Below are 288,358 nucleotides of genomic sequence, written 5' to 3'. Positions count from 1 at the left end.
TCATCCGGGCTGCAATGTTTGGTGCCGGGGTGGTGGTGAGTCAGTGTGCCATTTATTTTCCATTTTAATTTCAATGATTGTTAGAAATAATGGACAGATGATCGGAACTTCGGAAGTTTTAATTTTGTAAGCAGGTCTCTTCATTGTATCATTTTAGGCCAGCAGGCAGCAGCACCACATCCCTATGACATCATGACGGAGAGTGCTGCGCCTGGTGCGCCACCTATCCTACGCTGCAAAGTACCGCGCCGGGCGCGCCCGCTTAAGGTCACACACACAGCCCCCACCCACACAGTAGTGTTTCCAGGCCAGGGCCGTGACACCGTCAATATTAGGAGCAGGTCAGCCCGCCAAGCAGGATTTCGGGAAAACGGCTGCTGACTGTTCCGTGTAGCATTTTTCAACGAGCGAACATCTGCAAGTAAGACTCAGATAATTTCCTGGAAGTAAAGACTTTGTGACACAGTAAGTTTTTGATTCTGAGATTTATAGTACCACTAGAGACTTTGATTTGTTTGTGCAAGATATTTCGGGGTGGCGAGCAGCAGTGCTTCTGAATGCTTATAAAATCCCAGAGGTGCCAATTCGGAGAGGTTTGAACCGGGTAAGGTCGTCATTTGATTAAACTTTTTAGCACCGGATAAAAGGCGGGCTACAGAGGGAAACGCTGATCTGAGGGAGCCAGTCAAACATCAAGGGGGTTTATATAGTGAACATGTGAAATAAGAAGAAATTGGACAGATATTTTTTTTCTGGTTTGGGTATAAAAGATCGAATGTGTTTTTACTGTCTCAGCTGGTATGGTACACTTTTGGATAGATAGTTTATGCGTGAGTCTTGAACTAAAAAAAGACATTTTGATGAAGTAGAGCAGAACCTTTAACAGAATTCAGAAAAGGTCTGGGCTACCACACATGCGCAATCGGGCCTGAATACCTAAATGGTCTGTAGTGTTACACAAATGCATAATTTGCAGCTGTAGACTTACACTGTATGTAGTTTAGCATGTCCAGGTCCTTGCGGCCGCGGGCTATAAATAGCTGATTTTGCAGCGAGGTGAGGTGACGTTTGAACCCCTTGGACTGCTCCGTAATTACGTTAACGTTTTGCCCCCCCCTGGAAAAAATTCTGCGGACGCCCATGCCACACACACCGCACTCGGACTTCCAAGGGATGTAATTACCAACTGGCCACCCGGTACTTTTATAATATTGCCAATTGGCCTATAACTCCACCCAACTCGCACTTCTCCCCGGCTGGGGGTGGGGAGGGGGGGCTCTGCTGGAGACTGACCCCTAGCCCCCTCTCGCTGGCGGTCACACTTCTGTGTGAAGTGAGCGCTCTCTCGGAAAGGGGAAGGAAAAGTGCTGGTTCACACCGACGGTGCGTCTCACACCCTGCAATGCCCTGCTGCAGTTGGGGGCTGTTTGATTCCTAGGCCGTCTGCGTTCACAATGAATGTGTCCTTGTGTAAGAAGGATGAAAGGCTGAGAATCAGCCCTGCCAGGACTCCACAATGTGACTCGCAAAGTACACAGTCGAGTCTCCTTACTGGTTCCTCTGGCGAGGTTCTGTACCTGGCTGGGAAACAAATCCCCCCGGAACCGGTCTTGACTTGTCTCAGCAAGAAAAGCTGCGACACGTGCTCGCTTAAAAAGTATCATTTTATCGACACCTACTTCCGCGCTGAAGCACGGAAGAGGAAGAGTGCTGAGGGAAAGGCTGCCTCCTGCTGAGTTAAGGGCGGGCTTCGAGGCCGGCTCTTCCGGTGGGGTGATAGCACCTTTCTGGGTCCCTTTAGCCAGATGAGCTCCCAGCAGGGCCCGCAGATGTACGGGCGAGGAAGCAGAGGTCTAAGCGTGTGAGGGAGCAGTCTATCGGGGACTACATTGGATGTTTAATGCGCTTCATACAGCGCTAGGGACCGTGCACAGGCGAGCCTCGTGTTTTGGTGCTGCCAGTGCATAGAGGAGCACTGCAGCAAGACGGATCCTGGAGTTTGCTGCCCCATGTCGGATACGATCCTCCCTAAGGGTCTCCTGAAGATGTCCCTCAGGCTGCCCTGGAACTGGGATTTCCACCTCAAGACTGACGCCGCGAAGATGTGTAAGTTGTAACGTTTCGTGATCTGTTGAGCTCATTTGTAAATGGCATTCATGGACTGGCAAATGGCCACAGACTACATCCTACGCAGGTTTAGACTGAGGTCAGTTCGCAAGTGGGTGGTTTTGTAGCTCTGTGGACCGGTACGCCTGCTGCAAGGTTCTTTGTGAAAGCTCAGAGTTGAAATCCCACCAGTGCTGGCTCAGCCTTTCATCATAGTAACAGACTACTATTTCCAATGGCACATTGTCGTTGTTTGCAAGGGATTAGTAAGGGTTCCAAAGCAAGCCAAAGGAATAGGGCACCCATCCCCTGGCTTGGTATAATAAAATATGTAATTGGGGTGTAGTGTGCTCCCCAGTCCCCTGATCCCCGGTGTCACTACACCTGATGCCCTATCAGTAGCTACGGACTGACAGTTTGGATTGCAATAGCCTAGTGATGTATTGTCCCAAAGAAGAAAGTGCGCCCATCTGGATCTAGACCATGCAACCCTTAGCCTCCATCCCTTGTGTGTGTCTTTCTGTCCCTAGTCAGGGGTGTAGATTCCATTGATGCAGCAGGTGCAGTGACACCGGAGTCCAGAGGCCTGAGGAGCCAACTGAACCCCAACTATCGCTGTATTTCACAGTTCAGTCAGCGGCCAGAGGGCCAATCGTCTTCCTTGCCTTAGGGCCCAGGCCACACTGGCTTCCACTGTCACTCGTCTGTGCTGCCCTGTCTTGACAACATAGGTTTCCAAAGGTTTGTGTATGTAGTACGATATGATAAAGGATGCGCTGTAATCAGACATAGTTTAGCTCAGAGAAAAACAATGCAATGGAGAGTCAACATGACTTTATTTCCAATTCTAGGGAAGACCTTGAAGTCTGTATCAAAGGGTTTCCTACAGGCCAGTGTCGAAAATGAGATAATAATATAGGTGCAACAGGAAAACTGGTGTACAAAGGCTACGTACCAATTTGCTTTGTCAGTCTCGAGGTACTGTATTAGGAGCTTTCTCAACATTTTAACGTGGCAGTTAGTTTCGCCCAGAGTGTGCCATGTTGTCAAACCAGACTGTGTCATCATATTGTCTAGTGTGTTGCTGCCGTGTTGTTCAGTACAGTGTCTTTCAGTCTAGTCTCGCCCCTGCATGTGTAGTGTGTTGCTGTTTTTCCTGAGTAGTGCCACATAACATTGGGTGCAGTCTAGTGTTATGGTTTAGTGAGGGTTCTTGAGGCCTACTGTGGGTCCGTATTACTTAGTTTTGTACCGCACTGTTTAGTCTGGTGCCATATTTACCAGTGTTGCGCCATCGGGGTATCCAGAGTGGTGCCATTTTGTCTAGTGTGGCATCATGTTGCTAAGCTGGTGTCATATCATCCATTGCTGGGCCATTGCGTTTTTTTTGGTGACGTTTTGTCTATTGTGGTGTCCTTCTCCCTAGTGTGATGCTGTGCTGTTCATTGTGATGCCATGTTAACCAAAGTTGTGCCATGTTGTTTAATATGGTGCCATCACGTTTTCCACTGTGGCGTCATACTTTCTAGTGTAATGTCCATGTTGTGGTGTGCGTTGTCCCTCCATGTTTTAATTTGTCCAAAGCAATGCTATAATGTGGATCTCTGGTGTTGACCTTGGTGGTATGCTGCCATGTTGTCTAGTGTTGTGTTGTGCTGTTGTCCCGTTATTTACCAACTGTGTCCACTGGCAGACTCGTAGCGGAGGAGGTCCATGCGTTAAGTCATGAGGGGGTGACACCATGAGTTACCCGCACCGGGTGACACCAACCCTAGTGACGCCACTGGGTAATTCTTAGCTCACAGGTGTTCTGACGTTTTTGTACACTCAAATTGGCAGTCTGCCGAACAACTGGGGCGCATATAAATCATTTCAGCAGAGAGAGTGGTGTCCAAACATCACTAAAGGTGTAGTGCCAAAAACTCACAGCCTATGACCTGTCATCAACTAGCAATCTGGACTTTAATATCAAAGGAAAAACACTCTCTGGGCTTGCGTCCGGTCCTGTCTGATTTGGAAACTAGCTCACTTTCCCCTTAGAAACAGACTTCATCATAGCCACTAGATGAGAAAAAAGAAATAGAACTGTACATGCTGCCTTTTTCACAACAAACTGATTGTCTACGCGGTTTTAGACAGACCATGATGGATGTCCTTTCCACGTATGCACAACGAGAGGGTACACAGCCAGAAGGGTGAGCGCAAATACACAGTGTACATGCTGCCCTTTTCACAACAAACTGATTGTCTACGCGGTTTTAAACAGACCATGATGGATGTCCTTTCCACGTATGCACAACGAGAGGGTACACAGCCAGAAGGGTGAGCACAAATACACAAGTAAAACCTGCTTGTATCGGCACATTTGTAACATAGAGGGTGCATAAAACAACAGGGGTGAGAATATACTTACAACACACTCACTTAAGGTGCCTTTTATATGTAGGAGTCATCAAGTGAGCTTAACTCTGGCAAGCAGCTGACATTGCCCTTACCGAAAAAACTGCTCATCCTGTAAACATGTCCATCTGTATTTCAAAATACAAGTCTGTCAGCTGCGTGGTAAACTTTGTAAACAGAGCCTACTTTCAAAGCAATGTGCTGAGTACTGTGGGTGGGCGTTATTAGAAAACTTCGGTTTGTAACAAGATTTCACGCCAATGCATGTCTCACTTCACTGCTGGCAGACCACGAACGCTCAAGCTACACCACCCTGCGCAACCTATTCCACCCTGCTTGCAAACACCCCTCCTTGCTCGGGCCTAGCCCCAGAGCTGCCCACCTCCAGAGCGCCCCTCTCCTGCGCATCTCCGAGCCATTATGCCGTCGTTCCATGCACCCCATCTGTATGCGCACCTCCTCGTGTATGTGCATGCACATTATCCTACGGAAATGCACATTTTACTTTTACCTTCATGCAGGTAATTCTTAGCTCACAGGTGTTCTGACGTTTTTGTACACTCAAATTGGCAGTCTGCCGAACAACTGGGGCGCATATAAATCATTTCAGCAGAGAGAGTGGTGTCCAAACGTCACTAAAGGTGTAGCGCCAAAAACTCACAGCCTATGACCTGTCATCAACTAGCAATCTGGACTGTAATATCAAAGGAAAAACACTCTCTGGGCTTGCGAGCGGTCCTGTCTGATTTGGAAACCAGCTCACTTTCCCCTTAGAAACAGACTTCATCATAGCCACTAGATGTAAAAAAAGAAATAGAACTGTACACACTGCCCTTTTCAAAACAAACTGATTGTTTACGCGGTTTTAGACAGACCATGATGGATGTCCTTTCCACATATGCACAACGAGAGGGTACACAGCCAGAAGGGTGAGCGCAAATACACAGGCAAAACCTGCATGTATCGGCACACTTGTAACATAGAGGGTGCATAAAACAACAGAGGTGACAATATACTTACAACACACTCATGGGTAAACAACAAATGTTTCTTTATTAATAATATGTAAAATGTGCACAGGTACAGACTGATTTGCATGTGGCCATGTCTGAACACAGATCTGTCAACTGAAGGTGAGTGTTTGATTCGTTCAGATGCTCCATCCATCACCACCCCCTTTTGTACCACCAGGTCTAAGGGGATTAACATGCCAAAAGAATTAGAAAACAAAGAGGTAGGGTGTTTTGTTTTGGGCGCCCATAACCTATAAAATATTATCTATTTACATTAGTCAGACGTGGATTTCAGTCATTATATTGACTGGAATTCAAACAAGAGGACAGGTTAAATCACATCGCTCTATTTCCAGGGAACCAGGGGCCCGATGTAGGTAAATCGGTTTTTCCGATTTCAAAATACCGAGGCGCACCGAATCGGTATTCTGAAATCGGAAAACGAGATGTAGGAAAAAAAAACGAAAATATACCGATTTGTTCGTCATCGGTATTGTGATTCGATACGTACCGAATCGGCACGGACCGATTCGGAATGTACCGATTCGGCTACCACCGATTCGGAAATTGCCGAATCGGCAAATACCGAATCGGCAATTACCAAATCGGTGGTCGGCATACACCCCCATGGCCAAAATGCCCATAGGAATGCATTGAACAATCCGAATCGGCTAAATCCGATTCGTTAGAATCCGATTCGGTAAAATCCGATTCGGTAAAATCCGAACCAGCCAATGAGGTGGATCCACCCTCCCCCACCCAAGCAGGGAGTGGCTACCCAGGCAGGTGCAGCTCATTAAGAACTTTCTGGAGAGGCAGCCTGAGCTGAACATTCACAGTGAGCAGCAGTGGGAGCAGGAGCCAGAGCACTGTGATAGCAAGATGGCAAGCAGCAGTGAGAGCCAGAAGGCTGGCCACAAGAGAAAGCCCAAGTTTAGTACCATTGAGCTGCAGGTGTTGGTGGAGGAGGTGGTGAGGGTGCACAGGCAGCTCTTTGGAAAGCTGTCCCTCACTGTGCCAGACAGCACGAAGAGGAGGCTCTGGAGCGAGATTGCTGAGAAGGTCAACTCAGTTGGTGTCACCCCCAGGACCCTTGATGACCTAAAAAAACGATTTTATGACATCCGCAGCCTGACGAAACGTAAAATGGCTGAGCTGCAGAGGCAAGCTGCACTGACTGGTGGAGGCAGGAACCCGGCGCCACCCCTCACTGAGCTGGAGGAACTGGTGTCCAGCACCATCGAGAGGGAGAGTGTGACAGGAATCGGGACCCTGGATAGCTCAGCCAGAGCTACAGGTAAGAAGCATGCGCATCATGACACACCCTACCAGACACCTCCCCCTTAGACACAATGCACAGCCAAACCCCAGCCCAGTACTGTAACCAACATACAAGAGAAAAGCATCATGGTAAATGTAGTCAGCAGAATTTGGCAAAATATGGCAGTGCAGAACCACAATATAGAAAACAGTGGAACACATTCAAAGGATATGCAAGGACATGTGCAATGCTTTAATTGTAGTGACTGTAATACATCGGCACTCAATTCACAAATGCTTCTTTATACCTAGGGGCACCATCAGGCGGAGGACCACAAGCTACTGAGGCACCAGCACCAGCACCAACTTCCAGTGCGGTGGCAGGGCCTAGCACAAGTCAGGCTGCCCTGGAGGAGGAGGAGGAGGACAACACCATTGGCCAGGGAAATGAGGGAGACCTGGTAATTGACTACGCATTCCTTCACTCCCCACAAATGTCTGGCACACCCCCATTGCTGTTCTCCCCTGAGAACTCTCCGACAACGGCCCACCCTGCACCTACCACATCTCCTGCCAGGAGTATGGTTGTGGCTCCACTCAACCCTATCCAGGGAGCAGCGGGTCAGGCCCCGGCCACCACCACAACAACACCAGTGGCACCCCAGCCCACACAGCAGGGCGGCAGCAGCAGTTCCCGGAGGCGTGCCATTTCCAGCACTGCACCGCCGGCACGGGAGGCCAGCGTCTTCCAGGGGCTTGAAGGCAGCATGGTCAAAATCCAGCGCATGCAGGCAAAGTCCATCATGGCCTGCCAGCGCCAGCTCCGCCAGCACAACCTGCAGATGGGCGAGATGGTGCAAGGGTTTAAGGCTTTTGTTGACACAAACAAGGAAGTTGCTGCAGGTCTTGGCAGGCTGACCTCAGCCATCACACAGCTATGCGGAAGACTTGACGAGCACGAGCACTCGCGCAGGCGGGATGCCCGCATGCATAACAGATCTATTAGCCGCCTTGCTGCTGCTACCGCGCAACAGTGCCAACGTGGGGCTAATATGGAGGCAAGCTTGGCACAGAACACCGCTGAGGTCACCAGGGGAATGGCCCGCATAACAACAGCCATGGAGGCAATGATCATTTGCAACACTGCGGCCAATCCAGCCCTGGACCTGGGGGAGGCTGGGGACAGCAGCAGCCGCAGCAGCCCGGCCAGCGCTGCGTCGGAGCCGCGCCGGAGCACCAGGCGCTCTGCAGAAGCCGCAGGACATGCGGAAGGGGGTGAGGCACACCCCAGTGGGGCTGCTAAGCGCAGCAAAAAGTAGGCTTGCCAGGGCGGGTGAGGCAACCCGGACCTTTGACATTTATTTTCTTTACATTGACATTTTCTTTTGTTGCACATCAGTGCAGTAACGGTGTTGCAACATTATTACATTTGCTTTTCCTCACAACCATTTACCTGTCTGTGCATCTGTACTCACTCAGAAATAGTTTTCTGTAATCTCCTCACGTCTGTATCTGCCATCACTTGGCGTAGACACCCCAGCAGGTTGTGTTAGTGGCACAGCAACGTCGTCGTCATGGTCCTCGTAGTCAGACAACTCCACCTCAGTGCCCTTCTTCACCGCAAGGTTGTGCAACATTGCACAGACAGCTATGATCTTGCAGCAGGTGATGGGGGTATACTGCCTTGCACCTCCACTCTTGTGCAGGCATCTGAATCTACTTTTCCAGATGCCAAAGGTCCGTTCAACTACATTCCTTGTGCTTTTGTGGGCCCGGTTATACCTCCTTTGGCTGGGTGTGGAAGGGTTGAGGTAGGGGGTGAGTATGAATGAGCGGAGGGCATATGCACTGTCGCCTAGAAGGAAAAGGGGTAACATTACTCACATGCATACATGTATTACACTTAGCTACTTTGTGTTGTGGGGGTCTGATGATGTGTCTCACCTAGGAGGTATCCTTCACCAAATTCGCCAGCCATCAGCCGTGCATAGATGCTGCTCTGTTGAAAAATGTAGGAGTTGTGGGTACTCCCTGGGAATTTTGCAACCAGGTCTGTGATGGTGCACTTCGCATTGCAGATCACCTGAACGTTGATGGTGTGCGTAGACTTCCAATTGCGGTATATGTATTCTGTGTCAGCTGGGGGGCAAATCGGAATGTGCGTGGCATCTATGCAGCCAATGATTTGGGGGAATTGTGGCATCTGGTAGAAGTCAGCTTTAGTTTGTACCAGTTCTGCGTGGATTGCAGGGAAAGAGATGTATTGGTCCATCCTGTGTATCATGGCATCAAGGAATGTGTGGAAGAACCTTGACAGGCTGCTCTGGGTCACCCCTCCTACCGCTGCAACTCCACTTTGATAGCTGCCAGACGCAAGCAGGTGTAAGCTGCATAGCACCTGGACGTGCGCTGGGATGGCGTGTGCCCTTGGGGTGGGGTGGTCCAACAGTGGTTTGAGGTCCCTGATGAGCTCCAGAATGGTGTCAGAGTCCAGCCTGTACCTCTGTAGGATCTCAGCCTCTGTGAGCATGAACAGGGTGATCCTCTGTCTGTAGACCTGTTCCTCTCTTTGCCATTCCCTCTGTCCTTCCTGCTGTAGCCGTAGCCGCCTTGCAATGACATAAAAAGCTGCCATCCTGCAAGTTGCAATGCATTTTGGGTCTGTTTTTATGGGTTGGAGTTGGTTACCACCTGTTTGTAATCCATGGTAAATACCGAGTGAGAAATACCGATTTGGAGCCAAAATCGGTATTTCTGTGCTTCCCTACATCTCCCTATCTGTCCGAATCGGGGATTTTCCCAATCGGTGATTCTACCGATTCGGTAGGTTATCCGAATCGGCTTATTTCCGATTCGCTGTCTCTACCGAATCGATACATGGACCGATTCGGAAAAATTCCGATTCGGTGTCACTACCGATTCGGTACATGGTCCGATTCGGATATTTTCCGAATCGGTGACACTACCGAATCGGTACATGGACCGAATCGGATATTTTCCGATTCGGTGTCACTACCGATTCGGTACATGGACCGATTCGGTCTTTTTATCCGAATCAGTGTTTTACCGATTCGTTACATTTCCGAATCGGGGTATGTACGTATCGGATTATTTTCGATTCGGTAGTCATTCCGATTCGGTATTTGGACCGATTTGGATGTTTTTCTTTGCCCTACATCTCGATGGCAGTATACCGATCGGTAAGGGCCCAAAATTGGTATTTTCGTCCGTTACCGATCGGTAACGGCCTACCTACATCGGGCCCTAAGTGCCTTCAAGTTATAACAACCATTGTGTTTCTCAGTTCATTAAACTACTGCATTCTGGGAGGTGTAGTCCTAAGGCAAATACCCTACGCCGCGTGATACTACTTAAGGTACCTTTCATAAGTAGGAGTCATCAAGTGAGCTTAACTCTGGCAAGCAGCTGACATTGCCCTTACCGAAACCACTGCTCATCCTGTAAACATGTCCATCTGTCTTTCAAATTACAACTCTGTAACCCCATATCCCTGTGCACTACTTTACAATATGTATTATTTAATAACAGTAAAGCCAGTTCACTAATTTACAATATGTATTATTTAATAACAGTAAAGCCAATTGAGAACACGCAATTTAGAAAATCGTTTATACACCTCTTTTAATTTTACAAAGTATTGAAATGCTGCAGTGTGTTCAATAACATATGTAAGCATCTCTTTTTCACAACGTACATTATGTTTTCTTTGATTTGCTTTCAATAACAGTACACATGCTTTTTACTTCTAATCTTTAACATGCGCTCTGTAGATGCACTCTCTACGCATCCATACACATACAGTCAGTCTCATGAACTCTCTACACATGCACTATCTACACATGCACTCACTACACATGCACTTTTCACACCTTCACTCTTTACACACACACACTCTCTACACACGCACTCTCTAACACACACAGAGACACTTTAATATACTCTCTATAAGACACGCTCTCTAAGACACACTCTCTGTATTACACTCTCTTTATTACACTCTTTTTATTACACTCTCTCTACCACACTCGTACCACTCCCTCTTTACCACACTCTCTGTACCCCACACTCTGTGCATACACTCTCTATACATACTCTCTATATATACACTCTCTCTACATACACTCTCTCTACATACACTCTTTATACACTACAAGCATAGTGAAGAGAGCGTGGTGCAGAGAGCGTGGTGCAGAGAGTGTGGTGCAGACAGCATGGTGCAGAGAGCATGATGCAGAGAGCATGATGCAGAGAGCATAGTACAGAGAGCTTGGTACAGAGAGCAAGAGAGAATAAACATAAGATTATCAAAATAGAAAAGATAGCTTACCTCAAACGGCAAAAGAACAGCATATCAGATCAACTTCGTGCACAGCGGTGCACATCACTACAGGGAGACGCCACGGGCCATGTTGGACCTAGAAAAGAGAGAATAAACATAAGATTATCAAAAAAAAACAAAATGGCTTACCTCTAAACGAAAACAACAGCAACATACATACCTGTCTGAACAACTTCGTGCACAGTAGTGCATACGGCTACAGGGAGACGCCACGAGCCACGTTGGACCTAGAAAAGAGAGAAAAAACATTAGATTAGTAAAATCAAAAAGATAGCTTACCTCAAACTGCAAAAGAGCCGCATATAGCAACAACTTCATGCACAGTGGTGCCCATCGCTGCAGGGAGACGCCACAGGCCATATTGGACCTAGAAAAAAAAAATAAAGATTAGCAAAAAATGTTACATCAAAAAAAAAACAAGCATACATACCATTGAAAGGAGTACTCAGCAACTTCTTGCAGAGCCGATCAGCGCAAAATGGCATTTACAAAACTACGGGCATTTTTAAAGTTGGGGCCGTGCTTTTGTGGTTCTAAGCGACACATAACGACACTGTCTAAAGAACAGCAAAACTTACACCCCCCAAATCTGCTCTCTGTATTATGCTCTATGTATTATGCTCTCTGTATTATGCTCTCTGTATTACGCTCTCTGTATTACGCTCTCTGTAACACGCTCTCTGTATCACGCTCTCTGTACCACGCTCTCTGTACCACGCTCTCTGTACCACGCTCTCTGTACCACGCTCTCTGTACATACACTCTCTGTACATACACTTTCTGTACATACACTTTCTGTACATAAACTCTCTGTTCATACAATCTCTGTATATACACTCTCTGTCCATACACTCTTTATACACGCTCTCTAAGACACACTCTGTTACACATTATATATATTACGCTCTGTTACCTATGCTCTCTGTGTTGAGCTCTCTATATTATGCTCTTTGTGTTATGCTCTTTGTGTTATGCTCTTTGTGTTATGCTCTCTGTGTTATGCTCTCTGTGTTATGCTCTCTGGGTTATGCTCTCTGTACCATGCTCTCTGTACCATGCTCTCTGTACCACGCTCTCTGTACCACGCTCTCTGTACCACGCTCTTTGTACAAAGCTCTCTGTACCACACTCTCTGTATTTCACTCTCTGTACCAAACTCTCTATACCACGCACTCTATACCACACACTCTATACCACGCACTCTGTACCACGCACTCTGTACCACGCACTCTGTACCACGCACTCTGTACCACGCACTCTGTACCACGCTCTCTGTACCACGCTCTCTGTAACACATTCTCTGTCTTACACACACTCTGTACCACGCATCTGTACCACGCACTCTGTACCATGCACTCTGTACCACGCCCTCTGTACCACGCCCTCTGTACCACGATCTCTGTAACACACTCTCTGTCTTACACTCTCTGTCTTACGCTCTCTGTCTTACGCTCTCTGTATTACGCTCTGTGTATTGCGCTCTCTGTATTACGCTCTCTGTATTACGCTCTGTGTATTACGTTCTCTGTCTTACGCTCTCTGTCTTACACTCTCTGTCTTACGCTCTCTGTATTACGCTCTCTGTATTATGCTCTCTGTATTACTCTCTCTATATTACGCTCTCTGTATTACACTCTCTGTACCACACTCTCTGTACCGCACTCTCTGTACCACATTCTCTGTACCACACTGTAAGTGTGGTGCAGAGAGTGTGTTGCAGAGAGCGTGGTGCAGAGAGCGTGGTGCAGAGAGTGTGGTGCAGAGAGCGTGGTGCAGAGAGTGTGATGCACTATAAGTTGGCAATAGCTAATGATGATAAAGAGAGTGCAGGTGAGAACCAATCTGCAAACTCCAATTGGGTTGCTTATGTGAAGCATTGTCAACTTTTTCACATCTTTTCACTTTCTAAATCTATATTATCACACTAATAATACACTACTACCACTCTACTAATACTCTAACACACACTTTCACTAAATATTCTTTACATACACTCTGTACACAAACTATTTACATCTACTTTTTTCACACATGCACTCTATAAATGCACTCTCTACACATGCATAAACACACACTCTCTAACACACACAGACACTTTAATACACTCGCTCTAAGACATAGTCTCTAAAAAACACACTCTGTATTACGCGCTCTGTCTTACGCTCTCTGTCTTACGCTATCTGACTTACGCTCTGTGTCTTACGCTCTGTGTCTTACGCTCTGTGTCTTATGCTCTCTGTCTTACGCTCTGTATTACGCTCTCTGTATTACGCTCTCTGTATTACGCTCTCTGTATTACGCTCTCTGTACCACACTCTCTGTACCACATTCTCTGTACCACACTGTAAGTGTGGTGCAGAGAGCGTGTTGCAGAGAGCGTGTTGCAGAGAGCGTGGTGCAGAGAGCGTGGTGCAGAGAGCGTGGTGCAGAGAGCGTGGTGCAGAGAGCGTGGTGCGGAGAGCGTGATGCAGAGAGTGTGGTGCACTATAAGTTGGCAATAGCTAATGATGATAAAGTGTGTGCAGGTGAGAACCAATCTGCAAACTCCAATTGGGTTGCTTACGTGAAGCATTGTCAACATTTTCACATCTTTTCACTTTCTAAATCTATATTATCACACTAATAATACACTACTACCACTCTACTAATACTCTAACACACACTTTCACTAAATATTCTTTACATACACTCTTTACACAAACTATTTACATCTACTTTTTTCACACATGCACTCTATAAATGCACTCTTTACACATGCATACACACACACTCTCTACACACACACTCTCTAAAACACACAGACACTTTAATACACTCTCTCTAAGACTTAGGGGCTCATTAGGATGGCGGACGGAAGTGCCTCCGCAGACCCAGAGTATGCGGAACAAGCCTATTTTCCGTGCGCCCGTCGCGGACACTCCGTCCGCCAAATCAGGATACGAAATACGTGCCAAAATCCTTCCGCGGCGGTAGAACACGGTCCGCCGCACCACCACACCCAACCACGCGGCGGACGTAACCTTTCCAGAGACTCCGCCGTACGGACTGACGACTAGGACCGTCCTCCAAATCAAGATGGCGGAAAACACACATAAAAGCGCGGCGGAAAAACAACCTGCCTGAACACGGCGGACGCTCCACAGCGACCATACCCACCACGAGCCGCACGCCGACATGGACACTGCACTACAGGCATACCCGATACTCTACGCGATCCAGTACGTCCTCGTCTTGGCCCACCATCGACGACGACGCAGATAGGCAACAAAGCATTCGCTGTCTGGAGAGGAGTACCGGCAAGGGCGGTGACGTAGGGAGGGGGGAGTGACATGTCCCGAAATGCACATATGCCTGTGTACGGCAACGCCTCCAAGGGCCCTGACCCAGGTAGGGGAGAGTGACACGTAGCAGAACCCACCGCCCCCAAGAAAATACCAATCCACACCAGCATCACACACGCAAGAATGACTCTGACAAAGCACGACACATTAATCCCAATTTTATTTACGCCGATTCGGAGCAAAGTCACAGTCTAGGATGGAGCATGGCCATAGTGGACACCAGAGCAGGAACATCAGATGCAGTACATCAGTATGAGGATAGCAACAGGGCAGTGTGGACACCAGAGCAGGTACATCAGAGGCAGTACATCAGTATGAGGATAGCAACAGGGCAGTGTGGACACCAGAGCAGGTACATCAGAGGCAGTACATCAGTATCAGAACAGCAACAGGGCAGCAACAGGGCAGTGTGGACACCAGAGCAGGTACATCAGAGGCAGTACATCAGTATCAGAACAGCAACAGGGCATCAACAGGGCAGTGTGGACACCAGAGCAGGTACATCAGAGTCAGTACATCAGTATGAGAATAGCAACAGGGCAGCAACAGGGCAGTGTGGACACCAGAGCAGGTACATCAGAGGCAGTACATCAGTATCAGAACAGCAACAGGGCATCAACAGGGCAGTGTGGACACCAGAGCAGGTACATCAGAGTCAGTACATCAGTATGAGAATAGCAACAGGGCAGCAACAGGGCAGTGTGGACACCAGAGCAGGTACATCAGAGGCAGTACATCAGTATCAGAACAGCAACAGGGCATCAACAGGGCAGTGTGGACACCAGAGCAGGTACATCAGAGTCAGTACATCAGTATGAGAATAGCAACAGGGCATCAACAGGGCAGTGTGGACACCAGAGCAGGTACATCAGAGGCAGTACATCAGTATGAGAACAGCAACAGGGCATCAACAGGGCAGTGTGGACACCAGAGCAGGTACATCAGAGTCAGTACATCAGTATGAGAATAGCAACAGGGCAGCAACAGGGCAGTGTGGACACCAGAGCAGGTACATCAGAGGCAGTACATCAGTATCAGAACAGCAACAGGGCATCAACAGGGCAGTGTGGACACCAGAGCAGGTACATCAGAGTCAGTACATCAGTATGAGAATAGCAACAGGGCAGTGTGGACACCAGAGCAGGTACATCAGAGTCAGTACATCAGTATGAGGATAGCAACAGGGCAGTGTGGACACCAGAGCAGGTACATCAGAGTCAGTACATCAGTATGAGAATAGCAACAGGGCAGTGTGGACACCAGAGCAGGTACATCAGAGTCAGTACATCAGTATGAGGATAGCAACAGGGCAGTGTGGACACCAGAGCAGGTACATCAGAGGCAGTACATCAGTATCAGAACAGCAACAGGGCAGCAACAGGGCAGTGTGGACACCAGAGCAGGTACATCAGAGGCAGTACATCAGTATGAGAATAGCAACAGGGCAGCAACAGGGCAGTGTGGACACCAGAGCAGGTACATCAGAGGCAGTACATCAGTATCAGAACAGCAACAGGGCATCAACAGGGCAGTGTGGACACCAGAGCAGGTACATCAGAGTCAGTACATCAGTATGAGAATAGCAACAGGGCAGTGTGGACACCAGAGCAGGTACATCAGAGTCAGTACATCAGTATGAGGATAGCAACAGGGCAGTGTGGACACCAGAGCAGGTACATCAGAGTCAGTACATCAGTATCAGAACAGCAACAGGGCATCAACAGGGCAGTGTGGACACCAGAGCAGGTACATCAGAGTCAGTACATCAGTATGAGAATAGCAACAGGGCAGCAACAGGGCAGTGTGGACACCAGAGCAGGTACATCAGAGGCAGTACATCAGTATCAGAACAGCAACAGGGCATCAACAGGGCAGTGTGGACACCAGAGCAGGTACATCAGATGCAGTACATCAGTATGAGGATAGCAACAGGGCAGTGTGGACACCAGAGCAGGTACATCAGATGCAGTACATCAGTATGAGAATAGCAACAGGGCAGTGTGGACACCAGAGCAGGTACATCAGAGTCAGTACATCAGTATGAGGATAGCAACAGGGCAGTGTGGACACCAGAGCAGGTACATCAGAGGCAGGACATCAGAGGGCACAGTACAGCAACTTACAGCACACTATCAGGTGGATTGCGTGAACTACCCGCATCGGACACACTGACAGCACCAGAAACCGGAGTGTGACACACAGCCACAGATGTAGTGACTGACACGTGAGCCACAGACCCAGATACACTGCCAACACCTGATACATGAGTGTGAGACACAGCCACAGACCGAGTGACTGACACATGGCCCATAGACCCAGATACACTGCCAGCACCTGATACAGGAGTGTGAGACACAGCCACAGCCCGAGTGACTGACACATGGCCCATAGACCCAGAAACACTGCCAGCACCTGATACAGGAGTGTGAGACACAGCCACAGCCCGAGTGACTGACACATGGCCCATAGACCCAGATACACTGCCAGCACCTGATACAGGATAGGTCTCGACTGATACCCTGCCACTAACAGACACATGCGAGTCAACTGCACCAGCGCCACTGTGACCACTGAAATGATGAGCCACAGGGCTGTATGGTCCAGGAGGCAGGGTGGCTCTGGGAGCGGGGGATAGTTGCAATTGGCCGACATCGGATTGGGCATGTGTCAATGCTGTGTGTCTACGCTTCTTTTGGACATGTGCCTGCACCCTGGACAGGGCAGGACTCACAAGTCGACCGGACTGAGAAGCAATTTCACCCACCATGGGAGGTGCTTGTGCTGGGGGGGGAATGGTCTCTGGGGACGTGCTGGAGCCTGCTTGTCGTTTGCTGTGTGGCTGCCTTGTGGCCTCTGCAACATGTGTCATGGGGGATGCCACGACAGGGTCCACCTGCATCCGTCCCTGACGGGCCATGATGGGAGTGGAGGTAAGGGGTGACTCCACTGCGGAGTCTTCTGTATTCCGTTTCCCAGAAAACAGCTGTCTCAGAGCAACAATGGGTGATGTATGCCTGTCCCTGACAGCGCCACTGTCCATGGGAGATGCCTTGGGCCTTGGATGTTCCATTTCCGTTGGAGTACTGTAGTCTGTGGACTTGCCCTGTTCCCTGGATGGTGCCCTCTTCCAGGCAGCAGACTTGTCGTCTGTGGTGTACATATCACCAGGACACCCCTTCTGCCCGTGTGTGTCCTCGCCCCTGGGACTGTCCGTGCTCCTCTTAGGTGCGTTTGTCTTGTGACTATTCTTGTCCCTGCCCTTGGGAGTGGCTCCTACCTGCCTAGTCTCCCTGCCCTTGGGAGTGCCTACATCCTTCCTGCTTTCCCTGCCCTTGGGAGTGGCACCTTCCTTCGTAGCCTCCCTGCCCTTGGGAGTGCCTACATCCTTCCTGCTTTCCCTGCCCTTGGGAGTGGCACCTTCCTTCGTAGCCTCCCTGCCCTTGGGAGTGCCTACATCCTTCCTGCTTTCCCTGCCCTTGGGAGTGGCACCTTCCTTCGTAGCCTCCCTGCCCTTGGGAGTGCCTACATCCTTCCTGCTTTCCCTGCCCTTGGGAGTGGCACCTTCCTTCGTAGCCTCCCTGCCCTTGGGAGTGCCTACATCCTTCCTGCTTTCCCTGCCCTTGGGAGTGGCACCTTCCTTCGTAGTCTCCCTGCCCTTGGGAGTGCCTACATCCTTCCTGCTGTCCCTGCCCTTGGGAGTGGCTCCTACCTGCCTAGTCTCCCTGCCCTTGGGAGTGCCTACTTCCTTCCTGCATTCCCTGGCCTTGGGAGTGGCTCCTTCCTTCCTAGTGTCCCTGGCACTGGGAGTATGCGAGCCCTCAGGAGATGTATTCGTCTTCTCACTGTCCTCGTACAGGGTAGTGTCAATGGAAGCGGGAGTGAGTCTTGGCCTGGTAGTACCTTGTGTGTGGGATGGCTGTGCAGCATGTGTAGCCATTACACCTAACCCCTCTTTTGCCTCACGTGTGTGTACTCCACTATATCTGACGTTGTCCTTGTGAACAGATTTACCTGACCTAGGGGATGGGGTCTGAGGCCTCCGTGCCTTGACGTGCTGGCTGACGCTGCTTCTAGTGCAATAACCTGGATTAGAGTCCAGGTCAGAAAATTCACTCCCCCCTGACACATCCAGAGTTGTAGATGGTGGAACAGAAGTACCACCCAGTCCATGCGACTGTGCAATGGCAGACAACACACTGTTAGACAATGACTGCAGTGTCCTGTGTACACCAGCCAGATCAGCATGCATACCTTCCATGAATGCCACCACCTGCCCCAACTTCCTATCGTGGGCTTGAAAAGCATTAATCATATTGGTCTGGCCCACACACAGCTGTCGCAGCAGATCAACAGCCTCTGCACAAAGTGCATTTTGGGTCACCGAGGCTGGGGCAGCGGTGCCGACACCGAACGCCACTTTGCTCCCCCTACTCCTGCGTGCACGAACAGTACATGGTGCAGTTGGCGACAGGGTGGGCCCTGTGTGCTGTGTCCCGACCGAAGGTGTTGGTTGCCCACTCCCAGTCTGTAACAACAGTGCTGACTCACCAACACTGTCGGAAGATGATGACGATGTTGTCTCCACATGCGAGTCCTCCGGGACGGTCCTGTCCCCCTCTCCGGCGCTGGCCCCTTCGGTGTCAGTCTGCGTGTGCGCGTCGTCTGATCCGGATGCATTGCCTTCTGTAATCTCCGCCGTCTGTGGCTGAGTGCCCTCTGCCAAAGCTGAAATGCACAGGAAATGGGTGTAAGTAATGGGCACACACACGTACAGTACTGCTGCGGAATCCCTAAAGCCACTGATGACAATGTCCATCGATTCCCCAACCTGCACACGGCCCACCCCAAGCAGTCATCCTCACAGGAATTCAGTGGCGTTGGCCGTAATACATGTACAGCATGCACACTGGGCATGAGGAACTACATCAGCACACAAGTGTTGCCAAGGGGTGACGGAGCACTACAGCATGTGCATGACAACTGAACAGCTTAGCAGGTGGCGTCTCAACATGCCGCATCTGCAAGTGAAAAGTTAACTGTGGCAATGTCACCAACATGCCATTGGAAAGAGACTCACGAACGACGGAAGACCCTAATGTGTGTGGGCAACCATACATGCATTGCACTCACAAGCAACATACACTGACAGTATGCTTACCGCCACGTTGCTGTTCATCCACACGCAACCGCTCGGACAGGTCAGGATGCGTCACAGCTATGATACGGTGCATGAGAGGGGTCATTGAGCGTCGGGCCAGACGTGCCGTCCTTGGAATCATCCCTAGTGTCACTTCCGCTACATTCTTGCTCAGTCTGGAAATGTCGTCCCAGCGTTTGTGGCAGTGTGTATGTCGTCTATTGGACACCCCCGCTGCTCGTACTTCACGTGCAATGCTCCTCCACACGTCCTTGCGAAGGTGCAGCTTCACCTACCATGATGGGAGACAAAAGGGTGGAAGTCAGGGGACAGTTGGCCAGTCACACAGATAGGAGCAACACATTAGTCTCAGCAGCCATGCACATATCGATTCTTTTGTTGTTCACACATCACACCGCCAAGTTTCCAGAGCCCAGGTGCCATATGACACCTCATGCGCCACAACTCATCCCCCACAGCACTTACCACCTGTCCGGGTGCGCCGTACAGGCGTCCGTAGTTGCGTAGCACAGCGTCCACGAGGACATCCAGCTCCGCGGCGGTGAAGGGACGAGACCGGACCTCTTTGACTCCCGACATGGCAAGGTCACGGAGTATGGCACTAGAGCGGCAGTCGGTGGTCGGCTCCGCAGCAGCAGGTGGAGGTGATGGTCACAGGCAGCAGTCGGTGGTCAGCTCCGCAGCAGCAGGTGGAGGTGATGGTCATAGGCAGCAGTCGGTGGTCAGCTCCGCAACAGCAGGTGGAGGTGATGGTCACAGGCAGCAGTCGGTGGTCAGCTCCGCAGCAGCAGGTGGAGGTGATGGTCACAGGCAGCAGTCGGTGGTCATCGTAGAAAGTATGCTTTTGCACATCACACATATATAGGGCCCTGTGGCCATGTCAGTGGCATACGGCGCCAGCCATTGGTCCGCCGTGAGAGCGTGTTTGGAATTGGGCCAATGATTGGCCCTGGTGTTGAGGTGAACAGCATACGGTACTTGCAATTGGCCAACCGTGGCCCATGTCCACACCTCCCATTGGCTGCACGTGCACAGACCGTCACGCTCACACACCGGCAAGTGCACGTGCTAGACACCGGGACGGATGCATCATTTGCAACAAAGTTGTAACAGTGGCGCCACCATGGCGGGGCACGTATTCGGCGGGGGAGGTGGAGGTCAAAACATCCATAAGCTGATGTCCATGCACATGGCAGTTCATGACCCCCCTTACAGTGACATTGCATCAGCCAGCCTACACCGGCCGGCCCAGCTCTACCCACTACCGCCGTGCCAGGCCCAGGCCATGACCGCCGTTGGCACGGCCGCAACGGCGGTCATGGGCTGGGCCTGGCACGGCGGTAGTGGAGGGGGCCTGAAGCGGCGGTATTTGGCACGGCCGCAACGGCGGTCATGGCCTGGGCCTGGCACGGCGGTAGTGGAGGGGGCCTGAAGCGGCGGTAGTTGGCACGGCCGCAACGGCGGTCATGGCCTGGGCCTGGCACGGCGGTAGTGGGTACAGCTGGGCCGGCCGGTGTAGGCTGGCTGATTTCCTGGCTCTGCACATGACGCCCACATCATGCGGAGCAGCATTGTCCCCCAACTGATGGCAAATCTGCGTCCGGCACAAGCCTGGCTTGTTAGTGAGTATGCTGTGGTGACTGGAGTGATATCTGGGTGGCTTGGTGTGGCCACATGTTCAGGTAGTGATGTTTCTCTCTCTCTCTAATTCCCACATACACAGGCGACTCGGCTTACCCAAACAGGCCTTGGCTTCTAAGTCCAATTCGCAATCCCACCACAGCAGGAGAAATGCGATACAACGATGCCCATGGTAGGACACGTCGAGTGGTTGAACGAACATTTGGCCTGCTTAAGTCTAGGTTTCGGTGCCTGGATAAGACTGGAGGGGCCCTGCCTTACGCACCAGGCAAAGTATGCAAGATTGTGATAGCCTGCTGCATGCTCCACAACCTGGCTGTGCGAAATAACATTGTACTGATCTTGGACCCAGATGAACAGCAAGTTCCTCGCCCTCCCGACCCACCCATGTCGACTGATGAGGATAGTGGTGAGGAGGAAGGTGTGGACCAGAGGCGCCAGCTCATTGAACGCTACTTCCCTTGATTGTGAGTGTGCCCCTCTTGTGCTGCTTGTGTATGCCCTGTGTAGGTTTGCTGCCCTTGTGTCATTGTGTTGTGCATCATCTATGTGTTTTGTTATGTGATGTATGCATGTGTGTGTGTCTTCATTTATGAGTACATGCACTTCTCCATGATGTGTGCAGTGTCATCCATTCGTGTAGTGATGTGTGTGGTTTGTTGTAAGTTGCACTGCAGTGAGTTGGGATGAGTGTGATGCTGTTTCCTAACGTCTGTTTGCGATTTCTATGTTTCCCTAGGTCACTCCCTTGCGGCATGATTCTGTACCTGTTGGATCCCTGAACCTGGTTACGTCTGTTTCTGATGCAATCATGTGAATAAACATGGAGGCAACACATCATTGAGTGAGTAAGTGGTATTTATTTACAGATTGTGCATAGGTGTAGGTGCATATTTACAAAGGAGTGAAGGGGTGGGGGAGTGACAGTCCAAGGTAATGGAAGATGAGATGTCCGTGCAGACACCGCATAGGGTGGTGTGTGCCTAGTGCAGCAGGCCTGTGGCAGGTGGGACCGGATAGTTTCCAGGATGGATCGGAGGTTCAGGTACTCCACTGAGTCACTGTCGGCTCCTCTTGGAGCGTGTGGCATGAGCTCCAACACTGCTCTCGGCCACTTCCTGCCTCGGACGGCCCCTCCGTCTTTGTGTCGGGACGGAGTCAGCTGGGGGCGCAGGCTGATCCGGTACCACATCCGCCGCCAGGGGCGCAGGTGGCGGTGGCGGTGTTGTGGCCGGTGCCGTTGTTTGAGGGGGGGGGGGGGGGGGGGTGGTGTTGGCGGATGCCCTGGTGCTGAAAATGTCCACGAGTTGGCCAAGCCGCCTCTCGATGGCCCCCAACATGGCGGTGTTGTCCACAAAGTCCTGGTGGGCCCGGTCTGCATGTGCCTGGCTACGTGCATAGCCCGCCTCCACCCGGACTAGTGCTTCATGACACTGTTGCACAGCATTCAGTGTTGTGTCATCAGGCCTTCTTTCCGCCGTGCTCCTGCCTGCAGGATCTGCCCTTGCATTGGTGGTTCGCCTCACTGTCTCCCTGCGTGGCTGGGATGGCGCTGCCCCAGCGTTGGCCGGTGGGTTGGGCAGGGTGGCAGGGGCAGAAGTGGTGGTAGTAGTGGTGGTGGAGGTGGTGCTGGAGGCAGCTGTGCAGGTCGGAGTAGCCGGTGTTGTCGTGATGCCAGAGCCCGTTGTCGTTGTAGGTGCAGGTGTGACCTGCGTGCCAGAGGTCCCTGGCTGGCTGCTTGATCCGGCACCATCCTATGCCCCGGAGGTGGCTGGACATTCGTCCCCTGAATGCTCAGAGTTTGGGGATGCTGGAGGCCTGGTGTCAATAGCAGCAGTCAGATTAGGATCCCCTGCAAAACAATAATGTGAGGATGAGTCATGTTGCCTATACGTGTACATTTATTTATGTTTGACATTCAGTCGGCATTGGCACACACCCCACCCAGCCACCACCACCCTCTCTATGGACATGGGGGCCTGTTGGGAGTTGTAGTTCCGACCCCTCACACACCCCACCCACCACCACCACCCTCTCTATGGACATGGGGGCCTGTTGGAAGTAGGACTAGTGACCCCTCACACACCCCACCCAGCCACCACCACCCTCTCTATGGACATGGGGGCCTGTTGGAAGTAGGACTAGTGACCCCTCACACACCCCACCCACCACCACCACCCTCTCTATGGACATGGGGGCCTGTTGGGAGTTGTAGTCCCGACCCCTCACACACCCCACCCACACACCACCACCCTCTCTATGGACATGGGGGCCTGTTGGAAGTAGGACTAGTGACCCCTCACACACCCCACCCACCACCACCACCCTCTCTATGGACTTTTATATATATATACACATATAAAAAGAAATAGCCAAAAGATTCATCTATAAGAAGTGAGATCATTTAACTCAACAAACAAATTATTTTTGAATAAACAACACATGTTGGAAATTCCTTAGCAAATCAACAACAAAAAACAAAGTTAGAAAATATCCCTACTGGAACAATAGACAACATTTCATATGTATATATACAAATATTGGTATATATCTAATTATAAATATATATAGTGGTTAGATATAATGTACTTCAATTCTCATTAATATCTTTTAGTGTACCATAAATATATATTTTGCGAAGCTCAAAACATTGGAAATTCCTTAGCAAGGTATCATCTTAAAAAACCGTAGGTAATATTTTCATTACCGACACAAATAAAATTTAAAAAAGTGTATACAACATCCATATATTAGCATATAAAAATATTACTATAATTATATAAAAAAATCACTTAGAAGATATTTTTATATATATATATATATATAAATATTATATATAAATATATACATAACTATTTTTTAGTGCTATAAAAAACTGTAATTATATACAAATATAACATACACAGTATACTTTTTAGACAACAGTTTAATAAGGAAATACTTTCTGTAAAGCAATAAATATGATCAAAATTCTGCAAGCAGATTATCATCAGGGGCATATAAAATTTTCAAGTAATTCAAGAGGGAGGCAATGTTTGCCAAATAGCACATTTGCTATTATCCACAACTATAACAACGTTGCAAATACATGGACTAGAGAAGATTTACATCACATTATGGATTTAGGTGATGCTTTATATACAGATATGCATTCAATTAATAAAGAAATACTTATGCATCCAGACGAATTACCTAATTTTACACAACACAACAAAACTATCTACGCACTTAAGCTTAAAGACCTTCATATGGGGACATATTAAACATTTTGACCCATCATCACCAACATTCCTAACAGTATTAAAAGCTGCACTAGATGTTAACTCAGGTGTTTTACTTTGCATAGAAACGTATGTTATATCCATTATAAACAATAACAATTCATACTTTGTATTTGATTCACATAGCCGCGATAACACTGGAATGCCTCACCCAAATGGAACATGTATTACTATACAAATGCCATTTGAAAAACTTCTAGACTACATCACTATGCTTGCACATAGCATTAAAGGGCCAAATGATAATTGTGTAGCATATGAATTAACTCCTATAAATATAACTACAAATAAAAAGATACGCTTCAAAAAGCAATAGTCAATAATGAACAAAATAGAAATTCAATACCAAGAAAATATATATATGTGCATTCTACTGAAGCATGTAGCAATATTTTCACACACACCTTTCAGACACGTATAGAAACAGCAAAAAATATCATACGCAAATCTAAAATCAGAACTTTTACTAATATACAACAGCCATCAATATCATTAGCTAATACTCTTAGTACTAAATCAGATCCAAATCAATTTTTAACTCCTACAACAACTACAAAACTATCTACAACCAACAGCAGTAACCTAGATCCACCACAACATACTAGTACACCACAGAATAGTACTACTACTAACACATATGCTAGTATAGTTAGCAAAACACTTAAGCAAAATAGCATAAACATAAATTACAACAACAAACATCAATAAGTAATTTACATACCAACACATATACAGATAATAACCCCCATATATATAAAAACCTATTACTGGGAGTAATACAATATTAGTTCCAGAAAATATGGCCAATAGCATATTGACTAAAAGTCTAACAAACACAAATAGAAACATAGATACTGATAATTTTGCACAGACTCCACAAAATATAGATAGAGTAAATAGCACACAAGCACAGCAAAAATACACAATTGAAAAAATATCACAAAATTCACAATCTCTAACAATTAGTATATTTGCTATACTACATAATTAATGTCAGCATTAACTTCAACAATTAATTTAGAAAATGGTGTATTAATCTGTATAGAGGAAAATACAATTTCTGTGTTTAAAACTAGCCATGCATACTTTATATTTGATTCACATAGCCAGGATGAAAAAGCAATACCACATCCTAATGGAACATGTATTGCTATAGAAATAAAATCTATTAATGAACTGTAATGACTGGATTTTCTGAGTAGATGGGATCAGCCCCTAGGGGCCCCTCTAACCCAGCCAGAACGTAATCACATCCCTCCTCAGGACCAACTATCCAGGCACCTGAGTACCTACCTGAGGATGGGGAACTCGCAAAATACAAGCTCATATTATTAAAAACACCACTAAATCTATAGGGATACTAAGAATACTCACTAATTACTAGGGATATCCATACCCTACACCACACTTATATTCACATCAGTTGGTCTCGCGGCCACCCTGACCCAGACCGTTCTACCCTAGGGCAGATATGACACACAATCCGGTGCGTCTACAGATGGGCCTGCAGAACCCAATGCTCCCTTTTCCAAACTGTTTGCAATCCTGCAAAACTACACACTAGTTCGACCTCCTAGTGCTCTCACTTATTCAAGCCACAATCCTGTGGGTATCGGCACTGGTAATCCTCCCTGGTGTTCTCACTAACGCCGCATATCAACGACGACCACATTCCTATGAACACCTATACATATATATATATTGGGAAGTCTCTTCACTAAGGATCTACTACTACAATAATATTATGGGATAGCCGAATTACTTAGTGTCAACAATTCCCTAGCTCAAGGGCTCCCTGTTCTCCCTATTCATTCAGACTTACCGGATCAGGGGCAGCATCTGTTCTGGCTATAACATCTGACTAGGAGGAAAAAGGTTACCTATACTTTGAAACAGAAGACGCCGTTTACAGGATTATGGGAGGGTGTACTAACTTAGTCCCTTAGTTGCAGGTCTCCTCTCTCCCTCACTATTACTTACCTGATCAGGGGTAGCATCTGTTCAAACAGTAATACCTACCAGGACAGAAGATTACCCTCACTGTATGGGGACAAAGATATACACACTATGTGATTGAGTTATTTCTTGATTTAAGCGCTCCTACTCCCTTCTGCCAGAAGCCAGGCTAGCTTTATCATAAAAGAACTCATGCACTGTAGTTATGGGGATGTTTATTATTACAATAATAAAATATACATATACAGATATGTAACTGACAAAGACTATAGGTAGAACACACCGCTGAAAGAGAAAAGATTAAACATAACAGGAACACTCCGCTGAAAGGGAAAAGATTAGCAATGCAAAAGCCTAGGGAATAAAGATAGGATTAAGATGCAAGTGTAAAGTAAACTAATGTGATGAGAACAATATCACCTGATTAGTGTGAAGTCTTGTTCTAGCTGTCATCTGGGTTCCTCTCTCGTCTGTGCCTTGGCTCATCTCAGACTCCCTCTCTCTCTCCTGCACTCTTGGGTACACCTCTGCGCTGATCACTTTGCACTGGACTCCTCTCCCCCTCACAAACTGTCTCCACCTTCCAACTTCAATCTTAATGGTTCCTGCCGCTCTGATCACCGTTCATTCCACTAGCTTATTCACTCTGTCTCTGCGCCAATGTCCAATTAACTCCATCTGCTCCCATAGGTTAGTCCACGATCTCTCCTCCGTCTCTTCTAAAAGGCATTACTTCAGACTCCAGCTATTCACACCTCCTCCTGATAAGCAACTGCTTCTGACTGCTTCCTTCAGTTCCAGCTCACTATTCAACTCAGTTCTTCTCCAGCTTGAACCCTCTCTCTCTCTGCCAACTCCACTCCACTGCTTTCCACTCCTCCACCTTAACACGACTCTCTGGCACCGCCACCTTCACTCGACTGCAACTCTACTCGACTCGACTGACTAGCTCCGCCTCTGCACTTCACTGATATAGAATGCTGTTTCCTCATGGAAAGTTCCAGCCATCAGCCTGCCGCCCACCAGGTCTCTGCATCACCTCGCATCAAGGACACACACCCAGCCGGCCGGCCTTTTGTTGTGTCTTCTACACAGAGAATAATACAGCCTACCGATAAGGGCTGGCCCAGACCGGTTCTCTCCAAGTGAAAAACAGCCTTAACTATAAACTTTGCCTTTGCCCTGAAAAGCCTCTCAGCTTCATCAAGATGGAGTCCCTCTAGCTCTAGGCCTGTAGGCCTGAAAGGGATAAATGCCCCTTAGCTCTGTCAGAATACCTACATAAACCATACCAATGTGTCTAATATGTCAAAGCCAATAGGCAATAGACAGGTTAAAGTCAAGAATAAAGGCATATTAAGCAGCTATCCTCTTCTAGGTCTAGAAAAAGGGCTTAAAAGGGCCAACACAGGCTAAGAATACCTATACTAGATGTGAGCAAGATTAAGGTCTATATCACTGCTAAATAAAGCCAAAAACTCTGCCATTACATTCCACCCTTAGATCCTTATCTTGCGAGCATCAGTAAACAACAACATCCATATAAACAAACATCAACACAATCTATCCAACACAGGCTAGGAATACCTATCCTAGATGTGAGCAAGACTAAGATCTATATCACTGCTAAATAGAGCCCAAAAACTCTGCCATCCACCCTTAGATCCTTATCTTGCGAACATCTTATAAACAATAACATCCAGATAAACAAACATTAACACAATCTATCAACAAATCAAAACCTAAAAAACTCTCTAAAAAGAATGACAACTGAAGGAAATTCCACCTGAAACTCAATTGTAGGGAATACAAATCTAACAACCAACTGAAAACAAATCAAAGCACCCTTGACTTGAATGCTGAAACATATCTAAGATTGGATCTGATAACAACAGAAACTAACCAAAGCATCCTCAAACTAAATGTGCCTCAACTTCTAGTGATAACTGGTGAAATCTAGTGATGTAGGGACTTATGTGTTGAATGAAAACAGCAAGGGGCCTAAATGGGGCCTACTTCGGACAACTTAAGCCTAAATGAGGCCTACCTACTATTGTCAACTTAAGAACTAAATGTGTTTCAACTCCTAATGAGAAAACAACAAAGGGCCTAAATGAGCCCTACCTACTATAGGCAACTGAAGCTAATGATGACTCATGAAATCTATTGGTGTAGGGGCTTGTTTGTGGGATGAAAATAACAATGGGCCTAAATGAGGCCTACCTACTGACATTTGTCAATTTAAAGTGAAATCTGAGAAGTAGACATGACAAACTGTGTCAAGGTTTGGGCAAACATCAATACATAATCATACTAAAAGACACACCACCCAGAACAATCCAAAGTTTAAGGTAACCACCCTTTGATCTGAGGTAATATAAATTTTATGGTCAAGTTATGTTCCCTAGCGCGTACCCCACCGTCTCCATGTACGAGTTAAAGTGCATGTAACTTCCCTCCTGTACCAGCTATGAAGACGCAAATACATTTGCGTCCACCGTTAACATGTCCTCTTTCAGACCCACCTTGAATGGGTTGAATGGTCCGTTCCTAAGTATGCTATGCCAACGTCTTTTTTTAGTATACTTCTACGTTTTTCAGCTCTAGCTGAGTAGGCCCCTGAATTTCTGCCACCGAGCCTCTTTTCTGGCTTCTGACTCCAAGGGCCTCTGCCCAGGCTGCCTCTGTACTCGTGAACTCTGACTTACTTTCAGCGCGGCCTCTCGCGCTCAGCTCAGCCTGCTGCCTGCCAAGATTGACTATAACCTTCGAGTTATCTGTTTCCCTTCCCGAAGACGCATTCCTGCCTACTAGTTTCAGTAAACATTACCCTCAGCTGCAGAGCCAAAGGGCCGACCTGTCTCTGTGCAAGTAATTCAAGTAATTCATAGCCCTTGTTGCCATGCTTCCATGGAAGGCCCATGCCCCCACGCTTCTCATGCAGACACTCAGGCGCTTATACACGCACTTACAGCAAGTATAGAATAGCTTCTGCCCTAGAGACCTTTCCGCCCAGATAGTCCAGTTCCTAAAACATGAGATATCAGATATGATAGAAGCACAAGTTGATCTGACATGCCAGACTTCTGTCTCTTTCCGTCAGTGTAAATGTCAAGTCCCCATGCACCCTCTAGTCTCATGTGCATCACACGTCATGCAGTTGCGCGCGCATCCAAGCCTCAGATTTCTGCTGACATTGCAACATTTCTAGTTTAGTGCCACCCACATGTGTCACTTACTTGTGACGTTCCTAGAACACACCTCCAGTTACGCCTAGTCCACGCCTTCTGATTACGCACGAGTAACACGTGGATACTGTTATCTTGTCTTCTCTCAGCTGTTACGCCTTCTATACTGTTTCCAATGGTGTAAAATAAGTATATAAGCTGTGTACTGTTAATAAAATGTAGCGCTCTATCCCTTCTGACACCCCTGTGGTGGTCAGAACATGATATCCTGGTCTTGACCATTCCTTTTTAAGGAATAAAACCCCTAAGAACTCTAACACCACGGACTCTGTCTTTTTTCTTCCGATCTGAGTTATTATTGATTAAGTACTTACCTTGCATAGAAATTAAGAGAGTAAATTAATTATTTACGTCATTTTGGCGCCCGAATAGGGACTCCTCCCCCACCTTACGCGCCGGTTGGTGCGTTGCACGCTCCGTCCCCTGCCATCAGTTAGACGGAACCTACGCGTACCGGCAGGATTTCCTGTATCTCCCTCTGGCCCACGGAGGTGACGAAGATTGCGATCAGTACCCAGACGAGGCGGTAAGGAGTGCGGAGGATCCCGACCAGAGCCTAGCCGAAAGAAGCAAGGTCCGAGGTGTCAAGAGGCCCACCAGGTTTCCGAAGTTTTCCGAAGTTTTCCGAAGTATCGAGTCGAGTCCAGTCGAGTTTTCCGAGGCCTTCTGTTTTCCGTGCTTCCCGGTGAGTACCATTGCTGGGACGTATCTAGACGGGTTTGGGTACACAAGTCCGGTCTGCACTGTTTTTAGGCAGTGTATCTGTACTGTTTAGCAGTATATCTAGTATTCTGAATTCCTGCACTGTTACACCAGTGTATCTGTACTGTTTAGCAGTACATCCGATATAGGGGGTAGTTATATATGTAGCAAATGTCTCTTTATGTGATTAATGTCGTGGTATGAGTGACTGTTTTATGTGCATTATTGTGTTCTTATGTAACTAGTTGTGTCTAGATTTAAGCAGTAAGAAATCGAACATTCAGTATTAAGTAAACGAAATGCCGTTTTTTAACAAGTTAAAGCAGATAGGAACTAGGAAAGGGATGTTAGAGGAAGAAATTCCTATCCCCCCTAGGGACACTCCAGGTAACTTTATGTATAACAAGCATGGCATAGATGCCATATTGTATCTAGAATTATGGACCGATTATACGAAACACCTAGACGAGAGACACAGATGGCCAGTTAATGGAACATGGGATGCCGAGTGCATCATGAAGGTAGAAGAGGCATTATGGAAAAAGAAAGCCAGACAATCTCAGAAAGACGCCATAGAATTCTGGCGTAAGGAATCACATAAACGTGCTGAAAGAGCACTCCGTAGAGAAGACAGACTTAAAGAATCAGATAAAGCTCAAGAAAACGAATTAGTTACTGAAGGAATCCGAGTAAAAACAGAACAAATAGATCGCATCCGAAATAGCCAAGTAAACGGCATGTATCTTATGGCCGAGGGTACACCTGACGCCATTTCAGAAATACCGAAAAATCTGCCGCCACCACTGGTTCCAACTAAAGTAACTCATAGGGCCACTAAAGATATATTCCTGAATTCCTACCTAGAAGATGTAGCTCCAGCTTACACCAATCTGCCTGTTCGTGCCCTGCCTACTGACAGGGACGGGGATGGCACTCCGCCCCCAGGTCATGTTCCGCCGATACCGCGACAGATTTCCCCTGTTCCGCCAGCCCCGCCACTTCCTGCACTCAAAACAGACCTACCGAAACCACGTTTGCCTGATCTAACAAAACGACAAATTCAAGTACAAAAACAGACTCCACAGGGAGATAATACCCAAGCCTCCGCTTCAGGGGGTGCGACCGCGGGTCCTCGGACCCCGCCATTGACACACAGATTAAATATCAGGGATATACAGAGTCCTCTCACGTTCAGGTCACCCCGCTTGGACGCATTCAAGGAAAACATTTCAGTTTGTAGATACGATCCAGTACCCGGTAAAGACGATCTAATGATATTGGCATCACTACGGTTAAGATCTGCTACTGATATCTTGCTATGCTATGTAGGAATGAAGGACCGTCTAGACAGAATATACGAGTTTGTTCAGACAGGGAAAGACCCTGACAGTATCAAGAATGCCATGGAAAACCAGAAAGTTGACATCCAAGCACAGATACTACGATTTTTCATAAATTGTCTAATAAGAGAACGAGATAGGCCTGGAACAGATCAGAGTGAATTAGATGCACTGAACAAGTGGGGTCAAAATATAGCAGATGGAAAACATGACAAGCAGAATTGCATAGCCAGTATGTACAGGAAAATAAGAAAAACAGTAATAGAGATACACGAAAAAGAGAAAGACCAAGCTCCCTCCGAGGAGGAAGAAGAATCTGAAGAACCAGAAAAGACTGCAGATACCATAGCATATGTAGGTAAGGGAAATTACCTTAGGAAGGGCATTCGTCCAGAAAGCAAGAGAGTTTTCTTCTCTGCCTTAACAAATCCGAATTCTGCTGAGCATCAGTTCCAGGAAACTGATAAAAGGCTTCGAGATCGAGTTGGGTACCATGTACTCAATTCTATGGATGAACAAGAACTAGCCCGATCAGCTGTATCATGGGCCGAGAATGCAGACATATATAATGATGACACCGTAGTACAGACATTTCTGAACCTCTCCCCAGACGAGCAGAAATTAGCAGGTGTATACATGATTCAGCACCTCCTCATCAAATACAGGAAACATTATTCTGATCCAGGCCCCTTACACGAAACATTAGAAGCACTACTCATGGATAGATGGAGAGGCTTAAGTACCAAGTTAATACAAATAATTCTAGAACAACGCCGTAGATATGACACTTTCATCAGCTCTGAATATGTTCCCGCCCCGCCCCCAGAAAGGAAAATGTATCACATGCAACGCCTGAGTGGCGTTGAAAGTCAGAACCCCTTACGAGAAGTACACCCAGTTATGGGTACAGATAATACCTTGAAACGTGTATATGTACACACGCCATTGACCAAGCTAGAACTGTTAGAAATGAAGAAACTAGTCCCGTGTCATGATAAAGACCCTGCAGGTTTTCACAGAGAGCTTAAAGACATGTTACTAATGGGGGATTACACGTATGATGATATCATGAAAATGTTGAAAGTATTATTGCCCACGGGTATCTTCGAGAAATTAAAAGAAAAGGAATGGGAGGTGGGGGACACAAAGATTGCATGGGCAGAAATAGAGGACGAAGAAAGAAAACGGGTCCCAGGGGTAGGCCTTGGGGACAAAACTAAAGCATTACCAGGTCTGATAGTACAGGTTCTGCCCAGATTATTGACAACTAGAAAGGAAGATTGGGACGCCATCTCGTCCTGTAAACAGAAACATGATGAAGATACTAGTGACTTCTATTCAAGATTTGAGAAATGTTTTATTATTAATAGTGGCCTCAAACCAAGTAGCGAATCGTACCCACATCTTTTTGTATCAAAGTTAGTCGAGAATTCCCTACCGTTAGTTAAAAACCGTGTATACAAGGTCGAGAGTACATGGCAAGCAAATACGCCATCTCAGATGTTACAAATGTTACAATATCATCAGAACAGAATTAGAGAAGAACAAGATCAGGAACAGAAATGTATGAAAGACACAAAGATGAAAATGTTAGTAGCACAGACGGTCCCAGCCGACGGTCACAGAAAGGGCACGACCCAGACAGGTCACACCGCAGCTCCCGTTAAAGGGACATGCAATTATTGCAAGCAGCCAGGTCACTACGTACATGAATGCCCAGTTCTGAAACATAACATAGCGACAGGTAAAACTAAAGAAAGACCGCATCCGCCTAGACAAGACCATAACCAGCATCAGTCTTCACAGAATACACAGAATACACAGCCTATGCATGCTTCTTCAGTTCCAGCACAGACAGTAGCGGTATCACAGCCACAGCCCATTGCCGCGTCTCAGCAAGTTTCACAGCAGATGTACCAGTATGCCCAGTCCGCATATCCAGATTATCCCCGGTATACATGAAATAGCCTAGAGAGGGAAGGTGACTTGCCTCTTATTGAGATTCCTGTAGATCAAGAAGGTCCTTATGAACATAGTCAAGTATTAGGAAAAGACAGAAAATTCTTAATTGACACAGGGGCAAGTCGCACCACAATCAGCCATGATGAAGTTCCAGGGGCACCCCTCTCAGGCTCACAGAATGTTTCCCTTGGTTTTTCAGGACAGCCTATTGTAAATGAGGTATCGCAACCAGTTCCCCTGGCTGTGGGTCCGTTATCACGTGTTACAGACTTGTTACTTACAAAATCATGTCCAGAAAATCTGTTAGGAATTAAAACATTGAAGGCTCTAGGAGCTATAATATGCTGTTCCCCGGAGGGAGTCAGACTCTTTCTACGGGATTTCAAGGGTCATTATGTTTTGCGAGAATTCGATGTTAGATTGAAAAATGTACCAGATTACTTGTGGGCAAAAGGCCCAACTGATGTAGGCTGTATGCACATTACACCATACCGTGTCACGCTCAAAGCAGGAGTTGTATTACCCAGAATCAGACAATACAAGTTACCACCCGATGCTGTAGTGGCTTTACTGAAAATCATTGGAGAGCTCATTGCCCAAGGAGTGGTCGTAGAGACCGACTCCAATGTCTGTAATTCACCCATCATTCCAATTCTTAAACGTACTGATCCCAATGCACCGCCAGTATATCGGCTGGTGATTGATTTAAGAGAACTGAATAAATGCATTATTCCACAGTACCCTGTGGTCCCCGATATCTCCTCCCTATTGACTGCTATTGATTCAGAAGCAACGTTCTTTACTGTAATTGACCTCAAGAACGCCTTCTTCAGCGTGCCTATTGATCCAGAGAGCCAATATCTCTTCGGATTCAGTTTAAATGGACGAAGCTTCAAATTTTCACGCGCACCTCAAGGATTCACAGAAAGCCCCAGCATCTACAGTCAAGCACTGAAAAGACAACTAGATTGTATTCAAATGCCAGTTAATACCGCTTTACTGCAATACGTCGATGATCTACTGATCACCGCACGAAGTGAGCCCGAATGTGAACAAGCATCACTGACAGTTTTGCACTTTCTGGCCGACAAGGGACACAAGGTGTCTCCTTCGAAGCTACAATTCTGTGTTCAGCAAGTTGTGTACTTGGGTCACTTGCTGTCCAAAGTGGGGAGACAGCTCACTCCCGATCGCATTCAGTTAATTGTAAATATGCCACAACCCCAGACACAAAAGGAAGTACGGGCCTTCATAGGCCTCACCTCGTACTGCAGACAATGGATTCCCCAGTATGCATTTCTAGCTAAACCACTCATTCAGTTAACAACGCAGGAGGCAGCAACTTCGACTGCCCTCCCTTGGACTCAAGAACATACACAGGCTTTTGAAGAATTAAAGAAAGCTTTATGCCAAGCACCAGTTTTAGCGACACCATGTTACAGCAAACCGTTTACACTTTTTGTTACAGAACGTGATGGTACAGCGTTGTCTGTCCTCACTCAAGATCAAGCAGGTTCACATAAGCCTTGCGCTTATTTTTCTAGTACATTGGATTCAGTAGCTCAGGCACTCCCTGCGTGCTTGAAGTCAGTAGCAGCAACAGCGCTAGCAATCAGACAAAGCGACTCAATTGTTTTAGGTCATCAGTTAACAGTTCAAGTACCACACTCTGTAGAGGTTTTGTTAAACAGAACCCAGACTCAGCACTTAACTATAGCACGACTGACAGGTTATGAATTAACACTATTCCAGCCACACATAGAAATCAGACGCTGCAGTATCCTGAACCCAGCAACACTGTTACCTACAATTATGACAGATCCAGCCCCGCATGATTGCATAGAGGTCATTAATGCAGTAACAAAGCCACGACGAGACTTAACAGATGTCCCACTGACAAATCCAGACCTGACACTTTATGTGGACGGTTCATGCATGAGAACAAGTACAGGAGAATTAGTGGCCGCGTATGCCGTGACCACTGACACTGAAGTTAAAGAAACACATCGTATTGACACACTGTCTGCTCAAGCGGCGGAGCTCATCGCTCTGACCCGAGCTTGTATTCTAGCCAAAAACAGAAATGTTAACATATACACAGATTCACGTTATGCATTCGGAGTTGTACACGACTTCGGAGTCCTCTGGCAAGAACGAGGTTTCCTGACCTCTCATGGGACCAAGATACAACATGGTCCCCTCATTCAAGCACTGTTAGAAGCAATACATTTGCCCTCGGGCATATCAGTCATGAAGTGTAAAGCACATACTAAAGTTACAGATTCTGTTTCCCAGGGTAACGACCTGGCAGACCAGACAGCAAAACATACAGCACTGACTCACACCCAGATTACTGATGTGACAAAGACAATAGTACCGACAAAGTGTATGGCAGTTAGAGATCCCACCCTAGACGTAATCGATATCCAGACACACGCTACTCCAGATGAAATAAAGAAATGGACTGAACTAGGAGGGATCCAGACAGATCAAGGTTGGATGACGAAGGGAAAATCTACATGGTTTCTCCCCGACTCAATGGTTCAAAGCATGATAAATACAGCACATAGTCCGGCACATCTAGGAGAGAAAGCCATGATAGATTGTTTGCAGAATCTCTGGTACAACAAACACTTACGAGCAGCAGCAAAACAGAAAGTGCGTACTTGCATGATCTGTTGTCAGTTCAATCCAGGTAAAAGCGTCCCTGTAGAGCAAGGTGGATTTCATCCTCCCGATCACCCTTTTGAAGTCCTCCAGATGGATTATATCCAGATGGACCGTTGTCGAGGTTTCAAATATGTCCTCGTAGTTGTTTGTGCACTTTCCCGTTGGACAGAAGCTTACCCAGTATCAGATTACACCGCCCCAACCACTGCCAAGCAGCTGGTTCGTGAATTCTTCCCACGGTACGGTTTGCCCCGTGTCGTGTATTCAGATAACGGACAGCCATTCTCATCCGAGCTGATGAAACAGGTTTCCCTTTTGCTAGGATATCAGTGGAGGTTCCACTGTGTCCGACACCCCGAAGCCGCAGGCCTTGTAGAAAGGCATAACCAGACATTAAAGACCCGACTTGCTAAGATATGTCAGGAGAAAGGGGTCGACTGGATAGTCGCCCTGCCAGTTGCACTGTTCTACATGAGAATGGTTGCACACTCGAGATCAGGGCTATCTCCGTACGAAGTGGTCTTTGGCAGACCACCGAATATGTGGGGGACGCCCATTCCGAAGAAAATCACTGATGTTGATTGTAATATGTTGACAGATTACCTTGCCTCCTTGATGTCTGCACTCCAATCATGTCGTTCACAGGTTGCCGCAGCCTTTCCTGACAACACTGATGTAAAGCCACATGAGGTCCGTCCGGGGGACATAGTTCTCGTCCGGAACTTCGACCGGAAAAGCCCGTTGGAGCCCCGCTGGAAAGCCCCGAAGATCGTCCTCCTTACTACCAGGACCGCCGTCAAGTTGGAAGGAAGAAAGGGGTGGGTCCACACGAGTCATATTAAGCTTTGCAATGAACTGAAAAATGAACTAAAACAGGACTCTGACTCGTCCACCCCCACCAAAGACTGTATCAAAACTAGTGACTTTGAAGTATCCGAACGAGAGAAAACTCCCCAAGAGGAATACCGTATGAAACTCCGATCTAGCAAGTCAGACAGTTTAATTGTTTAAGTCCTCCCCTAGGTGAATCGGTTAAATAGTTTCTGACATGTATCCCCTAGATCGAGATAGAGAGAGAGAGAGACAAGTCAAAAGAAATACATACTGCAAATCACTGCGTAGTCACTGTATAGTGACATTGTTAATAATGTTTTTTCTAAGTGTTCTAATTATTATTGCCAGTATACTGCTTCCTATATACTGTCCTATCTTCAAGCATGAACAATCTGTCTACAATGTCTCTGCTGAACATTCTTTTAGTGAGTTACCACAACATGAACTCTCCTACAGACTGGCGCTGCGCAATAACACATTCATTAGTATGCTGCACCACTCCCATCAGACTAATAACGCTACAAACTGCTGGATATGTGGCCGACTCCCTCCCTACCAGAATTACAAGGGAGCTCTGCCCCTCTTTCCGTACCCGTTCACTCACAACGGCTCCTGTGGTGCATGGTTTAAAATAATTAATTCCTTAGATCCTGATATTGCTGTTTTCGATGGGAGCTGGGTTTGGGGAAACCTGAACTTAGTTCTGCTCAACGTCTGTTACCCTGATAAAGAGGGACTCCCCACTCGAATAGGAACTGATCTAGAAAATGAAGTATATGGATTAGGTAATTACACAATTAGCCTTATGATTCTTACTGTAGAATCCGAAGCCGCACCAGCTCTGCCCCATATGTCCGTATTACCAGTCACAGGTGAACTATGTGTTAGCAAGAAAGGTTCAGTACACTTAGGTCATAGTAAATGCACTACTGTGGTCGAATTCAGTGATCATGGTAAATCGTCCTTTAAAGCTACTCGTCATTCCTATTTTGTTTGTGGTCATACCGCATACATACGTTTACCTCCAGATTGGGATGGTACCTGTTATATTGCATTCCTTCTGCCACCTGTTTTTCTAGCTCCCCCTGATTACCATAGAAATACAAATCTAGTAAAGAATAGACCCAGAAGAGATATCCCACTTGTCGACTACACAGAAACGGCATGGGAACAGTACACTGATTTTAATAAAGGATTCTTTTTCTTTTTAGGACCTGTCCAAAACAGTAAATTAATACGTAGATTAACTAGAACACTTGAAGCTGTAGTACATGAAACTGCCTCCGCCTTAGGTAACTTAACAGAGGAGCAATCTGCTATGCGGGTTGTTGTCCTTCAAAATCGTCTTGTTATTGACGTCATCTTGGCAGATAGAGGTGCAGCCTGTAAGGTCATCGGGTCAAGTTGCTGCGTTTTCATCCCGCAAAACGCGCCATCTGTCTATCAAGCTATTACCCGTCTGCATAAAATTGCAAGTCAGATACATCAGAATCCAGGCACCTGGACTTGGTCTGGTTGGTTCTGGACAACGTTAACTGCTTGGGGATGGAAGATCCTATCCTTCCTAGGTTTCGGCCTTGTCATAGTATTCAGCTGCTGCCTGTGCCTACAGTGTGGGCCGGCGATATGTGGACTGTGTGCCACATCATGCATTGAACATTCCAGTTTCCTCTCAAACAGTCAAAGAAAGAAAGATGAACAAATAATGTTACAAGAACAGACTGATCGATTCATGAGGATTGATATATCATGAAGGGTCCGTAGGGAACAAGGAGGGAATGAGGTAATATAAATTTTATGGTCAAGTTATGTTCCCTAGCGCGTACCCCACCGTCTCCATGTACGAGTTAAAGTGCATGTAACTTCCCTCCTGTACCAGCTATGAAGACGCAAATACATTTGCGTCCACCGTTAACATGTCCTCTTTCAGACCCACCTTGAATGGGTTGAATGGTCCGTTCCTAAGTATGCTATGCCAACGTCTTTTTTTAGTATACTTCTACGTTTTTCAGCTCTAGCTGAGTAGGCCCCTGAATTTCTGCCACCGAGCCTCTTTTCTGGCTTCTGACTCCAAGGGCCTCTGCCCAGGCTGCCTCTGTACTCGTGAACTCTGACTTACTTTCAGCGCGGCCTCTCGCGCTCAGCTCAGCCTGCTGCCTGCCAAGATTGACTATAACCTTCGAGTTATCTGTTTCCCTTCCCGAAGACGCATTCCTGCCTACTAGTTTCAGTAAACATTACCCTCAGCTGCAGAGCCAAAGGGCCGACCTGTCTCTGTGCAAGTAATTCAAGTAATTCATAGCCCTTGTTGCCATGCTTCCATGGAAGGCCCATGCCCCCACGCTTCTCATGCAGACACTCAGGCGCTTATACACGCACTTACAGCAAGTATAGAATAGCTTCTGCCCTAGAGACCTTTCCGCCCAGATAGTCCAGTTCCTAAAACATGAGATATCAGATATGATAGAAGCACAAGTTGATCTGACATGCCAGACTTCTGTCTCTTTCCGTCAGTGTAAATGTCAAGTCCCCATGCACCCTCTAGTCTCACGTGCATCACACGTCATGCAGTTGCGCGCGCATCCAAGCCTCAGATTTCTGCTGACATTGCAACATTTCTAGTTTAGTGCCACCCACATGTGTCACTTACTTGTGACGTTCCTAGAACACACCTCCAGTTACGCCTAGTCCACGCCTTCTGATTACGCACGAGTAACACGTGGATACTGTTATCTTGTCTTCTCTCAGCTGTTACGCCTTCTATACTGTTTCCAATGGTGTAAAATAAGTATATAAGCTGTGTACTGTTAATAAAATGTAGCGCTCTATCCCTTCTGACACCCCTGTGGTGGTCAGAACATGATATCCTGGTCTTGACCATTCCTTTTTAAAGAATAAAACCCCTAAGAACTCTAACACCACGGACTCTGTCTTTTTTCTTCCGATCTGAGTTATTATTGATTAAGTACTTACCTTGCATAGAAATTAAGAGAGTAAATTAATTATTTACGTCAGATCAATCAAGGTGAAAATGTAAGAACAATAAAAAAAAAACAACCCCATTTCTACAAGATAGCTGGTGTAACACCAAGCCTAAAACCGCCATTTTACATCATACTGTGGAACACATGTGTGCACCACCATTCAACAAAAAAAGTCCTTCATTGGCAAAAACTGTTTTGAAGAAAACAGAAAAACTATAATAGGTGACATGTTTTTTGCTTTAAAAGTGGGGCCTGCTTGTCCAAGGGATTATGTAACCAAATCCCTGTATGATTCTGTCACAAATAAAACATGTTTGTGGTTTTTTTTTTTTTTAAAGTGGGGCCTGCTCGTAGTGATGTCAACAACAAAAAAAAAAATTTGCAGGCCAAGGAATTATGTAACCGAGTCCAAAAAAAAGTCAATATAGATTCTTCAGTGTAGGCCACCACCCTGCATCTTCGGTATCCGGACACTTCCTCCGATGCAGCCATCCATCACCCTTCCGGTCTGGTCTGGTCTGGTCTGGTCTGGTCTGATTCCATCATCCAAAAATAATAAACTAAAATAAAAACATGAAAGTAAAAAACTAAAACAAGAAAGGAAGTGGAAGGGGGAGGGGCCACGCACAACCACAACCCAGCAATCCTAGGGACAAGAAAACAAGTATCATTAATCTTGCATGACAAAATTTTCCATTTAAAAAGCATCCCGGGTGCCTTTCATTGTTGGGAAAAAAAAACGTAATTAATTAAAAACAGTTTTCTAAAGTCAAGACATAATTAAAATCATATATTTATTATTATTAGTTTGGGCAAAATCTAATTGTTTACATACACAGCCAGAAGGGCCTATTTCATACACTAATCCTTCATGGGACAGCCCCTCCCTTCAGAGCAGGAGCCAGGCTACAGTGTGAAGCTATTTGAATCACTGCCAAATGATGATCTCACAGCATGAGCAGGGCACTGCAAGCCTCCCATTTCCCAGATCAGAGAAGCCTGCCCAGGCCCACTGCAACTAACTAACTCCAAGGACAAGAGTCTGCAAGAGTCCCTTATCAGCAGGCAATGAAGCCGCCTGCGTCAACAGCCAGGAAGAGCCAGGTCACCCCGCCCTTACAATAAACAAGCCGTTCGCGGAAGAAAATTGGATTGTAGCCAATCATAACAAACAGGGACGTGATCGGAACCTGCAGAGGGAAGGGAAAAAAAAACTCGTCTGCACAAACCAGCTGGTCTGCCAAGGTCGACAAACAAATTCCTTGCTTGTTCCCAGGCCTGATTGTACTAACGAAAGCCAGCATTTAAAAAAAAAACAATTCAGTTACAGTGTACTGCTAATTAAAAGCTCCAGTTTCTAAAAAAACTTTTGTGTAACTAATTCAGCTAAAGGCAAGACATTTAAAATATGGGCACTTATTTAGAAAGGGGCAACTAAGTTTTGCACACAAGATTATACATTCTGCATTTGAACAAAAAACGAATTAACATGGACCATTGTCAGCTGCGAAGGAGAAATAATTTGTAAAACGACATAATTGTACATTACAATGTAATTTAACATGCGAGCCATTTAAGCCAACCTAATAAAAGGGCCACATTCATACACTATTAAACAGCCTATTATTTTCTAACTGAGTTGGTTAACTTACCTAGAAAGGTTTTGCTGACACATTTTATAAAAGAATACATTTTAATTTACATTTGGGAAAATAATAATGTTACATTTAATATTTTTTCAAAGGCACACGGTTGCCTTTCACTAATTAAAAGCACATGTTACCATGCACTGTCGGGCAAGATTGATTATTCTCAACCTGTGATCATTGCAACCAGCACATTCCTGTCTAGATGGAAACCCCTCAAAGAAATAATTAATGAAAACAGCCCCGTAGCGTGCACTCTAACAGGGGGATTTTTTTATTTATTTATTTATTTATTTTTTGTAACATTTCACTCATTTTCTCTCTCCGTGCAAACCCTTTATCTCAATCCGACTGGTTGATTTATAACCACATCAGTTCCAAGGCAAACCCACACAAATTCGTAGACGCATTTCAAAAAGAATGTGAAATGAACAGAACCCTTTGCAAAGCACAAGATGGTACCTTTCCGTCCAAAAAGCTGACAAAGCACATAGGCAGACCAAGGAACCAAAAAAAAAAGTCAAAATCAAACCATCAAATAATCCACTGACATTTATAGTCAGGTCAGATAACCATGCATGTTGACAGCATGTAAAAAATAAAGACTGCCATCTCAACTCAAGATATTAACCCTTTGGCAGCTCAAGCACAATCATTCCCCAATGTCCATGGATACATGGGAAAGTTATGAGCACATCTCTTCACTTTTACAGATGACACGTACACATATTTTCAAAACGTTATCCCCAAGCACCCGAGAGAGAGATCCAGCTCTCTCCTGCCTAACGTAATGATAACATGCTCCATCCAAGCCATGACCACATGGCGCTATTCACAAGCCATATTTACAAGACAAGCTTTTCACAAACAATAAATCCAAGGCGCAATGCACAAGGAACACAGCAAATCAACATAAGAACATGCACCTCACAAGCCACATTAAAATGGCGCTATTCACAAGCCATATTTACAAGACAGTAAACAAACTCAAAAAATGACACGCTTTTCACAAGGAATATATCCAAAGCACCATTCACAAGCAACACAGCAGATCAACATGAGAACATGCACCTCATAAGCCACAATAATATGGCGCTATTCACAAGTCATATATACAAGGAGCTATATTCAAAGAACTCCACAGATCATATTACAATGAACACATTTCACATTGCACAGCATAAGCAGATGCAGCAAGCAATTTAATGGGCAATTTAAAAGCACTTTTTACACACATTTATACAATTGGACCATCACAAAGATGTAACTGGCTTCCTCATGTAATGCCATCCTTCAACCCTGACAGTTTAAACACCAAGATGAAAACCATTCCTTCCACCCTGAATAAGCCAAATGCCATGATGTAATGCAATCTCCTCACGCTGCAACTGTTCAAGCCCATAGGCCACACATGCTACATAAACTGCAACATTACGCCAGATGGAACCGGCGTTCAGGGCACTCCCTCAGAACACATGGGAAACTCTCTAAGCACATGGCCAGGACACACAGGATTCGTAAGATGCCGACTACGTCAAATGTTATGTTTGGCGCTCAGGGCACTCCCACACAACACATGGGAAACAATCTAAGCACATGGCCAGGACACACAGGATTCGTAAGATGCCGACTACGCCAAATGTAATGACTGGATTTTCTGAGTAGATGGGATCAGCCCCTAGGGGCCCCTCCAACCCAGCCAGAACGTAATCACATCCCTCCTCAGGACCAACTATCCAGGCACCTGAGTACCTACCTGAGGATGGGGAACTCGCAATATACAAGCTCATATTATTAAAAACACCACTAAATCTATAGGGATACTAAGAATACTCACTAATTACTAGGGATATCCATACCCTACACCACACTTATATTCACATCAGTTGGTCTCGCGGCCACCCTGACCCAGACCGTTCTACCCTAGGGCAGATATGACACACAATCCGGTGCGTCTACAGATGGGCCTGCAGAACCCAATGCTCCCTTTTCCAAACTGTTTGCAATCCTGCAAAACTACACACTAGTTCGACCTCCTAGTGCTCTCACTTATTCAAGCCACAATCCTGTGGGTATCGGCACTGGTAATCCTCCCCAGTGTTCTCACTAACGCCGCATATCAATGACGACCACATTCCTATGAACACCTATACATATATATATATTGGGAAGTCTCTTCACTAAGGATCTACTACTACAATAATATTATGGGATAGCCGAATTACTTAGTGTCAACAATTCCCTAGCTCAAGGGCTCCCTGTTCTCCCTATTCATTCAGACTTACCGGATCAGGGGCAGCATCTGTTCTGGCTATAACATCTGACTAGGAGGAAAAAGGTTACCTATACTTTGAAACAGAAGACGCCGTTTACAGGATTATGGGAGGGTGTACTAACTTAGTCCCTTAGTTGCAGGTCTCCTCTCTCCCTCACTATTACTTACCTGATCAGGGGTAGCATCTGTTCAAACAGTAATACCTACCAGGACAGAAGATTACCCTCACTGTATGGGGACAAAGATATACACACTATGTGATTGAGTTATTTCTTGATTTAAGCGCTCCTACTCCCTTCTGCCAGAAGCCAGGCTAGCTTTATCATAAAAGAACTCATGCACTGTAGTTATGGGGATGTTTATTATTACAATAATAAAATATACATATACAGATATGTAACTGACAAAGACTATAGGTAGAACACACCGCTGAAAGAGAAAAGATTAAACATAACAGGAACACTCCGCTGAAAGGGAAAAGATTAGCAATGCAAAAGCCTAGGGAATAAAGATAGGATTAAGATGCAAGTGTAAAGTAAACTAATGTGATGAGAACAATATCACCTGATTAGTGTGAAGTCTTGTTCTAGCTGTCATCTGGGTTCCTCTCTCGTCTGTGCCTTGGCTCATCTCAGACTCCCTCTCTCTCTCCTGCACTCTTGGGTACACCTCTGCGCTGATCACTTTGCACTGGACTCCTCTCCCCCTCACGAACTGTCTCCACCTTCCAACTTCAATCTTAATGGTTCCTGCCGCTCTGATCACCGTTCATTCCACTAGCTTATTCACTCTGTCTCTGCGCCAATGTCCAATTAACTCCATCTGCTCCCATAGGTTAGTCCACGATCTCTCCTCCGTCTCTTCTAAAAGGCATTACTTCAGACTCCAGCTATTCACACCTCCTCCTGATAAGCAACTGCTTCTGACTGCTTCCTTCAGTTCCAGCTCACTATTCAACTCAGTTCTTCTCCAGCTTGAACCCTCTCTCTCTCTGCCAACTCCACTCCACTGCTTTCCACTCCTCCACCTTAACACGACTCTCTGGCACCGCCACCTTCACTCGACTGCAACTCTACTCGACTCGACTGACTAGCTCCGCCTCTGCACTTCACTGATATAGAATGCTGTTTCCTCATGGAAAGTTCCAGCCATCAGCCTGCCGCCCACCAGGTCTCTGCATCACCTCGCATCAAGGACACACACCCAGCCGGCCGGCCTTTTGTTGTGTCTTCTACACAGAGAATAATACAGCCTACCGATAAGGGCTGGCCCAGACCGGTTCTCTCCAAGTGAAAAACAGCCTTAACTATAAACTTTGCCTTTGCCCTGAAAAGCCTCTCAGCTTCATCAAGATGGAGTCCCTCTAGCTCTAGGCCTGTAGGCCTGAAAGGGATAAATGCCCCTTAGCTCTGTCAGAATACCTACATAAACCATACCAATGTGTCTAATATGTCAAAGCCAATAGGCAATAGACAGGTTAAAGTCAAGAATAAAGGCATATTAAGCAGCTATCCTCTTCTAGGTCTGGAAAAAGGGCTTAAAAGGGCCAACACAGGCTAAGAATACCTATACTAGATGTGAGCAAGATTAAGGTCTATATCACTGCTAAATAAAGCCAAAAACTCTGCCATTACATTCCACCCTTAGATCCTTATCTTGCGAGCATCAGTAAACAACAACATCCATATAAACAAACATCAACACAATCTATCCAACACAGGCTAGGAATACCTATCCTAGATGTGAGCAAGACTAAGATCTATATCACTGCTAAATAGAGCCCAAAAACTCTGCCATCCACCCTTAGATCCTTATCTTGCGAACATCTTATAAACAATAACATCCAGATAAACAAACATTAACACAATCTATCAACAAATCAAAACCTAAAAAACTCTCTAAAAAGAATGACAACTGAAGGAAATTCCACCTGAAACTCAATTGTAGGGAATACAAATCTAACAACCAACTGAAAACAAATCAAAGCACCCTTGACTTGAATGCTGAAACATATCTAAGATTGGATCTGATAACAACAGAAACTAACCAAAGCATCCTCAAACTAAATGTGCCTCAACTTCTAGTGATAACTGGTGAAATCTAGTGATGTAGGGACTTATGTGTTGAATGAAAACAGCAAGGGGCCTAAATGGGGCCTACTTCGGACAACTTAAGCCTAAATGAGGCCTACCTACTATTGTCAACTTAAGAACTAAATGTGTTTCAACTCCTAATGAGAAAACAACAAAGGGCCTAAATGAGCCCTACCTACTATAGGCAACTGAAGCTAATGATGACTCATGAAATCTATTGGTGTAGGGGCTTGTTTGTGGGATGAAAATAACAATGGGCCTAAATGAGGCCTACCTACTGACATTTGTCAATTTAAAGTGAAATCTGAGAAGTAGACATGACAAACTGTGTCAAGGTTTGGGCAAACATCAATACATAATCATACTAAAAGACACACCACCCAGAACAATCCAAAGTTTAAGGTAACCACCCTTTGATCTGAGGTAATATAAATTTTATGGTCAAGTTATGTTCCCTAGCGCGTACCCCACCGTCTCCATGTACGAGTTAAAGTGCATGTAACTTCCCTCCTGTACCAGCTATGAAGACGCAAATACATTTGCGTCCACCGTTAACATGTCCTCTTTCAGACCCACCTTGAATGGGTTGAATGGTCCGTTCCTAAGTATGCTATGCCAACGTCTTTTTTTAGTATACTTCTACGTTTTTCAGCTCTAGCTGAGTAGGCCCCTGAATTTCTGCCACCGAGCCTCTTTTCTGGCTTCTGACTCCAAGGGCCTCTGCCTAGGCTGCCTCTGTACTCGTGAACTCTGACTTACTTTCAGCGCGGCCTCTCGCGCTCAGCTCAGCCTGCTGCCTGCCAAGATTGACTATAACCTTCGAGTTATCTGTTTCCCTTCCCGAAGACGCATTCCTGCCTACTAGTTTCAGTAAACATTACCCTCAGCTGCAGAGCCAAAGGGCCGACCTGTCTCTGTGCAAGTAATTCAAGTAATTCATAGCCCTTGTTGCCATGCTTCCATGGAAGGCCCATGCCCCCACGCTTCTCATGCAGACACTCAGGCGCTTATACACGCACTTACAGCAAGTATAGAATAGCTTCTGCCCTAGAGACCTTTCCGCCCAGATAGTCCAGTTCCTAAAACATGAGATATCAGATATGATAGAAGCACAAGTTGATCTGACATGCCAGACTTCTGTCTCTTTCCGTCAGTGTAAATGTCAAGTCCCCATGCACCCTCTAGTCTCACGTGCATCACACGTCATGCAGTTGCGCGCGCATCCAAGCCTCAGATTTCTGCTGACATTGCAACATTTCTAGTTTAGTGCCACCCACATGTGTCACTTACTTGTGACGTTCCTAGAACACACCTCCAGTTACGCCTAGTCCACGCCTTCTGATTACGCACGAGTAACACGTGGATACTGTTATCTTGTCTTCTCTCAGCTGTTACGCCTTCTATACTGTTTCCAATGGTGTAAAATAAGTATATAAGCTGTGTACTGTTAATAAAATGTAGCGCTCTATCCCTTCTGACACCCCTGTGGTGGTCAGAACATGATATCCTGGTCTTGACCATTCCTTTTTAAGGAATAAAACCCCTAAGAACTCTAACACCACGGACTCTGTCTTTTTTCTTCCGATCTGAGTTATTATTGATTAAGTACTTACCTTGCATAGAAATTAAGAGAGTAAATTAATTATTTACGTCATTTTGGCGCCCGAATAGGGACTCCTCCCCCACCTTACGCGCCGGTTGGTGCGTTGCACGCTCCGTCCCCTGCCATCAGTTAGACGGAACCTACGCGTACCGGCAGGATTTCCTGTATCTCCCTCTGGCCCACGGAGGTGACGAAGATTGCGATCAGTACCCAGACGAGGCGGTAAGGAGTGCGGAGGATCCCGACCAGAGCCTAGCCGAAAGAAGCAAGGTCCGAGGTGTCAAGAGGCCCACCAGGTTTCCGAAGTTTTCCGAAGTTTTCCGAAGTATCGAGTCGAGTCCAGTCGAGTTTTCCGAGGCCTTCTGTTTTCCGTGCTTCCCGGTGAGTACCATTGCTGGGACGTATCTAGACGGGTTTGGGTACACAAGTCCGGTCTGTACTGTTTTTAGGCAGTGTATCTGTACTGTTTAGCAGTATATCTAGTATTCTGAATTCCTGCACTGTTACACCAGTGTATCTGTACTGTTTAGCAGTACATCCGATATAGGGGGTAGTTATATATGTAGCAAATGTCTCTTTATGTGATTAATGTCGTGGTATGAGTGACTGTTTTATGTGCATTATTGTGTTCTTATGTAACTAGTTGTGTCTAGATTTAAGCAGTAAGAAATCGAACATTCAGTATTAAGTAAACGAAATGCCGTTTTTTAACAAGTTAAAGCAGATAGGAACTAGGAAAGGGATGTTAGAGGAAGAAATTCCTATCCCCCCTAGGGACACTCCAGGTAACTTTATGTATAACAAGCATGGCATAGATGCCATATTGTATCTAGAATTATGGACCGATTATACGAAACACCTAGACGAGAGACACAGATGGCCAGTTAATGGAACATGGGATGCCGAGTGCATCATGAAGGTAGAAGAGGCATTATGGAAAAAGAAAGCCAGACAATCTCAGAAAGACGCCATAGAATTCTGGCGTAAGGAATCACATAAACGTGCTGAAAGAGCACTCCGTAGAGAAGACAGACTTAAAGAATCAGATAAAGCTCAAGAAAACTAATTAGTTACTGAAGGAATCCGAGTAAAAACAGAATAAATAGATCGCATCCGAAATAGCCAAGTAAACGGCATGTATCTTATGGCCGAGGGTACACCTGACGCCATTTCAGAAATACCGAAAAATCTGCCGCCACCACTGGTTCCAACTAAAGTAACTCATAGGGCCACTAAAGATATATTCCTGAATTCCTACCTAGAAGATGTAGCTCCAGCTTACACCAATCTGCCTGTTCGTGCCCTGCCTACTGACAGGGACGGGGATGGCACTCCGCCCCCAGGTCATGTTCCGCCGATACCGCGACAGATTTCCCCTGTTCCGCCAGCCCCGCCACTTCCTGCACTCAAAACAGACCTACCGAAACCACGTTTGCCTGATCTAACAAAACGACAAATTCAAGTACAAAAACAGACTCCACAGGGAGATAATACCCAAGCCTCCGCTTCAGGGGGTGCGACCGCGGGTCCTCGGACCCCGCCATTGACACACAGATTAAATATCAGGGATATACAGAGTCCTCTCACGTTCAGGTCACCCCGCTTGGACGCATTCAAGGAAAACATTTCAGTTTGTAGATACGATCCAGTACCCGGTAAAGACGATCTAATGATATTGGCATCACTACGGTTAAGATCTGCTACTGATATCTTGCTATGCTATGTAGGAATGAAGGACCGTCTAGACAGAATATACGAGTTTGTTCAGACAGGGAAAGACCCTGACAGTATCAAGAATGCCATGGAAAACCAGAAAGTTGACATCCAAGCACAGATACTACGATTTTTCATAAATTGTCTAATAAGAGAACGAGATAGGCCTGGAACAGATCAGAGTGAATTAGATGCACTGAACAAGTGGGGTCAAAATATAGCCGATGGAAAACATGACAAGCAGAATTGCATAGCCAGTATGTACAGGAAAATAAGAAAAACAGTAATAGAGATACACGAAAAAGAGAAAGACCAAGCTCCCTCCGAGGAGGAAGAAGAATCTGAAGAACCAGAAAAGACTGCAGATACCATAGCATATGTAGGTAAGGGAAATTACCTTAGGAAGGGCATTCGTCCAGAAAGCAAGAGAGTTTTCTTCTCTGCCTTAACAAATCCGAATTCTGCTGAGCATCAGTTCCAGGAAACTGATAAAAGGCTTCGAGATCGAGTTGGGTACCATGTACTCAATTCTATGGATGAACAAGAACTAGCCCGATCAGCTGTATCATGGGCCGAGAATGCAGACATATATAATGATGACACCGTAGTACAGACATTTCTGAACCTCTCCCCAGACGAGCAGAAATTAGCAGGTGTATACATGATTCAGCACCTCCTCATCAAATACAGGAAACATTATTCTGATCCAGGCCCCTTACACGAAACATTAGAAGCACTACTCATGGATAGATGGAGAGGCTTAAGTACCAAGTTAATACAAATAATTCTAGAACAACGCCGTAGATATGACACTTTCATCAGCTCTGAATATGTTCCCGCCCCGCCCCCAGAAAGGAAAATGTATCACATGCAACGCCTGAGTGGCGTTGAAAGTCAGAACCCCTTACGAGAAGTACACCCAGTTATGGGTACAGATAATACCTTGAAACGTGTATATGTACACACGCCATTGACCAAGCTAGAACTGTTAGAAATGAAGAAACTAGTCCCGTGTCATGATAAAGACCCTGCAGGTTTTCACAGAGAGCTTAAAGACATGTTACTAATGGGGGATTACACGTATGATGATATCATGAAAATGTTGAAAGTATTATTGCCCACGGGTATCTTCGAGAAATTAAAAGAAAAGGAATGGGAGGTGGGGGACACAAAGATTGCATGGGCAGAAATAGAGGACGAAGAAAGAAAACGGGTCCCAGGGGTAGGCCTTGGGGACAAAACTAAAGCATTACCAGGTCTGATAGTACAGGTTCTGCCCAGATTATTGACAACTAGAAAGGAAGATTGGGACGCCATCTCGTCCTGTAAACAGAAACATGATGAAGATACTAGTGACTTCTATTCAAGATTTGAGAAATGTTTTATTATTAATAGTGGCCTCAAACCAAGTAGCGAATCGTACCCACATCTTTTTGTATCAAAGTTAGTCGAGAATTCCCTACCGTTAGTTAAAAACCGTGTATACAAGGTCGAGAGTACATGGCAAGCAAATACGCCATCTCAGATGTTACAAATGTTACAATATCATCAGAACAGAATTAGAGAAGAACAAGATCAGGAACAGAAACGTATGAAAGACACAAAGATGAAAATGTTAGTAGCACAGACGGTCCCAGCCGACGGTCACAGAAAGGGCACGACCCAGACAGGTCACACCGCAGCTCCCGTTAAAGGGACATGCAATTATTGCAAGCAGCCAGGTCACTACGTACATGAATGCCCAGTTCTGAAACATAACATAGCGACAGGTAAAACTAAAGAAAGACCGCATCCGCCTAGACAAGACCATAACCAGCATCAGTCTTCACAGAATACACAGCCTATGCATGCTTCTTCAGTTCCAGCACAGACAGTAGCGGTATCACAGCCACAGCCCATTGCCGCGTCTCAGCAAGTTTCACAGCAGATGTACCAGTATGCCCAGTCCGCATATCCAGATTATCCCCGGTATACATGAAATAGCCTAGAGAGGGAAGGTGACTTGCCTCTTATTGAGATTCCTGTAGATCAAGAAGGTCCTTATGAACATAGTCAAGTATTAGGAAAAGACAGAAAATTCTTAATTGACACAGGGGCAAGTCGCACCACAATCAGCCATGATGAAGTTCCAGGGGCACCCCTCTCAGGCTCACAGAATGTTTCCCTTGGTTTTTCAGGACAGCCTATTGTAAATGAGGTATCGCAACCAGTTCCCCTGGCTGTGGGTCCGTTATCACGTGTTACAGACTTGTTACTTACAAAATCATGTCCAGAAAATCTGTTAGGAATTAAAACATTGAAGGCTCTAGGAGCTATAATATGCTGTTCCCCGGAGGGAGTCAGACTCTTTCTACGGGATTTCAAGGGTCATTATGTTTTGCGAGAATTCGATGTTAGATTGAAAAATGTACCAGATTACTTGTGGGCAAAAGCCCCAACTGATGTAGGCTGTATGCACATTACACCATACCGTGTCACGCTCAAAGCAGGAGTTGTATTACCCAGAATCAGACAATACAAGTTACCACCCGATGCTGTAGTGGCTTTACTGAAAATCATTGAAGAGCTCATTGCCCAAGGAGTGGTCGTAGAGACCGACTCCAATGTCTGTAATTCACCCATCATTCCAATTCTTAAACGTACTGATCCCAATGCACCGCCAGTATATCGGCTGGTGATTGATTTAAGAGAACTGAATAAATGCATTATTCCACAGTACCCTGTGGTCCCCGATATCTCCTCCCTATTGACTGCTATTGATTCAGAAGCAACGTTCTTTACTGTAATTGACCTCAAGAACGCCTTCTTCAGCGTGCCTATTGATCCAGAGAGCCAATATCTCTTCGGATTCAGTTTAAATGGACGAAGCTTCAAATTTTCACGCGCACCTCAAGGATTCACAGAAAGCCCCAGCATCTACAGTCAAGCACTGAAAAGACAACTAGATTGTATTCAAATGCCAGTTAATACCGCTTTACTGCAATACGTCGATGATCTACTGATCACCGCACGAAGTGAGCCCGAATGTGAACAAGCATCACTGACAGTTTTGCACTTTCTGGCCGACAAGGGACACAAGGTGTCTCCTTCGAAGCTACAATTCTGTGTTCAGCAAGTTGTGTACTTGGGTCACTTGCTGTCCAAAGTGGGGAGACAGCTCACTCCCGATCGCATTCAGTTAATTGTAAATATGCCACAACCCCAGACACAAAAGGAAGTACGGGCCTTCATAGGCCTCACCTCGTACTGCAGACAATGGATTCCCCAGTATGCATTTCTAGCTAAACCACTCATTCAGTTAACAACGCAGGAGGCAGCAACTTCGACTGCCCTCCCTTGGACTCAAGAACATACACAGGCTTTTGAAGAATTAAAGAAAGCTTTATGCCAAGCACCAGTTTTAGCGACACCATGTTACAGCAAACCGTTTACACTTTTTGTTACAGAACGTGATGGTACAGCGTTGTCTGTCCTCACTCAAGATCAAGCAGGTTCACATAAGCCTTGCGCTTATTTTTCTAGTACATTGGATTCAGTAGCTCAGGCACTCCCTGCGTGCTTGAAGTCAGTAGCAGCAACAGCGCTAGCAATCAGACAAAGCGACTCAATTGTTTTAGGTCATCAGTTAACAGTTCAAGTACCACACTCTGTAGAGGTTTTGTTAAACAGAACCCAGACTCAGCACTTAACTATAGCACGACTGACAGGTTATGAATTAACACTATTCCAGCCACACATAGAAATCAGACGCTGCAGCATCCTGAACCCAGCAACACTGTTACCTACAATTATGACAGATCCAGCCCCGCATGATTGCATAGAGGTCATTAATGCAGTAACAAAGCCACGACGAGACTTAACAGATGTCCCACTGACAAATCCAGACCTGACACTTTATGTGGACGGTTCATGCATGAGAACAAGTACAGGAGAATTAGTGGCCGCGTATGCCGTGACCACTGACACTGAAGTTAAAGAAACACATCGTATTGACACACTGTCTGCTCAAGCGGCGGAGCTCATCGCTCTGACCCGAGCTTGTATTCTAGCCAAAAACAGAAATGTTAACATATACACAGATTCACGTTATGCATTCGGAGTTGTACACGACTTCGGAGTCCTCTGGCAAGAACGAGGTTTCCTGACCTCTCATGGGACCAAGATACAACATGGTCTCCTCATTCAAGCACTGTTAGAAGCAATACATTTGCCCTCGGGCATATCAGTCATGAAGTGTAAAGCACATACTAAAGTTACAGATTCTGTTTCCCAGGGTAACGACCTGGCAGACCAGACAGCAAAACATACAGCACTGACTCACACCCAGATTACTGATGTGACAAAGACAATAGTACCGACAAAGTGTATGGCAGTTAGAGATCCCACCCTAGACGTAATCGATATCCAGACACACGCTACTCCAGATGAAATAAAGAAATGGACTGAACTAGGAGGGATCCAGACAGATCAAGGTTGGATGACGAAGGGAAAATCTACATGGTTTCTCCCCGACTCAATGGTTCAAAGCATGATAAATACAGCACATAGTCCGGCACATCTAGGAGAGAAAGCCATGATAGATTGTTTGCAGAATCTCTGGTACAACAAACACTTACGAGCAGCAGCAAAACAGAAAGTGCGTACTTGCATGATCTGTTGCCAGTTCAATCCAGGTAAAAGCGTCCCTGTAGAGCAAGGTGGATTTCATCCTCCCGATCACCCTTTTGAAGTCCTCCAGATGGATTATATCCAGATGGACCGTTGTCGAGGTTTCAAATATGTCCTCGTAGTTGTTTGTGCACTTTCCCGTTGGACAGAAGCTTACCCAGTATCAGATTACACCGCCCCAACCACTGCCAAGCAGCTGGTTCGTGAATTCTTCCCACGGTACGGTTTGCCCCGTGTCGTGTATTCAGATAACGGACAGCCATTCTCATCCGAGCTGATGAAACAGGTTTCCCTTTTGCTAGGATATCAGTGGAGGTTCCACTGTGTCCGACACCCCGAAGCCGCAGGCCTTGTAGAAAGGCATAACCAGACATTAAAGACCCGACTTGCTAAGATATGTCAGGAGAAAGGGGTCGACTGGATAGTCGCCCTGCCAGTTGCACTGTTCTACATGAGAATGGTTGCACACTCGAGATCAGGGCTATCTCCGTACGAAGTGGTCTTTGGCAGACCACCGAATATGTGGGGGACGCCCATTCCGAAGAAAATCACTGATGTTGATTGTAATATGTTGACAGATTACCTTGCCTCCTTGATGTCTGCACTCCAATCATGTCGTTCACAGGTTGCCGCAGCCTTTCCTGACAACACTGATGTAAAGCCACATGAGGTCCGTCCGGGGGACATAGTTCTCGTCCGGAACTTCGACCGGAAAAGCCCGTTGGAGCCCCGCTGGAAAGCCCCGAAGATCGTCCTCCTTACTACCAGGACCGCCGTCAAGTTGGAAGGAAGAAAGGGGTGGGTCCACACGAGTCATATTAAGCTTTGCAATGAACTGAAAAATGAACTAAAACAGGACTCTGACTCGTCCACCCCCACCAAAGACTGTATCAAAACTAGTGACTTTGAAGTATCCGAACGAGAGAAAACTCCCCAAGAGGAATACCGTATGAAACTCCGATCTAGCAAGTCAGACAGTTTAATTGTTTAAGTCCTCCCCTAGGTGAATCGGTTAAATAGTTTCTGACATGTATCCCCTAGATCGAGATAGAGAGAGAGAGAGACAAGTCAAAAGAAATACATACTGCAAATCACTGCGTAGTCACTGTATAGTGACATTGTTAATAATGTTTTTTCTAAGTGTTCTAATTATTATTGCCAGTATACTGCTTCCTATATACTGTCCTATCTTCAAGCATGAACAATCTGTCTACAATGTCTCTGCTGAACATTCTTTTAGTGAGTTACCACAACATGAACTCTCCTACAGACTGGCGCTGCGCAATAACACATTCATTAGTGTGCTGCACCACTCCCATCAGACTAATAACGCTACAAACTGCTGGATATGTGGCCGACTCCCTCCCTACCAGAATTACAAGGGAGCTCTGCCCCTCTTTCCGTACCCGTTCACTCACAACGGCTCCTGTGGTGCATGGTTTAAAATAATTAATTCCTTAGATCCTGATATTGCTGTTTTCGATGGGAGCTGGGTTTGGGGAAACCTGAACTTAGTTCTGCTCAACGTCTGTTACCCTGATAAAGAGGGACTCCCCACTCGAATAGGAACTGATCTAGAAAATGAAGTATATGGATTAGGTAATTACACAATTAGCCTTATGATTCTTACTGTAGAATCCGAAGCCGCACCAGCTCTGCCCCATATGTCCGTATTACCAGTCACAGGTGAACTATGTGTTAGCAAGAAAGGTTCAGTACACTTAGGTCATAGTAAATGCACTACTGTGGTCGAATTCAGTGATCATGGTAAATCGTCCTTTAAAGCTACTCGTCATTCCTATTTTGTTTGTGGTCATACCGCATACATACGTTTACCTCCAGATTGGGATGGTACCTGTTATATTGCATTCCTTCTGCCACCTGTTTTTCTAGCTCCCCCTGATTACCATAGAAATACAAATCTAGTAAAGAATAGACCCAGAAGAGATATCCCACTTGTCGACTACACAGAAACGGCATGGGAACAGTACACTGATTTTAATAAAGGATTCTTTTTCTTTTTAGGACCTGTCCAAAACAGTAAATTAATACGTAGATTAACTAGAACACTTGAAGCTGTAGTACATGAAACTGCCTCCGCCTTAGGTAACTTAACAGAGGAGCAATCTGCTATGCGGGTTGTTGTCCTTCAAAATCGTCTTGTTATTGACGTCATCTTGGCAGATAGAGGTGCAGCCTGTAAGGTCATCGGGTCAAGTTGCTGCGTTTTCATCCCGCAAAACGCGCCATCTGTCTATCAAGCTATTACCCGTCTGCATAAAATTGCAAGTCAGATACATCAGAATCCAGGCACCTGGACTTGGTCTGGTTGGTTCTGGACAACGTTAACTGCTTGGGGATGGAAGATCCTATCCTTCCTAGGTTTCGGCCTTGTCATAGTATTCAGCTGCTGCCTGTGCCTACAGTGTGGGCCGGCGATATGTGGACTGTGTGCCACATCATGCATTGAACATTCCAGTTTCCTCTCAAACAGTCAAAGAAAGAAAGATGAACAAATAATGTTACAAGAACAGACTGATCGATTCATGAGGATTGATATATCATGAAGGGTCCGTAGGGAACAAGGAGGGAATGAGGTAATATAAATTTTATGGTCAAGTTATGTTCCCTAGCGCGTACCCCACCGTCTCCATGTACGAGTTAAAGTGCATGTAACTTCCCTCCTGTACCAGCTATGAAGACGCAAATACATTTGCGTCCACCGTTAACATGTCCTCTTTCAGACCCACCTTGAATGGGTTGAATGGTCCGTTCCTAAGTATGCTATGCCAACGTCTTTTTTTAGTATACTTCTACGTTTTTCAGCTCTAGCTGAGTAGGCCCCTGAATTTCTGCCACCGAGCCTCTTTTCTGGCTTCTGACTCCAAGGGCCTCTGCCCAGGCTGCCTCTGTACTCGTGAACTCTGACTTACTTTCAGCGCGGCCTCTCGCGCTCAGCTCAGCCTGCTGCCTGCCAAGATTGACTATAACCTTCGAGTTATCTGTTTCCCTTCCCGAAGACGCATTCCTGCCTACTAGTTTCAGTAAACATTACCCTCAGCTGCACAGCCAAAGGGCCGACCTGTCTCTGTGCAAGTAATTCAAGTAATTCATAGCCCTTGTTGCCATGCTTCCATGGAAGGCCCATGCCCCCACGCTTCTCATGCAGACACTCAGGCGCTTATACACGCACTTACAGCAAGTATAGAATAGCTTCTGCCCTAGAGACCTTTCCGCCCAGATAGTCCAGTTCCTAAAACATGAGATATCAGATATGATAGAAGCACAAGTTGATCTGACATGCCAGACTTCTGTCTCTTTCCGTCAGTGTAAATGTCAAGTCCCCATGCACCCTCTAGTCTCACGTGCATCACACGTCATGCAGTTGCGCGCGCATCCAAGCCTCAGATTTCTGCTGACATTGCAACATTTCTAGTTTAGTGCCACCCACATGTGTCACTTACTTGTGACGTTCCTAGAACACACCTCCAGTTACGCCTAGTCCACGCCTTCTGATTACGCACGAGTAACACGTGGATACTGTTATCTTGTCTTCTCTCAGCTGTTACGCCTTCTATACTGTTTCCAATGGTGTAAAATAAGTATATAAGCTGTGTACTGTTAATAAAATGTAGCGCTCTATCCCTTCTGACACCCCTGTGGTGGTCAGAACATGATATCCTGGTCTTGACCATTCCTTTTTAAGGAATAAAACCCCTAAGAACTCTAACACCACGGACTCTGTCTTTTTTCTTCCGATCTGAGTTATTATTGATTAAGTACTTACCTTGCATAGAAATTAAGAGAGTAAATTAATTATTTACGTCAGATCAATCAAGGTGAAAATGTAAGAACAATAAAAAAAAAACAACCCCATTTCTACAAGATAGCTGGTGTAACACCAAGCCTAAAACCGCCATTTTACATCATACTGTGGAACACATGTGTGCACCACCATTCAACAAAAAAAGTCCTTCATTGGCAAAAACTGTTTTGAAGAAAACAGAAAAACTATAATAGGTGACATGTTTTTTGCTTTAAAAGTGGGGCCTGCTTGTCCAAGGGATTATGTAACCAAATCCCTGTATGATTCTGTCACAAATAAAACATGTTTGTGGTTTTTTTTTTTTTAAAAGTGGGGCCTGCTCGTAGTGATGTCAACAACAAAAAAAAAATTTGCAGGCCAAGGAATTATGTAACCGAGTCCAAAAAAAAAGTCAATATAGATTCTTCAGTGTAGGCCACCACCCTGCATCTTCGGTATCCGGACACTTCCTCCGATGCAGCCATCCATCACCCTTCCGGTCTGGTCTGGTCTGGTCTGGTCAGATTCCATCATCCAAAAATAATAAACTAAAATAAAAACATGAAAGTAAAAAACTAAAACAAGAAAGGAAGTGGAAGGGGGAGGGGCCACGCACAACCACAACCCAGCAATCCTAGGGACAAGAAAACAAGTATCATTAATCTTGCATGACAAAATTTTCCATTTAAAAAGCATCCCGGGTGCCTTTCATTGTTGGGAAAAAAAAACGTAATTAATTAAAAACAGTTTTCTAAAGTCAAGACATAATTAAAATCATATATTTATTATTATTAGTTTGGGCAAAATCTAATTGTTTACATACACAGCCAGAAGGGCCTATTTCATACACTAATCCTTCATGGGACAGCCCCTCCCTTCAGAGCAGGAGCCAGGCTACAGTGTGAAGCTATTTGAATCACTGCCAAATGATGATCTCACAGCATGAGCAGGGCACTGCAAGCCTCCCATTTCCCAGATCAGAGAAGCCCGCCCAGGCCCACTGCAACTAACTAACTCCAAGGACAAGAGTCTGCAAGAGTCCCTTATCAGCAGGCAATGAAGCCGCCTGCGTCAACAGCCAGGAAGAGCCAGGTCACCCCGCCCTTACAATAAACAAGCCGTTCGCGGAAGAAAATTGGATTGTAGCCAATCATAACAAACAGGGACGTGATCGGAACCTGCAGAGGGAAGGGAAAAAAAAACTCGTCTGCACAAACCAGCTGGTCTGCCAAGGTCGACAAACAAATTCCTTGCTTGTTCCCAGGCCTGATTGTACTAACGAAAGCCAGCATTTAAAAAAAAACAATTCAGTTACAGTGTACTGCTAATTAAAAGCTCCAGTTTCTAAAAAAACTTTTGTGTAACTAATTCAGCTAAAGGCAAGACATTTAAAATATGGGCACTTATTTAGAAAGGGGCAACTAAGTTTTGCACACAAGATTATACATTCTGCATTTGAAAAAAAAACGAATTAACATGGACCATTGTCAGCTGCGAAGGAGAAATAATTTGTAAAACGACATAATTGTACATTACAATGTAATTTAACATGCGAGCCATTTAAGCCAACCTAATAAAAGGGCCACATTCATACACTATTAAACAGCCTATTATTTTCTAACTGAGTTGGTTAACTTACCTAGAAAGGTTTTGCTGACACATTTTATAAAAGAATACATTTTAATTTACATTTGGGAAAATAATAATGTTACATTTAATATTTTTTCAAAGGCACACGGTTGCCTTTCACTAATTAAAAGCACATGTTACCATGCACTGTCGGGCAAGATTGATTATTCTCAACCTGTGATCATTGCAACCAGCACATTCCTGTCTAGATGGAAACCCCTCAAAGAAATAATTAATGAAAACAGCCCCGTAGCGTGCACTCTAACAGGGGGATTTTTTTTTTTTTTTTTTTTTGTAACATTTCACTCATTTTCTCTCTCCGTGCAAACCCTTTATCTCAATCCGACTGGTTGATTTATAACCACATCAGTTCCAAGGCAAACCCACACAAATTCGTAGACGCATTTCAAAAAGAATGTGAAATGAACAGAACCCTTTGCAAAGCACAAGATGGTACCTTTCCGTCCAAAAAGCTGACAAAGCACATAGGCAGACCAAGGAACCAAAAAAAAAGTCAAAATCAAACCATCAAATAATCCACTGACATTTATAGTCAGGTCAGATAACCATGCATGTTGACAGCATGTAAAAAATAAAGACTGCCATCTCAACTCAAGATATTAACCCTTTGGCAGCTCAAGCACAATCATTCCCCAATGTCCATGGATACATGGGAAAGTTATGAGCACATCTCTTCACTTTTACAGATGACACGTACACATATTTTCAAAACGTTATCCCCAAGCACCCGAGAGAGAGATCCAGCTCTCTCCTGCCTAACGTAATGATAACATGCTCCATCCAAGCCATGACCACATGGCGCTATTCACAAGCCATATTTACAAGACAAGCTTTTCACAAACAATAAATCCAAGGCGCAATGCACAAGGAACACAGCAAATCAACATAAGAACATGCACCTCACAAGCCACATTAAAATGGCGCTATTCACAAGCCATATTTACAAGACAGTAAACAAACTCAAAAAATGACACGCTTTTCACAAGGAATATATCCAAAGCACCATTCACAAGCAACACAGCAGATCAACATGAGAACATGCACCTCATAAGCCACAATAATATGGCGCTATTCACAAGTCATATATACAAGGAGCTATATTCAAAGAACTCCACAGATCATATTACAATGAACACATTTCACATTGCACAGCATAAGCAGATGCAGCAAGCAATTTAATGGGCAATTTAAAAGCACTTTTTACACACATTTATACAATTGGACCATCACAAAGATGTAACTTGCTTCCTCATGTAATGCCATCCTTCAACCCTGACAGTTTAAACACCAAGATGAAAACCATTACTTCCACCCTGAATAAGCCAAATGCCATGATGTAATGCAATCTCCTCACGCTGCAACTGTTCAAGCCCATAGGCCACACATGCTACATAAACTGCAACATTACGCCAGATGGAACCGGCGTTCAGGGCACTCCCTCAGAACACATGGGAAACTCTCTAAGCACATGGCCAGGACACACAGGATTCGTAAGATGCCGACTACGCCAAATGTTATGTTTGGCGCTCAGGGCACTCCCACACAACACATGGGAAACAATCTAAGCACATGGCCAGGACACACAGGATTCGTAAGATGCCGACTACGCCAAATGTAATGACTGGATTTTCTGAGTAGATGGGATCAGCCCCTAGGGGCCCCTCCAACCCAGCCAGAACGTAATCACATCCCTCCTCAGGACCAACTATCCAGGCACCTGAGTACCTACCTGAGGATGGGGAACTCGCAATATACAAGCTCATATTATTAAAAACACCACTAAATCTATAGGGATACTAAGAATACTCACTAATTACTAGGGATATCCATACCCTACACCACACTTATATTCACATCAGTTGGTCTCGCGGCCACCCTGACCCAGACCGTTCTACCCTAGGGCAGATATGACACACAATCCGGTGCGTCTACAGATGGGCCTGCAGAACCCAATGCTCCCTTTTCCAAACTGTTTGCAATCCTGCAAAACTACACACTAGTTCGACCTCCTAGTGCTCTCACTTATTCAAGCCACAATCCTGTGGGTATCGGCACTGGTAATCCTCCCCAGTGTTCTCACTAACGCCGCATATCAATGACGACCACATTCCTATGAACACCTATACATATATATATATTGGGAAGTCTCTTCACTAAGGATCTACTACTACAATAATATTATGGGATAGCCGAATTACTTAGTGTCAACAATTCCCTAGCTCAAGGGCTCCCTGTTCTCCCTATTCATTCAGACTTACCGGATCAGGGGCAGCATCTGTTCTGGCTATAACATCTGACTAGGAGGAAAAAGGTTACCTATGCTTTGGAACAGAAGACGCCGTTTACAGGATTATGGGAGGGTGTACTAACTTAGTCCCTTAGTTGCAGGTCTCCTCTCTCCCTCACTATTACTTACCTGATCAGGGGTAGCATCTGTTCAAACAGTAATACCTACCAGGACAGAAGATTACCCTCACTGTATGGGGACAAAGATATACACACTATGTGATTGAGTTATTTCTTGATTTAAGCGCTCCTACTCCCTTCTGCCAGAAGCCAGGCTAGCTTTATCATAAAAGAACTCATGCACTGTAGTTATGGGGATGTTTATTATTACAATAATAAAATATACATATACAGATATGTAACTGACAAAGACTATAGGTAGAACACACCGCTGAAAGAGAAAAGATTAAACATAACAGGAACACTCCGCTGAAAGGGAAAAGATTAGCAATGCAAAAGCCTAGGGAATAAAGATAGGATTAAGATGCAAGTGTAAAGTAAACTAATGTGATGAGAACAATATCACCTGATTAGTGTGAAGTCTTGTTCTAGCTGTCATCTGGGTTCCTCTCTCGTCTGTGCCTTGGCTCATCTCAGACTCCCTCTCTCTCTCCTGCACTCTTGGGTACACCTCTGCGCTGATCACTTTGCACTGGACTCCTCTCCCCCTCACGAACTGTCTCCACCTTCCAACTTCAATCTTAATGGTTCCTGCCGCTCTGATCACCGTTCATTCCACTAGCTTATTCACTCTGTCTCTGCGCCAATGTCCAATTAACTCCATCTGCTCCCATAGGTTAGTCCACGATCTCTCCTCCGTCTCTTCTAAAAGGCATTACTTCAGACTCCAGCTATTCACACCTCCTCCTGATAAGCAACTGCTTCTGACTGCTTCCTTCAGTTCCAGCTCACTATTCAACTCAGTTCTTCTCCAGCTTGAACCCTCTCTCTCTCTGCCAACTCCACTCCACTGCTTTCCACTCCTCCACCTTAACACGACTCTCTGGCACCGCCACCTTCACTCGACTGCAACTCTACTCGACTCGACTGACTAGCTCCGCCTCTGCACTTCACTGATAAAGAATGCTGTTTCCTCATGGAAAGTTCCAGCCATCAGCCTGCCGCCCACCAGGTCTCTGCATCACCTCGCATCAAGGACACACACCCAGCCGGCCGGCCTTTTGTTGTGTCTTCTACACAGAGAATAATACAGCCTACCGATAAGGGCTGGCCCAGACCGGTTCTCTCCAAGTGAAAAACAGCCTTAACTATAAACTTTGCCTTTGCCCTGAAAAGCCTCTCAGCTTCATCAAGATGGAGTCCCTCTAGCTCTAGGCCTGTAGGCCTGAAAGGGATAAATGCCCCTTAGCTCTGTCAGAATACCTACATAAACCATACCAATGTGTCTAATATGTCAAAGCCAATAGGCAATAGACAGGTTAAAGTCAAGAATAAAGGCATATTAAGCAGCTATCCTCTTCTAGGTCTGGAAAAAGGGCTTAAAAGGGCCAACACAGGCTAAGAATACCTATACTAGATGTGAGCAAGATTAAGGTCTATATCACTGCTAAATAAAGCCAAAAACTCTGCCATTACATGAACTTATACAATACATAAGAAAGTTACATAATAAAGAAAGAGTAACACATTCACAGAGCATTAATTTACAATTAACTCCTGTGAAAATAATAACAATTAGCAAAAAATCACTTAACACAACACTAAAAAACAATAGCGAGAATAAAATAAAGTCTAAAAAAAACCATATATGTCCATACTACAAAGGTATCTGTAAATTAATTAACACATATTCCAACAATAAACATACAAGTAGAAAATGCAATTACAAACACAGTAAACAGCAATAGTCAAGCAAATGAAGAGCTTATGACAACACACAGTAATTTCACTTCCAACATAACTAATAGCAATAACAATGTACTATCAGTATCATTTACACATAGTGATCAATTACAAACACAAACAAGTAGGATACAAGTTCAAAAAACTAACAGGAAAAGAAAGCATACACAAGAAGCAGAAAATCCACATAACACTGATACTAATATAAGGTTACTAACCACAACTGACATAATAAGTAGCTTTTACGACCAAATAACATATGGTCCTGAGTATGCTTGCACTATTTGCAATCAATTATGGCATAAACAAAATTTACTAAAAACACACAGTATTACAAAGAAAGCAAAATTCATAATGTGTAACATTAGCAAATTCAAAACAGATGATATATGTAAAACATGTTACACCTATATTAATAAGAACAAAATACCACCTTATTCTTTTTATAATGGTATGACTTTTCCTGATATCCCAGCAGCCTTACAGTTGCATAATTTAGAAGAAAGATTAGTATTGCCAAGAATACCTTTTTTACAAATTAGAGCACTACCACGTGGGTTCCAAAAATCTCTATCAGGTGCAGTAGTTAATGTACCTGCAGATGTTATGACAACTGTTACTGTTTTACCTAGGCAAATTAATGATAACATGACAATTCCTATTAAATTAAAAAGAAAATTAAGTTACAAATCTTATACACATTTTGAGAATGTGAGACCAAATAAAGTTAAACAGGCTGCAATATATTTAGCAACTACTAGCAGTATGTTCAATGAATATGGAGTCACCATTAATCCAGATTGGCAATATACACCTGCAAATATAACACCTTGTAATGACACTTCTGATACTAACGATACATCAGATTCTGAAGACAACATAGCAGCAGGGAATTTAGATACTATGTTAACTAATGAAACAATAACTACAGAAAACATTAATATTTTAAATTTAGCACCTGCAGAACATAACACACCAAGAGGTCTCTATGAAGACATAGATTCAGAATATTTAGCTTTCCCTACAATATTTTGTGGCAAGCGAAAGCCAACAAATAAAGAAAGGCATGTACCAGTACATTACAGCACAATTTGTCAATGGGAATTAAGGAGTAATGATCCAAGAGTAGCAAAGTCTATAACAAATGTTTTCTTTAAATTGACAAAGTTGCGCAAAAAACAAATACACAGCAAAACATAAATCTCTCTTAGGAAATACTTTACTAATGGGCATGTTATAACTGCAAAAGAAATAAAACAAAAATTAGACAAGATTCTACAATTTAATGAGGGATACAAAATACTTAAAACTGTAAGTAGTTCACCACCATATTGGGAGCAATGCAAAAAAGATTTATTTGCTATGATTAGACAATTAAGGATACCAACTTTCTTTTTAACTTTATCAGCTGCTGAAACAAAATGGTATCATTTAATTAACATATTATTGCGTAGTGAAAACAAAAAGGAATGTACAAAAGAAGAATTTCAAAATATGTCATGGGAAACAAAATGCACATTAATACAACAACATCCTATAACTTGTGCAAGACATTTTGACTTCCAAGTTAGAAAACGATTTAATTGTATACTATTACATGAAAGTAATCCAATCAGCAAAATAATAGATTACTTTTATAGAGTAGAATTCCAACAACGAGGATCCCCACATATACATGCCATAATATGGATTGAGAATGCTCCACAATATGAAACTTCAGAACCCAATGAAGTTATTACTTTTATAAATAAGTATGTAACATGTGCAAAAACACAAGATCCAAATATAGAGTCTTTATTACCACTCCAAAGGCACAGGCATACAAAACATTGTCGTATTAAACATAAAAGAACGTGCAAATATCAGTACCCAAAATATCCAATGCCAGAAACTTATATATTAGAACAATTAGAGCTAGACAAAACAGATCAAGAACTCCTTCAGCAAATTGAACTAATACATCTAACTATGAACACACAAGAATTCCAAAATTACACTTTTAGTAAGTTTTTAGATTCAATGCAACTAGATATAAAACAGTATCTTAAATGTATACAGTCTATTATTTAAAAGAAAACTATTTTTCTACAAAGAACACCAGCTGAATGCTTTATTAATAACTACAATCCTACAATTTTACAAGCATGGCAAGCAAACATAGATATACAATACATCTTAGATGCATATGCCTGTGCTGTATATATAGTTTCATATATTAGTAAATCTCAACGCGGAATGAGCAGAATAATTGCACAAGCTGCAAAAGAAGTATTTCACAATCCAAGTATAAAAGAACAACTTAAGCATATAGGTAACAAATTCTTAAACTGTACCGAAATAAGTGCACAAGAAGCTGCCTATCTTATACTTCACATTCCTTTACGGAAAAGTTCTAGATCTTTTGTATTCATTAATACAAGCCCACAAGAAAAGTGTACCTAAGCGTACTTACTTATTAAAAGACATTGAGACTATACATTTATTGCCAGATACTTCTAATAACATACAATATGAAAATATTATAGTAAAGTACAACAAACGCCCAGAAATATTAGAAACATGTACATTAGCTGACTATGCATCTAGTCTAATAATCTAATAAGAAGAACTTTATTGCGTGATTAAAAGAAAAATCGTTGCAAATACAGAATCTTAAAATTTGTAAAAGATACATTTAAAATGCATATAAAAAGTGGCGACTGATTGGGATCCAATGTGGATAGGGAAAGACGATGGAGCGTGCCAGAACTTTAAGCCAACGACGGATCACTGGCTTTTGGCCCCTCGCAGAGTTTTTTTTCTGCGAGGTCCATAAACCTTACCAAGGCACAGTTTAATTTGATGTTCCTGGGGTCAAAGCAGGCCAGAACTGCTGCTCTTCACGATCTGATCTTGTTTGTGTTCCATTGGTGCTTCAGAAGGAACCGTCTTTCATTCAGCAGTTTTGGACAAAGACATAAGATGTGCGTGATGTCTTCTTTGTGATTCCCACAAAGTCGACAAAGTTCTCGTCCATGATCTCTTTTCCATTTTGGGAAATGGGCCAACAGATTAATAACTCCCAGTCTCAATTTTAGGAATTTTGATTTTGTTCATGCAGTAAAAGATACGGTTAAATACTGCTGTGGAATCAGCAGAGCATAGGAATGCAGAGTCAACCACCCATGACTTCTTTTTGCCAGCCGAGCCTTATCTTCCACAACTGACAACTTTTTTGTGCTTAGTTTCGCTAGCCGTTTAAATTCCATTTAGCTTACATGCATGCTCCAAAGTTCATTTAAGCATAAGGTTGTTAGGCCTTTTTTCCAATAGTCGTTCCCTGCTCGCCATGAATTCGTATCGAGACTAACCCAAAGGTGGTGTGCTAGACTGCCTTCCTTAGATGATCTCAGTTTATGACAGCACACAAGAAAGGTCATGGCTCTGGCGTATGGTTGATGGCAGATTCCCAGTTCCAACCTGATTTGTGCCGGAGATGTATGAGTTGGTAGTTTGAACACTGTTCTATTAATCTTTGTAATTATTTTGTCCAATTGGCCACTGTCCAGTCCTTTTAGGACTTCGCTACCGTAGGTTAGTGTGGGAATGATTTTTGCCTGAGCGGCCTGTAAAGTAGGTGCAAAAGTTGGGCCTTGTAGTTTCTTGTGAACGGATCCAATTGCGAAGGCAAGTGCTGCACCCTTCCTTTTTTGTGTTTCTAACTGAGATTTATATCTGTTGTTGTTAATGATGACTCCAAGGTACTTATGGCACTTAGATTCGACAATGCTTTCCTTATTAAGGGTCCAAGACAGTTTCTTAGCTTTCCCTGAACGGACCGCCAATATTTTGTCTTCTTATTATTAATCTGTAGGTTATTCTTATTAGAATAATCGGAGGTGGCGTCCGGGAGCCTTTGCATGCCGATCTTAGTTTTACTAAGAAGAACAACATCGTCGGCGTATAGTATGTTTGACAGCAAGAGACCAGTTACATTGGGAGCATGTGAATTGACCTTGTTAAGAGCATCTATGTATGATGTAAAAAAAAATAGGAAAGGAAAAAAGAAACAGACCATGAAAATTTTCTCGCAGAAAATAATTTTTATAGCTCAGATGAGGAAGAACTTGAGATTAATGTGCAAAATGAAGCAATAGAAGTAGACTATACAAAACGCAAAAAACAAAAAATAATTCGCTATTGTAGATTTAACAAAAACAATGACTCAGAAAATTATTATAGAGAATTGATCATGCTTTATTACCCATGGAGAGTTGAGCATCAAATAATTGGTCATAAAGAAACATATTATGAACGCTATCTAGAAATTCAAAGCACAGTTGACTTTTATCATAATAAATATAATAAAACACTAACAACCAATGACAATGAAAACAGTACATTAGACCCATTACTTATACCTCCAACAGAAATAGAAAATGATGACAACATATGTCCAGAAGTACAAGCTAATGAACAAATAATATATGACTTATCATTCGATTTAGGCATTAGAAGTACAAGTATTGAAGAAGCACTAACAAATAATTTAATACCAGATGACCAATATAACAGTATAATGCAAAATCTTACCAATGAACAACTTAACTTTGTATACCATCACTTACATTGGATAAAAACAAAAGAAACCCCCTGCTACACATTTTGTACAGGTGGTGCAGGAGTAGGTAAAAGCTTCCTCATTACTGCACTTTACCAAACATTACTACGATACTACAATACTAAAGCAGGAGAAAATCCTGACAACATATATGTATTACTTACAGCTCCAACGGGCACATAACATTCATGGTAAAACCCTACATAGTACTTTTAAAATACCTGTTTCGCAAACACTAAATCACAAACCACTAACTAATGAGAACAGGAGCACACTACAAAACCAATTAATGCATCTTAAATTAATAATTGATGAGATCTCAATGGTAGGGGCAAATATATTCAATTTCACACATAAAAGACTACAAGAAATAAAAATGTCTCAACTCCCTTTTGGTGGTGTATCAATTTTAGCAATTGGAGATTTTTATCAATTAAAGCCAGTATTTGACCCATACATATTTGAAACCTTAAGATATTCATACAGACCATTAAGTACTAATCTATGGCAAGAACATTTTAAGTTATTTGAGTTAACTAAAATTATGAGACAGCTCAATGACTTACTATTTGCTGAACTACTAAACAGATTACGAGAAGGAAAGCAAACTAATGAAGATATAAGACAGATACAAACACGAGAATTAGAACCACCAGAAAACATTATCAAAACTATCCCTTATATTATGGGAACTAACAATGAAGTTAATAGCATTAATAGTGCAGTTTTATTGCAACATATAATACAATACCCTGTTTACACAGCAACAGCAGTAGATACCGTTGCATCTGACTTAACTGAAATAGTTTAACCACATCGCTGCGGCGCAAATTCCCCGCCCATGCTGACTCCGCCTTGCGTGGGCGGAGTCATGACAGAACGGTTCCGTCATCCGCACAGCTCAACCGACGTGCATGACGGAACTGTTCCGTCAACAGCATCGAAGGGGTTAAAAAAAAATCCTAACTCAATTACCTACAGACTCAACAAAAACAATGGGCCTGCCATTCATTGTCCATATTGCATTAAAATTAAGTTATGATCTAACTAACAATATTAATGTTAATGATGGCTTAACAAATGGTGCTACAGGCATAGTTGAATTTGTATAAACTATAAATAACACCCCTAATGTTATATGGATTCAATTTGATAATGAAAATGTTGGTAAATATACAAGGCAAGAAAATAAACACATATATAGCACTAATATTTTGCCTAATTGGACACCAATACATGCTATATCACGCCATTTCCAATTTACCAAAAAATGTATAACAATTATACGCAAACAATTTCCCCTACGACAATCAGCTGCACGTACTATACATAGAACACAAGGACAAACTATTGAACCACTTTACATCCACTTTAACAATAGCAAAGTACATCATTTGCATTATGTGGCATTAAGCAGAGCAAAATCATTAGATAACATATATATTAAAAACTTTAACCCAGACAAAATAGCGGTACATGCTAAAGTACATGACGAAATGACAAGATTAAGGACAGAAATGCAATTGAAAATATCTGTACCACAATTATGTAACTACAGCCATATGTGTAATGTTATAGTACAAAATATACGTTCACTGCAAAAGAATTTTCACAGCTATAAAAGCAGACACAAATATAATGAATGCAGATATTCTATGCTTCGCTGAAATAAACACTACTTTAACAGCAGATAGCAATACTTTCTAAATAGAACAGTACCATCTATTAATATTTGATAAATTCCACCATCAAGTAACAAACCATGGAATAGCAATTTACTACAGAAAAAATATTTTCTTAATTCCTATATATGAAACACAACACGAAATTGACATTCTACATTTTACTCTGCAGCTTAATAATTGCAGCTACTTCTTTGTTATACGATACAAACCACCACATGTACAGATACAAACACTATTACAAGTTTTAAGTACAATATTGAACTTTTACCCTAATTGTAATTACTGCATATTGGGTGACTTCAACCTAGATTTAACACAATCATCACAAAATGCTGACCTACTGCTACAATATATGCTAAACGAACTCAAATGTGAACAAAAAATAACTGAATATACAACAGACTACAAATCCACTTTAGATCATATCTATAGAAATGTAAACTTAAGGCACTATGGTATATTAGAGTCATATTATAGTGATCACAAAGCCTTATGGGTAGCAATTTAATAAGCATGTTGTATATATATGTGTATGGCTGGCTCGCTATCTTTATGTGGCTGGCTCAATATATGTTAGGTGACTATATGTGTGTAAGTCAGTGGCTCTCTATGTGTATGTCTATAGCTCTGTATATTTGTGTTGATAGCTCTCTGTGTGTATGGCTGTCTCAGTATGTGTGGCTCTGTATGTATGTCTGAGTGATACACTTTGTGTGTGTGGCTCTGTGTGTATGGGTTTGTATGTGTGTGTGGTTGTCTCTCTCTCTATCACTAACTCACTCGCTCTCTCCCTAACTCTCTCTCTCACTACCTCAATCTCTCGCTCACTAACTCACTCTCACTACCTCACTAGCTCTCACACTACTTCACTCTCTCTCTCACTAACTCAATCACTCTCTCTACCTCACTCTCTACCTCACTACTCAACTCTCTCTAAATAACAGCATCACAATATCACTACATCACTAACTATCTCTCTCAATACCTCATTAAATCACTTTATCTACATACTTCACTCTCTCACTACATCACTCTCTAACACACTACCTCACAACTTCACTCTCTAACTCACTACATCACTCTTTCTCTATCACTACATCACTCTATCTATTTCTACCTCACTATCTCACTCTCACTACCTCACTATATCACGACTCACTCTCTCAAAAGTTCACTACATCACTCACTCAATAACATACTCTCAATCTCACTACCTCACAACTTCACTCTCTCTCTAATTCACTACATCACTCTCTCTCTATCTCACTTCCTCACTCTCTCAATCTCTCTATCACACTAAATAACTTACACTCTCTATTTCACTAACTCACTCTCTCCCTATCTAACTAACTCACAACATCACTCTCTATTTCTATCTCACTACCTCACAACATTCCTCAGCCTCACTACCTCACTCTTACAATGCCTCACTCTCTCTGTCTCTCACTACCTCACTCTCTGTCTACCTCACTACATAACTCTCTCTATTTAATAAGCCTGTTGTATAATTTAATATGTTAGTTTAGGATACAGTAAAATGTTTTCACCAGTTATATCCAAAATGTATACTCACAATTTATTCTCATTTCAGATGATTTCTATACAAGAAATTAAGATGGGAAAACAAAAGGAGAGCAAACCTTTTCAGAAGGCAATAGGAGCACATATTGTAACATGTTCTCCAAAAACAAACTACCAAAATGCTAAGAAAGAAAACAAAATCTTATACCACCTTGCCCTAGCAGATGAAAGTGGTTCTATTAAAGCCACATGCTATAATGACGATTTTTCGTCAAACCAAACCAAACAAGGGCAGGGAATTATTATAAGTAATTTCCTGCAAAGAACAATGTTGTACTATTAACCAAACATACAAAAATATCAAGGATGATACCTTTAACACTTACAAGTTAAATTCTACAAGAAGCAAAAAACATACTAGAACCACCAGCTCCACCAGTATCCCCTATTAAAACAAAAGAGAAGCCAAATTATGGACATTAATGAGCATATCGGGGACAATATCCGAGGTATGTTAATAAGTACAACACACACTCTCTTCCCCAAACACTCTCTTCCCACATACTCTCTTCCCACACACTCTCTCACACTCTCTTCCACACACTTTCTCTTCACCATACTCTATCCCCAACACACTCTATCTCCAACACACTTTTTCAAAAACACTATTCAACACAATTTCGCATCACAACACTCTCTTCAACACACTCTCACTTCCACACACTATCTCTTGAAAACACTCTCTCTTCAAACACTCTCTCCACACCACACTCTTTCTTCTCCACTCTCCATTCCCAACACTCTCTATACACCACACTGTCTTCAACACATTCTCTCTTCACCACACTCTCTTCACCAAACTCTCTCTTCACCACACTCTCTCTACACCGCACTCTCTCTTCACCGCACTCTCTTTTCACCGCACTCTCTCTTCACCGCACTCTCTCTTCACCGCACTCTCTCTTCACCGCACGCTGTCTGCACCGCACGCTGTCTGCACCGCACCCTGTCTGCACCGCACTCTGTCTGCACCGCACTCTGTCTGCATCGCACTCTGTCTGCTATACTAACACTATATATACAAAATAAATTAATACTAATATTTACTTTATCTTTTACAGGAAGAAGAAACTAAAAACATTTTTGTGTCAGGACAAGAAACAAAATTAAAATCTATTACAGTTATTGACACAACAGACTCTGTTAAAATAACATTGTGGAGAAATGCAACGGAATTCCCAATCACACTTGGAACTTATGTGAAAATGACACACTTAACCGTCCACGAATTTAATAATGAAAAAATGTTAAATACTACTCGGAATACACATATAGAAGTAAGTACAAAAAAAATGTACTTGTATACCTGTGTGGATCAATGTGTATGTGTGGCTTTAAGTGTGTGTAGCTCAATGTATGCATGTCTCAAGGGGTACGTGGGTGCCTCTGTGTGTGTTTTTGGGTGGCTATATATGTGTATGCGTAACTCTCTATGTGAATGCCTCAGTATGTATGTTGAGTGGCTCTGTATGTGTATGTGGGTGGCTATGTATATGTGTATGTGTGTGGCTCTGTATCTGTATGGGTCTGTGTATATGTGTGTGAGTAGCTCTGTATGTATATCTAGGTGGCTCTTTATGTGTGGGTGACTAACATAGTGTATGTCTACCTCTATGTGACTAAGTCTATATGTATATGTGGTTAATTCTCTCTCTAAAACTAACTCACTATCTCTCTACCTCTCTCTCTCTCAATACCTCACTCTCTCATTATCTCAATCAATCACTCTCACTAACTCACTTTCTCTCTCTACCTAACTCTATCTACATCACTACACCACTCTCTCTATCTCACAACATCACTATCTCACTAATTCACTAACTCTCTCAATACCTCATTACATCACTATCTATCACTACCTCACTCTTTAACGACCTCACTCTCTAATGACCTCACTCTCTATCTCACTACCTCACTCCCTATCTTACTACGTCACAAATTCAGTCTCTATCTATCTCACTACCTCACTCTCTCTCTATCTCACTACCTCACTCTATTTCTTTCTATCTCACTCCCTCACTCTCTCACTTTCACTACCTCACTCGAAATATACCTCACTCACTCTCTCTAACTCACTCTCTCACTACATCAATATCTCTAACTCAATACTCAACTCTATTTATCTCACTACCTCACTATCTTACAACATCTCTCTCTCAAAATATCACTACATCACTATCACTACCTCACTCTCTATCTCAATACCTCACAACTTCACTATCTGCCTCTAAATAAGTACCTCACTCTCTCTCGCTACCTCACTCTCTCTCTTTAAATCTATCACTTTCTATCTCAACATCTGTACTACTCCAATGACTAAATATAATAACAATGCACACTATATGCCTCTATTAACAATTATGTTTTACTTTGCAGATAATAGAACCACCTGTGGAAAAAATTACAATTACAATATATGGAATTGAAAATACTACGCAGGAAAAAAGTACCATAACGGTACAAATTCAAGACACTGAATTTTTAAAATCCATGGACATCGAAAATACTATTCTAATGGACTACCTCAATATACCAACAGACGTAGAAGACTTTGCAGAAGCTCTCATGCAGAACTTGCCAAAAATGTTAAATTTAGAAATGGATGCATTCTAGAAATAATCGATTAAGCTTACATAAACGTCATTAAAACATAACACAAATGCAAAGTTAAAATAATGTTAACCAATGTATATAATAATTCTAAATAATAAAAAATGTTAAACACTTTTCATTACTCATTATTTACTAGCAATAAATATGTATTTGCTCTTCAAAACTATAAATGCATATATACATATATATATGCATAAACTCAAACAGTATAAATTCATATTACCAAATATGTATACATTACGTGCTAAAATTACACCTTAATATCAAAGTAACAAACATTACACACTCTACTACTAACTATCTACTTCTTACTGCTTAGCTATCGGTGTATGAGTAGCTCTGTATGTGTGTCTATAGCTCTGTGTGTATTTAAAAGTGTACCTTTATATTTGACACTCTATATTGCACTGTGTCAATGTGTGTAAATCTATCTGTCTACATGTATCTGTGTAGATTGCTTAATGGCTAAGTGTCTCTATTTAAAAGTAGCACAGTCTGTATGTACCTACGTTTAGGCTGGATATATGTGTGTAACTCTGTGTGTGTGTCACTCTGTGTGTGTGTGTATGTGTTTGTGGCTCTGTGCATGTGTTGCTCTGTATGTGTAGGTCTGTGTATGTCTGTGTGGTTCTAGGTGTGTAGCTGTGCGTGTGTGTAGCTCAGTGTATGTGTAGCTCAATAAGTGCATAGTTGCCTCTATGTGTGTGTATAAATGGCTCAGTATCTTTATGTGGCTGGCTCACTATCTGTGTTAGGTGACTCTATGTCTGTGACTAGCTCTGTATGTGTAAGTCAGTGGCTATGTATGTGGATGACTGTAGCTCTGTGTATTTGTGTGCATAGCTCTCTATGTGTGTCTAGCTGACTCTATATGTGTGGCTCTGTATGTATGTCTGCATGATGCACGTTGAATGCGTGTGGCTCTGTGTGGGTGGCACTGTATGTGTGTGGGATTGGCTCGCTCTCTCACTACGTCACTCTCTCTCTCACTACCTCACTCTCTCTCTCACTACCTCACTCTCTCTCTCACTAACCGGTTGGACAACAACGCACACAACAGCAAGGAACTCTTCAACATCGTGAAAGAGCTTTCCAACCCCAACGCAGGAAACAACGACATCACCCCATCGCAAGACCTCTGCAACTCCCTCGCCTCCTACTTCCACAACAAGATCACAGACATACACAGCAGCTTCAACAACCAACCAACGCACACCACGACCGACCAGCCACCCCCCCCCACCACCACCCTCCACGCCTGGACCCCGATCAGCACCGAAGACACCATCCGCACGATGAACTCAATCCACTCCGGATCACCAACCGACCCCTGCCCTCACCACATCTTCAACAAGGCCGACGCTGTCATCGCACCCCACCTGCGAGACATCATCAACACTTCCTTCGACACCGCCATCTTCCCCGAGAGCTGGAAACACGCCGAACTCAGCGCTCTACTCAAGAAACCAACAGCGGACCCCACCGACCTCAAGAATTACCGCCCCATCTCGCTTCTCCCGTTTCCAGCCAAAGTCATCGAGAAGACCGTCAACAAGCAGATGGCCGCCTTCCTCGAGACGAACGGATCCCTCGACCCCTCACAGTCCGGCTTCCGAGCCAAACACAGCACCGAGACCGCCCTCATCGCCGCCACCGATGACATCCGAGCCCTGATGGACAATGGAGAAACAGCGGCCCTCATCCTCCTAGACCTCTCCGCGGCATTCGACACGGTCTGCCACCGCACCCTAGTACGGCGCCTCAGCAACATCGGCATCCAGGACAAGGCGCTGGAATGGATCATCTCCTTCCTCGACGGAAGAACACAGCGAGTCCGCCTACCACCGTACAAGTCAGAGGCCTCCGAAGTCATCTGCGGCGTCCCCCAAGGATCATCCCTGAGCCCCACCCTCTTCAACGTCTACATGAGCCCCCTCGCGGCCATCGCACGCAAACACCACCTCAGCATCATCTCCTACGCCGACGACACCCAGCTGATCCTTTCCCTGACCAACAACCCCGCCGCCGCCAGAGCCAACCTACACGAAGGGATGAAAGAGGTAGCCGAGTGGATGACGACCAGCCGCCTGAAACTGAACTCGGACAAGACGGAGGTCCTCATCCTGGGCTCCTCTCCCTCCGCCTGGGACGACTCCTGGTGGCCTCCCGCCCTGGGCACGGCACCCAAACCGACAGACCATGCACGAAACCTGGGCTTCATCCTGGACTCCTCCCTCTCCATGACCAGGCAAGTCAGCAGCGTCTCCTCGGCGTGCTTCAACATCCTACGCATGCTACGGAAGATCTTCTGGTGGATCCCCACAGAGACCAGGAAGACCGTCACCCAGGCCCTCGTCACCAGCCGACTGGACTACGGCAACGCCCTCTACGCCGGGACCACCGCCAAGCTCCAGAAGAGACTCCAGCGGATCCAAAACGCCTCAGCCAGACTCATCCTCGACATCCCACGATCCAGCCACATCTCCGGACATCTGAGAGACCTTCACTGGCTCCCCATCAACAAGAGAATCACCTTCCGCCTCCTCACCCACGCACACAAAGCCCTACACGACCAAGGCCCGAGCTACCTCAACAGCCGAGTCAACTTCTACGCTCCCAAACGCCACCTCCGATCAGCCAACCACGCCCTCGCCGCCGTCCCCCGCATCCGAAGAGCGACTACAGGAGGAAGGTCCTTCTCCTACCTGGCCGCCAAGACCTGGAACTGCCTCCCGTCCGACCTGCGCCTGACCCAAGACCACCTCTCCTTCAGGAAGAAGCTGAAGACCTGGCTGTTCGAGCAGTAGCGGCACCCCCCCCCCCCCCCCCCCAGCGCCTTGAGACCCTATGGGTATGTAGCGCGCTTTATAAGTGCCACTGATTGATTGATTGATTGACTAACTCACTATCTCTCTCACTACCTCACTATCTCTCACACTACTACACTATATCTTACTAACACACACTCTCTCTCTACCTCACTCTCTACCTCACTACTCAACTCTCTCTTTCTCACAGCATCACAATATCACTACCACAGTAAATATCTCTCTCTAACACACTACTTCACAACTTCACTATCTCACTCTCACTACCTCACTCTATCACGACACACTCTCTCAAAACTTCGGCACATCACTCTATCACTACCTCACAACTTCACTCTCTCTCTCTAACTCACTAATTCACTCTCTCTATCTCACTACTGAGGTTCCGTGACGATTGTAAGTGGTGTTTTCGACTCGCCCGAATATGGTCGAATCTGGTATCTATGAACCGCAAATGACGAGTTTAGTGGGTGTACGTGTTTTCGCTGTGCTAGCCTAAACCGTTCGTTTGTTTCGTGGGTTTCTTCATTTGAACCCACGGGTTCCATTTTAGATACGGCATCCATTTTGTTTCTTGCCCTCAAGTAGCCAGCGAACGGACGCTGTCCACTTCGTGACCCTGGGATTCCCAAACTCTTGCGGAAGACACGTGTTCCTTTGAGGGTGTCTTTATGATGAGGGGGATGACACTATAAGGCAGATGGCCCCTCTCGAGGCTCATCTTGCCGTGCCGGTCTATTGTCTCAGTTGTGCATTCATTAGGCACGTCTCCTTTGATCCCTGCAATCGTGTTTCTTGATACCACCCCTTTTACGCTCTCTTCGATCTGTTCGCTATCCTCGTCTTCCTCTGCACCTGTTTCTGTCTCTTCCTTGATTCGTTTACAGTCGAACGGAATGTACTAATGGTGGGAAGATGTACTTTTACAGTTGGGAACTGCCAACGGCTACTGTAATTATGTTCCGGGCCCTGAATACATGAAAGCGACCCCCTATGACTAAAAACTGCATAAAAAGAGCGATCCACAGATACAATTCGAAGCAGTCTCCTCGAACCTACACGTGTTGTACTTCTTGTGACTTCTGTGTTCCCTGCAGTAATAAACCTCGAATCTTTGACGCCGAAGGAAGTGTCCCGTGTCTCTGTCATTTGTACGCCGGAACAGGTTACCCACAAAGGTTTTAGGTGTTATCCCTGGCACCGCTGGGTCTTAGAAAAACCCAGTCCTTGAGTTGGCGCCCAACGTGGGGCTGCATCAGCGGTATCGGTCCAAAGCCCGACGATCGTGAGGAACTTTGTGTGAAATCTCCGAGGGAAGGTGCACCCCGCTTCATCGATCCTGTTGTCGAAACAAGTGGCCCGACGACTTTTCCCGCAAAGATCCCCGCCTCCTGACGGCTGCGACGGACTACTGCCCTGACTGTAGACCTGTTTTGGCGCCTGGCGTAGACCTTGGTACAGCGAGACAATTGACGGGCCTTCCTGGTGACGCCATTGATCCTTGAGTTAAGTATTTGTGGGTCGCTCCCAGAGTCCTTTGTTGTTGTGGGTACTTAGTTGTTGCATGGTTCCATTGCATTTGTAGTTCTTGGTATTTTGTTTTTTTTTGTTGTGCTATTTGACGTCTGCAGTCACCAAAAACCGAGGGTTTTTGCACTTTTGCAGGGACATTGTAATCCTATAACCCTTGACGTTTGTGAAACTCGGTTAGTGTGCACGATGCCTGGCCGTAGTACTTTGTTCAGTTGCTTTAGAGGTTGTGGTGCGGATTCCCGGCTGGAGGACTCGTGTCTGATACCTCCGGTTGGAACTCCAACTTACGAATTATATAGTCGACATGGTTTGGGTCCGATCACATTCAATGAGTGTTGGGTTCGCTACACTAAAAAAGACGGTGTCCTTAGTTGGCCACCTCATGGTAGTTTTGAGGCCCCGATTTTAGATAATCTTGAAGCTAAATTGTTCCAAAGAAAAGCAAGGCCGGCCATGTTTGATTCCTTTCGGTTGTGGCGTAAAGAAGCCAAGCAGAAAGAAATCAAGCAGCTTAAACGTAATAAGAGAGAAGGTATCGTTACAACGATGAGAAATGCAGAGCAATTCCAGCGAGATAAGGAGGAGAAGGAAAAGGAAGTTTTTGATAGATTGCAGCGTATGACAGTGGATAAGTGTTACCCCGCTTTACCGACGGGTACGGATAAGAAGGGAGAGGAAGTAGTAGAGGACCCTTTGTTGTCCTATCTATTGAAGTCGCCACCTCCGTATGCACAGGATACCACTGTTCCTGTGGTTCCTCCTTTTCCTCAGCCTGCTCCTGTTCCTCACCCTGTTCCTGTTCCTCAACCTGCTCCTGTTCCTCTACCTGCTCCTGTTCCTACTGCTCCTCCGTCTATACCTTCTCATACTCCTGTTCCCACTACTTCTACTCTTGTGGCTACTCCTGCTGTTCCTTCTGTTCCTGACTCTTCTATTGTTACCCCCTTACTTCTCTCTTCTTCCTCGTCTGTTGGGCGGTGCATTCCTCATATTGCTGCCAACTTTTTCTCTTCTCTTGGACCAGTACTTGGGTCCGCGGGTTCTGATGCTCCCCAAAGACGAAGTCAGCTCCCTGGTGGTAGGGAACGTGACACGCTATATAATATGGCGACAAATTGGATTCGATATCCCCTTAGGAATCCTCCACGTGTGGTTGCTGATACGTTTTCTCAATTCAATGAGCCGACACAAAGATTCGTGTTTGAAGAAATGTGTAAGTTCTTATGCGATGTGATATCGGTTGATGCACCTGACGATGTATTGACTGCTCTGACTGACCTTCAGCTTCAGTTTGCGAGCGGAATACTTGTGGGTAGCAATGTTCGACGTGCAGTCGAGCAGCTACTGTCTTTTCATCCCACTATGACGCCTCGTGCATTGTTTTCAGATGAAACTGAGGGACTGACAGCAGCGCCTGGTCAGTATCCCATGCGCGAGGTTCCACCAGTGTGGATGCCAGGTAATCCTGGTGGAAATCCTGCGGTCCTGCCACACTTCCAGAGGGTGTGGATACATCTTCCGTGGAAATGATCGGAAGTCTTGCAGGTGAAGCAATCTTTGCCTGACCCTCGCAAAAATCCTGCAGGGTATTATAAAGAATTGTCGCAGCTAGTGGATGCTACGATAATGAATCTTGCCGACATCGATATGCTGTTCGGCAATGTCGTACCGCAACCGGTATGGGCAAAGATTCGTCAGCAGGATCATGCAGCAGAATTAGGTGGTGACTGGGCTGCACTTAGAGCCGCAGATGACTTGCAAGTCGGTGGGGCTAAGCCTGACCAGCTCATTGCCGATCTGCCACAGAGAATAATTACCCATATGAAAACGCTTATGCCAGCTATGAAGGTTAATTGGGACAAATTGTCCGCTTGCAAGCAAAAGAAGGATGAGAGTGTCTCTGATTTCTTTATGAGATTTGAGGAGGCATTCATTGATCATAGTGGTCAAGATATGGGCACTGAGGGAGGTCAGAGGTTGTTCGTGGACAAATTTGTGTCGAATTTGTTGCCGGACCTAAGCAACAAATTAAGGAATTCAGAGAGTGCGTGGGCTGTTTCCACCTCTGCTCAGATATTGGCTACGGCCCAATATTATGAGAATAGAGAGAAAGAGGAAAATGATCGTGCGGACAAAAAGACGAAAGAGCTCAAAACAAAAGTGTTGTTGCAACAAGCATATCCTCCGCGTTCGAATCAGAATGATTCGCAGCAGCGGAATCGATCGCAGTCTCAGTCAAATAGGTCACAATCACGAAATGACTCTTCTTCGTAGAGATCTATGCTTGGGTACAATCAGTGTGCCTATTGTAGAAACGAGGGTCATTTGAAATTTGATTGTCCAGTTTTGCGTGACCGAAATAATGGTAATTCATCTAGAGGAGGTCGTAGTGGTCCTCAAAAGGCTTCACGAGGTAGAGGTCGTGGTGTCACGCAAAATCAAAATGATCGTTCTAATCATTCTTCTGATTCTAATAATTGTTTTGATCAGCGTGGATCATCGCAAGGCAGATCCGCACAGTACAATGTGGACGATTATTACGTCGATCAGGAAACTGACAACGGTAATTACTAGGACAGCCATAGACAAGGAGAGGGAGTAGTATCAGTTCCAGTTGATCAGAGAGGGCCTTACGTCGCAGTTGCCACCTCGGGCGTAGTTGAGCCTTTTCTGTTGGACACTGGTGCAGCGAAAAGTTCCATCATGCATTCGAAACTCCCTGGCGCACCTTTGTCTGGCTTAACAAATGTTTCCGTTGGATTCTCTGGCGCCCCTGTTAGCAATCCGGTTTCACGCCCTTTGCCCCTTACAATTGGGCCTCGTGAACTGCAAGCTCCTTTGATTCTGACTACTGGTTGTGGTGAAAATCTTTTGGGTCTGGATTTGCTGAAACGTCTGTATGCGACTCTGTATTGTTCTCCTGCGGGAGTAAAGCTTACATTGGGTGAGAGAGTTATCTCTCCTATGTACTTGTCCATCGATAAGCTCCCACCGGAATTGAGTTCTCTTCCTGCATCTTTGTGGGTGTGACGCGGGGGACCCGGACGAGGGCCCCCCTGGTATGCCTATTAATGTGTTTGCTCTTTCTGTCCAGCATACAGAGGCTTGGAACACCCCTGACGTCATACGGAGGAGACCTGCAGCGGAACACCTTCGTGACTATACCTTTAAGGGGGCGGAGTCGGATTGGCGTCACACCCTCACGGAAGACGTAAAACCCATCCCAGAGTCCAGCCAGGTGTGCGAGACACCCGGAGGCGGAGTTGGAGGTTGGTGGAGCGAGTGGAGAGACAGCGGAGCGGAGTGGACGGAGGAGGAAGACGACGAGCGGAGGACGGAGGAAGATCGGAGGACGGAGTACGAGGAGGGCGGAGAGAGTAAGACGGAGGTGGAGGAGGAGGAACAAGATCATCCCAGGCACGGCGGGGAAGGTGGAGAAGAACCCCGAAGGTGGAACCGGACGGACCCTGAGGCGAGGCCGAGTTACAGGACGGCTCCAAAAGGGAAGGCGGCGGCGGGACCAGACCTCGAACCTGAGAGGGACTACCGCGGGAAGCCAGGGGGCTCTGCGGGACGCGCATCGCCCAGCCACACTAACACGGAAGTGTGGCTCTCCCAGGTACGGGCCAATAACACAGCGTGGGGAGGTAGTAGATAAGGGAAGCACTCCTAACAACGAGAACCCCCCTTCACACCCTTGAGGTTTGCACAAGGGTTCACGTCCCGAAGACAGGGTAGAAGGTTGCACGTGTGATTCCCCTCACTCCCTTCCCTGAGACGTTTTTTTATCCAGGACGTATACTGAGACGGATCTTTCTTTTTCCTTTTTCCTTGGGGTACCGGCGCAACGAGACCAGCGAGACGGCGGGGAAAAGGCCTACGACTCCCAGGAGACCTTGGGACCGACGAGCGACCGGAGGAAGATCCAGGACGGAGGAGGCAGATCCACCCCTGCCCTTCTATAGAGTGCCTGTTCAAAAACGTCGTTTGTACAAACCAATAAAAGCGGCATTACCCAGACAGCCAGTGTGTGCGAATCTTTTCGAGAACCCCGCAGTACCGACCCCGACCCCAGCCGAACGGCCACAGTGGGCAACAGGTCCCAACGACGTGGGCCTGCTTGACATCTCCCCTTATGTTGTTCACTTGAAATCCAATGTGTGTTTACCACGTATTCCCCAGTATCGTATCTCCCTTGATGGTGAGCGTGCGCTGTTAGCGATCATCTACGATTTGATCGAGAAAGATGTTATCGAGGAGACTCGGGGAAACGTGTGTAATAGCCCTGTGCTGCCCATTCTGAAACGCACTGATCCATCTAAGCCTCCTGTTTATCGTTTTGTCACCGATTTACGGGAGGTGAATAAAATTGTGATTCCTCAGTTCCCTGTGGTGCCCGACATTACGGCTTTACTGACTCTGATTCCAGCATCTGCGTCCTGGTTCTCGGTGATCGATCTGAAGAATGCTTTCTTTAGCATTCCGATTGCTGAGGAGAGTAGGGACCTTTTCGGTTTCTCTCTAGGTAGCCGCAGCTTTAGGTTTAAGCGCGCTCCCCAGGGCTACTGTGAGAGCCCATCGATATACAGCCAAGCCTTGAAGAGCCAACTTGACGCGTTTGTGTTGCCGGCTGGTGCGGCCTTGATCCAATATGTCGATGACTTATTGGTGGCTGCGGACACACAGGACATTTGCAAAATTGCTACGGTGTCGTTGTTGCAGCATCTCTGTGACTTACACCACAAGGTGTCACCTTCTAAACTGCAATATTGTTGTCAAGAAGTAACCTATCTAGGTCACTTATGGTGCCTAAGCCAGATGGCAGTAGCCGTTTTTGTATGGACTTTCGGGCATTAAACGAAGTATCAGCCTTCGATTCCTACCCAATACCCCGGATCGATGAACTCATCGAGAGACTCGGGGAGGCCAAATATATTAGTACCCTGGACCTGACCAAAGGGTATTGGCAGGTGCCCCTGCGCGAGGAAGACAGGAGGAAAACGGCATTCGCTACTTCTGAGGGGCTGTTCGAATTTACTGTTCTGCCCTTTGGGCTACACGGGGCTCCCGCAACGTTTCAGAGACTTATGAATACGGTCCTACGGGGACATCATCAATATTGCTCCGCCTATCTTGATGACATCATCATTTTCAGTCCCTCCTGGGAGACTCACTTACACCATCTGGATGCTGTGTTCAATTTACTCGCATCCGCGGGTCTCCATGTCAACTCCAAGAAGTCCAGAATCGGGTACCATAAAGTCAAGTATTTGGGGTACCTGCTGGGTCATGGTATCATTGAACCTCAGGTGGAAAAAGTGCGTGCTATCGCGGAAACCCCGTTTCCGAAAACTCTCAAGGACATGCGTGCCTTCTTAGGCCTGGTCGGGTACTACCGACGTTTCATACCCTCCTTTTCAGAGGTCGCGACCCCCCTGACCGATACCCTCAAGAAAACGAAGATCCGCCCTGACTTCCACAACCCTACGCCGGCCATGTGGACGGCCTTTCAGTCTCTTAAAAAGGCCATCACCACCCGGCCGGTTCTTACGGCCCCCGATTTCAACAAGCCCTTTGTGTTACATACGGATGCATCTGACTTTGGAATCGGGGCCGTGCTGTCCCAAGACACCGGGGAGGGGGGCCTCCGCCCCGTGCTTTACATCAGTAGGAAACTGTTTCCTAGGGAGGTCAGATACCCGACCATTGAGAAGGAATGCCTTGCCATCAGGTGGGCGGTGGACAAGCTTCGCTACTACCTGGAAGGGCGGTCTTTCCTGCTCTACACTGACCATGCCCCTCTCATCTGGATGGCGAGGAACATTTCGAACAACCCTCGTGTCATGAGGTGGTTCCTGGCCTTACAGCCCTTTCGGTTCCAGGTCCGGCACCAGAAGGGTTCCGAGAACGTCCACGCGGACTTTCTTTCTCGGTATCCTCTCCCCGATCGGGAGAATCCTAGGGGGGGGATGTGTGACGCGGGGGACCCGGACGAGGGCCCCCCTGGTATGCCTATTAATGTGTTTGCTCTTTCTGTCCAGCATACAGAGGCTTGGAACACCCCTGACGTCATACGGAGGAGACCTGCAGCGGAACACCTTCGTGACTATACCTTTAAGGGGGCGGAGTCGGATTGGCGTCACACCCTCACGGAAGACGTAAAACCCATCCCAGAGTCCAGCCAGGTGTGCGAGACACCCGGAGGCGGAGTTGGAGGTTGGTGGAGCGAGTGGAGAGACAGCGGAGCGGAGTGGACGGAGGAGGAAGACGACGAGCGGAGGACGGAGGAAGATCGGAGGACGGAGTACGAGGAGGGCGGAGAGAGTAAGACGGAGGTGGAGGAGGAGGAACAAGATCATCCCAGGCACGGCGGGGAAGGTGGAGAAGAACCCCGAAGGTGGAGCCGGACGGACCCTGAGGCGAGGCCGAGTTACAGGACGGCTCCAAAAGGGAAGGCGGCGGCGGGACCAGACCTCGAACCTGAGAGGGACTACCGCGGGAAGCCAGGGGGCTCTGCGGGACGCGCATCGCCCAGCCACACTAACACGGAAGTGTGGCTCTCCCAGGTACGGGCCAATAACACAGCGTGGGGAGGTAGTAGATAAGGGAAGCACTCCTAACAACGAGAACCCCCCTTCACACCCTTGAGGTTTGCACAAGGGTTCACGTCCCGAAGACAGGGTAGAAGGTTGCACGTGTGATTCCCCTCACTCCCTTCCCTGAGACGTTTTTTTATCCAGGACGTATACTGAGACGGATCTTTCTTTTTCCTTTTTCCTTGGGGTACCGGCGCAACGAGACCAGCGAGACGGCGGGGAAAAGGCCTACGACTCCCAGGAGACCTTGGGACCGACGAGCGACCGGAGGAAGATCCAGGACAGAGGAGGCAGATCCACCCCTGCCCTTCTATAGAGTGCCTGTTCAAAAACGTCGTTTGTACAAACCAATAAAAGCGGCATTACCCAGACAGCCAGTGTGTGCGAATCTTTTCGAGAACCCCGCAGTACCGACCCCGACCCCAGCCGAACGGCCACAGTGGGCAACAGGTCCCAACGACGTGGGCCTGCTTGACATCTCCCCTTATGTTGTTCACTTGAAATCCAATGTGCGTTTACCACGTATTCCCCAGTATCGTATCTCCCTTGATGGTGAGCGTGCGCTGTTAGCGATCATCTACGATTTGATCGAGAAAGATGTTATCGAGGAGACTCGGGGAAACGTGTGTAATAGCCCTGTGCTGCCCATTCTGAAACGCACTGATCCATCTAAGCCTCCTGTTTATCGTTTTGTCACCGATTTACGGGAGGTGAATAAAATTGTGATTCCTCAGTTCCCTGTGGTGCCCGACATTACGGCTTTACTGACTCTGATTCCAGCATCTGCGTCCTGGTTCTCGGTGATCGATCTGAAGAATGCTTTCTTTAGCATTCCGATTGCTGAGGAGAGTAGGGACCTTTTCGGTTTCTCTCTAGGTGGCCGCAGCTTTAGGTTTAAGCGCGCTCTCCAGGGCTACTGTGAGAGCCCATCGATATACAGCCAAGCCTTGAAGAGCCAACTTGACGCGTTTGTGTTGCCGGCTGGTGCGGCCTTGATCCAATATGTCGATGACTTATTGGTGGCTGCGGACACACAGGACATTTGCAAAATTGCTACGGTGTCGTTGTTGCAGCATCTCTGTGACTTACACCACAAGGTGTCACCTTCTAAACTGCAATATTGTTGTCAAGAAGTAACCTATCTAGGTCACTTATTGTCAAAGGAGGGAAGAAGGTTGACCCCAGAGAGAATTGCAGCAATTGCTGGAATGACTGTGCCAACAACTCAGAGAGATGTGCGTGCCTTTTTAGGTATCACGTCATACTGCAGGCAATGGATTCCAAATTTTTCATTGCTAGCGAAACCATTGGTGGCTCTTACGTGCAAGGATGTTCCAACTCCTTTGCCATGGACGGAAGAATGTCAGAAAAGTTTTTCTGAACTGCGTGATGCGTTGTGTTCGGCCCCTGTGTTAGGTACTCCTGACTACAGTAAGCCGTTTACACTATACGTTCACGAGAGGGAAGGTTGTGTGTTGCGTGTCTTGACGCAACAATTCGGTGGTAAGCAGCGTCCATGTGCATATTTTTCCTCGACCTTGGACCCGGTAGCTAGAGCATTACCGAGTTGTTTGAGAGCAACAGCGGCAGCTACGGTGTCCATCCGACAATCTGCAGGATTGGTCATGGATAATATGCTTACGGTGATGGTTCCGCACGCAGTTGACACTCTCTTGAATCGTACGAAAACTCAACATCTGACGAGTGCAAGGTTGTCTGGTTATGAGTTGACGCTTCTGGCAAGTCACATTCAAATAAAACGCTGCAATGTCCTAAACCCGGCGACTTTGTTGCCAATCAATATGGAATCAGATGAGGTAGCACCCCATGACTGTTACCTACGAACTGAGGAGGAAACAAAAGATCGTGTTGACCTGAAAAACACTCCATTGGAAGACCCCGATGGTACTTTGTATGTGGATGGTTCATGTTTTAAGTTGCCGAATGGTGATGTGACGACTGCGTATGCTGTGGTGACGTTGAGTACGGTTGTGGAGACTGCGAGATTAAATCAGAATTCTGCACAGGCGGCAGAGCTGATTGCCTTGACCAGAGCGTGTGTTTTGTCGAAAGGGAAACGGGTGAATGTGTTTACAGACAGCCAGTATGCATTTGGTGTTGCGCACAGCTTTGGACGATTGTGGAGTGAGAGAGGTTTTATGACATTGCATGGTACAAAGATTCAGCATGGACAGCTTGTGAATGATCTTTTGGATGCACTTACATTGCCCAAGCAGGTGGCGATTATTAAATGTAGTGCACACCGTAAGGTGACGGATGATGTTGGTCGTGGCAATGCGTTCGCTGATGAGATTGCTAAGGAGACTGCAAGGAACCTTACAACTAGAATGTATGTGACGAGTTCGGTAAGGTGGCCTGTAGAAACTGGTATGTGTGAGGACACTATTGAGAGTGTGAAAGCGATTCAGAATGAGGCCACCGAGACTGAAAACACCAAGCGGAAAGAGAGTACGGGAAAGCTGGATGCGAATGGCTGTTGGATCGATTTGTCGGAGAATAAGAGGTGGATGTTGCCGGATGCGTATGTGCTAGCTGTTGTGACGATGGCACACGGCTTGTCACATATTAGTGCGAAAGGTATTTGTAAGTTATTGTCCCCTGTATGGAAGAATGATGGTATTGCTAAGTGTGCTGAGAGGTTGGTCAAGAATTGTATGATATGTATGATGTACAATCCTGGTAAGGGAACTCCTACACCCCCTGGCCATTTTGCTCCTCCTTAATGTCCCTTTGAGGTGATCCAGTTAGACTTCATCCATATGGAGCGATGCAATAACCTAAAATACGTTTTTTAATTGTGGTTTGCGCATTCTCCCGATGGATCGAAGCCTATCCTCTTAAAGACAATACTGCCCTGTCCACTGCAAAAGTCCTACTGAAGGAATACTTTCCTCGGTATGGAATGCCACGGATTGTATGGTCTGATAACGGAAGTGAGTTTGTGGGGAGTGTGATGAAGAGTGTGTGTAAGGGCCTTGGAATTACACAGAAATGCCACAGCGCCAATCATCCCCAGTCAGCAGGTTTGGTTGAGGGGTACAATGGCACCCTCAAATTGAAACTCGCGAAGATTCAGGCTACGACTGGTCTCTCGTGGCCTGCCGCTTTGCCCTTAGCACTTCTGTCAACTAGGGCGACTGTACACTCTCGAGTAGGGCTCAGCCCATATGAGATTGTGTTCGGCCGTCCTGCCAATGTTTGGGGGGTCCCTAGACCCCCCAAACATTTTCTGAACTGCGTGATGCGTTGTGTTCGGCCCCTGTGTTAGGTACTCCTGACTACAGTAAGCCGTTTACACTATACGTTCACGAGAGGGAAGGTTGTGCGTTGCGTGTCTTGACGCAACAATTCGGTGGTAAGCAGCGTCCATGTGCATATTTTTCCTCGACCTTGGACCCGGTAGCTAGAGCATTACCGAGTTGTTTGAGAGCAACAGCGGCAGCTACGGTGTCCATCCGACAATCTGCAGGATTGGTCATGGATAATATGCTTACGGTGATGGTTCCGCACGCAGTTGACACTCTCTTGAATCGTACGAAAACTCAACATCTGACGAGTGCAAGGTTGTCTGGTTATGAGTTGACGCTTCTGGCAAGTCACATTCAAATAAAACGCTGCAATGTCCTAAACCCGGCGACTTTGTTGCCAATCAATATGGAATCAGATGAGGTAGCACCCCATGACTGTTACCTACGAACTGAGGAGGAAACAAAAGATCGTGTTGACCTGAAAAACACTCCATTGGAAGACCCCGATGGTACTTTGTATGTGGATTGTTCATGTTTTAAGTTGCCGAATGGTGATGTGACGACTGCGTATGCTGTGGTGACGTTGAGTACGGTTGTGGAGACTGCAAGATTAAATCAGAATTCTGCACAGGCGGCAGAGCTGATTGCCTTGACCAGAGCGTGTGTTTTGTCGAAAGGGAAACGGGTGAATGTGTTTACAGACAGCCAGTATGCATTTGGTGTTGCGCACAGCTTTGGACGATTGTGGAGTGAGAGAGGTTTTATGACATTGCATGGTACAAAGATTCAGCATGGACAGCTTGTGAATGATCTTTTGGATGCACTTACATTGCCCAAGCAGGTGGCGATTATTAAATGTAGTGCACACCGTAAGGTGACGGATGATGTTGGTCGTGGCAATGCGTTCGCTGATGAGATTGCTAAGGAGACTGCAAGGAACCTTACAACTAGAATGTATGTGACGAGTTCGGTAAGGTGGCCTGTAGAAACTGGTATGTGTGAGGACACTATTGAGAGTGTGAAAGCGATTCAGAATGAGGCCACCGAGACTGAAAACACCAAGCGGAAAGAGAGTACGGGAAAGCTGGATGCGAATGGCTGTTGGATCGATTTGTCGGAGAATAAGAGGTGGATGTTGCCGGATGCGTATGTGCTAGCTGTTGTGACGATGGCACACGGCTTGTCACATATTAGTGCGAAAGGTATTTGTAAGTTATTGTCCCCTGTATGGAAGAATGATGGTATTGCTAAGTGTGCTGAGAGGTTGGTCAAGAATTGTATGATATGAATGATGTACAATCCTGGTAAGGGAACTCCTACACCCCCTGGCCATTTTGCTCCTCCTTAATGTCCCTTTGAGGTGATCCAGTTAGACTTCATCCATATGGAGCGATGCAATAACCTAAAATACGTTTTAGTTGTGGTTTGCGCATTCTCCCGATGGATCGAAGCCTATCCTCTTAAAGACAATACTGCCCTGTCCACTGCAAAAGTCCTACTGAAGGAATACTTTCCTCGGTATGGAATGCCACGGATTGTATGGTCTGATAACGGAAGTGAGTTTGTGGGGAGTGTGATGAAGAGTGTGTGTAAGGGCCTTGGAATTACACAGAAATTCCACAGCGCCAATCATCCCCAGTCAGCAGGTTTGGTTGAGGGGTACAATGGCACCCTCAAATTGAAACTCGCGAAGATTCAGGCTACGACTGGTCTCTCGTGGCCTGCCGCTTTGCCCTTAGCACTTCTGTCAACTAGGGCGACTGTACACTCTCGAGTAGGGCTCAGCCCATATGAGATTGTGTTCGGCCGTCCTGCCAATGTTTGGGGGGTCCCTAGACCCAGTGTGTTTTCCGATCTTGAGTACCCAATGTTGATCGATTATCTTCATGATCTGACTGCTAAACTGAGGTTAATTCACCAACAGGTCTTTGAAGCACTACCGACGCAGACGGAGGGTCCGGGCCACCAGCTCCGGCCCGGAGACTGGGTGGTGACGAGGAATTTTGGCCGAAAAAGAAATCTTGAGCCAAGATTCATTGGACCCTGTCAGGTGCTCCTTGCCACGAGGACTGCTGTTTGTTTGGAGGGGCGCAAGCACTGGGTGCATGCCACCCACACCAAGAAGGTACCTATACCTTTGCCAGCGGACTCGTGGGTGAGGAAGGGCATCGCCTCGTCTGAAGCTGAGGTTGTACCGAACTTTGTCCCATTCAGTGACGCTCAGCCTGTCGGAGATACCTCAGTGCAGCCGGACGATATTGTTGAACATTTGTCATCGGAGGACTCAAGATCTGAACAATTGTCTGGTCGACAGGATTCTGTCTCATCATCGGACCGACTGTTTGAGGATCAGACTCGTCCAGGGAGAAGCAGATATTTTCTCCGTTCCAACACCAGAGACAAATAAAAAATATTCTTGCTTTCTCCCCTGACATTCACGTTACCCCATTAACACTCTTCACTTTGAACATTTTTGAATAACTACAATTTTCGTAAATTTTGAGTCCTTTTCTGCACATGTGTATTTTTTTCCACAGCTAGCAGATTTTGTATATACTGTTTAATTAAAGTACCTTACATCCGGGTGGACCGTAGAGCCGTGCGGGTACTTCCTTCTGGTTAGTAGGTCCTGACACTAGGTCGGAGACCGTCGATTCCTAGGAACTCCTGGGGATTGACTATTGCTACACAGAACGAAGTGCGTCAAGAACGTTGCGGACGGTTTTAGAGGATGGCTTTCTCGAAGCTGTCGGAATTGGAAAAGGCTCAAGCTCAAAGATTCGAACTGCATAGAATTGCACGTACTAAATGCTTCATGTTTCAGGTGTTCCTTCTATTCCTAACTGTTTCTTCGTTATTGGTGGGTGGGGTGTATTACATGATACAGTCATTGATGCCTTCTGCCTCACCTACCCCTTCTTCTGACCCTAAACCTACCTCCACTGTCTCTCCTCATTCCTTCCACATCCTACCCCAACACGAGCAGGTTAGACGTGCGGAATTCATGAACAATTCCTTCGTTCAGCTCCTTCATCAGCATCAGTTGGTGATGAACACTACCAATTGTTGGGTGTGTGGGTTAATGCCACATACCACCGATAAGGGAATTCCGTACTTGGTCCTTCCTTACAGTTCCCAGGGTTCAGCTCGAGCATTCCAAACGATGTTTCGAAGCGCACTAGATTCCTACCCCAATCGAGAGCCACGTTCTCCACACTTTGGTCCCGGTCCGTACCATAAGTCTTTGGCAATAGCGATTTCTGATTTAGATAGGGATATCTATGATCCATCACTCATCCCAGAGGAAGAGGTGCGAGCCTATAGGGATCTGAGTGAGGCCGAGTATAGTGTGCTCATGGGTGATAGACAGCTCAAAAGTTCATCTCCAATATGGATCGTACCCCACCTTGGTAATTTCTGTTTGAAAGGTCGTGGCCGAAGCCCGAGAGCTCACCTTGGGGAGAGTGCTTGCACTGAAACGTATGTTTTACCAATGCTCTCTTCCCCTGTTCTCCTGACTGCCAAGGGTACGTACTTTGTCTGTTACGACCGTGCATATACATGGTTGCCCCTTGACTTTTCGGGCACCTGTTATATTGCAAATTTGTTGCCACCGACTTTCATGGTTGCCTCAGATTATCACAAGACTAGAGTTGTGAGAGGCGTGATTAGCAAAGAGGACACTGCCGGTCAAGAAGCAGGAGACTTCTTCAAGGGTTTCTTGCCGTTTTGGGGACCTATGATCAATAGTAGGAACCTGAGACAGTTGACTCGAGTGGTGGAATCGACCGCTAATATCACTGCAAGTGCCCTTGGCAACATCACAGCAGAGCTTCAGGCGGACAGGCTTACGACGTTACAAAATCGTATGGTTTTAGACGTCGTCTTAGCAGATCGAGGTGGAGTATGTAAGGTGATCCATTGGAGCTGTTGTATTTTCATTCCTGACAACGCTCCGACTGTCTATAAAGCCATCTCGAAGTTGCATAAAATCTCCGAGTCCATACACGTGGACGTAGGGGATTGGACGCTACTAGGGTGGTTTTGGGGCCTAATGTCGACTTGGGGTTGGAAGATTCTGATGATCATTGGGGTTGTTGTAGCATTCCTGTTCACGTGTTGTCTTTGTGTGCAGTGTGGTCCTGCCTTATGTGGCCTCTGTGCTACGATGTGTATAAGGCGGCCGCCTGTTACCAAAGGAACGCTGATGGATAGAATCATGTTGCAGCAGCATCTGGATGGTCTGATGAATATCGAAATCGATTCTGATTCCGACGAGTGCTTGCCTACATGAGGGCAAAAGGAGCGTCTGAGGTTCCGTGACGATTGTAAGTCGTGTTTTCGACTCGCCCGAATATGGTCGAGTCTGGTATCTATGAACCGCAAATGACGAGTTTAGTGGGTGTACGCGTTTTCGCTGTGCTAGCCTAAACCGTTCGTTTGTTTCGTGGGTTTCTTCATTTGAACCCACGGGTTCCATTTTAGATACGGCATCCATTTTGTTTCTTGCCCTCAAGTAGCCAGCGAACGGACGCTGTCCGCTTCGTGACCCTGGGATTCCCAAACTCTTGCGGAAGACACGTGTTCCTTTGAGGGTGTCTTTATGATGAGGGGGATGACACTATAAGGCAGATGGCCCCGCTCGAGGCTCATTTTGCCGTGCCGGTCTATTGTCTCAGTTGTGCATTCATTAGGCACGTCTCCTTTGATCCCTGCAATCGTGTTTTTTGATACCACCCCTTTTACGCTCTCTTCGATCTGTTCGCTATCCTCGTCTTCCTCTGCACCTGTTTCTGTCTCTTCCTTGATTCGTTTACAGTCGAACGGAATGTACTAATGGTGGGAAGATGTACTTTTACAGTTGGGAACTGCCAAATGCTACTGTAATTATGTTCCGGGCCCTGAATACATGAAAGCGACCCCCTATGACTAAAAACTGCATAAAAAGAGCGATCCACAGATACAATTCGAAGCAGTCTCCTCGAACCTACACGTGTTGTACTTCTTGTGACTTCTGTGTTCCCTGCAGTAATAAACCTCGAATCTTTGACGCCGAAGGAAGTGTCCCGTGTCTCTGTAATTTGTACGCCGGAACAGGTTACCCACGAAGGTTTTAGGTGTTATCCCTGGCACCTCTGGGTCTTAGAAAAACCCAGTCCTTCACTACCTCACACTCTCTCTATATCACTACCTCACTATCTATTTCTATATCACTATCTCTCACTACCTCACTATATGACAACACACTCTCTCTAGAGTCACTACATCACTCTCTCACTACCTCACAACTTCACTCTCTCTCTAACTCACTACTTCACTCACTCTCTCTCTATCTCACTACCTCACTCTCTCTCTCTCAAATACAATAACTCACTTTCACTCTCTCATTCACTACCTCACTCTCTCTCTAGCTCACTACTTCACAACATCACTCTCTGTTTCTATCTAAATACATCACAACAAATCTCACCCTCACTACCTCATTCTTTCACTACCTCACTCTCTCTATCTCTCTCTACCTCACTCTCTATCTACTTCACTCTCTCACAAAAAACTCTACATCACTACTCAAAATATATCTATAACACTATCTCACTATCTCTCTCCCTAACATCACTCTATTTCAATATCACTCTCACTACCTCACTATAACACAACTCAATACCTCAAAACATCACTACATCACTCTCTCCCTAACTCACTCTCTCCCTAACTCACTCTCTATCTCACTACCTCACAACTTCACACTCTCTCTCCAACTCACTACTTAACTGTCTATCACACTAACTCACTCACTCTCTTTCTATCTCACTAAGTCACTTTAACTTTCTCTTTCACCACCTCACGCTTTCTCTATCTCACTACGTCACAACATCACTCACTGTTTCTATCTCACTACCTCACAAAATCCCTCTCCCTCACTAACTCACTCTTTCACTACCTCACTCTCTCTGTCTCTCACTACCTCACTCTCTATCTGCCTCACTCTCTCACTACATAACTCTCTATACATCACTACTCCCCTCTATCTATATCACTACCTCACTATCTCACAACTTCTCTCTCTAAAAACATCACTACCTCAATCTCTCACTACCTCACTCTCTATCTCACAACATCACAACTTCACTCTCTCTCTAACTCACTACATCACTCACTCTCTATCTCTCTACCTCACTCTTTCTACCTCACTAACTCACTTTCACTGTCTCTTTCACTACCTCTCTCTAACTACATCACAACATCACTCTCTGCTTACATCTAACTACCTCACAACATCCCTCTCCCTCACTACATCACTGTTTAAATACCTCACTCACTCTATCTCACTACCTCACTCTCTCTCACTACCTCACTCTCTCTCACTACCTCACTCTCTCTCTATATCTCACTACCTCACTCTCTCTCTGCTAATGCAATAAGTAACACATATACAAAATATTACTTTAATGCTAACAAAAATGACAATGCCATTTTTTAGGGATAAAAAAAAACCAATACTAATAGCTCTACCTATAATATTGCCGAGACCATTGCAATGTAAATGCTTGTTCTGTTCTACTCTAAAGGGTTTTTGCCCGGAATTGCAGTATAGCTCAACCCAGACTCTCCTGAGGTCTTTCAAAATTTTAAAGCTGCTGCTGAGGCCTTAGCTTGAGATACGCGGTAGGAGAAAGTATCTCTTTGCAAGGAGGGACATGTATTATTTATACACTTTTTCGGAAAAAGGTGGGGGTGAGGGGTGGGGAGCAGGTGATATGTAACAGTACAACTTACAGTATATAAAAAACATGCTCCGACCTCAGTAAGATCATTCAGAGGGTTGAGAGTCTGCTGCAGTCATATGCGAGCAATAGACCTGCAAGTCACAAGTGCAAATGCCAGTAGTAGCCTTTTGGGTTAACGGGGCAAATCACAAACATTTACAATTTAGGGAGCGTAAAAACACAGAAGTTTGTCCACAATTGCATGATTTTTGACCTGATAGAAACCAGGGTTAACTTTATGTGTCTAAATTCCAAGGCTGCTTTAGGATTTATTTATTTTTAGGTGAAACAATCTGCTTATTCACTTTAGAAAATGTTTCAGGTATACGCCTTTACAGTCGACATATTATTGTAAGTAAACAATTTGTTATCACTCCTTCGCTTTAGCTCCCTATTGTGCCTTTCTATTCTCTTTCCTGAATCTAGAACCCAGGAGCCTAGCAAACAGAATCACCTGTGACCATCAATTCAAATGAGATAATATTGAAATTGCAGGAAAACCACGTGCATTGCCAGTGCCTAGTCTAATGTTTTTTGTTTGCCTTTTCTGTTTTCCAAAAATTGCTGCAGACTTACTCCAAACCTTGATTGAGCTTGAATGTGTCTAGATCATGTTCGTTTTAATTCTTATTTTCCATTGTCCTCGTTTTACACATCTATACTACTATTATAAAGAGAGAACTGTGTCTTTTGAGCCAGGTAAACTCGAAAAGTACACCACCAATCCAAACACCCAAGACATCTTTTAAAACCTCAGGGCAAGCAGAAGGACATAGACTATTAAAAATAAAAAATCTACGTTGTTTAAAAAATTTAGAAATAAAAATAAAGTAGTCCCTTGCAAGTAGCGCCGGCCGCGACGTCTGCGTGATGACATCATTTGCGCTCCCTGGCAACACTTCCTGAAATGGCGGCGAATCGTGCTGCCCGGGTTGCCTGAGGCTGTGCAGCTCTGCGGATCGTGCCCACGTGCGTGCTGACATCATTTGTGCTCCCTAGCAACACTTCCTGAAATGGCGGCGAATCGTGCTGCCCGGGGTGTCCGAGGCTGTGCAGCTCTGCGGATCGTGCCCATTGACGGAAGATCGCGACCTGCTGGGAGGACTGCCTGCTTGCTGCTGGGCGAAGTGGCGGCCTGTGCGGGCGGGGCGCCCGGTAGCGGGACCCGACAATCCCTTAGAGCGCGGACGGGGTGAGTCCTGGAGTGACTGGCGCTGCTTCATGCGCGGGGAGCGGGAGGTAGCAAACGGTGAATTACAGGAGGAAAAGTGCAGGGAGCGGGACCGGCGGCTGAGGTAAGGCTTAGGCTCTCCGGGACACGGGCGGGAGGGGGCCGGGGCGGGAGGGGGAGGGGGCTGGAAGTTGGCCCTGAACAACGGCGGCTGAGGTAAGGCTCAGGCTCCGGGACACGGACAATGTCGTGGCGGGCGAGGTCCGGGCAGGGAGTGCACGCAAGCCTGAAATGCTGCCCCCAGCCCCGTTCTGCCCCGGGCAACGCTGGGGCGGGCTGCTAGTTATATTTAAAAGGAAACTGGAATAAACAACCAGAGAACAGTGGTCACTATTAATAGTATCATTCAATATATGTTTGTTCGCAAAAGTGAATATTTAGTTCCACAAGCTATGGCATATTTTGCTTCTCACAACGTGTTGGTAATTCCTTTGTGAATCCCTCACCTGCTGTCTTTTTCAGAATTTGTAAATGGCTAAGAAACATGGCATGCTCTGATTTTAGGTGAATAAACCTTGTCGGGGTTTCGTCTGATGAAGCTCACAGTGTGTTAAACAGTCTGCAGTGCACACCCCAATGTGTTTCGGGCATGCACACTGATGTGCATTTCCAGTTCACTTCTCTGAGAACACTGGGGCATATTACCAACAACTAGCGATAATTATCGCTATGTTGGCTTAGCGGCAATATTTTTTTCGCCGAGCTGCGGCGATTTTTATCGCTCAGGAACCATGCTATTATCAAGATTTATCTCCTAAGCGATAAAAATCGGCCGAAATGCATGAATATCGCTGAAAAGTCAGCGATATTCATGCATTACCGAGCTAATGCTCTGAGCCATGTTATCCACCTACCATTGGATAACATGGCTAAGAACTGCTCAGGGGCAGGTGCTAGCTTTGGCACAACAAGTGCTGCAGTAAAGGAAAAATAGGGACCCCCTCTGAAGCAGTTAATTTGTGGGGCAGGGAGAAGAGGGGAAGGCAATAAACAGTACTATAAGAACTTCAATTGTTGAATTAATTGAAAAAAACTTTGTTTGTTTGTATCATAAAAATCTTTTTAAAAAAAGAAAAGTGAATGTAAAAAGAAAAAGAAAAAATTACTAAAATAATTACAAAAAAGACAATGAAATAAAGTGAAAAAAGGAAGTAAATAAAACAAATGTTTTTTTGTATTTGTCAGTGCCCAGGTTGGAATTCCTGATATGAATCCTTGAAATAAATGGGTTGTGAGGGAGAGTTCTTATAGTACAACAAGTGCTGCAGCCCTTAGAGGCCTTCCCTGACCACAGTGGCCTTGGTACCTTTTACAAGGGACTAATGAGGCAAAAGAGGTGCCAATTGGGGGTACAAAATATAGTTTTGGGAAAGAACCCAGGCCTTGGGAACCTGATTGGCAGGGACCCAGGGCACATAAAGTCAATGTGCATCAGTAGTCTGGCAAAAAGTGTGTGGGGGGTTACTGCAAAAGAAACTCAGCTTCCTACACAAGCTTCCCCAGCCCAAAGGCCAGGTGATTCAGCCAAACCTGGGAGAGTCTTTCTACTCTTTCAGTGGAGGAAGTGGTTTGAAAGTTGCAGGGCCTACTCTGCCTTACATCCTTCTGTCCAGGTCAGTCCCTTTGGGGAGCTGGCCTACCTCAACGGTTTCAGGACCTAATTCCCAATGCTCCTTTCCTAGCTCTTTAGTGTCTTTACCCCATCTTTTTAGTTTGGGTTCAGAGGTGCCCACCTCTGTAAATTCTAACTTAGCTAGGGCAAATTCCAGCTTACCAACAGAGGTTACCCCCAGCTTGAGTAAACCCACCATAACCAATTGGGTCAGGGGGCCTAACTTGTTATTTGGCAGGGGGCTAGGCCACCATGCCAAGGACAGTGCTGCCATGAAGGCTAACACCCAGCAGAGGCTACTGACCACTGTCAGTGCCCAGAAACACACCTTTAGCTCTTCACCTTCACTGGTAGGTGAAGTGACTACCTTACAAGCTTCTTTGGGTTCTGGTGGTCTGTCTGCTGTTTTAGGGTAGGGGGCCACTACATGTTGTAGTAAACACCCTTCTTCCACCCTCTGTTCTGTCAGCTTAGGAGCCACAAACTCAGGCTGGACAGTTGCCTGACTAGTCAGGTCTTTTTTGTTGGAAAGGGAGGACTTCCCCAGTGGCAACTTTGGAGTTCTGCCTTACTAGAATAGAATCTCCCTGGTCCACTGGAACTGTGGCTAACAGTTTCCCACCTTTCCTACATGGTCTCTTCTTTTTCTTTTGGGGCTTATCTGCATTAACTGCAGGTTCAGCCACCTCATGTTCCGTGGATGAGATCTGGCACTGGACTAGTACCTCTATTTGGCTCAGACCAACCTCTGGGTGGTCATTCCCAAGGAGACAAGTTAAGGGGAGGTCTTTATTGACTACCACCTTTCTCCAACTAGGGGACCCAGCTATTTCTAGGGGCACTACAGCCACAGTCCTAACAATGACCTCCCCTGTGATAGCCCTTCGTATTTTTGTTTCCCCTGGGACATACTGGTTTGAGAGTACCAACCTGTCATGTGCCACATTGTGACTGGTACAGGTATCTCTCTGGGCAGTGGCTGGGATTCCATTCACCAGTAGGTGGTGGAAGTGTCTACTCCCCTCTGGAATCTCCAACTCACTTTTTGGGCCCATTTTCCGTTTGAAGGCTAGGAGAACTTTCTCATCTAAGGACCAACCCTCCAAAGATACACTGGCAACCCCTGGAGCTACACTAGGGGCTTAGTTTTTAGGACAGCTAGGGTCCTTGGTGTGGTGTCCTGTCTTTTGACAGTTGTGACACCATACCCTGTCGGGATCCCAACTCTTACCTTGGTACCCAGTTTTAGTTTGTGAGGTGCTTTTGGGCCCACCCTCCTGGACAGGTTGATGGGGTGCTACCTGGGACTCCTTACTTTTATCTTTAAGAGGTTCACTGTCTTTCCTCTGGGGAGGTTTTGTAACCTCTTTCTTTTGGTCACCCCCAGTGGACGTCCTAGTTACCCGTGTCTTGACCCAATGGTCCACCTTCTTTCCCAATTCTCGGGGAGAAATTGGACTTAGGTCTACCAGATACTGATGCAACTTTTCATCAATGTAATTACTTAATATGTGTTCTTTCATAAACAAATTATAAAGACCATCATAATCTTGCACTTTACTTCCAGTCAACCAGCCACCTAGTGTTTTCATAGAGTAGTCAACAAATTCCACTCAGAGCTGGCTCTGGATTTTCTGAGCATCCCTGATTCTAATACTATACGCTGCAGTAGTGAGTCCAAATCCCTCAATCAGGGTGCACTTCATGAGTTCATAGGACTCTGCTACTGCCCCACTAAGGGTCAGAAGTCTGTCTCTGCACTTACCAGAGAACAGTTCCCAAAGGAGTGCTCACCAGTGAGTTTCCTTCACCCTTCTGACTTCACAAGCCCTCTCAAAGGCTGTGAACCTCTTGGTGATATCATCCCTATCCTCAAATCTAGGGACAATCCCTTTGTGGGATTTAGGTTAATAGGATCCTTCTTTTTCTACATTTATTTTATTGCTGCCATCATTGATGGGTCCTAGTTCCATCTCTGTGCTTCCTTTTTCTAGAGCCAGGAATAAGGTCTCTAGGTCTAATCTTTTGGTCAACCTAGATAGCAGGATGTCCTTTTCATTGAAGCTGTCCTCAGTAGCACCTGATCCCCCTGTGTGGGTTCTGGGTGGTGAGAGGTTTATTCTTGGAGTCAGGGCCACTGAGACATTGTTAAAAAAATTCTAACCCCTCTTAGCCCCTAACTAAAGTGAGCTTTTATTTTTCTAAAATTCAAAAGGGACTTAACCAAGGCCCTAACAAGACTTTTAATAATTTGAAATAAAACTTGTCAATTCAAAAATCAGAATTCTTCAGACAATTTAAGAGTTCTGATGTGTGATCGTGTGGTAGCCAAGTTAGTCCAACAAATGCAAAGTTGTATATCCCACCGCTGATCCACCAATGTAGGAAGCTGTCTCTGTATATACTATACCAAAATGAGGTATAGTGTGCACAGAGTCCAGTGGAACCTCAAATGTAAAAGTAGATAGCACCTAAGTCTCTACTTGTGGTAGTGTGGGCGAGCAGTAAGGCTTTATCAGAGCGTAGTGTTAAGTATTTGTTGTACACACTCAGTCAGCAAATTATGTCACACACTCAAAGACTGAACTCACACCAATTTTGTTTGCATAAAAATATTAAGTTATTTTATTTCTAAAACCAAGCTAAGCCTGGCACAGGTAAGTGAAATAAATGCTTTGCAAAATCGTATGCAATGTTTTACAATTTAATGCAGGTTCAAATGCAATTGATTGAAATACAGGTAAGTCAAAATGTCGAAATTACTTTTCAGATTACTTTTTAAGTTACTTTTTCTACTCAGTGTGATATGCCTAGATATCACACTATGACATTTCCTAGAGAGATTGTAAGTAAAATCAGTTTTGCACAGTTGTAGTTGTTCAGGATTTCATTCAAATTAACTCCACACTTAGAACATTTTTCAAGGAAAAACAGTCAATGTATTCCTATGGAGAGAAATTAAGTTGTCGATTAACAGGTAAGTACTCGGTCTTTGGGGTTGAGTTTCTGGGGTTAGAACAAGGGTTCCCCCAGAGTCGAGGATGCACTCTCAAGGCACCCTCAGCAGCCCTTGGGCAGCCGAATGCAGAGTGCTGAGGCCCCTTGTTGTCCAGTGGGGGATAGGGGGCCTCCGGTTGGTGACCGCTCATGAGCAGGCCTCAAGTTTGTGGGAGCAAAGCTCCTGGTGTTAAGCTCAGGGCAAAAGGGGATCCGATTTAGCACACAAGGTGCACCCACAGCAGCACTGGGGTGGCCGGGTGCTATTTTGGCGTCAGGTGTATTTTTGTTTTCAATGAGAGTTGCCGGTTTTGGATTTTGGCTGCTGGCACGGTCCAGGAGGTCTTCAGGGAGGAACCAACAGCTGGGCAGGTAAGATGGAGGGCTTGGGACGTAAGTGCACCGTGGGTTCTTTGCTCCAGGGCACAGGGTAGCTGAATGCAGGGATGTCTTTTGAGGTCGAATTTCACCTTACCGGACCACTCGTGGTTGATGCAGAAGCTGTAAGCGACATCGGGGAGTACCAGAGGGTTCAACTTACGGTGGACTCTGACTCTGGAGCGCTCGGGGACCTCGCTGGGACCAGTGAGCCACTCTGATTCGGGCTGTAGGCATCGGGTGCAGGGATAGTTCCAGGTGTCGCTTTTCTTTGTCCTCAGCAGGCTCAGAGTCTATCTTGGGAGTTTCTTTTGAACAGAGCTGCTGTTCACAGGAGATCCGGTCTTTGTTGAAAGCAGTCAGTTCTTCTAGGGAAGAGCTTTCCAAACTCTGTGTCGTGACATGGTACCGTGTTGACTGCCATGTGTGGGTGTGTCACGGAGATGCGGTGTCTTAACTGCTCTGCCCCCAATTTACATGCACTTCTCTGACCCTCAGTCTCTGCGTGGCTCGCCAGCCTCTCCCGGGCTTTCTTGCCATTTCAGTACTGCCTTTCACCCATGCCCTGCCCCCTCCCAGACACTACTCCCTCTCCCTTTACAACTGCCCTTATCATCCCTGCTGCCCTTCACTGTTCTAAGCATCTCTCAGTGCCCGAAGTGTAATTTCTTGCCTGAAGAAAAAACTGAACAGGGAAAAGTCAGTCTGTGGTAACCGCCGCCCAAGCACCTTCTTTTCATAAGCAGACATATTGCACTGTGCCTTGAGACCACAGGTACAGTGCCCCTCTAATTTTGCACTTTTATATAGCGCAAACTCGATCTGAATGTATTGGATTGCTTTAACATGTTATTTAACACAAGGTCACATTCGTGTTTTTAGGCACGAGAAGATTACGTGATTTGGTCAGAATCCCAGGATGTTGTGTGGGCCCATAGACTCCAATTTTGTTCTCTGGTGCCAGGGTCGGCAGGTCTGTCTCTAGGGCCACATCCTCTCCAGAAGCGAATGTGCAGTCAGTAGAGCCGCCTCTGCCCCCCCTTTCCAGACGCTCGGTAGGGCTCAGTTTTGAGAGATGATATGGGAGCAGAGCCCGGATGCCACTGAGGGTAGCCGGGCTACGCTGTCTTTTTGAGCCCCTGGGCGCAGAGACGCCCGGGCGCTTCCGCCACCATGAGGCAGGTCATAAAAAAGGTGATGGGAGCTGTGATTCAGACAGAAACAGATGAGAAAGAGATAAGATTGGTGAGAGAAAAATTATAATAAAGCAGAGACAACTGCTGAAAGAAGGTAGACAATTTTGAGTGGTGATAAACTGGGTGCTTAATGGAGACAAAGTGGTTGTACAGCCTTACTCAGGTTCCTTGTATACAATTTTGGGGTTGTGTTGGGAGGGAACGTTTGGCTTGCAGTTTATTTTAAATCTTCATCTTACTGTTTAGAAGACCCTCTAGTCCTCACAGTGTGGTGATTACTCTCTGTTTTGAGTAGAGAAGGCAAGTCACTCCTCATTGACTGCTGCACACTACACCAATCGTTAGCAGTCTAGCGCCCATCTCTGCTACGCTATTTAGCCCTGAAACCAGTTTTAAAAATGGCCATATTTTAAGGGTTTGGGGTTGTGCAGGGAGGGACCTTTTGGCTTCAGTTTATTCTAAATCTCTGCCTTACTGCTTAGAAGAACCCCGGACTGCCGCAGGATTGTGATTACGCACTGTTTGAGTGGAGAGGTCGCTCCTCATTGTCTGCTGCACACTTCCCCACTGGTTAGCGATCTAGCACTCAACTGAGCCACAAGTTGACATTCCAGGCGTATGTATGCAGGAAGTAGATAATCATTGTACTGAGGAGGAGGCTCACGAAACAGTCACCATGCACAAGGAATCCGTCAGCAAGCCTCTACCTGGCCATAACTGTAGAGGTGAACGAGCCGGAGAATTCATGGGAGGGCGCTGCCTTGGCTCTAAGAGGCAAAGAATGTGCAGAACCCGGGAAAAAAACTAGCCCTGGCAAACCAATAGGTCCTGTCTATCTATTTTAGCCATTCTATCAGTGGATAAACACAAACAGGTACTGAACACGAACGTGGGAGCGGGCAACAGACACCTGCCCAAAGACACATAATAATACTTGATTTATATGACAAAGAGTCACAACCCCTGAAGGACACAAGCAGGGCCTGTTCACCCTTGTGGGGGCGTGAAACAGCCATCTGCTCTGTAGGTTTCAGCACCGTATACTACTTCATCACATTTCTGGTTCCTTAGGAAAGTGTGTCGAACAGCAGAGAACTGAGGTTGTCAGGAGCGTGAGTGAATACTACAGGGATTATCTTTTCCGTGCTGCCTGTACTGCTGGAGTTTTACCTTTGACGCTGGAGGTCCCTGGAAGCGTCTCCTGAACCCTGAAAGTTACCGTGCACTGTAAGTCGCCACCTCTCGCCGGACCCGCTTCGCGGGTCCCGCAGCGCGGTGCAGGGCTTTCTAAAGATATTGGACACAACGGATTGAGGGCACCTTGAACACAGGGCTGCGAGCGGGTTTGCAGCAGGACTCCAGTTCCCAAGAGTCCCTGCTGCTCCCTTCACCGCAACCACCTGGTGACGCTCTCCCTGTTGGACACGCCCCCCTCAACCCCTCAACTATATTATACCGATGCACTGTAAGTCGCCACCTCTCGCTGGACCCGCTTCGCGGGTCCCGCAGCGCGGTGCAGGGCTTTCTAAAGATATTGGACACAACGGATTGAGGGCACCTTGAACACAGGGCTGCGAGCGGGTTTGCAGCAGGACTCCAGTTCCCAAGAGTCCCTGCTGCTCCCTTCACCGCAACCACCTGGTGATGCTCTCCCTGTTGGACACGCCCCCCTGCATTCATTGAAAAGAACTCGGACACCGACTCCTGTGGATTATCTTTTCCGTGCCGCCTGTACTGCTGGAGTTTTACCTTTGACGCTGGAGGTCCCTGGAAGCGTCTCCTGAACCCTGAAAGTTACCGTGCACTGTAAGTCGCCACCTCTCGCCGGACCCGCTTCGCGGGTCCCGCAGCGCGGGTCCCGCAGCGCGGTGCAGGGCTTTCTAAAGACATTGGACACAACGGATTGAGGGCACCTTGAACACAGGGCTGCGAGCGGGTTTGCAGCAGGACTCCAGTTCCCAAGAGTCCCTGCTGCTCCCTTCACCGCAACCACCTGGTGACGCTCTCCCTGTTGGACACGCCCCCCTGCATTCATTGAAAAGAACTCGGACACCGACTCCTGTGGATTATCTTTTCCGTGCTGCCTGTACTGCTGGAGTTTTACCTTTGACGCTGGAGGTCCCTGGAAGCGTCTCCTGAACCCTGAAAGTTACCGTGCACTGTAAGTCGCCACCTCTCGCCGGACCCGCTTCCCGGGTCCCGCAGCGCGGTGCAGGGCTTTCTAAAGACATTGGACACAACGGATTGAGGGCACCTTGAACACAGGGCTACGAGCGGGTTTGCAGCAGGACTCCAGTTCCCAAGAGTCCCTGCTGCTCCCTTCACCGCAACCACCTGGTGACGCTCTTCCTGTTGGACACGCCCCCCTCAACCCCTTAACTATATTATACCGATCACATAACCGCAGCGCGGGAGCGCGCGGGAAGCGCCCGGGAGAAGCCCGGGACAAGGGCGGGCCCTCTGAGGCCCTCAGAGGCACGAGAAGGCCAGGCTAGGCCAGTCCTCTAACATTTTGATAATCACATACTGTTCGGCCAGATTTCCCCCACCTGTTTTGTGACTCCCATGCTCTTATTGAGAAAAGTATTAGAATATTTAAGATTACTATATAGGTTGTGTAGATATAGTTTGATTGTTCTGGTTTCGTTTTTCCAATATATACTTTCGAGAAAAATTGTAAAGTATTTCAGTTTATGTACGCTGAATAGTACTTTCTATCATATATTTTATCGCTCCCACTGATTGAGATGATGACAAAAAAAATTAAGGTCTGGGAGAATACTGGTAGGAAGATCATGCTCAAAAACCAGATCGAACCCCCTTCGAAATAAGATTAGCCAGGCTACTCATTTGAAAAGCACTTGTCAGCTTTTTAATCTTTGGGAAAGGGGTAAGAATAAAGCTACAATGGTGGATAACAAGTCGGAGGATATTAAGGATTCTGGAGCTATTCATTCAGATATGTTACCCAATATATCCGGAGAGACGTCTGTAAATAGAAAGGTAATTGTGGACAACAGTTCAGTCGCAACAAGAGTAGTACCTATACTCTCCGAGTGCGGTTTTTCACCCCCTTTATTTTCCACAATGAAAAACAATATTGAATTAGCCCCAGAAGTAATCATAAAAACAAGGAAAGGCATAGAACAAGATATTTTGCACAATGGGAAAATTCCATATGATGATGTTCATCTAGATAAGGATCTATGTCAAAGATACATAGATACTGACCTGGACAAAGTCGAGATAGATTTAAAAACACCGGTAACATCAACCCATGCTGGCCTACAGCTCTATAGTAGTACCCCTTCCAAGTCCTCACACACAAATTTTTCTATAAGCCCCAACTTAAATTTGACTGGGATAAATGCACTACAACACCAGGGGATAGATAAACCTATTTCTGATTCTCTCCACATATTAGAACACTTATTGTCGTCCATTTTACAATTATTGGAAAAATTTGTGGGGGGCTCCGACTGTGTACTAGATACAGTGACCCAAATTTTGAAAGTTTTATTGGGCACTCGAAGCGAGAAGGATGCAGTCCTAAAGGAGCAGTCCTCTTTAGTACAAGATGAGGCAGTAACAAAAGATCAGTTACCCATAGTCAATGATGATCCAAAAATAGTAAAAGAGGGAGCAAATACAAGTGCTATTCATCCACCCCCTATTTTAAATTGCTCAACAGTTAATGACTTAGAAATAAAGTCCTGTGGGGAATTCCCCCCAAAAACCGGGAATGATCTTTTCCCAATTTTTAAGAGGCAACAGGGAGAAGGAGATAGAGAGGAGGATGCCGTTCTGGAAGAGAATAGTAATAAAGGGAAGTTAGAGAAACTAAAAAAGAATGGAAAGAATAAGAGGAAATTAATAAGACGGATAGAAAAAAATAGGCGGAGGAAAATCCTTTTTAGAAAACATCTTAACTCCCCTATATATAATGAGGTACATCAAACTCAGGTGGTAGCTGAAAATGATAACCCCGAAAATAAGAACGTTAAGGAAAATATTGCTCCCCCGCCTCCGGCTACTCCAGTACTAGTTATTTCCTCCCCCTCCCCATCTATAACAACTGACACAAATACCCTCTTCCAACAAGTTATCATTAATAGGGATATAATTGGGACAAAAAATTCTATACCTTTGGGACAGGAGCATAACTCCCCCGGCCATGTAGTTCCAATCCTTAATCCCCTAGCAACATCCTGCGCGGGAGTAGTTTCACGAGGTGTCTCGTTAATAGAGACTAAGGAGAAAAGCATTGACACCGTGTGGGTAGAATTCTCTCCCCTTTTTGATGTTGAATGCATTTTGAATAGATCTCTCTTGCTTAAATACTTTCAAGAATCGGCTAACTTAAAACTAATACAATCAGCTGATTTAGACAGGGTACAAATATTAAAATCAGATGTGGGGATGATAACTAGGGTGAAGTTCCACTCTAAGTTAGTAGCCAATCTAATCCTGCAACGCTCAGAAGATCTACAGAGCAGAGGGATAGATGTAATCCCGGTATTAGGGCACACTAGACAAAATAATGTCCTTAAATCTCAAATTTGCAAGAAGTCTCCTTTTTCTCTGTTGCAAGCAGCAACAGGTAGCATAAATAAGGTAGGTGAACTTACGGAGTTAAAAATATGCAAGTCTAAGGACTTTCGTTTAGTGTCCTATGCTAATCCGCCTATGTTATCTCGCCAACTCGATACTGGAGATGATAACGAACGAGAGTTCTTGCAGAAAAATCCCTAAATAAACAACCGTCTAATTCGCATCTTTAGCAAAAAGTTATCTATAATATCCTGGAACGCAGCTGGTCTAAAAAACAGTCCGGAAAAAATGGCATTCTTTTTGTCCCTGGAAGCAAATATAATATGCCTCCAGGAGACATGGTGCCCTGATAAAGTTCAAGCAGGGAAAGATTATTTTGTATTGGAAGGTAGTGCTACTTTTAATAAGAAAGGCCATGCCAGTGGGGGGATAGCTTGCCTTTTATCGAATCGAATAAACTGGAATTATGCACATTATATGGACCCCAGTAATTTCTTTCAAGTAGTAACTTTATTTAGGTCTAGCAACACTAAAGCTGGTAAACACTTGGTTTTGATTAATGCTTATATACCACCGGAAGCTGGCTTCAATGTAATCTTGAAAAAGGTTTTTTCGCATATCCAGAGTATCAGGGAGAAAGATCCAATGACGGCTATAATTTTAGTCGGGGACTTAAATTGCAAGATTTCCAACTTAAGCAAAAATTTGTTTTGCGATAAATTTAGAGAAGAAACTCTTCACATTCCTCGGGCAGTATTTCCCGAAAATACTAAAACAAATAAACGTGGAAAACTACTCTTAAATGAGTTGGCAGAAATGGATGGGATTATTGCAAATGGGAGACTCCCCTCGGATTCCCCTGCTAATTTTACGCATAAATCCTATCAGGGGGAATCGATTTTAGACTATGTTATAGTGGGGACTCACTCATTCGAGTTGTTGAAGGACCTTAATATTATCGATACACCGCTAAGTGATCACAGAATACTTTCTATTTTGGGGAATGTAAAACCCTCTAAATGTGATCAGTGGTCTTTGAATAGTGATCAAATAAATTTCGGCACTAAATCAGGAAGGTGTTACTGGAATGCAAGAGCGCAACGAAATTTGGAAGGAATGCTCGACGTAGCAATATCTGAGCTCCCTTCCTGGCATGGCTCGGAAATTGAAAATTTCTCTCTGTTCATGAAGGCAGTAATAGTGGGGGCAAAAAAGTCCAATAAGAAAAAGTCCATTAGAATACTCCCAAGCCCTTTGAGACTGCTTAACATAGAAATTAATAAATTAGTAAGGGCCCAATATTTAAATAGATCCGTTGTTATAGCACGAAAAATAGCATTGCTAAAAAGGAAAAGGAGAAGGCTATCATCCACAATACGTAAAGAAAAAGAGGATGCCATCTGGATAAAAATAAGAGAAGCCTCTATTAACAGTGAAATGAGGCAGTTTTGGTCCCTTATAGGTGAAGGGTGCGGACTGAGAACAAGACCTTTACCCATCCCTATTGAGGAACAAATATGGAGGGACTTTGTTTCTAACCTCTATGCAAGCAATAACCCTGTGGCCCCACAAGTATGGTCAAAGGAGATGAGTCTGCCCCTAGAGCCATTTTCAGAAAAAGACATAGATATAGCTATTGGTGAAATGCGGCACTCCGGGGCAATGGGTCCCAACGAATTGCCCATCACCGTACTAAAACAAAACAGGGCTAAATGGAGCAAATTACTTTGTCCAGTATTTAATATTTGTCTATTGAGAGGTAAGGTTCTACCCTCCTGGAAGGGAAGTATCCTGGTGCCATTGTTTAAAAAAGGAGATCGCCTGTCCCCTCAGAACTATCGCCAGATTGCATTGTTGGATGCAATCGGCAAGGTTTTTACAAGATGTTTGCTGAAACGAATAAATGACTGGGTGGATTATTCAAACATACTTCCACTCGAGCAGACCGGTTTCAGGAAAAACCATGGCACCATGGACAATTTAACAGCCCTCCAGGTAATAACCGATAAATATATCGGAGCCAGAAAGGGGAGAGTCTATGTGGCATTCATAGATTTTTCTACGGCCTTTGATAAGGTTGATCGACAATTACTGTGGAAAAAACTATCTGCTCTTGGAATGCCTCCTAGACTTTTACTTTTGGTACAAGACTTGCATGACAACACGTGGTGTAGAGTGCTATTGGGGGGAGAAAGGGGCTTATCTCAGCTTATTCCATCTGCGAATGGCCTCAAACAGGGCTGTCTCTTAGCTCCCCTTTTGTTTTCCCTCTATGTTAGTGATCTCCCCCACATTATATCCACATGTGAAGGAATTGCCCCATGCTTGGGAGATACATACATTTCTTGTTTAATGTATGCGGACGACATACTAATCCTAGACCTTACCCCGAAAGGTCTTAACAACCGTCTGCATTCATTATATGTATTCTTCGAAGATCATTTCCTGAAAATAAATATCTCTAAAAGCAAGGTAATGTACATGGAGGGGCGGAAAAAACTGAAGTTGGAGCACATTAGCTGGGAGGTCAAAAATTAGAAAGAGTAAAATCATATGTATTTCTGGGTAAGGTTGTTAGTAGCAACTTGAGCAACAAATCCCATATAGATAATAGTTCTCGTAAGGCAAAGTCGCAGGGAAATGGGTTGAGAGCTTTATATAAATCAACCGGTAAAAGACACTTCGGGTATTTGCTGGAGGCATTCCGGGCAAAAATCCCTCTAACTTTGCTTTACGGTATAGAACTCATCGATTTAGGTGAATGGGGCTTTTTGGACACTATTGAGGGTTCCCTCTTGAGAAACCTAACTTCTGTTAATAATAGTTGCAGTGTAGCAGCCCTTCAATTAGAATTCGGCTTAAGAAGTAGCTGAGCACAGGGTTTGGCAGGAGTCATTCGCTGGGTCACCTGTTTGATCAAAGGAAAGCCAGCCACATTAAGATCCCTCATTACAAAAGAGTTGATGGGCCCCCTAAAAGAGCACTCGTTACTCATAAAGAACTATAGGAAGGCCATTACTCTCTTGGATCTGGAGGAAGTCACTCTTTTAGACCTCTCTATGCAACAGCTAAAATTTACATTAAAACAGGCTACATGGAAGTTAAGCTACGAAAGGGATCGCAACTCTATTGTACAGAAGAAGGGGGTTACTCAAGCTGTTAATTCTCTTCTGTTTAGACAAATACAACCTTACGCCTCCTGGAATATACCTCACGGTCTGCGCCGCTTTTGGCTGCTTCTTAGGCAGGATCTTCTTCCATTGAATAAGTTGTTGGCCAAATGGTATGGTATATCCAATATATGCAATTTCTGTAATAATTCAGTCCAAGACTCTATACATGTTCTGTTAGTTTGTCCAGCACTAATGGTCCACCGCCGTTTGTGGGTGAAACCTGTATGTATACAATTTGGTATTTTATCGGCAAGATCTCTTATTGACGCTATCTTCTGCCCCCCTAACGAAATTTTCTGTAATAGAATTTTTATTTTTTTTTAATGCTTTTTAGAATTGTATTAAATGAGTTGCATGATAATCTGTATACTTTGTCAGAATAAGCTAGATCACACGTGTTTTCATTCTTATATTACTTGTCTGTTGCTTTGTTATATGTGGATCTCTAAGGAGTTCCAAATCATATTTAAATAAAATTGAAATTGAATACTACAGCCATCTGTTTGGTTTTGGCATAGAGAAGCATAGAGTTATTGTAACCTTGGCATACAAGGCAATGAGCACTGAGCAACCCGTGATGGACCACACACATCTCATCTAAACAGATGCAGACACACACACTTGGCTGACCTCTGCAAATAGTCCTTCCATAGTTGTGCATTATGCCGCAGCATAGGGCTACTCTGGCTGACACGGACTACACTACGCCTTGTTGGAAGTGGAGCCAGAGTTCTGCCATTTACTCCTCTTTAAGCATCTGTCTACACTACAAGCGGCTTTTGTGAGTGATAATGTGATCAATAGACTGTCCTGGCATTTCTATTGCAAACGCAGCCAGCGTGTGTCCGTCAGCAGCAGAAGCACCTTCTCCAGCTCTGACTGGGGACTTCCACCGAACCTCGCAGCCCCACTGGCTGCACTCAACTAGCCCATTCCAGCTGAATGTAACTCTTCACCCAGCCCAGGCCAGAAGCTCATTTGTAAATGGTCTCTAAAATACTATTTCTACTTTATTTTGTAAACGTTTTTTTTTGTTGGGGTATGACTTTGGCAGAATATTTAGCTATTTTTTGTAGCCTTATCTCTTATATGCAGTTAATTTTACCTCTAAGTGCTGAATGGAAAAACATATGACTTGTCTTATTTTCTGTTGGCTTTTGGCGCGCTGCACTGAGAAAAGCTGTCCCACCTAAGTTCATTGCACAGAGACCGGCCGATAAGTTGCATGATTGTTTTAGCACTCACAATTCCCCCTTCCTGAATGGATTTTGTATAACTCGTATTCAGCAAGGCAGCAGGCGGACTTTGTGCACGGTTGAAAGGGTTGGCAGTGCGTGTACTCACCCTTTTTGTGCTGTAAATTACTGGGGCATGTGTCAATGTGCGCATGATTATATTCTTGTTTCAGGCACAAACCTAACCTTACACCCAGTTTTGCAGTCACTGTGTTTGTTAGAAAAGATTCACAATTGCTTAATGAACCTTCCTGCTTTCTCAAATTTGCTTGAAAATGCACAATTTGCCCACTATTTTTCCAAACTTTTCTTGGGGGGGGGGGGGGGAGATCCCCCTTTAGGTGGTACGGGATCGCACACTACGCTCGCTCGCATTATTTATTTATTTATTTATTGTGATTTATATAGCGCACTATAACCCAGGGGTCTCTAAGCGCTTTGTTAGGATCAGCTAGACAATAGAAAGGATGCATCAGATTACAATTGGCGGCCACCCCACGCTTGCTGGAAAAGCACAGTTTTTAGTTTCTTGCGGAAGGGCATTAGTTTCTTTTCATTGCGAAGTTACCGTGTTGCAAAATGATAAATGTCTAAAAAGTGTGTCACCAACATGAAAAGTTTGGAAAGCTGTGTTCTAGGGATTCCGGGGTTCGCTGGCTGAAGGACAGGGCGATTTTGGGCGCAGGATCTCTGAAAACTGCAGACGGGCCGGGCCAAGTCAGTTCTTCTCTGCAGTCTCCTCTGATGGGCATCTTCTTTTGTACTTTTTTCTCTTAGGTTGTGGGAATCTCTCTTCTTGGTTTGGGGCTGCCCCCTAAATACTGTATTTAGGGAGCATATTTTGGGGTCTTGAGGTCAGTAGCCAAAGGGCCTCTGACCTTAGGGTAACTACACCTTTGGTGTGCTCACCCATGTGGGGAGTGAGCACAATCCCTAATCATGAGGGGTGGGGTTGGCAAAGGTGGGCACACCTTCTGGACTGTGCTAATTTGTCCGCCTGTTTTCCTGCAGAAAAGGAGAGGAGACAGGAAGAGGGCTTGCTCCTGATAGCAGGAAAGGCTGAGGGTCGCGTTACAAAGGCAGAAAGGCCTTTGAAGCTACCCTGCTCCAGATGGCTCTTCCTAGCCTGTGGGAGGTGTGACCACTTTGTTTGAAAGGCTTTGTTTCTGGGCTCAAGGAGTGAAGGCACCCACCCCAGGGGTCCAGAAACATGTCACGCGGTAGCAGGCTGGTATTAACCAGTCAGGGAACCCACCAGAGGCTGAGTGCATTGTATAATAAATCCCACACTGGCATCAGTGTGGGTTTATTTTGCTGAGAAGATTGCTACCAAACTTCCCAGAATTTAGTAAAAACATTATGGTGCTGAGGAGTTTATAATGACAAACTCCCAGACCATATACTTTTTATAGCTTTACTGCACTTAAAATGTCTAAGAATGAACTTATGTATATTCTCACAAGGACAAACCCCTCATCTGCCCACGTGGACCAGGGTTACTAATATTTGTATACAAACAGTGTCCACTGTGGGACTCTTTTTCAAACCTTGTGCGACCCTCTAATCTCTGTATGAGGAAGCTCTCATTTAGTGTATTTACTCATTAATTCCAAGTGGTACCTACACACTTTGGGATTATTAATCAAGAAATGCAAATGTATCAAGTCAGTAAAAAAAGCTGTCAACAATTTCTGTGGTTATTTTTCTGTATTATTTAGCAAAATGACTTTCTTTTCATGTGCAGATAATAATATACCTAATAATATCAGTGCAGGCGACGCAGTGCTCTAGTGTAAACAAAATATACAATATATACACATAAGACACAAACAAACAAAAAGTTTACTGATTTTATGTATGGCAGACTCAGTCACCAAATTAACTGGGAGAGCCAAGTGAAGGTTCTGGCTTAGCTCCCAGTTCTTCTGGACATGGTATGTGCACGCCGATCCTCCATCCATATCGGTGAAACCTGTTGCTGGACCCTCGGAACTGGGAACCATGCTTGCACTCTCCAGAGTGAGGGGATCAGTATTTACTACGATTGCTGACATCGGGTCTGTGCCAGAACTCGGGGAATCATCATAAATGGAGGAAAGGCATAGCACAGAGATGCTGGCCAGTTCAGAAGAAGCGCATATGTGACGAATGCCTCCGGATTCAGAAGCAAGCTGTAAAAGGCTGGGAGTTGTCTGTTGAGACGTGATGCAAACAGGTCCAACCAGCAGGGGCCCAAAAGGCGGTTCAGTGACTGGAAAACCCGGGGATGGAGTCTCCAGTCGCTGAAGTCCTGGAGATATCGGGGGTGCCACTCGGCCACCTCGTTTTTGCAACCCGGGAGGTATTCTGCTATAACTGAAATTCTGTGCTGAAGACAGAAGTGACAAAAATCCTTGGCGATCTCCGCTAGAATCCGGGACCTCATCCCCCCAGTTTGTTCATGTAGCGTACTGCTGACACATTTTCCATGCGAAGCAGGATACAACAGTACATCTTCCGAGGTGAAAGACTGTGGATCACAAAGGAGCCTGCCAGCAGCTCCAGATAATTGATATGCAATGAGAGTTGCTCCTCTGACCCGCGACCCTCGGTGGAAATATGGCCAGAACGGGCTCCACAACCCCAAAGGCTGGCATCGGATTCGATCACTACTTCTGGCGTGGATCTGAAGATGGCTCTGCCGTTCCAAGCCTCCATGTGGTCTAGCCACCACAACATCTCCAACTTTGCCTCCTTGGAAAGAGGGATCTGTTCTGCATACCAGAGGCCTTTCCAGAGATGCTGAATCTTTAGCCTTTGGAGTGCCCGGTAGTGAAGGGGGCCCAGGAAGATCACTTGAATCGAAGAGACCAGCAGCCTGACCACCCGGGCTACTGACCTCAATGATACAATCTGCTTGTTCAGAATCAACCTCAACTCTCTCTAGATTGACCTGACTTTCTGAGTTGGGAGGAGGAGCTGGCAGCTCCGGGAATCAATCTGAAATCCCAGCAACTTGATTGATCACGCAAGAGAGAGTATCGATTTCTGTGGGTTCACAATAAATCTCAGACTCTGCAATAGGTTGATTGACCATTCAAGATGGGTCACCACCAGTTGAGGACAACGAGCCATAATGATGATGTTGTCTAAGTAAATGATTAGTCGAACACCCTGTGCTCTCAATGACTCCGCCACTGGATAACGGAGTTTCGTGAAGCACCATGGTGCTGACGAAAGACCGAAGGGGAGGACTTTGTATTCGTAACAAACACCCTGCCATTGGAACTGCAGAAAGCGTCGATGGGAACAGACAGATAAGCATCTTTCAGGTCCAGACAGACCATCCAATCCCCTTCCTGAAGGTCGCAAAGAAGATGGATGCCCTCCATCTTGAAGTGTCGATATACTATCCATCCATTGAATTCCTTTAGATTTAAAACTAGTCTGGATCCACCCCCTTACCTCTCGACTAGGAAAATACTGCTGGTAAAACCTTGGGGTGAGGGTCTGTGATCACTATGGCCCCTTTCCTTAGGAGAGAACGTATTTCTTCAGAGATAAAGTCCTGCTCTTTTTGGGAAAAATACATTTGAGGGGGAGGAGAACTCTGACTGGGGGAGTTGTACAGTTCTAGCTTGTAACCCTGCACTGTCTCTAGGATCCATGTATCTTGCTAGATTGTGTCCTATGTGTGTAGAAAAAACTGGATCCTTCCTTCCAACGTTACTTCCGAACATAGGATCAGTCTCACCTCAATTTCCAACATCCTGTTATCCACACTGATTTCCTCCGTATCTACCCTTTACAGAATCTGTTTTTGGCACGCTGGGTCAGGTAGAAGGAGGAGTTGTTACTGTAGTTGGGGTCTTGGTAACCCTCTCGTTGTTGGTGTTATTGACCATGTGGGGCGCCTTGGTTGTAACCCTGGCCTAACGACCGCCCCCGGTATCGTCTGGCCCTGTCGAAAACTGTCTGGAAAGCCTGATTGATGAAGCCCTGTGCTTTGTCCTACTCACTGAAGGTGGCAACACATTTTGTAAAATCTTTAAGGGAGGGCTGGCCGAATATGAGGCCCTAAGTTAGGGGCCCTGATTCAGAGGAAGAAAGTCCTGCCAATTTGAGGTCCACCTTTAGTAGGATTGAGCATCGTCTCTCGCTGGACATTGCACAGTTCACATTTCCTAATTGCCATAACGCCCTTTGCGCCCATCCAATTAATTCTTCTGGGTCGATTGCCAAATGCCCGATGTATGCCCTTTTAGGGTCTTTGGAGTATTTATTCAGATATATAAGCATAGAGGGATCTACCTCTGGAGTCTTCGCCACTTTACCTGGCAGGTCTGTGTAAGAAAGTGGGTCTGTATATACTGTACCAATGTAAGGTACAGTGTGCACAGAGTCCACAGTCCCCAGAGGTATGGCAGAGGCTAACGTTAGATATAACCTTACTCTCTAAAGTGGTAGCTTGGTCGAGCAGTAAGGCAGTATCAGAGGACAGTGTAAAGCATTTGTTGTACACACTCGGTCAGCAAATGGTCTCACACACTCAAGAACTGAACTCTAGGCCAATTGTTTTGTAAATAAAAATATATAGTTACATTATTTTAGAACCACAGTAGGTATCATAAATACTTTCTCAGAATGATATGTTGCAACTGAATACTTTCCAATAGCAGTAGACTGTGGAATGCAATAGTTACAGTTGTTGCAATATGCAACACAAGTTTAAACACAAAATAACATTGAGCTCAATGGGAAGTTTTAAGTAAATGCAATAAAATCACTTTACGAATGTTTTTCTTACTCAGGGCTGGATCCTGGACTCAGCTCTGGTGCATTTCCTGTAAACAGTTGAAAGAAATTGTTTTTGTTATACAGGCGATTTTTTTTTTCAAAACTCTTTTTATTGATAGATCGCACATAGATAGTAGTCAGCAGCACTCCATACCCCGGAGGGGCTGCAAGCAAGTAATTGTCAACAGATACAGCAATCCATATTTTATCGTAAAACAAAACCCTCAACTCCCGACCTATCTACACCCCCCTCCCACCACTACTCTTCGCCCCACCCAGATCCCCCTTCCTCCCCGGCACAATGTCATTTACATCCTGTAAAGAAATAATGGATTACATACATAATGCTGTGTATACCATGACCCCCCTATAGCCCCGTCACAACAGTCCTTCAGTGTCTCTTGGCAGCACTGGTGGTTCCAGCCATATGGCCCTGTAGTCTGCCCACCTCTTCCATATTATACAGGCGATTTTTGTTTAAATTTATTTTATTGGTTTCCAGTACAAACACAGGCAGTACATAGCTATACTGACGCCACCGGTACAAATGACGAATGGACCCCAAAGTTCTTTTAGAAGAGCAGGGCATATAGAACACAAAGTCTGGAGGCTCCCAGTGTCCCATGCTGATGCTGATGTCCCTGTAGGTGGCGGCTGAAAAAGAAGGTCTGCTACATAGCCTGATTAACTGAGACAAGAATATGAAAAAGACCCCCAACCACCCCCCTCCCCCGGACCACCCCCCACCCCAACCAGTGTGTCGGATACTATGAATGCCAGGCATGTCCATCTCAGCATCCTGGCTGTGCACTCTCCTCGGGCACTGGGGGATCTTTGGTCTCGTCTGTCAGGCATAATAAGCAGAGATATCTGGGACATGTGATTTCCTTGAACTCTTGAGAGAGAAGTGTAAGCAGTGGTTGCCAAACTTTCCGGAATGTTGCTGCGGTGCAAGTGAGTGTGGCTTGAATGCATTCCATCCCTAAGGTAAACCATAGTTTGTGTAACCATCCAGTGTGGGTGGATCGGGTAGTTGTCCCCCAGAGGGATAAGATGTGTTGGGAAGCAGCCTGCATAGCAAGACCCATCTGGCGTCCCCTTATGGATTTGAGAGGGAAGGTGAGAGCATTCGGAAGACCAAGGATTGTGTAGGCCGGGAATCTCTGGACCTCAGTGTCAAATGAGCTATCTAGGTCGTCGAGTACAGTGCAGTCCTATAAGAGATGTGTCAGGGTGCCTTTTGCTCTGCATCCCCTCCAGCAGAGCGCGCTTGTGGATGGATTGCCCCTATTGAGCCTCACTGGGTTAAGATGCCAATACATGGCCAGTTTCACTGCCGTCTCTCTGCCCGCCGCGGAGCGTGCCGTGTGGTTGGCCCTGTAGTAGATAGAGCTCCACTCTCGAAATGAGAGAACCCTCCCCAGTTCCTTTTCCCACCGCCTCTGCCCCGCAGTATGAGATGTCTCAGGTGAGGGTGTGAGCATCTTATATAGGTCCATGGTAAGGCCTCTATCTGACTCCTTCATGACCAGCCATTTCTCAAATACAGTCATGTGTCTGCCTACGATTGGGACTAGGTCAGGTTGTGTGAACCCAGTGCCTAAGTTGAAAGTATTGGAAAAGCTGCGGCAAAACAATGTCATACCCTCTGGATAACTCCATGAAGGGGATAAAGCCCTTCAGGTCAGAAAGGTGACCCGCCGATCTGCAAATAGAGCCACGCCATTGAGGAAATGCTCGGGGGTCAATGCCGGGTGGGAAGTCGGGGTTATCCAATATAGGGGTGAGTGGTGAGGGAAAAGCTGTACGTGCCCGTTTGACCGCAACCGTGTCGCACACTTTCAGTAGAGTGCGGGTGATGGGTGAGCATTGGAGGTAGCTTGGTCTATGGGCGCGGTTGAGGAATGGAATCTTCCACAGAGAAGTTTGGGCCATAGCTCTGTCTTGAAAGAGCCACCTCTTTTCTGATTCTGGCCGGTACATCTCCAACAGATAGCGCAGCTGCGCTGCCTGAAAGTATTGCTGGAGATTGGGAATCCCTAGGCCTCCTTCGTCCATGTCCCGGTAGGCTATTCATTTGGGTAGGCACGGTTTCTTCCTCTCCCATATAAAGTGCTGGACTGCGGTTTGTAAGTGTGCAATGGTCCCGGCTGGAGGGAACAGCGGAATGGTCTGAAAAACATGGAGAACCTTAGGAAGGGCCGAAATTTTTACTGCTGCAATCCTCCCTAACCAGGAAAGCGGCTGTTTCGTCCAGCGTGCCAAATCTGTTTGGATCTGCGCCTTAAGTCTGGTATAGTGAAGCGCGATTGTTCGGTCCGTGGACGCTGTGAGGGTGATACCCAGGTAAGGGTTTTGTGACTGCGTCAGTAAGTCACACCCATATAACGGAGTGTCCTGGGGGCATCCTGCGTTCTTACCCAAAGGTAGGAGCATGTACTTCCCTCTGTTCATCCGGAAGCCTGACACCTTTCCAAAGGATTCTACCTCCTCTAGGAAGGCCGGCACGGAGCTCTTTGGATCGTCCATGGCCGCCAGGATATCATCGACATATAAGCCTATGGCGTGTGGCTCCCCGCCAAACGTTATGCCTCGTATGTTCGGGTTGTCCCGCACTTTTTGTGCCAGTGGTTTGATATATAGCGCGAACAGGAAAGGGGAAAGGGGACACCCCTGCCTGGTGCTGCGCTGGATCTCAAAGGGGCTAGAGCGTAGACCATTCAATCGGACCCGCGCTTGGGGGGGATTGTAACAACTCGCCACCCATGCCTGGAAACGCTCTCCTATTCCAAAATGTCATAGCACCTTCTGCATAAAACCCCAATCTACCCGATCAAACGCCTTCTCTGCGTCAATGGCTAGAAGGATCGAATCCGATTGCTGAACGTGGGTTTTATCGATCAGATGAAGGAAGCGCTTGGTATTGTCGCTAAATTGTCTGCCGGGGACGAAACCTGATTGATCCGGCTCTATGATCCCAGGCAGGCAAGGCCCCAGCCGCGCAGCCAGGACCCCCGTGAATAGCTTAAGGTCTAGGTTGAGCAAGGAGATTGGTCTAAATGCCGAACATTGCGTGGCGTCCTTACCCGGCTTGGGCAGTACTATAATCTCTGCTTCCAACATGTCAGACGGGATGGAACCTGGGCCCTGAAATGAGTTAAAGAGCTTCGTAAGGACCGGGGCGATCAATGGGCAGAAGGCTTTATAAAAATCAGCGGAGAAGCCGTCTGGACCTGGCGACTTCAGAGGTTTAAGACGGAAGATGGCCCCAACTTCCTCTTCGAGACGGATGGGAGCATCCAGGGCTCCCGCATTCTTTGAGTTCAGCACTGTGGTGGCTGCGTCTCTCAGATAGGCCTCTGCCTCCGTCTCCGCTACAGGGTCTGCCCTATACAGTGAGGCGTAGTAGGTTCTAAATGCCTCCGCGATCTTATCCTCATCCCGTATGTTGTCCCCGTCCATGTTACAAAAAGTTAGAATTTTGGAGCGCTGGACTTTTGCTCTCAACGCACTTGCGAGGAGGCGACCAGTTTTGTTCCCTCCTATATAATAAGTATGTTTCAGGCGGAGAGCCGCATATTCGGCCCGATCGGCATCCAGGCCGGCCAATTGGGCCCTGGCCGCCTTTAGTAGCTTCCAGACCAGAGGAGCCCCGTACGGCTCTGGACCCGCTCCAGCTCTACAACTTGGGCAGCCAGGACCTCCTGCTTCGCTTTGCGTTCCATAGTCGCCGCCGCTGTCATCGCGATAAGTTCACCGCGTACCACCGCCTTCAATGCCCCCCACAATGCAGATACCGGCATCTCAGGACTGTCATTGATTTCTAAGTAATCAGTGATGCATTTACGAAATTGTTGGGCCACATCCGCACGCTGCAATAGGGGTTCCCGCAGCCTCCACCTCCCTGGGGGTCTCCAAACTCTAGGGACCTTGAGTGTAAGTTCTACGGCATCATGGTCAGAGATGGCCACCGGGGCGATGTCCACAGCAACCACCCAGGCTTCCAGCTCCGAAGAGCCTATGAAGTGGTCCAGTCTAGCATAGGTGTGGTGGACGTGAGAGTAGAAAATGTACTCCGGGTGTTTAGCCCTCCACATGTCCACCAACCGCCTCTGCCGCAGCCAATCTTTACCCGACTCTGGGATAGGTCAGGTGCTACCATACCTATGGCCCGACCTGTCCCTGCTTGCCTCCATCACCAAATTGAGGTCTCCCCCCAGAAGTAGAAGGGGGTCAGAAGACTGCAGCGCTTCAGACAGGGCATTGCGTAGGAAGGGTTCTTGCCCTGTGTTGGGCGCATACAAAGACCCCACTGTCAGTTGCACACCACCCACCGTAATACTATGGGCCGGCAATCTTCCTTTGATCCCCCCCACTTTATCTTTAATTTGGCCGCGAAAATGTTTGGCAACCAGAATCGCTACGCCTGCCTTCTTCTCATGTGTGGAGGAAAAGAATTGTTGGGGAAAGGCCCTGGACCTCATTCTGTGCCAGTCCTTAGAAAGTAGGTGAGTCTCCTGAAGCAGACAAATCGCTGCTCTCGAGTTTTCCAGGTAGGATAAGACTGCTCTCCGCTTAATGGGGTTTTGAGGCCTTTTACATTTAACGTTAAGATTTTTATTTCAGCTGCAGCCATTCCGAGATCAGTGGAAGGTGTGTGCTATGTGAATCTCTGTGCATTCGAACATGCCACTCGTTCGAACCCTGCCCCTGCCGACACACTGGTCCCGCCCCCCTCCCTTCTCACCCCCAGATGCCCTCCCCAACTCCCAGTCCCCCCTCCCCTGTCCCCCCCACAACCCCCTTCCCCCCGCCCCCCAACCATCCCCTTCCTCAGAACCCAGGTCCCCCACCCCTGCCCAAACACCCCAACTCCCACCGTCACCCTCCCTAACCCCAACCAGAAACCCCCAATGTTGAATCATTGTCCCAGGCCTATAAAGACTCAGTTCAGGCCTGTGGTGACGTTATGTGGAGGAGTATGTGGCTGTGACTACCCTGTCGGCCCAAGCCCCCCCCCCCCCTCCCCCCCTTATCGGACCTGCATGGTTATGGTGCAAAGCTAGCCCCCATCTCTGCTGTGTCAGTTCAATGCCACTGTGTCTTCAGAGACTTCCTGGATAGCCAATACCTGTTCCTGTGCCACAGTAGCTGGGTCCCGTTTAATGTTGGCTTTGGGCGAACGTTTGCGGCCCACTCGTTGCCATCCATCCTGCGAGGGCCGCGATGATCTCTCTTGTGAAGGTCGCGAAGGAGTTTCTTGCGTCAGTGATTCTTCGTCCAGGTCCATGCCCAGAAGGGCGCACGTGTCCTGTAGAGACCTGAGTTGATGCAGGACCCCCTTCCATTTAAAGATCAACCTGAAGGGGTGGCCCCAAGAATAGGGAATTCCTTTGTCGCGCAAGAATGTCGTGACCAAATTAAAGGATTTCCGCTAGCCGAAAGGTCTTGATACAACGCCACCTGGTACCCTTGATATTGGAGAGGCTGTTTTTTGTGCGCCTCCCTCAGGATTCTCTCTTTGAGGGGGAAGTCAGGTAGGAAAGCTAGAATGTCCGGTGGGGGAGCAGGTGCGCAAATGGTGTAAGGACACAGGCTCGCCGGACTAAAAAATATAATGGTGAGTAAAGGATCGCTTGTAAGTTGGAAATGCCTAATAAACTGCGGCCGCAATTCTTCCATAAACAGAAACTTGTGTGGTCTGAATTTATTGGGTTTCGGTTTGTGCAACCATGTGGGGGGTGCCTCTGCTGAGCACAATCGGAGCCTCATAGACATAGAACTGTAATGTTGGTGATCTCCCGCTGAATTCATGATGTCATTTGTAATACTTTCTGTGAGTCCGGACTTTTTAACACAAAGTGTGATGGGACGTGTAGTACTCTCTTTTCATAATCACACAGTATATCGCGGTTACCACAATTTCTGATATTTTTTTTTTCCTTTAATTTCATTGCTAGGTTTTACTTGTGGAAAGTGTCACTCTAAATTTCACACATTTGGTCGTTGAATGGCACTCATAATTATACTGAAACCATGGCAATGTCATATATATGCTATCTTAAAACTTGGCATCTAAGTTTCATCACCAAGTAAACAGTGGACACACAATAATTGTTTTCTGCCACCCTGTTTCCTTCCTTATCTATACTTGTAATACATTTTCCAATGGTTCATGCAGCAATATTTTCCAATGTTTCATTCGGGAACCATCGTTCCCAAATCGCATAGAGCAGAGGCTTCCTTTGGTCTTCGACTTGACACTGTTGTTCTTACCGCTTTGCTATCTGTTTCTTTAAATCTTAGTTTTGAATACTTACTTCAATGTTCGTTGCCTCTTTTAGTTCGAGTGTACGAGAAGCCACGCATTATTTACTTAGAGGATTTTACATTTCAAGAGTCTTCCGCATGCCAGCAAATAACATTTTAAGTTTATTCTAGTACCATTCCGAAATGGCGGCCGCATTGAGTTCGAAATAATTGGCCTCTGTTTGCGTGTTAAGCCTCGCTCTACAGGCGCGGACTTGCATGCTCTGTATTGGCTACGAGGAACCGGAAGACGCCGCGTGGCCCGGAAATACTCGTTGGCCGTTGGTGAGGAGACGCACAGAAAGCTCCCGGTTCGGAGCTGCGATCTTCTAGTGCCGACATGGCCGACCTGTCCCTGGATGACCTGATCAGGAAGCGGGGGCTAGCGGCTACGGGCAGGTGAGCACGAAGCCTCCGGAGCGCACGAAAGAGCCAGTGGATTACGCAGCGCATGCCCCGCCCACAGCCTAAAATCTAGATCCTTTTAGCGGCTGTACCACAGGTGTTTCCCCTGCTCGGCCTGGAGAAGCTGTCAGTCAACGAATAGACAAGAGGGATACACCATAACGTAGACCCTGGTGTAAAGCTGGAGCGCAGGAGATCCATGGAGAGGAGAAGGGCTGCTTAATTCACACAGGGAGTAGTGAAGCAGAGGATTATGGGGGTGGATGCCAGACAATTCATGAACTGAAGGAAAAGAGTCGAAGGAGTGGAACGGACAAGGGTCCCTCCTGATTGCGGAGGGTGGCAGCTATATGTACGTGATTAGTGTGGCAGAAGTATTAAAAGGGACTGTTGGGTTATGGAAGGAAACGTTGTAGGTCGTGGCAGGGGGGTCCTTCGGGGATCTGGGTCGATGGGGAGAAAGAGGTTTCCCTATAGGTCTGAAAAATACACGTCACCATTCATAAAATACTGGAAGTTGGTCAGATGACATTAATACAGTGAAGCAAGAGGCGTGCTGATAATTCAGAAGGACAGATAAGGTATTTTCGTTGGGTGTAAGCGGATCGTCTTTGGAAGCTAGGGCGCTCATTTCAAGGAAGATTAATCTAATAAATACGAGGGAGTTTCCTGGCTATTAGTGAGAGAGGAGACTCATAATTTCATTTGATAGGGGCCCTAGAATAGAGAATTTCATGAGTGGGTTTCTTATAGTTCCTTTTTTGGAGAAGGGAACCCTGTTTTGCCAGCCCTTTGCATGTAGGAGGGGGGCCATTTTTCCATGTACTGTATTGCAGCATTTGTATAGCGCATACTATATCTCTCTGTGAAGGCCTGAAATACTTATCTATGTAGGTATCTCGTAACACTGTGTAGGTGTGTGGTTGAAAGTGAATGAATGAATGAATGAAACTTTATTGTATAGTTATTTAAAACCATTACAAAAATACAATTATGATAATAGCGAAGACACAGAAAATTTACACGAATGTGAGAGTAATAAAATTTAAAAATGAAGATAAAAGCAATGTCTTTCTGGGGTAAAGAATAGCAATTCCAAATTCAAGATTTTGCCAATGTTCCTTGCTTTTTCTCAAAATGTTCAATAAATTTGATTGACCTACAAATGAATTGCGGGTCTGTGGTGCATAATGTTTGTATAATCGCAGACCTGCAAGTACGTATTCCATACTGCTTGAACTTGGCTTTCAACCAATTCCGACGTTCCTGTATAAGAGCCGGGCAGATGCAAATCAGGTGGATAAAGTCTTGTCTTGCTGCACCACATAGCCCGCACCCTTCCATTTCTTGGGACTTCCACTAGGATGCTCGGCATTAGTTGGCAGACTTCCCAACCTTATATTAAGGTATCTGCGTTTGATATAGGGCGAAAAGGCCAGGTCCAGGAAGTGCGCCGGCACTAATTTTTTGTATGATTGGATAGTCATCCAGGCATGTGACCGGAGACTGAAAGCTATTTTGTCGTCCAACAATGAGTGTTTAATGGCTGCCTTCCTGACCACCTGTTTGAATGAAGGTACTTGGAGCTTGGATTCCCAGAGTCCCGCCAGATTTGTTGATTCTATTGACATTTTAAGGTACTTGGCATGGTTAGAGTTTGGACATTTGATGATGGTTTCCCACATAGCACGATTGATCATGATCTCTTGGTGCATCCAGACATTGTACCAGAATGTTATGGACTCATACTTCCTCAGCAGCACTTGAGATTTCAGGCCTAGTTCCAGTCTTACCTGAGCCGGGGATGCTTACTTGGTATCGCGAAGACACGCTTGTAAATTTTCATTTGCACTTTATCCAAAAGTTGTGCACTCTTGCCATGGTGCAATATGCTCCCGTAAGCTATCGTTGGAATTAGTTTAGCTTTCATTATTGTTAATAGTGGTGAGACCAAAGGACCTTTGAGTTCGGTTGCTAATCTCATGAAGGCGTGCATTAGGGCCATGCCCTTCTTTTCCATGCTGTTAAGTTGTGCCTGGAAATTAAGACGCTTATCCAGCAGTATCCCAAGATACTTGTAACTTCCAACCGCTTCCAATTTGACGTTGTCTATTGTAAAGGTTGGTGGTGGTTTATGGCGTCGGGTTATGACCATGGTTTTTGTTTTCGCGCTATTTATTTCAATCATGTTCTGTTTTGTGTAGTGGGTCAGCTCCTGTAGTAGCCGATGCAGGCCTATTCGAGTCTGACTTAACAGGACCACATCATCGGCATAGGATGGTTGAAAGTGTGTTATCTTTGGTTTGAGCCTATGTGGGAAGTGTTAACATGTCAAGCATTATGACCACCGAGGTCAGTCAGTCACCGAGGTGTGATTACCATGTTATGGGGCTCATCATTTGCTGAAAAAGTGTGAGAGATTGATCAGATTTCTTATGGTGGGTATAGTAGGATGTTGTCCACTTTGTATTCTTAAAGATTTGGAAGAGGTAACTGGTGTGAAGAGTGGGGTTGTAGGAGATCTTCCCAAATACAGTGTTACTGTCCTCGTTTAGATGGTTGTCTTTAGACGTCAAGTAAAGTGATTTGCCTAGATGCACTGCATGAGCATAATCTTTTTTTGTCATAAGAGGGTATCGGTGCTCAGAGTCCAGGACTATTTGGGACATTCAGAGTTTGTTAGACTTCTGGTGACCAGCAAAATGTAGCAGAACTCTTTGGATGTGGTTAGTATTGTATTGCATTATTTCATTTATATAGCGCTTACTATCCCTATGTGGGTAAATGAAGTTCTTTCCTACTTGGGCAGCATGCTACTAGTGCAAGGAGTGTGCTTAGAAGGGTGTTGTATTTGTTTTGGTCCTATGTGGAAGTGTTTCCATGTGCATGAGGACCACTGAGGTGTGGTTATAGTGTTATGGCACTCAGCTTAGCTGTGTGATGGTTTAAGAAGTGTGGGAGATGGGCACACAGTTAATAGTTTTTAATAAGCTGACAGTCCTTCAGGTCCCTTTATGGTATTTCTTATTGTAATCCAATCCAAATAGCCAGTTAATGTACCGGGTTGTTCATTTCGATTTTTTTTCTTTTGTTCGAAATGTATGGTCTTGAGAAGGCAAAAGAGGGAGGGCGAAACGTTGAACCATTTGTTAAGTGAGCCTGTATAGCCTTGATCTGTTCCATCTTGTTTCCATGATAGTTCCATAGGTCCTTTCTTGTATTACATGCCTCTCCAGTTGATGAGGGATCAGGTAGTTAACTGGTATATGGTGACATGGATTATATCAAATCAATAACGGGAAGGCCGTCATATAGACTAGAGTAATTGTCCACCATCTTGTGGTTACAGCTAGGAAGTAGGGTAGACCTTGTTTCCTATGTTAGTGAAGTGAGAGTGCAGAGGGATATATGGTTGGAGTCCTCCATGTCATTTAGCAGATTGTTGATCTTCTGGAGAAGAGTGGCAATGTGTACTTCTAGAACTGATTTGATAGGCATATCTCTTGGTTGGGATGGCAGTTATTCTATTCCATCAGCATGCCAGAGTCATTGCACCTTTATGTTGGACGGAGCTCCCCAGTATGGGTCGGTGCCTGTCGTCTGAACATAATGTACTGGTTGGGAATGTTCCATACATGAGGACTGTGCTTATACTTCTAGGAGGTTATTGTTCATTGTTCTTTCCCTGCATCAGCAGTTGATGTAATTATCATTAGAACAACCAAGTTTACACTTGCCTTCTGAAATTTAAAGTCTCCTGGATTCTTCAAATTGTGTCTGGCAATACGTTTCAGGGCTTGATGGTTTGTACAGATAAAGCTGTTTTGTGTGTGGATTTCTTATTGTGAGACAATCCTTGGTACTCGCCTGGAGTACAGTGTTTGTGTATTGTTAAAAATGTAATTTGTGGTCCTTTTACTCAGGTTGCTCTCTGAACTGTACAAAGTTCTTTGAACATTGACCAGCTAGCTACCGGCAGCCAGTGGAATGGGTGCAGTATGGTAATGTGTTCTCTGTTTTAAGGCATAGGAGTCTTGCTGCAGTGTTTTTATATTCCTTGAATTTTGCATGTGATGAAACGGAGTGCCATGATATAGGTTCTTGGTATCATTTATTTGGAGATCGCAAGAGTGAGGATAGTATGGTGAATCCCCTATTGGGCCCACTATAGTTCTCTCCTATGTTAGCCTAACTGCACACGTTGTAAACTGTTTTTGCTTTGCACATGTTACAAAGAAACACGTTTGGTTTTGTGCCACACTGTTATTCTAGAAGTTAACTGCACATGTTTTGTTTTTTAAGCTCATCTGCTGGGATTCAGTCTGAACATTTCGAACAGGGTCAAACAACACTGTGCCATGTATTTCTCTGTGGCCGGACACTAACACCTAGCTGTAATAGAGAGACCCAGCTGCTGTTTTTGAGCATGGCATTTGTCATCGTATAAGCTGAGACTTGCTTTTTGGAAATCGAGAGGAAAATCTCTAGCAGAGGAAGGGTCCCGGGATGAGTGTGCCAGCTCTGTGCAATCTGAGATGCAGACCAGCTAATGACAGGCTCCAGGTATGGAGCCTGGCATCACTCCCAGAGATCACTGATTTATCATTGTGCTTATGTGGAGAAGTGTGGCTCAATGGTTAGAGCGGCAGACCCTGATGCAGAGGTCTGGCCCGGGACCAGAGTTAAATTCCCGCCTCGGCTGGTCTTGGGCTCAATTTCCTCGGGTCTGATTATTCTCGCCTCAGTGCCTATTCTAATCATGGGTCCCACTCTGCAACTCTGGGCAGTACCTTCCTTAAGCTCCACAACGGCCCCAACAGTGCAGGGATGCCTGGCTTCACCTTGGGGGTGCCCAGGAGTGAACATCTGATTGGGGTGCCCGGGAGTGACCGTCCTGATTCTTCAGAAGCGGTCGCTCCTCACGCTGCTCCCTGCCCTGCATGCCAAACTGGTATCGTAGCGCCCACTGCCTGCATTGAATACTCTTTGAATATTTATTGATCACCCTCGTTGCGCTAGATCGCCACATAACGTTTTAAATAGCTGCTCAATTGTGCTACGCTGCCTTGTCAATTTCGTGATCGCTAATTAGCATATTATCGTAGCGCTAGTCCTCCAAAGCACGCTGCAACGCTCTGCTCTATTGTGCTGCCTGTACTTTGATTTTGTGCCTGATTGTGTCTTGTGCCGGTTCCACTGCCATTCTCATCGCGTTTTCCACATATTGTGCCCCAACCCTGTTTCGCTTTTGGCTGACTGCCATTTTGTTTTGGTTGTTGTTGTTGTGCCTCCCTCCCCGGCTCTCCACCCCGCCTCTGCTCCTCCCTTGCCCCTCCCCTCCACTATCCGCATATGACAGATGCATTCGCGTGCAGCGTTCACGCGCAGCGGTCGCGCCCTATGTGCGCCAAAGGTAAGCCCGTCTACGCACGTCCACGCCTGGACCGCGCCCAGCGCGAGACCCCCTGGTCATCGCAAAACCCACTCCTCCCGCATAACGTATGACACCGCTACCCTCTTTGTCCTTAACCCCGGACGCACACCACAATGCTGTGATGCTGCCCCAGGACACACCCATGGTCCATTCGCCTGCCACTCCTGCAAGTTCGCCTGCACCAGGACCCACACCAAATCCACTACCTCCAAACACAGCTCCAACTCCAACCACCTGAAGTGCATCCTGCTGAACACCCGCTCGATCCACAGACACGCCACTGAACTCTGGGATCTACTCGACACTTCATCGCCGGACGTCGCCTTCCTTACAGAAACCTGGATGAACGCTTCATCAGCGCCCGACATCGCCATAGCCATCCCGGACGCTTACAAGATCATCCGAAAAGACCGCACCAACCAAACAGGAGGAAGCATCGCCATCGTCCATAAGAACACCATCCGAATCAAGACCAGCTCCGACGATAACCTCACGACCGCTGATCACCTTCATTTCCAGATCCACACCGACCCCAGGACCACACTTAGAGGCACCCTCATCTACAGACCACCAGGAACCCGCACACAATTCAACAAAGACATCACAGACTTCATCAGCCCACATGCCCTCACCACCGAGAACTGCATTCTACTGGGAGACCTCAACTTCCACCTGGAAAAGGAAAAACGACAGCAACACCACCACCCTTCTGGACAACCTGGCCAATCTCGGACTCAAACAACTTGTTGACACCCCCACCCACCTTGCCGGACACACGCTCAACCCTATCTTCACCTCCAGCAAACACATCTCCTTCGATCACACCACAGCTCTCCATTGGATGGACCACAACTGCGTTCACTTCAGCTACAAAAAGACCACGACCCACAACCTATTCCTCGAAGAAACTGGAACAAAATCACCACCGACCAACTCTTCACATCGCTAATCCAAAACCCTCCTGCCATATCATCGGACCCAAACCAAGCTGCCACCAAACTCACACAATGGATCACCCACAGCACTGACTCATTAGCACCCTTGAAAAACCATCAGATCAAACAAGGTAGCAAAAAGGCCCCCTGGTTCAACAACTACCATAAGAAATCCAAGAAGTTATGTCGTACCCTCGAAAACCTGGAGAAAAAACCCAACCTCTGACAACCTGACCACCTTTAAGGACGCCACCCGCAAACACCACCAATTGATCCGATCCACCAAGAAATCAGCATTCAAGGATCGACTTGACAACAACGCCCAAAACAGCAAGGAACTATTGAACATCGTCAAAGAATTTACCAACCCCACCGCCGGCACCAACGACATCACTCCCTCCCAAGACCTCTGCGACTCTTTATCCTCTTTCTTCCACAACAAAATCGCCAACATACGTAACAGCTTTGAAAACCAGTCCGATGAACAGCCCACTCCACCCACCTCCGAACCAAAACAGCACTCTCACAACCTTTTCGCCTGGAACCCAATCACCACTGAAGACACCATCCGCCTGATGAACTCCATTCACTCAGGATCGCCAACCGACCCATGTCCCCACTACATCTTCAACAAAGCAGACTCCATCATCGCACCCCATCTCCGCGATGTCATCAACTGTTCCTTCAACTCCGCTACCTTCCCGTAAAGCTGGAAACATGCCGAACTCAGCGCCCTTCTGAAGAAACCCACAGCAGACCCCTCTGAACATAAGAACTACCGCCCCATCTCACTTCTCCCATTCCCTGCCAAAGTCATTGAGAAAGCAGTCAATAGTCAGCTCGCCGCCTTCCTTGAATCCAACAATTCCCTCGACCTTTCACAGTCCGGCTTCCGAGCCAAACACAGCACCGAAACCGCCCTCATCGCAGCTACAGACGACATCCGAACGCTACTGGACAACGGAGAAACAGTTGCCCTCATCCTACTCGACCTCTCCGCCGCCTTCGACACAGTATGTCATAGCACACTCATACAACGCCTCAACAGCGTCGGAATACAAGGAAAAGCTTTGGATTGGATCATTTCGTTCCTCGCCGGAAGAACCCAGAGAGTCCGCCTCCCCCCATTCAAATCAGAGGCCACCGAAGTCATCTGTGGTGTACCACAAGGATCTTCACTTAGCCCCACCCTCTTCAACGTATACATGAGTCCCCTTGCAACCATCGCGCGACAACACAACCTCAACATCATCTCCTACGCGGACGACACCCAGCTGATCCTCTCCCTCACCAAAGACCCAAATACCGCCAAAACCAATCTACACGAAGGAATGAAAGAAGCAGCCGAATGGATGAAGAACAGCCGTTTAAAACTTAACTCGGAGAAAACGGAAGTCCTCATCTTAGGATCATCCCCCTCTGCCTGGGACGACTCATGGTGGCCACCGGCCCTGGGTACAGCACCCATACCTACAGATCACACACGTAAACTGGGCTTCATCCTAGACTCCTCCCTCTCGATGACCAGACAAGTCAACGCCGTCTCATCTTCTTGCTTCAACATCCTACGCATGCTCAAAAAAATCTTCTGCAGGACCCCCACCGAAACAAGAAAGACAGTCACCCACGCACTGGTCACCAGCCGACTGGATTATGGAAATACCCTTTACGCCGGGACCACAGCCAAACTACAGAAAAAACTCCAACGCATCCAAAACGCCTCAGCCAGACTCATACCGGACATTCCCCGTCATGCTCACATCTCCGGTCACCTGAAGGATTTCCACTGGCTCCCCGTCAACAAGAGAATAACGTTCCGTCTCCTCACCCACGCACACAAGGCCCTCTACGACCTAGGACCCGAATGCCTCAACACACGACTGTCCTTCTACACACCCACCCGCCAACTACGATCATCCAATCAAGCCCTCACCGCAATTCCGCGCATCCACAGATCCACCATGGGAGGAAGATCCTTTTCCTACTTTGCGGCCAAAACCTGGAATTCTCTCCCCACTCACCCCCGACTTACACAGAACCACCTCTCCTTCAGAAAGCAACTAAAAACCTGGCTATTCGATAAGTAATGCACCCACCTTCCCTCAAGCGCCTTGAGACCCTCTGGGTGAGTAGTGCGCTATACAAATTCCTGAACTTGAACATTTCACACGGAAAAGCCAGGAAGGGTTCCACAGCGGTATGCATACAGCGCCAGGAAACCCGGTTGGGGTATAAGGGCGCTTTACAAGTACAAATTCATTTCATCTCATTTCATATGTAGTGAGGCTAGGTTTAGGCGGATATACCATTAACCATGATAGGGCATCTCATTGTGTGCAGTTTATTAGTAATGCTAATCACACTGCTACGTTTTGTATGTGTTCTCGTTGCAGCACAGTTGCTTCATAATAGAGCTCAATAGTTTCAATAAATATTGTAAACTGATCTAGTCTCATTTCTGTTTATTATGGACATGCATGAGTGAGAAAACGAAAGGTGATGACCTGTTACTGTGTTTCCCCTGGAGGACTACAGTGGTTTGTTCTCGGGTGCCAATGTACCTGTTACTCTGGGAAGGTTAGGAGGGCGGGTAAGGCACTATGAGTTAGTCAGAATTTCTGACCACAGGTACTGATGTGGTATAGTGACCTAGTCACTACATACTGACGTTCTATGATCCCAGGCGTACCTTTCCCAAACAGAAACCCTGCAACAATAGCTTGTTTTTGTGTTATCCCTGAGTGTCAGTGTTTTCATGGTGTAGAAGTTGCTCCTTGACATATGATATCTGGGTTCGACCTGGATCCATGCGTATTTCAAAGTTTCTCACTTTCTGGATTTGCTTTGTAGTGCATGAAGTTTCTAGGTCATATGGAAATAGGCTGTTTTTTGTGTCATTGTGCACAGGTAGTGATCTGTCTTTATCATCTAAGACAGGGCACAAGTCTGGGGTACACGCGGGTTGACGGTGTCCACCCACTTTTTTCACAGGGTGGACGCCTTCCAATCTGCCAAGAAGTTGGGCCCCACTGAAAAAGATGCTGAATTTGTCCTGGTGTAATTTCCAAACATCCAGACACTTTCAGCAGCGCCTGCAAGTTGTCTGCTTTCGATCCGCAACAATGTGCAGGTGGGCACAGGATGGGGCGCTCTTATTTCTGACTCCTGCTGGCCCGTAACAAAGGCCGAATCTGAGGGGTCATCAGACCTCCTTTTGTTCGAGTCTCCTGGCTGGCAGCAGTCAGAAACCTCACACCTAGAAGCAAATGCAGCAGGGGGGAAACAAAGGCTCACATCTTGTAAGCACTTCACACATACTTTAGAGAGACAGCTTTCACTTTGTTCAGGCTCTGTTTAGGAGATATGCATGCACTGTAAGAACGTCAGATGTGTTGATCTTTCCCAGTATTTGCACAAAATAAATAGAATGTATAAAGCGCTTACTACTCCTGAAGAGGCGTTGTAATAATTTAAATATTAACATTTTTTCCTTTAAAGCACTATGGCTAGAGGAAGCTTTACGATGACTAAAGGCAACATTGTTTTATGTGTAGCATACAAAAGTATGACTCTTCTGCCTAAATCAGGAGGGGTTGCAAGTATACTCGAAATGTGCTAAAATATACTCATGATACCCCTGCTAAACATATATGTGAGGGCTTAAGATCTGATGTCACTTCTTGTGATTCCACTTCCTGTGATGTCACACGTTTCACGCGTCACGATGTCACACACCATGATGCCACTTGCTTACTGATTATCTAAGATAGTCCCCCACTTCTTTTTTAGGTCAAGCCTAGCGCAGTACGCATTTGTTGCTCTAGGAGAAAGCATCTTGGAATCACTTCAATGTTTCTGCAAACTCGTGCGTGTAGTGTTCGATTTTTCACACATGCTATCAGCTGTTGCATGTGGCTTTCAAAAATGAAAGCATGCAATTAGTCAAAGGCAGGTGCATGTCCCACCGTTTCTGAAAATGTTAAATCCCACAGTGTTTAGCTGTTGGGAGCGCGCAGTGTGCCATCTTTTGTGGATCATGTTTAATTTCAAGACCTTGCAGCTTTCCTTACAAGGCGCATCCCCTCCACCAAGGGACAGACCCCACCGCCACAAGAGTGCGCGCTTCTTTTTCCAGCACTCTAATTTCATCTATGTCAGCACTCTCTTCCTGCACCGTTATCTTTGTGTTAGTATGTTATTATCAAGACATTTGCTGTACCCTGTAGTTGGCCTCTATAGTCGCCTCTTTTTCGGACCCATCTTAAAAATTGACTGCAACTTTTAACATTAGCGTTTTTTCATCCCCATGGTACATGCTTCCTTTCACACTTCTGCGCAGCCGTGGTGCGTGCTACCTTTGACATCTCTGCATAGTGCACAGCTGTGGTGCGTGTTTCCTTTCCCTCACATTGCTTTTGGTGCTTGCTCGATCCAGGGGCGTAACGCAGGCCCTTGCTGGGGGCCTAATTTGAGCCGGTGTCTGCTGGTACGCACATGGGCACTTAATTATTAGCACTTGCTTTTTGTGCGTGCTTGCTGGCCGCTAAATAATGCCTCTGTTTAGCTGTGGTGCGTGCTACCTTTCACATCTCTTCACAGTGCACAGCTGTGGTGCGTGCTACCTTTCACATCTCTTCACAGTGCACAGCTGTGGTGCGTGCTTCCTTTCCCCCATTGCACAGTACACAGCTTAAAAATGGACCGCACCTTTTAACATTCACGTTTCTTTATCACCGTGGTGCGTGCTTCCTTTCACATCTCTGCGCAGCTGTGGTGCGTGCTAAACTTGAGCAGCGTCAAATACTGTTTGTAAGTTCAGAAGCAGTTAGGCAGCCACTCTGCTTTACTACACACTGTAGTTTAGGCCATCCTATATAAATATAGGGGTTGACTCTGCTTGGGCCTGTTCTGAATCCCAGTAACTGATGTAATTTTCCTTAATAAAATTAGAGAGCTAAGTAAAACCTCTTTCAAATAGTTTACTTAGGAATAAATCGCTGGAAATTGGGCTGTAGTTTGCTGGATTGGATGGTTAGAGGTAGTTCTTCTTGGGCAGGTATTTAATGTTTTAGAGGCTTTCAGCTTGGGTGGGAAAGATCCTAGTTCAAAAGACTTAATAGGCCAAAAAAGTTGTCCATCTAGCCTTCATGGACTTAAACATGTGTTTTGATACTGTGGACTGTCCCAATCTGTGGGTAAGCATGTCTCAGCGAGGTATTGATAGTGCAATTATCTTACTGCTTTGTAGACTACACACACACACACACAACAGCCAGAGTGTGTTCTAGCTGGAATGGAGACCTCACCGAAGAATTCCCTTCAAAAATGGTTCAGGCATGGGTGTGTTTTAGCACCAGTTTGCTTTCTAATTTACATGAATTTCCCAGGAGAGCACTCGGTGAGGGCTGGAAAAAATACCCCAATGGTCCACTCACAAGAAATTCCTGTATTTTATGTAGATTACACTTTTCTCATTGCTCTAACAGTTAATAGACTTCAGTCCCTGATAGATGCTTATAACAACTTTATGAATAGTTTAGGACTAAGGACAAACCTCACCAAGTCCTATGTAATGAAATGTGGGCCCAAACTATTGAAGACCAGAAAATGTATGCTTAGTGGTGAAGAAATTATGGAGAAAAAAACCACTTCACATATTTGGGAGTCCCGATTGATATAGATTTTAACTGACAGCTTTTAGTGAATATAAGAGTTATGCAATTTCAAAGGGCAATTGAATCAGTTTTCTGATTTTACAAAAAGCTGGGACACAAATCCATCAGTGAGCTGCTTTGCATTTTGAAAAGTAAGTGTGGGGGGGATCTGGGAGTATGCTAATTGTAAATCTTGACAAATTGTGGAAAATAAGTTTATAAGAAGGCTACTGGATTTCCCACATTCTGCTGCAACGTCTTTTTGCAATGAAGAGGTTGGGCTGAACCATATAGAAGACTATATTAAATGGGATTTCCACCCCTATTATTATGGCACAGAATTTGGAAACATCCAGAAGCCCACTTATGTAGAACCATTTTACTAAAATAGAAGAAAAAAGGGGAGGTCTCCTTAGAGATCCGATAAGGGACAAGGAGAAAAGTAAACAAACAAGTCCCTGTAGTTTTACCAACCAGTTATGATTTCAAGCACAAGAACAGATTTGAGCATCCACTAATCTCTCTCACAGCTAACATTGCATAATCATAGCATAGCCAATGAAAACAATAAGATATAAAGATCAGTAGAATTAGGTCATAGAAATTGCACAATTTATTCAATACAATACATTATTCTTCACAAAAGTACCATAAAATGACAATTAAAATTTAAAAATGTGACAATTCACATAGATATTTTAAAACAGAAAAAACAAATTGTCGACGCAGCGTTTCAGTATTTGGTATTTACACCTTCTTCAGGACAGTTTTCTATTAAAAGAAACATACAATTAGTATACTTTATCGTCAATTTATTTAACATAAACATGTTTATCAAGTAGTCATTTTATCTATCATCAGACACAACAGTTCACAATATTTCGAAACAAGCTTTTTGGTACTTAAGGGCACTGATCAAGGCAACTAGTGGATCACAATTTCAGACTGTGGGGCAACATTGTAGTATACGTTATCACACTTCCCCTAAACTATAATGGATTCTCAAAGTTTTTTTTTTTTATAAAAAAAATATATAACTATATCCAAAAAAAACCATTGCATACCTTACGTCAATTGATTTTTGTTCAAGGCTTCACGTTATGTTATGTTATGTTATTTTTATTTATACCGCGCACAGCTGCCCCAGCAAAGGGGCATCCTGGCGCTTTGAAAAGGTAAACACAACACAGCAATAAAAGCAAGCAGAAAGGAGAAGACACCTCAGAGGGGCTAAACAAATAAAAAGGTCTTGATGACCCGTCTAAACTGAAGGAGCTCATCGATGGCCCGGATTTGCGGAGGAAGAGAATTCCACCAGCTCGCCGCCAGGACTCGGAAGGAGCGGCCACCAACTCTGCTCAACTTAAAACGCGGGACCACTGCTAAGTTCTGGCCTAACGATCTAAGAGTGCGGGAGGGGACGTAGGAAATCAGCAGTTTCTCCAAGATTTGTGGGGATGTACCCATGAGGATTTTAAATGCAAGGCAAAGAACCTTGAATCTAATCCTCTGCTGCACAGGGAGCCAGTGGAGAGACCGCAGGGTATTGGACACCGGGCACCGCCTAGGCAGACCTGTCACCAGTCGGGCCGCAGCGTTTTGAACCCGCTGCAATCGCAAGAGTTCTGACTGGTTAACCCCCGCCAGTAGTGAACTGGCCTAGTCCAGCCTGGACAGCACTGATGCTTGGACCACCAGTTGTCTTGTAGGTGCATCAAAGAATTTGAGGATGGGTCGAAGTCCTCTAATGATGCCATAGCAAGAAGCCGCCACCTTCTTGGTATGACAGATGAAACTCTGAGACGGATCAAGCCACAACCCCAGGTTTTTTATCTCTGACTCTGGGAGGGGAGTCGCACCCAAATCCGAAGGCCACCATTTGTCGCCCCACAAAGCCACCTGTTTACCAACCACCATAATCTCTGTCTTCTTGGTGTTTAACTGGAGACAGTTGGAATTCATCCAGTTAGCCACTTCCCGCAGACCATCACAGAACCTGGGAGCCTCCAGACCTGAGTCCCCGCTCAGTGTGACCGCCAGCTGCGTGTCATCTGCGTAAGAGACCATAGTCAGGCCCCACCGCTTGACGACCGCAGCCAACGGTCTCACATACAGATTAAAAAGGGTGGGACTCAGTGATGACCCCTGTGGGACTCCCTGGTCTAACGGGTAAGATGATGACTTACCGGGCGGGATCGCCACCTGGAATGACCTATCCGTAAGGAAGGATCGAAACCAGCACAAGGCGGGGCCAGAGACGCCCACCTCCTCAAGACGCCGAAGCAGAATCCCGTGCGATACCGTGTCGAAGGCGGCACTGAGATCTAATAACAATAGTGCCGCCGTCCGACCCGAATCCAGCACGGAACGCAGATGCTCAACCATAGAGAGAAGGGCCGTCTCCGTGCTGTGACCTGCACGGAACCCGTTCTGAGTAGGGTCAAGAATGTTAAACCTACCAAGATGGTCTGAAAGAGTGGCATTCACATGGGCCTCCGCTATTTTCGTGGCCCAAGGGAGATAGGGCGGTAGTTTTCAGGTTTAAGGGGGTTGAGGGTCGCCTTCTTCAGGATTGGCGTGACTACCGCCTGCTTCGATCTGACGGGAACCACTCCAGAAGAGAGGGACAGGTTGATCAAAGACAGCACCGGGGTGCGGCAAACCGACGCCAGGGTCTTAAGTAGGGCCGGTTTCAGCAGGTCTGCCGGAGATCCAGACTTGATTTTAGTGCTGAGAGAGTCAAACACCTCCATAGATAAGGGGGGTAAGATAGAAAGACACTCCCCCTCACCTAAGGTGCAACCAACTTGCTCTAGCGTCAGGGAACCCGTTGGGAAAGTGCGATAGATGGCTTGCACTTTTTCATGGAAGAAGGAGGCCAAACCCTCACAGTGGGTGTCCGAGCATATTTCCACCGCAGTTGCTCTCTTAGCCATCAGGTCCTTTAATACTTTAAAAATAAGTTTCGATGGATTAGCAGAATTCTGAAACTGATGGGCATAAAAGGAACCGCGAGTTTGACACACTGCCCTGTGGTAGATCTTGGCCAGATAGCAGATCTTCAAATCTGGGTCATACGACTTCCTCCATGATCTTTCGGCCTGTCTACAAGCCCTCTTAAGAGATGCCAAGGTAGTATCATACCAAGGACTCTGCTCCTTCCGACGACACTTGGACCAGCACATAGGGATAAGAGAATCGAGAGCCCCTAATATCCACTCACAAAAGGAGTCGTATCCACGATCAACCTCGGTGAGCGGGCCGAAAGAAGCCTCCTCAAGCAGATGGTAAAAATCCTCCAGTCTTAATTTGTTCCAGTGTCGTTTAAGAAAAAGTCTGTCCTGTGATAGGAAAGGAGAATCAGATAAAGAACATGCCGTTTTCACCACCTTGTGGTCTGTCCAGACCAACTGGGAGGCACCAAGAACTCTGAATCCTTCTAGGTTTGTAAAGAAAGGGTCAAGAATATGACCACCTCTATGTGTGGGGAAAGTAATCATCTGCGAGAGCTGTAGAGCCTCAAGATCCGCCAGAAAGCTCCTGATGGAGGGTAAAGAGGGGCAGTCAAGATGGAGATTAAGATCTCCCATGACATTAAAATTGGCGCATCCTAGTGCCTCTGTACTAATATACTCAGGAAGAGCAGCCCTAAAAACAGAGTCTCAGCCCGGAGGCCGGTAAACTAATAGACCAGAGAAGGTAAACTGGTGACTAAACGCTATTTTAAATAAAGCACCCTCACACCCCGAAAGTTCAGCGGCTTTCCTCTCGCAAGGATAACACCGTTTGGTGTGCAATGCCTCCACCTCTAGTTGTCCGATTTAAAGTAAAAATGGCATAATCTGGGGGAAAGGCTAGGTTAATTATCAAGGAGTCAGAGTCCTGGAGCCAAGTTTCAGTCGGGAAAAGGACATCAGGGGAGCCATCAATGAGAAGATCGTAAACTTCCTGATAGTGCTTTACCACTGATCTGACATTTAAGCTCCAGATACTCAGGTCCCGTTGTCCTGCCCTCTTTGTAAAATACTGGTATTGTCTTGTTTAGTATCTATCTCGCAATTCGAGATAGATACTAAACAAGACCATACCAGTATAGTAAGCGGGTCTTCTTATCTATCCCAAAAGGTTTTTTAATCAAGAAGATATTGACTCCATTAAATTTATGAAACAAAGCTCACAGAATGAAAGACGATATTTTAAATAACGTGAAGCCTTGAACAAAAATCAATTGACGTGAGGTATGCAATGGTTTTTTTGGGGGGGATATAGTTATAGGTGTTTTTTTTTTAAATAAAAAAAACTTTGATAATCCATTATAGTTTAGGGGGAAGTGTGATAACCTTTACTACAATGTTGCTCCACAGTCTGAAATCGTGATCCACTAGTTGCCTTGATCAGTGCCCTTAAGTACCAAAAAACTTGTTTCGAAATATTGTGAACTGTTGTGTCTGATGATAGATAAAATGACTATTTGATAAACAAGTTTATGTTAAAAAAATTGACGATAAAGTATACTAATTGTATGTTTCTTTTATTAAATAGAAAACTGTCCTGATGAAGGTGTAAATACCAAATACCGAAACGCTGCGTCAACAATTTTTTTCTGTTTTAAAATATCTATGTGAATTGTCACATTTTTAAATTTTAATTGTCATTTTATGGTACTTTTGTGAAGAATAATGTATTGTACTGAATAAATTGTGCAATTTCTATGATCTAATTCTACTGATCTTTCTTATTGTTTTCATTGGCTATGATTATGCAATGTTAGCTGTGGCACTAGTGGTATCTCGAGAGATTAGTGGATGCTCAAATCTGTTCTTGTGCTTGAAACCATAATTGGTTGGTAAAACTACAGGGACTTGTTTGTTTATAGAACCATTTTACTAGACTGCATGCATTTGGATAACTGCTTAAATATTCCATGACTCAAATACATTAACAACACAACAAGATGATGGACAGAGTGCTGATACCTTTCACTCACCCCTATTCACAGATCGGGGTTTAATCCATTGGTTTGCACACCATGCCACCCCAGTTGGGACCCAGCCATATGCAAATCAGCTTAGATCCTGCTTCCCATGGGGACAGTACAGCCTGAACTGCCAAGCCAGGTCCTCCCTGGACTGGAAACAAGCATCCCAGGAACGGTTTCGGGGTATTACCCCTCATCAGCCAGGCTAGCTTGAATCCAGTGGCACAGTGAGAAAGGGATCCATGTCTAGACGTACCCTGACCACTTAGGGAGAACATAGCAACACAACAAGATGGACGGAGTGCTGAAACTTTCCAGACACTAACCCTCAGTCGCAGATCTTGGTTTAATCCATCGTTCTTTTGCTCACTATGCCTTTCCAGCTTGGACCCAGCCATATGCAAATCAGTTGTAACACTGCTCCCCATGGGAACAGTCCAGCCTGAACTGTACATGAGCGAATGTTTGACATTGTTCAACACTCTGTCTATTTAATTGTTCTTTTTGCATTTGTCACCCTGAGAGGGATGGGTATGTCCAGACATGGGTCACCTGCTCTCCATGCCACTGGAGTCAAGCTAGCCTGGCTGATGAGGACTGAAACCCCGACACCGGTCCCAGAATACTTGTTCCCGGTCTTGGGAGGACCTGGCCTGGCAATTTGGGCTGGACTGTTCCCATGGGGAGCAGGGTCAAGACTGAATTGCATTAGGGTTGGTTTTAAGTGGGTTGGAATGGGAGCAAAAAATACAGTGGATTTAGGCCCATATCTCTGTTCTGGGGTGAATGTTTAACATTGTTCAACATTCAGTCCATCAATTGTTGTTATTTTTTTCCAATACATTAAAGCAAGTTTTGAAAGGATGGATGTCTTCGCATTCTACTGCAATCTGGCTACTTTAACCAGCATCCCTCTAAAACCAACAAAAGCGCTTTTTAATCAATGTGCCCAAAGGGCACAGTCGGGGAATAAATGTGATGGGATGGGAGTAAACCCTCAGGACCTACCTGCATGGCTGGCACTTCACTTGCAGTTAATTGTAAATGAAAGACAGAAGTTCCAGTTGACAACGTTCTGTCTTAAAATCTTACATTATCTGTTTGCCCTTCCAAATAGGAGTTTTGCTATTTGTTTTTCTTGTCAGGTGGTATGGTTATCTGGGGGCTGTCTGTGGTTCACGTATGCCCAGTTTCTGAAACTTTTCTTCTTGCTGTCCATGTTGTTTCTGTGTCATGACACTGCCAAGTGCAAATTTACATTCCGGTGATTAATCCAGAGAACATTGACCAATTTGACTTTTTTTTTTCTAGACTAAATTCAAGACCGGTGGCAAGTGGTATCCGCTCACGCATTGGAGTTGCACCGCGCTTTGGAGTACCGCCACGTACAGGAGTCACAGCACGCACTGGAAACTCTCAGCCCACCTTCAACAGAGCGGTTGTTCCCGCTGCTGGTTTCCAACGGACGTTTGACGCCCGTCAAAAGATAGGCATCACAGATGCTCGCCAGCGACTGGGGCCGAAAGATGCCCGGGAAAAGTTGGCACAGAAGGATGCCCGTTTCCGCATTCAGGGCAAAGTGCAGGACGCTCGGGAGATGCTCAACTCGCGGAAATTGCACGGTGACATCAGTGAGCCATTTGGCAAAATGTTGGATGCTCGTGAGAAAATTGGTTTCAAGCGTAATGCTCCTGCAGCCATCATCAGCCCCGCCGTAGCCTCTGGCACCTCTAACATGAAGATTACAAAGACCATCCAGGTGACTACCCTTGATCGAATCCTTGTCTTTTTTTTGCTCAGTGTGTACCCTATTTCTTTTTCGTGTGGTAATTACATTGGATAGTATTAGTAGAATGTTGTGCTCTTAGGTAAAACTCAGAAGCACACTTCCTCTTGAGGATCTGTGATTCCTTTTTTTTTCTTCTAACATAATGCCAAGGAGAATTTGGAGACATGTGATGGAGTATTTGATAGGGGCATTCTGAAATGTGTCGTAATGGATCGTTTGGAGCAAGATGTGGGAGGGCTACAAGTTTGTGAGTGGTACCTGAGATTGCATGTTTGCTACAAGGTGGGAGCGCAGTTATGTGGGTGCCAGATGAAGGGTTCATTTTGAAGCTGACAGTGAACTAGAAATGTTTTTTTCACGTAAAATTGCAAAAAAAAGGATTCAACCACGCGGAATACTCCATACACCAGCCTCATAGTGATGGAAGAAAGCAGTCTTTCAATGCTACATCCAAACTCCGAGCACATCTGTAAAGTACATTCAAAATTGTTTATCAACCCAATCTCTTTCCTGGATTACTGTTTTGAAGATTGCCCATGATGAACTGAAAGAAATTACTGGCTATAATCGTTATATTGTAAATTAATCTAGCTGATAGATTCTGCCTGAACCAGAGGATTTTTACTGGCTCCCAGTGGCACAGAAAGTTTACATTACCCTGCACTGTCTTCAGAGTACAAGAGCAAAACCCACAATTTGTAGCCCTTTTCTCTTCACTATATGTCCAGTTTAATGCTAGGCTGACCACTCATGCTCAGTTCAGTTGCAAGGCCCATAGAGGTGGGGCAGTCAGTATTTTGGGATAGCAACTCTTGAATTAGTTTAGCTGAGACCTAAGAAATCGACGAATCTGACATTTAAATTCAAAATAAAAACCGACCTCTTGAAAGAGGTGTGTTGATCCCTACCAATAACCACTCTTCTGAAAAAATACACAGGCCCACCTGTTCACAAATCTAGTCTCTCTAAAGCCTGCATCTGACAATCGCCTGCAGTGTCATGTAGCCACAGGTATACATCATGGACACTGAAAGGAAGCTACTAAGTAAAAATGTCGCTGCTAAACAATATAAAGCTGTGAGAAAGTGCCCTCTTTCTGCATGGTAACCCCCACTTTTTACTGAACTGCTGATGTCCTTTTACTAAGTGTTCCCTGGGCTCCTGAAAATCCGGTACCCAGGGCCCATGTTCTTTCCCTAAAACTGCACTGAAAACAAAACCCAATTGGCATCTCTGGCCACTGGTCAGTCCTCTCCAGCTGACGCCTGCGGCCTCAAACCAGAAGGTCCCCCCCCAACCGCGAGCTGGTAAGAAGATCCGACTCTAAAAGGCACCCGATGCCTCACAGCCTTGGGTGGCCCAACCAACGGTTCATAACCAACCCCCAGCATCCCAACTTACCTCTCCAAGTGGTGGTCCCTCCCAGAAGACTTTCGCCTGAGCCTTCAGTGCTTTTGCACACCAGAGACTCCCCATTGAAAGTTACAATTGGGGCCTTTGGTATGACTGAGGGCAGCACTGATGCCAGCGGGAGATGTAAAGTCAGCCGTGTAGGGAAAGGCAAGCATGTATATTTAGTGGTTGAACGTAGTTGCGCAATGTGAAAACAGAAAACCTGGGATGAATCACAACTTCTCCACTTGACCAAGTTGTGTGACCCTGGGCAATTGTTTTATTTCAATTTCCCTCCTTTTTCTTCATTATCACATATAAGAGGAGCTCCAGATGCACGACTTCAGGATGCGTGCTGTTCAAAGCCATCTTCTGTGCTAGGATGTAATCACTAATGGCATTGTTGGCAGCTGGGGGGGGGGGAGGGGGGCATGATTTTTTTCTAAATTTCTGTTTGAAAACCATCACTTAAACAAAAAAATATTTTTGATGCACTGCCTTAATTTGATTTACAAGGGTGAAATGAATCTACAGGTCAAATAAATGCACTTTTTTAATTTAGAAAAGAATATTGTATTTTTACACGTTTGCGGCCTTTAAAAATGAAGGGGTTCCTAAAGTTAAGGGCCTAGTTACTTCCTTTTAATTGCAAATAAATAAGTGCTTGCTGTATATTTCAAACCTTTTTTTCAGTTTCGTGCCGAGTCGAGCAAACAGCAGCCAGTGCTGCTGCTTCCCGGCGGGCCTTGTGTTAAGGTCTGGAGGGCCACACTTTGAGTATCTCTGATTTAGGGGCATCCAGCGCTTATTTGTCCTTGGATCTGACGGTGGTTGTTCACATAGGGTGAGAGTGATGTTGTCCCGTTGATAGCTTTTTTAGTCTGTAAAGAGCCAGGTGGAAAGGCTGTTTCCTCCCAGTCTGCTTCTGCATTCGGTCTTGGACTAGGAAAATGAAGTTTTGGTGAGGTCTCACATCTGCTACATTTTAAGTATGAAGCAATTTTTTCTCGAATACGTTTTGACAGGTTGTCTAGAGTACCCTTTTCTTGCAATTATTTGTGCCTTTACAATGCAAGAGACCGCATTGTAGATTAGCACACAAGGTACTTCTATTCCAGAATGGATAACATCCCGGCCAACTCCTTGGAATTACTGGCCACAACCTCAGACAAGGTTCTCAACATGACCCAAAACCTTGACTGCCTTAACAGCTACTAGAGACATGCCACTCTGACGTTTATCAAAGAAAAAACATCTTGCTCCCCTTCTTAAGACCACCCATGCTGCCATACAGTAACGTAATTTGCTGTTCATCCTCCTTCAGTTACAAAACCCTGGGGTGGCGCTGAGTGATGCTGGGGTGATGCAGAGGGCAGAAAGGCACAAAAAAACGCGGAGATGTGAAAGCGGATCAAAAATAAAAACCAGCAATGCGCAAGCGCATTGGCAGGCGAGACCTAACAATGCGGAAGCGCATTGGTAGGCGAGACCTAAAAAAGTTCTGGTCTCAAAAATAAGTGCTGATGTGTCCCCCCCCCCCCCCCCCCCCCCCCCCCCCCCCACCGGCTCAGATTAAGAACTGCCCGTGGCCTTTTTGTTACCTGCCACACCTCTCTTTTGCCCTCTTGCCTTCGTGCCCTTTCACTTCACATGATTAGATTGTTAAATGTTATTGTTATAGTATTCCACATTCTGAGTTGTGCAACTCAGGATCTGATGCAAATTGCACGCCATCAACTCTGGTCTCATGAGTCATCGCTGTGGCAGATAGGCCAGGCCCAGGCATGAGTAACAGCTGCTTCACCTTGCTGCTTCCTGTCCGCCAGGCACCAGCGCATAAATGCCCAATGATATGCGCGGAAGCTGCCAGCCTTTGCATAATCAAATGTTTATAAACACACAAAATGTTTTAGCAATTGATGGTGACGGGCAAAGCATGCCTGACTAACTAGGTCTTTATAAAAATAGCCATAATGAAGGAAATTACTGTAAATGGACACACACTTTCAAATCAAATGAGCATCCGCGGTGAATAATGAAGGAAGGACGCAACCTATGCGGGAATGAAAAGCGAGCCTCTGTGCTCAGACCACCACAGCACTGGCGCAAACTGCAGACTGAAGAGAGTTTACAGCAAATGAGATGAGGCCTCATTGCAGGAAAATTGTAGAGGCCGCCACTTCCGCAGCTGAGATGCTTCCTTCTCAGCATTGTTCACAGATTGTCTCATGTTGTGTATTTATTGCATGTTTGTGTGACCTTAGGGAGTTAGGGGGGGCCTCTGAAGAGCAGTCCGTGGGAGCTCGATTCCATTTCCTGTGACGACTGACCACTGAAAACCTTCCCTCTCTGCTACACCCTCTACTGCAACAAAACACCAGCATGATAGTTCCCAAAGAAGTGCCTGGTCGAATTTTTGTCGATCATGCCGAACATGGAAAAATGGGCACATCTAATATATGATGAAAGGCAGGAACTCACTTAGCAAATCAGGCAATGCGCTCAGAAAACGGGAACGATTGCTGTGGGGAGGCCGTGGGCAGCAACAGCAGGGGTGAATAATTAGGGGGGGAGGAGAAATGCGAGACACGGCCTGGCGGCCGTGAAAAGTATGAAGCAGGGGGCGGGGGACTGGATGCCTTTGAAGTGAAGCTCTCTGAGGCAGGCGGCTCCGGGAGCAAATGGTAAAAAGCGCGTGCATGAGCACATGCACTCAACGTAATCCACGATGGTTTCAGATCTTAGATGAGCCTCTATACTCTCGTCCTATTATCGCTTGCGCGATTAATAGGACGAGGCCTGAAAATAAGTGATGCCAACTTGAACATACTGTTCACTGTGCTTGAGTGAAGCTTCTTTGAATTGAGCAAAAATTGTTGACGTTATCTTGAAATCCTCTGTCTGTGTTGGTGAATCTAGGGCCAGATAGATGTATGACCATTTTTGCATGTACAAACGGGTTTGCGAATGCAAAAACAGCATGGGGAATGTACAAACCCTATTTTGCTCTGACTGACCCCTAACATGTAAGCTTTTTGAAATTGGCACACTTACCTGTCGATCCCTGTGCAAACAGCCATGAGGGCAACCGCATCCATTCTCCGATATTCCTGCTGACAATCAAGCCGTGAGGGGAATGGCAGAGCGGAACACCCGACACCGGGCCACGCCGTGAGGGAAACGGCCAGCAGAAGACTTCAACTGCCAGCAGGCACTGGGCGACGCTCGTTGTTCGCGTCACCGCAGCGCAGGAGGGCTGATAAAAACCGGGAAGCACTCGCGCACCACGGGACACTTGCGGGCGTGCCCCGGGCCGGGCCCGTCCTTGCCCGTCACAGGCCGGGCTGGGGGCCCAGGGCAGTTCCTGCTTATGCCTGTAGATGTAATGTAATGTAAAGGGCACTTTTATAGCGCTCCTATCACTCCAAGGAGTATCTTGGCGCTCACCCAACCCAGATGAAGGGGTTGGAGGGAAAAGAGATGACTTGCACGTTGCACTACACATTACACCAGCGCCCTACAGGCAACATCAGATAAAGAGAAGACCCAGGTTTTTAATGCTTTCCTGAAGTGAGTTTCTTGGGACAATGATCGTAAAGAGGGCGGGAGCTTATTCCAGGCCTTGGCGCCTAGTACAAAAAGGGATTTGCCACCTTTTGTTACCAGCTTAAATCAAGGGATTGTGAGCAGATTCTGACTGGCGGACCTCAAACAGCGTGTCGGATGATATCTTTTGAACCCATTACACAGGTATTTTGGAACTTGCTGTTGAAATGCCCTGAAGGTAATTATAAGAATCTTAAAAAGAATTCTTTTACCTATTGGTAACCAGTGGAGTGCATTAAGTGCTGCTGAGGCTGAAGACCTACGGGGCCAACGTAATACAAGGCAGGCCGCTGCATGTTGGACCATTTGTAACCTGTGGAGAACAGCTTTGTTAGCTCCAGCTTGGAATTTATTAGGGCCACTGCGACCGTTTTTCTGGCCGACAACGGGAGAAAGTCAAAAAACTTCCTCAAAGCCTTTATAATCTGGAAGCACGTCCCAGCTACGGCCACCCTTGGTGTTTGAAAGACAGTTGATCGTCGAACTTGATACCCAAGTTACGAGCAGATGTAATTGTGTTGGGGGGGGCTTCTGCATCAGCAGGCCAACACATTTTTGGGGAGAACAGATTATGATTCCCAAATGGCAAGATTTCTGTCTTTCCAGCATTACATTTTAAATGATTCAGTCATCCATTTAAATGTTGCTGCTAGACACTCCTTAAGGTCTTCCTCGGCGCCAGGCCGTTCCCTGTCCAACACCAGGATGAGTTGGGTGTCATCAGCATATGATATTGAGCTGATCTGAAATGATGCGATCAGTTTCACTAGGGGTACCATGTACAGATTAAAAAGTACAGGACTTAGACTCGAGCCCTGAGGGACCCCGGAGCTGACGACCTTTGCTTCAGACTGGTATTGACCCAACACTGTGACTTGGCGTCTATTGCTGAGGAAGTTCCTGAGCCATGCCAAGACCTGCCCTCCTACTCCTGCAGCAGCCAACCGGTCCACTAAGATGTTATGTGAGACCGTATCAAAGGCTGCCGACAGGTCGAGTAGGATTAGGACAGCCTTCTTTCCCTGGTCGCTCGTAGGGTCTCTGCTGTAAATAGCAGGGCCGTCTCGGTAGAGTGTTTTGACCGAAACCCTGACTGGTTGGGGTGGAGAATGTTGTTCTTCTCCAAAAAGCTCGTCAGTTGACTATTGACGAACCTTTCCACCAGTTTGAACAGCACAGGAAGCAGGGAGATAGGACGCAGGTTGGAAAGGGTGGTAGGGTCAGCTAGTGCCTTTTTCTGGAGAGGCTGGACAGCTGCAAGCTTCCAGTCATTAGGAATGTCTGCCGTGGCTAATGATGAATTAATAATCCTATTGATAATAGGATTAACCACCTCTACTAGGGTCAGTAGAACTAAAGGGGGACAAGGGTCAAAAGGGGATCCAGATTTGCTGGCCAGAATAGCCTTGGAGGTCTCTTCAAGGGAGACCGGGGCAAATTCCTCCAGGCGGGCAGAGGTCCTCACCTCCTCTGTCTGTTCAGGAACTACCGACATAGTGGGTACTGAAGGGAAAGTCTTCACGATGGCAAGGATCTTATTGTCAAAATAATCAGATATCGCATTGCAGAGATTTTGAGACGGAGGAATCTCCTGCGAGAGGGCTGATGGGTTCATAAAATCCTTTACTATCTTGAAGATTTCTTTTTGTCCCTGGCCCGCCGTGGAGAGGGCCTGTAGGTAATGGGCTTTCTTGGCTAACTTTATTCCAGCATGATACTTCCGTCTCGCTGACCTATAGGTATTACGGGCGGTGGCATCATAGATGGAGATAAGAGTGGGCAAGCCATCCATCACCCCTCACTGACCTGGAGATTTAGATCCTGAAGCCAGTAACTACGTTGCCCAGGTAAAGTGCTGTACGATCACGATCATAAGACCATTATTGCACTGTTCCACACATATTTTGACTGAATTGGGCCACAAAGTTAAACCTTGGACTGCGAGGAGCCTTGCCAAAATTGGGGACTGTTGTGTTTCGGATAGTGGGAAAGAAAGGCATACGTTTCCTGGGTGGTGTACTCCCTCTGTTTACCCCTAGGTTCAAATTAGGTTCATGAACCAAGAGTTAGGTAGTGGAAAAATGGGGAAAAGGGTGGCTTCTAACAGAAATAAAACGAGTTGTGCTCCCCCACCACCACAAACATCTATAGATAAAATGCTGCAGAGGGTTATTGGGGTGATTAACCCTGAAATTGAGCTAACGGAACGGAGGTTGTCACTCACTCCAGATATATTTAATCAAACACTGGATCCACCCACATTAGTAGTTACACCCCAATCGCCAGAGGTCGAACAAAATAAGACGCCCACCTGGGATATTCCACCAAAAAAGGTCCTGCGAAAGGGTAGACCAGGCACAGCCGCCCCCAAAAATGAGGAACGCAAGTCCATTACTGAGGCTGTTCCTGGGAAAAAAACTCTGTAGAGAGACTGTGGCCTTTGAGGATAAGAGCGCAGGGTACGATCCCGAACAGGTTATTCACCAATCTGTTAGTGGAGATACTCCCTACCCACCATAGGCATGCAACCTAATGGACGCTCTACATGACAAAGCCCCCTCTAATCATTAGATTAGACAAACTTGAGTAAGCAATGGGGGATGCAGGAATTGCTGTACAACCTAATTCCACCGCCAAGAAGGCAAGGGGAGGGATGGAAAGTGTTTGTGATGGGATCACTCCACCGCTATTACACACAATAGGGGAAGAATCCATCATGGAGGGCCCAATTACTACAAGTTACGGAGGGATAGAGAGAAGTAGACATGTGAAGAGTAATAGTAACCTCAGCCAGGCCCAAAGAGCAGAGCGCAGTCCCCCTTCTGCAAGATGTAGCATTAGGCATAACCTCTGAATACCGGACACCAATAGCAACAAGAGTGGGCAACAAGAGCATGCTCATCAAGTTGCTAGGAGCGTGCCTGGTGAAACCGATCTCCCTCATATAAATCTCCCCTGGCATGTGCTCCATATGTTGTCATACTAACAGGGACTACTCCGCCAGTGGCACCCAATGTAAAAGAGACCCCACTCGAACTTAGAAATAAATGCCTGTTTTGGCTAGCAAGATACAAACATTTCGATCACGCCAGAGCAGGGGAAAAAATCATGGTGCAAAGAGTAGGGTGGGTGGGAACCCGCAGGAAAATAGACTCAGGGGAGTGTGTCGTTATTACTTTTATAAACCCTAATTCTGTTCGAAATTTACTCTACACTCCAATTAACCAGCAGAATGCTCCAACAGGTATCAGACTTCGTTCCCTAGACTTTTCTATCCCAAACAATATATGATGCGAACAGAAAGTGTAGCATCTAGAATGCAAAAGATGGGCCCTGAGACTGCAAAGGAGAGAAGATGGGACCTGTATTGTAGGTATCCCCAATTTAACATCCGGGTAAATAACGGGTATGAAGGTCTTGAGGAGGTGGACTGACTGGGAGGGGTGCATCGGGAAGGATTTTGGAGTCTAGTGGGTCCTGCTTGGTTGGTGGGAGTAGCGCAGACGGTGCTCCGTACTCTGCTTCAGCATCAGTGACTACCCAGAAAGGGGGGGGGGCATGGTTGTATCGCCTTTAGTAATACAGAGGGGCCCTAGTGGAGCACCAGGTGGGACACCTGGCTACTCACACGGACCCCATTGCAGTGATCTGCTGGCCCTGTGTCATACCGACACTGAGGCACAGAGTAGAGCCAGAGGACAGGATGACAGTATCTGGATCCTGTCCTGGAACCTGGCTGGACTTAAGAACAAATTGCCCTGCACAGATTGGGGATGTTTTGTAGATAATCATATCATCTGCATTTTCCAAGAGACATGGGCAAAGGAAGAACATCAGAGAGCAGGCTTCTCTTCTTTTAATATTCTGGCTACCATGAGGGGGAGGCAGTCAGGCGGTTTATCTATTTGGGTGGGTACACATCTTGGCATTAAAGCCAAGCAGATTCCATCCTCCACCGATGACGTCCAATGTGTTCTGTTAACACTCTCCTCAAAGACACAAATAGCCCTAATCCATGTCTACTCCAGACCTGTGAACCACAGGCAGGAATAGAGTGCCATAGGGGAGCTGGGATATCTTGTATCATCTCTGGACCCAGCAGTCTTGTTGATAATAGGACGCGATTTTAACTGCCAATTCGAGCCTCTTATTGATCCATCCCTAGACGTGCCTACTGAGGAGGACCAGCATTGGTCAATACCCAACCCACAGATTCCACTAGTTAAAGCCTGGACACCACTGGTCATGCAACTTAACTCGCTCACCTTGACCCTCTCATTGAGCGCTTGCAATTGGAGGACTAAATCTGATAGACCGGGCCAGCTCACGTTTCATAGAGAGGGGCAGGCCTCCTTGCTTGACTATATTGTGGTCGAGACTAGAACCTGGGATAGGGTACTCGATTTCTACGTCCACCAGAGACAGGATAGCGACCACAATGCCCTAGTAATGACTCTAAAAGCAGGGAGTATGGGTTTGTCCAATTCCCCACCAATGCCTAATAGAGAGCCTAATGCACTAACACTATCTAACAATAGGCGGAGAGTGAGATGGAGTCACATCCAGCAATCCTTACCCAAACTAGCCAACATATACCAGCATGTGCTACCATTGTTAATCGAAATGGGGAAGGTAGGAAGCGGTGAGTCTCAAACAGCCTTACAGGACAGGCCCCTAAAAATCCATGTGTTATGAACACAGGAGGTTTACCCAAATAAGTCGCTGGGTCACTGGTTCCACATATACGCGAGGGACCAAATTAACATTCAACAGCATCCCTATCCAAAACAGATATATCAATTGCTGGCGCAGTCGCTCGATTTTTGAAATCCTCGCACAACATCTGACTGATCTGCCTTCGCCGTTCAGACGTACCACTCCCCAGTTATTCTCTGGTTTTTACAAACTTTCATGCTCTTCCCTGATGTCCCCTGCCTTCTGAGCAGTCGTGCTTCCACAATAGTCGGATGTAACACGACCTATTGATTGTCTGCCCCACTTGGTTCTCCATCGTCCTGATGAAGACCCTCTAGCAAGGTCGTAGCCAGTACCTGCAACAATTCTGGGTCGAAACATCGACACACCTACCCTCCCCTCAGCTTCTGTTATTTGCCATTTTTGCTTTCTCCATTGAAGCATGAGATTGTTTTGATTTATTTGTGAATTGCTGGTTATTTGCCATTTTTATGTACTAAGGCTCAAACTGACTATTAATTTGTCACATATTCAGTTTCCCTACACTCTCCATCACCACCCTGACCCTTCCCTTCCTTTAGGGGCACTAAGTGCGTGTATATATATTTATGCATTTTATGAATTATTTGCAATTTATTGCATTTGCTGCGAACTTTCTTTGGATTTAGTTTATAATCAATTGCTATTGCTCTATATTTCTCTTCCTTTGTTCTGGGACCTAAAAATCCATGAGCAGCTAACGGCAAAATTGCTTGATGCATTTTTCCCACTGACAAATCCAAGGAAAAATAACCGTTCTAAATGTCCTTGGTTTTACGCAAGTTGCCGCAAAGCCAAACAGGACCTCCTAAATGCAGTGAAGGCAAAGGATAGGCCAGCAATCACACAGCTTAGGGCAAGGTATAAATAGATTACCCAAACAGAAAAGAAAAACTGGGAAGTGGAGAAGTGGGAAGCCCTTAGGACGGCCCTGAACGATAAAGATTTGAAATAATTTTGGGCAATAGTAAGTTCCGGGGATAGGGGAGGGCGACCCGCTCTAGAAATTAATATAGCGTCCGAAGTTTGGGAAACAAACTCTGGGGCATTATATGGTGAGCAGAATGAAGTGGGTGACTCTATTTTCCCTCCAACGCCTTCCCTGGAGTTCCAGCTGGAAGGTGTGTGAGAGAGTGGAGCTTGCTATTATTAAACTGCAGCTCAATAAAGCACCCGGCCTAGCTAAAGTACCTGGGGAACTCTTCCAGATGGAACCCAAAATCTGGGCCCCCTACTTGTGTGCCCTGAAGGGCATGGACCCACCGAACACTTGGCGTGGGGCCGAGATAGTCCCTATACATAAAAAAGGTTGCCCTCTCCTACCCTCAAACTATAGACCCATCAGTCTAATAGACACTACTCAAAAACTCATGGGACGGGTCATTCTGGACCGAATACAGGGTTGGATAGAGGAGATGGAGATACTAAGTCCATATCAGGCCGGCTTCAGGGCGTGTACATCAATCGTCGACCAGATATTCAGACTTCAGCTATTTTACTGGAAGACGGTGAGCATAGAGGGTGGCAGTCTCTACCTCATATTTGTCAACCTGAAGTCGGTCTTCGACTTAGTACTTTCCAGAGTTTTTCCCTGGGAACTATGCGACCTTAGGATCCCACCTTACCTCCTTGACGTGCTAGTGAGGCTGCACGCAGGGAACTATGCTCAAGTAAGATGTGGAAAGTATGGGGAACTCTCTGCAAGCTTCCCTGTCAAAAAGAGGGTACGCCAGGGATGTGTCATTGCCCCTACTTTATTCTGTCTTTACATAAATGGCCTTATTGAACATCTAAATAGTATTAAAGACAGCGATGCACCAAGGTTCGTTTCGGGGAAAGTCCTGCGTTGATGTTCGCGGACGACACCCTATTGTTGTCCAAAACACCAATGGGCATACAACTCATTCTGGATGGTTTTGCGGAGTTTTGCAATTTGAGGGGCTTGGAGATCAATTTAACGAAGACCAAATTCATTATCTTCAACCGCCCCCTTCCCCTTAACCACCCGCCCAAATCCCTTCCTAGAAGGCATACCTATGGAACGAGTAAGGACATTTGAGTACCTGGGTATTACACTATCTGAACATCTTGTGTGGCAAACCCAATTGGCCAAGGCAGGCCTCAAACTAACACAGACGGTGTGGGGGATTATGAAAATGCATAGAACCTCCACGTTCAAGCCAGCTGCCCCTGTTATCGAAATATATAAAGTCCAAGCCAGGGGGACTGAACTGTGGGGGCATTGTAGGCCCTCTAACCTCATGAAAATGGAGCACAATTTCATGAGTCAATTATTGGGCCTCCCTCGTAGCACCCCCTTAACCCCCTCCGCATGGATTTGGGTCTTCAACCCATTGACGAAGAGATTGCTCGAAGGCCCATTACATTCTGGTGTAGGCTATGGGCGACGCTGGACTTGTCGCGTTACAGAGCAGAGTTTAGGCACATCTAATCAAATCTAACTAATAAAAACTACAGTGGCTTATCCACATAAGGGATCTCTGTGCTAGGCTAGGTAGGCAGGACCTCTGGGAAACGCCTGAGTCAGCGTGTCCACTAATATCCAGGTTAGATCTTGTGCGGCACTAGAGGCATCACAACCTAATAACCCTCCAAGAAAGGGCCACCGAAGGCTGAATACAGAAAAGAACACTGCCTGGATGTGATTAACCCCCCCCCCCCGCTCCGTCGCCCCCACTCACCCCACCCCAGCTAGGAAACTCTACATGCAATTTAGAATGGGGACCCTTCGACTAAAGGCCCTTTTTAGGTTTCACTGGGGGGCGGAGCCGTTAGGCTCCTCCTCCAGAGAAATCTGTAGTTTCTAGTATGGGTGACTTGAACACGCCTCTCTGCTTCATTGGCTAGCTCCATAAATGGAGGCTAGCCATTGGAACAGAGAGGCGTCCGTCAATGCCGGACCAGACACGGGGGAGTTCCCGAGATTCTTTGGCTTTTGCCGACGTCACGCGACGCCGGGAACGCCCCCGTGTCTGGTCCGGCCGGGCCGTGCTTGCTGCTGTCCTGCCTTGTGTCCCTTCTCCCGCCGTCCCCACGTTTCCCGCCTCCCTCCCGCCGTCCGTTCCTCTCGTGTCCTTTCCCGCCCCCCTCCCGCCCCCTGTGTCTTCTCCCGCCCCCTCCCGCCGTCCGTTCCTCTCCCGCCCCCCCCCCCGTGTCCTCGTAGGTGCTGCCGCCATTTTTTTAAATTTTTTTTTAATCCGCGGCTGCCCACGCCGCACTTGTGCCAATTTTCGTGCCTCACGCCCCCTGTGTCCTCTCCCGCCCCCTCCCGCCGTCCGTTCCTCTCCCGCCCCCCCGTGTCCTCGTAGGTGCTGCCGCCCGTCAGCTGCTCGGCACCTTGGCCGAGGCACGAAGGGGCTGCGACCGCATTGGTGGCTCGTCGACAGAGGCGCGCTCTGATTGGCCGCTGCAGTGGGCCTGTCCCCGTGAGCTGCGCCGCCGTTGAGTCTCACCCGCCACTCCCACACCCATGTCTGTTGCCGGGGTGGGGGGGGCACCGGACTGGAAATGGCGGTGCCCGGGGAGCTTTGAGACGGGCCGCCATCGCTGGGTCGGTGTGCCCTCTTTCCTTTGAGAAAGCTTGCCTGCCATCAGGGATCGGATTGCGGAGTACTGAGCTTTGCCCCTGACACCATCGAGCCTGCGTGAGGTGCTGGTTCCAGGCCTCATGCGGCCGTGAGAGGGAACGAGGTAGCGGAGAACTCTGGTGGCTGCGGCAACTGCAGTGAAGGCGGGCTCTGTGTACCCGGCGCCGGAGCTGTTAAGTGTGGCACGGCATAGCACAGGTCCATGGTGGCAGAGGCAGGTCAGGCGGGGGGCAGGCGGCGCTGCTCTCTGCCCTGAAGGTGTCCCGTCTGCTGGTCCCTCTCTGGCGGCGATTGGGACAGGTCGTGCCCATTTTGTAGTGGGGCGCTCAGCGACCGACTTCCTGCCAGTATCTGGCCCTGCGACTCGGCTCCCCGTCCATGGGATCAACTCCCGTCTTCTCTCCCGATACCTGAGGCCTCATGTACTTGGAGCGACCCCGGCCAAAACAGACTCTGGTGAGTGCCGCCGCGCCCCCCACAGCAAAGACTGCCCGCAGCCCCTTTCCAGTATCGCCAGTAGATTATTCTGAAGCGCCATGCCATTTTGCGGTTGGAAAGGCTCTGAATTTATGAATCGGAGCCTTACCGACCATTAAATGGCATGATACATGAGGGCCTCTGTTCTTTAATTCTGCACATTTCCCAAACAGACATACATCATCATTCTGTGCACACACCGTGGTCTGTCATTAAAGTCCCTCCAGCACGAGGAAAGTCACACCCCGACCTGCCGAAAAGCCCTGTGCTGTGATGCTAATTGCAGATTGTGTGCTCTGCAAATGTCACAAATCGGTAACAATAACTGCATGCCATTATCCAGTAAAACTAGAAAAGCGAGAGCTGGGCTCTGACAACTGAATTCTTGAGTTGGAAGTTACCAAATGACTGAATGGTGGCCAGGTTGACGTTGTCTTCCCACATCCAGGGTTTTTTCAACAAATCATTCTGGTCTACATTTATAGCTCTGCTGAAATGTACTGATACTACAACTCCTAGAATGCATTATGTTTATGCATGTACGCTCATGAATTTTAACCTAGCACCAGACAACGATGTGACTGTGTGCAATCATTCTCGTTTAACACTGAGGCTCGGTATGTCCTGCTTTGCATTGGCTTGGCATTGGACTTCTTTTCCGCTTTTACAGTCCAACGAAAAATGATCTGCTTACATTTATTACTTTTTGCTGCGCACAGGACCTGCAAAATTATGAAATGACAGCACCCGGGACTAATTAGGCCCGCATTGTTATTTGAAGGCAATATTCCGCTAGTTGAATAGCGCTGAGCTGTAAAAACACTCCATTAAAACATCTGACGTCCATTCGCCACGTTAAGCCAGCTCGTGCTCCTCGGAGACCGGCCTAACGTGTACTCCGCTATGGCGCACGGTACATTCTCTTATTCTTAAGCAAATGTGCTCTCGCTCCGTGACCCGTGAGTTTAAATTCCTGTTTATGTAGAAGGCGAGGGGAAGCCCTGGGTCTAACTGACAGCATGGAGGAGAGGCAGCAGGGAATCAAACAAAGGCCCCATAGCAGAACTTTCAAGGCTGTTTGAAGTGCTTAGTTTGTGTTTTTTTAAAAAATTGCGGTGGCCTAAAATGTTATTCTGGAACCTGTCTAGGGAGCTGCTCAATGGCCTAGCAAGACTGTGTATCCTTAATTTCCACCTCACTCTGCACTGCCTATTTCGTCACTCTTGCAGGTTTTTCTTCACCCCTTGCTTTCTGTATTTGTCACTGTTTTCCTCTCTTTCTCTCCCTCCTTCATTCTCTCTCTCCCTCCCTCCTTCATTCTCTCTCTCCCTCCTTTATTCTCTGCTGCTCTGAGTCAAAGTCGAGGGTGGTTTCCAAAATAAAACAACCCTCTTATGCAGCACTGTAAAACTGCGAGCTGGGGATTTAAAACAGAAGTATCTGACTGTTGATACCTCTGCAAAGAGTTACACAGTTTACACCGGCACTCTACAACAGTTGTTTTTATTAGGTCTCGCCTGTCGATGCGCATGCGCATCGAGCAAGCGAGACTATTGCGAGTTATCCACTCTTTATCCACACTGCAAGGAATCGTGGCGATTCCTTGCAGTGCCCGTGACTTTTAAGGTCAATGCGCATGCGCATTGAGCTTATGCGCATGCGCATTGACCTTAAAAGCGCGTGCACGTCCGTCTCCTAACAACACACACACACCCTCTCCCCCGCTCCGCCCCCTCCCCGCCATGTCTGCCCCCTTCCCGCCGTCTCGCATTTCTCCTCCCCCCTCCCCTCTCTTCCCTCCTTAAAAACAACCTCATGAAAACCCGTTTCCATCACAACGGTGCTTCTCTTCTCCTCCCCTCGTCTATGTTTACCCGCTCCGCCCCCTCCCGCCGTGTCGCATTTCTCCTCCCCCTCCCCTCTCTTCCTTCCGTCTTCCTGCCGTGTCGCACCTCTCCCCTCTCCGCCCCCTCCCCTGCCCGCCCCCTCCCCTGCCCGCCGTGTTACGGTGAAAGGCTTGTTTTTAACCCCGTGGTTCTGTTGACCTCTTTCCTTTTACATGTTTCTTTCCCCGTCTTGATTTCCGTCCCACGTTTGTCCCGCTTATGCCTCTTTTATGTCTATCCTCCGGCCTGTCTCTGTTCCCCTGGCATATCTGTGTGTCCCTCTGTATGCACCCACTCTATATACCCTAACACGTTTTTGCCACCATCACCAGCCTACCTTGAAGGAACTCCCTGTTGCTGTCTCACACAGGTATGCGTCTCTCTCTCATGTCCTTCTCCCCCGCCCCTCTGCGCTGCTCTCTCCCCCTTGTGCTTCTCCCCGCGCCGCTGGGCATGCTTTCAGGTTTCGATCCACCGCTGCACAAGCCCTTCAGAGACTTGAATGCAGCCTTAAAGCAACTTAACTCACTCCAGTGCGTCTCGTTTAGATGGCTTGCCGTCTCGCCCAGCTGGTAACTCCCCGGAACGGGCTACCAGTTTTTACATTTGGACATGCTTTCTTTTATATGTGTTCTCTAGGTACAGTTATACCAACAACCTAGGACAGTCTTCAGCCTACACCAGTGACTTCTTTCAGAACAGGTTGCCGAACATTAATTAGCACAAGATAAATGTTGATGATTAGTGTTTTTCTTCAGTGTGCTGATGACGTTTTCACTTTGCCCCATCTATGATTTGGCTCAGGGGGCACTGCACTGACCTGCGGGCATAGTCCGCCCATTTCTGAAGCTATCCAGCGTGACCGTGCTCCACCATACCTGTCATACATTAACCACCTTAACCCCCCTCTCCGGCCCTTTCTCCTTTCCTTTCTTTCTTGTCTTGTGCACAGGTGCGTGCAGTCGAACCCATTGATCCAGAGGCAGCGCTTCCCCAACCGGCAATTTATATGCTCTGATGTTTTGTTTTTTTTGTTTCTGTGGTCACCCACCCCTAACTTCAGTTGCTTTGTAAAGGTGGCCCAGCGGGCTACTTGTACAATGAGCTGTGAGCAGGAGGTTGGAGTAGTCTGGGTGCATTTACTGACTGCCTTCTTTTCAGTCTCTTTATTTCCATAATCTGGAAAACACCACACAGCCATCAGCTGAATGTTTCCACACCCAGTAGCCCACTGAGCGGCACCAAAATGTTGCCTAATCCAATGCCTAGATTGTCAACATATTTTAAAAGGTATTTTAAGCTCGAATATTTCTACTGCCAGTTTTTGCATGATGAAGCCATTATTTTTTGACCACTGAAATAAAGTTTTCATTGGCCCTATTTCTCTTCTCCTTGATGACACCGTTTGTGTAAATAGCACTGTCACTGTTCAGCAGAGCAGTTCACTCATGAAGAGTTGTTTTGAGTTACATTATGCAAATACAAGTTCGGGGCCCCACACAAAATCCATATAATATAATTAGTCATATAGTGGAAGTCTTCACTTCCGGGATTCAAGTGTACAAGCTGCTTATCTACCCGAAGAGTTCGCCAGAACTTGCCCTTGCAGCCGCCTTTGCAAAGTTACTCAAGCTCATTAGCGTTGCTTGGCACACTTTTGTTGTGGTTCAAGGTACTACATTTTTACTGTGATAAGTTCCTCAATCTTTCCTTAGAAGTGCCTCCCCAGTCGCAACAGTCTAAGAAAGCGTAGGCGGAAGTAGGATTGCTCCCCTGGCATTGGGAAATCCCCATGGGACTTTTAGATTGTTTTGGGGCACAACATAAGCCAGTAGCAACCATTCTAATTCCAAAGCCAAGACTGTTGTTTAATCGTTTGTAGTCATAACTCCATTAATAAACCGCTTTAGCTACTATGACTATTGGCCACTTCTTTTGTGGTTGTGTTTTCGTTTTGTTTATTTATTTTTTATTTTTTTATTTATTGCCATGTCTTTTTTCAAATTTTGGCACCAAAGCTTATTTGCATTGGACACCCTTTCGATGCCGCATATCACGTAGAACTGTGTTCAGCATTATGCTTCTCTTTTCATGAAGAACCAGCTGTGCCCACTATCCTCCGGGTAAGCAGCTACTTTCCTGTCCCACATCAATATACCTTATGCCTACTCTGTCCTCATGCTTCTGGGGCTGCTAACTTTTGAATGTTGCATTCTAATTTTTTTTTTTTATATTTCTCCATAGATAAATCCTCCCACTGGCCACACTTGTAGCCTTTTATTCATCATATACTCTTTTATTTAATTACGCTGTCTGCCTTCCAATGATTTGGGCCAGTGTCCTGGCTATCTAACCCATGTACAGTAGCCCTTGGGGCCTTCTTTGTAATGCTTGCCATTTTCCGCAACCTCACCCTCACTCACCCTCAACCCCTCACCCTCAACCCCTCACTCTCACTCATCCTCACTCACCCTCAACCCCTCACCCTCACCCTCACTCACCCTCAACCCCTCACTCACCCTCAACCCCTCACTCACCCTCAAACCCTCACTCACCCTCAAACCCTCACTCTCCCTCACCCTCACTCACCCTCAACCCCTCACCCTCACTCACCCTCACACTCACTCACCCTCACCCCCTCACCCTCACCCTCACTCACCCTCACTCACCCTCACTCACCCTCACTCACCCTCACTCACCCTCACTCACTCACCCTCACTCACCCTCACCCTCACCCTCACTCACCCTCAACCCCTCACTCACCCTCACTCACCCTCAACCCCTCACTCACCCTCACTCACCCTCACTCACCCTCAACCCCTCACCCTCACACAGTGCAATAGGTCTCGGAGCATTTGAGTTGGAGCTTTTAGAAATGTTTATGGCTTTTTTTTTTGAAATTCTTTAGCATTGGCTACAGGAAACAAAAATGCTAAAGATTTACAAAAAAAACCCATAAACAATTCCTCAACCCCTCACTCACCCTCACTCTCACTCATCCTCACTCACCCTCAACCCCTCACCCTCACTCACCCTCAACCCCTCACTCTCAACCCCTCACTCACCCTCACCCTCAACCCCTCAGCCTCACCCTCACTCACCCTCAACCCCTCACCCTCACTCACCCTCAACCTCATGCTAAAGATTTCCAAAAAAACCCATAAACAATTCTAAAAGCACTAACTCTAATGCTGCGAGACCTATTGCATTTCTAATGCTTGTTTAACAAAGGCGAGAATGCTGCGGTGGGAAATGTTAGTCAAGGCTGGAATATTTTCTCGCTGTAACAGCCCGCCAAACTTGCATGATGTGGTTTTGAAAGAACAAAATAATCCTGCAGGCGTTACTTCAATAACACTTGCTTTATATGTGCATTATATGTGAATGAAATATAGAAATGTCCGGTGTATGCATGCTACGTTTTCAAATATTTTTATATGCTAATCTATAATTGTGACAATCATTTTTATGAATAGAACAATCTAGCTGTAGAAGTTGCTATGTTTAAGATTAGGTTAAGTTACCAATTATTCAATCAACAGGTTTTATTTGTAAAATAATGTTGTAGCTGTAGATAATAGATTGACAAAGATTAGCACAATTTACCTATGTGTGGCTCTGTGTGTGTCTGTGGCTCTGTGTGTATGTGGCTGTGTGTGTGGCTGTGTGTGAGTGTGGCTCTCTGTGTGTATGCAAATGCAATAGGTCTCGCATTTGCGAGATATTAAACTATTGGCATTGTAAACGACAATGCCATTTATTTAGCTGTTTTCAAAATCAACACATAGATAACAAAATTGCCATTTACAATGTCAATAGCTCTAACTTTTGCAAATGTGAAACCGTTGCATTGTAAATGCTTGTTAGTAAATGGGCCACAGAAAATAAGGAAGAAAGCCCGGCGTGCAAATATAGGGTGGTGTCTGAAACTCACGTGCTTTTTGTCTGCCCTGCATACCATTTAATACGCAAACGATGGCTAGACCCAATATGCAGAAACTTAGGGTTTAGGCACTGTCAAGAGGCCTATAGGATACTAAAATACGACACCCATCCCCCTATTGTTTTTGCTGTCTCGAGCTTTTTAAATGGTATGTGGTTTAGGCGCAGGTGCTTCCTGAAGTGACTCTGCGGATAGTATTCTGTTTTTGTCATACTAATTTTATCAAATTACTGTAGGTCTAGTTACCTGGGAACCATGTAATACTTCTCGGTTCTACCCTCCGCTTGATCTTAATAACTTACTAGCCTCAAATGAATTTTACTATCGTTTTTACTTGATTTTAGAACAATGGTTTCCAATATTTTTATGTTGTAATGATTGTAGATACATGATTGTACAGTCTATTGTTATTGGCTTTTTTATTGAATGATGATTGTAATGATGCACTTTTATGGTCCAAGTTAACCGAAATAAAATTATTGAATGGCTGACTGAAATTGTGTTTCTGTTTTACCCTAATTTTACACTTTGATTTCCTTAAATAGCTGCAATGGTGAACACATATTTGCACTTTTCATTTGCGTTCATTATTTTGATGTATAAGACATGTTATTTCTTATAAGGCTAAAACTTAAGAAGTGTTCACATGAAAATGCACTATTATTGACAGAAATAAACGTGGAAGGTATGCTAATTGCAGCTTCATTTTTCATAGGACCCAAAATAAAAATTAATAAATATAGATTAATTTAGAAAAAATATATATGGATAAATTCAGACCGAAATGGTAATTACCTTTAAAAGCGGGAACCCCGGTATATTCTATTTGCACCAGTATCCACTAACATTGTGCTGTAAATATGATGCAATATAATATTTTAGCAATTTTCAAGTTTCAGGAAACTAGCAATTTTGCTGCAGACTGTATTATGCAGAAAGGCGAACGGCTAAACCAGAAGTTTTACCCAAAGCCTTGGACCTATGCCAGGATTTTAGATTGCCATTCAATAGTTAAATTAAGTTGTCGTTTTTGTATATGTTGAAAATTTGGATTAGATCCTGACCACCTGGACTTGCACTGCACACTCTTAAGCTAATCTGTGATTTGTTATAATGATTTGTATGTACCACACCCTTAAGACAATGGTTCTTGTGTCTCTGCTGTATCAAGATTTGCAATTACTCACCTTGGAGATAGTCTGCTGCCCCTGCCTCCTGATTTGTAGTTAGAGGTGCCAAATGCTTTTGCCCTATTCTGTGGTTAATTTCAACCTTATTCAATCCATATGGTTTAGATACCCTACCACTAATAATCTATATTGCCCAGCTTCAGCAGTGTACAGTGTTTTGTCTAGCATATAGACTTTGATGGGTCGGAATGGATATGCATAATCAATCCTTTTGTTGACCTCCTTCCTCCAGTAGATTACTCTCCACATCTGGGAATCTAGCTGAGTACACTTGCATCTAACTCTATCACCAGATACAAGCTGAAGCGGAAGATTGCTCTGCCTTTCCCCCTACTCCATGTGGTTCAGCCACCAAAAGAACCCCCCTCTTGGTTGTCTTCCTACAGGAACAGCTGTGTCGATAAAGGGAGACCTTTCTTCAAATGCGAGGCCTTAAGACAATATAAAGCCAAGTAATTGAATGGGCCATGTTAGTTTGGGTTACAGTCTTCAGATTTTCCATACTTTTTTTTTTTACCCCCTTTCACTTAGGATTCGGTCAATATCCCAACTTGAATCAGAAACCCAGTTGTACTGCATTCATTCCACACCCCACTGAACTCTTTGAGCAAGATGCGTTTCAGGTAACAATGAATCCCTTGATATTTTATAGGGGTAATTAGTGGAAGTCCCAAAACGTCTGATTAAGGAATAGAACATTTGGAACCAAAGGGTACATTTTTACAGAGTTATTTTTAAATCCAAATTGTAATCTAGTGCACACAATATGAAATGTAACCACAGTGAAGATAAATAAAATGTTCACCCAGTATGTAAATTAGAGGAGCCACTATGACCTGATTGCTGTTATAAATCTATAACAATCCTATCCTCAGGCTGCTATTATTAAGCTGTAAATAAAGACCCATGTTAAGTATCGGAGATGGTACACATCCGCATACCCGTTTGAAAAATAGGAGTTCTTTGTACCGTGAAACAGCGAGGTATGCTGTTCTCTTCGCTCTAGGCCATCTTCACTGATAAGTCAGCTGGCGAAGGCTAAGTGCTTCCTGTTCCAGTAGCCTTCACTTGAAATCAGAAATATGGTTCTTCTTGACCTGCCCAGGTGTTACCTGGTGTGAAAATACTCCTCTACCCTTCACTCTCTGTGCTTGACTTTTATTACATATTCTGTTAGATACATCTGCCAGTGGATTCCTCACCTTGTGAATATCCCCTGCGCAGCAGCCAATCAGAAACTGTTGTAGCTCTCCACACCGGCGAGGTCATGGACGACGTCAGAGGGTACGACTCCGCTCATGACCCCGCTGTCGTCACTGGATCCATAATAGGGCCTCGTCGGCGTGATGACGTCAGTTCCCTTTTTTCCGCGCCGTCGACGCCAACGTTTTTTTGGGGCTCTCCGTAGTTACGTTGTAGTTTCTAGTGTTCTCGTCTGTTCTTCTTGTTTCCTTTCTAAAATGTCGGGAAGAAAGTCCGGTTTTAAGCCCTGTAGAGCGTGCCGGAAGCAAATGTCTATTACTGACCCGCATCAAAACTGTGTTTGGTGCTTATCTTCTGATCATGACGTCGAAGAATGTGCGTGCTGTAGGAAGATGAACCCGAAGGCATTGAAGAAAAGGAAGGCGAAATTATTTATGGCCAAGATGAAGATAAGAGAAGAAGGCGAGTAAAAGAAAATCAAGATAGAGGTCGAGGTCTCGATCCGAATCCAGGTCTGGTTCGAAGTCGGCTTCGGGGCATTCGAAGTCGAGGAAGCATAAGAAGAAGAAGAAGCATTCTTCAAGGCGCCACTCTGATAAAGAATCAGTGCCGAAGTCATCTTCTCCTCGGCGTCGCAGAGATGTCGTCGATCCATCGCCATCGAATCCAGCTTCACCAGTGAAGGTTGTGACTCCCGAAGTCGAGGTCTCTCGATCTCAGACGCCGGCTCCCTCTGATTCGGTCCACTCTCCGGATCTTGGTGAGGTTGAGCCAGAGCATGAGGATCAGGAGCAGCCGGAGGAGGTTCCTTTATCGGTGCCGGCTGGCCCAACTCCAGGAGCACCGGCTTCAGGGACGACGCTGTGTAACTATCCTCCATTCCCGGCTCCAGGTCAGGACCCATCAGATTAACTTAACGCAATGTATGGCGTCTTTGCGAGGGCAATGTACCCATCTAGTGCACCTGCGGGTCCCAGAGGTCCTTTTGCATTTAATTTGGGTGTTCCCCAAACCTATGCCCAGGTTCCGTTCCGTTTATGCCAGCGACAGGATCTTTTCGGCGCCGAGAGCACCGACGCCATATCAAAAATCTCTGGCGCCGTATCGAGATTCTCCGGCGCAGTCTGGGCGTCCTTGTTTGGAATCTGTGGCGCCGTCAGATCCGCGTTCTGCGCCAATCCCGAGGCCGACTGAGTCGGTCATGGAGCCATCGACTCCAGCCCCCAGGATCCGCTCCAGGAGGGAAGCCCAGAGGGCTGTAGAGGAGGAACGCTATGGGCAAGAGATGGAGGAAGGTGAACTTCCTGAATCAGAGGACTATTTTGCGGAGTTAAAGGACGCAAGTGGCCTTGATGTCTCACCTGAGTGGGATTTTTCTCCTGGCCCGGATGCTCCCTCTAAGGATGCAGCTCCCTATCATATGGTAGTGAGAAAAGCTGCGGAGTTTAAATCCAATCTTCTGACTGAGGTGTTGCTTTCTCCCTCATCTGTATCTGAACCTCTTTTACCATTTATTGAGGCAATTTTGGAGACAGTATTGGAGGTTTGGAAGAAGCCTTTGTCCGCTCCTGCGGTCTCCAGGGCAGTGTCACGGAGGTATAGGGTGGCACCTGAAGATCCAGAGTTTTTGTCTGCTCATCCTTCGCCTGAGAGCCTAGTAGTGCAGGCGGCCTGCTCAAAGAAATCTTCAAGGGCTTTTCCTCAGTTTCCGGCTGACAGGGATTCAAAGCGCATTGACCAGTCTGCCAAAAAGGTATTCTCATCTGCAAGCATGGCGCTGAAATCCACAAATGCTACCTGCTTGATGGGAAGATAAATCCATGCCTTGAGGGATTCTTCTAAGCAGCTGCTGCCAAAACTGTCTGATGAAGATAGAAAACATTTTCAGTAAGTTTTGGATGACACCCAGGCTGCTGCTCGTCAAGTTATTCAGAGCGGCCTAGATACGGCAGACTCAGTGGCAAGGATAATGGGCTCTGCAGTAGCTACGAGAAGGGCAGCTTAGCTGAAGTCCTCAGACTTTTCTGCTGATGTGCAAGCTACTCTGTTAGACTTACCATTCGATGGCACAGGACTCTTTGGTAAGAAGGCGGATGCTGCTCTTGAGAGATTCAAAGATTGTAAGGCCACAGCAAGATCACTTGGCTTACAAACTCAATCTAGAGGATCTTTCAGAAGGTATAGAGGATTTGGAAAGTCGTCCTTTTGTCCGCAAGGACATCCTCGACAACAGCAACAACAGAACACGCTGTACAAGTCCTATAGGGGAAAAGGCAGAGGTCGTCCACGAGGTCGTCACTCCTCCTTCTTCTACCTCACCCCCTATCACTGCAGCAAAGCAGCCCTAGATTCCCCATTCTCAATCATATTGGTCCTGTGGGGGGTCGGCTTACCCATTTTCTGCAGGATTGGGAATCGGTCACTACATACCAATGGGTTCTGAATCTTGTGGCAAATGGGTATGCTCTTCCCTTTCGTGAATTTCCACCAAATTACCCTCCTTGCCAAGGGGCTTGCTCATAAGAACATCTCCGTCTCCTACAGGAGGAAGTTCTGACCGTGTTAAAAAAGGTGCGATAGAGGTGGTTCCAGAGCAAGAGAGGGGTCAGAGATGCTACTCCCGGTATTTCCTGATTCCCAAGAAGGATGGCAGGTTGCGTTTAATCTTGGATCTCAGGATCTTGAACCTTTATCGGAAACAAGAAAAGTTCAAGATGCTCACCCTTGCGCAGGTTTTTCAAGCGCTGTTGGAAGAAGACTGGATGGTGTCGCTCGACTTGCAGGGCACGTATTTTCATATTCCGATCCTGGAGTCGCACAGGAAATATCTCCGCTTCACGGTGGGTTCGCAGCACTACCAGTTTGCGGTCCTTCCGTTTGGGATTACTACTGCACCTCGAGTCTTTACCAAGGTGATGGCAGTGGTGGCAGCACATCTCAGAAGGTCGTGGATTCCGGTTTTCCCCTATCTGGACGACTGGCCGATCAAAGCAGAGTCTCCAGAGAAGGTGCTACATCATCTGCAGGAGACAACTCAGTTGTTTTACAGATTGGGTTTTTCGATAAATGTACACAAGTCTCACCTGGTGCCCTCCCAGCGCAACCTGTTCATAGGTGCGGTACTTGACACAACAGTATGTCGTGCATTCCCTCCTCCTCAAAGGATTTGCAACATACAGGAAATGATTCCCTTATTTTACAGTGGAGCGATTGTTCCAGTCCTGAAGGTCCTTCGCTTGCTCGGTCTGTTTGCTTTCTGTATTCTCTTGGTCAACCATGCACGCTGGCACATGAGGGCACTCCAGTGGTGCCTCCGCAGGCAATAGTATCAGCACAACGGGGATCTCAGGGAGTCTGTGAGGATCTCCAGAGAAACTGCAGTGGATCTGTCTTGGTGGAGCGTGGAGGGGAATCTGTCTCAAGGATAGCCCTTTCATCTATCTCCATCGGTTGCCACGGTGATAACGGATGCATCCACTCTAGGGTGGGGTGCTCATCTGGGGGATCTGGAGATCAAGGGTCTTTGGTCTCCAGAGGAAAGGTTGCTTCACATCAACCTTCAGGAGCTAAGAGCGATTCGTTTGGCACTAATGTCCTTCCTCCCTTCCTTTTGCGGTCTGTCAGTTCAGGTCCTGACTGACAACTCGACCGCGATGTGGTATATCAACAAGCAGGGAGGAGTGGGGTCGCATCTTTGCAGAGAAACTCTGCGTCTCTGGTCCTGGGTTCAGGACCACCAGATTTGTCTGATGGCAAATCTGGCCGAAGTTCTGAACGTGCGTGCAGACAGTCTGTCAGCAGTTCTCAGCCAACCACAATCGGAGGCTTCATCCGGAGGTGGTTCGTCACGTCTTTACGGATGAGGGGAACTCCTTGGGTGGACCTGTTCGCCACTCACGAGAACGCCCACTGCCTGTCATTCTGCAGTCTCCAGTATCCGATGCAGGGGGGAAACATCCTTTACAACAAAACTTTTACAACGCAGTGCTATTACAACGCAGGTTTTACAAGGAAAACCATTACAACGCCTTGCGCTGGGGGGCGCTCTAGGATAGGGAATAGATTTAATTTACTATCCAACACCTTCCCTAGTGTCCACGGGGACTGGAGTTGGAATAGTAAATTAAACTATTCACTATCGAGCACCCCAAAGCGTTATGCGTTGTAAAGGTTTGCGTTGTAAAACTGGTGTTGTAACAGCATGCGTGGTAAAAGCATGCGTTGTAACGTCATACATCCGATGCAGGGAGCCTTGGGGGACGCGTTTCAGTTGAGTTGGGACTCACAACTCCTTTACGCGTTTCCTCCCATACCCTTGATTCATCGGGTTCTGAGGAAGATTCGCCAAGACCGGGCCCAAGTCCTATTGATCGCCCCGGATTGGCCAAGAAGCGGGTGGTATACAGATCTTCTCCACCTCTCCTCATGCCCGCCGCTCCGTCTCCCTCTCAGGGCAGATCTCCTCTCTCAGATGGAGGGGCAGGTTCTACACCCCCACCTCCAGACCTTACACCTTCATGCCTGGAGATTGAACGGGACAACCTGAATTCTTTTTCTCTCCCACATGAGGTGGTGGATGTCATATTATCGGCCAGACGTGACTCCACTAAGTCTATCTATTCCTATAGATGGTCCAAATTTGTTTCCTGGTGTGGAGAGAAGTCTATTGACCCCTTGAGGGCTCGTTTGTCCAACATTCTTCAATTTGCTCTTTCTTTAGCCCAACAGGGTTTTACTGTGGCGACTGTTAAAGGCTATTTGTCGGCATTCCTTTGTTTGCTGTACCAGCCATCTTTATTTAAGTCACCTATTGTTTTACGTTTTATCAAAGGTCTTGCCAACAAATTCCCTCCAACTCCATTTATTGTGCCTCAATGGGACTTGAATCTTGTCTTGACTTACTTGATGGGTTCACCCTTTGAACCTTAACACAAGTGTCCCGTGAGACTTTTGTCTTTCAAGACTGTTTTTCTTGTAACAATTACCTCGGCAAGGAGGGTAAGTCAGCTTCAAGCTCGAAGTTCGAAACCCCCATTCCTGACCATTCATGCTGAGAGAATGGTACTTAGCACCAGGGCTGCTTTTCTGCCTAAGTTGTAACTCCCTTCCATCTGGGGCAGTACATTACCCTCCCTACCTTTTTATCCTCCTCCTCACCCTTCCAAGGAGGAGGAGCGGCTTCACAGTCTAGACCCTAAGAGTACAGTGAGTTTCTACCTCGATAGGACTAAAGACTATCGTGTGGGCGACAAGCTTTTCGTTGGATTTGCTGGCTGTAAGAGAGGAAAAGCAGTGCAGAAGCGCACTCTGTTGAGATGGATAATCCGGTGTATAAAGATCTGCTACGCCCTTGCTGGTAAGGAACCTCCTGAGGGTATAAGGGCTCACTCTACTAGAGTAAAGTCATCAACGTCTTCTTTATCTAGGGGTTTACCTGTTGAGGATATTTGTAGAGCTGCGACTTGGGCCTCCCTCCACACTTTCGCGAAGCATTACTGCTTGGATACCGAGGTGAGGAGGGATGGCCACTTTGCGCGCTCTGTTCTCCAAGATTTCTTGGTATAGCAGAGTGGACACCCTCCTCCGGGAGTGGGGACTGTTGTGGGATTCTATTCACAAGGTGAGGAATCCACTGGCAGATGTATCTATCAGAAGAACAAGTTACTTACCTTCGGTATCGCTTTTTCTGGTAGATACAGTATCTGCCTGTGGATTTCTCACTGACCCACCCGCCTCCCCGTTGTCCACTCTTCTATACCTACTAAGTGTATATTTCTTCAAAATTTTAAAATAGATGTACTTATATGTTCATGCATAGGAAATCGGTTTTACACTGTGTGTGCTGTTTTAAATACTGTGTACTATGTATTACGCCAGTTTCAGAAAAAATTTAAAGACCTGGCTCTTCCAGAAATAAGTACAAATGCTTTACTGTTACCTCCGTTCATAGAAGAATCATCGGCGCCGGGAAACCCTTTTTGGGTAGCTGTGCGCCATACAAATATAAAAAATAAATAAATGTATACTATTACTGTTATGTCGGTCCGGCCTCGGGGGAACGTCATCCCGCCGACGAGGCCGTATTATGGATCCAGTGACGTCAGCGGGGTCGCGAGCGGAGTCGTACCCTCTGTGACGTCGTCCATGACCTCGCCGGCGTGGAGAGCAACAAAAGTTTCCGATTGGCTGCTGCGCAGGGGATATTCACAAGGTGAGGAATCCACAGGCAGATACTGTATCTACCGGAAAAAGCGTTACCGAAGGTAAGTAATTTGTTCATCTCGTTAGGAACGCTCAGCAAAAGCAATTAACAGAAAATGGCCTCTTTCCCTTTTCGGTTATTTTTAGGTTTCGCCTGGGGCACGGAGCTCCTAGCTCCCCCCCCCCCCCCCCCAGGAGAAATCTTCTATCTCTACAGTGTACTGCTTAGTCCTGCCCTCTGTTCCATTGGCTAGCTCCATAAATGGAGGCTAGCCATTGGAACAGAGATCTGTCCGTCATGGCCGGACCAGATTCGTGGGCGTTCCTGCATTTTTCTTCCCTCTCCACCCTTTTTGCATCGTCATTGGGCGGTGGGCGGAGTTTCGTTTTTTTTTTTGGGTGTATGTTTTCGTCATTATGCCGACCACGGCCGCCGGAAGAGGTCCAGGTGAGTGCGTTCCTTCCCCCCCCCCCCCCCCCCTCCCCCCCCGCTGCCGTTCCTTTCCCGCCCCCCCTCCTCCCGCTGTCCGTGCGCTGTTCCCGCCACCCGCCCCCCCCCCCCCCCCCCCACTCTCACCCCCCGGCCGCCCCTCCCGCTGTCCGTGCTCTCGTGGTGCTTGTTGGCATTCCTGGAGGCTGAGCAGGACATCCGGGAAGAAGGGGGACAGTTCAGGAAACGGGGGCAAGAGGAAGAAGTGGCAAAGCCGGGATAAGGGTCAGGAAGTGGAAACGCAGGGTTAAAGGGGAGAGGACAAGCCAGGACTCAGAGACAGGAAGAAGGAAAACAACGAATGGGAAAGGGGCAGAAGAGGAACAGTTGAGTATTAGGGCAGAGGGGGGAATATGGTGGGATAGCCGAGGTGGGGGAGGGTGTCACAGGAAAGGACCAAAATTGACAGGTAGAGTCCAGGTAGGAGAGGAAAACCCTAGACGTGAAAGGGGCTAACTACTGCAGAGAGGGCAGCTGCTGCGTGGGGGGTGGGTACCCCAGAGGGTAGCTGGTGAAGGGGGCCTGGCTAGCGTAGACTGGATTATCTGGTGCACAGAGGGGAGGTGGGCCATGCAGAGGTGCCCGCAGCAGTTCATTTAAGAGTGTAGTCGGTGCGTGCAGAGGTGGCGGCAGCTGGTGAAGGGGGTGCCTGTGAGTGTGGTGAGGCACTGGGGTCCCGGCACAATGACAGGCCCAGGCAAAATGCTCACCAGATAGAGGAAGCCTTGGCGCACGGGCTTCCTTTCTGTCCGAATCCCTGAAATTGAGGAAGTGCCGAAAATCAAGCCTCAGTTCGGAGATGACCGGAAGAAATCCCCCTCAGCCCCCCTCAACCTCGGACCCGTGATGGACGACGCCGCCCCGGAGGAAGACTTGTGCACCGTGGAGCTGGAGCTGACTAACTGTACTGAGGGGGCGGGTGTCCCACCTGGCCGAGGCACGGTCAGGTGGGACACCTGACCGTGGAGGGGCAATTTAGTTGGTGGCGTCGGGAGAGTGTGATTCGTGCACCTGGTTATGAAATGGTTTCTTATCATAGGGGGTTACTTTAAGCCAGCTTGGATTCAGTTGCCAGCCCATGTGCATGCTGGGACTTGTAGGCTACAAGTACCAGCATGACAGGTGCTGTTCAGTGAAAAACCGTGGATGGCTGAAGTCTTCTCTCCTGCCCCCCCCCTCCTCCTCCCTCGACAGCTGCGCCATTACCAGAGTTTTAACTCTGAAAAGCCCTCTGTGGTAAGCAGGCGGTGTAAATCACAGCTGACACTATTACTTAACTGTTCATTTTCATTTTATCCACCTCTTGAGTCAGCCAGTCACGATTTAATAGCGCGCAGGAGGGAGGCGTGTGCTGGTAACACACTTCCAGGCGCCCACACAGCGCGTGGGTGGGATGTCATTACAGCGACCCTCCTCGGCAGAATCGCTCCAAATGTAAAGTTACCAGATAACCCCATGTCACCAGGGCAGCATTTCGAGCCCTTAGAGTAACCGGATGCATTTTAGGATGTGTAGTGTCTCTCAGTTCATGTAATGCTGAATCGAGAGAACATGCATGAAAACATGATATGCAAAATGAAAGCCCAGGGCTAGAACATGTTGTCCCTGATGACAGTCTCTTGGTAACTTAAATTAAATCGCTGCCCTTTTCGCCACTCCGTCTCTATGCTACTTTGACAATATTTTACATGGGATTCATGGGATTCAATGTCTAGAACAGAAGATACATGTTTGCAAACCAACTCCGTCAGGGTGACAGAGTGCCAGAAAGAGAGGTACACAGCTCTGTGTCGGTCGTTCTCTGTAGTGGTGCGCCTGCAAAGCCTGTCAGATGTCAGACCGTGAAGTACAGTTTCCAGGAAAGCTTTTCCAAAATTACCTTTCCCCAAAAGGCCATCGCCCATACAAGAACATAGGGCCTTGCCAAGTCGAAAGATCTACTTTAGCGTGCCCATTTTAACCTGCTTTTATATAGCCCTTACCACCTCTGACCAGGCGTTGAAGCGCTTTGTGAAAAGTAGCACCCTACTTCGGAACCCAAGATTAGTGTTAAATAGTTAGTTGATCAGTAATATACGCTTACCTTTTTCCTTGTGGATTGGTTGTGGTAGGTTTGTGTCTCATGCGTTTAGTGGTGTTTTGAGTAGAGATTGAGGAAGGGAAGTGGATTAGAAAAGGAAAGTTGTGAATTGTTATTGGGAGTACGGGAGACATGCAATGTGTGAATTGGAAAAAATGGGGGTGGATGTTTGAGAAGGATGATTGGTACTTCAAAGTAATCCGAAAGGTTTGGTAGGAGTCTGAAACGAGAGGGATGGGACAAAGGTAGAAGGGATTTTATTTTTCTCTCAATAAAGATCTAAAATTAACATATACAAGAGACACGCTTACACATATAAATATGTAGTGGTATGCATGTACAGACATACATATTACATGACATCTAGTAAAGTTCTATTACCAGGTGTAAGTTCCTCTATATATTTACCTAGAAGCAACAATATTTACATGGTCTGGTATGTTCATGTACGTTGTGGTTAAATGTGTAATTCCTCATAGAATTTTATGAGATCATAAAAGGAAGCGTAGTTCCATGTACCAGACACATGTATGACGACAACCTCTTCTCCATACTTTGACATCCATATTGTTTGACATATATCTCCATCTCCTACTGGCAGTCACCAGTAGGTAGTTGTAGTTAGCAGCTAGTTCTATAGGAAAAGTGTTTTTGTTTTGCGAAAAACATTGGTGCCTTTTGACGAATCTTAACTACATTTTTAAGAAAGTTTGCCACTCACTTCAGCTGCTGTCTGTAATATTTTGGGGTAATTTATCAAGCTGGGGCTGAGAAAAAAGTTGGGGTCCCAAAACCTGTTTCCCCATGGCATTTTAGACACAACTAATATTTAGGTGTAGGTGTACACTTGCACCGCCAGTTTGATACCAGTTTTGTGTTTGTTGCGTGCTCCTTGGGTGTGCACTCCGTTGTGCACTTAATTATATTATTGAAAAGCGTACCCCTGGATTGGGGAACGTCCCCTGGTCACTGCTGTGTCCCCAGTTGGCATTCTTTAGTTCAATCCTTAGTTTCTACTAGAAAAATTAAGCTAGTCACCCGCTATTTCATTGCTTTAAATCAGTGGTTTTATTCACTTGTTTTCATAATTCGAGTTGACATTCACTCCAATTCTAAATTATTTCATTACCCAAATACATGTTGTTACTTGGTCCAATGCATTTCGGCTATTTAAAGCCTTCATCAGGGAACATGTGTCCCATTCACCATGTGCGTGAAGGAGAATACTCTATTTTAGACAAAACTACAATACCGACCACTTAATGGAATTAAACCAAATTTGGCAGATAGGTAGATCTTGGTCCAGAAAGAGAGCTTTTTAGGTTTCGGCTACCGTCGCACTGCGTAAGCAGTGGGCGGAGCCGAAATCTTATGTGTGTAGTATGGGGGCCTGAACACGCCCCTCTTCTCCATTGGCTGGCCTCGTAAATGCTGGCCAGCCATTGGAGGAGAGGAGCGTCACTCAGTTCAGGGCCCGCCTTGACGCGATTCGGGGGCGTTTCTGGGTCTTCTTTTAAGTCCCGCCCTCTCCTCTTCCCATTGGCTGGAATTTTACCTTCCAGCCAATGGGAAGGGGAGAGGGCGAAAAACACGCCCGAATCTCAAATTGACCTTGTTTCTTAATGTACCGCACAAAAAAATCTGTAAACCCAACAATTGTATTCTAAAAAAATCCTCGGATGTTTTAAATTATCACTCATGAAAAAGCCTGTGTGCCTCAATTCGGTCAACATTTGTTTGCGGAATTCTTTGTACCACTATAAAACATTTTTAGAAGTGGGTGTGTCATTTTTATAAACAGATGCGCTATTTCCATGGACGTGAGGAGCACACACTTAAAGAAAAGAGTTTCCCGCCAAGACGCAGGCTGAGTATCTGTACCCCTGCAACCAGCTACATGCATTGAAAGTGAAAAAGTACCAGTGTAGTAAGCGTCAGAGGCGCTAGGTGGCACTACTCTTCCGCACTTGCAGGCCGTGGGAATGAGTGCACCACTCCTCTTTTCCTGGCCGGGACAAATGCATTGGAGCTGTTGCCGGGAGAACATGGCCATGCGGTCGCCGGCTCAGTAGGGAGCAGCGGCAGGGAGTGGGCCCTTTGCAGGTAAGCGCTTCCCACGTTTCACGTGTGTCTGAATTATGTCCGTTTTGGGTAGGCGTCGTTGGTGACTTCTGTCCGCCTTGGCTCCCGGGTCTGATTCATCCAGCAGCATTTCCAAGTGCCCTATCAGCAGCCGGCCGCGGTTTGTTTTGATTTTTCACATCATGTTTATGAAGGCGCGAGACGAAAATTGCTGCGGTTTTTCGCGAAGCCTCAGACTATAGAAACACCTCAGTGCATGGGCTCTTGCCTGCGCACCCGGGAAGCCCGGCTCCCCTTTCTGTTTTCATAGCCCTGGCTCACAGCTATGCTGCTCATATGGGATTATGCACTGATGTAATCACGTTGGCGAAGCAAGTGTCCGCCATGGGGGATGCGCTTAAATTTGGAGTGGAAAAGTTGAGTCGTTTCAGGGAATAGGGCATGTGAAGAGTGTCCTGTGTATGTGTTGAGAAGTTTGGGTTCAGGGAAGTGAGCAGCGTGTGGTAACAGTTTCTATGCCTCTGCTGGTAAAAGCTCCAATTGACCAGTTACACAGAGGCTCTTTGTGATCACGGTGGCATTTGCTGTTTGAGCGTGTAATGAACTGTTTGTTATTCAGTGCTCTGTGTTCGTGGTGGCTCTGGGTGTGTGTGTGGCTCTGGGTGTGTGTGTGTGTGGCTCTGGGTGTGGCTCTGGGTGTGGCTGGGTCTGTCTGTGTGTGTGTGTGGGGGTCTGTGTGTGGGTCTGTATTGGTCTCTGTGTGTGTGTGTGTGGCTCTGTGTGTGTGTGGTTCTGTGTGTGTGTTGGGGGTCTGTTGGTGTGTGTGGGTTTGTGTGTGGGTCTGTGTGTGTGTGTGTCTGTGTGTTTTTTTGTGGCATTTGCCAGAGATTAAACTATTGGCATTGTAAATGACAATGCCATTTATTTATCTGTTTTCAAAACCAACACATAAATAGAAATTTTGTCATTTACAATGCCAATAGCTCAAACTTTTCAAAAGGCGAAACCATTGCATTGTAAATGCTTGTCCTTCTTCGAGATTGTGTTCTTTTAGATAACAATAAACAAGACACATAGTTGTCAACCATATTAAAACTCTTACACATCTACACATTTATATAAAATGAAGTTGTTGGCATTGAGATTAACCACTCCAAAAATATTCATGTATCACTATCACGTGATGGAACATAATATAAACTAAATATGTGGCATATTGATTACACATATTCAGCATTTTGATAGATTGACTGGCACATGTAACTCTAGCAGGGAACTTACCAAAGTAGAAAAGAGACCATATTCAAAACAATGGCTTGAATTGGAGATGTGAGTAGGCTTAGCAACCGTAGAAGTTGCCTCAGAAATCTTTGTTCATTGCAACGCTGTGTTGACTTCCATCCTGCTCCCCATACTCTTCCTGTTGGGGAGTTTCAGCGTTGGTCAGACTGTCTGTGACGAACCCTGGGAAATGTTATCCTTTGACATGGGTCGAGCTCTGACTTCTCTTCAATTCAGAGGCTCTAGAAAGTTGTTGCCATTGTCTGCAAGAGCTCTTATAGGAGTATTGTGACTGGTCTGTGATCAGGATGTCTTTTAAGTATACAATTGGTCTAATTCGTCTGGCTTTCAGATCTCCATTACTGGACGCAATACTTTTGTAAAGCACCCTGGTGCTGCAAATAGTCCGAAAGGTGGAGCCTTGAATTCGAAACCTGGTGTTTTCAGCGAAACTAGAAAAATCATTGGTGAGGAGAAAAAATGGGTATAGCCCGGTAACCATCCCTTGGGTCTAGACACACCATCCAGTGCCGAGGCCAAAGGATATCCCGGAGTCCATCGATTTCCTCTATCCTGAAATGATTGAAAACCAACCACTTATTGAAGTTCTTGAGGTTTATCACCCGGTAATGGCTTTTATCTAGAAAGTTGTTGCCCAGGAACCCCATAAGATGTTCTACTGAAGGAACAGTTGCACTTTGCATCACCAGCACTCGCATTTTCTGGCCCATCAGTTCCTAGTTTGAACCTGAAAAGGTGATCGGCCTTGTTCTCTGCCACTGTCTTGGCGATTTAATAGAATTCCAAGTGGAAACCCTTGGTTGGAAGTAGTCCTACTTGCCAGTGAGAGACATGGCCCGCAGGATGAAAGATTGCTAAAAGTGACTCTGTTCTTGCCACTGACCTCGACTTCAGTGGAATTTCCTATAAGGGTCCTGATTTGAGAGCCTCTTAACCGTGACACTGCAGTTTGCATTTCCCAGGCTTATTATGGCTTTCTTGGCCCAACCTTATAGGGTCTCCAGGGAAATTACACTTTGGCCTCTTCTGTCATGTCATGTTTGTTAGGGGGCCAAAACGCAAAAAAAGCTTGCCTGGCAATCCCCCATGACCTTTCCATGCTCTTCTTCTTGTCTTTGACAAATTTTGCTTAGAAGGTAGACATCCATCCATCTATTCTGGTGTTGTTGCCACCTTTCCCTCCACCGTTGGATGGGGGTATTCCTCCCAGAAGCATCCCCTAACCTATTTGGCCAGGGATTTCCACAGACACTCGCCATGTTTTTTGCCACCTCTTTGGTCAAAAGCCATTGGGAAGACCGCAGACGGGGATCCAGCATACCCTGAGATGTCTTTTTCCCGCTCATCTTCAGCCTCCCTCCCCTTGTGGCAGTTATGCTCAAAGCTCAGATGCCATGGTCTGACTGCTCACTCAGAATTATCTTGGGATTCCTCTTCATCTATCGCTTCGTCTGTGATAGGAATGAGAAGTGAGCATGACTTGGAAATCTGAGCGGTAGAACCGCTTTCCGTCTCGGTCCAGAGGGGGATCTGGCTATTTTATACCATTCAGTAAAGGCTTGCCTAAAGGGGTCAAAGGCAACAGACAGCGAGGGTTGGTCACTCTTTTCTTTTTGCCTTAACTTTCTCTGGAATCTACCCTGAATCCTACGGGATCCTGCCTATGGAGGGGTTCAGGATGGTTAGTTGCTGCCCGATAGGCTCTAGGGCCGTTCTCACCACTCTATATTGAAGCATTCACAACCTCAGAGAAATTTCATCCCATTGATGTACTTCTCCCCCCTCCTCCGTTAGGGAATCGAAATTTGCCTAGCTTATGTAACAGTAAGTTTCAATTCTATTAAGGACACAGAGGCGAGGATTATGCTATATCTTCCTTCGCTTTATTAACATAAAAACTCCACAGCAGCTCAGAAAAAATACTCAAACAGTGAAAGAAAATGCTTTTAATCCCAAAAGCATTTGAAGAAACGTTCTAATAGTCCAAAAAACCACAACTCCCAAGAGTCTCTTGTGCACTTGTAGTCCACAGTCCTTCCACCATGTCTACCAAAGATAGATAGCCAGTCCTCTCTTCCTCTTCCTCCTCTTTCTTCGGGCAGATTACGCATTCGTCTCACTGATCCTGTTTAGCACCCTCGTTGCCTGCCAGAAAAAAGGACAGCGTAAGCGAGGAGTCACAGGAGTGGGACAGCAAGACAGAGGAGCATCAAATTTTAGCAACATAACCGCATATAGGAAAACACTTTACTTACTGCCATACGGGCGGGTAGGAATCACTGTGCATCCTGGGTGGGATAATCCTTGCCTCCGTGTCCTTAATAGAATTGAAACGTACCATTACATAAGTTAGGCAAATTTCGATTCTATGTCAGGACCGGAGGCTTCAGATTATGCTAGTTCAAAGCTTACTCATCACCAACTGGGCCAGATCCACCACTGGTTTGAAATAAAACCTCTTAAACGTGGAGTCCGAAGACCAATCCGCAGCTCGCATTAAATCCTCCAAGCGAGCCCCTACAGCAAACGCCTTAGAGGCCATGGCCCCTCTGGCAGAGTGTGCCCCAAAAAGCTTCGTATCAATGTCTGCTTCTTACATGACCCATGGCACCCACCTTGCAATAGTGGGGGAGGAGACTGCTTTGTGTGGCTTCCGCAAGGCAATCAGCAATTGACGTTCGCCCGGAGGGCGTATTGCCAAGGTTATATCCTCATATGCTTTTAAGCATTGCACAACACACAACTTAGGAGTGTCCAGAAAAGCTGGGTATGAGATAGATCGCTACTCCGACTTTGTGCGACACCCCACAGTAAAAGTGACCCAATCCGGGGAGTAGACTTGCGCCGATATATCCAACGCACGTACATCAGACACACGCCTACACGAAACCAAGCACAACAGCATGGCCAACTTAGCTGAGAGCTCTTTTAGAGACAAGTAGGCGTTGGCCGGCCATGAAAGGAATAAATTCAAGACCAAATTGACGTCCCAAAGGACTGAATACCGAGGCTCTGGAGGCAACGCAAGACTAATACCTCGCAGAAGTCGGCAAACAAAAGGATGTTCTCCGACCGGAGAATTATCGATCGGGTTGTGACCCGCAGAAATCGCTGATCGAATCGCATTAATTGTTCTGTAGGCAAGGCCATTGGTGGCTAGTTCAGCCAAGAAATTCAAGATGGGAACGAGGCCCGCGACCAAGGGATCCAAATCCCTTCGAAGACACCAACGCATCCACTTAAGCCAAGCGGATCTGTAGCGCTTCGTCGTACTATCGGCCTATGCTTTGGAGAGAAGGCCCTCAGCCGATCTCGAAAGGCCCGGGAGCGTCCAGCGTCTCCTGAGAGCCTCCACGCCATGAGACGGAGCGAGCTCCGCAAGATGAGAGGATGCGGTTCCTGATCCGGATTCCTCAGGAGGAGAGGAAACCGGGGGAGTAGGATTGGAAAATCCCAAGAAAGTTCCAGAAGAACCGGAAACCACACTTGAGACCTCCACAGCGGTGTAAGCAGCACCAACTCCACGGCGGCGTATCTGGGCCGCCGTCCGCACCACCATGGAGAACGGGGGAAACGCAAACGGCTTCTCCCGACTCCAATCCTGCAGAAAGGCGTCCGTGGCCTCCGCAAGGGGATCCGTCCTCCAACTGAAAAACCGCGGAAGCTGGTGATCCAGACAGGACGCAAACAGGTCCACCGAAAAGGGACCCCAAAGGTTTTGTAGCCACTGGAAGACCCCTGAATCCAGTTTCCACTGACTGGCATCTCCGAGGTACCTGGAGTGCCAATCCGCTACCTGATTGGCTTGACCCGGTAGGTACTCCGCTGTCACTGCAATGTGACGCGACAGGCAGTAGTCCCAGAAGTCCTTCGCCAAATTCGCCAGAGCGCGAGAGTGAGGACCCCCTAGATGGTTCACATAACGAACCGCTGAAACATTGTCCATTCGGAGCAAAGGGCAGGCCTTGACCGAATCTTTGGTCCAGCAACGCACCGCGAAGGAGCCCGCCAGGAGCTCTAAACAGTTGATATGCAACCGTTGTTCGTCTGAAGACCAGACGCCGCCGGTGGAGAAATCCCCGCACCGAGCGCCCCAACCCGATCTGCTGGCATCTGATTCTATGATGAGATCCGGGACCGACCCGAAGATCGCCAGGCCATTCCATGCTTCCATGTGAGAAAGCCACCATGACATTTCCTCCTTCACCTCTTCCGTAAGGGGAATCAATTGATCGTAGCCCATTCCTCTCCGGAGGTGTTGGGCTTTGAGGCGTTGAAGCGCCCTGTAGTGCAGGGGCCCCGGAAAGATCGCTTGGATGGAGGACGACAGGAGTCCCACCACCTTGGCGACGTGTCGCAAAGACGTACTGTCCTTCGTGACCGTCTGCCGTAACAAATGCCGGATTTTCGCGATCTTCCTGGATGGGAGGCTTAGAACGGCCTCCACCGAATCCACGACGAATCCTAGAAAGGTAAGCTTCTGAGTGGGAACCAAAACCGACTTGGAGCCGTTGACGACGAACCCCAGCCGTTGAAGGAGGTGCACTGTTTGTTGCAACTGCCCGGCCAAAACCACCGGACACTGCCCCATGAGGAGAATGTCGTCCAAGTAGACCAACATCCGCACCCCCTGGCCCCTCAGGTATTCCACCACCGGATGCAACACTTTCGTGAAGCACCAGGGGGCCGATGAAAGGCCGAACGGGAGTGCCGTGAACTCGAACACCCTGTCGTTCCACAAGAACTGAAGGAAACGACGATGCGGCGGGTGGATGGGGATCACCAAATAAGCATCCTTGAGGTCTAGCCTCACCATCCAATCCCGCGGGAGGAGCACGTCTCAAAGGAGGTGGATACCCTCCATCTTGAAGTGCCGGTAGACCAACCACCCGTTGAATTCTTTGAGATTGATCACAGGTCGCTTGCCCCCATCCGTCTTGCCCACTAGGAAAACATTGCTGACAAACCCATTGGGGTGGCGCGTTGATTGACGGATGGCTCCCTTGCGAAGCAACTCCGCGACCTCTCCATCTATCAAAAGCGCGTCGGACTCTGAAAACACAATCGGCCGTGGAAAAACCTCCTGAGTGGGGTGGTCGTAGAACTCTATGTGAAACCCACGGACGGTTTGCAAGACCCAAGCGTCGGCAGTGAGCAACTCCCACTCCTTGTAAAAGGACGCCAACCTCCCTCCTATTGGAACATGATCCAAACAAAGTACACTCACCGGTGGCATTGTTGGGTCCGGAGTTTTTTCGGTAACCTCTGCCGCCAAAACGTTGCCCTCTGGTGGGGTAGAAATTATTGAAGTTCGCAGAGGTCTGGTACTGTCCTCTGCCGGAGCCTTGCCCTCTATTATTGGTTGGTTGGCCACGGCCGGTCGCGCGGCCCCTGCCGCGACCGGCCCCTCCAGAGAAACGCTGATGAAAAACGCGCTTGATGCTGGATTGTGCTTTGTCCAGCGATGTAAAGGTGGACACAAATTTGCCCAGCTCCCTGATAAAAGGTTCGCCAAAGAGGCCCCCTTGGGCCACCGCGCCCGCCTCCGAAGAGGCTAGGACTCCCAATTTTGGATCCAACTTAATCAGCAAAGATCGCCTACGCTCGGTTGACAGGGCGCAGTTGGCATTCCCCAGAAACACGATAACGCGCTGTGCCCAGTTTGACAGCACCTCCGGGGAAATGACCGTGCCATTCGCCTTCACCTCCTCCGCCATGTCGAGGATTTTTGTGGCAGGCCCGACTGCATCCAACAACTTATCCTGACATGATCGCCAGGATCGGTCAATGCCCTTGCGGGGGTCCTTCATGAATTTGGCCAGGAAGGTGGCCATTTTTGCGTCTAACTAGGGGGTCATAGCTACCTTGCCGTCCAAAGTCGGCCTAGGGCATTCACCCAGCAAGCAACCTCTGGCTTCTTTCTCCAGGGGTTTGCGCAGGCGACCCACAACGAACTTCGCCACAGTCTCCCCCGGTGTCCAGGCCGCGGACCGTGGGTGGACAATCTCGTCCGGGTCCAGCATGCCTGACTCATCCCGAGGAAGCTCTGCGGCTGAGCCCGAGGGGCGCCAAGAGCGCACCTACTCCCCGTCGTCGTCCGTGTCAGGGGAATCATACACCGGCGATGCGGGGGCCGTTCCCACGTCCACTGCGGACTCAGGACCCGACAGAGGTGCAGGGGGGGGCAGCAGTCGCCTTAGCCAAGAAAGCGTCACGGAGACGCTCAAAGGCGCCTTTGTCCACCCCCTGCGTCCCTGAAGGGGGTCCCTCCCTGCAGGGTTTCTTTGGTGCCGGCGGCCTTTCGTCCGATGTTCCCGGGGGGGTCAGCAGGTGCTCCCAAATGTGCAGACGCTAACTTCGCACATTCCTCTACAATACGTGCTGAGAGGCGGTCCTCCATGGGACCCACCACCTCAGTCACACAGCGGTATATGGAGCTATCCACCACTTGATAGAATTCATCATCCTGGAGGTAGGAGTAGGGTTCCTCCTCATAATCCTTGTCGTGGGCCATAACAATTATGTGGAAAGTAAAAAACCCCACTAGACAGAGCAAAAGTGGAAAAAAAAAACAAACACAGGAGCAACCCTGTTACTATAGGCACCCAAATGGGTGTACTGTCAAGTCAATACGTTTTGGGCAGACAGACCGACTGCAATTACTTTTGTGGGCCAACAGGTGTGGCAGATAGGGCTGCACCAACCCCCCAGCGCGCGGACCCTCCTCACCGGGACCGAGTCCTGCTACCCCTCAAGCGCGCTATGCCACACGAATCTCTGGTGCACAAAAAGGCGCCCGAAGGCGTTTACGCGGTCTACGCCACAATACAGACCCCAGCGGGGCGTCGGAAAGGCAGGTTACTGACCCGGTAACCGGGCGTCAGAGGGGCAAGCGAGGGCAGGCTCCGGCGCAGGCAGGCTCCTCAGCACGGCTCCCGTAACCATAGAGACGCGCTGAGGAGTCGGCGAGACGCGCGGGTGCCCTCTGGCGGGTTTGTCATTCACCGCACTCAATCGGGGAAAGAAAGTCGCGTAGGAACGGTTAGCGTTCCCGCGACTGAGGGCTCTGCAATAAAAGACAACACGGACAACGCGACGAGCCCCCAACAAAATCGTAGTAACGATTCTTACAATAAATATCACACACTATAAGGAAACATTGAAAAGCACTTATCTGGCTGCGGGAGCAGCGAAGAAAGAGGAGGAAGAGGAAGAGAGGACTGGCTATCTATCTTTGGTAGACATGGCGGAAGGACTGTGGACTACAAGTGCACAAGAGACTCTTGGGAGTTGTGGTTTTTTTGGACTATTAGAACGTTTCTTCAAATGCTTTTGGAATTAAAAGCATTTTCTTTCACTGTTTGAGTATTTTTCCTGAGCTGCTGTGGAGTTTTTATGTTAATAAAGCGAAGGAAGATATAGCATAATCTGAAGCCTCCGTTCCTGACATAGAATCCTAGTACCGTCTCTAAATAGTGCTTCGGTTCAATATACACAATAACAAGTACATTAAAGGCCCTTTTTATCTGTTTCTGAAAGTATCTGTAACCCCCTCAATGCAGATTAAAATGCCTTCCAAGACTGTCTGACATTTGTACTGCTGCACCATTTGGTCTAAGGTACCAAAACACTGTTAAACAACACCTCCCACAGTCATTCAGTATGGTGAAACTCCTGTAATATACTGTGCCCAGAACATAAATCACTCACTAGTGGCACAAATCAGACATCCGGCACCCTACACTGCACCCTGGCAGGGCTTTTTACCCGCATGCTCTGATTATTGCTCGGACAGGCTACGCATCCCTCCACACCAGACAGGGCAGACGCTGGCCACGTCATAGCAATAGCACTCCCTCAACCCCCCCCCCCACCCACCCTCACACACACTTTTTAGGGCTCGCCTGCTCATGCGCATAGCTGGTGATCTATATTGTCGCTTAAACAGAGTTTAACCATCTCGGCGATTTGTTGCAGTGCCCTAGAGCGCGTGCACATCAAAGCCACCAGCCTCCTCAGGCATCTCAAGCTCCCCCCAGCCGGCATTTCTCCTCCCCTAATTATTCACTGCACGGCCGGCCGGCCGGCACATCAAAGGCTGCTGCTCCCGGCCCCTATTCTTCCCTTCTTGCCTCTCCCCGCTCCCCCCCTTCCCACCACAGCAATGCCGAGGGCTTGTTTATATTGCAGCCTAACCATCTTGCACGCTGCTCTTGAAACAATAACCGTTGTTGGTCATGATATAATTAAACGATCTAATTATTTTATCAGGGCCACACAGAATTTTATAAAGTCTTTTGCTGGCATTTTCGTTTTATGCTGATTGCTATTTTACACCTTTCACATGCTGGCGATTTGCTTCAAAGGAATACATTCATACTGAATCCCGTTACTAGAGCTTTCTCCTCTTCTGCTATATATGGGTTTTAGTTGAATTTCATTGATCTCTTTTACTAATGATTTATAAAAAGTGCCACCCACCACACAGCTCCACCTACACAGCTCCACCGAAGCACCCACCTACACAGCTCCACCGAAGCACCCACCACACAGCTCCACCGAAGCACCCACCACACAGCTCCACCGATGCACCCACCACACAGCTCCACCGATGCGCCCACCACACAGCTCCACCGATGCGCCCACCACACAGCTCCACCGATGCGCCCACCACACAGCTCCACCGATGCGCCCACCACACAGCTCCACCGATGCGCCCACCACACAGCTCCACCGATGCGCCCACCACACAGCTCCACCGATGCGCCCACCACACAGCTTCACCGATGCGCCCACCACACAGCTCCACCGATGCGCCCACCACACAGCTCCGCCGATGCGCCCACCACACAGCTCCGCCGATGCGCCCACCACACAGCTCCGCCGATGCGCCCACCACACAGCTCCGCCGATGCGCCCACCACACAGCTCCGCCGATGCGCCCACCACACAGCTCCGCCGAGGCGCCCACCACTTAGCTCCGCCGAGGCGCCCACCACACAGCTCCGCCGAGGCACCCACCACACAGCTCCGCCGAGGCACCCACCACACAGCTCCGCCGAGGCACCCACCACACAGCTCCGCCGAGGCACCCACCACACAGCTCCGCCGAGGCACCCACCACACAGCTCCGCCGATGCGCCCACCACACAGCTCCGCCGATGCGCCCACCACTTAGCTCCGCCGAGGCGCCCACCACACAGCTCCGCCGAGGCACCCACCACACAGCTCCGCCGAGGCACCCACCACACAGCTCTGCCGAGGCACCCACCACACAGCTCTGCCGAGGCACCCACCACACAGCTCCGCCGAGGCACCCACCACACAGCTCCGCCGAGGCACCCACCATACAGCTCTGCCGAGGCACCCACCATACAGCTCTGCCGAGGCACCCACCATACAGCTCTGCCGAGGCACCCACCATACAGCTCTGCCGAGGCACCCACCATACAGCTCTGCCGAGGCACCCACCATACAGCTCTGCCGAGGCACCCACCATACAGCTCTGCCGAGGCACCCACCACACAGCTCTGCCGAGGCACCCACCACACAGCTCTGCCGAGGCACCCACCACACAGCTCTGCCGAGGCACCCACCACACAGCTCTGCCGAGGCACCCACCACACAGCTCTGCCGAGGCACCCACCACACAGCTCTGCCGAGGCACCCACCACACAGCGCAACCGCCGCATCACTCAGCGCAACCGCCGCATCACTCAGCGCAACCGCCGCATCACTCAGCGCAACCGCCGCATCACTCAGCGCAACCGCCGCATCACTCAGCGCAACCGCCGCATCACTCAGCGCAACCGCCGCATCACTCAGCGCAACCGCCGCATCACTCAGCGCAACCGCCGCCTCACTGGTTCAAATGTGTTTTCAATGTTTCAAGCTGTTTTCAAGCTTTCACGCTTTATTACAAATCACAAAAAGATGTTAATATTTCACTTCTGTTCTTGGATTTTCGTCACAATAAAAAACACTGAACATAATCTTCACAAAAGTTATTTACAAAAGTTTAAGCTATTGCCATTACAAATTAAATAAATCATTTAAGTATTAATTATTTTAAAAAATTAAAAGCCATTGTTATTTGTAATATCAATACATCTAAGTCACGTAAATACAAAACATGTTGCATTACAAATGCTATAGGTGTCACATTTGCGAAAGTTATAACTATTGGCATTGTAAATGACAATGTTATTAATTTAGCTATTAAAAAAAAACACATAAATAAAAAAAAATCATTTATAAGACCAATAGCTCAAACTTTCCCAATGCGAGCCCTATTGCATTTCCAATGCTTGTTTAAGTAGTTGCCTGGTATTGCATGACACTGCATGAGCTTGATTGCCCGCTGCGGCTAAGGACAGGGAAAGACTGTCATGTACATTACAGTTATGAACATACAGGCATTTGCCTGGTTATGGTGCTCTGGGAGCAAATCTATATTACAGAAGCAGCAAGAGCAGCTTTTACAGTCTTTTCTGCAAGACGTACTGCTTGAAAGTTAGCAGCAAAGCATCACCAAGTGGCACCATCGGCAGTACTGTCAGAATTTGCAAATGTGCTTTGCATTGCAGACTTCAAGGTCCACCAGAGCAAGAAGGCGAGGCTCCCAAACAAAATTATTTGCAGGTAGTTAACGACCGATATGGTGTTCTAGTGTACTGTTTTCTGCACATACACTTACACAGTTAGCACATTTATGGTAGAAAGGGATTTAAAGCTCTTGCCTACAGATAGGTTTTACCTGTCTTATCAAAGGCTTATTCTGGTCATAACGAATATTTAGAGTTGGTGTTGGGTGAGCTTATTACCCATAAGTGGTAGTCTTTCTCGTCAGTCTAATTTGTTTGCTTATTATTTCATGGCGTTCGTTCCTCTTCTTGTGATTGTCCCTCACCTAAAGCATTGGTGCGTTACCATCCTTTGGAATGGATTACTAGTAGCCTTTCAAGGAACACATCCGAGAACTACTTTTTAGGTCTCGCCAGTGACAGCGCATACGTTCCCGCTTGGAAGAGATATGTATGCAAGTGGCATTTAGCCCGCCCATTACTAAAAATTTCCTGGTTTAATTGTTACTCTTATTTGCTGCCAATTGGCCAGCACCTGTCTGGCTTTACTTCTCTTCATTCGACTGGAGCATGGACCATGTTCTGATTGCTTCAGCTTCGTTGCTGTTCTTCCATTGATTGCATTGTGATTGAGGTATTACTTACATTTTTTCTTCTTCCATGTTGTCCTTGTTGAGCTACTTCCCTTTTGTAGCTATGTTTTACTGTGCCTCACATACTCCTAGGAAGTTCCTGTCTCCTTTGCGAAGGATGTTTATTATGACAACAGAGGTTGTCTGCTCCCATCTGTATTTTTACGAAGACACAGACATGGGCGCAAGTGCTTTCTTTATGGGATAGGATTTTTTGACAAATGTCATTTTTTACCATTTCTGGAATGATTAACTGATTTGCTTAGAACTACAGGGGAGTTGTGCTGAGAACTAATCCGCATTGGCAAAGCGAGAAGGTTTCGCTTTTGTGACTGTTATCTCTGTCGACTTTTGTTTATGCTGTACAACATGGGCATTGCCAACTTAGACAGTGAATTGTAGCCATGCTGTATAGCAGCATGCCTAAAATGATGCTAATGGGACCATGATGCATCCAGCACTAATGCACTTTTTTCTCTAAAAAAAACTCCTTAGCCCTGGCTGCATCATACCACTTTTTAAAAATTTAGCTTTGGCCACATTGCAACCATCTGCGCTGCTGTACAGCATGGGTATAAAACATTGCAAAAGCCAATAGCTCTCATAAATGAGACCTATTGGCTTTGCTCATGCTTGTTTCTTTTAGTGCTCAATGGGTTGTCAATGTATTTTCTTTGTTTCCCCCTCTTAGCACCACCCCTAACACTAGCCATATCGCACTACCAGCTAATCTGTGGCTTCTCTTGCACCTCCTTCACCTGCGCCTCTTTTTTTTGTGGCTTTTTTCTCGCACACCCATCTCTTTTGCTGCGCCCTCCACTTCCCATGCTGCTCCTGCCACACAGCAGACTTTACTTTTCATCCCCTCAGCAGTGCTGTTGCTTGTCACCTTTATTTTTTTTTAAAGTTAGATTACAAAAAAACCTGTTTTGTAGAGCCTAGCGGCTTCTTATTAATATTGTATACACCTTTTTTTTTTTTTTTTTTTTTTACTGCTCTTTGCTTTCTGCCCATACTGCTCACCATCAGTAATCCGCCTTGCAAAAGCCACGTTCAGCAAATGTCTTTCAATGGCGAGCCATATTGGCTTTGCACGTGTTTATTTTTTGCATATCATCCTTCTGTGTCTTGAGCAGTGATGTGCCATTGAATGTCTTACTTGTAATTTGTCCCTGAAACTCCAGTCTAAATGTGAAATTTAAAGTATTCTTAAACTCTCGACCTGTGCTAATTATTTGGCAGTTGTTTGTGCTGGATCAAGGCATGACCTTTTGAAGCTGTGCTTTTTCTTCATGTTCATGAGACTGGATGCACTGGCCTCCGCTTTAGCCCATTGTTCGCAGCGCTGACTCTAGTTTCTGTTCCCAAGTCTCACTTTCCAAGAATTCTGTGCTTAAATTCTTGTTTAATATTTTTGGGATGTGTAGTTTCGACTTTGACATTGGAGTTTTGTGATCTGTTTCATCCAGAGCAATGTCTCTTTCAGTATCTTTGGTGGCAGATCTATTTGCTGCAAAAGACTTTTAGAGCTCATTCGTTTGCGGCCGTTAGTGGAGTTTTGTTCATGAACTCATTTGAAGCATGTCACAGCTTGCTTTTACCTTCACTCTTCTGGGGGGCAAAGACCTGACGTCTTTCTAGGTCTGGTGTTTTTTTATGCCTGACCTGAAACTAGTTCTCTTTCAAAGAACCTTGTATGGCTTGAGATATTGATCTTGGGTCAATCATATTGATGGCTTCCTGCTTTTCAGAGTTCTGCATTCTGGTTTAGAGACCTGTTAAAATCAGGTTCCTTGAGAGGTTTGTCATTGGTAACCCTTTGTCCTCCTTTGAGTCCCTCTCGAATGTGTCTTTAGCCTCTCTGAAGAAGAATATATATCAGACTGGGTACTTGGCTTGCCCGCTGCTTTTGTTTCTGCAACTTGAAGTGTTACATATGAATCTCCCACAAGCTGTACACCTGGTGTTATTGTCCAATGCAAACATCTGTTACAAATCCTGTGTGAATTGGATTGTCAAAGCATTATGCTATTGGACAAATCTTAGTGGGAGTATCTTACGTAGCCTTCCACCACAAAACTTGTGGCGAACCTCCGAATGCACAAGGAAATTATCTTGTGACCAGTTCCTGTAAATTCCTTGAAAAATTGAGTTTAATGTGACCCCAACGTTGCTTTTCATGTTCTGTTTAGGGTGAACCTTTTGCATTTCCCTGCTCTAGTGACCAGGTTGATGGTAATCAAAAATTGCTGTGGTGTACAGTAGACTGTTTTTTCTGATATTGGCAGATTGTCAAAAAGGGCATTTTGGATATAGGCTGAGGTCCCAAATGATAGTTACTAGTGATCTCCGGTTTATTTTAACCAGTTACTGCTGAGCCTGAAGAGATTAAAGGCAATGTTTAAGGCATTCACTCCCTAACACCATTTTGTACCCAGATTTAAAATCCATCCTAGTCATCCTATTAACTAGTACTCTTCTTCAATGCAGGTCCCGCAGCACAAACCTCCAGTAAGTGTGAGCCTGCCACACAGTCCGGCAGGCATGAGGATAAATGTGGTGAACCACCAGCCGCTCAACCAGGTACCACTACATACATTGTGTCTTATTCAACAAACTCTCCAATTACATAGCATCCATATTTGGGGTTATGCTTTTCTTTTCATTCTTCAATCTTTCTGTGCCTATTTCTTTTTTCCATGTTTCTATCTCTCACCATCTTCCTCCTTCGCCCTTCTAACTTCTTGTCCATGGTGTCTTCTTCGATATGTCTGCCTCTCCCTTATCTTGCATCCATCTGTGTTTTTTGCCTTTCACACATTTGCTCATTCCTATGTCCTTCTTTGGCTTCTTCCATCCTCTCCTATTGACTGACTCTTTTCGTTTTTTCCTTTGTTTTCCACCAATATGCTCTGATTCCTCTTACCCACTTCTTCTGCCTTTCTCTTAAACTGCTATTTCTGTCGCTATCTTTCAGCCTTTCTCCCACTCTTGCTATTCCTTCTGTTCTCTACTTGTCTGCTTTTTTTGTTCTCTTCTATATGCAACTCTTTCTGCCTCTGTTAATGTTTTGCTCCTTCTCTCTCTGCTTCGTCTTCCCTTTCTCCCACACTGTCACTTTCTCCTTCGATCTGTCTCTCCTTCCTTTGTTCTACTCTCAGCCCTGTGCATCGGTGGCTCCTGTGCAACGTGCCTCATGTCTCCTTCCAAGATGCCTTTTTCTTGATTTCTACTACTGCCATCTGTTCACTTGACTCCTGAAGTGGTTCCTTGCCAAGGGTGTCACCTCTAAGTCATGACTTTATCTCCCTGTGCAGAGTCTAGAAGACCTGGAAGAATATGAAGATGAGGATGAAGAGCTTACCACCCCTATTCCGAGGAAGCAGATGAAGGTGGGCCCAGCGAACAGCTTCCTTCAAAACCGGGTATGTGGTGGTGGGGTTGTATGACCAGTAAGGGCCTCTGACATATGGTACTCTTTAAGGGCAGACATGTATTTGGTATGCTGGTTCTACAAGATGGCCACTAAGTAATATCATTTACTGTAACAATTTAACTGAAAGTTTAATGTAGCTAATGCCGGGCAATGTTACTTTGTAACATAAAAAGGCATCTGATGTCGCCTCACTACTCTGAACCAATAGAAAGCGTTCATGAAATCACTGAACAAGCAGAATATGTCTGCGAGATGAAATTCTGCTACATCAACCTGTCGCTGCTTCTGCTATTATTGTGAGGGGCTGGTGTTTGGTATAGGGGCATATTTATTTATTTGTGGATTTATAAAGCGCAAACGAATCATCCCCGGAAGGCTCTCTCGGCGCTGTGCAGGAGAAAGGTCAAGAGGGGGTAAGATTTAAAAGAGCCATTTCTTCAGAAGTCTTTTAAAATTGGTTAGGTCCTTACAGGACCTGAGGTTTTGTGGGAGCGTGTTCCAGTAGTTGGCTGCCAGGTAGGAGAAGGCTCTGCCTCCCATACGTGCCTTCCATATTTTCTGGGTGCACAAAAAGTTGGAATTGCTGGATCGCAATTGTCTGGCCGACTGATACCATCTGATTTTTGTTCCTGAGGTAGGCTGGTCCCTTTCCCAGTAGAGATCTGAAGGTTATGCAGAGCATCTTGAAGATCGCTCTCTTCCTCACCGGGAGCCAGTGTAGCTGGTGCAGCAGAGGAGCTGATGGAGTTCTTGCCGTTTTGTCGAGAGCAAGCCGGGCCGCGGTGTTCTGCACTACCTGGAGTCGAGATAGAAGGTCCTCCCTTGCTCCTACCAGCAACGAGTTTCCATAGTCCAGCCGGCTCACCAGGAGTGACTGGATGAGGGTCTTCCTTGCAGATATAGGAATCCATGGAAAGACCTTTCTAAGCATTCTCCTGGTGCCGAAACAGGCCCCTGAAACCGCCTTGACCTGTTCCTCCATGGATAGTCTATTGTCTATCTTGATGCCCAAGTTCTTCGCACAGCTCCTGGGTGCGGGGGTGTTCCCAAGTTCAGTGGAAAAGGATGTGGGTGGTGCACAGCGATAGTAAACGAAGTTCCTAGGAGCCTGTTCAGCTTAGGGTGCTCTCAAGGGTAGTGCTTCCGTCAAAGCGCCAAAAGTTCAAGACTGGTAGTGTACGCAAAACACTGCAAATACATCCCCTTGGCGAGGCACTCCGTGTGTGATCATGAAAATGATTCAAAGAAGTTGTAATCCAAGTTCTGTTTTTTATTCACAAGTATTCAAGTTAATGGCTTATCGAGGATATTAACAGCATATCAATCCATAGCATGGATTCATTTTTTCAAGAAGATAAGTATGAACTCCTCCAATGCATTTCGAGCGGGAGGCCCTTTGTCAAGGAGCACTGTAAGGAAGACGAGTGAGGGTAAGTAACGTAATAACCATGGGTATGTGATGTTATCAATTAAAGTGCCGATCAATAAGGTGATGGGTGGTAAAAATAAAGTGCATCCGAGTGGTGAGCTAGGGATAGTGAATCTAGAAAGGTGTGTGGGGAAATTAGGTCGCGTGGGGGTGATGGGGTGAGGCATGAGGTGAAATGCTAACACGCCGACGGCGCGGCGGTTAAAATGAATCGTTAATGCGAGTGGACTTACTTCATATCAACGCGTAGCAAAGACCGCTACTCAGCTGTTCTGAGACGGGTGTTCTGTAATGCTGCTGTGTGGGTGTGCATGGGAAGGTGAAAGAAATAAAGTATTGAGGATAAACATAGAAAATGGGCTGGGACGCTGCTGAAACTGAGGAGGGGTGGTAAAGGGCGGATGGTGGCCATGTTGGAATGGTATGGAAAAGGTAAACAAAGCAAGGGGAAACTCGTACTCAGTTAGCTAAGTCTAAAGGGGTTAAAGCAACAAAGAGCAAAGCAAAACTAAGGTAACAAGATTACAATTTACAGATAGCAACTGTATTCAATACGGTCATTAAGACCATGTGGTTTCAAAGTCTGTAGGCGGTACATCCATTCAAGTTCTCTCTTGAGTAGTACTTTACGATTGTCGGTTCCTTCTCTTTTAGTGATAGTTTCCAATACGATAAATTGGAGTTGAGCAATGGTGTGGCGGGATTCAGCAAAGTGCATGGCAATGTTGGATTTCTCTAGTTTCAAACGTATGTTTGATTTATGTTCGTTCAAACGTGTCTTTATTTTTCGTTCCGTTTTGCCGACGTATAATTTCCCGCAGGGACATTTCAAGGCATAGATCAAGTTCATGGAGTCACACGTGGCGTCTACTTGTAATTTAATAGCATGGCCTTTCATGGGGTGTCGGATGATGTTACCCATGATGATGGAATTGCAATGGTTGCAGTTTAAGCATGGTTGAGTGCCTCTGTGTTGTTTGATAGTAGGAGTGGGTTTGGAAAGAATTTCTTTGATGTTATTACACCTGGTGTAGGCAAATAAAGGGGGGTTCTGAAAAATGTCCTGATAATCGGGCTCCGTTTGAAGGATCGGCCAGTGTTTGAGTAAGATTCTTTTGTAGAGGGTGCTTGCCGTTGAGAATTTGGAAACTAGAACCATGCGTTGATCTTTCACTTTAGTGGTTTTTGAAAGGCTTTCTTGTCTGGTAATTTTCGCCACTCTAGTTTGAGCTTCCATAAGGATGTCTTCGGGGTAGCCTCTATCAAGGAAGCGTTCGTGCATTTCCTTGATGCGAATGTCAAAGGTCTGTTCATCTGAGACTATGCGTTTGACACGCAACATTTGTGAGAAGGGCAAATGTTTTTTAAGGGAACCCTGGTGGAAACTGGTATAGTGCAAGGTGTTATTGCGGTCGGTACTTTTCCTGTGTAGGTCTGTGGTTATTCCTTTCTGGGTGATTGTGATGTTGACGTCTAGAAAGGTGATTTCAGTATCACTGATTTGCCATGTCAACTTGATGCGTTCATCCTTTGTATTCAATGCATTCAATGCTTCACTTAATGAATCTTTGGTGTCCGTCCACATTAGAAACAGGTCGTCAATGTATCTGACGTACATTTTGATTTTGTCTTGAAACCTGGGGCTTTTGTAGATGTGAAGATTCTCAAAATTTTCCATATAAATATTGGCGTATCTGGGAGCAACGCAGTTTCCCATAGCCATTCCAGATAGCTGAAGGTACCATTTGTCATCCTGTTGAAAGTAACTGTGGTATAAAGTATATACCATGAGTTCCATCAAGAAGGACTGCATTTGCTTGTCAACATCACTGTTGAGAAGGGCTTGTTCAATGGCTTCGATGCCCCCTTGGTGGCGTATCAATGTATATAGTGAGCTAACGTCGGCTGTACACAATATTAACCGATCTTTGTTGTTAATTTGAATTGCTGATAGTTTCAGTAAAAAAATCGGTGGTGTCTTTGATGTAACTGGTGCTTTTTGTGACCAGGGGTTGGAGGTATTTGTCAATGAATTTGCCGGTGGGTTCATGTATTGATCCTTTCGTCGAAACGATGGGTCTGAAAGGAGGGTTTTGGAGATTCTTGTGGATTTTCGGACACATGTGAATGGTTGGGCTCTTGGGATGTTCTTGTAGTAAATAACTCTTGGTGCGGTCTTCAATTATACCAGCTCGGTGTGCTGTTGTAACTGTGTTCTGTAGGATGCTTTGAAACTCCCTAGTGGGGTTGTTGTCAAGTAGCTTGTAGACCGTGGTGTCCTGTATATGTTCATGCAGTTGTTGTATATACATGGAAGTATTGAGGATTACAAGAGCGCCTCCTTTGTCAGCTTTGACACACTTGATTTTAGGATTATTGGCCAAAGATTTGAGGGTGTCACGATCCTTGATGGTAAGGTTTTTGTGTCTCTGTACCCTTTTGAGATTGATCTTGGATAGGTTGTTTCGTACTAAATTTTCAAACAAGTCGATGCACTTGTGGCTACTGGGTGCTTGATAAGAGCTGGGAGGTCGTAGGCCTCTGAGTTCATCATGTTTCGTTCTGGTAATGGGTGGTAGGGTGTTGTCAAAAAAATGACGTAGTTTGAGTTTCCTGGTGAACTTAAATGTGCTCACTTCTAGTTCTAGAAGGTTGGTATGTGCCGTTGGGATGAAAGATGTGCCTTTCTCAAGCAGGTTGGTTTGATGGGGAGGAATAACGGTGTCAGAAATGTTGATCACTAAGTGGTCTTTTTTTGGTTCGAGGTCCTTCTTGGCAACTGTGCTCCATGTATTTGGAGGACTTTTTTCCTTTTCTTTTGTTCTTGCTCCGCCGGAGTCTTCGATTGTATCTGGGCCTGATTCTAAAAAATGCACCGCAGGTGTCTGTTCGTGGCTGGTTGCGGATGTGCTGGCTTGGTCGTCGTTTGGTGTTTGTCTGGTAACCGAAGGTTTGCGTGGGGGGCGGTATGTAGAATCGCTTTCAGAGGATGAAGTGTCAGTCTGTGTGTTGGATGGTCTATTACGGCGCCTTTGGGCGTAGACGTCAGCCCATGAGTAAACTTTATCCAGCTTATAATCAAGTGTGTCCCTTCGGAATTTTCTAATTTTTCGTTCATTTATCTCCTTTTGATGTTTATCAAGTATGGTTTTGAGGTCCTCAAGGGTGGTGGTGAGTTCTTCTGGTGTCAACATGTTTTTGAGTTCATTGTCGATCTCTTTGATTTCTTCTTCTAGTTCCTTAAGAATGCCAGCAAGTTCTTCCACGATAAGTAAAACCAAGTCAAGACTACATTTATTTAATATTCCATTCCATTTGTCCTTAAATGTTTTGGAGTTCTTACAAAGGGAAGGCTTCAGGGCTATCCGTAATCCGCGAGGGATTCTGAGCGCTCGGTGATATTTAAGTAATGTGCCCGCATGGAGTTTCTGATTAATATGGCGTTTGGAGAGATACAGTAGTTGCTTTATACATTGCTCTTTATTGCGGGTGGTAGTAGTGGGACTGATGTCTTCCTCGATCAGCGAGTAAATACGTTGTCGTTCTTCTTCATCATAGGCTAGGATGTGTGCTCTAGCTTCGGTGCTTTTGCTGATTTCCTCAAATTGCATTTTATGGCGTGCTACCCACCCGTTGGCGGATGTGTGAACTGACAATAGAAAAGGATCTGGGTGGTGCACAGCGATAGTAAACGAAGTTCGTAGGAGCCTGTTCAGCTTAGGGTGCTCTCAAGGGTGGTGCTTCCGTCAAAGCGCCAAAAGTTCAAGACTGGTAGTGTACGCAAAACACTGCAAATACATCCCCTTGGCGAGGCCCTCCGTGTGTGATCATGAAAATGATTCAAAGAAGTTGTAATCCAAGTTCTGTTTTTTATTCACAAGTATTCAAGTTAATGGCTTATCGATGATATTAACAGCATATCAATCCATAGCATAGATTAATTTCTTCAAGAAGATAAGTATGAACTCCTCCAATGCATTTCGAGCGGGAGGCCCTTTGTCAAGGAGCGCTGTAAGGAAGATGGGTGAGGGTAAGTAACGCAATAACCATGGGTATGTGATGTTATCAATTAAAGTGCCGATCAATAAGGTGATGGGCGGTAAAAATAAAGTGCATCCGAGTGGTGAGCTAGGGATAGTGAATCTAGAAAGGTGTGTGGGGCACATTACTTAAATATCACCGAGCGCTCAGAATCCCTCGCGGATTACGGGTAGCCCTGAAGCCTTCCCTTTGTAAGAACTCCAAAACATTTAAGGACAAATGGAATGGAATATTAAATAAATGTAGTCTTGACTTGATTTTACTTATCGTGGAAGAACTTGCTGGCATTCTTAAGGAACTAGAAGAAGAAATCAAAGAGATCGACAATGAACTCAAAAACATGTTGACACCAGAAGAACTCACCACCACCCTTGAGGACCTCAAAACCATACTTGATAAACATCAAAAGGAGATAAATGAACGAAAAATTAGAAAATTCCGAAGGGACACGCTTGATTATAAGCTGGATGAAGTTTACTCTTGGGCTGACGTCTAAGCCCAAAGGCGCCGTAATAGACCCTCCAACACACAGACTGACACTTCATCCTCTGAAAGCGATTCTACATACCGCCCCCCACGCAAACCTTCGGTTCCCAGACAAACACCAAACGACGACCAAGCCAGCACATCCGCAACCAGCCACGAACAGACACCTGCGGTGCATTTTTTTAGAATCAGGCCCAGATACAATCGAAGACTCCGGCGGAGCAAGAACAAAAGAAAAGGAAAAAAGTCCTCCAAATACACGTAGCACAGTTGCCAAGAAGGACCTCAAACCAAAAAAGACCACTTAGTGATCAACATTTCTGACACCGTTATTCCTCCCCATCAAATCAACCTGCTTGAGAAAGGCACATCTTTCATCCCAACGGCACATACCAACCTTCTAGAACTAGAAGTGAGCACATTTAAGTTCACCAGGAAACTCAAACTACGTCATTTTTTTGACAACACCCTACCACCCATTACCAGAACGAAACATGATGAACTCAGAGGCCTACGACCTCCCAGCTCTTATCAAGCACCCAGTAGCCACAAGTGCATCGACTTGTTTGAAAATTTAGTACGAAACAACCTATCCAAGATCAATCTCAAAAGGGTACAGAGACACAAAAACCTTACCATCAAGGATCGTGACACCCTCAAATCTTTGGCCAATAATCCTAAAATCAAGTGTGTCAAAGCCGACAAGGGAGGCGCTCTTGTAATCCTCAATACTTCCATGTATATACAACAACTGCATGAACATATACAGGACACCACGGTCTACATGCTGCTTGACAACAACCCCACTAGGGAGTTTCAAAGCATCCTACAGAACATAGTTACAACAGCACACCGAGCTGGTATAATTGAAGACCGCACCAAGAGTTATTTACTACAAGAACATCCCAAGAGCCCAACCATTCACATGTGTCCGAAAATCCACAAGAATCTCCAAAACCCTCCTTTCAGACCCATTGTTTCGACGAAAGGATCAATACACGAACCCACCGGCAAATTCATTGACAAATACCTCCAACCCCTGGTCACAAAAAGCACCAGTTACATCAAAGACACCACTGATTTTTTTACTGAAACTATCAGCAATTCAAATTAACAACAAAGATCGGTTAATATTGTGTACAGCCGACGTTAGCTCACTATATACATCGTAACCCCACCAAGGGGGCATCGAAGCCATTGAACAAGCCCTTCTCAACAGTGATATCGACAAGCAAATGCAGTCCTTCTTGATGGAACTCATGGTATATACTTTATACCACAGTTACTTTCAACAGGATGACAAATGGTACCTTCAGCTATCTGGAATGGCTATGGGAAACTGCGTTGCTCCCACATACGCTAATATTTATATGGAAAATTTCGAGAATCTTCACATCTACAAAAGCCCCAGGTTTCAAGACAAAATCAAAATGTACGTCAGATACATTGACGACCTGTTTCTAATGTGGACGGACACCAAAGATTCATTAAGTGAAGCATTGAATGCATTGAATACAAAGGACGAACGCATCAAGTTGACATGGCAAATCAGTGATACTGAAATCACCTTTCTAGACGTCAACATCACAATCACCCAGAAAGGAATAACCACAGACCTACACAGGAAAAGTACCGACCGCAATAACACCTTGCACTATACCAGTTTCCACCAGGGTTCCCTTAAAAAACATTTGCCCTTCTCACAAATGTTGCGTGTCAAACGCATAGTCTCAGATGAACAGACCTTTGACATTCGCATCAAGGAAATGCATGAACGCTTCCTTGATAGAGGCTACCCCGAAGACATCCTTATGGAAGCTCAAACTAGAGTGGCGAAAATTACCAGACAAGAAAGCCTTTCAAAAACCACTAAAGTGAAAGATCAACGCATGGTTCTAGTTTCCAAATTCTCAACGGCAAGCACCCTCTACAAAAGAATCTTACTCAAACACTGGCCGATCCTTCAAACGGAGCCCGATTTTCGGGACATTTTTCAGAACCCCCCTTTATTTGCCTACACCAGGAGTAATAACATCAAAGAAATTCTTTCCAAACCCACTCCTACTATCAAACAACACAGAGGCACTCAACCATGCTTAAACTGCAACCATTGCAATTCCATCATCAAGGGTAACATCATCCGACACCCCATGAAAGGCCATGCTATTAAATTACAAGTAGACGCCACGTGTGACTCCATGAACTTGATCTATGCCTTGAAATGTCTCTGCGGGAAATTATACGTCGGCAATACGGAACGAAAAATAAAGACACGTTTGAACGAACATAAATCAAACATACGTTTGAAACTAGAGAAATCCAACATTGCCATGCACTTTGCTGAATCCCGCCACACCATTGCGCAACTCCAATTTATCATATTGGAAACTATCACTAAAAGAGAAGGAACCGACAATCGTAAAGTACTACTCAAGAGAGAACTTGAATGGATGTACCGCCTACAGACTTTGAAACCACATGGTCTTAATGACCGTATTGAATACAGTTGCTATCTGTAAATTGTAATCTTGTTACCTTAGTTTTGCTTTGCTCTTTGTTGCTTTAACCCCTTTAGACTTAGCTAACTGAGTAAGAGTTTCCCCTTGCTTTGTTTACCTTTTCCATACCGTTCCAACATGGCCACCATCCGCCCTTTACCACCCCTCCTCAGTTTCAGCAGCGTCCCAGTCCGTTTTCTATGTTTATCCTCTCGATACTTTATTTCTTTCACCTTCCCATGCACACCCACACAGCAGCATTACAGAACACCCGTCTCAGAACAGCCGAGTAGCGGTCTTTGCTACGCGTTGATATGAAGTAAGTCCACTCGCATTAACGATTCATTTTAACCGCCGCGCCGTCGGCGTGTTAGCATTTCACCTCATTCCTCACCCCATCACCCCACGCGACCTAATTTCCCCACACACCTTTCTAGATTCACTATCCCTAGCTCACCACTCGGATGCACTTTATTTTTACCACCCATCACCTTATTGATCGGCACTTTAATTGATAACATCACATACCCATGGTTATTGCGTTACTTACCCTCACCCGTCTTCCTTACAGCGCTCCTTGACAAAGGGCCTCTCGCTCGAAATGCATTGGAGGAGTTCATACTTATCTTCTTGAAAAAATGAATCCATGCTATGGATTGATATGCTGTTAATATCCTCGATAAGCCATTAACTTGAATACTTGTGAATAAAAAACAGAACTTGGATTACAACTTCTTTGAATCATTTTCATGATCACACACGGAGTGCCTCGCCAAGGGGATGTATTTGCAGTGTTTTGCGTACACTACCAGTCCCAAGTTCAGTGGGCCACCATTCTGAGGACCAGAAGTCCTCCGCCTTCCCCAACAGCAGTATTTCGGTTTTGGATGAATTTAGCTGTAGGAAATTGTTTCTCATCCAGATGGCAATACTAGACATGCAGCTTCTGAACCTTGATTAGGTGGAGATAACATCCTCCCCAATCGGGACGATTAGCTGCGTGTCGTCCGCGTATGATATGATATGGAAACCATGGTCCCTGATGATGTTGGCCAGTGGGGTTAAGTATACATTGAACAGGGTCAGACTGAGCATATGGGGACCATTGTGTGATGCTTGCCCCCACCCAAACCCTCTGCGATCATTAAGAGTCCTCCTAAACCAATACGTAGCACATTCCAGTTCGACCGCATTCTGCTTTGCATAGTGACTAAAATGTTTGTGGAAATTTTCCCTCTAGGCGATGACTGCTTTTTTTTTTTCCTTATTTGGCTTAACCGCAATTAACTGAACCGGCTCCTGCTAGCATCTGACCTCAGCTTTGAAGACTAAAGCAAGTCGCACTTAACGCCTTTGATGCTCAAGACGAGCTCAGCTAGTCATGAGGCACAGTGGAGCTGTGCTCAGTACAGGAGGAAAATATCACTAGCAGCGATGGTGTTAACTAGTCTCCCAGTCGATGATGAAGGGCTTTGGCCCTCTGATAGCTGCTCATGCGTACTGTGTCCATGGGTTACTCTGTTTAAGGTTGCATTCAAAACTGGTGTCAAACTGGATGCAGCTTGATGACTTTGTGAAAGCCTGGTACCAGTGCACCTCGTAGTCTGAAAGCAGATGTGATTAAACAAATGATTACATTAAATTTAGGTAATAAATGACACTGATATACTACCAAGGTGTCCTTGCACTAAGAGAATGCACTAATAGCACCAGGGGAAAAAGATAATTGATCCTAATAAAGCTGGGTCTTACATTTTTGTTCTGTAAAGTAGGATAATTAAAATCATAACATGGAGCTGGAAGATATGGAAAACGAGGTCTGTGGCTTCAGTCACTGCATGCAGTGATAGACAATAAAAATACTTTAGGACCGGAAATAGTCTGCTGGCCTTGTGATACAAAAGTAAAAGCTGGTTGGGTCAAGAGGCTCAACATAAGTTCTTCTTGGCATATCCACTTTTGTGTTCAAAGTGGAACAAGAAATACAAGATATTGGGGGGAGAAAAGTCTTTCACATTGTTGGGCCTGGAGGGTCAAAATTTCAGCTAATGCAAATCTTACAATGATCCAAGTATTTGTGACAGCAGCACTTTGAAATTCTGCATAAGTGGTTTCATAGATCAGGCAGTGACGGGCAAGGACTTTACAAGCAGCAGCAGGAAAAGTCAGTCTTTAGTATCGGTAAGTCCTCTCTTCCCATTCGCCAAATGTTCCACACCTTGGTTCGCTACACTGTAGCTAAAGGGAACATTTAATTTCTGGGATTTCGGCTGTTTTCCCTTTTGTTACAGCCTCCTATGTGTTCCTGTTTCATTAGATGGGGTGGTTTCCAAAAACATTGAAAGAACAGTTTATTCATTGCATAAACAAATTCATTCAAACTGGCATAGAACCAGAACTCAAGCTTGAATTCTGTAAACGATAATTCCTCTTCTGTATGGAGGCAGCAGTATTTGCGCCATAGACTTCCAGGGAAATGTTTTCCAAATCTGATTTGCCTACCACACAGAAAATGCCTAGAGTTTGTTTTAAGACCTCCATACTCCATTTAAAGTAGCCTGGTACAGGGCAGAAGTCTGCTTGAAATCCTTCTCGGAGTGCGCATGTTCTAATTGGAGGACCTTTATCTTCACTTGAGTCTTGCTTTATCTTTCATGCCCCAGAATTGTTTTGAACTCTTGAGGTGCCTTACACAATTGTTGAGAAGTGTGGCTCACTGGTTAGAGGTGGCAGACCCTGAAGCAGAGATCAGGCCCGGGACCAGGGTTCAATTCCCGACGCGGCAGGGTCTAGGATCAATGTCCGCGGACTCGATAATTCTTGCTTTGGCGCCTTCTCTAATCATGGGCCTCATGCTGCAACTCTGGGCAATAGCTTGTTTAATCTCCACGACGGCCCCACCAGCGCTGGGATGCCTGGCTCCGCCCCTCACAGGGAGAGCCAAGAAGGGTTCCACAGCCAAAGCGCCGAGAAACCCTCATGGGTGATTCAGCGCTATATAAAACAATAACTATAACTATAACAATTGGTGGGAAGCTCCTGCCATATTTCCTCCCTTTGAGGTTTTGCCTTTCTTTAAGGATAGCATTTTCTTTTATTAGCAAGAAAATATTAGATTTGTTCCACTATTTACAAATGATAATTAAGCAAAAATGACTGTACTGCCTATTGCTGAAAGATGCCCAGCAAATCTCTGTAGTACCATCCGGTTTTAAGATAACCATCAAAGATTGCAGCAGAGCCTACTCTGGATAACTCTGTGCACCCAGGTGCAGTGTTGAAGTCTTCTGTGTGTTGTATATGGACTCTTTAAGGTGGCGGCTGATCCATAAGGGTTGGTGGCATCCTGTTGAATGTTTTGCTTTTTAGCAATGACCCTAATCGCGAAAGGGTTACATAAATATTTTCACGTGGATTGGCTACAGTATGCTGTCAAAGAGCCAGTTCATACTAGCATTCAGACCACATCTGAATGACAAATCAACTGATGGGGTGAATCCCTCTTTGCCACATACAGGTGTATGTGTGTCAGTCATAAACCCCAAGGATACCCCTGGATATTTGTGGTAACAATAACAAAAACCTAGCATTCAGAGGAAGAGACTGCATGTGAAGAAGGCCAGTAAGAATACATAGCCATTTACAAAGCTTCAAACAATAGGAACAAGACAAACAGAGGGAAATGTCCTTGGCATATTACAACAAAATTATAGTAGGGATATCACAATGCAGACTGGTTGAGGCTTAGGGCCAAATGGAAACACTCTGGTTTGTGGTCAACCACTCACCAGGCTTAAGCAATACGCAGCATTGGGGTGCATAAAAACACTTAACCAAGACTTGTGTATTTTCCAAAAGGGATTTTTTTCTTCATGTTTCTAAAACTTTTTAGGTCTCGCGACCTATCAATGCCCGCAAGCGCATTGAGCGTAGCGAGAATTCATGTCCTCAAAACGCTCGTGAAACCAAGGGTTTCGTTTGTGCGGTTTTGTTTAAGTTCACGTGAATCACGTGACCAAACAAGCACGCGCATTCACGGCCGCACAGCACATCAAAGGGCTTCTCCTCCCCTAATTATTCAGAATTCATACTGTAGCCAATCCACGTGAAAATATTTATGTAACACTTTCAGTTTCCCAAAGGGCTTCTCCTCCCCTAATTATTCATGGCCGGCCGCAGGCTGGCCGTACTTTCAGTTTCCCGGCCGCTCTGCATTATCAGTATCAGGTACGTGTTGGTTTTTTTTTCACTTTGTCTCGTGCGTCTCCCTCGTGGTTTTCCCCCACCACTCGTGTTGTTCTTTCCCTTGTGAACCCATCCCCCCCCTCCCCCTTGCATTTCCCGTAGTTGTCTTTTTTCTTCTCCACTTTGAACCTTTGCTTTCAGTGTCCGCATGCTTCACGTGTGATCTTACGCCGCCGGCACCCATCCCTCACTCTTACTCTGCTTCCATGCCCCTGATTTACCTACTGCCTTAACTCTACTTTTCATTAGTTGGACTAATTCCAATAATAGTTGTGTTATTGAAGATATTTTGTGTAGCCAGCTGTATTTTTATCATACTTTAACCTCGGCTCAAGTTTGAAATGTATCGCCTCAGTCATCCATTTGAAATAATAAATAATTTTAAATACAAAGAATTTAGCGGACTAAATTTCATCTACCATGATGTTTCCTTATGAGTGAAGTGAAGAAGACTTGCTTAAAAACTGAGGAATGTAAAACGGGTAAACATACCTCGCAGACTTGGGCTGGTAACATTCAAAAGAAGCGATTCACAGACAACCTTCCGCAATCCCTAGACACCACAAGGGTACTGTTTTAAAGTCTCCGAGACCTTTAAAGACGAGTTATGCCCTAGCCCGCAGCCTGTCATTACCCGGGGCAGGCCGCAGACACAGCCCACTTGCACAGGTATGTCTTTGAACAACACTACACTTTTCCAAGTGATGTTAAGGCAGCACAGCTGTGGACGCAGGTCGGTTCACGCACCTGGATTGTTACCACGAGTTCAAACAAAACGTATATCACAAAAAGAATATCATAGCATACTTTGTGCTCATAAGCCGTCAGAGGCCTGTTTTCTGTCACTGCATTTTTGGGTTGTGCCAGAGAAAGTCTCCCCGACTCGTGTTGCTTGATAAACGGCTGCTCGGTCCATTATCATATTGTTGCGGAGTTCTTTCCTCTCCAGCCGGGCTGACAACAGCGGGTGTCATCATGGTTTCCTCGTACAGTGAACGAACACGACTAATAACCAGTCACAGCAAGCTGCCCACATTTCCTAAGAAAAGTTAATAGTTGCTCTAGTGCTGCGTTAGTGGGAGGCGGTGTTATCGAGTCTAATCGAGTTATTTATGGGTGCCGGGGTCTGCTAATTAGATACCAGATTAACAGAGACTGGAATGCAGCCTGACCTCCATCTGGCACACTGCGAGCCGCCAATGATAATTAACGAGCACTGGCGTTGCCATTAGGTCTTGCAGTAGGAAAGTTGGAGCTATTGGTTTTGTAAATGACCTTTTATATTTATGTATTGTTATTGACAATGCCAATAACGATATATAAATATAAAATGTCATTTACAAAACCAATAGCTCCAACTTTCCTACTGCGAGACCTATTGGCAACGCCAGTGCTTGTTTAACAAGTCTGTCTCTATCCGTGCTCAATACCAGGCTTATTTCCACAGCGGGTTAAAGAAAGCTTTGCAAGTTGTATGTCTAGGGTTTAGACTTTTGATGGTTTTTGCACAAAGCTGTTGAGGAGCATAACAGAATTCATTGTGCCTGTTGGGTGCAAGGCTAAAGGTAATGCAGTTGCAAAAGAGACCATGGCATGTTAATTATTCACTGCTCTGCTAATGTAAAGGAGTTTGTCCCTAAAGGATCATGAGTTGGAGTATTGCAGAAGCTACTAGTTTTTGTTGTAGTTGCTTGAATGTAATCTAAGGCAACCCCATGGACATATTTTTAAACCTTCAATAAGCAAAACTGTGTGGGCCCCAATTTCCAGAATTTGTTGGTTCAGAAGCTCTACCTCTGCTGCAGGTATTGATGTTGTCGTTGAGCAAACCTGTGATGCATGTTTAGCAAAAAAAAAATAGCAAAGTAAAGAATTCCATGTTCTTTATTTTTTTTACAGATCTTTCTGAGGATTTTATTCTCACACTCCACTTATTTTTGTTTTTGTCATTTTTAGGGCTGTCTATTTTTATGTAGTTAATAATCTCAGGGTTTATGGCCCTTATTATTTTTTTTTCCCAGCCTGGCTTAAGTGGTCCTAAATTCTCATTGTCCAAGACTGTTCCTCTGACAAAGGTTGTTCAGAATGACGCATACACTGCCCCCATACCTCAATCTCCTACGCCGGCTCCCCTGCACGCAAAACCTCTAACCAACATGTCCCGTACGCTGGTGACAAGAGAAGAGACCCCAGCACCTCTACCACTCCCAGCTGAGGTAAGATCTGATGTGGTCTGTGTTGAGGTTTGGGCATTTAAGGTTTTGTGACTTTGCAGAAGCTACGTTATTCATCAATCTGAAGAGATTGTTTAAAGGGGCACAGAGATATGGGACCTGAGCTGTTGCGGTTTTTACCAGGGTTACCACAATCGGAACACAATGGACACAGGAATTTGTCTGTGCCCATGTAACTTCTGTTCTGGGTCGCACAAGGTTTTCTAGGGCTCTAGTCTCACATTACATTTCTCTGCTTTTTAATTCCTCTAATAGTAATATATGTGTATGCACAGTAGCTGTGGTTCTCTTAAACATATATGGATGAAGGAGTACTACCCTACTGAGAAAAATGGAAGACGTTTTACTGTTCAATTGGATCTGAAACACTAGTTTGGCTACTGCGGATACATTCCTGCATCTGGTCATGTGACCACATCTAGCTGTGAAATGTTCACAGGATTTGGTGAGCCATTAATGAGTAGAGTTGGTAGTGTGCTGGAGTGGGCCATCCCTATACCACTCTAACCTCCTTGCCATCTAGGTTGGGGTTCTTGCTCAGTCACAAGATTTAAATAATCAATCATGAGGAGGTAGGTACTGCTTATGAATATGAGGATGTCATAAGTGCAGACGAGAAGTCTCCTCTTGTGTGGGTATGCATCCCAGTATTACAAGCTGTTCGTAGTCCATTCCCTTGAGGAAGTCCACACAGTAGGTAGTATTTGAAACATGTCAATCGGAGGAAAATGTTACCATTTACCTTTACTTTCATTTCTGCTTTCTTCCAACAGCCTGTATACAGCCCCTTGGAAGGCACCAAGATGACTGTGAATAACCTACACCCGCGAGTGACGGAAGAGGATATTGTAGTGAGTATCTGTGTATCACAAGGTTTTTAGGTCTTGCCCGTCAATGCGCCTGCGAGAATATAGGGGCTTATCCAGAGCTTATCCATCGGGCGATTCCATACAGTGCCCGTGATAAGCAAGCTCAATGCGCGTGCACATGAAAGCCAGCCATCTGCCGCCAGCAGCTTCACCGCCCCCTGCTGCATCAAAGGCTTTTCGGCCGTGCCGCATTTCTCCTCCCCCCACAGCAATGCCAAGAGCTTTCACTTTCACGTCCGCCAGGCCGTGTCTCTCGTTTCTCCTTCCCCCTCCCCACTCGCTCATCAAAGGCTGCTCACTCTCCTTCTCCCCCGCCCCCCCACCCCATCCGACTCGTTTTTCTTTCATTTCACGGCCGATTTTGCGTCACACTCGCGTTTTTTTCCTGTTTCCTAAAATTATTATTTCGGGGCAGATTTTCGTTTCACGCCGCCAATGCTTGTTCTGTTAGCTCCTTGTTCACCACTGACTGCTACCTTCTCCTGCTCATCTCCATTTCCCTTGTATGCGCCTCCTTCCCCACATCCTCATATTACTTCCTTCCACCCTTTTGTCCACTGACTGCTACCTTCTCCTGCCCATCTCCATTTCCCTTGTATGCGCCTCCTTCCCCACATCCTCGTATTACTTCCTTCCACCCTTTTGTCCTTTCACTGTGTGCACTTTGCACCCCATGCACCTAGTTTTTTAATGTTATTAGTTAGTGGCTTATTTTTCAAAACTTCTCCCCAACATACCACCAATTTTATTTTTTGGCTAAAAATGGTATTTGTAAGTTCTGTATATTTTCATCCGTAAGAAGCTATTTTGGCTTATTTACAGAAGATCGGCGTGCCTGCAGCCGCCTCCCACCACAGCCTGCCCAAGCGCTATCGGCAGTGCCTGCATACCCCTCCCGTCTCCCACCACAGCCTGCCCCAGCGCTATCGGCAGTGCCTGCAGACCCCTCCCGCCTCCCACCACAGCATGCCCAAGCGCAGCATGAGTTACATACACACGGATGTGGGATGTTCTTAACTAAACTGCAACTAACAATCGTTTTTCAGTTTGTTTTTAATAAAATTATTTTTGTACCTTACAAGTTACGGGATTGGGGTTGTTTTGTTTGGGTGCAATCACTAGCGCGCTAATGCTGCTAGAGTTAAAACGTGGGCGCTGAAACTGGATGCAAGCATCACGTTCTCAAGACGAATGGAAACTGAAGTGTGCGGCTGATCCCTGCACCCAGCCCATGTGTTTGAACCACAGCACGGTGTAAGATGCAACACCCGTTCTTTTACTCGTTATAGCAAGTACGTAGCTGAATTTAAACAGACTCATTCTTTTGTTAGATGAATACATCTAAGTCACGTACATACAGAACATGTTGCATTACAAATGCTATCGGTGTCACATTTGAAAAAGTTTAAAGTATTGGCATTGTAAATGACAAAGCTATTAATTTGGCTATTTTCAAGACCAACACATTAAAAAAAATTGTCATTTACAAAAGCAATAGCTCCAACTTTTCTAATGCGAGACCTATTGCATTTCCAATGCTTGTTGGGAGGCAGGTGGCTAAGTATCGAGACCAGACCGATCCTTCTTAAAAACATTTAGTGAGGACCTTCACTGCTCCTTCCCCAAGCCATCATTAGGTAACTCCAACTTAACCTCTCTTGTGCCTCCTCTGGGTGTCACTCAGTTTCTACCTCAGAGTTGCCTGCACATGGCATGCCTTCTCAGTCAATATATTCATTAAGATGGCTCACTGTGCTGCTCGGTCACCACTGGCATACGCAATGATCTGACGGTCACAAGACTGACCCTGGGCATGGCAAACCCAACCTTTCAGTGGCTGAAAACTGAGTATCATTAATTGTAGAATATCAATAATATATTTTTTACAGTACTCAGAAATGGCAGAAGTACAGTGGAAAGTGCTTTTTTGGAGCAAGATGGCGGCCGTGACCTCGGCTGAGTAGGCTGGTGCGGAGCTCTCCCGGATCCCTACCACCTCCCGCTCTGGCTATCCCATCCCGGGTTATCCGAAGCAGCAAGCAATAAGTGAACTTTCTGGAAACTACGTGCTCTGTTTTTCTTCCTCCGTACGTTTATGGCGCTTACCTCCCGCCTGGAACATCTGAGAGTGAGACTCTCTGCCAAACTGCTGTGGAGCTGGCGCATTGTTCTTTCTTCTCCCTCGCTGTTCCCTTCAGGATCTATCTGGCGGGGGTATCATCCGGCGAGTCACAACAGCCCGAGCCAAACGGCAGGAATGCCGCCAGAAAATAACACCGAAAGGCTCAGTGGCCGCATTGAAGTCTCGTAGCTCCACGCGAAATGCAGCTGAAGGGGAGCCGAAAAACCCAGTGTCTGGTTTGGCTGTGATCTCCGAGAAGCGGAGTGCTTCGAAATCTCCGCCTTCCTTTATCGGCATAACCTCACTGCTAGTTTCAAAGAAAGGGCAGAATACGGTGGAGAAGGGGCAGACGCTCCCGGACCTGTTTAATCTCTCTCTGCAAAAACAGAAGACCTCTTCCAAAGGAAAACAAACAATGAAGCCTTCTGCCGGTAAGGAGTCGAGAAATGAAACTGATACTTAGTTTCTAGTACCACAGCCACACTCATTGAGGTTAATTCCAGACTCAGTGCCTGCAAGTGCTATTGAAATTCCTGACTGATTTACAACCTGATTCCCAGCAGGTTAACTTATTGTTATCCCAGCATTTCACTGCTAATATTTCAAATAAGGGGCTGCAGGCACCGGCTCATACGCTGGACAATATCGACTCAGTTGCGATTCCCATACAAATATCAAATGATACGTCTGGTATTGCACCCATACTTCCATCCCAATGCATGCTGGGATTGTAGTTCAGCCATGTGCGCAATCTGATGTCCAACCGGCTATTCTTATCGATCAAGGTTCTAATCTGTTATTTATGAATGGTACAGGCATTACTCCAGAGCCTGGTCTCAATTCAAGGGGGTCAGAGAGCACTGAGGCCACGGATAAATTATATTCAGTTTCGGATCTTTCATCAATGGAAGAGGATCTAGAGTCTGAAGTTGAACTAGACGATAGTGAATCAGGGGACTGGCGCCTTAGTGAGCCTTCCAAGGATGTGAATGCTGTGAGTGCTGTTAATACAGTTCGCAAAGCTCCCCGCCCTAAGGGACCGATAAATACTGCTTGTTTACAGAATACAGTGCTAAACCAATCTGAAACTAACATCGGAGCCACTCCTGTTAACCCCTCTGGGTCGTCAACAGAAACCTTTGAGGAAGTTACCCTCTCAACAATTTACCAAACCATTACCTCCCATAGAGAGGCTACAAGACAGGAGAATATCTGTACACAGGTGGCCTGCCGCAGAATGCAGAATTCCTTGCGCTGAGTGGTGAAAACATGTACTGACATTGCCTCCAGGGTTGGGGAAGCTGAGGAACGAATCTCAGCGTTAGAGGATGCAGCGGTGGCCCAGAAAGAACTTACAACAGAGATTAAGGAACCACGCACTGATATTCTATGGAAGCTCCCGGATTTAGAAAATCGAGTGAGAAGAAATCAATTAAGAGTTTTAGGAATTGAAGAAAATATAGAAGGCAAAGATCCTAGGCAGTTCATAGTCGAGCTCTTTTCGGAGGCGTTCCCAAAAATTACACAATGGGATTGGAATCTAGAAATACAGCGGGCACACCGGTTTCCATTTCAGCAGCGACCGATCTCAGCTTCTGGTACCAACAAAACCTTCCCTCCCGCCATCCTGATATGTTTGAACAATTTTCTTGCACGTGAGATAATATTTGATCTTGCTAGACCTGATAAAAAGCGGACTGCGAAGGCATGTCAATTTTTTGTGCGGCCTGATTTCTGCCCAGCTACAGTTGAGACGATGGCACCTTCGTCAGCTGATATCCCCTTTTTCAGGCTAAGGTTGCTCAAGCCTTTTTAGGTCTCGGCTAAAAGACGCGCGTAAGCGCGTCTCCGCCGAGATCTTATGTCAGCGAGTAGCAGTCCCAGGAGACAGTCCAGGTCGCGCGCATTTCCTGTTGAGGCGATTGCCGCGGGCCGCGCGCTCAGCCACTGTCTCCTGAGAAGCTTCAAACACGCCTGCGCATACACGCATACACACACGCATGCACACAGACATCGCTACCAATACGGGAGCCGCCCGCTCGCCCCCCCCCCCCCCCCCGCCGACAGATGCGCACCTTTTAAAAACTCTCCAGCAACGGGCCCCTTATGCCGTTACTACTCCGGTGATCAACCATTTTTCAGCGCTTTCAATTGCCCACTATCCCGGCACTCTCGCCCCCCCTTCGCATGCCTCCCAGTGCCTCCTCCGCTCTCTCCTTTGCCCACGATACTGCACCCACCCCTCCCCCACCTCGCCTCACACTCTACGCCGCACCTCTTCTGACAATTCCCCCAGCGCCCACGCACGCACATAGACACACACCCCCGGACACACACACATACACGCGCGCACAAGCACACACACACGTGCACCAAGGCCCCCCATCGCACACATACATATACACACACAAGCGCCCCACCCCAAGTAAGGGCACTTACCGCCACTCCGGAGATCTGCAGCCTCAACCACTGCTTCTCCGGCCAGACACTCGTGGGTGCGGGCTTCGCGCACAAGGCGGAAGTCCCGCCCCCACCATAGCTTTCGTTTTCAGGAGTGCGCGCGCCGTAGCAACAATAGTAAGACTTTCATTCTCAGCCAGCCCATCATAGGAGGGTCACGCAGAAGGGGGCGTGCTTTGTGCTTCCTCCACAGCCACGCAGAGGAAATAAACACGGGGCCAGCCGCGTAGCTGGGGGGGGCGGGCTCATCGTCTCGTCATTTAATGGTACAAGTATCTTATTCAGGACTTTTGCAGTTCTGATCCACATTTCAGTTGTCTGCCTTTCCCCACAGTGAGCCATTGCGGGACGGCAAATGTCTTTCATTATGCTGCTTCCAGTAAAGTAAGGTGAAACTCATCAATTCGATTTTTTTCTTCTTTCAGCACTATATATGAGCTGATACGAGATGCTTGTCTGCAGCAAGCAATTGTTTACTGCATGACTGGGGGGAGAAGCTGCAGTACAAGCGAGATCCTGGACAAATCGGGGACACATTCGCCTTTAGAAATACTAATGGGGAAAGTGAGACCCTACAGTTAAACAGCCCTTGATATGGTTTTTGTTTGAGACCCAGAGAATGACGTTCAAAACCGGGAGTAGTACAGATCAAATCCTAAGTTAATACTTCAGTTTTCTCAGAAACACTATGCTATATTGCATTGCTACACTTGCCCAGTAAAGTTGCCTTCAGAGATATTAAAAAACTGGAGAAAAAGTTTCCGGTTTATCAAACAGATAAAATAGATTGAGGCTACTGCGAGTGTTATACATACAGCAGCTAAGGGATCCTTAAGGCACTTTAAGGCAGTCAGCTAGAACTGACCAGTTGAAGGAAGTCTCCTTATTCCATCTCCTCAGCCACAGTAAGAGCAGTTGTAATTTGATTAGGTCATTTCTATAATCTAGCCCCACTCCTAGGTGGCAAATCAGGGTAGAGGTAGGTTTTGGTACAGCCAACGCCCCATATGTAACGTTTTAGCCACACTTTACATTCTAAACTGTCATAAGCCCACACGTAGGTCTGCCGCCAAATCTAGAGGTGAAGCTAAGTCATCCTCCTTACTTGCAAGAGCCGCAACTTTTGGCGGTGTTCAGTGGGCCCCCTATCGTTAAACAAAATCCAAGATACAGTTATGAAGGGGCTGTACTCATTTTCATATTTTTGACAATGCCCCAATTAACTGCGAGAAGGTTAGCCATGAAAACGCATAACCCCTCTAATATGCACTGAAGGCCAGTTGCAGTCCTGGCTAAAAACTGTCATCAGCATAAATCGGCGCCAGGCACAGCGCTTACCTACCCGCAAACAGTCATTGTTACAGTAAAGCAAGTGTTTGTCCAGGCCGTTGATATATATAGAAATGGAGCCAAAATGCAACCCTGGTGTTCACCTCTAGCTAGTCAAAAGGTTTGGGTTGTCTCTACACTGGGCCAAACCGGACACAGCTGTTACTTCAGAGTGTAGTTCCCTCAGAAAATGAACAGTGCTAGCGTCAACCCCATTTTCGGTCATAATACCCCAGAGTTTGTATCTGTTGACCGAATGCTGAATTGAGATCTTTAAAAGTTAGCTGTAGATTCCCTTCCTTTGCCACAGTATATTTATCAAGAGATAAAGGTTGAGACATTGCTCAATTGTCCCAAGGCCAGTGTGCAAACCAAAGTGCAATTGAGAGAGCATATTTTTTTCGTGGACCCAGGTTTGCACTCGCACTAATACAATCCTGCCCATTATTTTGTTGTAGAATTAATGATTGATTTGGGACGATAACATTGGGTACTCTCTGTATTCCTTCTTAAAAATGGGCACTTAAATATTGGCAATGTTAATGACAATGCCATTTATTTGTGATTTAAAGAAAAAAAAAATGTCATGAGCAATGCCAATAGCTCTACCATTAATGATGCCGAGACCATTGCATTGCAAATGCTTGTTACTTTTTCCTTCTAAGTTGAAAGTGATATGCAAAGGGCAGACCAAATACTTCACATCAGAGATATTGGCCAAGGAGTTTTTGGGGACTATTTAGTCTGAACTGCCTTATCTAATCTAACTTGTTGCACTAAATTCGGACTAATTCGAGATGGGATGCTTGATTACTGACCTTAAAAGACCTGACAGATAGTTTGCTAGTGGTTTTTTTTGTGTGGCTTTTTTGTCTATCTGGCAGTCAGGTCTTCCGTAGTGCTTTAACGGGGGGCGGTCTTGGGCTCCGGGTGGCAGTGAGCCTCACCAACCTGACCATCAAAAGGACCATGGTCCTGTTGCTCTACATGGGGGTGGGGGGCGAGGGGTGTACGGAAGGTGGGGGGTGGTTCCGGGTTGGGGGTCGGGGGGGGGTGTTTTGGTGGTGGGGGCTCAGGAGGCTGTTTTTATTTCTAGTATTTCTTCTGTGTTTGGGAAACATGATTGATGCTATATTGCTGCTCGGTGGTCCAGTAATTTCTGTGCACAGTACTATTAGTAAATTGAGTTTTGCTGGCTATTGGTTGTTCTATCTTCTGAATGGTGAGGGGTAGGCTACGCTGTGTCACATGGAATATTTGTGGTTTGAATGATCCCAAGAAGCGTAGGATGTTTTACAAGATCCTCCAAATTTTACAAGCTGATCTAATTTGTTTACAGGAGACCCATATTCCGTGGACTAAACGTAGCTAGTTAAGATTTCCTGGATATGAGTTGATCACCTGTTCTAGACAAACATTTACAATCAGGGGCGTAGCTATTCTCCTAAAGAATGGGGTTGGATCTATTAAAAGGGTGAAGGTGGATAATTTTGGAAGATGGGCAATTATTGAACTTTTGGTGAATAGATCTCCATTATCAGTTTGCTCAATATACGCTTCTAATCTAGATGATTCGCAAGTTCTTAGGAGCTTAAATTTGGAATTAGAGGAATGGCCCCACCCAACATTATTTACTGGTGACTTTTTAATATTAATCTCTCTAGTCAAATTAATCTTTCAACTTGTCGTAACTATCTGGGCCGAAAGCCTCAAGTATTCAAGGCTCTCCAAATTCTTGTCTTGGACCCACGGTCTTATTGATTTATGTCACTTTAACCATCAGGATTTGGATGGATATACATTCTATTCTGCCCCACACAATAAAATGGTACGCCTTGACTATGCTTTTCTCTCGGATCAAAATGCTTCTTCGGCACACATTAAAATTGCCCCCAGGACCCTATCTGATCATAATCCTATAATTATTGACCTCCCATGGGACCGTCCTACTAATCAGGTTAGGCCCTGGTCTTTCGAGAGAAAGCTTCTTCTAGATCGGCAATATCAGGAAAGTATGGCTACTTGGATCCCAGAATTCTTCAATATTAATAGGGGTACTTCTTCTGATTCTATCGTCTGGGATACATTTAAAGCAGCCTTACGTGGGGAAACTAAAAACTTTGCCTCTCATCGCTGGAAACAAGCACAGCAACACACTAAAGACAGACTCCAAGAGCTACAGCAAGCTGAACTTGAATTGTGCAACAATATTAGTTTGGGCCATGATGTATCAAATAGTCAGAAGGTGGTTTCCATAGCTAAGTCTAATCTGTTAGAACCTTTGTATCAAGACCTAGCAGCCAAATATGTTCAATTTCGTACGCTAATGTACGAGTTCGGGGAAAACTCGGGCAAAGGTACTTGCAAAAAGACTACAGCAGAGGGCCATGGCGAACCAAATTGTCAGAATTACAGACTAACAGGGCCGCTTGCAAGAGACCCCGGCTGGGGTCCTTGATACCTTTGTGAGCTTCTACACTAAATTATATACAGAAGACCCTAGTATGGTTCAAAACCAAGTTGGTCTAGATGACTTCTTTTACCCCTTAAACACCTTGCGGGTAACAATGGAACAGAATGAAGTCCTTTCAGAACCCATTAGCTGGCATGAGGTAGAAACCACTATCAAATCTCTCTCCAACGGAAAGGCTGCTGGCCCTGACCTTATCCATCTCGAGTTTTATTAGACCTTTTCGCGATTGTTTAGACAATAAATGTTAGCTGTTTTTAGGGCTGCCCAACTTGGGGTTATTCCTGATTCTTGGCGATGGGCCACTATTGGGTTGTTAAAAAAAAAAGGGCAAAGATGAACTAAATCCTGCTTCGTATCGACCGATTGCACTTATTAATACTGACAGTAAGATTTATTCTAGAATCCTAGCTTTTAGATTAGTTCAAGTTATAGTCCCCTTGGTCTCAATTAGGCAGCATGGTTTTATTCCCAGAAGGGGCACAACAGATCATATTAGGCGCGTCATTGCCCTTCTTGATTGGGCTCAGGCTACGAGTTCTCCCCTCGGGCTGATCCTTTTGGACGCCGAGAAGGCGTTCGACGGGGTCTCCTGGGGGTATCTTTGGGCGGTACTGCGCTGGAAGGGATTTTCCCCTGAGTTCATCTAGGCGCTCCAACCGCCGCAATTTGCATCTCGGAGAGAATCTGCCTATTTTTCCATCAGTAGGGGGACTAGACAGGGTTGTCCCTGTTCTCCCCCCCCCCCCCCCCCCCCCGCCCCTACTATTCGGCCTGTTCATTGATCCCTTCCTGAGTATGATTGAAAACTGTCAGGGGATTGCTCCAGTTAGGGTTCGTGGGGTGGACTACAAGGCATTGGCGTATGCCGATGATATTGTTGTACTAACAAAGTGTTGGTTCATCTTTTATAGCATTATAGAGTCTCGCGGCTCAATTTGGTGATTTGTCTGGGTACAAGCTTAACATCTCAAAGACCCAAATAATTCAATCTTCAGCTATGCCCCTCTCGCATGTATCTATAATCAAAGAGGCCACATACCTTGGGGTTCAAATCTCCGCCGATGTTGATCAGATCTCAGACCCAAATTACCTCCCGGTAATTGATTCGCTACATAGGAAACTTGAGAGAATGGACCATCTGCATCTTTCTTTATATGGACGATGCAATATCTTGAAAATGCTTGCTCTCCCAAAGTTTTTATATCCCTTAGGTCCATCCCACTTCTAATCTCTAATTCAACATTAGGGAGAGCTGATAGAATATGTCAACGGTTTCTTTAGGGCAGGGGTCTCCAACCGGTTGATCGCGAGCTACCGGTAGCTCGCCAAACCCCCATGAGTAGCTCGTGCCTTGCATCTCAATTGTGTAGCCTGTTCTCATCATTTAGTGTTCTCAGTCCTTTTTTCATTGCCGTTGCCTGCCATAAACAAAACCACCTGCTCTGATTGGCCGTCACTAACTGAGCTTAGCTGGGGTGGGCAGGGCAAAGATGATGACGCTGTTGCTCCACGCCACCTCCATTCACACACTGGCACCGCAGTCTTGACTGTGGCAAGTCAGGACATGTGCCAGAGCAAGCACCAGGTGGGTCGGAGTGGAGCAGGAAGTCCCAGAAAGCCTGCTAGCATGCTGGTGGCGCAAGCAGTATTGAACTGCTACGAACCCCACCAGCCGCCTTTTTCTGCCTGGAACATATGTCATCAGCAGATCAAACGGTAAGCACTGGCCTGGCCCGTAAACACCATACTAATGCATTGTTCTCTAGACTCGAGCTGCAATGTGCGTCTTCTAACCTTGGCCGTTGGTATGCCACGGGCTCTTGAAAGACTGGAAATATCTTTTTCTCCCACTTTCCAGCTCTTGGTTATAAACAGAACTGTAGTGTGTTGCCAAGTTCCAGTTTCCTTTGCTGAAGGCACGCGATAAATCTGCACTCCTGAAAACAACGTAATTGTTCCTCTCTTCAGAAAGCTACGATTTTATGATCCAGTTTGAACTCTTTCATACTCTCTGTGGCCTGGTCATTGACAGAGCACAGGCACGCTCGTCTAAATTATGCATGTGTTTTATCCAATATTCAGGGATAGGGATGTGTGTTTTCAATATTTGACACAGCAGCAGCTCACTTAATGCAAATAGTCTCTGTGATGCTGTCGCATTTCTAAAATGTAATGTGTTTGGATGAAAAGAAACGTATTTATGGATATTGCATGAATATTAACACAAAAATTCTCTGCAAAAGGTCTGTAGCAGACAGTCACACGTCATCCACATTCATAATAAAGTATAGGAAAATGATATTTAAAACAATTTGTTTAAGCATCCACAGTGAGCTGTGATTTTTTCATTATAGTTTCCCAGAATTAATTTGTAATAGCAAGCTTACTGTTTCTATCATCCAATAGGGGCTTTTACAACAATTGGGCAGGATGGTACAATGTTGTCCGAACTTTGCACAGGGGTTTTGCAGATTGTATTTGATTCAGGCTAGACTGCTCGGGTAAGAGATCTGTAGATGTAAGACTTTGTGACATATCCGAGATTGTTCCAGAGCTGAGAAAGCAAACTACTTCAACCCTGAGTTCAGAAATCTTTTGAGTACCTTCATGTACTAACATAGGCTCCGACACCAGAAAAAGGCTCATACTTTTCTTGTGGTATATCTGCAACCTTGTGTACCTTTAGTTCTGAGTGCCAGTAAGAACTCGCTCTAATCGTCCATTTTGTGTGCAGAGCCCAGATTCCAAGTCTCTCTGTTTTGTTTTGTGTTATTACCTTACCTGTGTTGCCTTTATTATCGATATTATTTATTTATGTTTAAGCTATTTGCTCAGAGTCAAGGGAAAGACTTTCTTGAGGACTTGGGGAGGCACAAGTGTTCACCAGTTGCTGAGCAAATTCAAGATGCTGTTGTTGTTTTACTCGAGGTGTAGGGACCTTAAAGACCTCAATTGGTGGAGGAACTGACGTGTTAAGTTTGCTAGGGGAAAGGGAAGATGGGGACGTGGGAGAAAACAGAGTGATGTGATTAGTTAATCACAATTGGCTGTTGTCCTTGAAAACAGTTCTGGACTCTTGCCCAAGTTAATTAGCACCCGGGCTTCTCGCCATCACTTCTGGTATGATAAGTGTTGGTAAGCCCTCAAAACCTTCTGTTGAAGAAAACCAGCATCACAAGTGTCTTTTTTAGAAAATTGAATTTTGTCGGTGCTTTTTAAAACTTTTCATACTTCCAGGTGACAAAAAAAATAGCATCTATCTTAGAAGTTATCCTGCTTACAAAGGAAGCTATGGAAGGGTACCTACCTGCCTAAACAGAATAGCCACATAAAAAACTGGAAACCTTCCCATTGGCCACGGGCATGGAACATCTGTGACTGTTGAAATTCTATTTTTCCTCAAACTCAGTGAAACTTGTACTTGATTGGGCCATGTATTATGTTGAAAAATATGTAATCTACTTAAAGGAAAATCCCTTTTCACCCCTACAAAGAAAACATGTTAGAAAATAAAATCCTTAATAAATCAAATGAGTTAAAAATTATATATATATGAACCAGGATGGGAGATTTTAAAACTTTACAAAAAAAGAGTATGTAGTGAAGGGGAAATAATTGAGGTTCTTACGAAATGAGTCTCTTTTTTGAAAACTATTGACTGCACATCTAAGCTAGACTTCAATAAATCACATTTGCTAAGGAATATATATGTTGAGGTTTAACTTTTGCAGTGTGTGAACAAGTTGATTACCAAAGGAGATTTTAGGCTTGTATCCCACATAGCTCATTATACTTTCCAGGAATGCTTCCAAGCAAGACAAGGTTCTGCTTCAGGTAGCACAACCTACGGCTGTCTGTCACTTCAAAAGAGGGAGTGTGGCCCATTTTCTTCAAACAAAAGTAAGGGTTCCGAAGAAATTAGGCTTAAAATCAATGAAACTGGGCGTGCGGCGTCTCTCGAAAAAATGCGCGAGTTGCTTGGCCTTAAGTAGCTCACGACGATTTTCACTGACCAGAAGTAGCTCTCACTACAGAAAAGGTTGGAGACCCCTGCTTTAGGGTATCGTAGGCCGAGAAGTGCAGCAAAATGGACATGTCTTCCCCGGGAGCGAGGTGGCTGGGCTGTCCCTAATTTGTTATACTATTATTGGGCCGCTCTGATTCAGCGCTTTGGCCTCCCTCTTCTTGGAGATAACGTTGAGATTCCAATTTGTATGTCCCCATCCATTTATGAAATAGCACTTGGGGATGCTGCTAATGGGGTATTAACACATGTACTGGAACCCAGTTACTTCAAAAACTAAATTTAAGATTTGTTGGGCCTTATTTTCTGTGTGGCAGAAAATTCGCTCTCGTTTGGCTATTCCAAAACTTAATTATTATACCCCATTAGATGCCTCTGCCTTGCTTCCTCCAATATTTTATGATGGTCTGATGGTGAAATGGAGGTCTTTAGAGTTGAAGGGAATTGGTGATTTAGTCCACTCCGATCAATTGGCCTCTTTTTGTTTTTTGAAGGAGAAATTACATTTACAATCTAGCTTTTAAAAAAAAATATTTACAGATTAGAAGTTTTCTCGACAAGAACCTCTCCAGGAACCCCAATCTGAATGTTAAGATCAACGTAATTGAACTAATTCGGAAGGAATCTAGAATTAGTTCTCTATACCAAAGTCTTCTGTCCGAACTGCCGGATGACTTATCTGCTCAGAATGCAAAGTGGGCTGCTAAATTTGGTGTTCCAATAGTAGACCTGGAATTGCCGCTTGAATTAGCTAGATCTGTTCTTGTCTCTGGCTCACTGCGCACTCAAAGCTATATGGTAATTTTCAACCTGTATCATACCCCTGCAAAGATAGCGAGTTGGGGGACTTTCAGATCAATTAGTGGGGGCACCTGTCCTAGATGTGAAATGGGTTCAGCTGATGCCATACATATGTTCTACTCATGTCCTAATTTAAGTCCCTTTTTAAATGAAGTGGAAGTTTTTCTCAATCGATCACTTCTAATACTGATTAAGATCTCAGCGGAACTAATAATTATTGGATATGAATATTCAACTGGTTCTCAAAGAACACACCATCTATCAGCGTTCTTCTTCATTGCAATGTCTATGTTTAGACTGTGTATCACATCGCAATGGTTAAACCCTGAAACTCCTACCTTCATCTATTGGAAAGCTATGATTCTTGCACGGTACAAATTAGAGTCATCGTTGCTGTTGAGAGGGTGGAGTAGGTGTTTATTGGCATCTAAGAACAGGGCTCCTCTTGCAGATTGGCTTTCTCAGTAACTGTGTTATTCTGTATTTAATTGTGTTGTGTACCCATTTGTTTATTTATATACATGTTCCCTTTTGTATTAAAGTGTGTTCCTAAACTATGTACTTTGTTTTATTGTATCCTGATGCCCTGTTTTTCTTTTTGAAAATTTAAATAAAGCAAAAAAAAAAGGAAAGTGCTTTATAGAAAAAATTAATTTATTATGAAGGAAGGGGGCTCTACCTATAGACTATGCTATGACTCCTATCATTCCTTCCTTGTTCCCCTTTGGCTTGCATACACTCCATATACTAAAATCACCCATGAATCCTGACTAAAACACCAATCACCCCCTTTCCCTTTTGTCCCTTAAAGCTTCAAAGTTAACACCTTCAAACACCCCCCTCCCCCACCCCCTTATCCCTTGTTAAAACCATGAAAATGGACAGTGGATATAGCACCAAGGTAAAGCACCCAAACTCGTATCAACCAAAAATGATAAGTAATTCAAAGAAGTAAGTCAAGTGTGCCACTCGCAAAAAACCGGTACCCTCTGTCCAGGGGCACCTCACGTAGAACGTGAATCCAAACGGTTAATCATCCAGTTTTGGGGCACCACTCCAATCATATACAAGCAATTCAAAATTTCTCAGAGTCCAAAGCCAAATTTAGGAGTCTCTGTATTTTCTCAGTTCTTTTTTTATTTTCTTATATTCAAAAAGAATCATCAGCCAACGCATTTCGTTCTGACCACCAGATCTTCTTCAGGGCGTGTGCAATAGTAGAAAACACCAACAGTGGGTACCACTGATGAGTTAGGGATCCTTCCAAAAAATATATACAAGTCCAGTTCTGATGTCTGGAGAAAGTCTTACTGGCTGGTATAATCTTCACATAGCAGTAGGTGATTGATGTAGGTCGGCGAATATAATAATTCAATAGTGAGATCTGATAATCTCAGCAAGAGCCTATTAGAGGGTATTGTTGTTTATCTTCTCTGAAGGTTCTCAATATGTATCCGACCTGGTTTGTTTCAAATTCGTGATCCCAGTCAAAAATGTGATGAGGAATGTTATCACTGCGACTCGGCCATATCCGCCACTGTCCGTAAGCAGGCTCTCAGCTCGCCACTGATTTCCTTATCCCTTGTTGTTCATCTCTTATGTGGCTCCAGAATTCACACCTCACAGTTGCAGTTCCACTCATCGGCTTCCCCCATATGTGCCTGTTGTTCCACATGGCTCTCTGGCTGACCTCCAGTCATGTCCTTATTCATTCTCCATAGGAGCTGTTCTGTGTGTGTGGAGCCTTAAAACGAGCCAGACTGGTAAACCCGGGTGTGGCAGAAGTTGTATTTGTGAAGAAGGATGATGCTGTCAGTGCATACAAGAAGTACAACAACCGCTGCTTGGATGGTGAGTTGCTCATATGGTAGCCAGGTTGGGGGGAGGTGGGGGAGGGGGGGGGGAACAGGTGTGGGGGATTGTGGGTTTGCGGGATCGTGTTTTTTTTTATTTTTGTATTGCTTGGGCTTTGGACTTTGAGGAAGTGATTGCTTATGTCATCAAGCTTGCTTTTGGGGTTTGTGAGGTTGTAGAAAGTCAAAGAAGTAAAATGTCATGATCCTTGATTTTTTTGATAGCATACTAGGTGAAGCACCAAAGCCTTCTCTGGTCTTAGGGTGCCATGGGTGGCAGTGTGGGAGCATTGTGGTCTGGAACGACATGCTACTATCTTGCTGGGGAGTTCTGTAAGCTCTGATTCCTGCAGCAAAGGAAGGAGGTGTTGGGGGGGGGGGGGGGGGGGGGAAGGGGTGCCCAAAGCATGGCCCTGGCATGATTGGGGAAGTTCAGGTGAAGTGGAAGCTGACAGTCTGGACATCCATGCACAAGTATGTTTGTTGGGCAGTGAAAACATTGGTAATGAGGAGGTACATGGATCAAAATGCAGAGGATTTTTGTGCTAGGGAGGTGCGACGGGGTGTGCTGTAAAGTAGAGGCTGGAAGTGGCAGCATACCTGGGTCCCTGACCTGGAGGCAGGTGGCGGGGGAGGGATCTAGACCATGTTCAATGAACCTTTGAGTGATGTTGACCATAGGTTTCTCTTCTGCAGGCCAGCCCATGAAATGTAACCTTCACATGAATGGCAATGTCATCACATCAGACCAACCCATTCTCCTGTAAGTATATGGGTTTCTCCAGATTTCTGTGTCTGCTAGGCAATGGAGGGTGGCTGGGTGAGGAGCATGAGCTGCTTCAGAAACCCGGAGAGGAATACCTGCACCTCTGATCGATGAAAGAGGGGTTATGCAGGCTAGCTGAGGATCCTGGAGCTTTTAAGGTGTGCTGAAATGTATAAAGGAGCGACCAGGAGTGGCAACTGGATGATGAGTTATATTCATGTGTTCAGTTTCTGATATTTGCAAGCTGACAGCAAATTGGCCAATTCTCCTTTTATGACAATACCTTGATGCCAGAATTGTAGTAAGAGCTATAAGGGAACTGAAAATGAACATTGCTCAAAATGCAACACCTTAAATCCTTAAATTCTCTGTATGTGTTACTTACTTAGCAAGTTATCCATCACAATCCTGAAGTGTACTGAACCAGAGTGTGCTCTTCCTCTGAAACCTAAATAATGAAGACCACCAACCACGTACTGTTGCACCAAAATGGTTTCCTGCTTTGTCAGACCAGTGTTTATTTTGCTTCTCCTGACACAGTTGTCTCGCCAGTGCAGTTGTGCTGTTAGATAATGTAATGTGCTGTACGTTTACGACTAAATGCTTCTCCTACAGTCTCCTACTATAGAAAATGATTACACTGAATCGACCCTGTGAAGGATTAACCATATTTACAGTTCAGGGATTATGTATTGCAGCGCTCAATGAAGAAGTCTCTTTTCTTATGGTTGCGTTTGATTTCAAATGCAAAAACAACAGTTGATGGACAGAATGCAAACCAATGTCATACAGAGATTTGGGCCTAAATCCATTGTTTTTATGCACTCCACACCACCCCAGGTCAGACATGGCCATATGCAAATCAGCCTTGACCCTGTGCCTTATGGGAACAGTCCAGCCCGAACTGCCAAGCCATGTCTGTCCTGGACCGTAATCAAGCATCCTAGGACCGGTTTCTGGCTATCAGCCGTCTTCAGCCAGGATAGCTTGACTCCAGTGGTGTGGAGAGCATGGGACTCCTATCTGAGCATACCAATCCCACTCGGGGTGATAAATGCAAAAACAGCAGTTGATGGACAGAATGCCTTTGACTTCACACCTCAATATTTGTTTAATTTTTGTAAGTGTTCTTGTTGACTGTAGCTCCGCAGCTGCCCCGTACAGGGATTGCTCAGGACAGCTTTAAACACAAAACTGTTCTCACATGCTCTTTTTACCCTAGCGGCATAATAATTATACATGTTTAACAGAGCTAAGCATCCACCTTGAGCTCAAGTTATCCCCGTCTCACCCAAACACAGGAAAACAGCCGCCAGTTGAAAGACCCCCGTTGTAACCACATGTGGGCATGGCGAGGGGGTAAAAGTAGAGAAGGCAGGAGGAATTAGAAGCACACTGTTAAACAGTCAAGTGCCGTGATTTTTCTCAGATGTCACAAACGTTACACAAAACTTACCTGAGGAGAGAATAAATGCTGGGATAGGAGTAAGTGGTGTGAGAGGAAGCCTATAAAACAATGGAGGAAATCAGCTTTGGTGCACCACATTTCAAGCTTACATAACCATAAAAGTAACCCCCCTGCATCTTCTGACCAGTATACTTGTTGCAGCAGGACTACAGGGCAAAGACCATATCCGAACCGGAAATGTGGTTCTTCACCTATTTGGTAGCCATCTTTATAATTATTCAGGAGGTATCTAACTGCATTCACATTTTTTATGTCTTGTAGAGAGACCCAATGCCGTCCAGCCACAAAGCTGACTTTTTACGATCCGGATTCTCAACAGTTCAAGAGAAGCGAGCCACGTGACAAGCTTCTCGTGCACGAGCTTCCCCCTGCCAGCGGCATTTGCCACATCAAAGGCTTCCGCTGCCCCGACCCCGCCGTCACTTATTCACGGCCGCAGGCCATGACTCGTTACTTTATTTCTTTGCATTTAGTTTAACTTCTGAGTTCGCATTTAGTTTCACTTTCTTTATTAGCCTGGCCGCTGTTACACGGTCTTCCTTCTCACTTCGGATTTAACATAACGTTTTCTTTCTTAAGTCTCCTCCGCTGTTTTCATTGTCCTCCTTTAGTCCCGGCATTTAATAAAAAATGTTGGCGCACACGGCCGCTGTGTTATCTCGCACCCCCCTCTCACCCCCGTTTGCCTGGCCGCTGTCTTCACTTTCTTTCTTCTCGCCTGCATTTAATTTAACTTTCTGTTAAATGAATCGCTGTTCGACCGGGTCAGCGGGAGCTTCTTCTGTACCGGCCTTTAATTTTATTTTTTTGCAAACATTGGAGCGGTCTTAATTCATTTACACTTACCTGTTATAAAGGTAAACTTTTTTTTTCTTTTATACAAATGCTCTTGTCACACAAAACGAACACAAAACAGCTCTTACGACACACCCCTCTTTACACCTTCATTCATTCTACGAATCAAATCAAACGCAAACGGTTAAAATACAGACGCACGCACACACCGACTAGGACCGCAGTTAAGCGATTTGTTAAAAAAATTCTCATTCACTTACTTTTAAATCATGTTGCTAAGCTTTATACACATACGCTCTACAAACTCCAGCATAAACATTAAAATGTGTCTACTCTGGTCCGTTCCTACGCTTCACATTCAATTACTTGTGAGTTTATTCATAAGGGTAAAAACAACACAATCGCACAGTTCCCGGAACACACTGAGGCATCTCTGCAGCATGTACAATAACAAAAAAGATGCATTGTAAAGTAGTGCGCGTGTAGACTACAGCAAAAACAAAAGTTCTATCTGTCCAATAAAATACATGATGCAATGTCTATAACTACTGTTAAATGAATCACTGTTTGTCCCGTCCTTACTTGTATCTGCTTTCTACCTAGAGCACGCTTCCAAGGTTAAAGAAATTGTGTATTTATGCTAACTTTTTAAAATAAATAATATTTTACACTTTTTATGCACATTTCGGTGTCAGTGTTTTAGTTCCACAGCTACAATGCTTAATTAGCAACTGTTAGCTGAGAACAGACAATAGGCGCCACTGTGCCACCAGGCCAACCGAGCCCTCCTCTTTCAGTAACACCTCATTTTCTGAAACCGCACGTGCATCCTGCTTCTTTAGCTCCTTCCTCTCCGCTGGAAACAGACAGCCGGCGCCACAGGGGCAGTCTAGACAGAGTTATTCTGCAGCCAGCCAGATAAACAGCTCACCAGGCTGGCGCCAGCAGCAGGCAGACTGTGTATTATCAGCGCTCCCCTCCTGAAGAGCGCAGGGACCTCCTTGGGAAAGGGGGGAAAGGCTTTTAAAGCACAACTTGAAACTGATCTCATTTCAAAGAGCGTCAGAATGCCAGGCCAAAGAGGAAAGGAAAAATCTGCTTCTTATAGATACATCTGCCGTGTGGATTCCTCACCTTGTGAATATCCCCTTGCGTCAGCAACATTCGGAAATTCTTTTTGTAGCTTCGCGCCGACGTGGATCCGGACGTCACAGAGGCACGGCACCGCTCGCGACTCCGCTGACGTCACCGACGCCTATAACGGGCCCACGCCGGCGTGATGACATCAGTTCCCTTTTTTCCGCGTCGTCGACGCTAACGGTTTTCAGGGATCATACTGTAGCTTTACAGTAACTTTGTTACTATTATCCTATTATTGTGTCTATCTTTATATTCTTCTAAATGTCGTCAAAGAAAACTGTATTTAACGCTTGCGGCGAATGTGGCAAGACTTTGTCTATCACCGATCCTCATGAATGCTGTGTTTGGTGTTTAAGTTCCGACCATGACGTCGAGGACTGTCCTTGCTGCAAGAAGATGACTCCGAAGGCGTTAAGAGAAAGCGAGACGAAACTCCTTGTGGCAAAACTTAAAAATAAGAAAGTTAAAAAGTCTTCGAAGTCTCGAACTCGGTCGAGGTCGAGGTCTAGGTCTCGTTCGAGGTCACGCTCGGAGTCGTCTTCGGCTCACGCTTCAAAGTCTTCGAGGAAGAAACATAAGAAGAGGAGCCATGAGTCACGTCATCACTCCGGAAAGGACTCTAGTTCAAGACCGAAGTCCCAGGTCAAACTTCTGAGTAAGGAAGTGGAGGTTTCGGAGTCGGAACATAACTCTGTTGGTGAGGCTTACCATCCGGATTCACCCGAATCTCAGAAGCAGGTCCATTCTCCGGTTCCATCCAATCCTTCTGGTCAGGAGGATGAAGGTGAGGAGCAGGGGGCTGGTGAAGTCGAAGTTCCGATGCCTGCGGGTTCGTCGACCCCGGTTCCTGGACTCGGTGAAGAGGTCGACGTCGTTTCGAATCCACCTCCTCAGGAACGACCTAAAGATCCATATCCTGAATTTCCAACTCCAGGTCAGGATCCTTCTCAGTTCCTGAACGCCATGTTTGGTGTCTATTCCAGGGCAATGTTCCCGTCTGGTGCACCTGTTGGTCCCACGGGTCCAATGGCCTTTAACTTGGGTATTCCCCAGGCTTACGCCCCTGCGCCCTTCATGCCTTTTATGCCGGCTATACCACCGCATTGGCATTTTCCGACACCACCGGTGTCGTCGACGCCGAAGCGCACGACGCCAACTCCATCGACGCCAGTTTCATCGCCGCCGATGCCTACGACTCCGAGGCAGGATTCTGCCCGACCTCGTATTGAAAAACCTCATCCGACTTCGGGTTCGACGCCGGCACCGACCCCGTCTGAGTCGATTCCGAATCCGTTGACTTCTGCTATGAAGGCAAGATCTCGGAGAAAGACCCAGAGACTTCTGGAAGAGGAAAGCTGTCAATATTCAGATGCTGAAGGGGAGTTACAGGATTCTGAGGATCCTTTTGAAGACTTGTGTGAGGCCAGTGGGCTTGAACTGTCGCCTGAGTGGGAATTGGCTTCAGTGTCAAATGTACCATCGAAGGATGTGGTGCCTTATCACACCGTTATAAAAAAAGCAGCGAGTTTATTGAATATTACTCTGCCCACTGCTGATTATAAACCTAATATTTTAACTGAGGTTCTTCATTCACCCTCGTCAGTTATTGAACCTATGTTACCCTTCAACGAGGCCTTATCTGAGCCCATCTGAGGTTTGGAAGAAACCTTTATCTGCTCCTGCAGTTTCTAGAACAGTGGCGAGGAGATACAGAGTTGCACCTGAGGACCCTACGTTTTTATCAACTCATCCCTTGCCTGAGAGTTTGGTGGTGCAAGCTGGCTGCTCAAAGAAATCTGTAGGTGCTTTTCCACAGGTTCCTGGGGATAAAGAATCCAGAAAGCAAGATCAGAGTGCCAAGAAGGTTTTCTCATCAGCCAGTATGGCGTTAAAGTCAACCAACGCAACGTGTCTGATGGGAAGGTATATCCATGCCTTGATGGATTCTGTCAAGCAGCTGATTCCGAAAATTCCTGAGGATGACAGGAAGGATTTTCCGGAAGTGATATCAGACATTCAAGCAGCTGCCAGACAGGTGATTCAGAGTGGTCTGGACACTGCTGATTCGATGGCAAGGGTCATGGGCTCCTCCGTGGCCACTAGGAGGGCTGCCTGGCTTAAATCATCGGAGTTCTCTGCAGACGTCCAGTCTGTTTTGATGGACTTGCCTTTTGATGGCTCAGGATTGTTTGGCAAGAAGGCTGATGCTGCCTTGGAACATTTTAACCCCTTTGACGCTGATGACGAGCTGGGCTCGTCATGGTGTAGCCCGCTCGCACGCTGATGACGAGCCCAGCTCGTCACGTAACATGCGATTTAGAAAAACTCAGCGCAGGAGCGGAATTCCGCTAGCGCGCATGGAGTTAAGGACAGTAGGGCCACTGCAAAATCTTTGGGTCTTCAGTCCAGAGGTACTACTGGTAGACGCTTCAGGGGGTTTGGAAGATCTTCCTTTCGTTCTTACAGACCATCCCAGCAGCAGCCTCAACAGAAGCAGAATACGCTGTACAAGTCATACAGGGGCAGGCAAAGATCCCGCCCTAGAGGTCGTCAAACTTCCTCCTCCTCCTCCTCCTCCTCCTCTCCTTCCCAACCCCCGGCCAACGCAGCAAAGCAGCCCTAGACCCGCCAGTCCGGATCATGTGGGCCCAGTGGGGGGTCGGCTTACTCATTTTCTACAATATCGGGAATTAATAACATCGGATCTTTGGGTTCTCAATCTTGTAGAGAATGGGTATGCACTTCCTTTCCAGGAATTCCCTCCCAATTACCCTCCTTGCCAGGGTTATTGTTCGGAGGACCACCTGCTTCTCCTGCAGGAAGAAGTCCTGGCTCTGTTCCGAAAAGGTGCGATAGAGGTGGTTCCAGAGCAGGAAAAGGGTCAGGGGTGCTACTCCCGGTATTTCCCGCTCCCCAAGAAAGATGGCAGGCTTCGGCCAATCCTGGATCTCCGGATCTTGAATCTTTACCTGAAACAGGAAAAGTTCAAGATGCTCACTCTTGTGCAGGTTCTTCAAGCGCTGCTGGAAGAAGACTGGATGGTGTCGATCGACTTGCAGGATGCGTATTTTCATATTCCCATCTTGAAGTCGCACAGACAGTATCTCCATTTTACGGTTGGGTCACAACACTACCAGTTTGTGGTCCTTCCGTTTGGTCTTACTACTGCGCCTTGAGTCTTCACCAAGGTGATGGCAGTGGTGGCGGCTCATCTCAGGAGAACGGGGATACATGTGTTCCCGTATCTAGACGGCTGGCTGATCAAAGCGGAGTCGCCGGAGAAGGTGCTCCATCATCTGCAAGAGACAACTCGGTTGTTGCACAGGTTGGGTTTTTCGATAAATGTACCCAAGTCTCACCTGGTGCCCTCACAGCGCAACCTGTTCATAGGTGCGGTACTAGACACTACTGTGTGTCGTGCATTCCCTCCCCCTCAAAGGATTCACGACATACAGGAGATGATTCCTTTGTTTTACAATGGAGCGGTCGTTCCAGTCATGAAGGTCCTTCGCCTGCTCGGTCTGATGGCTTCATGCATTCTGTTGGTCAACCATGCACGCTGGCATATGAGGGCGCTCCAGTGGTGCCTCCGCAGGCAGTGGTATCAGCACAACGGAGATCTCAGGGAGTCGGTGAAGATCTCCGGAGAAACTGCAGCGGATCTGTCTTGGTGGAGCGTGGAAGGCAATCTGTCTCAAGGGAAGCCTTTTCAGATTCCTCCATCGGTTGCCACAGTAATATCGGATGCGTCCACTCTCGGGTGGGGTGCTCATCTGGGGGACCTGGAGGTCAAAGGTCTTTGGTCTCCAGAGGAAAGGTTGCTTCATATCAACCTTCTAGAGTTGCGGGCGATACGTCTGGCGCTCAAGGTCTTCCTCCCTTTCCTTCGCGGTCAGTCTGTTCAGGTCCTGACGGACAACACGACCGCGATGTGGTACATCAACAAGCAGGGAGGAGTAGGGTCGTAGTGTCTGCAGAGAGGCTCTGCGTCTCTGGTCCTGGGTTCAGGACCACCAGATTTGTCTGATGGCAAATCATCTGGCCGGGGTTCAGAACGTTCGTGCAGACAGTCTCAGTCGGCAGTTCTCTGCCGATCACGAGTGGAGGCTCCATCCAGAGGTAGTTCACGACATCTTTCGGATGTGGGGGACTCCTCGGGTGGACCTGTTCGCCACTCACGAGAATGCTCACTGCCTGTCATTCTGCAGTCTCCAGTATCCGATGCAAGGAGCCTTGGGGGACGCGTTTCAGTTGAGTTGGAGCTCGCAACTCCTTTACGCGTTTCCTCCCATACCTTTGATTCCTCGGGTTCTGAGGAAAATTCGCCAAGATCGGGCCCGAGTCATATTGATTGCCCCGGATTGGCCAAGAAGGGTGTGGTACTCAGACCTTCTCCACCTCTCCTCTCACCCGCTGCTCCGTCTCCCTCACAGGGCAGATCTCCTCTCTCAGATGGAGGGGCAGGTTCTACACCCCCACCTCCAGACATTACACCTTCATGCTTGGAGATTGAACGGGGCAACCTGATTTCTTTTTCTCTCCCTCACGATGTGGTGGATGTCATTTTATCAGCCAGGCGTGACTCCACTAAGTCCATCTGTTCTTATAGGTGGTCTAAGTTTGTTGTTTGGTGCAGGGAGAAGTCCATAGACCCTTTGAGGGCCCATTTATCTGATGTTCTCCAGTTTGCCCTTTCTCTGGCACAGCAGGGGCTTGCTGTTGCCACGGTGAAGGGTTATCTGTCAGCGCTGTCGGCGTTTATCTGTTTGCCTGACCAGCCTTCTCTGTTTAAATCTCCTATAGTTTTAAGGTTTTTGAAGGGCCTCATTAATAAGTTCCCTCCTACCCCTTTTATTGTGCCTCAGTGGGATTTGAATCTAGTTTTGAAATTTTTAATGGGTGCTCCTTTTGAGCCTCTTCACAAATGTCCTATGAGGCTCCTGACTTTCAAAACCGTTTTCCTCGTTGCAATAACCTCGGCAAGGAGGGTTAGTGAGCTTCAAGCTCTTAGTTCCAAGCCCCCTTTCTTGACCATTCATGCTGATCGAATGGTTCTTAGGACCAGGGCTGCTTTTCTGCCAAAGGTGGTGACTCCTTTCCACCTTGGTCAATCCATTACCCTTCCTACTTTTTATCCTCCCCCACACCCTTCCAAGGAGGAGGAGAGATTACACCGTCTTGACCCCAAGAGGGCAGTGTCTTTTTATTTGGACAGGACTAAAGACTGTCGCTTGGATGACCAGCTCTTTATTGGCTTTGCTGACTGCAAGAAAGGAAGAGCGGTCCATAAGAGGACTTTGTAGAGATGGATCGTCCTCTGCATTAAGATCTGCTACTCTTTGGCCGGTAAGGAACCACCTGAGGGTATAAGGGCTCATTCTACTAGAGCTAAGTCTTCGACCTCTGCATTGGCTAGAGGTGTGCCTGTAGAGGATATTTGTAGAGCGGCAACTTGGTCTTCCCTCCACACTTTCGCGAAGCATTACTGCTTGGATTCCAAAGTGAGGAGGGACGGTCATTTTGCGCGCTCTGTCCTTCAGGATTTCTTGGTCTAGAAGAGTGGACAACCTTCTCCGGGAGTGGGGACTGCTGTGGGACTCTATTCACAAGGTGAGGAATCCGCACGGCAGATGTATCTATCAGAAGAACAAGTTACTTACCTTCGGTAACGCTTTTTCTGGTAGATACAATATCTGCCTGTGGATTCCTCACTGACCCACCCGCCTCCCCGTTGTCCACTCTTCTATGCCAGAGTTTCTTTAATGTATTATTTTATTGTCAAGGAGTTGTTTATTTCAAATGTTTTATTGCATTTGCTTCACACTGTGTGTGTTACCTTGATTTCTATACTGCGTATACTGTGTTTATGTCTACTGTCATCGGTCCGTCCGTGTGCCTCGAAGGCACGGAAAAAAGGGCGGAACTGATGTCATCACGCCGGCGTGGGCTTGTTATAGGCGTCTGTGACGTCAGCGGAGTCGCTAGCGGTGCCGTGCCTCTGTGACGTCCGGATCCACGTCGGCGCGAAGCTACAAAAAGAATTTCCGAATGTTGCTGACGCAAGGGGATATTCACAAGGTGAGGAATCCACAGGCAGATATTGGATCTACCAGAAAAAGCGTTACCGAAGGTAAGTAACTTGTTCTTTACTCCCACCCTCGCCAGGCCCCCGCGGCAAAACTAGCCTTTCCAAGGCAGTTTCCTGAAAGTTGCTCAAGAAATACACATAAGAAAACACACCTCAGTTTTTAGGCACAGCGGGCTTTTACTTGTGTGATTCCTGTCGAATTCTGAACACCAAGGTCTTCCCACACTCTATTTTCGTGCATAAAAGGAATCATTTATTTCATGCGTTTTCGTCTTTGTACCCCTAAAAAATAATCAACCTTGGGTCATGTTCTGGGCTACCAAAAACTGATGGATTTAGAACCCTTATTAGAACAGAAAAAAATGACCATTTCCCCTTTCAAAAATTACAATAAAATGTTTTGGCCCCAAAGCATAAAAGTTTATTTCGCATCATCTGCCAGCTACTGCAGAGTCTCAAGGTTTATTCACACTTTGTCGAGGGCTGCTGTGCGGTGTTATTTCACAACTTTCAAAGGAATGGAAGCGCTAGAGAGACTGTGTACTCTGTACATCTGGCGTTACTGGCGGGCTTTTCTAAAGCTAGATTCGTCGACAATTGTTTTCACTTGATCGACCCAATGGATTTTAAACGGGTATATGTAATTATTTTCCTTTGTACGTTTTTTTAAATTTAAATAAATCGATCTATACCAGTGTGATGTCTAGTTAACGTGGTCCACACTATAGAAAACCTCAAATAATTATACAGAAGATATTTGTCATTTTCCTACCCACCCGCCTGGAGCCTGAACACATCAGACGCTCACTCCTCTTTTGCTCAAAAATATTTTCATAGCTACCCGAGCTTTTTTTCCCTCCCTCCAGCCAGTAATGACTGGACTCTCTCCTGCCACTTAGACATATGGGCACGCTCTACCTTGGCTTCCGCCTCACTCTCCGTGCCAGCCCCTCTGCCACTCACTCTCCATGCCAGCCCCTCTGCCCCTCACTCTCCATGCCAGCCCCTCTGCCCCTCACTCTCCGGGCCAGCCCCTCTGCCCCTCACTCTCCGGGCCTGCCCCTCACTCTCCGTGCCTGCCCCTCTGCCCCTCACTCTCCGGGCCAGCCCCTCTGCCCCTCACTCTCCGTGCCAGCCCCTCTGCCCCTCACTCTCCGTGCCAGCCCCTCTGCCCCTCGCTCTCCGTGCCAGCCCCTCTGCCCCTCGCTCTCCGTGCCAGCCCCTCTGCCCCTCGCTCTCCGTGCCAGCCCCTCTGCCCCTCGCTCTCCGTGCCAGCCCCTCTGCCCCTCGCTCTCCGTGCCAGCCCCTCTGCCCCTCACTCTCCGTGCCAGCCCCTCTGCCCCTCGCTCCTGCCCCTCACTCTCCGTGCCAGCCCCTCTGCCCCTCACTCTCCGTGCCAGCCCCTCTGCCCCTCACTCTCCATGCCAGTCCCTCACTCTCCGTGCCAGTCCCTCTGCCCCTCACTCTCCGCTCTCCGTGCCAGCCCCTCTGCCCCTCGCTCTCCGTGCCTGCCCCTCTGCCCCTCGCTCTCCGTGCCTGCCCCTCTGCCCCTCACTCTCCGTGCCTGCCCCTCACTCTCCGTGCCAGCCCCTCTGCCCCTCACTCTCCGTGCCAGCCCCTCTGCCCCTCGCTCTCCGTGCCAGCCCCTCTGCCCCTCGCTCTCCGTGCCAGCCCCTCTGCCCCTCGCTCTCCCTGCCAGCCCCTCTGCCCCTCGCTCTCCCTGCCAGCCCCTCTGCCCCTCGCTCTCCGTGCCAGCCCCTCTGCCCCTCGCTCTCCGTGCCAGCCCCTCTGCCCCTCGCTCTCCGTGCCAGCCCCTCTGCCCCTCGCTCCTGCCCCTCACTCTCCGTGCCAGCCCCTCTGCCCCTCACTCTCCATGCCAGTCCCTCACTCTCCGTGCCAGTCCCTCTGCCCCTCACTCTCCGCTCTCCGTGCCAGCCCCTCTGCCCCTCGCTCTCCGTGCCAGCCCCTCTGCCCCTCGCTCTCCGTGCCAGCCCCTCTGCCCCTCGCTCTCCGTGCCAGCCCCTCTGCCCCTCGCTCTCCGTGCCAGCCCCTCTGCCCCTCGCTCTCCGTGCCAGCCCCTCTGCCCCTCGCTCTCCGTGCCAGCCCCTCTGCCCCTCGCTCTACGTGCCAGCCCCTCTGCCCCTCGCTCTCCGTGCCAGCCCCTCTGCCCCTCGCTCCTGCCCCTCACTCTCCGTGCCAGCCCCTCTGCCCCTCACTCTCCGTGCCAGCCCCTCTGCCCCTCACTCTCCATGCCAGTCCCTCACTCTCCGTGCCAGTCCCTCTGCCCCTCACTCTCCGCTCTCCGTGCCAGCCCCTCTGCCCCTCGCTCTCCGTGCCAGTCCCTCTGCCCCTCACTCTCCGCTCTCCGTGCCAGCCCCTCTGCCCCTCGCTCTCCGTGCCTGCCCCTCTGCCCCTCGCTCTCCGTGCCTGCCCCTCTGCCCCTCACTCTCCGTGCCTGCCCCTCACTCTCCGTGCCAGCCCCTCTGCCCCTCGCTCTCCGTGCCAGCCCCTCTGCCCCTCGCTCTCCGTGCCAGCCCCTCTGCCCCTCGCTCTCCGTGCCAGCCCCTCTGCCCCTCGCTCTCCCTGCCAGCCCCTCTGCCCCTCGCTCTCCCTGCCAGCCCCTCTGCCCCTCGCTCTCCGTGCCAGCCCCTCTGCCCCTCGCTCTCCGTGCCAGCCCCTCTGCCCCTCGCTCCTGCCCCTCACTCTCCGTGCCAGCCCCTCTGCCCCTCACTCTCCGTGCCAGCCCCTCTGCCCCTCACTCTCCATGCCAGTCCCTCACTCTCCGTGCCAGTCCCTCTGCCCCTCACTCTCCGCTCTCCGTGCCAGCCCCTCTGCCCCTCGCTCTCCGTGCCTGCCCCTCGCTCTCCGTGCCTGCCCCTCTGCCCCTCACTCTCCGTGCCTGCCCCTCTGCCCCTCACTCTCAGTGCCAGCCCCTCTGCCCCTCACTCTCAGTGCCAGCCCCTCTGCCCCTCACTCTCAGTGCCAGCCCCTCTGCCCCTCACTCTCATTGCCAGCCCCTCACTCTCAATGCCAGCCCCTCTGCCCCTCACTCTCAATGCCAGCCCCTCTGCCCCTCACTCTCAGTGCCAGCCCCTCTGCCCCTCACTCTCATTGCCAGCCCCTCACTCTCCGGGCCAGCCCCTCTGCCCCTCACTCTCCGGGCCAGCCCCTCTGCCCCTCACTCTCCGGGCCAGCCCCTCTGCCCCTCACTCTCCGGGCCAGCCCCTCTGCCCCTCACTCTCCGGGCCAGCCCCTCTGCCCCTCACTCTCCGGGCCAGCCCCTCTGCCCCTCACTGTCAATGCCAGCCCCTCTGCCCCTCACTGTCAATGCCAGCCCCTCTGCCCCTCACTGTCAATGCCAGCCCCTCTGCCCCTCACTCTCATTGCCAGCCCCTCACTCTCCGGGCCAGCCCCTCTGCCCCTCACTCTCATTGCCAGCCCCTCTGCCCCTCACTCTCCGGGCCAGCCCCTCTGCCCCTCACTCTCCGGGCCAGCCCCTCTGCCCCTCACTCTCCGGGCCAGCCCCTCTGCCCCTCACTCTCCGGGCCAGCCCCTCTGCCCCTCACTCTCCGGGCCAGCCCCTCTGCCCCTCACTCTCCGGGCCAGCCCCTCTGCCCCTCACTCTCCGGGCCAGCCCCTCTGCCCCTCACTCTCCGGGCCAGCCCCTCTGCCCCTCACTCTCCGGGCCAGCCCCTCACTCTCCGGGCCAGCCCCTCACTCTCCGGGCCAGCCCCTCACTCTCCGGGCCAGCCCCTCACTCTCCGGGCCAGCCCCTCCGCCCCTCACTCTCCGGGCCAGCCCCTCCGCCCCTCACTCTCCGGGCCAGCCCCTCCGCCCCTCACTCTCCGGGCCAGCCCCTCCGCCCCTCACTCTCCGGGCCAGCCCCTCCGCCCCTCACTCTCCGGGCCAGCCCCTCCGCCCCTCACTCTCCGGGCCAGCCCCTCCGCCCCTCACTCTCCGGGCCAGCCCCTCCGCCCCTCACTCTCATTAACACTCATTCTCAGACTCTGTAACTTGCGAGTCAGCTTGTGAGGTAAGTGAGTCAGGCTGATCTTACAGAATCTTGGCTCCTCTGCTGGGGGCGGTGTTCCATCTCCAGCCCTCACCCTCACACCCCTCACCTTCACCCACCCTCACACCCCCTCACCCTCACACCCCCTCACCCTCACACCCCCTCACCCCCACACCCCTCACCCTCACCCCCCTCACCCCCACACCCCTCACCTTCACCCTCACTCACCCTCGCCCTCACACCCCCTCACTCACCCTCACACCCCCTAACCCTCACACCCCCTAACCCTCACACCCCCGAACCCTCACTCACCCTCACACCCCCTCACTCACCCTCACACCCCCTCACTCACCCTCACACCCCCTCACTCACCCTCACACCCCCTCACCAGCATAGCATAACAAAACCTAGCATAGCATAACAAAACCTAGCATAGCATAACAAAACCTAGCATAGCATAACAAAACCTAGCATAGCATAATCTCCAGCCCTCACCCTCACACCCCTCCCCTTCACCCACCCTCACACCCCCTCACCCTCACACCCCCTCACCCTCACACCCCCCTCACCCCCACACCCCTCACCCTCACAACCCCTCACTCACCCTCACGACCCCTCACTCACCCTCACGACCCTCTCACCCACCCTCACGACCCTCTCACCCACCCTCACGACCCTCTCACCCACCCTCACGACCCTCTCACCCACCCTCACGACCCTCTCACCCTCACGACCCTCTCACCCTCACGACCCTCTCACCCTCGCCCTCACACCCCCTCACTCACCCTCACACCCCGCACCCTCACACCCCTCACCCTCACACACCCACCCACCCCCTAACCCTCACACCCCCTAACCCTCACACCCCCTAACCCTCACACCCCCAACACCCCCTAACCCTTCCACCCCCTAACCCTTCCACCCCCTAACCCTCACACCCCCTCACTCACCCTCACACCCCCTCACTCACCCTCACACCCCCTCACTCACCCTCACACCCCCTCACTCACCCTCACACCCCCTCACTCACCCTCACACCCCCTCACTCGCCCTCACACCCCCTCACTCGCCCTCACACCCCCTCACCAGCATAGCATAACAAAACCTAGCATAGCATAACAAAACCTAGCATAGCAAAACACAACATAGCATAGCATAACAAAACACAACAAAGCATAGCATAGCATAGCATAACAAAACACAACATAGCATAGCATAGCTTAACAAAACAAAGCTTAGCATAGCATAACAAAACACAGCATAGCATAGCATAACAAAACACAACATAGCATAGCATAGCATAACAAAACACATCATAGCATAGCATAGCATAACAAAACACAACATAGCATAGCATAACAAAACACAACATAGCATAACAAAACACAACATAGCATAGCATAGCTTAACAAAACAAAGCTTAGCATAGCATAACAAAACATAGCATAGCATAACAAAGCATAGCATAGCATAACAAAGCATAGCATAGCATAGCATAACAAAACACAACATAGCATAGCATAGCATAACAAAACAGCATAGCATAGCATAACAAAACAAAACCTAGCATAGCAAAACACAACATAGCATAGCATAACAAAACACAACAAAGCATAGCATAGCATAGCATAACAAAACACAGCATAGCATAGCATAGCTTAACAAAACAAAGCTTAGCATAGCTTAGCATAACAAAGCATAGCATAGCATAGCATAACAAAACACAACATAGCATAGCATAGCATAACAAAACACAACATAGCATAGCATAGCATAACAAAACACAACACAACATAGCATAGCATAGCATAACAAAACACAACATAGCATAGCATAACAAAACACAACATAGCATAGCATAACAAAACACAACATAGCATAACAAAACAGCATAGCATAGCATAACAAAACACAACATAGCATAGCATAGCTTAACAAAACAAAGCTTAGCATAGCATAACATAGCATAGCATAACAAAGCATAGCATAGCATAACAAAGCATAGCATAGCATAGCATAACAAAACACAACATAGCATAGCATAGCATAACAAAACAGCATAGCATAGCATAACAAAACAAAACATAGCATAGCATAACAAAACAAAACATAGCATAGCATAACAAAACAAAACATAGCATAGCATAACAAAACATAGCATAGCATACAGCACCACCACAGCATCACTCAGTGGCACCACAACATCACTGATCTCCACCACAGCATCAATCTGTGCAACCATTCAACAACAACTGGTTCAAATATGTTATCTCAATGTTTCAAGCTTTATTACAAATGTAACAAAAATATGTTAATATTTGACATATGTTCTTGGATTTTCGTCACAATAAAATACACTGAACATAATCTTCACAAATGTTATTTACAAAAGTTTAAGCTTTTGCCATTATAAATTACAATAACTTTTATTTAAGTATTATTAAAAAAACGAAAAACCATTGTTGTTTGTAATATCAATACATGTAAGTCACGTAAATACAACACATATTGCATTACAAATGATATAGGTGTCACATTTGCGAAAGTTATAACTATTGGCATGGTAAATGACAAAGCTATTAATTTCGCTATTTTCAAAAACAAAACCTAAATAAAAAAATTGTCATTTACAATACCAATAGCTCAAACTTTCCTAATACGAGACCTATTGCATTGCAAATGCTTGTTTTTATATTGCATAAACCCGACCAGAAGTTATTGGATTGCGTTACATGATCACCAGTGATATTACACAACGTCGCATTCAATATTTAGGCACGAGGAGATTAAGCGATATGCCAGAATCACAGGATGGTAAAGCCATGCGAAGACTCGGACCCCTTCTTTTCTGACACAGTCCTCACCTCCTGTCATTCTGTCTACCTCCATGAATCTTTTGCCTCACTAACGCATCCCTGCTTTCGCCTGAAATGGTCCAGTTGTAGCATGTCTGGAATTGTCCTTATGTGGGGCTTGCTGTCTCAACAGAACTGTATCCCTCAGCCTCCCCCTCACACAAGGCCAGGTTTGCAACAAACCCAGTGCATTGTGTGAGTTCAGATTAAACCTGATGTCCTGCCAGTAATAGAGAGGACCTTACTTTTACACCTTGGCCTAAAAAGGACACGTCGTTCCTCAATAGATAGAGTGCATGATATTCATCAGGCATACACTTGCATAGGAAACGTCTTCATCTCTGGTCTCGCTGGCACCCTAAATTGTCAGGAGGATCAACTCCTTCCACCTCACTAGCAGTCACCATAGATTCTCTCTTCCTTTAGATTTGTTTCAGCTGCCTCTCTCTTTAGCTGCATCACAGTCACACTTTGGGAGACTCCGGGCTTTGTTAGCAGGTCGTCAGGTGGGGAATCACCACATGCTTGTCTTTCTTTTCTTGTATTTTATATTTCCCAGCCTAATAGTGCAAGTGGATTGGAAATGGATTGTTCAGGATTCTGCTACTTTTTTCACTTGACTGATTCCTTTTTACAGTTTATGGAATAGTTGTTTCTAATTGTCTGTTGAGAAGTAAACCCTAATATGTGATGATAGAACTGTGCTTACTCTCGTCCCATCTCCAGCCACTAGCTTCTGTGTGTCTGTACATTTATTTGATCTTGTAAAGACCATCCTCAGAAAATAAGTTTCCGTTTCTTAGTTCACTGGAGTTCCTACGTCTTACACCATGCAGTAAAGGGAGCTCTGACTACATGAGCCATGCCATGGCCACAGGTTCTTTCTCCCTTCAGAGACCCTTTGTGTGCCTCTGCCCAGAATAGAGCTTTTGGTTTCCCCTCTGAGGGATGTTATGGTGGAAAAGTGTTGTCCTCTTACTGCCTTGACACAGCCCTGCCACGGTCCTCTGGGCCAGTAAGCAGGGCAGAAGAGCTCTGAAAAATTCACCACTAAAGAGAGCCAAAGGGCATCGGACACAGGAAGCCGTGACTAGTTATTTTCTCACACCATGGAAGACTCGTCCAATAAAGAGCACACGCCCGGAGAATGCAGAAAGGTGAGAAAAGCAAGGGGAAATAAAGAATGTCCCCTTTAAATTTTGCCTACGGGGCCACCACAAGTTTGTACAAAGGACAACACGAAAACTGCAGCCTCTGCCTCCCTAGAAAATCTACTGCTAACGAGTTGGAGACCTGTGTGGAATTTCAGCCCAAGAAGCTGTAGGTAACTGTGGGACCACGTCTGGCACACTATACCATGGTCAACAGGCAGAAGAATCAGCCCTCACTCAAGGAGCTGGGTCTGTCCACGGCACATAGCTGACAAAGGGAGTTGTTTGAAATGAAATGAAATGAAAATGTATTTATAGAGCGCATGGCTGCCCTAGAGCGTCCCAGCGCTAAAATGAAACACAAAACCACAGCCATGTGCACCAGGAAAATTAGGTGTCAAGAGGAAAGAGGTGGGTTTTCAAGGCCTTGCGGAATTTCCCACGGCTGGGCTCCTTGCGTAGCTCAACAGGAAGGGCATTCCACAACTGCCCAGCGTTTATGGAGAACCGACGGCCGCCGGACCTTGCCTTCTTCGCTCTGGGGATTGCCACCAAATTACCGTGGTCAGAGCGAAGGGAGCGTGGCGGCTTGTAGGGGCGGATCAGGTCCTTCAAGATGGGTGGGCCTGAGCCCTGAAGCGATCTGAACACTATGCACACGGATTTGAACTTCACTCTTGCCCGAATCGGCAACCAGTGAAGGGCCTTAAGGGCGGGTTTGTCCGAAGCTCTTTTTGGAGTTCCGATGAGTAGCCTAGCGGCCGCATTCTGCGCTCTCTGAAGCGTGTTGAGGGTCGATTCTGGTGCAGCAAGAAATAAGGCGTTACTATAATCGAGCCTGGAAAGGATCAGGCCCTGCACCAGGAGCTTCCTTGAGTTGGGTGGAAGAAGCGGAAGAATTTTCCGCACTGACCGGAGCAAGCCATAACAAGTCCCTGCAACTCTCTTGGCCTGTGTTCCCATTGACAAATCCGGTTCCAGCCAGACCCCCAAACCTTTTATAACATCCTTTGGGTCAGGGAGGGCACCCAGGCAGGGGGGCCACATAGGTTTTGGGAGCGAGGTGTACATGTTGCCAAGGAGAATCAGCTCCGTCTTGGTGCCATTAAGTTTGAGACGAGAGTCTGATATCCAAGACATGATGCCAGAGAGACAAGAGGCAAACTTTTCCCCGTGGCTTTCTAGGAGCGACAGCGAGACGATCAGTTGGGTGTCGTCTGCATAGGTCACTATTTTCACCCCGAAGGGTGAAACCACCTCCTCCAGTGGGGCCATGTAAACGTTGAAAAGCGTAGGGCTCAGTGATGAGCACTGCGGAACTCCACTCTGAAGGGGGATAGGCAAAGATCTAGTATTGCCTTCACAGACCTGGTATTCCCGCCCACTCAAGAAGGATGTAAACCATTTGAGTGCTACGTCCCTCACTCCTATCTTGGCCAGACGGTGGATCAGGATCCCATGATCCACCGTGTCAAATGCAGCGCTTAGATCCAGGAGGACCACAGCAGCGGATCCCCCTGAATCCAAGATGCATCTGGCTTCCTCCACCATGGCAATCAGGGCTGAGTCAGTTCCCTGACCCGGCCGAAAACCCGTTTGCGTCCGACGCAAAAGGTCATTTGACTCCAGGTAGAGTGATAGTTGCCGGTTAGCATGTTTCTCAGCAATCTTACTGAGACCTGGCAGAAGTGAGATTGGACGATAGTTTGACAAATCTGCGGGGTCAAGGCCCGGCTTCTTTAATAGTGCCTTAACTATTGCCTTCTTCCAACTAGGTGGTACTGTAATCTGATTGAGAGATGAATTAAGTAGGTCTGTTGCGGGGCCGGCGATGGTGTTGGTGAACCGCTTGAGAACGTGAATTGGCATGGGGTCGGTAGGCGAGCCACTCTTGAGGGCCGCTAATTCGGCACAGAAAATTTCCCTCGAGATAGGCGTAAAGCTGTTAAACACAGTCCTATCCGGCGTAGCGTCAGGTGCAGCTGTGTCCCAGTTGTGGGTACTGTGGGGAAGACTAGCCAGGATGTTACTGATCTTGGTGTCAAAGTAGTGGGCTAGTTGGTTGCATTTATCTTTGCACCCATCTGGTGGCGCCGATGGGGTAGGGACTTTAAGCAGCTCCTTTACGATCTTGTACGTCTCTCTCGAGGAGTTGGAGGAAGTTTTGATTCTTTCCTCAAGGAAAGTGGCTTTGGTCAGATTGCGGGCCGCTTTATAGGCTCTCATGGCTTCCCGGTAGTCTGATTTGGAATTTACCGCCCAGTTCTTCCACCATTCACGCTCCAGCTTTTTGCATTTTTTCCTCAAAGTCCTTAATTCAGAAGTATACCAAGAGGACTTGGGGCCGCCGTTTTTCTTCTTCACCATTTTCATGGGGAGAACGGCATCAAGCGCGCCACATAGCCAGTCATGGAAGTTGGCATCGGCCTCCAGGGGATCACTCTTAGGAGGGGGGGTCGAAAGTTCAAGTACTGAGGCAAGGTTGACAGTTGGGACCATAGCCTTGAGGAGGTAAATGAGGAGGTGGGAGGTGAGGGACTCGGGTCTGTGGCAAAGTAAAGCTCAAAAGGGACCAGAAAATGATCCGACCAGGGCAGGGGGGTGAAGGCCGAAGTTGAGGGATGTTGGAAAACACTGGTTCAACATGGGTAGGATTGGAGTTATGCAATGTAAGATTGCCTGCCTTCAGTTCCAATCTAAGATCTGAAGCTACTTTGTCCTCCTGCATATCAAAGTGCAGATTCAGGTCTCCGAGCAGCAGGAAATTGGAAGAGGAGTCTGCCAGCGCCAACAGTCTCCAGGAGGGAGCTGGTAAATTGTTTTATTGCCCCAGGCAGACGGTAGACAAGCATACCTGAGAGTGAGCTGTTTGGGGAGAGTTGTATCCTAAAGTGCAGGCTTTCGGAAACCAGTATGAAGCCCTTGTCTACCCTAAAAGTAAATTTCTCCCTGTAGATAATCGCCAGACCGCCCCCTTTCCCTTGCGGTCTATGGAGGCGCTGGATGAGATAGCCATCCGGGAGGGCATTGACAATGTCGAACTCAGAAGTAGCCGACAGCCATGTTTCAGTAAGAAACATAATGTCAAAATTATTGTCTTGGATTGCGTGGTGGATCTGTAACGAGTGTTTAGGCAGAGATCTACAATTGACTAATGCCAGAGGAAGCGGGTCCCTTGCGGATACTCCCCGTGAAATGGTATGGCCCCTATGGTGGCAGAGTTCACACAGTGAAAATAGTTCATCTGACATGACTTCGTGAAGACAGTGTCGTGGGTCAACTCGTTGCATACGGATGAGCTCCTCCTTAGCATATTTCTTCACTAAGTGGCCTGAGTCGAGCAGCGTGTCTGGCCCTAGGTCCGTACTGGCCCAGACGGGCTTGCCTCTGGCGCGCCCGCTGCGCGGGCGGGAGAGTACTGCCATTTTGTGGAGCTCGAGGGGCAGTAATCGCCCTAGTACTAGAGCGCTGGTGTCAGAATACCCCCAAGATGGCGCTTCCGAAGTCGCGCTGGAGAGGAAAATAAAACGCCGACCGGAGCCCTAGATCGGCTCTGTCTAAAGAACTACACAAAGATGTAAGTCACAAAGTGCACGAACTGCCCAGAGTAATTAGAAGAATTTAAAAGATTTTGCATTAGTTCCGACGATATGGGTCCTAAAATCAGAGGCAGAGTGGTAAATGTGGTAGGTGTACAGCCTAACTCCCGGAGAGGCAGGGGAGCGGGATGTGTGTCAAGAAGAGCGCAAGCAGACACCAGGAATTTATAGTGCGAGGGGCAGTAATCGCCCTAGCACTAGAGCGCTGGTGTCAGAATACCCCCAAGATGGCGCTTCCGGAGTCGCGCTGGGGAGGCAAGCAAAACGCCGACCGGAGCCCTAGATCTGCTCTCAGTCTAAAGAACTACACAAAAATGTAAGTCACAAAGTGCTCGAACTGCCCAGAGTAATTAGAAGAATTTAAAAGATTTTGCATTAGTTCCGACGATATGGGTCCTAAAATCAGAGGCAGAGTGGTAAATGTGGTCGGTGTACAGCCTAACTCCCGGAGAGGCAGGGGAGCGGCGATGTGTGTCACGTGCGTTGACGCTGAAGAAAGGGTGTGACACCGAAGAAAGGGTGATCAGTGTCGCGCTTGGAAGCCGCAAGGAGGGTGTCAAAGGAAGCAGGCCAAAAGAAACTGTAGAAGGTAACCAGTCAGCCAAAAGGTTCTGTCTCAAAGTCCTCAAACTGTCTTGACTGTAAACAAAAGCAGCCAAATGGGTCCAAGCTCGAGGACCCAATGAGGGACAACCTTTGACGCAGAGAAGCTTTCTGGAAATGCCGAAGAAAACCCCGCTCATATGGCCATGGAGCCTCCAGCTCTGAAAAAAATACACTGCCTAATTTCAGGTACTGAAGGTTGCCCGAGACGGGCCTTTTAAAGGCTGAGATGGCGACACTCTTTCAGTGGGAGTGTAGGAAAAAAGGCTATTTGCAGGTTTACCCTGACTTTTTGCCCCCGTTTTGACTGCTAGCTTATGGAATTAAGCAATTTGCACTGTAGTCATGCATTTTATCAGGAATGCTTTCATAATGAGGAAACAGTATGAATCATAAACAAAACTGACGTCTCCCGTTTATATTTATAGAATTATAGAGTTCTGTATTCTAATAATTTTATGAGAAGTTGTGTTTATTTGAGTCAAATGACATTTTATCGTATCAACTTGAGATGAAATATTTGCATATATTGTGTATGAATGTCTTACTTTTATGGTTTATTTAAACCGAATAAAGTTATTTGACTGACTGACTGCTAGATACTGATGTAATGGCTCTGAATACCGACCCTGCTAAACAGGATTCAGCGTGTGTGCTCTGACCCTTAAAATTGTGTATGCTTAATTGGCTTGTCCCCCCTCCCATTGCTCTAGCCTGTAAGTTAGTGTACCCCCCCCAAGACTGCAGAGCTTCTTGTGCATCCTTGAAAGGGACTGGGTAAAACAAGGCTCCCAGTCTGCCACGGTTAACCGGAAGGGCAGCTCAAAACTGCTAACTCGACTTGGCGATTTAAAATATTGGCAAAGCCCAAACCTTCCTTTTTAGGTCTCGTGGCGTTAACCGCGCGAAGCACGGTCTCGCCAGAGCCCTATTGTTAGCGACTCTGCTTTCCAGGAGACAAGACTGTCCACGAGCATGTGAAAGAGTCGGAATTGAGCGGGCCACACGAACGCGCGTTCCATTGAGCAGCTTATAGTTCCCTTCCAATACGTGCTTAGAGAGACGGTGCTTTCACTTTGTTTAAGTTTCATTTGTACTGCTGTCCAGATGGCTGTGGGAGTGCACGGTTAGAGCGACAGTGTTGCCAGCCTTCATTTTCTTTAAGTTTCGTTCTTACTGCTGTTGCCAGCTTTCATTTTCTTTAAGTTTCGTTCTTACTGCTGTCCTGATGGCTCTGGGAGTTTTGTGCACACATGAACATGCGCTCTATTGTCTAGGTGGCTTGTGAAAGCAGCGTGTACTTAAAAGCAAGTGGCGCCTTGCTGGCGGTAGTAAATGTAAATATTCATGGGTTTTTAGGATGCTGTGAAGTGTCAGCTTAACACCATGAGAGGGTTTACCAGCATGTGAGAGGATGCTATTTGTTTACATGGCGCTGCGTCTCTACTTTTTTTTTTTTTTATTGCGTGCTCGATTTGAGTAAATTGTAATTCGCTGCTTTGACTCGAAGCATTTCGATGCATTTGTAAAGGTACATTGTGTTATAAGCTGAAAATATTCGGCTTTTAGGGTTCTGTACTCCATCAGTGATGCATTTCGATACCTGGCAGGACGTACACGACATAAGGGTTTTGTACTCCGTTAGTGATTCATTTCGATACCTCCCATGACGTACAGGTGCCCGCTATTGTGGCACTATGAGAATTAGGCTTTTTGCGACGGTAATTGAAAGTGACGTGATTTGAGTATGTTCAGATGCTTCTGATTTTTGCACACACTTGAACACGCGCTCCAATACAATTAATGCCATTGTCTAGCTGTCTAGATGGGTCTGTATAAGGACAGGCAGGACAGAAATGCTGTACATTTCCGCCAGCAGTAATGCATTTCCATATTTTCCACGACGTACACGACATGATACCTGGCACGACGTACAGGGGCCCGCTAACCTGCCACTATGTGTCATGCCTTTTTAAAATGGGCTTTTTGGACACGGCTCCATTGTCTAGTTGTCTAGATGGATGGGTCTGTATAAGGACAGGCAGGCCGGTAGTGATGCATTTCGATACCTGCCACAACGACAGGCAGGACAGAAATGGTGTACATTAGCGCCTTTGTAGGGTTCTGTATTCTGTTAAATTAGGGTTTTTGCGACGGCAATTCTAAGTGACGTGATTTAAGGACAGGCAGGCCAGTAGTGATGCATTTCGATATCTGCCACGACAGGCAGGACAGAAATGCTGTACATTTCCGCCAGCAGTGCAGGAGGCAGTGGCATAACAAACTAAGGGGGGTGGGGGGGGGGGGGGGGGGGTGTTGCCAGGATGCAGGCACAAGCAGAAAGCAGGGAACATGACCACCGTAGAAGAGAAATCACAAGGCCACTACGTGTCTTGCCTTTTTAAAATGGGCTTTTAGCGACAGCTCCATTCTCTAGGTGGCTTATAAAAGCTGCGTGTATTTAAAAGCAAGTGGTGCCTTGCTGGCGATAGGGTAAAATGGGCTTTTTCAACACGGCTGCATTGTCTAGCTGTCCAGATGGATCTGTATAAGGACAGGCATGATAGAAATGCTGTACATTTGCGCCTTTGTAGGGTTATGTATTCGGTTAAATTAGGCTTTTTGCGACGGCAATTCAAAGTGACGCGATTTAAGTTTGTCCAGATGGTTCTGAGTTTTGCACACACTTGAACACGCGATGTAATACAACTAACGATGGAGAAGCATAAAATTAAAGACAAACAACTAAAGACAGGCAAAACAGGAATGTATAAGTGTTTTTCTTTCTTTTCCAGCTTTCAGTTTGTTTAGTTCTTACTGCTGTCCAGATGGCTTTCTAGGAGACAAGACCTGTCCACGCGCATCTGCCAGGATTGGATCGGAGCGGGTGGCGCGCACAACCATGCGCTCGTATTCCGGCAGGCTGGTTACAGACACACCCATACAGAGACGCGCATACACATACAGGCACACACGCAAAGACATGCACACACACACTAGCACACATACACGCACGCATACACACGAGCGCACAGAGACACACACACCCCCGCCGCACACACACAAGAGCGCGCGCGCACACACACCAGCGCACAGAGACACCCCCCCTCCCCCGCGGCCACCCCCCACTTCAACTAAGCCCCACTCACCTCACTCCGGACTTCAGCCGCCACCGCGGGGTCTCCCTCGGGCATGGAAGCCCCGCGTCACCACTGCTCCTCTGGCCGGGCACTCCGTGGGCGCGGACTTCCAGCAGAAATGAAAGTCCGCCCCACAGCAGGTTTCGGCAGTGCACGCGCACGTCTATTCCTGCTTCCGCTCATTCCGCTCTCGCCCTGGGGTCGCATATCTGGTATGGGTTTTACCTTTTTTTTTACAATAGCGATCGTTTTTTTATTGTTATTTATGTAATGCGAATTTGTATAGCGCAAACTTTACCCGAAGGTGTTGCTCGTTATTACTGGTTTGGCCCCAGAACAGCCTGATAGGGGGACATCTTTTTCCGACTGCTGAACACTTTGTATGTTGTGTGCTGAACTTTCCTCACGACCCGTGTGATGCGGGGCAACAGGTGGAAGAGAGCCCGTGAGAGTGAAGCGGGGTCCGGCCTCTACTGCATGGATCCTCTCCCGAGCTTAGTCCCGTAGTCCCGAGCTTAGACTTAAACGTGCAGCTAAGGCAGCAAAGTTTTTACATTGAGAAACTTCACTGCATTTATCCAGCCAGGTTGCCCCCAGTAAAAAGGAAGCACCGTAACAGCTGTGAGCCCGTGCCTAAGGTGCATCAGAGCTGTGTAAATAACTGCGTCAGCCCTGTGCGTGAGGTGCATCATCAGAGCTGTGTGAATAATAACTGCTAAAGGATAGGAATCCGCTGCACGCCGAGGGTAAAATGCAGTATTCAATAGGGTGTACCAAGAAAGTTAGGTCATTTAGGGTGATCAGGATACTGTCCCTGTCACAATTGTCAAAATTGTCACAACATCATTCCAGGGACTAACGTCAATCATCCCAGTTCTGGTAAACAGATTGCACTCAAAACCAATGCCACCTGTGACACCACAAACGTGGTGTACCTCTTAGTGTCCTTGCGGATTACCTTACGTAGGGAAAACGGAGCGCAAGATAAATACTCGCTTGAATGAACACAGGAGTAATATCAGGAACAAAAATCTCAAATCTTGCGTGTCCGCTCACTTTACTCAGTTAAACCACAACAACAGCCAAATTCGCTTTCTTGTTCATGAAGTTGTTGACAAACCTGAGGGTATTGACCCTAAAAAACATTTACTTCAACAAGAACTATTCTGGATCTTTAAACTTGGGACCACCGTACCAAAAGGACTCAACGAACGTCTGGAATTTAGCAGCTTTCTTTGAAAAGTTTCATACATTTGATTGACACATTGTCTGTTGGTTGTTCAACATTTTGTGCATGCATATTTAAATGCATTTCTTTTACATATTGAATACTGCTGTAGATCCTTGTATATACTCGTTTTCCTTTAACCCCTTCATACTTCTTAGATATATTTTTTCCACATATCATACTTTATATCTCTCGTCACTTTTTAACCTATAATATTTTTCTCCTCCATTATTATTTCTTTCCACCACCTTTTCCCCTCTCATTTACCAACCTTTCCCGGTTTTCCTTTCAGCATTCTGACTTTTGTATTTATACTCTCCCATACCATTTCCCCTTCCTTTTTTTCACCGTTCACTACCTCTTTTCTACGTTAGATCACTTACGTTTTTACCCATTGCTGCTCCTTTCTCTATTTCCCCCACCGCACTCTCCCGGAATCAGTCCGTTTTCCATTATCACTCGCACATCACATTAAGGCGCACGCGCCGAGTGACTATCCACCATCGCGTTTCCTTGATGGCGTCTTACACCCGCAATTCTACAAACACCCTGACATCTCTGGTAAGCACTTTCCGTTCACCACTTCACGTAGCCTTTAATGTATATTCGGGTGATGACTTCGCTCCCGCGAACACTTGTATGGGAACTTTGAGACTTTACAGCATGACACTAAGTCACTCTTTTCGCGTCTTTGGGTGTTTATTTTGGTATCTTGCACATACGTTTTTCCGACGTTCTGTCACTCTTTATCTTCAGGCGCACGCTTTGATACTCCTTGCACACGTTCTTCGATGCACGATTCTTATACCGTTATTTCATGTGGTTTTTGAAGCTGCTTTAACGGGAGATTGATTTGCAATGACGTTTCTAATACTATCGATCACATCTATGTTCTGGGCTCCCACCCGCATGTTTACACACCCTTTTATCCAGTATGGGTTTCTAGCCTTGACTTAGTAGCTGTTTTACTTTTCATCACACTCGGCCCCTGACTGATGTACATCTGTTTACTTGTTTACAGCATTAACCCCCTGACGAAGAGCCATCGGCTCGAAATGCATTGGGGATTTGAATAATGTACAAGATGCCACTTATGGAATTTTTTGATACTATCATGGGATAAAATGTGTGCTTCGTTTTCTTCTACATGGAGATTATTTGGATTACAATTTGTGATTACACACCAAAGTAATTGAATGTGACAAAGTGAATAAAACTTTGAATCATCATACCCATCCAGTACCTTTTGCTTATTCAGCACACAGGAGTGCTCAGGTTAACCACCTTGTGCCTACAAGGTTTTGCATGTACTTTTCACTTCCTGCCCCTTTTGGGCAGTATCCTGATCACCCTAAATGACCTAACTTTCTTGGTACACCCTATTAAATACTGCATTTTACCCTAGGAGTGCAGCGGATTCCTATCCTTTATCAGTCATTACCTTCTGTCCATCTGCTTCTGCACCCATTCATCTAAAATCATGTCTTATACAGAGATAGCCAACTTGACGTCTAACAAAGCAGACACTTTTGAATTTTCCACTGAGGACACCGAACGCATCTACACCCTCATTCAGGAACCCGAGTGTGTTACTTCCAGTACAAGATCAGTACAGTCTAACATACGGCAACTTTTATATGCAGCCAAAAGAGAGATCAACCAACGCTTACACACGAGCACATTGATTCGCTATCACAAAGTGTCAAAAATTCCGAGAGGATTACGCATATCATTGAAATCTACTTTATGCAAGAACAATATCAAATTTACTGAAAGGTGGTACGGAATACTCAACAACTGTTCACTTGACCTTATCTTACTCATTGTTGAAGAACTATCTAAAATGCTTGAAGACCTTACTACAGAAGTAGCTCAGCTCAAAGATGAACCCAGTTCTAAACTCACCGGAGATAAATTGCGTCAAACTTCAGAAGATGTAAATGTTCAATTGGAAAAATATACAAAAGAGATCAATGAGCGCAAACTGCGCAAATTCAAACGGGATACTGTAGACTACAAACTTGGGGAGGTATATAATTGGGCCGAAATGTATGCGGCCAGACGACAACAGAGATCACAGTATAACAAATCATCTGAAGGCGACACTTCTTCTTCAGATGGCTCTACACGCACTCGTCAACCAAGACAAGACACCAGACAACCTGCACGTCCAACCCCACCACAACAAGGAGGTGCCTCCTTTAGTCAACCGCCTCAAAGCGAGACATCAACCAGCCAACCTACAACCCAAAGCACTGGACCAGTGCCTTTTTTAGGGGTAGGCACAGATGCAACCGGAGATCTCGGAGAACGCAATTCAACAGAGCAACAGCGTCCAATCGCTCAATCGACGAGGAGCCACAAAACCTAATTATAAATATTTCCAGTACAAATATCTCTACCACCCAAAACAAGGTTTTGCAAAAAGGGACCTCGTTTGTCCCCACTTACAACACCAATGATCTTGAAATTCAAACAAGCTTATACAAGTTCATGCGAAACTTACGTCTACGCCACTTTTTTTCCAATGTTTGTCCAACTTCTGTAACTACTGAAGAAAATACCATTTTGGATCTTCGCCCCAAAAGCACCTTCTTGGCCCCGGTGAGCCAAAAAACTTTGGACATATTTGAAGCCTTAGGACATAAAGATCTTGACAACATCTGTCAAACCACAGTACGACACAAACAAAATCTAACTAAACATGAAAAAATTGCTTTGAACCAACTAGCCACTAACGGAGATATCATGATCTGCCCTGCAGATAAGGGCGGCTCCTTGGTTATCATGGACACCCAATTCTACCTTGACAGTGTGAATAAACATCTGACGGAGGCCAACACCTACATGGAAATACATTCTGACCCTACCAAAGAATATGCTGCCATTCTCCAGATTCTCGTTGACAAGGCTGTATCCACAGGAACCATCACCACCAAAGATCGCAGTTACCTCATCAAATCTCATCCCAGCATACCATATTTGTACATGATTCCCAAAATCCACAAACATCCGATCAAACCTCCATTCAGACCAATTGTCAGCACATGTAACTCCATTCACGAACCCATCGGTACCTACATTGACCGTCATCTACAACCTTCTGTTAAACAAATGGCCAGCTACCATCAAGACACTACAGATTTCCTATCTAAACTCAGCTCCATTACCATTGATCCACAAACACCTATTTTGCTGTGTACTATAGACGTAAACTCTTTGTATACCTCCATCCCCCACAATCTAGGTATTCAGGCCGCGGAAGCGGCGCTACTCAAAACCAATAAACCCCATTAACCTGCAAGTTTTCCTTATGGTACTCATTGAATTTACCCTCATGCACAGCTATTTCAGATACCACAACAAATTTTACAGTCAACTTTCTGGAGTAGCCATGGGCAATTGCGCTGCCCCATCATATGCCAATCTCTTCATGCAGTATTTTGAAACCGAACACATTTTGGCTGTACCACATTGGAAAAACCATCTCCAAATTTGCTATCGTTACATCGACGACATTTTCCTAATATGGACTGGCACGTAACAATAATTGACTTTTGCCATCAGTCATCTTAACAACGTTAATGAAAGAATTCAATTCAAGCACCATTTCAACCACACCAACATAGCTTTTCTGGATGTAAATATTACTATGAAGGTTCACAAACTTGAAACATCCATATACAATAAACCCACAGACCGGAACAATTATTTGCATTACTCCAGCTTACAGCAACCCAGTCTCAAAACTCATCTACCTTACTCACCACTTTTAAGAGCCAAAAGAATAGCTTCCACAGAAGATTCATTCACACAGGACAGCACCTGTATCATGAATACATTTTCCAAAAGGGGTTACCCACATCGTATCATTGCAGCAGCCTACCAACGAGTGACTTCTATTGACCGTTCTTCATTACTGAAACCCAAATCGAAAATAAGATCGGATACACAACCTAACGTATTTGTCTCCAAATTTTCTACTAAAAGCTACTTAATCAAAAAAAGTATCAAAAGTCACTGGCAAATACTACAACTAGAACCTGATTTCAACAAACTATTCAATGACATGCCTATTTTTGCCTACCAACGCTCCAAGAGTTTACGGTCACTAATAAAACCACGCATCACTGAACCTGCAATATACAAAGGAACTATTCCCTGTCAAAATTGTCACAACATCATTCCAGGGACTAACGTCAATCATCCCAGTTCTGGTAAACAGATTGCACTCAAAACCAATGCCACCTGTGACACCACAAACGTGGTGTACCTCTTAAAGTGTCCTTGCGGATTACCTTACGTAGGGAAAACGGAGCGCAAGATAAAGACTCGCTTGAATGAACACAGGAGTAATATCAGGAACAAAAATCTCAAATCTTGTGTGTCCGCTCACTTTACTCAGTTAAACCACAACAACAGCCAAATTCGCTTTCTTGTTCATGAAGTTGTTGACAAACCTGAGGGTATTGACCCTAAAAAACATTTACTTCAACGAGAACTATTCTGGATCTTTAAACTTGGGACCACCGTACCAAAAGTACTCGAACGTCTGGAATTTAGCAGCTTTCTTTGAAAAGTTTCATACATTTGACTGACACATTGTCTGTTGGTTGTTCAACATTTTGTACATGCATATTTAAATGCATTTCTTTTACATATTGAATACTGCTGTAGATCCTTGTATATACTTGTTTTCCTTTAACCCCTTCATACTTCTTGGATATATTTTTTCCACATATCATACTTTATATCTCTCGTCACTTTTTAACCTATATTTTTCTCCTCCATTATTTATTTATTTCCACCACCTTTTCCACTCTCATTTACCAACCTTTCCCAGTTTTCCTTTCAGCATTCTGACTTTTGTATTTATACTCTCCCATACCATTTTCCCTTCCTTTTGTTTCACCGTTCACTACCTCATTTCTACGTTAGATCACTTAAGTTTTTACCCATTGCTGCTGCTTTCTCTATTTCCCCCACCGCACCCTCCCGGAATCAGTCCGTTTTCCATTATCACTCACACATCACATTAAGGCGCACGCGCAGAGTCACTATCCACCATCGCGTTTCCTTGATGGCGTCTTACACCCGTAATTCTACAAACTAACCCTGACATCTCTGGTAAGCACTTTCCGTTCACCACTTCACGTTCACGTAGCCTTTAATGTATATTCGGGTGATGACTTCGCTCCCGCGAACACTTGTATGGGAACTTTGAGACTTTACCGCATGACACTAAGTCACTCTTTTCGCGTCTTTGGGTGTTTATTTTGGTATCTTGCACATATGTTTTTCCGACGTTCTGTCACTCTTTATCTTAAGGCGCACGCTTTGTTACTCCTTGCACACGTTCTTCGATGCACGATTCTTATACCGTTATTTCATGTGGTTTTTTAAGCTGCTTTCACAGGAGATTGATTTGCAATGACGTTTCTAATACTATCGATCACATCTATATTTTGGGCTCCCACCCGCATGTTTACACACCCTCTTATCCAGTATGAGTTTCTAGCCTTGACTTAGTAGCTGTTTTACTTTTCATCACACTCGGCCCCTGACTGATGTACATCTGTTTACAGCATTAACCCCCTGACGAAGAGCCATCGTCTCGAAATGCATTGGGGATTTGAATAATGTACAAGATGCCACTTATGGAATTTTTGGATACTATCATGGGATAAAATTTGTGCTTCGTTTTCTTCTACATGGAGATTATTTGGATTACAATTTGTGATTACACACCAAAGTAATTGAATGTGACAAAGTGAATAAAACTTTGAATCATCATACCCATCCAGTACCTTTTGCTTATTCAGCACACAGGAGTGCTCAGGTTAACCACCTTGTGCCTACAAGTTCTGATAGATACATCTGCCGTGTGGATTCCTCACCTTGTGAATATCCCCCTTGCGCCAGCAACATTCGGAAATTCTTTTTCGTAGCCTCGCGCCGACGTGGATAGGACGTCACAGAGACACGGCTCCGCTCGCGACTCCGCTGACGTCACCGACGCCTATAACAGGCCCACGCCGGCGTGATGAGATCAGTTCCCTTTTTTCTGCGTCGTCGACGCTAACGGTTATCGGGAATCTCTGTAGCCTTTTGGTACTTTGTTGCCATTTTGTTGGTTAATTCTGCTTCTCTGTATCCAGTTTCTTCGAAAATGTCATCTAAGAAGACCGGCTTCAAGCCCTGCAGGGAGTGCGGTAAAATGATGTCCATTACCGACCCCCATGAAGACTGCATCTGGTGCTTAAGTTCCGACCATGATGTGGAGGATTGTTCTTCATGTCGGAAGATGAATCCGAAGGCCCTGAGGGAGAGAGAAGCCAAACTTCTGGTTGCGAAGGTGAAAGCTGGAAAGGAGAAGTCGTCGAGGTCTCGTTCTCGAAGGGCGAGGTCGAAGTCCAGGGCGAGGTCGAGATCTGCTTCTCGAGAGAGGTCGTCTTCGAAGTCGGCGTCGGATCATGTTTCGAAGTCGAAGAAAAAGCATAAGAAGAGGAGACATGAGTCCCGACGCCGGTCTGGTAAGGAGTCGGGCTCGAGGTCGAGGTCACCGAAGAAGGTACGTTCGAAGGTGGTTACCCTCGAAGTCTCCGAGCATGAAGGTGAGGCCTCGCCATCTGAGTCGCGTGGGCGATCTCCATCTCCGGCTCCGAAAGCTTCTCCGGTTCCGAGTCCGTCTCCGGCGCTGTCCCCGGCCCGTGATGAGGAAGAGGCCCGGGAGGATGTGGATTCCGCGCCTGTCGTAGAGCCGAATCCGATCCCTCTTCAGGACCGGCCTGATGGTTTTCAGCCGCCCTTTCCTGCTCCAGGCCAGGACCCTTCTGCGTTTCTTAGCGCAATGTATGGTGTCTTCTCAAGGGCATGGTACCCCTCTGGTGCGCCTTCGGGCCCCACGGGTCCATTGGCATTCAGCCTGGGAGTTCCTCACTCCTATCCTCCGGCTCCGTTTATGCCCTACATGCCGGCTCCGGCGCCGCATTGGCATTTCCCGGCTCCGCCGAAGTCGTCGACGCCGATTCCGGCTTCGCCTGCTCCTGATCATCCTCGAGGGCATTCTTCTGTGCCGTCGGATTCGATACCGGCGCCGGCCCCGAATCCGTCGAAGCCGCTGGTGGATCCGGTTGCGAGGCGTGTTAAGGAGAGATCCCGAAGAGAAGCACAGCGCCTTCTGGAGGAGCAGAGTTATATGGGCTCTCAGTCTGACGTTGAAGAAGGTGAGCTAGAGGAGAGCTGTTTTGAGGCATCAACAAGCAGGGAGGAGTGGGGTCGCAGTGTCTCTGCAGAGAGGCTCTGCGTCTCTGGTCCTGGGTTCAGGACCACCAGATTTGCCTGATGGCAAATCATCTGGCCGGAGTTCTGAACGTACGTGCGGACAGTCTCAGCCGGCAGTTCTCTGCCGACCACGAGTGGAGGCTTCATCCAGAGGTGGTTCGACACGTTTTTCGGACGTGGGGGACCCCTCGGGTGGACCTGTTTGCCACTCGCGAGAATGCTCACTGCCCGTCATTCTGCAGTCTCCAGTATCCGATGCAAGGAGCCTTGGGGGACGCGTTTCAGTTGTGTTGGGGAAGTCAACTCCTTTACGCGTTTCCTCCCATACCCTTGATTCCTCGGGTTCTGAGGAAAATTCGCCAAGACCGGGCCCAAGTTATATTGGTCGCCCCGGATTGGCCAAGAAGGGTGTGGTATACAGATCTACTCCACCTCTCCTCTCACCCGCCGCTCCGTCTCCCTCTCAGGGCAGACCTCCTCTCTCAGATGGAGGGGCAGGTTCTACACCCCCACCTCCAGACATTGCACCTTCATGCCTGGAGATTGAACGGGGCAACCTGATTTCCTATTCTCTCACACCTGATGTGGTGGATGTCATTTTGTCTGCTAGACGTGACTCCACTAAGACTGTCTATTCTTATAGATGGTCTAGGTTTGTTGTTTGGTGTGGTGAGAATGATATTGACCCGTTGAGAGCCCATTTATCAGATGTGCTCCGGTTTGCTCTCTCTTTGGCTCAACAGGGGCTGGCAGTTGCCACAGTTAAGGGCTATCTTTCGGCACTGTCAGCTTTTATTTGTTTGCCTGACCAGCCCTCTCTTTTTAAGTCACCTGTTGTCTTGAGATTTTTGAAGGGTCTTGTAAATAAGTTTCCTCCTACCCCTTTTATTGTACCTCAGTGGGACTTGAATCTTGTTCTGACTTTTTTGATGGGCTCTCCCTTTGAGCCTCTTCATAAATGTCCTATGAGGCTTTTAACCTTTAAGGCAGTTTTCCTAGTTGCTATTACCTCGGCAAGGAGGGTGAGTGAGCTTCAAGCTCTTAGTTCCAAGCCCCCGTTCCTGACCATACATGCTGATCGGATGGTTCTAAGGACCAGGGCTGCTTTTCTTCCTAAGGTGGTGACTCCTTTCCACCTTGGTCAATCCATTACCCTCCCTACCTTTTATCCTCCCCCACACCCTTCCAAGGAGGAGGAGAGGTTGCACCGTCTGGACCCTAAGAGGGCGGTGTCTTTTTATTTGGACAGAACTAGAGACTGTCGCTTGGACGATCAACTCTTCATTGGCTTTGCTGGCTGCAAGAAGGGAAGAGCGGTCCATAAAAGGACTTTATCAAGATGGATCGTTCTGTGCATAAAGATCTGCTACTCTTTGGCCGGTAAGGAGCCTCCGGAGGGTATTAGAGCTCATTCCACTAGAGCTAAGTCATCTACCTCTGCTTTGGCTAGAGGTGTTCCTGTGGAGGACATTTGTAGGGCGGCAACCTGGTCTTCCCTCCATACTTTCGCGAAGCATTACTGCTTGGATGCGGAAGTCAGGAGGGACGGCCACTTTGCGCGCTCTGTCCTTCAGGATTTCCTGGTTTAGAAGAGTGGACACCCTCCTCCGGGAGTGGGGACTGCTGTGGGACTCTATTCACAAGGTGAGGAATCCACACGGCAGATGTATCTATCAGAAGAACAAGTTACTTACCTTCGGTAACGCTTTTTCTGGTAGATACTATATCTGCCTGTGGATTCCTCACTGACCCACCCGCCTCCCCGTTGTCCACTCTTCTATGCCAGAGTTATTGTACTGTAATGTATATTTGTTTTGATGTCAAGGAAATGTTTCATTTGCTTCCTGCATTTGCTTTACACTGTGTGTTTTGCCTTGACTATTGCATACTGTACATATTGCTTTGTATATATCTACTGTCATTGGTCCGTCCGTGTGCCTCGATGGCACGGAAAAAAGGCGGAACTGATGTCATCACGCCGGCGTGGGCCTGTTATAGGCGTCGGTGACGTCAGCGGAGTCGCGAGCGGAGCCGTGTCTCTGTGACGTCCTATCCACGTCGGCGCGAGGCTACGAAAAAGAATTTCCGAATGTTGCTGGCGCAAGGGGGATATTCACAAGGTGAGGAATCCACAGGCAGATATAGTATCTACCAGAAAAAGCGTTACCGAAGGTAAGTAACTTGTTCGTTTTGCATGAATAATAACTGCGTCAGCTCCATGCGTGAGGTGCGAGAATTATCGAGTCCGCTGACCCTGGTCCACAACCCTGCCGCGTCGGGAATTGAACCCTGGTCCCGGGCCGTCCTCTGCTCTCGGGTCTGCCGCCTCTAACCAGTGAGCCACAACACTCCTGAGGTGCATCATCAAAGCTGTGTAAATAAGAACTGCGTCAGCCCCGTGTGTGAGGTGCATCATCAGAGCTGTGTGAATAATAGCTGTGAGCCCGTGCGTGAAGTGCACCATCAGAGCTGTGTGAATAATAACTGCGGCAGCCCCGTGCGTGAGGTGCATCATCCACATTGCTCAGGTCTCCCAAATTCCTGCACTCTCTACCATACTGCTTTCAAAACAAGCATTGGAAATGCAATAGGTCTCGCAGCATTAGAGTTAGTGCTTTTAGAATTGTTTATGGGTTTTTTTTTGTAAATCTTTAGCATTTTTGTTTCCTGTAGCCAATGCTAAAGAATTACAAATAAAAAAAGCCATAAACAATTCTAAAAGCTCTAACTCAAATGCTCCGAGATCTATTGCACTGTGTGAGGGTGAGGGGTTGAGGGTGAGGGTGGGTGAGGGTGAGTGAGGGGTTGAGGGTGAGTGAGGGGTTGAGGGTGAGTGAGGGGTTGAGGGTGAGTGAGGGTGAGGGTGAGTGAGGGTGAGTGTGAGTTAGGGTGAGGGGTTGAGGGTGAGTGAGGGTGAGGGTGAGGGGTTGAGGGTGAGTGAGGATGAGTGAGGGGTTGAGGGTGAGTGAGGGTGAGTGAGGGGTTGAGGGTGAGGGGTTGAGGGTGAGGGGTTGAGGTTGAGGGAGGTTGAGGGAGGGTGAGGGAGGTTGAGGGAGGTTGAGGGAGGTTGAGGGAGGGTGAGGGAGGTTGAGGGAGGGTGAGGGAGGTTGAGGGAGGGTGAGGGGGGGTGAGGGAGGGTGAGTGGGGGTGAGTGAGGGTGAGGGAGGGTGAGTGGAACTGAGTGGTATTTGGAGTGTATGTTGCATTGAGTGCAGTGGAATTATGTTGCATATAAATATGTGGCACTGAGTGGTATTATGGGGAGGTTATGTTGTATTCCGTAGAGTGTAATTGTGTGGCGCGTAATTATGTGGCACTGAGTGGTATTGTTTGGAGTGTATGTTGCATTGAGTGCAGTGTGATTATGTAGCATATAATTACGTGGTATTGTGTGTAGTGTGTGTTGCATTCAGTAGAGTGTAATTATGTGGTGTCTAATTATGTGGCACTGACTGGTATTTGGAGTGTATGTTGCATTGAGTGCATTGTAATTATGTGGCGTGTAATTATGTGGCACTGAGTGGTATTTGTAGTGTATGTTGCATTGAGTGCTGTGTAATTATGTGGCACTGAGTGGTATTTGGAGTGTATGTTGCGTTGAACACAGTGTAATTATGAAGCATATAATTATGTTGCATTGAGTGCAGTGTAATTATGTGGCGTGTAATTATGTGGAACTGAGCGGTATTTGGAATGTATTTTGCATTGATTGCAGTGTAATTATGTGGCACTGAGTGGTATTTGGAGTGTATGTTGCATTGAGTGCAGTGTAATTATGTGGCGTGTAATTATGAATAGTGGAAATGAATTCTCCTAAATTGTGTGTTTATTTACCTGGGAAGCATGAAATGTAGAATCAGTCTTGGCCACACTTCAAACTAATTTAAAAAGACTTGCTCTGTTTTTTTATTTCAGCAAATACATGATTTCGCTTTAAAACAATGCAGCATGTCTCGTTCTTGGTTTTTTTCATCCTTTTTTCATCACACAGTTGTTCCTTTTCTATTACTTTTGTTAGTTTGTATTCATTAAAAGGCAGCATCAATTAGTGGAATAAAAGCGTGTTGCCTTTCTGTGAGTAATGTTGATAGGTCTCCTCTAAGGTCGTTACGGATAATAACGGCAGCTTTCGGCCCTGCGTGTTGCCTTCCCTGGACACTTAAGTAGCTGGCGATGAGATTGTTGGTAACCGAGCAAATGAAAGGCGTTCGTGCACAGCCCTGGGAGTTATCACAAACACACCTCTCCTCCCCCCAGCCTACCTCTCCCGACACCACACCCCAGCAGACACCCTCACACCACCGTGTTGATATGCAAGTAGAGGAGAGAAGCACTGAAGTGAAGCTTTCCAAACTGGGCAAACTGGTTTTGACGGTCCCGGGACAGTGTCAGAGTGGGTAAAAGAGGAACAAGATGTGGCGTGGTGCAGCCTTGCTTCTGCAAGATTAAAAGAAGTCGCACAGGCAATGACTCGTAACGTTTTTGTCACGAAATGAACTAAACAAAATAGAAAATACATCTCAGTCGCTAGATTTAAAACACGGACTTCATGCAAGTATTTATTTATTTGATCGTTTTTTATAGCGCAAACTTGACGGGTATCAGAGCGCTTTATAAATTTGCAGAGAGCAACACAGTGATATAAACAAAGTCATATATGAAGAAGAAAAATACAGGATATAGCACTTAGCACCCATAGAAGAGAGGGTGCGATTTACAATGTTCAAGAGCAGAGGGGATAACTCAATAAAAGCCAAAAAACGTGTGTCTGGTCACAGAAAGCAAGCTAGACGCAGCTGGGACATCTGACTGTCGAAAGGTTTATTTTTTGTTGGCACTGTAGCTACAGCAAGAGACTTACAATGACAGTCAAATGCTATTGTTTATATACATTGGGCGAGATAGATCGAGGCTGCCACGGTGCGCACAAGGGCATGTGCGTCGGATTAGGCCCCTAATAAAGTGCTGTGGCCAGGGGAGGGGTTGAAGCAGCGCGTGGGGGCAGGGATGCGAGGAGGAAGTCCTGGGAGGGGGGAGCCCGGGCGGGGCCGCATCTCTACCAAGTTAGCCGAGGGGACAGGTGGGGGTGGAGAAGGGGGTTGCTGAGGCCAGAGTACGGAGAGTGATGCGCGGGTGATAGTTTGTTTGTTGGTTTTGGTAGCGCGGACTTTGCAGTGGGTTGGCGGGGCACGTCTCGATGGGAGCATTAAGGATGCGTGAGGAGAAAATTACAGGTGAAGGAAGGCAACGTTGAGTTGCGTGAATGAATAGTGACAATGGTGAGCAGCAAAAATACATGAAGTAGCAATCGGTACATTATAGGAGGAAAAGTGATGTGTGCAGGTTTCAGAAGCGTACAAAGTGCAGGTAGAGGTACAATACTGCAATAAATGGCAGACACTTCAGAACAAAAATAGTGTAAATGAAATGGGCACCGCAATAAATTAAAACTAGTCAGTCACAACACGGGTAAAGGGTGGGCTGTAGTATTTCGCAACAGATTCGGGGAATTGAATTCACGGAACGTGTCACACAAAGCTGCGCGATTATAGGAGGATGGGTTGTGACTCGTACGAGTGGTATTGTACAGGGTCTGCGTTCACTCGAACAGAAAGAACGCTGCGGTCTTAAAGGTCTGATGCCTCGTGGTAGAGGAACAGTGGGGTCTCCTCACTTAGTGAGGTCTTGAATGTGTTTTAAAGTGGGCGGCAGAGCTCTTTAAGACGACCAATTTTCGCAGAAATCTTGCAATCTCATAGTCCTGTTTCACCCGTTTCAGACGTCGAGAGTGTGAACATGTTTAGAAATAAGCCCCCGCGCTGAAAGTAAAAACAAGACGGAGGGAAGAGAGGGGAGGGGGGAGGAGAAATGAGACACGGCGGGGAGGGGGCGGAGCGGGTAAAATAAACAAGACGGAGTAACTGAAAAGGGGGCAGGATAAACGGAAAAACAGGCGATCAATAAACTGGGACCTGGGAAGCCAAAACGAGCACTCGGACAGGAGAAACGCGACATGCACCAGAAACAAAAATAAAAATAAAAATAACAAGACGGAGGGAAGAGAGGGGAGGGGGGAGGAGAAATGCGACACGGCGCGAGGGGAGGGGGGAGGAGAAATACGACACGGCGGGAGGGGGCGGAGCGGGTAAAACACGACGGACGTGCACGCGCTTTTAAGCTCAATGCGCATGCGCATTGAGCTTAAAAGTCACGGGCACTGCAAGGAATCGCCACGATTCCTTGCAAGTTAGATAAAGAGTCGATGAGCCCCCATAGTCTCGCTTGCTCGATGCGCATGCGCATCGACAGGCGAGACCTAAACAGCATACTCTTGCACACTCTCACTGCTCACCAATTCAAAGTTTGCTAAAAATGTTATGCACCGCATTGTCATACACAATGCCAATAACTCAAACTTTAATGCTGCGAGACCTATTGCATTTTAATGCTTGTTAATGTATGTAAGTCACCTCTGTGGTAGGCCTAACTAGTCATAAGGCAGGTTGCTGTATGTTAGAAAGTGGATCATGTACTTTTACATGTTCTAGCAGTAAAACCCCGAAATTGTTGTTTACTGTGGAAAGGCTAGTAGCCCCTTTGGCCAAGTTCAGAGTTACAGACTAGCACCCGAGCCAAATCTGAATGGGACTACTAAGATTTGTACTGTTTAGTATCGAACGTCCGTGTATTAAATCCGATTTAATGGTTAGAATCAAATTGAATGTCACTGGTGGGCAAAGTGCAACTTTAGAAGTTGTTACCCATGGTTTCCAGTACTCCTTACGAATCCCAGCAATGGACACACTCTGGGCCTGAATGGAAGTGAGGTATTACCGCCCTCCTGCAGGAAGCCACATGGGTATAAGCCCAAAAGGCGCGCTTCAAAGGAGAAGCTGCCTTTGAAGAGCAAATGGATACCATTTCAGAGAGGGTTTCTATTGTTTAGGAAGACGGGCTGTCACTAGGATCAGGAGGGAAGAAGCCAGTTGGTGGTGAGAGAAGTCTCGCCATCTTGGGGGGTGGACAGAATGTGGCATGGTGTGATAGCCACATGCCACACGCCACACGTCCCAGAAAGTGGTAATCCGGAGGGAGGGAACGTGGTAGCCCATAGGCTACAACCTGCATCCTACACAGAGAGAATTTTCTGTACATAAATAGGGCACCCCTGGCACCCAAAACTCAGATCCCGGCCGCCTTTAAACAAGGACCATAGGACTACCCTACTGCACCGAGCGACCATAAAAAAGAGACTGCACCGACAAGGACTGCACCTGGACACTTGAGAAGAGAGGGACTGTGCCTGCCGTGCCCTGCTCAAGGGAATGGCATCTCTAAAGCCCACTCAAGCCAAGCGAACTTAAGTGGTCAGCTGACTGGCCTCATGCTGGCAGCACAGGGACCCAACGACTGAAGAAGCCTGCTGAAGTTAGTTGGTAGCCTAAAATCTTAAAGCCGCTGCCACTGCCTCTGTGCAGCACCGAGGTCCAAGAGCCACCCACAGAGTTGCGCCCAGGTTTGCAGAGCCAGGGGTGCTGTAGGAAAAATGCTGGGACCCTCGGATGGGAAGTTATTGACCTAGGAAGAATTGACATAGGAAGGATTGACCTGTGACTACGACAATGGGTGGCAGGTAGTCCATGGCAACGGGACATAGGCCAGACCGGAGAGGACTTTGTACAGCGCCGAACCTGCAACCAGGACCCCTTCAGCATCTTAATGTACTGGGGAATCCCTACAGGAAGATCACCGTTGACCATGTTGCATCAACAGCATCTTTATAGCATCTTAAGCATCCTTCACCCCTTGCATCTGAAAGAGACAATTGGTTATGGATTCTTCACCTTCGAATTACCCCCAGGCGTGAGACTGGATCCGGAGAATTTTTTCCTCAGCAGTACCCCTGCGCGTCAATGGACTCCACATTAGTCGTTGTCGCCGGAATGACGTTGCGGTATCTACTTAGACGCCGCCCACGCGCGCTGATGTCTGTTGTTTATTTTTTTGCACCAGCCAGCGTAAATCCAGAGAGAGCGGTACCTCGAGTCACTTTTTGACTCAGTTTTTGCTACTTGTGTCGACACCTTTTTTAAGTCGTTCGCCTCCTGGTGCATGGAGGGATGTCACATTTGACTGGCTTCAAGGCTTGCGACTCCTGTCGCAAATTGATGTTGGTTATGGACCCGCACTTCGTGTGTCTTTGGTGCTATGAGTGCAACCACGACCCAAAGTTGTGCTCCAACTGCCGGGCTATGAACCCGAAGTCTTTGCATGAGAAGTCCTAAAAGCTTCTCGAGGCCCGGCAGGCCGCTCTGAGCCGTTTGAGGTCCTGGTCGAGAGGGAGAGGGAGCGGTTGCAGAGCCACCACTGGTCATAAAAGTCTTCATCTTCGGGTAAGTCGAAGCACAAGAAGAAGGTAAAGAAGCATCGCCGCTCTTTGCGTTCTCCTCGTCCGTAGGCTGGCGCGACGCGGAAAAGCGGAAGGCAGTTGTCCGGTTCCGCCCACGGAGCATGTTGGGTCGACTCTGCCCTTTCCGGGAGCTGAAGCGACCCCTGGCCAGCTTCGCGAATTTTACGGTGCCTTACATTCCATCTTTGGGCAGCCCAACTGCTTCGGCGTGCCCTCGGGCCCCAGGGACTCGTCTGCTCTTTGATGCCGGTGGCTTCGGCTTCGGCACTGCAGGATTCCCCAAAGATCTAGTCCTGGATCTGGATTGACACCTCAATGTTTTCCTGTATCCAGGAAAGATTGCGCAACAATGGTCACAGTCCACTGTGAATTGGGAGGATATAGTGGTTTTCACAAGTCATTCAGAAGGTACTAAAATGGTGGAGCACAAAGCATGTTACAATAGGGCGACCTTTCAATCTACCAACTCCTACAGTGACCGTTCCCATGGATGCAACCTACACAGTTTGCGGTGGCACGTATGGAGAGCCACAAAATCATGAGCCTATGGAACCATACAGAGGCAGTTAAACTGATAAATCTGTTAGAACTCAAGACTTTGTTCTGTGCACTGAAGGTGTTCCAAGTACAAGCAAAGGGCAAAGCTGATCTAAACACACAATACAATAACTGTTATACTCCAACAAACTGGTGCGGAACGAGGTCTTACCTGCTGTCAAAACTAGCTCTTGCATATGGAAAAGAGTGATTCAAAGAAATACAACTTTTGTAGAGGTACACCCTTTAGGCTTTCAAAACCTAGAATTCAACAAACAAATGCGTCCGACGAGTGGGAACTAAAACATAGAACACCAGACTAAATTTTCCACACATGGAGCACCCCAGACCAAGTTCTGTTCGCAATCCCAGAGAAATCAAAATGCTGAGACTGTGTAGGAGCCGCAGGTGCGCGTAGCGCTGAGAGTCATGCATGATACTCTTTCTGTAGGTATTCAAACGTGCGGGGGGCATCTCCCTTTCATACATCCCCCAGGTATTCGATGCCTATTAGGCGCCAACCCCTGAATCCAGATAGCCCGGCTACCTCTCTGAGGGGGATCTCCTGCCCAAACTGGAGTTTTGGCCGTCAATCTCCCCTCCCAACTCAGCAATTTATTGGCGTCTCTCTAGCACTGAATAACCACCCTTGTGTGTTCCGGCCCATCCGCCGGGAATACAAAAGTGTTTCACAGTTGCCCTGTGTCAGGTCCCAGATTCTTCGCAGAAGCAGAACTGATGCTAGCTCCCAATGCCCCTCCTCCGGTGACGTCGCTCAGCCAAGCAACTGCACCAGAGACGGGGAAATGGGAATTGGACAGAAAAGAGAGACACTCCGACAACAGCTGGCACCCTCTAGTCCTTCAAGATATGTTATGGCTTCGGGACTGCGCTCGGGTTCCTAATGCACACAGACGGGGAGAAAGACAACTCAACAACCTCCTAGATACAATTCCTGAATGACAATTCGAATACAAATCTATCCTACCAGCTGTCTTCAGAATCTTGCTTCTCTCTGTATATGATTGTGAGTAGCTACCTGTGAGTAGCTACCAGTGAAGAGAGAGATATTTCTGGAAGAAAGAATGTTAAGTTAAGTAACTTGCAATTGAGGTTATTCTCAATGTTACACTCTGAGGGGATGGTTTACGCTACCTTCTTCACTGGTCGGTTCTCTTGTAAAAGAATGAACAGTTATAATTATCTCTATGTTTAAGTCTCCAGTACTCTTGCCGAAACGCGCAAAAAGGAACAAGGAAGAGAAGAAAGGAAGGAAAGTACAGGGAAAGCGCAAGGGGAAAGTTCTGGCTGGTAGAGTACTCAGAAGCTCAGCGTAAGGAAGGGTTAGTAAAGTCTTACTTCATCTTCTTCCGACGATACTGGTCCGTTGATGAAACTTCAAATACCTCACCTCGAACCACTGGTCTGAAGAGAGATACGTCAAGACAATTCTCGGCGACCCCCCAGCAGAGTTCGCATCTCCTGTGCTATACGCTGGTGTCTGATAGGGAGTATTTTGTAATAAGTAAAGAAGCCGCGGTAGCATCAACATCTTATACAGGGCCGCCCGCCCCATAAGGGAGAGTGGGAGTGAACGTCAATGACTAACATCGGAAGTGAGGCGCTGCACTTGGGGCCCCAGATTTTTTGCTATGAATTATTTCTGATCCCTGGTGATGAAAATCCCTAGATACTTAAACCCGCCTACCACCACCGGAGCCACGTAGCACCGCTGTACTCTAGGGGAGGACCCGAAAGAGGCAAGATTACCGATTTAGACCAGTTAATAGTGTATCCCAAGTAGCTTCCGAATAACTCGAAAATGTGAAGAACCCTCGCTATGGAATAATATGGCCGTGCTAGGTATAATACCATGTCGTCTGCGTATAGAGAAACACGTTCCTCCGGTGCCCTCAAACCCCAGTTCTCAGGATCCCTCCTAACCCAATGAGCCAGAGGCTCCAGCGCAAACGGGAGCGGGGGAACAAGGGCCCCCCTGTCGATTGGTTATCACATTCTTGATGTGAGCTCTTTTCAAGCCCAGGCTGCTCACCATCTAAACGGCCTTTCTTATGGAGATTACATTGCCCCGGAGAGTGCGTGAGCTGCAGTCTTGATCTTCCAAGCCTGCATTCTCCTCAGTTTATCCAAACAAACTTGTACTTCACATGAAGACCTCTTTCCTGCCAAAAGTGGTAACACCATTTCAAGTGGGCCAACCTGTCCCCTTGCCCACTGTGTAAAATCCTCCACATCCATCTAATGAAGAGGAGCAACTCAAAAATAGCGCGTGTCGTTCTACCTCAACTACACACATGAGTTCTGGGTGGACAAACCACTCTTTGTGGGGTATGTTAGTGCGAAGGAAGGTCGGGTGGAATAGAAATGGACCATCTCTTGATTGGCCGTTCTTTGCATCAAGTTCTGCTATGCCCTTGCCAAGAAGCAATCTCTGAAAAGGGGGGGAGGTAGAGGGATAAGCTAGCTCCACCCTCCTGTTCAAGTAGTAGACATACAAAATCCGGGTTTCCGGATGAAGAACCTAGCTGTAGAGATAGATTTTCATCAATTTGATGTACAATACCTAGTGGAGAAAGGAAAAATGTCCTTTCTTGAATCCCCTCACTCACCCAGGTTTCCTCACGGTGACCTGCTTCATCATAGGGGCCATCCCAACCCGCTGCGGGTTGAGGCGTGCTACGACATGAGAGAATATGTAGGAGCACTGTAGTGAGGAACTATGTGTAGTGCAATGGTGTGTGGGGAGTGGGGTGACTTAAAAATATCTAATTAGTGGGCGACAATGCTTTATTGTTGCTCCTAGCTGATATATTAAAAACGTGGTGGGTCACTAGGTTGCTTGGTTACAATGATTCAGGGATCCCTAATAGAGGGTCAACATGTTTCGCGCTTCCCCCAAAGCTCTTCAGGACGGCACAGGGACCAGCCCTGTGTGTACCACTCCAAAAGGTGCAGTGAAAGTGACTTTCAGATGCTATATAGTAAGCATAAGGTAAACCATACATAAAATACTTAGTATTGTAAGACATTCAATAAGTCATGTTGTATCTGAAATGAAGGAAACCCAACATAGATAAGGAAAACATCCCGCCCTAAATAGGGTAGGTATTAAATCACTGCCAACAAATGACGCTCCTCATGGTGAGTGCCTAGTAGAAAAGTTGTTTCCTGCGTCGTGCTAGACGCGAAGAAAAATGAAAGGTCTATCTGTAAGCACCGTATGTATGCCTTTAAACCTGAATAGAAGAAAAAGGCTCTGTGAATCAGTGCACGGTGCCAGTGTTGTGCCTTAAAAGAAATCAATCCTCGTGGTTGTACCATGACAGACAAAAGACAAAACAAACATTACATTAAACATAATAAACATACTTTTTAAAAGGCAGAACTTTGCCTCATGTTCATTCGAGGGAGTGAGAGAGGGTTCCCACTGGAATTCTAAAACGGAAAGAAATGCCGATTAAACTTCCACATGTAGTTGTCTCCTCTCGAGTGACAGACCGGGCAGTGCTGTGGTATAAAAAAACACAGTTTGCCCCGGGTCTATCTTCGTAGCTGCAAAGGAACGGACTTACTTAATAAATCTCCTCTCCTGATAGTGTACCTGGATGATTCCCTCGAGACCGCATATTTGCGTGTCTCAGCCGGTATTTGAAGAAGTGTTTCCGCTTAGTCATTGTGAAAAAGACTAGAGCAGGAACATTCACAAAATGGCCGCCTTATTCTAAGCTAATGGAGTGGCCCTATTGGGGGTGTATGATTACTGTGTACTAAAATGAAACACAAAACAATGCTTGCAGTGTAGGAAGAGTGCATCGTTAAAAAATGGGACTGGAGTGATTGCATAATAGCGGTGTTCACTATGTGCTATATCGCGTTCACGCCCAAAATTGTCCGATGTACAGAAGGGAATAAACATACGTATGGTGCTGCTGGCTGTGTAAAACAATATTTACAGTGGAGGAAGAGTGCACAGTTCAAACTGGACTGGAGTCATTCCCATAATAGCGATGCCGACTATGTGCTATATAGCGTTCACACCCACAATTATCCGATGTACCAAAGGGAATAAACATACGTAAGGCGCTGCTGTCTGTGCGTCACAGTTTTGGTTGATACAAAAGTTTTTTTTTTTTTTAATGATGAGGTGATGTACACCCGGCTGGGCATATGTAGTGTTGGTACTACCCACAGAAGGTCGGGTTGTATGAGTCATAGGGTTTAATTAGTGGATGCTTAATGCAAAAGGTCGGTCCAGGGTAGCATCTGCTGGATAAGGGGTACCGACAGTGCGTGTGATGTGTAATGTAGGTACAGGTGTTAAGACATGTAAACCTGCGAAGCCCCCTGTGTGGCTGCTTTTGTGTAGGGGGTTACGCCGTCCTATTAACCACATGCTTTTTCAAAAGGTCAAAAATGATCAAAAAATGAAGGGTGTGTGTGACAGCCACCCTGTGTCAGAAGACTTTCAGCTAAATCTCTAGAAGATTCTATTTTGAGAATTGTCCCCAAGGGATGTTATCGTTAAGACCATGGCCGTAACTTGAACACCCAACGTTGCTCCTTCTCCAGGAGTCGCTTTTCCGGCTTATCGCTGTTTTTGATGTACTCCAGGATCACCCATCTCATGTCGTTTGGAGTGTGTTGTTTCTCAATGAAATGTGATAACATTTTTGTGGTGTTTCTTTTACATCTAATGTTACTGTGGTGTTTGACAATCCTTGTGCTTGCTTTCTGTTAGACCTGACACCATTGGCGTTAGTCTCCCTTCCATTTTTTGCTGTTGTCTCATGTGTTTTTCTGGTAATAGATGCTTTGGGCACTGTGCCACTGCTGTCCAGTACCACAGTGCAAGTGCTCCTTATTGTAAATTGATGTATTGATTAGTGGTTCCCTGATTGGATGTTTGGTTTACTGTCAGACCCTAGTACAGTGCACTGAGTGTGCCCAGGCCGTGTGATCCAAATGCTGCTAGTGGGATTGCAGCACTGGTTGTGTCACCCACAGAAGCAGCCTTGTAAAATGTGTCTAAGGTCTGCCATTGCAGAACCTGCGCGCAGTCTGGTACTGTCATGCTGACTGGGCAAGTGCACCCACTTGCCAGTCCCTAAACCTTCCCTTGTCTTCATATTAGTCACCCCTATGGTAGGCCCACGGGCAGGGTGCAGTGTAAGTATTAGATAGGGCAAGCCCTGATGTGTGTGGCATGTCCTAATAGTGAATTACAGCCATTTTTGTTTTCACTATTGCAAGGCTACCTGTTCTCCATAGACCAGAATGGGCTGTTGGAATTGTTACTTCCTATAATCCTAACCGACTCAGAGAACATGATAGAAATTCGAGTTTAGTATGCCTGGACTCATAATAATAAAATACATCTTTTAGTAAAGTTTATTTTAATATTCTGTGTTTGCAAATACCACTTTTAGAAAGTGGGTATTTGCTTGCCTAACCATTTGAGCCAGCCTCGGCTAGGTTGTGTATTCCTTGTCTGGGTTTGTGTGTGACGGGACTGGGGAATTCCAGGAGACAGGCTGGGGCTGCACGGTGGTGAATAGGGAGATCTGCATCTGGATGGAAGGGAGGAGTTACTCCTGGGACCTGAATAGGGCTTGGCCTACCCTCTACAATGCTGGCTCCGCCCCCTGTGGTGTGTCCGATGTCTCTGCCCTGCACACTGAAAGAAGAGAAGGAAGACTATCAACAAAGTGCTCCTGGACTGTACTTGCCTTCCACAATGCTGGCTCCACCTCCTGTGGGGCGTCTGATGTTCCTGCCCTGCATGGTGAAAGGAAAGGAGCAGTCTGGTAAACAGAGTGCTCAGGAACTGGTTTGGACTGGGCACAGGTCCCTCTCCCCTCAGAGAACAAAGGATGTTGGGGTAGAAGTATTGGAACCCTGATCCCATGAAATTAGATCACTTCTGGACTTTCAAGATGAAACCTCTGCTGAGGAGAAGGAACCTGAAGAAACTGAGGAGACACTATTCCCAAGCTGAAGTGCTGCTTAGGGGATTGGCCTGCAGGGGTTGCCTTGCTGCCAAAGGGAGGAGAAAGACTTTTTGGACTTGTCTTTCAACTTGTGAAAAGATCTCCAAAGCTTTGAAGAGAGCTTGCCCCCTGACCGAAGTCCCAGGACCAGTGGACTTCCCCAGCCTTTGTGAATTGCTGCTGGAAACAAGTGGCTACAGAGGCAGGGAGCTGTGACCGACTCTCACAACCGGCCCGGTGTCCTGTAGGCACCGCACCAAGCAACGTCCGCCTCGAACAACGCAAGCTCTGTGTTCAACGACTTCGTCAACGAGCCGTAGCCTGCACCGCCACTGGAAGGACACCGCGGCGTGTAACGTCTCGCTACACCGAATCGACCTGGTCTGACCGGCGTGGTCACTGCTGCTGACTTCGAGTCCTGTGACCGCACCGGAGTTGGGCACCGCCTCGCACGCTTTGCGGCGCACTCGCCCGATTCGCACCGGTGTCCGAACTGACCGACGCGAGCTCCCGAACTCCGGCTTTGTCGCTGCACCGTAAAGCTGGAAGCACCGCAACGAGCAGCGTCCGCCTCGAACAACGCAAGCTCTGAGCTCACCGACACCGTCTCAACGCTGTCAACGAGCTGTAGCCTGCACCGCGACTGGAAGGACACTGTGACCTGCAAAGCTTTCTTTTTCTACAACGTGGCAAACCCCAGAACCGGCTCGCACATCCGTGTTGGCCGCCTCAAGGAAAAGGTACTGTGACTGAGTCTGTCAACATTTGAGTGGGCCCGGACCGCCGCGGTCCGCTGGATTTGTTGGACTCTGTGTTCTTTTCAGCAACACTGTAGCCGGACAAGGCTACCCACTTGCACAGAACCTTGAATTAAGCCTTTTTAACCTGAACTCTTGAAACTTAATAGTACTGTGGACTCTTTTTGTCGTTTATTGGCTCTTTGTCGTTTATTGGTCTTGTGATAACTCTATATAAAGTATACTTATTTTTTTATATAAAACCTGTATGGTGTCCATTTGTAGTGTTGTCACTGGGTTACTGTATGAAATGAATTTGTACTTGTAAAGCGCATTTATACCCCAACCTGGGTTTCCTGGCGCTGTACGCATACCGCTGTGGAAACCTTCCTGGCTTTTCCCTGTGAAATATCCACTCCCGGGCACCCCCAAGGTGAAGCCAGGCATCCCAGCGCTGTTGGGGCCGTTGTGGAGATTAAGCAAGCTATTGCCCAGAGTTGCAGAGTGGGGCCAATGATTAGAATAGAGGCACTGAGGTGAGAAGTATCAGGTCCGAGGAAATTGAGCCCAAGACCCGCCGAAGCGGGAATTGAACCCTGGTCCCGGGCCAGACCTCTGCATCAGGGTCTGCCGCTCTAACCATTGAGCCACACTTCTCCACACTGTATGTGGTCACAACCTGTGGAGAGGTGTGGCTCACTGGTTAGAGGCGGCAGACCCGAGTGCAGAGAACGGCCCGGGACCAGGGTTCGATTCCCGACGCGGCAGGGTCTTGGACCAGGATCAGCGGACTGATAATTCTCGCATCGGTGCCTACTCCGACCAGGGAGCACACTCGGCAACTCTGGGCATTAGCTTGCCTCATCTCCACAACGGCCCCACACAAACGCCGGGGATGCCTGGTTTCACCTTGGAGACCCCCAGGAGGGACTATCTCACAGGGAAAGCCAGGACGGGTTCCCCAGCGGTCTATAGCGCTACGAGGCCTCCGGGTAGCAGTGCGCTTTACAAGACACAACAATTTACAATTTACAATTTAACTGCTTAACTTACATCGCCTCTGAAAAAAACCTTGACTGCTCACGCCACGCTGCCTAGAGGGTGAGCAGGGGTTATTTTGAGAGAGTAATTTCCTTGCCCTGACTAGAGGAGAGGGTCCCTGCTTGTCACAAGTACCTACCTGTGCCAACCAGAGCCCCCCAATTCTAACACTTTCCTTGTGGTCCTCCCCACGTAGTGTAGGTTTCAGGTACACGTGATCATGTATACTGCCCCTGATGTATTGCAATTCGTGAAGTTGCGTGTTTCTGAGGTCATTTTGTTGTTAAATTCAACCCTTTTAGTTGCTGAGGTCAGGTGGAGTACACTACAATTGATGCAAGGGTAGTGTCCATTGGGTAATGTATGTAAGGTTCTCTGTCCATCCCCTTTAGTTTCATTTTTGGGGTGAGTGTGGACAAGGTAATTCCTTAGATTTTCCCGTTTCTGTGACTGAACATTTGTCTTGGGGTGTCAATTTTTCCACTGTTCAGTGTCCGCCAATGTTTTTTGTTGATCTTAGTTACTTTGTTTGTTGCTACGTTGTAGGTGGTGATGGAGATTGGTCTTTTTTCTGTTGTTACCCCTTCCTTTGTTTTGGGTTCTAGGAGTGCCTCTCTGTGGTTGTTGGCAGCTCTCTTTTTTTGCTTTGGAGATTAGGTTTTTGGGGTAACGTCTTGCTATTAGTTTCTCAGAAACGTCTTTTGCTTGCATGTTGTAGTCTTCTTTTTCTGTGCAATTTGCATCTTAGTCGTAAGAATTAGCCAAACGGCAGGTTGTCTTTCAATTGTCTCGGGTGAAAGCTGCCGTAAATAAGAAGAGCATTTCTGGCTGTTGGTTTGAAGTGAGTTGTTGTGCTCAGCATACCTTCTGTGGTTATAATGTAGTTGTCCAGGAAGACCAACTGGGACCTGCTCATGGTGTAGCTGAATTTGAGACAAGGGTCTTGGAGGTTTAACCAATTGACAAAGTTGATGGCTTTAATTTCTGTCCCTTCCCAGATCAGTAGTAAAACGTCGATGTATCGTTTCCAGAGTCCAGATGTTCGATGTGGAGATTGGACTCCCTGATTATTTTTTGTTTTTCCAAGGGGTGGACATAAAGTCCAGCTACACTCGGCGCAAATGTGCTCCCCATGCTGGTACCGTGTACTTGGCGAAACAGTGTATCTTCAAATTTGAAGTAATTTTCAGTTAATGCCAGCCGGCAACATTCAAGTACCACGTGTCTTGGTGTGTGGTAAACCCAGGGATTTTCGAAAAGTACATCTTCCTGGATTTGTAGGGTTTCCTTGTGCAGTAGGCTTGTATACAAGCTCTCTTCGTCTAGGCCAATCAGGATTTCAGTTGTTGGGTTGAATTGTAGGTATTTGAGGAGGCATAGGACAGCCTTGGTTTCCTGTAGGTATGTATTAGTACCTTGGACGATGGGCCGTAGATAAGCATCGGCAAATTTAGAGAGGGGTTCTTGGATTGAACTAATACCTGACACTATCGGTCTGCCAGGAGAGTTTTCAATTGATTTGTGGATTTTTGGTATGTTGTAAAAATATGGAATGGTCGGATTAGTGTTTACTAGGAAATCAGCTTCTTTTTTAGTTATCCAATTGTTTGCTGTGGATTCCTCTGCCAGGTACGCAATTTCTATGCGTAGACGTTCAGTTGGGTCTTCCTTTATTTTGATGTAATTCCTTTCATCTGCTAGGAGTTGCAGGCACACCTCTCGAAATGTTGTGGTGTTTTGTAGTACTATTGAACCCCCTTTGTCTGCTGGTTTAATCGTGATTTTCTTATCCATGTCCAGTTGTTGTATGGTCTCATGTTCTATTTTGCTGGTGTTGTGGAAAACTTTGATAGTTCTTGGGTCAATTAATACCTCCTTGAATAATGCTTTTTCGAAAGATAGTAATTCTACAGGGAGACTCGTGGTTGGAGGTGTGAAATTAAATTTTTTGTGGAGACCTGTGTCACTCTTGTTGTTCATGGTCGATGGTTTGTCCTTAAAGTAGACTTGTAGTTTTATCTTGCGTATGAACTCATTCAGTTCCCAGCATAGTTGGAGTTTGTCCATGCTCGGCGTAGGCACAAAACCAGTCCTTTCTCTAGGACTGTTTTTTGAGTTGTTTTTAATATATCAGCTAGGAGCAAGAATAAAGCATTGTCGCCCACTTGTTAGATATTTTAAGTCCCCCCACTCCACACACACACCACTGCACTACACATAGTTCCTCACTACAGTGCTCCTACGTATGCTTGCAAATCACAGCACGCCTCAACCCTCAGCGGGTTGGGATGGCCCCTATGATGAAGCATGTCACCGTGGGGAAACCCCGGTGAGTGAGGAGACTCAAGAAAGGACATTTTTTCTTTCTTCACTAGGTTTTGTACATCAAATTGATGAAAATCTATCTCTACAGCTAGGTCCTTGCCAATAAGCAGCCTCCTGAAGAGTTACGGGCTCATTCCACCAGATCCAAAGCTGCGACTACTGTGTTGGCACATAGAGTCCCAGTCCTGGACATCTACCAGGCCGCAATGTGGACTTCCCTGCACATGTTTACCAAGCATTACTGACTGGAAAGTCCAGTCCGCAGGGATGGTCATTTCGAGTGTTCGGTACTGCAGGACTTCCTAGTTTAAATTTCTCCCCAGACCCTCAACCGGGGATGGTATTGCTAGAGTATCTATTCAAAGGTAAGGAATCTGCAGCTAGAAGTCTATCAGATGAACAAGTTACTTACCTTTGGTAACACCTTATCTGATAGAGACTATATCTAGACGCAGATTCCTTACCGACCCAGCCATCCTTCCCGCTCTGTGGACAGATCTCTAATGTCAGGGCTTATCCGTTTTAGAGCCTTATTTTGGACAGACCATTGTAGGTGCTCTTTATTGCTCTGCGCTTCTTGGCATGAAAAGTAAAGGACTTCAGCATGTCGAGGTGGAGTCTATGTAGGTGACCTAGTTGTTACTTCCGCCGTGAACTACACTGCCGTGCGGAGCAGACAACGCCACCAACCGACGTGCAGGGTGACTGCTCATGAAAAATATTCTGGATCCAGTCTGACACTTGGGGAAATTCGAAGGTAAGGAATTTATGGCTAGATATAGTCTCCACCTGATAGTGTTACCAAAAGTAAGTAACTTGTTCGTCAGCATCATATGTGTTGCAGCTACATACTCCTCTATACACACCTACACAAAGCATTACGTTGTGGACATCCAAATACACAGAGAAGCGCTGATTGGCAAAGGGTGCTAAAACGCCAATTTCTTTTGAATTCAAGCGTATTTCAGCAAATCTTCCACATATGGCCAGATAACGCAACAAAACCAATATAGAGCATGTTAAATCTGAGAAGAATCGCTGTAATTCGAAATGGTTATCTACCTGTAGGACTAGTTTTACAGCTTGAAGAGTTTCCTGGATTCACATGCTACCCGATAGTGACAAGGGGCAAACAGGCAAAGTCAGCAGTACAACAAAAGAAGGGCAAACCGAAGCACCCACAAGTCACCAAAGGGAAAAAATTGAAGATGGTGACCAAATACTACTAACTTCAGTACTATACTAAAGAAGTTGGTGTCTCTGGGCATTATCTCTTGAAGGCGCAGCACTCTCTGATGCTCCTTTGTCACACTACAAGGTTGTCTTCTCTGGTTCTGTTATTCTTCCCTCCCTAGGGGTAAACAGGAATAGCACGAATCAGGATACAGTGCAGTGCAATAAAACCAGTTTAAAGTGTTCTTTTTTTTACCCTTTCGTGGGATGGGAGAGCTATCTCAACATCTTTTCAGGGCGGCCTTAATCTCTGGCAGTACTCCAGTGCACTCACAAGAGCTGCAATTAATTAAAAGACTTGGGTGGAGTTTCTTGGTGCCAGGCACAGGACCGCGTTCAACAGTGTCTGCCCAAACTTTCTTTGGCTGTCTGACGGCCTTGATGTATTAACTCTGCCAAGACCAGGTGCATTCAGTGGCCTGGCAATCAGCAGCCCTGAAGAAGATGCTGTCCCAATAAAACCATGGGTAGGTGCAGCCCAAGGAGTCTCATCGCAGTCTACAGTTCTAGTCCAAGTCCGGACTGCATGGATAGCACTTGTAGTCCCCGCACAGGCTTTCAGTACTTCAGTAGATGCAGCTCCCCTTGGTATTCAGTGTTTCATCTGATACAGCGCTGTGCGCCCTCTGGTGGTCACTCAGTTACAGTCCTGACTATGCTGTCAGGAATCACAGGGTTGGGGTTCCTGCCAGAAACCGAAGGAAGTGCCATTGGGACTGTCAGGCACCAGGTTCCTTTTGGATCGCTCTTGTTTAGTCTGCTTCTTTGTGCCACACAGCCACTTGGGAAATGACGCTTGTTCCTTCCTGGAGAGTCTGTTGTCTTGCATAAACAGATACTCCTTCCCCCTCTCAGCAATTTGGCAGGCTTCTAGGTGCTTCAGGGCAGCTACACATGTCCAGGAACAGATCCAGACTTGAGGAATGGTCTTGTCACATATGGGAGACTGGCTATCAGGCAGACTCCAGCCTTCAGTGCACTGCAGCCATCTGAGTACTCTGCAGAGCACTCTGTTCCTTGATCGTAGAGAACTTGGACTGGAACAAAGTGGTGTGCTTTGGGTTCCACTTCTAAATACAATTTTCAGGCTGGAGATGTGGATACACTGTCACAAACTGTAGAGCCAATTTGGGTTTGTTCTTGATTAAAGTGTACTTTCCAGGCTGTTCTCCAGCTATAGCCTTTGTGGAGAGTTCTTCTCACAGAACGGTTGTCTTCACACAATAGAGACACAAAGGTGTGAAGTTATGCACATTGCTTTCATCAGTCCAATGGTAGGAGACTGTGTCTAGGTTCATGCTTTCAGCTACAGTAATGTAACCAACAACCTAGGAGTACAGCCTTATCCCTACATCTTGGGAACACCAGGACAGGGCATCCAAATGAATCCGCTTGCCTAAATTACTCTGGCTCTCCCACACACATGCATGTGCTACACTGAGTACACACAAGCACTTGGGATGTTAGTGTACGGAACTGGGGCCGGGAGATAAGACACACACACTCCTACTGTCGCTCTTTCACTCGCATACTCACTCCACAATATGTTATTGTAATGAACTGGTCAAGTGCATAGAAGCAAAACTTTGAGCGTTGGACTGGTAGGACTCCACTTCAGTGACCCAGATAAAGATCTTGTCAAGCTATTGATCCTTAAAGCTGGGTATGCTGCCACCACAGCACTGAGTAGTAAACCCACTAAATGGGGCAGTGGTCATCTATTACACATGAGAGCACTCTTGGTGTATTGCTCCAGACATTGTGTAAGTTCAGCACTGCTCTAAGTCAGGTACAGGCATAGACCTCTCTGAACACACTTAGATAAGCATGGCGCCAGAGCCAAATATAGGAACTGCATACCAAATATACGTAGTTGCAGTGAAACATGCTTGTTAGGAAAGAGACATTCTATTCCAGACCTATTGAACTGAAGTTAAAATATTTTCATTCTTATAAAAGCTTGGTGGAGTCCTCCACTAACTATGGCCATATACCACATTTTCTCCTTCACCTCAATATGTCTATAAAGAGATGTAAAGCACTAATATGGAGGAAGATTTGGTAGTGGAACAATTCTTTCTGGTGATGCTTTGTCTGGCAGGCATTCATTAGCAACATTGTATACTGGTTCTTGCATGACTTTTTGTAGTGCATGGTTGAAAATTGTAATTTTTAATTAGCCATATTTGGAAAGTGTTAGCTGAGGTGTGTCTGGTTTGGAGAAGTGCTCCAAATTTGGTGTGGTAGGATCACTTTGCGTACGCATGAGATGTTCAAGAATAGTTTGAGAATAGATGAAGTTGCCTAAGCTTCTAACCACTTTTTCTTTAGGAGACATTGGTGCATGGGAAGAAACAGGTTTTTAACACTTGTCAGAATGTGGGATTGTTGTATATCATTCTTATTCTAGTAGGGATGAAGTGTCAATAAGAGACCTGCTGGAGTGAGGTGGTCACACTGGCTCTCTAGAACAATCATTGGCATTGCCAATAGGTCTCGCCTTTGGGACTTTATGAGTGTTTAGTTATGCAGCACAATATCCTTGGTGCAACAACATCAACTGTTGCATATCTAAAAAAAATTCTAAGATTCCAAAGGCGAGACCTGTTGGCTATGCCAATGCTTGTTCTTCTCTTGTCATTTCTCTTGTTTTGTTCGTTGTGCTCTCCTCCCTCCTTTTCTCCAATCATGTATTTGTTCTTCCGGTATCTCTCTGCCTCCCCGCGCGCACTCCTTCCCTGCCTCCAAACAGTAGGCTGCAGTCACAGAGTTCAGGCCTCACTTTCTCACCCACGCATGTTCATAGAACATTCAATTATGGCTTTTTCCCTACAGCCTCACACCTATTCCAGCATACCTAACCCGGCGTCACCGTCTCGTTCCCTCTACGCGACTGCGAGAGGCTGGGCGGCGCCACGAGCTTCCAGGCAGGAAACCTCAGAGGGGGATCTCGAGGTGCAAGGGTGGAGGATGGGGAGGGGTGGGGTGAGAAAGGCTACAGAGGAAGCTGAAATAATCTGTCCCATAAACACCCGCCCCCACCACCCCAGACACCATCACCACCCCCAAACTACTACCAACCCACTCCACCACCACACTAGCCCAGTCACCATTGCCAGACCCACAGTACCAACACACTCCATCACCACCCCTGCTACTACACCCACTCCACCATCACCGCTTCACACCCACTCCACCATCACCACTTCACCCCACCACTGCTACCACACCCATGCTGCTATCAACCACTCCTCCATCACTACCCGAACACAGCAACCAATAACACCCAGCCATCGGAACCAGCCCATCTCAGCCACTAACCCCCACTTCAATCTTCATCATCACCTCCACCTCGCGATCAGAGGCACCATCACAACACCAACAGCCAGCCCAGTCCCCATCAACCCAACCCAGCCACCATAACCACCCCAATCCTAGCAATATATCCAATCGGTCACCTTCATCACTTCCCCATACCACAACTGCCACGTTCTCCAGCAAATCCACCAACTGTCACCATCATCAATTGAGCCCAGCCACCATCAACATTGCAATTCAGCCACCATCACCACACCAATCCTATCCATTCACCCCTCACGGGGATTCACATGTGGATCATCTCCCCAACACCATCTCAGCCACCACCCCAACTGACTAGCCATTCGCCATCAGCACCATAACCCAGCCACAATTCCACCTCCCGCACACAGCACCCCCTAAATAACAGTGCAAGCATCACTCCAAACCAGCCCCCATCCCCACCCCAACCAGCACCCTCATCTCCGTCCCTACACCACCACCACCACCACCCCACTGCCGGCCCAAAAGAGCCACTCTCAATCCTATAGCACCCTCGCCTCCATTCCCACCACATTCCCACACAACTCTCCACCACCCAATTTACCCCATAGACACCTTCTCTGCGCCCACTTCCATCACCACCTCCATTACCACACTCATCCTCCCATCAACAGTCATCTCCTTCACCAATATTACCACTCCCCCCCCCCCCCCAAAGTCACACCCACTATCCACGCCAGCACCGCTGCCACCCGCTCCCGAGCACAAACGCACAGCCTCGATCTCTTCCCTACAGCCATCACTTCACCCACCACTAAAGTGACTGCTGCCATCACTCTGCATCACTAACAACTTTACTGCTCTCACCACTCAACCTACAAAACTGCAGATTCCCAGGAAGCACCTGTAGGTGCCTCTAGGGTTAAAGCGCAACATTGATATGTTATTGACGTCCGAAGCAGAAAGGCTGGGTCCCGCTCGCAAACTTGTGGGCTGTATACAGAGATCGCATCATCAACGCCCACTCTACACAGTGAACTACTCCGGCATAGAACCCTCACTCTCAGGACGGATTCCTTTATTTCTATTATATGAAACTGGACATGATGCTCTTCGCTGTTCATTGTGAGCTAAAGCGACCGAGATACGGCGAGCTTGGCGCTATATCCGCAGCTGAGATAGTTCGGGTGGTTAATGCACCTGCCACAGTTATCTATTGGCCTGCAGGTCGAACAGCTTATTCCCGGATATAAAAAAAATTGGTACCACTGAGTTAGATTAAAATAGCAACCAATGTTTAAAGCGCCAAGAACCCTCACAACTTGTTGGGTAAGCCATGCAAACATTTTAAAGTAATAATTAAATATATAGCAAATCAAACCCTCAGCTCTCGATTGTGAGGCCTAAAAGGCAATAGAGCAGTAGGGGGCTCTTGAGCCAGTCCCGCCTCCCTGTCTTATCCCATTATGAATATGCTTTGAGGATCAAACCTTTTGTCTTTAATGAGATTAGCTCAGTGTGTCTGCATAGCTGCAGGGCTCGGGCTGCAATGATAAGTAGCCGATGTGTTCTGCAAACTTTGGGGCGCTAATCTGTTGAAAGGCAGGTCTGAGCCCGCAACAGCCCTGAGACACATCGGTCTTTTCGGCCGAATCCAATCACTGGAAACACAAGCGCTTGCCATTGGCTTGTCCTCCCCGTGACCCCGTGCGCCTCGGATTTCTGTGCCTGCTTCACAGCTGTTGGGAAGCTTTTCTTATCTTCTTGTTAAATAAACATGCAAATGAGAAAAGTCTTCACGACAGACGTGAAGCAGTGGAGCCAGTACAGGTGGGCCGGACCAAAAAGCCAAAGGGAGGCAACGAAAAACCCTCCTTTCCAATGGCAAGCCAGCATTTACCATATACACTGATGCTACCCAATGGAAATGAGGGGCGGGGCTTCAGCTCTTCTCTCAAAGTCCTCATTTGCAATAAATGTCGCCTAGCGTTGCTGCGCATGTGCGCAGCAACGCTAGGCGGGACCTAAAAAGGTACTCTTCTTCTAGTTAGGAATCTGCCTTTGTGTGGGAACACCATGGCTTTCTAAACCAAGAACTAGATGTTACCCCAATGCTGAAAATGCAGAGCTTTTTTAAATCCATTAAGTTGCCAGCCACTTGAATACAGAAGGAACATTTCTGAATATATGAAAGATATCAAGACACAGAAATTGTTACAGATGAGTAACTTGTTTGTCTTTTTTGTGGGTTTTGTCTTTGGAACCCTGTGCAAACTCCATCTCCCTGTTTTCATTTTGATGCAGTATTGTAGTTTAAGAAGTAAACAAACAAACACTGAAGTTCCCCGACAGTGGAGCGTGTAAGTGGTAGGGGTGGTTTGGTATGAGTGTAATCCTATTGACTTAGTTACAGAAGGCACACATGGTCAAGATGACAACTATTACTATAATCACTGGTTTCCCTTCATTCTCTCTTTTTAGGCGATTAAGTGATACTCCCTCTGCTGCTAAGAAGGAGACTGATACTCGCCGGCCTGGCCCTGCACCCTCTAAGCCTGCACCAGAGGTGGACCCAGATACTATCTTAAAGGCGCTCTTTAAATCATCAGCAGCTGCTACCACCTCTGCTTCGGCCACAGCATTTAAGATCAAGCTCTAAGGAGTGAGCTTGCAGCCTTTGGTGTGGTGGAGGGAAGAATTATCACAGGGCAGGAGTGTGCAAAGCAACCCCCATGCTGAAACATAGAATGAACCCTGGACTTTAACGGCCAAGCAGAGTATGGACTGCAGACAACTGCCGAGAAGCGTGGGGGAGCAGCAGCGATATAGAAGAGATTTGAGGCAGGCATGGCAACAGCAGGACGAAAAAAAGACATGGATTTTGTTTTTCTTCGACCAATTTTACGATCCCTTTTTTTGTAAAAAGTTTTTTTTGTTTGACTATGGTCACTTTCAACCGTTTTTTTTGTTGTTGTTTTGTTCTTCTAAAATGAACTGAAATTGTATCCCTGGGCCTCGGAGGCTCTCACCTCTCATTGTTCCTGTGTGTCTGCTTTCTATACGACCCAAGGCCTCACAGTCTATTATTTGGCCAGTTTGTTCTAAACGTGTTTGTAGTAAAAAAAAAAAAACATGTTTAAAAAAAAAAGTGTTACTTCTGTTTTTAATGGTAGATTGGAGTGATCTACTCATACTATTGTTGCATTGCAACAAGATGTTTTTAGTCTGTCCTGCTCGGTTTAAGTTGACCATCTTTTGGGTAACCTGAACCTCCCTCCATCCAGATCCTAGCAGTGATATGAAGTGTTTCTTTAGTATTGGAACTTTCATAGATTCAAATGCTTGATCATTCTTCATCGTCAAAGTGGGAGTCCCACAGTACCATAGAAAGCAGTATTCCATGTTATACATAGTACTTAATGTTAAAAAAAAGTCAGTAAATTTTCTTTTATTGACGTCAGTAATTGATTAATTTCAGCAGTATTAAGCTAGGGGTGTAACAGCGTCGTTCTTTCAGGAAGTAGTATTGCGCCTTAAGTTAAGGCATTTTCCAACTTCATTGATTGTGAGAAGTTTCAGTTTCCTTAAAAAGAGGAGCGCCATAGAATATTTTTGTTCACTCATAGCTCTCTTCCATAACCATTCATAAATCCTTTCAGGGATCCCAGTGCTGTGAGATCTCTGCCTGAGTTCTTTAAAGGAGCCATCCAGTACAGACCAAAAACTGTTTTGCCTCTAACATTCACCTACAATAGGAATTCTAGAATATTGCCTTTTTTGATGTTTTCTGAGATTTTGAACCCTATTGTGAACTTATACACTGGATGGCATCTCTGTGGGATGTTTCCTATCTTAGCTTTTTATCTAACCTGTGTCCTTAGTATCCTAGCTTCTTGTTCAGTAGGTGGCCAGTTTATATACCATCTTACATTTGTTTATCTTCAGACGACCATTATCAGCATCTAGATAGATTTGATCTCTGTTCATTTAACTATATTCATTTAATATGTTTAACAATCCTTGCAGATTGATTGCGGACTTACACCAAATACTAGATATTATGCAGATTGATTGCGGACTTACATCAAATACTAGATAGTATGCATATGTTGGGTATAAACAGTGTGTGACCTTTATCCTACCGGATGTAAATTTGCTCTATGCAGGATCTAAGTGAAATCTTCCTTGGATAGAAAGATGAGATGGGGGCAAGGAAGCAGCCATGTTTCAAATTGTTATAAGCGGAGAGTTGCATTCCTCTTGCTAATTTAACTGTCAGTCAGGAGTTGGATATTTGTATAATAATGGGTTTTAATTTAATGCTTTGTGACAGTCTGTTATGGCAGCACCCTTCCTCCACTTCTTTTTTTGGTACCTGGTATTTTGAATTTAATGGTAGACATGGTATCTGTAGTGCTTGGTAGGCTGTCTATTGCTCACTTTTACATGTATATGTATGAAACGTCTCTTCCAGTTGCTCCTGTGCACTACTCTTAAATTCTGAACGTGAAGGAGATACCACAATTGTGCCAGCTCCATCATTCTGATGGATACATCTGCCAGTGGATTCCTCACCTTGTGAATATCCCCCTGCATCAGCAACATTCGGAAATTCTTTTGTATCTTCGCGCCGACGTGGACGACGTCATAGAGGCACGCATCGCGCATGGCTCTGCTGACGTCACCGACTCCATAATAGGCCCACGTCGGCGTGATGACATCAGTTCCCTTTTTTCCGAGTCGTCGACGCTAAAGGTTTTCGAGGGATCCTCTGTAGCGTTGATAGTAACTTTGTTACTATTGTTATTTTGTGTCTTTTCCAGTGTTTCTAACTCCTGTCGTGATGTTGACTAAGAAGACTGGTTTCAAGCCGTCGGGGGAATGCGGGAAGATGTCAATCACTGACCCGCATGATGACTGCATATGGTGCTTGAGTTCGGATCACGACGTCCAAGGTTGTCATTCCTGTAGGAAGATGAATCCAAAAGCCCTTCGTGAATGGGAGGTGAAGCTCCTGGTTGCCAAATTTAAAAGGTAAAGGGGCCAAGAAGAGTTCGAGGTCGCTATCGAGGAGGTTGAGGTCGAGGTCGGCTTCGAAGTAGTCATCAGGACATGCTTCCAGGTCTATGAAAAAGAAGGAATGGGAGGTGAAGCTCCTGGTTGCCAAATTTAAAAGGTAAAGGGGCCAAGAAGAGTTCGAGGTCGCTATCGAGGAGGTTGAGGTCGAGGTCGGCTTCGAAGTAGTCATCAGGACATGCTTCCAGGTCTATGAAAAAGAAACATAAGAAGAGGAAGCATGGATCAAGGCACCATTCAGGGGAGGAGTCTGATTCGAGAGCGAAGTAGCCTAGTAGACCTCATCAAAAGGATATGGTAGCTCCTTCTCTGGCGCGTGATCCGGAAGGTGAGGCCTTGCCCTTGGACTCGCCGGAGCATTCACCGGCTCAGGTGTCGAATCCCTCTCCGGCTCCGTCTCGATCTCCAGTTCAGGAGGAGGAAGAGGTTCCCGTTCCTCAGGGTTCGACGACTCCGGCTCACCAACCCGAGGAACAAGAGGAGTCGACTCCGTTGCAGCCTCCTCGGGTTCAGCCGGTTGTTTCGTATCCTCCTTTTCCGGGTCCAGGACAAGACCCTTCGCAGTTCTTAAATGCCATGTATGGTGTTTATGCGAGATCCATGTACCCCTCTGGAGCACCGGCTGGTCCCATGGGTCCGTTGGCATACAATTTGGGAATTCCCCAAGCTTATGCTCCAGCGCCGTTCTTGCCGTTTATGCCGGCGCCGACACCGCCATGGCATCTCTCGGCGCCTTCGAAGTCATCGACGCCGTTTCCTGTGTCACCGGCTCCGGACCGACCTCTATCTTCGGCATGGTCTTCCGAGTTCGACGCCAGCTCTGGCTCAGTGTTTGACGCCGGCTCTGGTTCCTGGTTCGGCTCTGGCACCTTCGGAGTTGATTCCGGATCCGATGACGTCGCTCCGGAAGGAGAGGTCGAGGCGTGAAGCCCAGCGCCTTTTGGAGGAGCAGAGATTTAGGGAAGCTGAGTTTGAAGAGCGTGAGCTTCAAGAGTCTAAGGACTATTTTGATGATTTAAGGGAGGCAAGTGGACTGGAACTGTCCCCTGATTGGGATTTAGCCTCTGTGTCGGATGCCCCTACTAAAGATGTTGCCCCCTACCATGTGATTATCAAGAAGGCAGCGGATCTGCTGAATTGGACTCTGCCCACTGCAGAGTATAAATCAAACCTTTTCACTGAAGTCCTCCATTCTCCCTCATCTGTGGTGGAACCTACGCTTCCTTTTACTGATGCTTTAACAGGTCCTATCCTGGAGGTGTGGAGTAGGCCTCTTACGGCTCCTGTGGCTTCTAAGGCTGTTGCAAGGCGTTATAGAGTGGCTCCTGGGGATCCAGACTTTTTGTCCTCTCATCCTCTGCCAGAGAGTTCAGTGGTGCAGGCAGCCTGCTCTAAAAGATCTGCAGGTGCTTTTCCCCAGGTACCTGGTGATAAGGATTCAAAAAAGCAGGACCAAGCTGTGAAGAAAGTTTTTTCATCAGCAAGTATGGCCCTCAAATCTACGAATGCCACTGGCCTCCGGGGAAGTTAATATCTATGCCTTGATGGATACTGTAAAGCAATTGACCCCTAAACTTCCTGAAGAGGACAGAAATTATTTTAATGAGGTGCTTACTGACACTCAGGCTGATGCTCGGCAGGTCATACAGAGCGGAATGAACACAGCGGATTCGGTGGCTAGGGTCATTGGGTCTTCGATTGCCACCAGAAGAGCTGCCTGGTTGAAGTCTTCCAAGTTCTCTGCAGATGTTCAGGCTGCTTTAATGGATTTGCCCTTTGATTACTTTTTGGTAAACAGGCTGATGCTGCATTGGAGAGGTTCAAAGACAGCAGGGCAACAGCCAGGTCTTTGGGTTTGCAAACTAGAGGATCTGTGAGCAAAAGGTATAGGGGCTTTGGAAGATCTTCTTTTCGTCCCTACAAGCAGTCACAACAGCAACAGCAAAATCCGTTGTATAAATCCTACAGGAGCATGCAAAGAGCTTGTCCTGGGGGACGTCAGGCATCCTCCTCCTCCTCTTCCTCTACCCACCCCCCTCCTACAACAGCAAAGCAGCCCTTGATCCGCCATTCCGCATCATGCAGGTCCTGTGGGGGGCCGGCTTACCTATTTTCTGCGGGATTGGGACTCTGTTACATCAGACCTTTGGGTTCTCCATCTTGTAGAGAATGGGTATGCTCTTCCCTTTTGGGAATTTCCCCAATTACCCTCCTTGCCAAGGATATTGCACGGAGGACCACCTGCTGCTCCTGCAGGAGGAAGTCCAGGCACTGTTCGGAAAAGGTGCGATAGAGCTGGTTCCGGAGCAGGAAAGGGGTCAGGGATGCTACTCCCGGTATTTCCTGATCCCCCAAGAAGGATGGCAGACTTCGTCAAATCCTGGATCTCAGGATCTTGAACCTTTACCTGAAGCAGGAGAAGTTCAAGATGCTCACCCTTGCACGGGTTCTTCAAGCGCTGCTGGAAGAAGACTGGATGGTGTTGATTGACTTACCGGATGCTTATTTTCACATACCCATTCTGAAGTCGCACAGGACGTATCTCCGTTTCACAGTGGGTTCGCAACATTACCAGTTTGCTGTCCTCCCGTTTGGTCTTACTACTGCGCCTCGAGTCTTCACCAAGGTGATGGCTGTGGTGGCGGCACATCTCAGGAAGTCAGGGATACCGGTATTCCCTTATTTGGACGATTGGCTGATCAAAGCGGAATCTCCAGAGAAGGTGCTCCATCATCTGCAGGTTACAACTCAGTTATACAGGTTGGGTTTTTCGATAAATGCACCCAAATCTCACCTGGTGCCCTCCCATCGCAACCTGTTCATAGGCGCGGTACTGGATACAACTGTATGTCGGGCATTTCCTCCTCCACATCGAATTCGTGACATACAGGAAATGATTCCTTTATTTCACAATGGAGCGGTCGTTCCAGTCCTGAAGGTCCTTCGTCTGCTCGGTCTGATGGCTTCTTGCATTCTGTTGGTCAACCATGCACGCTGGCATATGAGGGCGCTCCAGTGGTGCCTCCGCAGGCAGTGGTATCAGCACAACGGAGATCTCAGGGAGTCAGTCAGGATCTCCAGAGAAGCTGCAGCGGATTTGACTTGGTGAAGCGTGGAATGCAATCTGTCTCAAGGAAAGACTTTTCAGCTACCTCCATCGGTGGCCACTGTGATAACTAATGCATCCACTCTAGGGTGGGGTGCTCATCTGGGGGATCTGGAGGTCAAGGGTCTTTGGTCTCCAGAGGAAAGGTTGCTTCACATCAACCGTGTAGAGTTACAGGCGATACGTTTGGCACTCAAAGCCTTCCTCCCATCCCTTCGCGGTCAGTCGGTGCAAGTCCTGACGGACAACACAACTGCGATGTGGTATGTCAGCAAACCGGGAGGAGTAGGGTCGCATTGCCTCTGCAGAGAGGCTCTGCGTCTATGGTCCTGGGCCATCAGATTTGTCTGATGGCAAATCATCTGGCCGGGGTTCTGAACGTGCGTGCAGAAAGCCTGTCGGCAGTTCTCAGCCGACCACGAGTGGAGGCTTCACCCGGAGGTGGTTCGTCACGTCTTTCTGACGTGGGGGACTCCTCGGGTGGACCTGTTTGCCACTCACGAGAATGCTCACTGCCCATCATTCTGCAGTCTCCAGTTTCCGATTCAAGGAGCACTGGGAGACTCGTTTCAGTTGAGTTGGGACTCTCAACTCCTTTACTCGTTTCCTCCCATACCCTTGATTCCTTGGGTTCTGAGGAAGATTCGCCAAGACTGGGCCCAAGTTATATTGATCGCCCCGGAGTGACCAAGAAGGGTGTGGTACACATCTTCTCCACCTCTCCTCGTGCCCGCCGCTCCGTCTCCCTCTCAGGGCAGACCTCC

At 46.6% G+C, this 288,358-nt stretch overlaps 1 protein-coding gene across 1 annotated transcript; it reads left to right on the top strand.

The window, feature by feature from the left end:
• Positions 1-123,048: 123,048 nt before the first annotated feature.
• Positions 123,049-282,560, top strand: POLDIP3 (DNA polymerase delta interacting protein 3). The gene is made up of 9 exons (XM_086958798.1): positions 123,049-123,187; positions 141,506-141,953; positions 189,883-189,975; positions 190,710-190,817; positions 205,549-205,743; positions 206,535-206,612; positions 221,561-221,690; positions 222,389-222,455; positions 281,894-282,560. Exons 1-9 carry the CDS (start codon positions 123,129-123,131, stop codon positions 282,069-282,071), a joined length of 1,356 nt encoding a protein of 451 aa, XP_086814924.1. The 5' UTR covers positions 123,049-123,128; the 3' UTR covers positions 282,072-282,560.
• The last annotated feature ends 5,798 nt before the right edge of the window (positions 282,561-288,358 follow it).

Source organism: Lissotriton vulgaris, chromosome 1_1, assembly GCF_964263255.1.
Source record: "Lissotriton vulgaris chromosome 1_1, aLisVul1.2, whole genome shotgun sequence".
In the NCBI taxonomy this organism is placed as follows: domain Eukaryota; kingdom Metazoa; phylum Chordata; class Amphibia; order Caudata; family Salamandridae; genus Lissotriton; species Lissotriton vulgaris.
This window is presented reverse-complemented; position numbering and strand designations above follow the sequence as displayed.

Excerpts from the sequence above, each read along its gene's own strand:
- POLDIP3 (XM_086958798.1), top strand. The coding sequence starts at position 123,129 with ATGGCCGACCTGTCCCTGGATGACCTGATCAGGAAGCGGGGGCTAGCG. Across the intron at positions 206,613-221,560 it reads TGACGGAAGAGGATATTGTA|GAGCTGTTCTGTGTGTGTGG; the intron begins GTGAGTATCTGT and ends CATTCTCCATAG. Across the intron at positions 222,456-281,893 it reads TCAGACCAACCCATTCTCCT|GCGATTAAGTGATACTCCCT; the intron begins GTAAGTATATGG and ends CTCTCTTTTTAG.